At 46.9% G+C, this 288,358-nt stretch overlaps 2 protein-coding genes across 2 annotated transcripts; one reads left to right on the plus strand and one right to left on the minus strand.

Moving 5' to 3' along the window:
* Positions 1 to 3,507: 3,507 nt before the first annotated feature.
* On the minus strand, positions 3,508 to 39,318 carry LOC134983451 (zinc finger protein 572-like). Its single transcript, XM_063949130.1, has 3 exons — positions 39,226 to 39,318; positions 38,526 to 39,069; positions 3,508 to 4,200 (listed from the first exon to the last, which is right to left on the minus strand). Exons 2-3 carry the CDS (start codon positions 38,776 to 38,778, stop codon positions 3,596 to 3,598), a joined length of 858 nt encoding a protein of 285 aa, XP_063805200.1. The 5' UTR covers positions 38,779 to 39,069; positions 39,226 to 39,318; the 3' UTR covers positions 3,508 to 3,595.
* Positions 39,319 to 48,421: 9,103 nt separating this feature from the next.
* LOC134983430 (zinc finger protein Xfin-like) lies at positions 48,422 to 232,138 on the plus strand (the record flags this gene model as incomplete). Its single annotated transcript, XM_063949110.1, has 12 exons — positions 48,422 to 48,686; positions 51,906 to 52,054; positions 55,526 to 55,717; positions 56,680 to 56,758; positions 56,877 to 56,974; positions 57,073 to 57,571; positions 91,546 to 92,690; positions 186,597 to 188,007; positions 189,991 to 190,119; positions 190,227 to 190,338; positions 190,821 to 191,023; positions 230,496 to 232,138. Coding segments are annotated over exons 2-12 (5,589 nt in total), but the record flags the coding sequence as incomplete, so codon positions are not given.
* Positions 232,139 to 288,358: the final 56,220 nt, after the last annotated feature.

A 288,358-nucleotide genomic window follows, 5' to 3' on the forward strand; every position in this document is an offset into this window, starting at 1 on the left:
ACATCATCGCACAATGGCTTACCCCACTTAGACTCTCCTAGGTATTTGTGATATCGGACAATGCCACCAATATTGTGCGTGCATTACATCTGGGCAAATTCCAGCACGTCCCATGTTTTGCACATACAATTCATTTGGTGGTACAGAATTATTTTGAAAAATGACAGGGGCGTGTAGGCGATGCTGTCGGTGGGCCAAAAAATTTATGGGCCACTTTTGGCATATAGCCACAATGTGCCGAAGACTGGAGCGCCAGCAAACACTCCTGAACCTGACCTGCCATCACCTGAAGCAAGAGGTAGTAATGAGGTGGAATTCAACACTCTATATGCTTCAGAGGATGGAAGAGCAGCAAAAGGCCATTCAAGCCTATACATCTGGCTACGATATAGGCAAAGGAGGGGGAATACACCCGACTCAAGCGCAATGGAGAATGATTTCCGTCTTGTGCAAGGTTCTCCAACCCTTCAAACATGCCACACGTGAAGTCAGTTCAGACACTGCCAGCCTGAGTCAGGTCATTCCCCTCATCAGGATTTTGCAGAAGCAGTTTAAGAAATTGAATGAGGAGCTAAGACAGAGCGATTCCGCAAAGTATGTGGGACTTGTAGATGGAGGGTTTATATCTAAAGAAGCCTTAATGTGTGGCGCACTCTTTTTTGTTTATGTTCCATGAATAAATGAAAACATAACTTTTATTATTTTTATTTAAGATAGATTTTTCAATAGGCATGACATAAGGCAATTGATTGTCAGCCAGGAAAGACAAAAACTTAAGGAAATATATAAAATAATTTATATACCAGCACTACCTATGTATGGGTATACGGGTAGAGCAATAATTGATATAAGCAAGTGAAACATTTAACATATATGTTTCTTTGTGCCTTTGAGAACGATCCCACTGTTACACATTATAGGTAGTAACACTGTCTTAACGTGTGATATGCTACGGGTAGTAACAAAGTGGTCATTGTAAGACATAGTGGTTACCAGAAAAGGCCACTTAGGTTGTATGCAGTAGTAACGCTCTGCAGGGAGCACTTAGATTGTATGCAGTAGTAATGCTCTGCAGGGAGCACTTAGGCTGTATGCAGTAGTGACGCTCTGCAGGGAGCACTTAGGTTGTATGCAGTAGTTACGCTCTGCAGGGAGCACTTAGGTTGTATGTAGTAGTAAAGCTCTGCAGGGAGCACTGAGGTTGTATGCAGTAGTAATGCTCTGCAGGGCGCAGCTGTAAGTTTTTCTCTGAGATCACAATCCCGTTGTGAAAGGATCTCATAAATTTTATAAACAAAACCTGTGTTTAAATTCCTTTTATATTTCACTTGCTTATATCAATTATTGCACTACCCATATACCCATACATAGGTAGTGCTGGTATATAAATTATTTTATATCTTTCATTCATTTTTTGTCTTTCCAGGCTGACAATCAATTGCCTTATGTCATGCCTATTGAAAAATCGATCTTAAATAAAAAAATAAAAGTTATGTTTTAATTTATTCATGAAACATAAAGAAAAAGAGTGTGCCACACATTAAGGCTTCTTTAGATATAAGCCCACAAGCATTTTTTTCTAAACCCACTAGCCACTCATTGCAATTTGCTTAATGGCGCGCCTCCAACCAGATTAGCTAATCTTTGGTATTAACACTTTCGGATTATTCCCTCTATCGGTTGGTTCATATATGATGGAGCCCTTCATTCGCTTTGCCAGGATTCAAGGGTGGTCAATCTGTTGAAATCAGAGCACTACCTTTTCCCACCGTGCTCGATCCTAGGTGTAAAGCCTACGTTGTATCTCTCTTTCCGGACACAAGTCTGCAGAGGTGGAAAGACCTGCTGGTGAGAAAATTGTCAGCTCAAGCGGAACGTGACCCGTCAACAGCTCCTCCTTCATTTTCTCCAGCAACTGGGGCAGCGAGGAAAAGGATAACATTTCCGAGCCCACCCGCTGGACACAAAAGTAACAATACAAGTGACACATTAACAGGAAATTGTTTCTGTCACCATAGCGACAATTATCTGGAAATAAGATAATACACAGACACATAAAAAGACTCAACGGAAATCTTTTGTTTTTAAACAACTTTATTTCATATCTTTAATACACAGATTTTTCTCTATATTTTAAACTTAAAAAATACTTTACTCTGCACAACATGGATAAAATATCCTTAAAGCACAGAAACAATTCAAGTTACATTATAGTATTGCAGGTAAGTAAAACAGATCAGGAGAGCCAAAACCCTATGGGGGTCATTCAGATCCAGCCGCAATAGCGGCCCGCAGCAGTTTGCTGGTGGTGGCAATATACACGTGCGTAGCGGCCGCGCAGACACACATTGTGGTCGCATCCCTGAGGGGTAAATGCGGGTGGGCCGGGACCATTTTCCGGGGGGCTACGTGATGTCACATCTGTGTTCATCTCTGATTAACCCCTATGCAGATGGAAGAAAGCAGGGCAGTAAGGAGGCAGAAGCTGCTTCTGGTACCATGGACCCTGGTCATGTAGGACTGGGAGAGTCAGTAAGATTATGTAATAGTCACCATCTTACAGGCAGCCGGTGAAGGGAGCAGAGAATGGGTGTTATGTGGCAGGAAAGGGCTGGTTAGGTAACAGCCTGGCTGCTGCATTCTGCACAAGCTACAACCAGTGCAATTCTTTTGCTGGGAGACCCAGGTAGAGGACATTGCAGTAGTCTATGCATGATGATACAAGTACATGTATGACTGTAGGTAGATCTTCTGAGGGAAATAAGTGATGGAGTCTGGCTATGTTCCTCAGATGAGGATCTGATTGTGGCAGATACCTGATGTCTAAGTGTCACTCCACCTTTCAGGACACCAAGATTCCATACAGGATCAGCATTTTGTAACTCTAGCTTCTATCTTAAGGACCTATTTCGCCAGGACTGTCACAGCCAACTGGCATCACCCATACCTATAGCTCAGCTAGACAACCATTTAGGATTGGTACTTGGTTCTCAGTACCCGGAGCAAAAGACAAGTCATCTGCATAGCAGTGGTAGATGAGGACATGACATCTGATTATTTCACTCAGTGGTAACATGTACATTGCAAAAAGCATAGGAGATAGGATAAGAACCTTGAAGAACAACGCATGGCAATGATAACTATACTCCAGAAGATTAAAATGGTTCCTCACCTGAGTGATGTCTATTGTGTGTAACAAGAGCTGATTTATTTCTCAGAATATAGAAATGGCTTCTCACCTGTGTGAGTTCGCTGATGTCTAACAAGATGTGATTTATGTGCAAAACATTTCCTGCACTCAGAGCAAGAAAACAGCTTCTCACCTGTGTGACTTCTCTGATGTATAACAAGATGTGATTTACTTACACAACATTTCCCACACTCAGAGCAAGAAAACAGCTTCTCACCTGTGTGACTTCTGTGATGTATAACAAGATCTGATTTGTGTGCAAAACATTTCCCACACTCAGAACATGGAAATGCCTTTTCACCTGTGTGACTTCTGTGATGTGTAACAAGTTGTGATTTCTGTGTAAAACATTTCCCACACTCAGAACATGGAAATGGCTTCTCACCTGTGTGACTTCTGTGATGTCTAACAAGATCTGATTTCAGTGCAAAACATTTCCCACACTGAGCAAGAAAATGGCTTCTCACCTGTGTGTCTTCTGTTATGTATAACAAGATGTGATTTGTGTGCAAAATATTTTCCACACTCAGAGCAAGAAAATGGCTTCTCACCTGTGTGACTTCTGTTATGTCTAACAAGATCTGATTTGTGTGCAAAACATTTCCCACACTCAGAACATGGAAATCCCTTCTCACCTGTGTGACTTCTCTGATGTCTAACAAGTTGTGATTTCTGTGTAAAACATTTCCCACACTCAGAACATATCAGTGGCATTTCACCTGCCTTACCTGTGTGTGGGTTAATAGGCTTTGTGTTCTGTGTAAAACATTTGGCATCTATAGAACAGGGAAACACTGTATCTACTCTCAGAGCTGGAACAGATGCACCAATATCAGAGTGATCAGGAGAACATTTCCCAGGATCAGAGGGATCAGCTGATAGAGCTGGATGTATAATTGGGGTAATGGGATTATCTCCTGGAGAATCCTGTCTGCTGTCATTATCTTTTATGTCACAATCCGGGGATAACATTAGATGTCCTTCTGAGATATTTCTGCTTGTGTGTCCATCTGCTGGAAATAAAATACATTATGGAAATGTGACATTTTCTGTAACAATATTAATCTTGTAAACAATAGGAGAAGACGACTCTCTGGGACACTTAATTGTAAATGTGTGTGTATAATAAAACATAACTTTTAATGAAGGCTTTATAATATTATGTCTCAGATTATCATTGTGTCCACCCTCCTGAGAACACTCACAATAACAAATGTAATATTATAATAAGACTTAGATATATCTCTCTCTTGTACTGGTAACTAACCATGAAGTATAAATGGAGATGTAGTCACTCGCCAAGTCCTATGTCAGCACCAATGTAAAACAATGGATGGGGAACATATCGTATGAATTGGAGATTCTAGATGAACAATAACATCAGTCATATGAGCTGATGGATCAGAGAAATGTCTCCTAACGTTACTCCTGGAAGCATTGGTAAGGTAGCATTCCTTTATGTGTGCTCATACGCTGGTAAGCCTGTACATGTGTTACTTATATAAAGGTATATTCCTACAGCAGAGTAGGTGTGGAACAAGGTACTTTACATGCAATACACCACATTATACCCTGTAATCATCATCATCATCTGCTAGGTTATAATCTACTTTCTCTTACGTCCTAGAGGATGCTGGGGTCCATTTAGTACCATGGGGTATAGACGGGTCCTTTGGGAGACACTGGCACTTTAAGAGTTTAATAGTGTGGACTGGTCCCTCCCTCTATGCCCCTCCTATCAGACTCAGTTTAGAAAATGTGCCCGGAGGAGGCGGTCACAGCTAGGGGAGCTCCTAGGAGTTGTTTATTTTCTAGAGTTAGTTAGGTTACAGGAAGGCTGCTGGCAACAGCCTCCCTGCTTCATGGGACTTAGGGAGAGGGGGTGGGGGGGTAGGAACCAACTTCCTGAAGAGTTAATGGTTCTCTACTCCGCTGACAGGACACTGAGCTCCTGAGGTTGCTGATCACAAGCCTACGAGGCGACTGCTTGCTCCCGTAGCACGGGCGCCACCAGCTAATAAAGCTAGAAGAAAGAAAAGTGGTGAGTACAGCGCTGGCATCCCGGTTAGCGGGTCGCCAGCGGGTATGGCGGCACAAGGGTGGAAGCGCAGCTCTGACATGCTGTGCTCCAGGAAGGCTCAGCAACACACAGTGTAGGCGCTTTGAAGGGCGTCCTGAGCCAGTGCGGATAAACCCTACACTGGTCACACAGCTAACAGGGGCTAATCCTCCTGTTATCACTAAAATCCTCAGGCCAGTATAAACAATTACTGCGGGAAGCCGCGCCATTACAAGGGACGGGGCTTCCTCTCAGAGCGGATCCAGCACTCACCAGCGCCATTTTCTCCCTGCAGATCATAGGAACTAGGACACTGACAGGGAGCGCTGCCCTCCCTATTTAGGTCAGTCAGTCAGCGTCAGGCTTTTATCATAATAACTGCCTACAGGGGCGCTGTGTGGCTGGCTCCTTATACTCTGTGACTCTCTGAAGGTACTCTGGGGGAAACTGTGTCTGACATTTTCCTGTGTGTGTGTGTGTGTGTGTGAGTGTGAGTGTGTATATCCACATTACCAAGTCTAAGGACTCTGTGTCCTGTGCTGCAGAGTGTGTATCTTCTCCTGAGGAGTCTATTCCATGTACTCAGGACTGCAATGTGCTGTCTCGGCATTCTGAATCCAAACCCCCATGGGTGGATTCTTTAAGGGGAATGATATCCCAGATTTCAACAAGGATGTCACATACTGAGAAAGAGACGCAGGTATTGAAACAATCTGTTGTGGGTATGAAGTATTCAGCTCCCACTACTTCATCTAAAACCCCACCTACATACCCCAAAAAAGTACACTTGCCCAGATAATGCAAGCCGACACTGATACCGACTCTGATACAGGGGAAGGTGATGGGGATATTCAGGGGGGGGGGATGCATCCCTTGCTAAAGGGGTGCAGCTAATGATTGAAGTCATTAGGGATGTTTTGTATATTTCTGAGAAGGTTCCGGCACAAGTAGAGGAATCTTATTTTACAGTAAATAAGAAGTCCTCGCTTACCTTCCCTGCTTCTAAGGAGTTAAACTCCTTGTTTGAAAAATCTTGAGAAAACCCAGAGAAAAAATTCCAGATCCCTAGAAGAATTCTCATTGCTTTCCCTTTCCCTGAAGAGAATAGGAAGAAGTGGGAAAACCCACCTATAGTAGACGCTTCTGTATCTAGGCTGTCTAAAAAGATGGTTTTACCTGTTCCTGGTTCAACCGCCTTAAAGGAGATGGCTGATCGCAAGATTGAGACTACGCTCAAATCACTATACACTCTACAGGCGTGGCTTTAAGGCCCACTATTGCTTGTGCGTGGATCACTAAAGCCATAGTAAAGTGGTCAGGCACCTTCATGTAAAATTAAAAACAATTTATTAACACATTTTATGTAAAACAGTTAAAAGAAAAAAATTCCTATTACCACTAGGTGGCGATGTAAATTGAATCCCCAGTGACGTCTCCCTCCCCTTTTATGTGCATCAGCGCAAGAGCTGGCCAGTGACAATCTTCAGGTTGGCCCATTCTTTGCCAGGACTCACTGTACAACGGGTGGTGCTTATTGAATCATTAAGAAGGGTATAAATAGAGTACCCAACACCCATGGGATTTATGCTCCTGAGGAAGCTGGATTATACCAGTGAAATGCGTTGAGCTCATTCCATATCTGGATTCCACTCTCTGAATTGGCCTGCAAGATTTTTGTCATCCTCCGGCACTTATTGAACTTTTTCTCCCATCACTGGACATTTCATCAAACCGGATTGATCCACTTCTACAGCTTTAAATGGACATATCCTAATGCTGATGCCCATTGTCATGTGGATCTGGTAACTATTTACCTAATACAGTGAATGCATATTGGGAGGCTGTCCTAGCCTTAAGGAATGGACATTGATTGCCAATACATGAGAGTCACAAATGTATCTAATCAGTTGATCCAGATAAGACATTCTCAATTTACATCGCCACCTAGTGGTAATAGGAATTTGTTTCTTTTAACTGTTTTACATAAAATGTGTTAATAAATTGTTTTTAATTTTACATGAAGCAAACCATCTTTTTATTAATTTGTTCAGCCAGCGCTGGTATATATTCTCTCTTACTGTTTAGTTTTTATTTGAGGAATTGACCTTCCTCTTACCTGCTGCTATTGGCTGCGCACTTCCATATCTATTGTTTTGTACCTTACTAGAGGACTTAGATACTATGGATAGGAGTGACATTGACTTGTTTTTATGTCACATACAGGATTCTGCAGGTTAGATGGTGGAGGCAATGAAGGACATTGGCCTGCTTAATGCAAGGGCCACTTCCATGGCTCTCTCGGCACGCAGAGGACTCTGGCTACGCCAATGGACTGTGGATGAAGAATCCAAGAAAAGTATGGAGAACCAGGTCAGGCACTATTTGGGAACGCATTGGATGCGTGGATTTCCACGGCGACCGCGGGTAAGTCGACATTTCTTCCCTCCGCAGCAGCCTCAGCTAGGAAATCTTATCCTACACCTACACTGCAGTCCTTTCAAGCCACAAAATGTAAAAAATCCAAAAACCCTCCCACCTTCTTTAGAGAAGGTCGGGAAAGATCTAAAAAACCTGCACCAACAGGTTCCCAGGAACAGAAACTAGGTTCTGCTTCCTTCAAATATTGAGCATGATGGTGGACCTCTCAGCCTGGAGATCAGACAGGTGGCAGCGAGACTAAAAGATTTCAGTCACGTCTGGGCGTCATCATGCCTAGACCCCTGGGTGACGGATATTGTTACCCAGGGGGACAGACTGGAGTTTCAGGAACTCCCACCTCACAGATTCTTCAAATCAGGCTTACCAGCGACGCTGACAGAAAGTGCTATCCTACAGGAAGCCATTCAAAAATTGGTACGAACAAATGTCATTGTTTCAGTTCCACCTCACCCAAAAACCAAGGGTTATTACTCAAACCTGTTTGTGGTACTGAAACCAGATGGTTCGGTAAGGCCTATATTGAACCTGAAGTCGTTGAACTCCTACTTGAGGGTTTTCCAATTCAAGATGGAGTCTCTGAGAGCGGTGATCTCAGGTCTGGAGGAGGGGGATTTCCTAGTATCCCTAGATATCAAAACAGAAAAAAATCAGCTGCGCAAAGTATCAGGGAAAAAAACAGTACAATTTTAGGAGAGCCGATGTATGTATATAAATTGATTTATTAATGAAAAAGCATAAAATAGCAGTAAAAGATGCTATTTTACTGCTATTTTATGCTTTTTCATTAATAAATCAATTTATATACATACATCGGCTCTCCTAAAATTGTACTGTTTTTTTCCCTGATACTTTGCACAGCTGATTTTTTCTGTTTCTATATTCTCTAACCAAACACCCACATAGTGTTTTTCAGCCGCGCACGTATCAGGACAATTTGATTATTAGCCTCCTGCAATTGAGGCGCTGTAGAAGCAGTTTTCGTTTTTTTCTTCTTTAATCCCTAGATATCAAGGATGCGTACCTTCATATTCCGATCTGGCCGCCTCACCAGGCCTATCTACGGTTTGCACTACAGGACTGTCACTATCAGTTCCAGACGTTGCCATTTGGCCTCTCCACAGCTCTGAGGGTGTTCACCAAGGTTATGGCAGAGATGATGCTCTTCCTACGCAAACAGGGAGTGAACATAATTCCATATCTGGATGATCTGCTGATAAAGGCATCTTCCAAGGAGAAGCTGTTGCAGAGTATTGCGCTCTCAACTCAACTACTCTGAGATCATGGGTGGATCCTGAACCTTCCAAAGTCACATTTGGAGCCGACAAGGAGACTGACCTTCCTGGGGACGATACTCGACACGGAAGTGCAGAGGGTGTTTCTACCAGTGGAGAAAGCGTTGGTGATCCAATCAATGGTACGGGATGTCTTGAAACCTCCCCGGGTATCGGATCGTCGGTGCATTCGCCTTCTGGGGAAGATGGTAGCCTACAATATGGAAGATTCCATGCATGGTACTTCCAGCTGGATCTCTTGGACATGTGGTCGGGATCGCATCTTCACATGCACCAGCGGATACGCCTGTTGCCGAAAGCTAGAATTTCACTACTCTGGTGGCTGCAAACTTCTCACCTGCCCGAGGGCCGCAGGTTCGGGATTCAGAATTGGATTCTTCAAACCACGGATACAAGCCTCAAAGGTTGGGGAGCAGTCACCCAAAAGACTTCCAAGGAAAGTGGTCAAGCCGGGAATCTGTCCACCCAATAAACATTCTGGAACTAAGGGCCATATACAATGACCTTCTACAAGCGGCTCATCTTCTGCAAGACCGAGCCATTCAGGTTCAGTTGGACAATCTAACAGTGGTGTCCTACATAAACTGACAGGGTGGAACGAAGAGCAGGGCTGCAATGTCAGAGGTAGAAAGACACACGCTGGCGGCGATCTTCATTCCGGGAGTAGACAACCGGGAAGCGGACTTCCTCAGCAGACATGATCTCCATCCAGGAGAATATGGCTTCCACCCAGAGGTATTCGCAGAGGTAACACGCCGATGTGTACCTCAGACCTGATGGCCTCTCAGCTCAACAAGAAGCTTCGGAGGAACTGTTCCAGGTCACGAGACCCACAGGCAGTGGCGGTGGACGCCCTGGTGACTCCGTGGGTGTTCCAGTCAATGTATGTGTTCCCTCCACTTCCACTCATCCCAAGGATTCTCAAACTAATAAAAAGATCAAGAGTTCCGGCGATCCTCACTGCTCCGGACTTGCCAAGGCTGGCTTGGTACGCACATCTTCTGGCTTTACTGCTGGAGGATCCGAGGCCTCTTCCTCTTCGCGAGGACATTCTACTGCAGGGGTCATTCACCTATCAAGACTTACCACGGCTACGTTCGACGGCATGGAGGTTAAACTCCAGATCTTAGTTCGGAAGGGCATTCTGCATAGGGTTATTCCTACTCTGATCCAAGCTAGGAAGGGGTAAAGTCTAAGCATTACCATCGGATTTGGAAAAAGTATGTGTCTTGGTGTGAATCCTAGAAGTTTCCTACGGTGGAGTTTCAACTGGGACATTTTCTCCTCTTTCTGCAAGCAGGTGTGGATGTTGGCCTAAGCTTGGGCTCCATCAAGGTCCAGATTTCGGCCTATTTTCTTCCAGAAACAATTGGCTGCTATCCCTGTGGTTCAGACTTTCTTCAAAGGAGTTCTGCACATCCAACCACCCTTTGTGCCTCCTATGGCACCTTGGGATCTTAATGTGGTGCTGCAGTTCCTGCAATCGGATTGGTTCGAACCTTTACAGGAGGTGGACGTAAAGTTTGTTACTTGGGAGGCGGTCACGTTGTTGGCCTTGGCTTCTGCCAGATGTGTGTCAGAATGGGGGGCATTGTCGCACAAGAGCCCCTACTTGATTTTCCATGAGGATAGAGCTGAGCTCAGAACGCATCAGCAATTTCTCCCTAAGGTTGTGTCGGCTTTTCATATCAACCAACCTATTGTAGTGCCAGTGGCTACTGACACCTCAATTACCTCAAAGTCCTTGGATGTCGTGCGGGCTTTGAAAATCTATGTGAAGAGAACTACTCGTCACAGGAAGTCGGACGCACTATTTGTCCTTTATGATCCCTACAAGATTGGGTGTCCTGCTTCTAAGCAATTTCACACTGGATCAGGCTTTCTATCCAGCATGCTTATTCCACGGCAGGATTGCCAATTCCAAATCTGTTTATGCCCACACTACCCGTAGAGTGGGTTCTTACTGGGCAGCTGAATGGGGTGTCTCAGATATTCAGCTTTGCCAATCAGCTACTTGGTCAGGTTCGAACACATTTGCTAAGTTTTACAAGTTCGATACTTTGGCCTCTGAGGACCTCAAGTTTGGTCAATCAGTTCTGCAGGAACCTCAGCACTCTCCCTCCTGTACTGGGAGCTTTGGTTCATCCCCATGGTACTAAATGGATCCCAGCATCCTCTAGGACGTAAGAGAAAATAGGATTTTAATTACCTACCGGTAAATCCTTTTCTCGTAGTCCGTAGAGGATGCTGGGCGCCCGGCCTGTGCTTCGTATTACTGCATATAACTCTCTCTGCAAATGTTATATCTGCCTCCCTGCAGTGCACATGGTTTTGCCCAACTGCTAAAACATTTCCTGCTGCGATCAACTTGGAATTAACCCCATGGTCTCTATTCGTGATAAAGTCATTGATTTAGAAGACGGGTCTTAGTGAAATAATATCAGAATAAATAGGATTTTAATACCTACCGGTAAATCCTTTTCTCCTAGTCCACAGAGGATACTGGGGGTCCACTTCAGTACCATGGGGTATAGATGGTTCTGCAGGAGCCATGGGCACTTTAAGACTTTTCAAGGGTGTGAACTGGCTCCTCCCTCTATGTCCCTCCTCCAGACCTCAGTTATAGGAACTGTGCCCAGGGAGACAGACATTTAGAGGAAATGATTAACTTTTATACTAATGGTGAGATTAATACCAGCTCACACCTCAACCATGCAGCACAACATGGCATTCAACATGACACACGCCAACAGGCATGGACCATTTACAGCAACATGCTGAAAACAAATGAAACACAACTTGTGTAACTATAAAGAACAAACTGCAGGTAAAGTACGCACCAGGTCGGGTGCCCAGCATCCTCTAAGGACTAGAAGAAAAGGATTTACCGGTAGGTATTAAAATCCTATTTGCTCATACGTCCTAGAGGATGCTGGGGTCCACTTCAGTACCATGGGTTTATACCAAAGCTCCAGTACGGGCGGTAGAGTGACCAAACTTGAGGTCCTCATCGGCCAAGTGTTAAACTTATAAAATTTAGCAAATGTGTTTGACCCTGACGAAGTAGCTGCTCAGCAAAGTTGTAAAGCAGAGACACCTCGGGCAGCAGCCCAGGATGAGCCCACTTTCCTAGTAGAATGGGCCTTCACCGAATTCGGTATCGGCAATCCTGCCGTGGAGTGAGCGTGATGAATCATACCTCTGATCCAGCACGCAATAGTCTGCTTAGAAGCAGGACACCCAATCTTGTTGGGAGCATACGGGGCAAACAGAGCCTCTGTTTTCCATATCTGAGCTGTTCTTGCAACATAAATCTTCAAAGCTCTAACCACATCTAGAGACTGGTAGCCACTGGCAACACAATAGGTTGGTTTATGTGGAAAGATGAAACCCCCTTTAGAAGAAATTGTTGGCGAGTTCTCAACTCTGCCCTATCTTCATGGAAGATCAGGTAAGGGCTCTTGTGAGACAAAGCCCCCAACTTCGACTCCCGCCGTGCGGATGCCAAGGCCAAAAGCACCACCACTTTCCTAGTGATAAACTTCAACTCTATCTCCTGCAGAGGTTCAAACCAATCCGAGTGAAGGAACTGCAACACCACATTAAGGTCCCATGGTGCCACTGGAGGCACAAATAGATTCTGGATGTGCAGAACCCCTTTCACAAAGGTCTGAACTTGTGGAAAGGAGGCCAATTGTTTTTGAAAGAAAACTGATAAGGCCGAAATCTGGACCTTGATTGACCTCAATCTAAGGCCTGCATCCACACCAGCCTGCAGAAAATGGAGAAAACATCCCAACTCAAACTCTTCCGTAGGAGCTTTCTTGGATTCACACCAAGACACATATTTTCTCCAAATACGGTGGTAATGTTTAGACGTTACTCCTTTCCTGGCCTGAATAAGAGTGGGGATGACTTCCTTGGGAATAGCCTTTCGGGCTAGGATCCAGCGCTCAACAGCCATGCCGTCAAACGTAGATGCAGTAAGTATTGATACACACATGGCCCCTGCTGCAGCAGGTCCTCGCGAGGCGGAAGAGCCCGAGGATCTTCTATGAGCAACTCCTGAAGATCTGGATACCAAGACCTCCTTGGCCAGTCTGGGGTAATGAAGATTGCTCGAACTCTTGTTCTTATTATTTTTAGAACTTTTGGAATTGGTGGAAATGGAGGGAAAACATATACGGACTGAAACACCCACTGGGTCACCAGTGCATCCACTGCTATTTCTTGAGGGTCTCTCGACCTAGAACAATATTTATTGTTTAGACGAGATGCCATCATGTCTACTTGAGGAACTCCCCAAAGACTTGTCACCTCTGCGAAGACTTCTTGGTGGAGGTCCCACTCTCCTGGATGGAGATCGTGTCTGCTGAGGAAGTCTGCTTACCAGTTGCCCACTCCCGGAATGAAAATTGCTGACAGAGCTCTTACATGTCTTTCTGCCCAGAGGAGAATCCTTGTCACCTCTGCATTGCCGCGCTGCTTTTCATTCCGTCTTGCCTGTTTATGTACGTGACTGCTTTAACATTGTCTGACTGGATCTACATGGGATGATCTTGAAGATGTACCACTTGTAGAAGGCCGTTGTAAATGGCTCTCAATTCCAGAACGTTTATGTGAAGGCAGGCTTCCTGACTTGACCATTTTCCTTGGAAGCTTTCCCCCTGTGTGACAGCTCCACAGCCTCGGAGACTTGCATCCGTGGTTATTAGGACCCAGTCGTGAATCCCAAACCTGCATCCCTCTAGTAGGTGAGAACTATGTAGCCACCACAGGAGCGAAATCCTGGCTTTGGGGGACAGGATTATTCTGGTGCATGTGTAGGTGGGATCCGGACCACTTGTCCAACAGGTCCCACTGGAATACTCTGGCATGAAATCGGCCAAACTGTATGGCCTCGTAGGCCGCTACCATTTTCCCCAACAACCGAATGCATTGATGGATCGACACGCTTGTTGGTTTCAATATTTGTTTGACCATTTTCTGGATTTCCAAAGCCTTTTCCACTGGAAGAAATACTCTCCGTACTTCTGTGTCCAGAAGCATCCTTAAAAAGGACAATCTTGTGGTCGGTTTCAACTGCGACTTTGGAAAATTCATGATCCAACTGTGTTGTTGGAGTATTGACAGGGAGAGTGCGATGTTCTGCACCAACTGTTCCCTGGATCTCGCTTTTATCAGGAGTTCGTCCAGATAAGGAATTAAATTGACTCCTTTTTGACGAAGGAGGACTATCATCTCCGCCATCACCTTGGTGAATACCCTCGTGCCTTGGAGAGTCCGAACGGCAACGTCTGGAACTGCTAATGGCAATCCTGTACTGCGAATCTCAGATAAGCTTGGTGCGGAGGATAAATGGGAACATGCAAGTAAGCATCCTTTATGTCTACTGACACCATGAAGTCCCCCTCCTCCAGACTGGAAATCACTACCCTCAGGGATTCGATTTTGAACTTGAACCTTTTCAGGTAGAGATTCAGATTTTTCAGGTTTAAAATCGGTCTGACCGAGCCGTCCGGCTTCGGAACTACGAAGATAAAAATCTTCTCCTTGCTGTGAAAAGGGTACCAGGACAATGACCTGATCCTGATATCATTTTTGAATTGCCGTTGTTACTGCCTCTCTTTCTGGAATAGAAGCTGGCAAGGTCGATTTGAAAAATCGGCATGGGGGACGTCTTGAAACTCTAGTTTGTACCCATGGGACACTATTTGTAAGACCCATGGGTCCAGGCCAGATTGAATCCAGATTTAACTGAAAAGTTTCAGACATGCTCCCACCTGAGCGGACTCCTGCAAGGGAGCCCCTGCGTCATGCTGCAGATTTGGAAGAAGCAGGGGTGGACTTCTGCTCCTGCGATCCGGGAGACGCTACGGATTTCTTTCCTTTTCCCATTCCTCTACCTGCATAAAAAGGGGGAACCTTTGGCCTTTTTGTATTTGTTGGGCCGAAAGGACAGCATGTGAGAGAGATGTTTCTTTTTTGCCAGTGTAGGAGCATAAGGCAAGAATGTTGACTTACCTGCGGTAGCCGGCGAGTCTAACGCATCCAGCGCATCACCCAACAAGGCCTCACCTTTATACGGGAGAGCCTCCAGATTTCTTTTGGAATCTGCATCAGCATTCCACTGACGAATCCACAACGCCCTCCGAGCCAATACTGCCATTGATCCCAAGAGACCAATATATTTCATGGTTTCTAGTACGTATGCAGCAGCATCTTTGATATGACCTAACGTTAGGAGTATCTCGTCTCCATCTATTGTGTCAATGTTTAATGACAAGTTTTCTGACCACTTCTCAATAGCACTACTCACCCACGCACAGACAATGGTAGGCCTGAGTAGTGTCCCATTGGCCACATCAATAGATCACCTCACTCACTTGTGCCTGTCGGCTCCTTAAGTGAAGCCATTCCTGGCGCAGGGAGAAACACCTTTTCTCTTTTATAATAGGGCCCTGTCTAAAATGCGGGGTGACTCCCACCTTTTGGAAAAAGGTAAGCTGCCTGAATTCCTTTTGGGAACCTGAAATTTCTTTTCAGGTTAAATCAGACTCCCTCCAAGAGACTGTTCAGCTCCTGAGATGGAGGGAAAATTATATTACTTCTTTACTAAAGTAAACCCTCTCCTTGTGGTAAAAGAAGGGGCTTCGTAACTTCTAACACCTCCTTTATAGCTAAAAAATGTTTTCAATGCTTTTTTGCTAACTTAGGACCTATTCCCCTGGAATCACTAGTGTCAACACAAGAATCAGAGTCCATGTCGGTATCAGTTTGTATTACTTGTGCAAATTTGTATGTGACCCAGAGGGGTCCCTGTGGATGAAAGTCAGAACTATTAAAAATCACATCTTCAACAGATTATTTTCTGTATGAAATTCAGTCCAACCTATTACTGATATGATTCACACTATCATGTAACCTTTTACCCAGTCAGGCTCTTGGTGTCATATTACACCTCTGTGTCCCTAACATGTCTCCCACAGAGGAAGAGTTCCCTGCCACAGACATGTCACACACGTGCACAACCACACCAGACACTCCGGGACTTATAGGGGACAGACCCACAGTAAAATCTGTCAGAGGGACACAGATAGGATTTGCCAGTTCACAACTTAACGCCAGTAACACAATGTCTGTGAACACAAAATGCCCACTGACATGCAGCGCTTTTATAATGTTAATCACACAATTATATAGCACCAAATTCACTGTGGCCCCCCTCCCCCCGTTTTGCACCCTGATACTTGTTCAGCAGTGGAGGAGGACCAGCGTTCTTCTCTGCAGTCTGGAAGAGAGAAAATGGCACTGAGCAGTGTGCTGGCTGACTGAGGAGGAAGCTCCACTCTTCATTTGCGTGTTTCTCCTCAGATTTTATGAGGTACATTTTTATACTGGCGGAGGTAGGATTGTGCCTCAGCAAGTTAACATAGAAACATAGAATCTGACGGCAGATAAGAACCACTTGGCCCATCTAGTCTGCCCCTTTTTTTAATCCTTTATGCAATCTTAACCCTTTTTGAACCTTAATTCTTTGTAAGGATATTCATGTCTATCCCAAGCATGTTTAAATTGCTCTACAGTCTTAGCCTCTACCACCTCTGATGGGAGGCTATTCCACTTATCCACTACCCTTTCTATGAAGTAATTTTTCCTTAAATTCCCCTGAACCGCCCCCCCTCCAGTCTCAGTGCATGTCCTCGAGTTCTAATACTTCTCTTCCTTTGAAGAATGTTTCCCTCCTGAACTTTGTTAAGACCCTTGATATATTTGAAAGTGTCTATCATGTCCCCCCTTTCCCTTCTCTCCTCCAAACTATACATGTTAAGATTGTCAAAGTCGGAAAAATATCATGATGTGTATGCCTTGTATTAACCCCTAATGCGTGCGCACGCTGCTCGTCGCCTGGTCCCCCGTGCGAACACATCCCCGCAGCTTGCGTAAGGGACGCTCCAGCGTCTCGTGCGCATGGGATGTGTAAATACGGCAGAGTTTGCGAGCTTGTAGCGTGCGACTCGATCGTAACATATTTAACCCAAATAACGTATATTATAGTTAATATTCCCCTAGACAATGTCAGCAAGTATGTTTAGTTTAAACCTGTTCCTGATTCCTCTTTGCATGATAGGAAGGGTCAGATAAAGGTTGGAAGGTCGTGTTTAGTATCCAGCTGTAGGGTATTTTAAGGGTAATATTCCTATGATAGGAAAGATTTGCATGTTCCTGCGCATAGTTATGCACAGTAGTAGAAAATAAATTGTATTTAAAATATATTACGAATGGAGAAAGGATGAGAATGGAATTCACACATAAATTTCCCACAGACTGAGATACAATGGCCTTATTTACACTAAGCTTTGAGATTCTATGAAGAGGGCTTACACCTTTGTTCATGAATAGGGCCAGGTTTCTCTCCAGAATAATGAGTGCTGAGTTGCCATTGTCTCAACTGAAAGAGACCTAAACAAGGATAAACAAAGCCCAGAGACAGAGTTTGTTTGGAAGATCCGAAACAATAGCGAACCACAACAATCCAGATAGGAATTTAGAATAACTGGCATCTCTAGTCCAGAACCCACCCATGGAAATAGAGGTATTCATTCATGTACATTATATATATATATATATATATATATATATATATATATGTATGTATAAGTGAATATATAATTCCTAACAGATCGTAATAGCAAGAGTGTGTATATATATAATAAGATTTTACTCACCGGTAAATCTATTTCTCGCAGTCCGTAGTGGATGCTGGGAACTCTGTAAGGACCATGGGGTTTATACCAAAGCTCCCAAACGGGCGGGAGAGTGCGGATGACTCTGCAGCACCAAATGAGCACTCAAGGTCCTCTTCTGCCAGGGTATCAAACTTGTAGACTCTTGCAAAAGTGTTTGAACCCGACCAAGTAGCAGCTCGGCAAAGTTGTAAAGCCGAGACCCCTCGGGCAGCCGCCCAAGAAGAGCCCCTTTCCTTGTGGAATGGGCTTTTACAGATTTAGGATGCGGCAGTCCAGCCGCAGAATGTGCAAGTTGAATCGTGCTACAGATCCAGCGAGCAATAGTCTGTTTAGAAGCAGGAGCACCCAGCTTGTTGGGTGCATACAGGATAAATAGCGAGTCAGTTTTCCTGACTCCAGCCGTCCTGGAAACATATATTTTCAGGGCCCTGACTACGTCCAGCAACTTGGAATCCTCCAAGTCCCGAGTAGCCGCAGGCACACCAATAGGTTGGTTCACATGAAAAGTTGATAGCACCTTAGGAAGGAATTGGGAAGAGTCCTCAATTCCGCCCTATCCATATGAAAAATCAGAATAGGGCTTTTGCATGACAAAACTGCCAATTCTGATACACGTCTGGCCGACGCCAAGGTCAACAGCATGACCACTTTCTACGTGAGGTATTTTAGCTCTACGGATTTAAGTGGCTCAAACCAATGTGACTTTCAGGAAATCCAACACCACGTTGAGATCCCACGGTGCCGCTGGAGGCACAAACGGGGGCTGGATATGCAGCCTTCCCTTAACAAAAGTCTGAACTTCAGGCAGTGAAGCCAGTTCTTTTTGGAAGAAAATGTACAGAGCCGAAATCTGGACCTTTATGGAACCCAATTTTAGGCCCATAGTCACTCCTGACTGTAGGAAGTGCAGAAATCAACCCAATTGAAATTTCTCTGTTGGGGCCTTCCTGGCCTCACACCAAGCAACATATTTTCGCCATATGCGGTGATAATGTTTTGCGGTCACATCTTTCCTAGCCTTAATCAGCGTAGGAATGACTTCCCCCGGAATGTCTTTTTCCTTTAGGATCCGGTGTTCAACCGCCATGCCGTCAAATGCAGCCGCGGTAAGTCTTGTAACAGACAGGGCCCCTGCAGCAGCAGGTCCTGTCTGAGCGGCAGAGGCCATGGGTCCTCTGAAATCATTTCTTGAAGTTCTGGGTGCCAAGCTCTTCTTGGCCAATCCGGAACCACGAGTATAGTTCTTACTCCTCTCCTTCCTATTATTCTCAGTACCTTGGGTCTGAGAGGCAGAGGAGGGAACACATACACCGACTGGTACACCCACGGTGTCACCAGAGCGTCCACAGCTATCGCCTGAGGGTCCCTTGACCTGGCGCAATATCTTTTTAGCTTTTTGTTGAGGCGGGACGCCATCATGTCCACCTGTGGCCTATCCCAATGGTGTACAATCATTTCGAAGACTTCTGGATGAAGTCCCCACTCTCCCGGGTGGAGGTCGCTCCGGGAATGAACACTGCTGACAGCGCTAACACATGATATTCCGCCCATCGGAAAATCCTTGTGGCTTCTGCCATCGCCATCCTGCTTCTTGTGCCGCCCTGTTGGTTTACATGGGCGACCGCCGTGATGTTGTCTGACTGGATCAGCACCGGCTGGTGTTGAAGCAGGGGTCTTGCCTGACTTAGGGCATTGTAAATAGCCCTTAGTTCCAGAATATTTATGTGTAGGGAAGTCTCCTGACTCGACCATAGACCTTGGAAGTTTCTTCCCTGTGTGACTGCCCCCCAGCCTCAAAGGCTGGCATCCGTGGTCACCAGGACCCAGTCCTGTAAGCCGAATCTGCGGCCCTCTAGAAGATGAGCACTCTGCAGCCACCACCACAGCGACACCCTGGCCCTAGGAGACAGGGTTATCAGCTGATGCATCTGAAGATGCAATCCGGACCACTTGTCCAACAGATCCCACTGGAAGATCCTTGCATGGAACCTGCCTAACGGAATTTCTTAGTAAGAAGCTACCATCTTTCCCAGGACTCGCGTGCATTGATGCACCAACACCTGTATTTGTTTTAGGAGGTCTCTGACTAGAGATGACAACTCCTCGGCCTTCTCCTCCGGGAGAAACACTTTTTCCTGTTCTGTGTCCAGAACCATCCCCAGGAACAGTAGACGTGTCGTAGGAACCAGCTGCGACTTTGGAATATTCAGAATCCAGCCGTGCTGTTGTAGCCCTTCCCGAGATAGTGCTACTCCGACCATCAACTGTTCCCTGGACCTCGCCTTTATAAGGAGATCGTCCAAGTACGGGATAATTATTACTCCCTTTTTTCGAAGGAGTATCATCATTTCGGCCATTACCTTGGTAAATACCCTCGGTGCCGTGGACAGACCAAACGGCAACGTCTGGAATTGGTAATGACAGTCCTGTACCACAAATCTGAGGTACTCCTGGTGCGGAGGGTAAATGGGGACATGCAGGTAAGCATCCTTGATGTCCAGTGATACCATGTAACCCCTTCGTCCAGGCTTGCAATAACCGCCCTGAGCGATTCCATTTTGAACTTGAACCTTCGTATATAAGTGTTCAAGGATTTCATTTTTAGAATGGGTCTCACCGAACTGTCTGGTGTCGGTACCACAACATTGTGGAACAATAACCCCGACCTTGTTGAAGGAGTGTTACCTTGATTATCACCTGCTGGAAGTACAGCTTGTGAATTGCCATCAGTACTACCTCCCCTTTCTCCGAGGGCAGCCGGCAAGGCTGATTTGAGGTAACGGCGAGAGGGAGTCGCCTCGAACTCCAGCTTGTATTCCTGTGATACTACTTGCAGAACCCAGGAATCCACCTGTGAGCGAGCCCACTGGTCCCTGAAGTTCCCGAGACGCGCCCCCACCGCACCTGGCTCCACCTGTGGAGTCCCAGCGCCATGCGGGGGAAGATTTTTGATCCTGGGAACTGGCTGTCTGGTGCAGCTTTTTCCCTCTTCCCTTGTCTCTGTGCAGAAAGGAAGCGCCTTTGGCCCGCTTGCTTTTCTGAAGCTGAAAGGACTGTACCTGATAATACGGTGCTTTCTTAGGCTGTGAGGAAACCTGAGGTAAATTTTTTTCTTCCCAGCTGTTGCTGCGGATACGAGGTCCCAGAGACCATCCCCAAACAATTCCTCACCCTTATAAGGCAGAATCTCCATGTGCCTTTTAAAGGCAGCATCACCTGTCCACTGCCGGGTTTCTAATACCCTCCTGGCAGAATGGACCTTGCATTAATTCTGGATGCCAGCCGGCAAATATCCCTCTGTGCATCCCTCATATATAAGATGACGTCTTTAATATGCTCTATGGTTAGCAAAATAGTATCCCTGTCTGACAGGGTAACAGACCACGCTGCAGCAGCACTATCCATGCTGAGGCAATTGCAGGTCTCAGTATAGTACCTGAGTGTGTATATACAGACTTCAGGATAGCCCCTGCTTTTTATCAGCAGGCTCCTTCAAAGTGGCCGTTCCTAAGACGGCAGTGCCACCTTTTTTGACAAACGTGTGAGCGCCTTATCCACCCTAGGGGATATCTCCCAACGTGACCTATCCTCTGGCGGGAAAGGGTACGCCATCAGTAACTTATTAGAAATTACCAGTCTCTTATCGGGGGAACCCACGCTTCTTAACACTTCATTCACTCATCTGGGGGAACAAAACACTGGCTGCTTTTTCTCCCCAAACATAAAACCCCTTTTTTGTGGTACTTGGGTTAATGTCAGAAATGTGTAACACATTTTTCATTGCCGAGATCATGCAACGGATGTTCTTAGTGGATTGTGTATATGTCTCAACCTCGTCGACACTGGAGTCAGACTCCGTGTCGACATCTGTGTCTGCCATCTGAGGTAGCGGGCGTTTTTGAGCCCCTGATGGCCTTTGAGACGCATGGGCAGGCGCGGGCAGAGAAGCCGGCTGTCCCACAGCTGTTACGTCATCCAGCCTTTTATGTAAGGAGTTGACCCTGTCGGTTAATACCTTCCACCTATCCATCCACCCTGGTGTCGGCCCCACAGGGGGCGACATCACATTTATCGGCATCTGCTCCGCCTCCACGTAACCTTCCTCTGTTAGGCGCCGGGGTCCGCAATGTCCGCGCGGCCCGGCGCCTAGCAACTAGGGACGCCGTGCACGTTTAGCTGCCGGCTCCCTAGCAACGCTAGACGCCGGGCGCGCTGAGCCGCACGGACCCTAGCAACGGGGACGCCACGGGCGGACCGCGTTCCCCGTTGCAGGATCTAATTACACACGCACACACACTTGTTTCTGCCCGTGCAGCAAGGCAGCTGCACAGCATTTATACCAATCAGGCTCTGAACAACTGATTGGAGGACTCCCTGTTAAGTACCTTCCCAGGGCTTCTCACAGACGCCGGTAATAGCTTCCTGCATGCTGCTTTGCTTTGCTGAGAGTCTGTTCCAGTCCTGCTGTATCCGGTCATTCCTGTCCTCAGAAGTCCTGTATTCGGGAGTTGTCATCTCATCCCAGGAAGTCGTTTGGTCTCCTGTAGTCCTGACTGATCACCTTTGAAAATCGTGTGATGTTTCGTGAGTTGCGGCTCTGCCGTGTGTTGCGGCTCAGCCGCTTTATCTTTATATATTCTGTTTTTGGAGCATTTGCGGAGTGTTCCGCTTCCACAAATCCTCTCTGGAACTCGGCGGTGCCAGGTAGGAGAAGTGGACAAGTGGATATTTTGGTTGTCCTTTTCCCTGGCGGTTTTTCCGCACATATTCTAGTTTTAAGTTAGCTTGTAGCCCCTGGCCTGGTTGTTTAGTCAGAGGGCCCCTTGTTATCACCCTGTCTCGGATTTCCCTTTGTCTCTCATTAAGACCTGGGGGGGCATCGGAGTTGGGCAGACGTAATACGCCCTTCAAACGCGGCTGCCATGTGCTCAAACAGTCTCGCAGGGGATTTCTGACAGCACGGGTGAGACAACGGAGTTAGGGCGCCAAGGGCTATTTTCCATTCCCGCTCCCTTCCCCAGCATTACATTCCGGTGCTCCGGTCCTCGCAATAAGATCTCCTCAGACCAGAGAGCTGGAATCATAACATCCTCATCAAACATGTCGACACAGTCGTACCGACACACCGCACACACACACAGGGAATGCTCTGACTGAGGACAGGACCCGACAAAGTCCTTTGGAGAGACAGAGAGAGAGTATGCCAGCACACACCAGAGCGCTATATAATACAGGGATTCACATTACCCACAGTGATTTTACCCTTATAGCTGCTATAATACACAATTTTGCGCCTAAATTTAGTGCCCCCCTCTCTTTTTAACCCTTTGAGCCTGAAAACTACAGGGGAGAGCCTGGGGAGCTGTCTTCCAGCTGCACTGTGAAGAGAAAATGGTGCCAGTGTGCTGAGGGAGATAGCCCCGCCCCTTTTTCGGCTGACTTCTCCCGCTTTTTTCTGGAACTCTTGCAGGGGTATTTTTCACATATATAGCCTCTAGGACTATATATTGTGATTTTTATGCCAGCCAAGGTGGTAATATTGCTGCTCAGGGCGCCCCCCCCCCAACGCCCTGCACCCATCAGTGACCGGAGTGTGAGGTGTGCATGAGGAGCAATGGCGCACAGCTGCAGTGCTGTGCGTTACCTTGTTGAAGACCGAAGTCTTCTGCCGCCGATTTTCAGGACCATCTTCTTGCTTCTCGCTCTGTAAGGGGGACGGCGGTGCGGCTCCGGGACTGGACGATCGAGGTCGGGCCCTGTGTTCGATCCCTCTGGATCTAATGGTGTCCAGTAGCCTAAGAAGCCCAAGCTAGCTGCAAGCAGGTAGGTTCGCTTCTTCTCCCCTTAGTCCCTCGTAGCAGTGAGTCTGTTGCCAGCAGATCGCACTGAAAATAAAAAACCTAAAATATACTTTCTTTTTCTAGGAGCTCAGGAGAGCCTCCTAGTGTGCATCCAGCTCAGCCGGGCACAAGATTCTAACTGAGGTCTGGAGGAGGGTCATAAAGGGAGGAGCCAGAGTACACCAGGTAGTCCTAAAGCTTTCTTTAGTTGTGCCCAGTCTCCTGCGGAGCCGCTATTCCCCATGGTCCTTACGGAGTTCCCAGCATCCACTAGGACGTCAGAGAAATATACATATATATGTATATATGAATATGTGGATATATGAGTATCTTGTAGATAGATAGTAATATAATTTGTGGGATCATATTGTTCAGAGTCACGTGAACATTAATCTGGTGGGAATAAGAACATTGTTAAAACTTACCTTTTTAAGATATTAATAATACCAGATTTATATTTAATGTGATGGGTTTGAACTGATTATGGGGCGGGAACTCCACATCCCAAATCCTAGCCATCGCCCACTTCTTGAACTGGCCAATGGTCCCTGGTGCAGGACGTGTCCCACCCCCTAGCTAATGGGAGAGGAGCACACAGTGTCTATTGTATTATGTCTTGAGCTAGTGAATAAATATAGCTTGCAGAAGGCTTTGACACACAAGACTCTCTCTGAAAGGCCTTCTCATTGAATGCTGAGGGCTGGATCCAGGACGCGCTTGCAAATCATCCCCACGTATGTATATTTCTCTGTAGCTATTTTGTTATCCATTCTGTTTGCCATTTGTCTCCATCTGTTCACTCTTGTTTGCGATTGTTCGCTATTGCTCATCTTATTCTCTGTTATTGTGTTAGATTTTGATGTTAGTTTGTAGCGTATAAATTGTATTGTTTTATCTTTTAAATATACTCATTTCCACGGTTTTTAAACTAACTGGTGTTGCGTTCACATTTCTGCAAGGGGCTCTCTGAGCGTCTCAATTGCTCAAACAGCATACACATTGTTAAGGTTTCCCAGCGTTACATCACTGCAGTACTTTATTATTAGGGGTTAGAGTTTAAGCATATCCTTACAGTGTGTTTAACATAACAAGGTTTAAAGGTCATCAACCGTGTGTGCGCCCCCTGTGTGTATTCTGTACACCCAGCGCAGCGTGTGTACGCTACTTGCATACTACGTGCAAAGTCTTTGTACGCAAATAGCGTGGTCTGGCGGCCATTACGGCTCCAAGGTGATTGTATATAGCTTTATGTTTAATGGTAATATTTGACATTATCAAGATCTTTCAGCCTTTCCGGGTAAGTTTTGTGATGTAGGCCATGCACCATTTTCGTTGCCCCTCTTTGTACACTCTCTAATGTATTTATATCTTTCTGGAGATATGGTCTCCAGAACTGGACACAGTATTCCAGATGGGGACACACCAATGACCTATACAGTGGCATTATCACTTCTTTTTTCCTGATACTGATTCCTCTCCCTATGCAATGAAGCATCTGACTTGCCTTTCTCATTGCCTTGTTACATTGCTTTCCTGGCTTCAAGTCACTTAAAATAGTGACTCCTAGATCCCTTTCCTCCTCAGTAGTTTCCAGTATAGTACCCTTGATACTATATTTAGCCTTTGGGTTTTTGAGACCCAAGTGCATGATTTTGCATTTTTTAGCATTAAACTGTAGTTGCCACATTTTTGACCATTTCTCAAGCCTACCTAGGTCATCAATCATTTGTTTTACCCCTCCCGGTGTGTCTACCCTGTTGCATATCTTTGTATCATCTGCAAAAAGGCATACCTTTCCTTCAATACCATCTGTAATGTCACCAACAAAGATATTAAAGAGAACTGGACCAAGTACAGATCCCTGGGGTACTCCACTGGTAACATCCTCCATAGATTGCACTCCATTCACTACAACGGTCTGTTTCCTATCCTGCAACCAGGTTCTTATCCATTTAGCTATTTTATAATCCACCTCCACACTTTCAAGTTTATTTAGCAGTCTGCGATGTGGGACAGTGTCAAATGCCTTACTAAAGTCTAGATATGCTACATCTACAGCTCCCCCTTGATCTATTATTTTCATCACAGAGTCAAAAAAGTCAATAAGATTTGTTTGGCATGATCTCCCACCAGTAAGTCCATGCTGTTTTGGATCCTGTAAGTTGTTTGATTTAATATATTCCACAACTATTTCTTTTAATAGTTTTTCCATTACTTTCCCTACTACTTGTCAGGAATCGACTCACCTCAGTTACATCTGTCCGTCGGTGCGGACTCTGTCCGGGGTCACTGCATGTCACTGTCATCCGTCACCCTGTCGTTGGATGTCGTCTCAGGCCTGGGAGCGCTCCTGATGTCAGCAGGCGTGTGAGCACGCCGCGTTCCTGCCGGGCCGCGGCATGGGCGCCGCCATGACAGTATCCTCCAGTGTAAGTTCGGCAGCCAATCCGGAGCTTGTCCGCACCTCCTTGTCTCACTCCAACCAATGCCTGCCGGTCAGGGGGTATATCAGGAGCTGCAGGGTGAGTCAGTGATTGTCCTGAACTTTGTGTCACTCCTGCGACCCATGTGTCTGGATCTGCTCTCCTGTTCCTCCGTGTTCCTGGATATTCTCCTGTTCCTCCGTGTTCCTGGATACTCCCCTGTGTCTCCGTGTTCCTGGATATTCTCCTGTTCCTCTGTTACCTCCGTGGAACTACAAGCACCAGCATTACAGCAATACCTTTCTGGCTTCACACCTTCCACATCTACAGTGTGCTCCAGCTCTCAGCAGTAGAGACTCTCTCTCCAGGTGCATCCCGTCATCTCACCTGTGATTCAGCCTGCATGCTGCCTGTGTATTTCCAACAGTACAGTGGACATTAACATCAAGTCTCCTGCATTTGCTACCAGGTTTGCTACCATTATTTCCACCTCTGCTGGCTCCACGTTTTAAACTGTTCTGGTTTCCGTATTTGCTTTACTCAGTCATATACTTTGCCATAGACTCTCAGCTTCCAAGCTGCATCATTACCATTTGCCTTGTCATTTCCATTGCATTCTTTTTGTTTATTTTCTGCAAGTATTTCTGCTGCATTATTATCTGAACTTCCTTTGTTAATAAAACTACATTGTGCACATGTGCAGAAATCCAATCCAGCCTCCTCACTTCTTTCCTCCTACCTCCACTGACCCACTAGCGCCCCCTCCGGGGACACAAGCTAAACCGAATCTGACACTACTGATGTAAGGCTTACTGGTCTGTAGTTACTTGCTTCTTCCTTGCTTCCACTTTTGTGCAGTGGAACTACATTTGCTGTTTTCCAGTCCTCTGGAATAGCACCTGTATTTAGTGACTGGTTAAATAATTCTGTTAAAGGTGTAACCAGCACATCTTTTAGCTCTTTGAGTATCCTTGGGTGTATCCCATCTGGTCCCATTGATTTATCCACTTTTAGTTTTGAAAGTTCTGTTAGGACCTTCCCCTCTGTAAATGTATTTTCATCTACCTTATTTTTATGAATGTCCTTGCAACTTAACTGTGGCCCTATCCCTTTCTCTGTAGTAAATACGGAGCAAAAATAATTATTTAGGTGATCTGCTATTGCCTTGTCTCCCTCCACCAAATGCTCACTCTCTGTCTTAAGTCTTATTATTCCTCCATTTGATTTGCTTCTTTCGCTTATATACTTTAAAAAAGTTTTGCCCCTTTATCTACTGACTGGGCCATTTTCTCCTCAGCTTCTGCCTTTGCACGTCTGATCACTTTCTTAGCATCCTTCCATCTGTCCAGATACACCTCTTTGTCGTTATTATTTTGAGTCTGTTTGTATTTCCTAAAAGCCATCTTTTTTGCATTCACACTAGTTGCTACTACTTTTGTGAACCACACTGGCTTTCTTTTCCTGGTGCTTTTCCTAACCCTTTTGATACAAAGGTCTGTTGCACTTAGTATTGCACTTTTCAGTTTTCCCACCTCTCCTGCACCCCTTCCAAGTTCCTCCAGTCCACCAATGAATCACTTAAACATCTCCCCATTTATGCAAAGTCAGCATTTCTAAAATCCAACACCTTTATTTTTGTGTGACAGGTGTGACAGGGAATTTAAGCCCCTTATTTATGCCAGTTTCCATAGGTTTCATGCTGCCCAGGGCTCCCACCGCCCCGCACCCTGCAGTGCCTGTGTATGTGTGGGAAACATGGCGCGCTGCGCTCCTGCCAGCCACGCGGTACCTTTAGACGTCACTTTCTTGATTGAAGATCTGTCTTCTAACACTCACCTGTCTTATGGCTCTGTGAGGGGGGTGACAACGTCCTGTGGGAGTGAGCATCTCGGCACGGCTAACGTTCAGTTCCCTTCAGGAGCTAATGGTGTCCTGTCAGCCAGAAGCAGAGCCATGAAATTCTTTAGGAAGTTGGTTCCTACTTCTGCCCCCTCAGTCCCACGAAGCAGGGACTGAGGGGGCCAGCAGTTCTCCCTGAAAATAAAAAACCTAACATAAGTCTTTTCAGAGAAACTCAGTAGAGCTCCTCAGAGTATATCCAGGATGCCTGGGCACATTTCTAAAACGGAGGTCTGGAGGAGGGGTATAGAGGGAGGAGCCAGTTCACACCCTTGAAAAGTCTTGAAGTGCCCATGGCTCCTGCGGAACCGTCTATACCCCATGGCACTGAAGTGGACCCCAGCATCCTCTAGGACGTATGAGAAATTGGCGTTTCGGATTCTGCTACAAATGCTGAGCTTTATGATAATGCCACGGTTCTCTTTTCAGAAACTTTCACCGAAGGCTTCTGCCGCTGACCTTCTTATTGATAGGATCCATAGACTCCCAAAGTCCACACAGGCCCCTATCCAAGCACAGAGGGACAGTCTGCTCAGGGTCCACTTTTTTCATATTAAAGAACACATTCTACAGGCTGCTTTGCCTTCCTCATCCACAGCTGAGTGCCTGGATAATCTGCAGATATTTCTCCTGTGACGCTAGCCAAAAGGCGTCTATTCCACCCAAGGAAATGTACAATACAAATGGGTATTTCCTACTAAGGCTATTGTAATGCGAAACAGCACCTTCACAGTGATACCTTCACCTGAGGATGGCCCTGGTATTCTGAAAAAATAGGATTTTAATACCTACCGGTAAATCCTTTTCTCGTAGTCCGTATGGGATACTGGGATGGTCTTAGTACCATGGGGTATAGATGGAGTCCATTGGAGCCTGGCACTTTAAAACTTCTACAGAGTGTGCTGGCTCCTTCCCTCTATGCCCCTCCTGTAGACTCTTTCTAGGAAAACTGTGCCCGAGGAGACGGACATACTTTGAGAGGAGGAAAAGAGACAAGAAAGTGGTGAGAGAACGAACCAGCACACAACACAACAAGAGGATAGCAACACTAACAACAACTTGAAAATAGGGACAGCAAAAGCAGACCCAAACTACAACACAAAAGAACAACTCGTGCTGGAAAATATCAAAGCACAGAGGCGGGTGCCCAGTATCCCCTATGGACTACGAGAAAAGGATTTACCGGTAGGTATTAAAATTCTATTTTCTCTAATGTCCAAGGGGATACTGGGATGGTCTTAGTACCATGGGGAAGTTCCAAAACTCCAAACCAGGCGGGAGAGTGCAGAGACCCCATCAAAACTGATTGACCAAACTGAAGATTCTCAGATTCTCAGTAGCTAAGGTGTTGAACCTTTAAAAACTTTACAGCGTGTTCGAACCCAACCAAGTAGCTGCCCAGCATAACTGCAAAGCCGAGACACCCCGGGCAGCCACCTAGGAAGAACCCACTGACCGTGTGGAGTGGACCTGAACAGACCTCGGCAGCGGCAAAGCCGCCAATGAGTGAGCCTGCTGGATCGTAAGCTTGATCCAACACACAATAGACTGCTTTGAAGCATCATAGAGAACAAAAAGCGGGTCTGATTTTCTGAGATGAGCTGGCCTCTTGACATAAATCTCCAAAACCCGAACCACGTCCAAGGACATTGGTGTAACAGACATTCCAGTGACAACCAGAACCATCGGCTAATTTATATGAAATGCTGACACCACCTTAGGCAAGAATGTCTAGCGAGTTTTAAGCACCGCTCTATCCTCATGAAATACCAGAGAAGGACTCTTAATGGATAAGGCCCCTAATTCCAAAACACACCTCACTGAGGCCAAGGCCAACAACATGATAGCCTGCCATGTCAAATACTCCATGTCCACCTTGTGGAAAGGTTCAATCAAACCGATTGGAGAAGGGCCAGAACCAAATTGAGAACTCACGGCGCTGTGAGAGGCACAAAGGGTGGTCAACTATGAAGGACACCTGTCAAGAACATCTGGACCACTGGAAGAACAGCCAATTGTTCCCTGGAAGAAAAAGACAAGGCTGAGATTTGAGCTGTTATGGAGCCTAAACGTAGGCCCACATCAACAACAGCCTGCAGGAAGTGCAAGAAATGTCCCAGATGAAAATCCACAGCAGAATACTGTTGACCCTCAAACCAAGAGACACATTTCTTCCATATGCGATGGGTCACTGCTATGGTGGCCAATCCCGGGATCAGTGGGATCCCGGGATTTAGGGCCCAAAATTGCCGGTATTCAATCCCGGGGTTTGAGGGATCAGTGTTGAGCGTCCACAAGACACTCAGATGCTGCCCAGCGTCCTCCTTCCGGACCCCCAGCGCAGCGTGAGAGGTCACGCTGCGTGTTCAGCCGCCAGCAGCGTTCAAAGGATGTTCCCCTCCCGCCCGCCCCCGGTATATGGTGAGTTATATGTGCGGGGCAGGGTGGGGCGAGGGGGCGGCCACCTAGCTAAAAGCCAATCCCGGGTATCCCGGTATTGGCCATTTTTCAATCCCGATACCTGGGATTGAGAAAAATGCCCCCCAACCATGGAGGCTTGCATCCATTGTCAACAGAATCCAATCCTGAATTCAAAACTGTCGACCGTCCAGGAGGGAGATCAGCAACCACCATAAGAGGGAAATCCTGGCGTTTTGTGAATGGCATATCATCTGGCGCATGTGCAGATGTGACCCAGACCATTTGTCCAGCAGATCCAGCTGGAATGGTCATGCGCGGAATCTTCCGTACCGAATTGCGTCATAGGAGGCCATCATCTTTCCCAGTAAGCTAATGCAAAGATGTACCGAGATTTTGTTCAACTTCAAAATGGAACAGACCATCGTCTGAATTATCTTTGAGTTGTCCATAGGAAGGAACACCTTCTGAGACACCGTATCCAATATCATTACCAGGAACTGAAGCCTCTGCGTAGGTTCTAGGTGGGATTTCTGCAGATTGAGAATCCACCCATAATCCGTGAGTAGTCGTGTTTGAAGGCTGATCTTTTCCATCAACTGTGCTCTGAATATAGCCATTATGAGGAGATCGTCCAAGTATGGAACGATGTTCACTTTCTGCTTGTGGAGTTATAGCAACATCTCTGCCATCACCCCTGATAACACCCTCAGTGCCGTTGATAGACCGAAAGGCAAGGCCTGGACCTGGTAGTGACTGTCCTGCAGTGCAAACCTGAGGTAAGCCTGAAGGAGGTGGCCATATTGGGATGTGAAGATACGCATCCTTAATATCCAGAGAAACCAGGAATTCCCCTTCTTCCATGTCACGCTTGGCTTGAGTTGGGGATCTGACGACTGAAAATTGACTGAGGGAGCAGCTATCGGCAAAGGAAGGAAACAAGGTGGCTGAATGCAGTTCTTACTCATGGATTGAAGACTTAGGCCCGAAGATGTAGAGGGGTAGGCAATGAGGACAATGACCCGGAATGATACACTGAAGAAAGAGGAATTCAGTTTTAATGAGACCTCAATCATACACAACGACTAGGGGGTAAATTTACTAAGGTGGGAGATTTTTAGAACTGGTGATGTTGCCCATGGCAACCAATCAGATTCTACTTACCATTTATCTAGCTGCTTCTAGCAGATAATAGATATAATCTGATTGGTTGCTATGGGCAACATCACTAGTTCTAAAAATCTCCCACCTTAGTAAATTTACCCCACGGAGAGAAGTCTGAGTGAATTCTGAAAAACGAAAGGTTAGTGACTTGTAAACGATGCTGAAGAAGTGACTTGTGATTTTTAAACAATGCTGAAGAGAGGATCACTGTGAGCACCATCATCAAATGGAGACCCTCTACCAGATAGATGGCCCAGTGGGCAGGTGGACTGGGAGCAAAGGACTGCAATAACAGAACTGACCACCAGGCGGAACCAGGATACCAGGGGTTAACCTGGGAGCGCAGAGCGCAGGGCACCATACAGCAGCAAGTAACTTGAAGTACTGGCAACATAGCTAAGCATCAACCCCTTTTTATAAGGGAAGCCTGTATCGGATTGGCTGGTTATGAACTGGGATACCTATTGACTTTGATTGGTCTCTAACATGGTGGCTCCCTGCACAGAGGACACATGTGGAACCAGCACACAGCCACTACCTCTGGCCTCAGCCTCCCAGACGCCGCACTCCAGCAACAGGACACTTGGAAACAGACACCTCCGGCTGCCATGCTCCGCTCCCCAGGACCCAGACCCCAGCCTCCAGGTGCCCGGCAGCCGCACCGGAGGAGCTTGCTGCTGTAGGTCCTATCCATCGCAGCGACACCAGCCAGCTAAGAGGAAGGCCGCAGGGACCAGAACCGGTGGTAAGACTCCGGATGCTGACAGTACCCCTCTTTTTAGGGTGATCTCCGAACACCCACGCTGCTTAGTGGGATTCTTGGCATGAAAGGCACAAATCAGTCTTGGAGCATGAACATCCTCTGTAGCCACCCAAGATCTTTCCTTCGGACCATATCCTCTCCAGTCTATGAGATACTGGAGACGACCATGGGGGTAATTCTGAGTTGACGCAGCAGGAAATTATTTTAGCAGTTGGTCAAATCCATGTGCACTGCAGGGAAAGCAGATATAATATGTGCAGAGAGAGATAGATTTGGGTGTGGTGAGTTCAATCTGCAATCTAAATTGCAGTGTAAAAATAAAGCAGCCAGTATTTACCCGGCACAGAAACAAAATAACCCACCCAAATCTAACTCTCTCTGCAAATGTTATATCTGCCCCCCCTGCAGTGCACATGGTTTTGCCCAACTGCTAACAAATTTCCTGCTGCGATTAACTTGGAATTACCCCCCATACCTCTTGCGGAAGTCAAGAAACTTATGAACCTCGAATTCCTAATTTTGAGCAGCTTGAACCTTGGGAGGTTAAGGGAAAGCTGCCCTAAATTATTTAGTTCAAGAGGCTTTAGTAGAGAAATGTGAAAGGTATTGGAAATTTTCAAATAGGGAGACAGTTTCACCTTGTAAGAAACAGAATTCAACACTGTTTTAATAGGATACGGACCGATGAATCTTGGAGCAAACTTTTGGGTAGGACCTTTGAGTCTGAGGTTTCTGGTGGATATCCAAACACGATCTCCCACTTTGAGACTAGGAACATCCCTATGTTTCCGATCAGCGTAGGTCTTTTATTTCTGGGAAGTCTTAAGTAGCGCCTTATGAATTTGTCTCGAAAATCTTAGTGAACTTACGAAGAGCGGATTCAGCAGCAGGAACCTCAAGAGGTGGGAGAGATTAGAAGGAAGGAACTCGTGGATGAAAACTATAAGGAGTGGAATTGGTAGAAGAATGATATAGCTTATTGTATGCAAACTCAGCAAATGGGAGGTAATTTATCCAGTCTTCCTGAGCAGGAGACATGAACATCCATAAGAAAGTTTCCAGATCTTGGTTGACTCTTTCAGACTGTCCGTCAATCTGGGGATGGTAGGCTGAGAACTTGATTTCTAGGACAGAGCTGAGAGCTTTCCAGAACTTGGCGACGAATTGAGGACCCTGATCAGAAACTATTTCCTGTGGAAGGCCATGCAAATGAAAAATCTATGAGAAAAACAATTTGGATAGCTGAGGAGCAGAGGGAAGACCGGTGAGGGGTATGAAGTGAGCCATTTTCAAAAATCATTCCACAATGACCCAAATGGTGTTGTGCCCTCTGGAGACTGGCAAATCGGTTATGAAATCCATAGAGATGTGAGTCCAAGGGTTTTGATGTGTTGGAAGTGGATGAAGAAGACCCAAGGGAGATGTTCGTGGGCTTTTATGTTGAACACACTTGGAACAGGCTGCTACAAATTCAAAGACATCCGTTTTAAGATGAGGCCACCAGTAGAATCGCTGAATGAACTTGAGAGTCTTAAGACCACCGGCATGACCCATGAAAGATGAAGAATGAGCCCACGTAAGCAATTTCCTGGAAAATTCTGGTGCTACAAAAGTTCTCCCCGGAGGAGGTAGAGGAACAGTATGAGTTGAAGCAAATGAAGCCGGATTTAGAATAAATTGTTTCTCAGAGGAGTTGAGTGAATCATTTGTTTGAAAAGAACCAGAAATTGCATCTGCTCTTTGATTTAAGGTTCCTGGGTGGATAAAGAGTTTGAAGGAGAACCGAGAGAACAAGAGAGCCCACCTGGCTTGCCATGGGCTTAAAGAACGAGTTTACACAATGGGTTTTAGCCATCATGGAAGGACTTGGAGGAGAAGATGGAATGGAAGAAGATTCTGAATGATCAGGACTGGGACTCAATGTTAGTTGATTAGGAAGACGAAAAGGTCTCAAGTCAGTTTGAGAGGTTTCCTGTAGAGGACGAGGTTTAGCTTTCTTATGAGATGATTTTCCAGTTCTGCCCATTCTTCAGCATAACATTACGGAGATTAGAGAACAAGGTCCGGAGGCCAGTAGCGACATAGCAGAAGTATTGAAGTGTGGAAGTAGGGAGGCATCAGTGAGCATAGACCCCCAGTGGCCATCGGTTACAGAAACATTGTGAGGTCAGTTGTTTATGGGTAATAGAAAGAAGATGCCATCCTTGAGCGGTAAAGTGATACGTCGTAGCTATACTGATGACCCAAGAGCTCTAATTGGATCTTACGGGGATCGAGGGGAGCATTAGGGAAAAAAAACCAGCAGCAGTCAAACAGTACAGAGGATGTAGTCAGCACAGTCTGCCACCAGTGGGAGTCGACAGAGCAGGAGTGGAGGCCAGGCAATAATAATAATAATAAAAGCAGTTCAGACGACCACTCACTACCCAGGTAGGGCCGCAACGGTAGAAGTCCCTGATAGAAATCACTGAGTCTGTAGTGAAGGGCACTGATCATTATTATTATTATTATCCTTTATTTATATGGCGCCACAAGGGTTCCGCAGCGCCCAATTACAGAGTACATATGCACATAATCAAAACAGGAAAACAGTGACTTACAATTGAAGACAATTTAGGACAAGTACAGGGTAACTAAGCATAACTACACCAGTAAATGACAGAGATAAGTTCCAGGTGGCCAAAAAAACTGCGTGATTTGGGCAGTTGAGGATTATTAAAGTAAGAAAAGGATAAGCACATGAGGGAAGAGGGCCCTACTCGTGAGAGCTTACATTCTAAGGGGAGGGGTAGACAGACAGGGGTGACACAGATGGGGTACATAGAGAACGTGGAACAGAGGGTTAGGATGAGATTTGGCTGGGTTTGGTAAAGAAATTGGTCTTAAGAGCCCGTTTTAAGTTTTGTAGAGCGGTGGAGAGTCTGAGGGGGACTGGTAAAGAATTCCAGAGGAAGGGAGCAGCACGTGAATAATCTTGTCGATAGGAGTGGGAGGAAGTAATCAGAAGACAGGAGAGCCGGCGTGCATTAGCAGAGCGAAGAGGATGGGTGGGCGAGTAAAGGGAGATAAGGTCAGAGATGTAAATGGGAGAGGAGTAGGTGAGTGCTTTGTAAGTGAGTGTGAGAAGTTTGAATTGGATTCTGAAAGGGAAGGGAAGCCAGTGAAGGGCTTGTAGGAGAGGGGAGGTGGACGTAGTGCGTTTGGTGAGGAAGATAAGCCGGGCAGCAGCATTGAGGATAGATTGGAGTGGAGAGAGGTAATTGTCAGGGAGGCCAGTTAGGAGGAGATTACAGTAGTCCAGTCTGGAAATAATCAGTGAGTGAATAATGATCTTAGTGGCATCCTGGGTGAGAAAAGGTCTGATTCTGGAAATGTTTTTGAGATGAAAATGACAGGTTTGTGAGAGGTGCTGAATGTGTGGTTTGAAGGAGAGGGAGGAGTCAAGGATTACACCAAGACAGCGTACTTGGGGGCTAGAGGAGATAGTCGTGCCATCAATGGATAATGAGATAGTGGGAGGTGAGGTTGTGCGGGAGGGTGGGAAGATGATCAGCTCAGTCTTAGATATGTTGAGTTTAAGAAAGCGCTGGGACATCCAGGAAGAGATAGCAGAGGAGAGGTAGATTTGAGTGTCATCAGCATAGAGGTGATACTGGAAATTAAAAGAACTAATGAGTTCACCTATAGAGAGAGAAAAGGAGAGGACCAAGAACAGAGCCTTGGGAGACACCAACAGTTAGTGGAAGTGGGGGCGAGGTAGCATCATGAGAGGAGACATAGAAGGAACGATCAGAGAGGTAGGAGGACAGCCAGGAGAGGGCAGTATCACGCAGACCAATGGAGTGAAGGATTTGCAGAAGGAGAGGGTGGTCCACAGTGTCAAAAGCAGCAGAGAGGTCAAGAAGAATAAGCAGAGAGTAGTGGCCCTTAGATTTGGCGGCATGGAGGTCATTGCAGACTTTTGTGAGGGCAGTTTCAGTGGAGTGGAGAGAGCGGAAACCAGACTGGAATGGGTCAAGCAGTGAGTGAGAGGAAAGAAAGACAGTGGGGCGATTATAGACAATACGCTCAAGAAGTTTGGAGGCAAAGGGGAGGAGAGAGATGGGTCGACTTAGTATGAGTTTCCAATTGTTCCTTTATCCATAATATAATGTCAATACTAATGGTAGTCTAACTAATAAACATGTATGATCAATATAGTTTTAAGCGTTCTAGCATACGCAGCAATGTTAAATGTTTTTAGTGCACACATTATTATGTTTTAATCATTGCACATTTCGTATCATTCCAGCCCGGGGCGAGGGTTCCGTCATGCACCTGGTTGCCAGGACACGCTGGTCGCCTAGGCGACGCTACCAACCCTGGTCTCCAGGAAGCCGACGTCTCCGCGACTCCAGGGCGGAAGTACGTCATCACGCAGCACTGTAAAGCCAGGCCGGGGGTGTGTCCCAAGCCTGGGGCCGGGAGCTCGTCCCGTTCGCTGGTCTTCTTCTTCTGTATAAAAGGTATGTTGTGTTCACTTATTTTGTTGTATCACCTTGAAAAAGGGGCGTTGTGGCCCCGAAACGTCGGACACTGAGTGATGAAATAAATGCACTTTACTGACTGTGAGTAGACCCGTGAGTGCCGCCGCTGCTGGGCTTGTTTTATATATATATATATATATATATATATATATATATCTAAGAGGATAGAATTTGATCGGTGTTGTTACACTGTTTTGTTAGCAGGTTACTTGATACTTTTGTCCTCATTGGTTACTATAGGTCACGTGGACGAGGTTCTCTCCATGTCCCCGGACATAGCGTGTGTTAGATGACGTCACTTTGATGCACTGGAGCATGCGACGGATGGCGACATGGACGGTTCCACCAGGTATATTAACAACACGGGACGTGCACATGCGTGTAGATGGTGACACTAAAACTACTAGATGATCATTGTGAATGTCTGAGGTATTGATACAATATAAATTTGTTGAGATATTGTTTCTTTTTCAGATGGAACCATGGGTCGTGCACGTGATGCGACTGGCATAAGGGAGCGACTGGTTTTGGCTGAGACCGGCATTTGTTTGTTGGTGATCCCTTGTAGACAGTGAGTAGTATCCACCTACAGTGGAAGAAGCATGGACACCAAGAATCTCAGCGGCAGAACTGTGGGTGAAAGTAGATCATGACAAATCGGGACCACAGGCATTTAGGGCGCCTAGCAACCACCAATCGTACCAAACGCATCAGGAACTGCACCAACAGTACAATGCCGGACCCAGCCAAACAGTCCCACAGTCCCAGATCTGGTGAATTGGAGGGCCACGAGAGATGTGGTACATCAGACTGGTGCTCTGAAAACCAATCCAAGCCTTTCGGCCACTGTTCCGCCGCTGAGAGCATACCTAAAGTTTAACACTAATGTGATAGCTGTTTTTATGGTAATTATTTTGAGCCATAGAGTAGGACCTGCAGTATAGTGGGGACACAATTATGTATGTAGTAAGGCTACTGGGAGACCTTAGATTGAGAAATATTGGATCTGACCATTACATTCCCTAAAGTCATAACCTCAGAACTGCACAGAGAAGGAACTATTATTCACAAGTAATTAGGAATGTGTTCATCATGAACAAGTCCACAATTACCGTCTGAAGGTTACACAATTATTTCAGGTCTACACAATTGATATTTGAGGATAAAGCCTTTAACAGAAAACACCCCTGAAGAAGTCACTATTGATGAAACGCGTTGGTGACATGCAATTTGGATTTAGAGTGAATTGGAGTGGATAAGAACAAGCCCGCCCATGCAAGGGTGACAACAAGTGCAAAACGCTTGTCTTATGATTATACAGATATGTACTTGTGATATGCTTTTAATCTGTTTTACTTGAAGTTCAAGATTTAAAATTAATTTTATTTCTAAATATTATACGAATTGTATTTGGTGAGCTCAGGTCTACTATATAGCAGGAAATATTTCATACCTGCATCATCTAACAAAATGCTTATAAATTAGGCACTCCACAAAAAACAATACTACTTATATTATATACATACATATATACACATTTATATATAATCACTAATAATAAACTTCTGCTTGTTACTTTTAATAACATTATAGTGTTGTGTGTAATAACTCTCTACATGTGATATTTGTCATGGATAGCCTTGTGTTAGAAACACCCAACTGAGAACAGGGCTGATGGCGGAGGAGGGTGTAGAATAAGAGATTGCTGTAGTGACTGAGCAATGAGAATATGTGACTTCTGTAATAAGTGTTTATTACTCACCTGTGCTGATATCTGTAGGGATCTCCTCCTCCTTACACTGCTGATCACCCCTCACATACGTCTCGTCTTCTCCCTCTAGATCTTCTGCCTTTAAATCAGTCACATACGTCTCTTCTTCTCCCTCTATATCTTCTGCCTTTATATCAGTCACATACGTCTCTTCTTCTCCCTCTATATCTTCTGCCTTTATATCAGTCACATACGTCTCTTCTTCTCCCTCTATATCTTCTGCCTTTATATCAGACACATACATCTCTTCTTCTCCCTCTATATCTTCTGCCTTTATATCAGTCACATACGTCTCTTCTTCTTCCTCTGTATCTTCTGCCTTTATATCAGTCACATACGTCTCTTCTTCTCCCTCTATATCTTCTGCCTTTATATCAGTCACACATGTCTCTTCTTCTCCCTCAATATCTTCTGCCTTTATATCAGTCACATACGTCTCTTCTTCTGCCTCTATATCTTCTGCCTTTATATCAGTCACATACGTCTCTTCTTCTCCCTCTGTATCGTCTATTTTAATATCAGACAGACGTTCTTCCTAAATAACCAAAAAATAATACAACGGCATTTGCATAGTGTTAGATTAAACTGAGGTGAAACAGTATAATATCAGTGTATAATACACACAGCTCCTCTACAGATCATATAGTGACAGTCACTTTGCAATATTGGTGAGACCCTAAATCCCACCTACCTGATCCTCCTGTGGGATCCTGGGATTCTCCTCTGTACAATCCTGGGAATACAGAGGACAGGAACATCTCTCTGGGGTATCTCTTTTACTGGGCCCATCTGTAGGAGACACACAGTGACTGAGTACAGTTTATAAATGTGATTATCAGATGATGTGTGTGTATATAGGGGGCCCCCATACCTGCTCTCCCCTGTACAATACATGACAGTCTCCTCTTACCCAGTGATGTGAGGGGCCGGTGATTCTCCATCATCACGTCCTTGTACAGACCCCTGTGTTCCTCTATATACTCCCCCTCCTGCATGAAGACACAGACAGTGACATCCTGACACCTTATAGGAACCTGACACACACAGTGATACAGTCATCACCCAGACACATTCACTGGTGTTACTGTATAATGTCCCATTCCCAGCAGTCACCTCTCCAGTCATCACCCGGACACGTCCCCTGCTGTTACTGTATAATGCCCCATTCCCAGCAGTCACCTCTCCAGTCATCACCCAGACACGTCCCCTGGTGTTACTGTATAATGCCCCATTCCCAGCAGTCACCTCTCCAGTCATCACCCGGACACATCCCCCGGTGTTACTGTATAATGCCCCATTCCCAGCAGTCACCTCTCCAGTCATCACCCAGACACATCCCCTGGTGCTACTGTATAATGCCCCATTTCCAGAAGTCACCTCTACAGTCATCATCCAGACACATCCCCTGGTGCTACTGTATAATGCCCCATTTCCAGAAGTCACCTCTACAGTCATCATCCAGACACATCCCCTGGTGCTACTGTATAATGCCCCATTTCCAGAAGTCACCTCTACAGTCATCATCCAGACACATCCCCTGGTGCTACTGTATAATGCCCCATTTCCAGAAGTCACCTCTACAGTCATCATCCAGACACATCCCCTGGTGCTACTGTATAATGCCCCATTTCCAGAAGTCACCTCTACAGTCATCATCCAGACACATCCCCTGGTGCTACTGTATAATGCCCCATTTCCAGAAGTCACCTCTACAGTCATCATCCAGACACATTGCCTGGTGTTACTGTATAATGTCCTATTCCCAGCAGTCACCTCTCCAGTCATCACCCAGACACATCCCCCGGTGTTACTGTATAATGCCCCATTCCCAGCAGTCACCTCTCCAGTCATCTCCCAGACACGTCCCCGGTGTTACTGTATAATGTCCCATTCCCAGCAGTCACCTCTCCAGTCATCACCCAGACACATCCCCTGGTGTTACTGTATAAATGTCCCATTCCCAGCAGTCACCTCTCCAGTCATCACCCACGCACGTCCCCCGATGTTACTGTATAATGTCAAGGGGTCAACTTGCTGGGGGTAGCTTGCGTGGAATTTAATAAGTGTGGAATTAAGAAGTGTGTTATCTGAATAGTTAAAAAAACAGTTGAACAAACATTGAGCACCATCAAGGAAAGGTAATTTACTTAAACAACTTATTCCTACACAACTTAACCCAAAATTATCTCACAAATCACCACAGCATGTTCATCAAAGTATTGTTTCTTATTTCAATTCATGGAATTCTCACCAAATGTAACACATTCTACTCACCCTAAAACTCACCCCTCTGTGCACATTACAGCTTCTATTCTCCACTCCCCTCTTCTATCCACTCATGAGCTTTATACGTACTTCTCTGCAAGTACTTTGACAACCACAATTGGCCACCAGAATAAACACTCGCAAACATCCACCAATATTTATCTCACTCTTCTGCTTTTATTAGCTGGTGCCATATCATCAAATCCAGGCCCCAACCACCTGTCCCTCTCACACTCAGCTATCTCAAAACAACATAGAAATCCATCTAACCTCATAAATATCACGTGTCTCCCATCCCCCTCCAAGTCACTAAAATGTGGCTTATGGAATGCAAGCTCTGTTTGTAACAAATTAACATCCATCCATGACCTCTTCATATCTCACAACTTGAATCTGCTGGCTATAACAGAAACCTGGCTCACACAATCAGACACAGCCTACCCTGCAGCACTGTCACACGGTGGTTTCCACTTCACACACACACACACACACACACACACACACACACACTGGTAATAGTAAAGCTGGTGGGGTTGGAATATTACTGTCCCAATTTTTCACATACACTGTTCTATCTCAGGTTCCATCACTCGCATTCACATCATTTGAAGTTCACTCTATCAGGATCCCCCCCCCCCTTCTCTCTGCGTGTTGCAGCTATCTCTCGCCCTCATGGGCAACTCAAACAACAATTTCTAGAAGATTTTTCTGCCTGGCTCCCTCACTCCCTCTCCTCTGACATCTCCACCATCATTGTGGGTCGATTTCAATATAGCTCTCGACAGTCCACAATCTGTTCATGCCTCCAAACTCCTCTCTCTAACCTCCTCTCTTGGCCTCACCCAATGGTCTGACATCGCTACACACCAGAAGGGCCACTGCCTTGATCTTGTGTTCACCAGGCTCTGCTCAGTTTCTGAATTCATTAACACTCCTTTCCCTCTTTCTGATCACAACCTGATCACCTTCACAATCTCTTCTATTACTCTAAATTCTATGACACTAAAACCTAGCAAGCCTCCTCTAACCTGCAGAAATACTAACAATATAAATTTTCAACAACTTTCAACTTCTCTGCAACAACTGCTCTCACCAATCTCTACATTTACCACACCTGACACTGCTGTATCACACCTGGACAAGACCATAGAGAGTGCCCTTGATGAAGTGGCTCCAGCTACCCATCACACTCCACGTAGGCTTAGATGCCAACCATGGCACTCTAAATCAACAAGACACCTACAAAAACTGTCACGTAAAGTAGAACGTCAGTGGCGTAAATCTCAGAATCCAAGTGACTTCCTCACATATAAGACCACCTACCACTGCTATCACCAGGCCCTGGACACTGCCAAACAAACATATTTCCAATCTCTCATCTCTTCTCATGCCACCAACCCCAAGCGACTTTTTAATACATATAAATCACTTCTTTACCCTCCCTCACCTCGCCCACTAGCTACTATCAGTGTACAAGAACTTGCCTCCTACTTCAAGGATAAGATTGATAAAATCCGAGATGAAATGGTATGCTCTTCCTCAGCCAGTGACCTGCTCAATTCCCTACCTGAACCCTCTGGCACATTCTCTTCATTTGATCCCACAAGTGAAGATGAAGTATCAACACTCTTTCCATCCTCCTACTCCACTACCTCTCCTCTTGATCCTATACCCTCACAGGTCAGTAAAACCTTGTCTCCTGTGCTTATCCCAACCTTAACTAAAATCTGTAATCTGTAATCTCTCTCTACTGGTATCTTTCCTTCTCTGTTTAAGCATGCACTGATTACTCCCATTACTAAACAAACACACCTCTGACCCAAACACACTCTCTAACTACCGTCCCATTTCTCAGCTACCATATCCCAAGCTACTTGAGAGACTTGCCTACACTCGCCTTACACACATTCTTAACTCCCACAATTTATTAAACCCACTTCAGTCAGGCTTTCATGCCCAACACTCCACAGACACTGCACTGACCAAAGATCTGCTAGATCTAAAGCCCATTACACACTACTCATTCTTCTAGATCTGTCTGCTGCTTATGACACTGTTGCCCTCTCCTGGTTCTCATCCTACCTATCTAATCGCTCTTTCAGTGTTCACTTCTCTGATTCTACCTCTTCTTCTCTACCTCTTCTTCTCTACATCTATCAGTTGGAGTACCGCAAGGCTCAGTCTTGGGTCCTCTGCTGTTCTCAGTCTGTACCTCATCTCATTGCTGGGTGATCATATCATACAACCCATTAAGAAACTGGCAAGCTGGTGGACCATTATGCAACAGGTAGCATCTATCCTTGTGTATCAATGCCTATTCCCCCATATATTGTAAGCATGCAAGCAGGGCCTTCCTACATCTATGTCTGTCTGGTTTTACCCAGTTTTGTTCTATTACTGTTATTTTAATTGTAAAGCGCAACGGAATATGCTGCGCTATATAAGAAACTGCTAATAAATAAATATTAAAATAAATACAACACAGGCCGCTGCCCCTGTATACTATGACAACACAGGAAGCTACCCCTGTATAGTATGACAATACAGTCCACTCCCCCTGTATACTATGACAGCACAGGAAGCTACGCCTGTATATTATGACAACACAGGCCGCTCCCCCTGTATACTATGACAGTACAGGATGCTAACCCTGTATATTATGACAACACAGGCTGCTCCCTCTGTATATTATGACAACACAGGCCGCTCCCCTGTATACTATGACAGCACAGGATGCTACCCATGTATATTATAGCAACACAGGCCGCTCCCCTTGTATACCATGACAGCACAGGATGCTACCCATGTATATTATAGCAACACAGGCCGCTCCCCTTGTATACTATGACAGCACAGGATGCTACCCCTGTATATTATGACAACACACGCCACTCCTTCTGTATAGAAAGCCAATACTTGCCACTCACCCTATATAATAATAGTAACAAGACACCACAGGCCCCTCCGCCTGTATATTATGACAACGCAGGTCGCTCCCCTTGTATACTATGACAGTACAGGAAGCTACCCCTGTATATTATGACAACACAAGCCACTCCTTCTGTATAGAAAGACAATCCATGCCGCTCAACCTATATAATAATAGAAACAAGACACCACAGGCCCCTCCTCCTGTATATTATGACCACAGGTCACTCCCCTTGTATACTATGACAGTACAGGAAGCTACCCCTGTATATTATGACAACACAGGCCACTCCTTCTGTATAGAAAGACAATCCATGCCGCTCAACCTATATAATAATAGAAACGAGACACCACAGGCCCCTCCTCCTGTATATTATGACCACAGGTCACTCCCCTTGTATACTATGACAGTACAGGATGCTACCCCTGTATATTATGACAACACAGGCCCCTCCTTCTTTATAGAAAGACAAAACATGTCGCTCACCCTATATAATAAAAGGAACAAGACACCACAGGCCCCTCCGCCTGTATATTATGGCAACACAGGTCGCTCCTCCTGTATACTATGACAGTACATGACGCTACCCCTGTATATTATGCCACTACCCCTGTATACAATGACGGAACAGGATGCTAGCCCTGTATGTTATGACAACACAGGCCGCTCCCACTGTACACTATGACAGCACAGGATGCTACCCCTGTATATTATGACAACACAGACCACTCCCCCTGTATACTATGACAGCACATGATGCTACCGCTGTATATTATGTTAACACAGGCCACTACCCCTGTATACTATGACAACACAGGCTGCTACCTCTGTATATTATAGCAACACAGGCCGCTCCCCCTGTATACTATGACAGCACAGGATGCTACCCCTGTATACTATGACAGCACAGGCCGCTCCCCCTGTATACAATGACATCACAGGATGCTACACCTGTATATTATGAAAACACAGGCTGCTCCCCCTGTATATTATGACAGCACAGGATGCTACCCCTATATATTATGACAACACAGACCACTCCCCCTGTATACTATGACAGCACATGATGCTACCCCTGTATATTATAGAAACACAGGCCGCTCCCCCTGTATACTATGACAGCACAGGCCGCTCCCCCTGTATACAATGACGGCACAGGATGATATCCCTCTATATTATGACAATACAGGCCGCTCCCCCTGTATACTATGACAGCACAGGATGCTACCCCTGTATATTATGAAAACACAGGCCGCTCCCCCTGTATACTATGAAAGCACAGGATGCTACCCCTGTATATTACAGCAACACAGGCCGCTGCCCCTGTATACTATGACAGCACAGGATGCAACCCCTGTATACTATGACAGCACAGGCCGCTCCCCCTGTATACAATGACGGCACAGGATACTTCCCCTGTATATTATGACAATACAGGCAGCTCCTTCTGTATAGAAAGCCAATACATGCTGCTCACCCTATATAATAATAGTAACAAGACACCACAGGACCCTCCGCCTGTATATTATGACAACACAGGTCGCTCCTCCTGTATACTATGACAGTACAGGACGCTGCCCCTGTATATTATGCTACTACCCCTGTATACAATGACGGCACAGGATACTACCCCTGTATATTATGACAACCCAGGCCGCTCCACCTGTATACTATGACAGCAGATGATGCTACCTCTGTATATTATGTAAAGACAGGCCACTCCCCCTGTATACTATGACAGCACATGATGCTACCCCTGTATATTATGTTAATACAGACCACTCCCCCTGTATACTATGACAGCACAGGATGCTACCCCTGTATATTATGAAAACACAGGCCGCTCCTCCTGTATACTATGACAACACAGGCTGCTACGCCTGTATATTTTAGCAACACAAGCCGCTCCCCCTGTATACTATGACAGCACAGGCCACTCCTTCTGTATAGAAAGCCAATACATGCTGCTCACCCTATATAATAATAGTAACAAGACACCACAGGCCCCTCCCCCTGTATACTATGACAGCACAGGCCAGCCCCCTGTATTCAATGACGGCACAGAATGATAACCCTGTATATTATTACAATACAGGCCACTACTCCTGTATACTATGACAGTACAGGACGCTGCCCCTGTATATTATGCTACTACCCCTGTATACAATGATGGCACAGGATACTACCCCTGTATATTATGACAACACAGGCCGCTCCACCTGTATACTATGACAGCAGATGATGCTACCCCTGTATATTATGTAAAGACAGGCCACTCCCCCTGTATACTATGACAGCACATGATGCTACCCCTGTATATTATGTAAATACAGACCGCTCCCCCTGTATACTATGACAGCACATGATGCTACCCCTGTATATTATGAAAACACAGGCCGCTCCTCCTGTATACTATGACAACACAGGCTGCTACCCCTGTATATTTTAGCAACACAGGCCGCTTCCCCTGTATACAATGACAGCACAGGCCACTCCTTCTGTATAGAAAGCCAATACATGCTGCTCTCCCTATATAATAATAGTAACAAGACACCACAGGCCCCTCCCCCTGTATACTATGACAGCATAGGCCGCTCCCCCTGTATTCAATGACGGCACAGAATGATACCCCTGCATATTATGACAACATAGGCCGCTCCCCCTTTATACTATGACAGCACAGGATGCAACCACTGTATATTATGACAACACAGGCCGCCCCTCCTGTATACTATGACAACACAGGATGCTCCCCCTGTATATTATGACAACACAGGTCGCTCCCCCTGTATATTATGACAGCACAGGATGCTACCCCTGTATACTATGACAGCACAGGCCACTCCTTCTGTATAGAAAGCCAATACATGATGCTCACCCTATATAATAGTAACAAGTCACCACAGGCTGCTCCCCCTGTATATTATGACAGCACAGGATGCTACCCCTGTATACTATGACAGCACAGGCCGCTCCTCCTGTATACAATGACAGCACAGGATGCAACCCCTGTAAATTATGACAACACAGGATGCTACCCCTGTATATTATGACAACACAGGCCGCCCCTCCTGTATACTATGACAGCACAGGATGCTACCCCTGTATACTATGACAGCACAGGCCGCTCCTCCTGTATACAATGACAGCACAGGAAGCTACCCCTGTATATTATGACAATACAGGCCGCTCCCCCTGTATACTATGACAGCACAGGATACTACCCCTGTATATTATGACAATACAGGCCGCTCCCCCTGTATACTATGACAGCACAGGATGCTATATATTATTATTATGACAACATATGCTGCTCCCCTGAATATTAATACAACACAGGCCGCTCACTTTCAATTTATGGAAATACAATAACGGAGGGGTCAGCGCCACCTGTATTACGGTAACGGCGGGGTCTGAGTCACCCGTATTACGGTAACCGCAGGGTCTGCTGCACCCGTATTACGGTAACTCCGGGGTCTACGCCGCTTGTATTACGGTAACGCCGGGGTTTGCACCACCTGTATTACGGTAACGGCGGGGTCTGCACCTCCTGTATTACGGTAACGGTGGGGTCTGCGCCACTGTATTACAGTAACGGCGGGGTCTGCGCCACTGTATTACGGTAATGGCGGGGACGGCGCCACCTATATTACGGTTACGGCAGGGGCTGCGCCACCTTAATTACAGTAACGGCAGGGGCTGCGCCACCTGTAATACGGTAACGGCGGGGTCTGCGACGCCTGTATTACGGTAATGGCGGGGTCTGCGCCACAGTATTACGGTAACGGCGGGATCTGCACCACCTGTATTACGGTAACGGTGTGATCTGCGCCACCTGTATTACAGTAACGGCGAGGCCTGCGCCACCCTTATTATGGTAATGGCGAGGTCTGCGTCACCCTTATTACGGTAATGGCGGGGTCTGCGCCACCTGTATTACGGTAACGACGGGCTCTGCGCCACCTGTATTACGGTAATGGCGGGGTCTGCTCCACCTGTATTACGGTAACGGCGGGGTCTGCTCCACCTGTATTACGGTAACGGCGGGGTCTGCGCCACCTGTATGACGGTAACGGCGGGGTCTGCGCCACCTGTATTACAGTAATAGGACACTAGAGTGTCAGCCACCTGTACAGGGATAATGCAGCACCAGAGGCTGCTCCAGCTGCACTATAACAAGGCACCAGAGGCTGCTCCCCCTGTAGTACAGAACCTGACACCAGAGCTGCTCAGCCTATAGAATAATAATAATAATATCATTACCTGCTGCCAGACACAGCAATGGCTGCTCTCTGCTCCTGCTGCCTTGTGGGAATGATAGAAGGAAGGCGGAGCTCAGACCAGGGGAAAATGGCCGCCGCTCCAGACGTCACTACACGGCCAGGGAACCTATTGCTGCAGCCGGACTGGTCTACAAGAAAATGGCCGCCGGCCTCCTGCACTGAAGACATGTGTGGTAATAGTCATTACAGAGGGCGGGGTGTAGGAGGTTGAGGAACCAGTCACTAGGAATCAGCTTGTGCCAATCACTCTTTACTTCCGGACTTTGCGTTCCACCTTATTTCCGGACTGTGCGTTCCACATTCAGGAAGTGAGTTTTCATCGACTGCTGCAGGGTTGGTTCTATATCGGAGGGGCTGAAGGGACCTTGTGACGTTTTGAGGGGAGGAGCTACGTCACCAGGGGAGGAGCTACGGGCGAACAGGGTACCCGAAAAGTACCCTCGCGGGCTCGCTTCGCTCGCCACGCTTCGGGCACGGTGGCTCGCTCCGCTCCGCTTCGCTCACCACCTAATTACTAAAGGTAATAGTTGGTGGCGTGGACAGTAGAGGAACTATCCCGCTGGCGTAGCTCCTCCCCCTTGTGTCGTAACTCCTCCCCCAAATGGAAAAGGTCCCTTAGCCCACTTGATTCTAGCATCTACCCTGCTGCAGCCTCCCAGTGTCCGTGGAGATCAGGTAATGGCGTCTTACTATACAGGGGGAGCAGCATGTGGTGTCCTATTATTATTATTACACAGGGGGAGCAGCCTGTGGTGTCTTGTTGTTATTAATATACAGTGGGAGCAGCCTGTGGTGTCCTGTTATTGTTATTATACAGGAGGAGCAGCCTGTGGTGTCCTATTGTTATTATTATTATTATTATTATTATTATACAGGAGGAGCAGTCTGTGGTGTCCTGTTATTTTCTCTGACGTCCTAGTGGATGCTGGAACTCCGTAAGGACCATGGGGATTAGCGGCTCCGCAGGAGACTGGGCACATCTAAAGAAAGCTTTAGGACCATCTGGTGTGCACTGGCTCCTCCCCCTATGACCCTCCTCCAAGCCTCAGTTAGATTTTTGTGCCCGAACGAGAAGGGTGCACACTAGGGGCTTAGTGAAAAGTTTAGTTTTAGGTTTTTTATTTTCAGTGATGGTGGTGTCCTGTTATTGCTAATATTATACATGGGGAGCAGCCTGTGGTGTCCTGTTATTATTATACAGGTGGAGCAGCCTGTGGTGTCCTGTTATTATTATACAGGTGGAGCAGCCTGTGGTGTCCTGTTATTGCTAATATTATACATGGGGAGCAGCCTGTGGTGTCCTGTTGTTGTTGTTGTTGTTATGTCAGCTGCAGAGCATTACTACACCACTAGCAGTGTGACAGCTGCAGAGTATTACTACACCACTGGCTGTGTGACAGCTGCAGAGTATTACTACACCACTGGCAGTGTGACAGCTGCAGAGTATTACTACACCACTGGCAGTGTGACAGCTGCAGAGTATTACTACACCACTGGCAGTGTGACAGCTGCAGAGCATTACTACACCACTGGCAGTGTGACAGCTGCAGAGCATTACTACACCACTGGCAGTGTGACAGCTGCAGAGCATTACTACACCACTGGCAGTGTGACATCTGCAGAGCATTACTACACCACTGGCTGCAGAGCATTACTACACCACTGACAGTGTGACAGCTGCAGAGCATTACTACACCACTGGCAGTGTGACAGCTGCAGAGCATTACTACACCACTGGCAGTGTGACAGCTGCAGAGCATTACTACACCACTGGCAGTGTGACAGCTGCAGAGCATTACTACACCACTGGCAGTGTGACAGCTGCAGGCTGAGCCCCTCATTGCCGTCCCCCCCAGCAGTCACATCACTATAATGGTGCAAAATGTGAAATGTCCGCTAGGAGGGCGCCACACGTATAACGACGGCCATCTGCTGTAGAGACACCGGGTTGTATTATATAATGCCAGTATCAGAAGAGACTGACGTCATGTATGTAACAAGAGTTTCTGCAGCAGCTGTGCCTGGCGTTTACTATTATTCTATAGGGATCCTATTATTTTGTATACGTGCCGGCAGCCGGGCTGTTACTGTGCCCCGTGCTGTGTGCAAATGTGGGAATACCAGGTAGCGCTCTATCCAAATGACGCAGCCAAAACATAAAAACAATATAAACAGTAATATAGAGCAAAACATATACTAATGGGTGTTACCCTGAGGTATATGATATCTCTGGTATAAATGAAATACACAATGAGTATACACAAAGGTATCACTGATAAAATCAATGTAAAAGGAAAACGCTGATCCTTCTACATAGGAGACTCTCAGAGGTTTTGTCAGTCTCTTATAGTAAATGAGCAGCGCACAGTGTGAGTGAGAAGAAATCCTCCAGCTGATATGGTTCATACAGGAATGTGTCCTGAACCAGAATGACCGTTATATGGTAATTGTCCATCCGCTTAGTTCCGGTGTAACAACAAAGTGAGTTACATGTGTATAGATGTGATGGTGGTCAGTAGTCACTGCACCAGTGTTGGTAGTCCTTGCGGCACAAAGTTGATACTGCAGACCCGCTCTTGTGTGTAATAAACAGTGTTTTTAATTATGTTTTGGCTGCATCATTTGGATAGAGCGCCTCCCTGGTATTCCCCACATTTGTCTCTGTTTGAGGAGGCCGGCTACCCCTCTCCAGGTGGCTGCTAATCCTGAGGTGTATACCATCACAGACCTGCCCAGCGCCAACAAACCTATGCAGCAAGTAGGGGAGGGCAGCATCTAGAAGCAGGCACAGAGAGAGCGGCACTTACTCCTCCTGGGGCTTCCTTACTCATCCGCCTCAGGGGGCTCCCAGCAGCTCATCCTTCCTAGGCTGCAGAGGGTGTGGGTAGGAGGCAGGGGGCTGCGGGTGTAGCATGGCAGGAGCCTCTGGTATGGGAGGGCCGGGTTATAGCCTGCAGGCAGCTGGCACTGTACCCCGCTCGTGGCTGCTGCTGGTGACCCCGTCCGAGCCCCATCTCATGTTACTCGATACGGCTGCTCCCCTGTCGGTCTCCGGCTGCCTTTCCCTGTCTGTCTCCTGCTGCCTTTCCCTGTCTGTCTCCGGCTGCCTTCCCCCTGTCTGTCTCCTGCCGCCTTTCCCTGTCTGTCTCCTGCCGGCTTTCCCCTGTCTGTCTCCTGCCGCCTTTCCCCTGTCTGTCTCCTGCCGCCTTTCCCCTGCCTGTCTCCTACCGCCTTTCCCCTGTCTGTCTCCGGCTGCCTTCCCCCTGTCTGTCTCCGGCTGCCTTCCCCCTGTCTGTCTCCTGCCGCCTTTCCCCTATCTGTCTCCTGCCGCCTTTCTCCTATCTGTCTCCTGCCGCCCTGTCTGTCTCCGGCTGCCTTTCCCCTGTCTGTCTCCTTCCGCCTTTCCCCTGTCTGTCTCCTGACGCCTTTCCCCTGTCTGTCTCCTGCCGCCTTTCCCCTGTCTGTCTCCTGACGCCTTTCCCCTGTCTGTCTCCTGCCGCCTTTCCCCTGTCTGTCTCCTGCCGCCTTTCCCCTGCCTGTCTCCTGCCGCCTTTCCCCTGCCTGTCTCCTGCCGCTTTTCCCCTGCCTGTCTCCTGCCGCCTTCCCCCTGCCTGTCCCCTGCCACCCCTTGCCTGTCTCCGGCCGCCTTTCCAGGAGTCCCTGTCCCTTCACAATGTACTGCACATCAGTTCATTGTGACTCTACTCACAATAGCGCTACACTCTAGATCAGGCCCACTATGCAGTACAGCCTTATGGGGCTGGGTCACAGGAACCTCTGAGACACTGACCAGGACTCTATGGTTGTGGGGAAATAGGAGATTAAATGACCACTCTATTCCACATTTACTATGTTACATGTGCAATATCTTTTATGTATTATATTTATTCCAAGGAACTCTAGCTGTGAGGAACGGAGTCTTTATTACACATCACACGTTCTGCATTCTCTCTGATTGACCGAGGATGGACAAGGACAGTAGTCACAGGACTGAGAGGATAATAAAAATCACCCTGGAGATCATCTACCTGCTTACTGGGGAGGTGAGTGGATCTGGGAGCATCACAGCAACCTTATATCTATAGTAATAATACAGGGACATGACTGGGGAGGTGAGAGGATGTGGGAGTGTCACAGTGACAGCACTTATATCTATAGTAATAATACAGGGACATGAATGGGGAGGTGATAGGATATGGGAACATCACTGTGACCTTATATCTATAGTAATAATATAGGGACATGATTGGAGAGGGGAGAGGATGTGGGAGTGTCACAGTGACAGCACTTATATCTATAGTAATAATACAGGGACATGAATGGGGAGGTGATAGGATATGGGAACATCACTGTGACCTTATATCTATAGTAATAACTCAGGGACATGACTGGGGAGGTGAGGGATTCTGGGAGCGCTACAGTGACATCACTTATATCTATAATAATAATAGAGGGACATGACTGGGGAGGTGAGAGGATCTGGGAGCATCATTGTGACCTTATATCTATAGTAATAATACAGGGACATGACTGGGGAGGTGAGGGGATCTGGGAGCATCACTGTGACATCACTTTTATCTATAGTAATAAAACAGGGACATGACTGTAGACGTGAGGGGTACTGGGAGTGTCACAGTGACATCCCTTAAATCTATAGTAATAAAACAGGGACATGACTGGGGAGATGAGGAGATCTGGGAGCGTCACAGTGACATCACTTATATCTATAGTAATAATACAGGGACATGACTGGGGATGTTAGGGGATCTGGAAGTGTCACAGTGAGATCACATATATCTCCTGTAATAATACAGGGACATGCCTGGGGAGTTGAGGGGATCTGCAAGTGTCACAGTGGCATCATATATATCTAGTAATAATACAGGGACATGACTGGATCTGGGAGTGTCACAGTGACATCACTTAAATCTATAGTAATAAAACAGAGACATGACTGGGAAGATGTGGGGATCTGGGAGCATCACAGTGATGTCACTGTTATCTATAGTAATAATACAGGTATATGACTGGTTAGGTGAGGGGATCTGGGAATGTCACAGTGACATCACTTATATCTATAGTAATAATAAAGGGACATGACTGTGGAGGTGAGTGAATCTGGGAGCGCCACTGTGACCTTATATCTATATTAATAATACATATGTGACTGGGGAGGTGAGAGGATCTGGGAGTGTCACAGTGACATCACTAATATCTATAGCAATACAGGGACATGACTGGGGAGGTGAGGGGATCTAGGAGAGGCACAGTGACGTCACTTATCTATAGTAATAATACAGGGACATGACTGGGGGAGGGGATCTGGGACTGTCACAGTAACATCACTTATATTTATAGTAATAATACAGGTATATGACGGGGAGGTGAGGGAATCTGGGAGTGTCACAGTAACATCACTTATATCTATAGTAATAATACAGGGACATGAGTGGCGATGTTAGGGGATCTGGAAGTGTCACAGTGACATCACATATATCTCCTGTAATAATACAGGGACATGCCTGGGGAGTTGAGGGGATCTGTAAGTGTCACAGTGACATCATATATCTCTAGTAATAATACAGGGACATGACTTGATCTGGAAGTGTCACAGTGACATCACATATATCTCTAGTAATAACACAGGGACATGACTGGGGAGGTGAGGGGATCTGGGAGCATCACAGTGACATCACTTATATCTATAGTAATAATACAAGGACATGACTCGGGAGGTGAGGGGATCTGGGAGCGTCACAGTGACATCACATATATCTCCTGTAATAATACAGGGACATGCCTGGGGAGTTGAGGGGATCTGTAAGTGTCACAGTGACATCATATATCTCTAGTAATAATACAGGGACATGACTGGATCTGGAAGTGTCACAGTGACAGCACATATATCTCTAGTAATAATACAGGGACATGACTGGGGAGGTGAGGGGATCTGGGAGCGTCACAGTGACATCACTAATATCTATAGTCATAATAGAGGGACATGACTGGGGAGGTGAGAGGATCTGGGAGCATCATTGTGATCTGATATCTATTGTAATAATACAGGGACATGACTGGGGAGGTGAGGGGATCTGGGAGCATCACTGTGACATCACTTTTATCTATAGTAATAAAATAGGGACATGACTGGGGAGATGAGGAGATCTGGGAGCGTCACAGTGACATCACTTATATCTATAGTAATAATAAAGGGACATAACTGGAGGTGAGGTGATCTGGGAGCATCACAGTGACATCACATATTTATCGTACTAATACAGGGACATGACTGGGGGTGGTGAGGGGATCTGGGACTGGCACAGTAACATCACTTATATCTATAGTAATACAGGTATATGATTGGGGAGGTGAGGGGATCTGGAAGTGTCACAATAACATCACTTATATCTATAGTAATAATTCAGGGACCTGAATTGGGAAGTAAGGGGATCTGGCAGCCTCACTGTGACATTGCTTATATCTATAGTAATAATACAGGTATATTACTGGGGAGGTGAGGGGATCTGGGAGTGTCACATTGACATCACATATATCTCTAGTAATAATACAGGGACATGACTGGGGAGGTGAGGGGATCTGGGAGCGTCACAGTGACATCACTAATATCTATAGTAATAATACAGGGACATGACTGGGGAGGTGAGGGGATATGGAAGCGTCACTATGATGTAACCTATAGCTATAGTAATATTACAGGGACATGACTGGGAAGGTGTGGGGATCTGGGCGTGTTACAGTTACATCACTTATATCTAAAGTAATAATACAGGGACATGACTGGGGAGGTGAGGAGAACTTGGAGCATCACTGTGACCTCACATATCTATCGTACTAATAAAGGAACATGACTGGAGAGGCGAGGGGTTCTGGGTGCACTACAGTGACATCACTTTTATTTATATTAATAATACAGGGACATGACTGGGGAGGTGAGGGGATCTGGAAGTGTCACAGTGACATCACATATATCTATAGTAATAATACGGTGACATGACTGGGGAGGTGAGGGGATCTGGGAGCATCTCAGTGACATCACTTATATCTATAGTAATAATACAGGGACATGACGGGAGGTGAGGGGATCTGGGATTGTCACTGTGACATCACATATCTTTTGTAATAATACGAGAACATGACTGGGGAGGTGAGGGGATCTGGGAGCGTCACTGTGAAGTCACATATCTATAGTAATAATACAAGGACATGACTGGGGAGGTAAAGTGACCTGGGAGTGGTACAGTGATGTCACTTATATCTATAGTAATAATACAGGGACATAACTGGGGAGGTGAGGGGATCTGGGAGCATCAGAGTGACATCAGTTATAGCTATAGTAATAATACAGGGACATGACTGGGGAGGTGAGGGGATCTGGGAGTGTCACAGTGACTTCACTTATATCTATAGTAATAATACAGGGACAGGACTGGGGAGGTGATGGGGGGGCTCTGGCAGTGTATATATTGATATTTGATGTCTCCTCCATTACACAGGATTACACAGTAGTGAAGAAGACATCCAGTGAGTGTGAGATACTCAACAGCCATCCCCGTGTGTCAGGACGACTGAGTAGAACCCAGAGCCCAATCACGGTGCCTCCACCTGACTCACTAATACATGAGAGACACAGTGACCAAAAGATCCTGGAACTCACCAACAAGATCATTCAGCTGCTGACTGGAGAGGTGACTGCTGGGAATGGGGCATTATACAGTAACACCAGGGGGGGTGTCTGGGTGATGACTGGAGAAGTGACTGCTGGGAATGGGGCATTATACAGTAACACCAAGGTATGTGTCTGGGTGATGACTGGAGAGGTGACTGCTGGGAATGGAACATTATACAGTAACACCAGGGGATGTGTCCGGGTGATGACTGGAGAGGTTACTGCTGGGAATGGGGCATTATACAGTAACACCAGGGGATGTGTCTGGGTGATGACTGGAGAGGTGACTGCTGGGAATGGGGCATTATACAGTAACACCAGGGGATGTGTCTGTGTGATGACTGGAGAGGTGACTGCTGGGAATGGGGCATTATACAGTAACACCGGGGGACGTGTCTGGGTGATGACTGGAGAGGTGGCTGCTGGGAATGGGGCATTATACAGTAACACCAGGGGATGTGTCTGGGTGATGACTGGAGAAGTGACTGCTGGGAATGGGGCATTATACAGTAACACCAGGGGATGTGTCTGTGTGATGACTGGAGAGGTGACTGCTGGGAATGGGGCATTATACAGTAACACCGGGGGACGTGTCTGGGTGATGACTGGAGAGGTGGCTGCTGGGAATGGGGCATTATACAGTAACACCAGGGGATGTGTCTGGGTGATGACTGGAGAAGTGACTGCTGGGAATGGGACATTATACAGTAACACCAGGGGATGTGTATCGGTGATGACTGGAGAGGTGACCGCTGGGAATGGGAAATTATACAGTAACACCAGGGGACGTGTCTGGGTGATGACTGGAGAGATGACTGCCGAGAATAGGACATTATACAGTAACACCAGGGGATGTGTCTGGGTGATGACTGGAGATGTGACTGCTGGGAATGGGACATTATACAGTAACATCAGGGGACGTGTCTGGGTGATGACTGTATCACTCTGTGTCATGATGTCACTGTCTATGTCTCCATGCAGGAGGGGGAGTATATAGAGGAACACAGGGGTCTGTACAAGGACGTGATGATGGAGAATCACCGGCCCCTCACATCACTGGGTAAGAGGAGACTGTCATGTATTGTACAGGGGAGAGCAGGTATGGGGCCCCCTATATATACACATCACCTGATAATCACATATATACAATGTACTCAGTCACTGTGTGTCTCCTACAGATGGGCCCAGTAACAGAGATACCCCAGAGAGATGTCCCCGTCCTCTGTATTCCCAGGATTGTACAGAGGAGAATCACAGGATCCCACAGGAGGATCAGGTAGGTGGGCTATAGGGTCTCCCCAATAAACCAAAGTGACTGTCACTGTATGATCTGTAGAGGAGCTGTGTGTCATTATATTTGTCTTGTTTACATAGGGTGAAGCCCAATTAAATAATATTAAAATCAAAGATACAGAGGGAGAAGAAGAGACGTATGTGACTGATATAAAGGCAGAAGATATAGAGGGAGAAGAAGAGACGTATGTGACTGATATAAAGGCAGAAGATATAGAGGGAGAAGAAGAGACGTATGTGACTGATATAGAGACAGAAGATACTGAGGAAGAAGAAGAGACGTATGTGACTGATATAAAGGCAGAAGATATAGAGGGAGAAGAAGAGACGTATGTGACTGATATAGAGACAGAAGATACTGAGGAAGAAGAAGAGACGTATGTGACTGATATAAAGGTAGAAGATACAGAGGGAGAAGAAGAGACGTATGTGACTGATATAAAGGCAGAAGATATAGAGGGAGAAGAAGAGACGTATGTGACTGATATAAAGGCAGAAGATATAGAGGGAGAAGAAGATACATATGTGAGGGGTGATCAGCCGTCTAAGGAGAAGGAGATCCCTACAGATATCAGCACAGGTGAGTAATAAACACTTATTACAGGAAAGTGTCACATATTCTCCTTCCTCAGTCACTACAGCAATCTCTTATCCTACACCCTCCTCTGTCAGTACAGACTAATGAGGAATTTGTTTTTTCCCAGTGTGGAGTCAGGAGACATCAGCTCCTATTATACTCCTGCTCTCCCCTCACATCATGTCACTGTGTGTTACCAGCCCAGAGATCTGGCCAGTCTCCTCCCCACACTCTCTGGTGTATCTTATACATCAGGAGACATCAGCCCCTATTATACTCCTGCTCTCCACCCCTCACATCATGTCACTGTGTGTTAACAGCCCAGAGATCTGACCAGTCTCCTCCCCACACTCTCTGGTGTATCTCATACATCAGGAGCCATCAGCCCCTATTATTCTCCTGCTCTCCCCCTCACATCATGTCACTGTGTGTTACCAGCCCAGAGATCTGACCAGTCTCCTCCCCACACTCTCTGGTGTATCTTATACATCAGGAGACATCAGCCCCTATTATACTCCTGCTCTACCCCTCACATCATGTCACTGTGTGCTACCAGCCCAGAGATCTGACCGGTCTCCTCCCCACACTCTCTGGTGTATCTCATACATCAGGAGACATCAGCCCCTATTATTCTCCTGCTCTCCCCCTCACATCATGTCACTGTGTGTTACCAGCCCAGAGATCTGACCAGTCTCCTCCCCACACTCTCTGGTGTATCTTATACATCAGGAGACACCAGCCCCTATTATACTCCTGCTCTCCACCCCTCACATCATGTCACAGTGTGTTACCAGCCCAGAGATCTGACCAGTCTCCTCCCCACACTCTCTGGTGTATCTCATACATCAGGAGACATCAGCCCCTATTATTCTCCTGCTCTCCCCCTCACATCATGTCACTGTGTGTTACCAGCCCAGAGATCTGACCAGTCTCCTCCCCACACTCTCTGGTGTATCTTATACATCAGGAGACATCAGCCCCTATTATACTCCTGCTCTCCACCCCTCACATCATGTCACTGTGTGTTACCAGCCCAGAGATCTGACCAGTCTCCTCCCCACACTCTCTGGTGTATCTCATACATCAGGAGACATCAGCCCCTATTATTCTCCTGCTCTCCCCCTCACATCATGTCACTGTGTGTTACCAGCCCAGAGATCTGACCAGTCTCCTCCCCACACTCTCTGGTGTATCTTATACATCAGGAGACATCAGCCCCTATTATACTCCTGCTCGACCCCCTCACATCATGTCACTGTGTTTTACCAGCCCAGAGATCTGACCAGTCTCCTCCCCACACTCTCTGGTGTATCTTATACATCAGGAGACATCAGCCCCTATTATACTCCTGCTCTCCCCCTCACATCATGTCACTGTGTTTTACCAGCCCAGAGATCTGACCAGTCTCTTCCCCACACTCTCTGGGGTATATTGTACATCAGGAGCCATCAGCCCCTATTATACTCCTGCTCTCCCCCTCACATCATGTCACTGTGTTTTACCAGCCCAGAGATCTGACCAGTCTCCTCCCCACACTCTCTGGTGTATCTTACACATCAGGAGACATCAGCCCGTATTATACTCCTGCTCTCCCCCTCACATCATGTCACTGTGTTTTACCAGCCCAGAGATCTGACCAGTCTCTTCCCCACACTCTCTGGGGTATATTGAACATCAGGAGCCATCAGCCCCTATTATACTCCATCTCTCCCCCTCACATCATGTCACTGTGTTACCAGCCCAGAGATCTGACCAGTCTCCACCCCACTTTCTCTGGTGTATCTCATACATCAGCAGACATCAGCCCCTATTATACTTCTGCTCTCCCCCTCACATCATGTCACTGTGTGCTACCAGCCCAGAGATCTGACCGGTCTCCTCCCCACTCTCTCTGGTGTTTCTCATACATCAGGAGACATCAGCCCCTATTATACTCCTGCTCTCCCCCTCACATCATGTCACTGTGTTACCAGCCCAGAGATCTGACCAGTCTCCTCCCCACACTCTCTGGTGTATCTCATACATCAGGAGACATCACCCCCCATTATACTCCTGCTCTCCACCCCTCACATCATGTCACTGTGTGTTACCAGCCCAGAAATCTGACCAGTCTCCTCCCCACTCTCTCTGGTGTATCTTATACATCAGGAGACATCAGCCCCTAGTATACTCCTGCTCTCACCCTCACATCATGTCACTGTGTGTTACCAGCCCAGAGATCTGACCAGTCTCTTCCCCACACTCTCTGGGGTATATTGTACATCAGGAGCCATCAGCCCCTATTATACTCCTGCTCTCCGCCTCACATCATGTCACTGTGTGTTACCAGCCCAGAGATCTGACCAGTCTCCTCCCCACACTCTCTGGGGTGTATTGTACATCAGTAGCCATCAGCCCCTATTATACTCCAGCTCTCCGCCTCACATCATGTCTGTGTGTTACCAGCCCAGAGATCTGACCAGTCTCCTCCCCACACTCTCTGGTGTATCTCATACATCAGAAGACTTAAGCCCCTATTATACTCCTGCTCTACCCCTTACATCATGTCAATGTGTGTTACAGCCCAGAGATCTGACCAGTCTCCTCCCCACACTCTCTGGTGTATCTTATACATCAGGAGACATCAGCCCCTATTATACTCCTGCTCTCCCCTCACATCATGCCACTGACCAGCCCAGAGATCTGACCAGTCTCCTCCCCACACTCTCTGGTGTATCTCATACATCAGAAGACTTAAGCCCCTATTATACTCCTGCTCTACCCCTTACATCATGTCAATGTGTGTTACAGCCCAGAGATCTGACCAGTCTCCTCCCCACACTCTCTGGTGTATCTTATACATCAGGAGACATCAGCCCCTATTATACTCCTGCTCTCCCCCTCACATCATGTCACTGTGTGTTACCAGCCCAGAGATCTGACCAGTCTCCACCCCGCTTTCTCTGGTGTATCTCATACATCAGCAGACATCAGCCCCTATTATACTCCTGTCTCCCCTCACATCATGTCACTGTGTGCTACCAGCCCAGAGATCTGACCAGTCTCCTCCCCACACTCTCTGGTGTATCTCATACATCAGGAGACATCACCCCCTATTATACTCCTGCTCTCCACCTCTCACATCATGTCACTGTGTGTTACCAGCCCAGAAATCTGACCAGTCTCCTCCCCACTCTCTCTGGTGTATCTTATACATCAGGAGACATCAGCCCCTATTATACTCCTGCTCTCCACCCCTCACATCATGTCACTGTGTGTTACCAGCCCAGAGATCTGACCAGTCTCCTCCCAACACTCTCTGGTGTATCTTATACATCAGGAGACATCAGCCCCTATTATACTCCTGCTCTCACCCTCACATCATGTCACTGTGTGTTACCAGCCCAGAGATCTGACCAGTCTCTTCTCCACACTCTCTGGGCTATATTGTACATCAGGAGCCATCAGCCCCTATTATACTCCTGCTCTCCGCCTCACATCATGTCACTGTGTGTTACCAGCCCAGAGATCTGAACAGTCTCCTCCCCACACTCTTTGGTGTATCTCATACATCAGGAGCCTTCAACCCCTATTATACTCCTACTCTCCCCTTCACATAATGTCACTGTGTTACCAGCCCAGAGATCTGACCAGTCTCCTCCCCACACTCTCTGGCATATCTCATACATCAGGAGCCATCAGCCCCTATTATACTCCTGCTCTCTCCCTCACATCATGTCACTGTGTTACCAGCCCAGAGATCTGACCAGTCTCCTCCCCACACTCTCTGGTGTATCTCACACATCAGGAGCCATCAGCCCCTATTATACTCCTGCTCTCCCCCTTCACATCATGTCACTGTGTGTTACCAGCCCAGAGATCTGACCAGTCTCCTCCCCACACTCTCTGGTATATCTCATACATCAGGAGCCATCAGCCCATATTAATCCCATAGTCTTCTTATCATGTCACTGAGGTCAGGTAGGATTTGTTTTCTGTAACTAACATGGTGTTGAGTCTCGGCAATAAGAAGGCAAGCTGAGAACTTAACTCTCTGCCCTAGAACGCCAGTCTCCTTTTTCGAGTAGGCCGTGACATTGGTCTTCAGCACATGGATGAGTAATGCATAATAGGAGGTCACTGGATTCAGTGGACCATGCTTTAATTAAGAATTGGAACCTCTTAATAGGTCTTATTTTCTAAAGCAGAGTAATGGGAAGTGTATGTGACAGGATGGTCTTCATTCCTTAATATAGGTACTCCATTCCTAGTATGTCTGCAAGTAGAGACCTCATAGATAAAAAAGTTCATACTTCATGAGCAAACAGATTGATTATGGGGAGTGATATTCTGTACAGATGTCCTGGAGAAGGTATCTAGACAATCCCTGTTATACAGAGTGGAGATCATGTAAAGAGGGATAGACCCCTTGATAGAAGAATGGTCTGGTTACACCCCTTGGCTAGAGGATCGGTCCAGTTACGTCTCTTGGCTAGAGGATCGGTCCGGTTTTGCCCCTGGGCTAGAGGATCGGTCCGGTTTTGCCCCTGGGCTAGAGGATCGGTCCAGTTTTGCCCCTGGGCTAGAGCATCGGTCCGGTTTTGCCCCTGGCTAGAGGAACGGTCCGGTTCTGCCCCTGGCTAGAGGATCATTATGGTTTTGCCTCTGGGCTAGAGCATGGGGTCCGGTTTTGTCCCTGGCAGGAGGAACGGTCCGTTTTTGCCCCTGGCTAGAGGAACGGGCCGGTAAGGCTCCTGGGCAGCAGGTGATCACTAAAAAAGCCTAGTTAATATCCCATTTATAGCGGATCTTTCGTCTGGAGAAAAATTAAATTATACTAAAATTCTCTGGTGAAAATGTCTGTGTATCTTCATTCTCTATAACGTCTGCAATTTAAAGACCTAAGAAACTGTAGGTTAGTATGACAGTACAACAGGAGATTACGTAGAAAGCCCTTTCGAAACAAGTGTGTCGATCCATCAGTGCATTCGGTTGTTGGGGAAAATGGTGGCGGCCTACGAGGCCATACAGTTTGGCAGGTTCCATGCCAGAGTTTTCCAGTAGGACCTGTTGGACAAGTGGTCGGGTTCCCACCTACACATGCACCGAAAGATAATCCTGTCGTCAAAAGCTAGGATTTCACTCCTGTGGTGGTTACACAGCTCTCACCTACTGGAGGTACGCAGATTCGGGATTCAGGACTGGCTCCTGGTGACCACGGATGCAAGTCTCCGAGGCTGGGGAGCATTCACTCAGGGAGAAAGCTTCCAAGGGAAATGGTCTAGTCAGGAAGCCTGCCTTCACATAAACGTGCTGGAATTGAGAGCCATTTACAACGGCTTTCAACAAGCGGTACATCTTCAAGATCATCCCATGCAGATCCAGTCGGACAATGTAACAGCAGTCGCGTACATAAACAGGCAGGGTGTAACGAAAAGCAGAGCGGCAATGGCAGAGGTGACAAAGATCCTCCTCTGGGCAGAAAGACATCTAAAGGCTATGTCAGCAATTTTCATTCCGGGAGTAGACAACTGGGAAGCAGACTTCCTCAGCAGACATGATCTCCATCCAGGAGAGTGGGTTCTCCACCAAGAAGTCTTCGAAGAGGTGACAAGTCTTTGGGGAGTTCCTCAAGTAGACATGATGGCATCTCGTCTCAACAAGAAGCTTCAGAGATATTGTTCCAGGTCGAGAGAACCTCAAGCATTAGCGGTGGATGCGCTAGTGGCCCAGTGGGTTTTCCGGTCAGTGTATGTCTTCCTTCCACTTCCGCTGATCCCAAAAGGGCCAAGGAGGGCTTGGTGCCCAGATCTTCAGGAGTAGCTCATAGAAGATCCTATTCCTCTTCGCTAGGACCTGTTACGGCAGGGGCCGTGCGTGTATCAAGACTTACCGAGGCTACGTTTGACGGCATGGCTGTTGAGCGGCGAATCCTAGCCCGAAAGGGTATTCCCAAGGAAGTCATCCCCACTCTTATTCAGGCCAGGAAAGGAGTAACGTTGAAACATTACCACCGTATTTTGAGAAAATATGTATCTTGGTGTGAATCCAAGAAGGCTCCTATGGAAGAGTTCCATTTGGGACATTTTCTCCATTTTCTGCAGGCTGGTGTGGAGGCGGGCCTCCGAATGGGATCAATCAAGGCCCAGATTTCGGCCTTGTCAGTATTCTTCCAAAAACAATTGGCCTTTCTTCCAGAAGTTCAGACCTTCGTGAAAGGGGTTCTGCACATCCAGCCTCCATTTGTGCCTCCAGTGGCACCATGGGACCTTAATGTGGTGTTGCAGTTCCTTCAATCGGATTGGTTTGAGCCTCTACAAGAGATAGAGTAGAAGTTTCTCATTTGGAAAGTGGTGATGCTTTTGGCATTGGCATCCGCACGGCGGGTGTCTGAATTGGGGGCCTTATCTCACAAGAGCCCTTACCTGATCTTCCATGAAGATAGGGCAGAGTTGAGAACTCGTTAACATTTTCTTCCAAAGGTGGTTTGATCTTTCCACATAAACCAACCTATTGTGGTGCCAGTAATTCCTGACACGTTCACTGAGTCAAAGTCTCTAGATGTGGTTAGGGCTTTGAAGATTTATGTCGCTAGAACAGCTAGAATACGGAAAACAGAGTCTTTGTTTGTCCTTGTATGCTCCCAACAAAATTGGGTGTCCTACTTCCAAGCAGACTATTGCACACTGGATCAGAGGTACGATTCAGCAAGCTCATTCTACGTCTGGATTGCCGTTACCGAAGTTGGTGAAGGCCCATTCTACTAGGAAGGTGGGCTCCTCCTGGGCGGCTGCCCGGGGGGTCTCAGCATTGCAACTTTATCAAGCAGCTACTTGGTCAGGGTCAAACACATTTGCTAAATTCTACAAGTTTGACACCTTGGCCGATGAAGACCTCAAGTTCGGTCAATCGGTGCTGCAGGGTCATCCGCACTCTCCCGCCCGTACTGGAGCTTTGGTATGTATGAGAAAACAGGATTTCAGCTGCGGGGTACACTGTGCTCCACAAGGATTGGACAATGGGGTGTAGAGTAGGCTCTTGATCTGAGGCACCAACAGGCTCAAAGCTTTGACTGTTCCCAGAATGCACAGCACCGCCTCCTCTATAACCCCGCCTCCCAGCACAGGAGCTCAGTTTTGTAAGTTTGTGCTGCAGTAAGCAGGCACTTAACAGCGGGGTTGCTCCAAGCAGCCCTAAGAAAAGCTTTTTATGAAGACTTCAAGGGCAGCAGCGGTGGTAAATGTCTTGTGACATTCACTGCTGCAGCTCCAGCTCTCCCCAGCGGTGCTGTACACTCCCGAGCCTTGGTTGCCGGGTACTTACAGCAGAGGCTCCGGTCTTCTTCACGTTAGACACACACAGCTGGGGCTCTCCAGGATCACGTGGCCGCGCTTCGGGAGGTGGTAAGTGGGTCTCGCTTGCGGGACCCTGTCTTTATCGCGATCCGGCGCGGTCAGTGGGAGGCGGGCCGTGCGCGCTGGCGGTGGACACTTTGACAGTACAGGCGATCCCACTAGATCACCAGGGCATGGGCGCAGGTCAGATTTTCTCTCTAAACCAGTTTTTATATCGCCCACAGTACCCGGTGGTTTTGCCAGCAGCGGGGATAAGGCTTAGACCTGAAGCCCCTCCCCCAGCCCCAGGGCGCCATTTCCAGCAAGTGTTCCCACCCTCGAGCTGCATATCTGTCTCTCCCTCACTCCCTGTCAGTGTCTGCGGCGCCATTTCTCTCAGCTCACTGTTCCTGGGAATGCTAGGGCAAATCCTCCTATGTAAAGCCGCCTGGTTGTCAGCGCTGTGCCTTTACATGACATTTAAGTATTCTACCTGCCTTTTTAGACTATGATAGTTAAGAAAGAGTGCATTTAGTCAGTGTTTTATAGTACAATTACCCTGTGATATACATCCAGTTCTTACTGTGTACTGTTATATCTATTAACTATTTAGCAGTATAAGCTAGTCCAGTGCAGTATTATTGTCAGTAATAACCTCTGCATTGTACAAACTGTGACTTTCTCTGGCTGGGTCCACAGGATAACATTGTGATATGGTTGAGGGACAGCGGAAATGGCACCAACACGGTCACAATCTTTCTAGCCTCCCAGGATGCATCGGGGCCTTCACCATATAGTCCCACCCACTGTCTCAGTCAGATCAGTTTTTTGCTTGGTGCGGCAGGAAGCCGCATGGTCACAGAGCTGCTGTGAGAATAGCCTCAAGCTTTTATTATTTAATTTTTATAGACTTACTATGTTTTTTTAAGCGACTTTTGTTAATAGCGTCTTAAACGCATGCTAGAAAGAGTCGCTCCAACAACTCCTCACCGGGTCGCAACAGAGCTTACCTTCGGGTATTAGTGCTCTCTCGACGGGCGTCTGTGTCGGATGTTCTAGCAGGTCCAGCAGACGTAACCAGGCTGTGGCCGGAGCATGGGGAGACGGTGAGTCTATGGACTTCCGCTTACTAGAGGGGTCAGGACACAGCTACGCTGAATTTGGTGGAGACTACAAATAGTGTGTTGATGCGCCGAACATCTTGAGTGCGACAGCGCTACGCTCTAGGGATCATGGGCGCCAGGACTAGGTAGAGGTCGCGATCCTTAGGGTTTAAGTCAACAGGGGGATTCAGACGCTCTCCTGGCCACCCCTCCTCCTAGTTCATGACAAGTTTCCGTGCGTCTCTCGTTTCATGAACTGAATGACCTCACTTCCGGCTCAGACGCTACCACGAGGGTACTCGGTCGCAACTTAGACGCTGCGGTTGTGTACACTAGAGATCCCGCCTAGACCGAGTTGCAGGCCTTAGCGTCTGCATACACGTGGAAGTCGCTGAGCGTCCGTGTCCGCAGGAGCGACTGTATCAGTTATATAAGAGCGGTAGTGTACATCAGTAGCGTCTGAATCCACTCAGCGTCTTACGAGCGTATTTGCTTGGATATGGAAGTGTGGCGAGTCTCCTTGTATCCCGCTCTCTGAAGGCAGGGTATACAGTACTAAAAATTCTCTCTACTTCATGTCACAACTGAGGGTTTTGGCTGGCAGGAGAAAGCCTCAGTTGTAGGGGCTGAGAGGAACTTAAACCGGGGAGGTTTAATCAGACCCCTTGAAATGTAAGTGTTAAATGAAACCCGAAGGTGTGACCATGACAACCAGGTAAAAGTCAAAATAAAAGTTTATTAACAGACTCCGTGTAAACAAACAGCATTCAAGATAAATAATGGCAATGATAAATAATATTTAATAATAAGATTCCTGGAGCACTCTGATCATGAAATGGTTACACAGGACACTGGTAGGTAAGAACAGCTGTTAAAGTCCTTAGATGGAGTAACCTTACCAGGCCTGGCTGTAGTAGTGAAGATATCCAAGGAACATGCCAGTAGATGGAACAGATGAAGTTGGTAACTTGAATCAGCTGTTGTAATTGCTGGATGGAACCAGCCAGGTGGTAAGACACGGAGTGGATGCGGAATGGAATCAGCCAGATGGTAAAGCCACTGAATGAATGCTGGGTGGAACCAGCCAGGTGGTAAGACACGGAGTGGATGCGGAATGGAATCAGCCAGATGATAAAGTCACTGAATGAATGCTGGGTGGAACCAGCCAGGTGATGAAACACGGAGTGAATATAGTAAGATGCTAGGGAGCATAGAAACAGAGGAGTTGAAGGATGATTACTGGTGGTAGTGGATACTGCTGGAAGCAGATGAAATAGCTGGAAACTGGATCAGCCACGGGGGACTGCAGAGTCAGGCTGCACCGCAGGATGGAAAGCAGGTGCGGGTCTCTTTAGTGGATGCTGGAGACAGGAGCTGGAACGAGGAAGGCCTCCAAGTCCTGTTTCACCCTCTCGGTTTGACCATTGGTCTGAGGATGGTAAGCTGTAGAAAACTTTAACTTGACTTGGAGGGCTTGACACAAACTTCGCCAGAATTTGGCTACGAATTGTACTCCACGATCAGAGATGATCTCTTCAGGAAGACCGTGAAGTCGGAAGATCTCTTGGATAAACACTTGAGCCAACTTGGAAGCTGACGGAAGACCGGTGAGGGGTATGAAATGTGCCATCTTGGTGAACCGGTCAACTACCACCCAGATGGTATTAAACTTGTTGCATATAGGCAGAGCTGAGACAAAGTCCATCGACAAATGGGTCCACGGTCGACTGGGAACAGATAATGGAACCAGTTGCCCCGCAGGAGACTGGCAGGGAACTTTGTGTTGGGCACACTTTGGGCAATAAACTCCTTGACATCCTTCTTCAGAGTTGGCCACCAGTAGGACCTAGAGATAAACTCGAGGGTTTTCTGAATGCCTGTATGTCCGGCAAAACGGGAAGCATGGGCTCAATGCATGAGCTTCTTCCTCAACACCGGCTTCACAAAACTTTTCCCTGGTGGGGGCGTAGAGTCCATCCTCACCGTGGAGAATGCCAACGGATTAATAATAAGATGCTTATCTGAAGACTCTGACTCGTTTTCTTGCTCCCAAGAGCGGGAAAGGGCATCGGCCTTGCGATTCTGAGAGCCCGGACAGAACTGAAGTTTAAAGACGAACCTGGAAAAGAAAAGTGCCCATCTGGCCGGATGAGGGTTAAGACATTGTGCGCCTTTCAGGTATAGAAGATTCTTGTGGTCGGTAAGTATAGTGATTGAATGAGAAGCTCCCTCCAACAGATATCTCCACTCCTCTAGAGCGAGCTTGATGGCTAGCAACTCCTGGTCGCCAATGGCATAGTTGCGCTCAGCTGGGGAGAACTTCCGGGAGAAGAAACTGCAAGGATGTAGATGGCCATCTTTAGCCCACTGGGATAACACCGCTCCTACTCCAACGGAGGAGGCATCCACCTCTAGGATGAAAGGAGAGTTGATGTCGAGCTGTTTCAGAACTGGTGCAGAGATGAAACGTTGCTTTAAAAAATGAAAAGCTTGCGTAGCTTCTTCAGACCACTTGGACGGGTTAGCACCCTTCTTAGTTAATGCAGTGATTGGCGCCACAATGGTGGAAAAGTTTCGTATAAACTTTCTGTAATAATTGGCGAACCCTAAGAACCTCTGGACCCCTTTGAGGGTTAAGGGTATCGGCCAATTCTGGATTGCTTGTAGTTTCTCAGGATCCATCTCTAGTCCGGAACCGGACACAATGTAACCTAGAAACGGAATGGATTTAACTTCAAAAACACATTTCTCCAATTTGCATTAGAGATGATTGACTCGGAGACAGGACAGAACCTCCTTTACCCAGTAACGATGTTCCTCTACATTATTGGCAAAGATGAGGATATTGTCTAGATATACCACGACATGGCGGTATAAGATGTCTCTGAAGATCTCATTGACGAAGTGCTGGAAGACAGCTGGAGCGTTTCTCAATCCGAAGGGCATGACGAGGTACTCATAATGTCCATCAAGGGTGTTAAAGGCGGTTTTCCACTCGTCGCCCTCACGGATCCAGATGAGATTGTAGACACCCCTCAAATCCAACTTTGTAAAGATGGTTGCTCCGCTGACTCAATCGAAGAGTTCTGTAATCAAGGGTAAAGGATACCGGTTCTTGATGGTAATGTCATTCAGACCTCTGTAGTCGATGCATGGTCGCAGACCACCGTCTTTCTTCTTAACGAAGAAGAAGCCTGCGCCAGCTGGAGAAAAAGAAGGTCGGATGAAACCTTTCGCCAGGTTCTCTTTGATGTACTCCTCCATGGAGTGCATCTCAGGCAGAGACAACGGGTAAGTTCGGCCTCGAGGTGGAACCTTCCCTGGAATGAGATCAATTGGGCAGTCCCATTCTCTATGAGGAGGAAGGATATCAGCAAAGGCTTTACTGAACACGTCCGTGTAGTCTTGATATGGAAGAGGTGGGACATCAGACGACCTGGGGAGAGAAGAACAAACAGGAAGCACTTTGGACAAACAGGTCTCAGCACAGGAGGGACCCCATGCTAGTATCTGCGTAGTCGTCCAGTCAATTGATGGATTGTGGAGGCGGAGCCATGGAAGGCCCAAAACCACTGGATGTGTGGCTCTTGGAATCACTAGGAAGGAAATAAATTCTGCATGAAGAACTCCCACTCTCAGACAAACTGGTAAAGTCCTTAGAGAAATAACCATCAAAAATCTTGCTGCCATCCACGGCAGTTAAGGAGATGGACGAAGGAAGTCTCTCGGTGCGTAGGGACCACCGTTTAACATAAGCTTCGGTTATGAAATTCCCAGCTGCTCCGGAATCAAGGAGGGCAATGACGTTCCTGTAACGTTGAGCAATTTGAAGCGAGACTGGGAGATTACAATCACAAGGGGATGGAGAGGAGAGCATTACTCCTAGCCGGCCCTCTCCTTGGCGAGCTAGGACTTGAAGTCCCGGACGTTTGGGACAGGCATTGATTGCGTGAGACGGAGCTGCACAGTAGAGACAGAGGAACTCGGAAAGACGTCTTCGGCGCTCAGCAGGGGATAGACGGGAATGACCAATTTGCATGGGCTCATCTTCGGACGGAGATGGTTAACGAGGAGGAGGAGCAGAAGATTTTGGAGTGGATGACCTTACTCGCTCAATTGCTCTTTCGCTGAACCGTAGATCAACCTTAGTGCATAATGAAATTAGCTCATCCAACTTAGAGGGCAAGTCTCTGGTAGCTAACTCATCCTTGATGCGCTCAGATAAGCCATGCCAGAATGCAGCATACAGGGCCTCGTCGTTCCATACCAGTTCGGATGCCAGGATTGGGAACTGTATTAAATACTGTCCCACAGTACGTGTTCCCTGGCGTAAACGGAGAATCTCAGATGAAGCAGAGGTTACCCGGTCGAAGATGCGCCTGAATGTTGCCACAAAGTCAGTATAGGAGGACAGCAGGGGATCAGACTTCTCCCATAAAGGTGATACCCAGTCAAGGGCTGAGCCGCTGAGAAGGGAGATGATATAGGCAATTTTAGTACGGTCACTGGGGAAATTGCCAGGTTGAAGCTCAAAATGGATTTCGCATTGGTTGAGAAATCCCCTGCAGGACCTTGGAGATCCGTCAAATTTTGCTGACGTTGGTAGATGAAGACGTGGAATGGAAATGGGCAAAGTGGGTGGGGTTACAGCTGGTGTCACTGTGGTGGACGCACCGGACGTGTCAGGTTCACGGAGGGTCGTTTGAATCCCATCCAGCCGCGTAGAGAGATCCTGGAGACAGCAGATGATATGGCCTTGTGCAGCCTCCTGATGTTCAAGTCGGGCTGCCAGTTCTTGCATCTGCCTAGCCGCTTGATCCTGGTCTCCGGCTTGATTCATATGGTCAGTGCTTACTGTCACAACTGAGGGTTTTGGCTGGCAGGAGAAAGCCTCAGTTGTAGGGGCTGAGAGGAACTTAAACCGGGGAGGTTTAATCAGACCCCTGGACATGTAAGTGTTAAATGAAACCCGAAGGTGTGACCATGACAACCAGGTAAAAGTCAAAATAAAAGCTTATTAACAGACTCCGTGTAAACAAACAGCATATAAGATAAATAATGGCAATGATAATTAATATGATTCCTGGAGTATTCTGACCATGAAATGGTTACACAGGACACTGGTAGGTAAGAACAGCTGTTAAAGTCCTTAGATGGAATAACCTTACCAGGCCTGGCTGTAGTAGTGAAGATATCCAAGGAACATGCCAGTAGATGGAACAGATGAAGTTGGTAACTTGAATCAGCTGTTGTATTTGCTGGATAGAACCAGCCAGGTGGTAAGACACGGAGTGGATGCGGAATGGAATCAGCCAGATGGTAAAGCCACTGAATGAATGCTGGGTGGAACCAGCCAGGTGATGAAACACGGAGTGAATGTGGAATGGAATCAGCCAGATGATAAAGTCACTGAATGAATGCTGGGTGGAACCAGCCAGGTGATGAAACACGGAGTGAATATAGTAAGATGCTAGGGAGCGTGGAAATAGAGGAGTTGAAGGATGATTACCGGTGATAGTGGATATTGCTGGAAGCAGATGCAATAGCTGGAAACTGGATCAGCCACGGAGGACTGCAGAGTCAGGCTGCACCGCAGGATGGTAGGCAGGTGCGGTCTCTTTAGTGGATGTTGGAGACAGGAGCTGGAACCTGGAAACACAACCACAGGAGAGAGACTGGAACAAGGTATGACAAACAAAGCACTGACATCTTTCTGTCCCAGACACAGGATACTTATACCTGCAGCTATGCAGGCATTGGCTGGGCAATTATGCAGATTTCCAGAGGCAGTGGATTGGTGAAACTGGAGCATGTGATTAGATCCAACATGGCTGCGCCCATGTTAGAACTTGGAGGGAAAATTGGTTTGGAAAACCATGTGCAAACATAGTAGTAATGGCGGCCGCAGAGGACGGGAGACGCCATGCTGGATTCAAACATGGCGCTGCTGTGACAGCGTCTCAGAGTGACAGGAGGGATATGCAGAGTGTAAACCCAGATGAGATCCGGACTTGGAACGCTGAGCCAGCCTCAGGAGACATCTAAACGGCAGGCAATGGCGTCCAGATACCCGGATTGTGACACTTCTTAGTTTGAAGTGTTCATTTTTAGTACCTATTGCATATAAGACCTGTATATTACTGTTGTTTCTGCATGTTATGTTGGAAAAGAACCAGTTAAAACAGAAGTACAATTTTCCTACTTATGTTTAAGTTGTTATGATGGTGATTGTATTCTCATATGGAGTACCCAGCATCCACTACGGACTACGAGAAATAGAAATTACCGGTGAATAAATTCTTATTTTTTCTCTGATTTAGTCACCATATCTCTCCTTTATCTCTGCTAGTGCTGACTACACTGCGTAGGGATTTGGGTAAGAGGTATTGTGCTGCTGATAATTGTACTGTGTTACCTGATACTGCAAGTTATATCATGTCTGCTTCTGAGGGTAACGGTTCTGGGGCAGAACACACTGCCGGTGTTGCTGAAGCCACAACCACATATAAGGAGAATATAGCAGCTGTGGGCTCTGGTTTCGGGGGCTCCTTGCCCCCCAGTGGGACTGTGGCAGCGGAGGCACATACTGACCCACCGTGGGCTGCTTTTTCCACGCTTCTGCATATGCCAGTTCATAAACTAACACCCCCTGTGGAACCCCCAATGCCGGTACAACTGTAAGTGGTGCCTGCAGCTAACCCGCCGTGGGCAGACGATTTATCTGCTCAATTGAAGAAGTTGAACCAGTCCTTGACTACTAAAAAGGCTGACCAATGCTCGCCTAAGTCCAAGAGGTCCTCTAAGCGAGCCCTTGTCTCCTCACAATCCACTGCTGTCACTGACGCCTCGTCGGATGAAGACGGCACATATACTGACCCCACAGGTTCTGACTCAGATACGGCTGATGGGGAGGGTAGTTCACATGTGGATGTTCCTGATCTTTTGGAGGCTATTAAGTTAATTCTGCAGATTACTGATGATCCCGAGCCATCCGTCCCTCCTAAGAAACCAGATAGGTTCAAGCGTCAGAAGGTGGTTAAACAGGTTTTACCTCACTCTGATCACCTAGTGGATATATGTCAGGAATCCTGGGAAAACCCGGGTACGAAGTTTGTGCCTCAAAAGAAGATGCTGGCTCGCTATACCCTCGCGCCAGAGCTGTCTAAGAATTGGGAAACACCTCCTCCAGTGGACTCACATGTGGCTAGGATGGGGGTTTCCTCCGCTCTACCTGTCACTACCGTCATGTCTCTAAAAGAGCCTACAGATAAACGTGTGGAGGGTTGTCTGAAAGCAATTTACCCCCTCACGGGTGCTGCACAAAGGCCCACTATTGCAGCTACATGGGCTGCAGCGGCTATTGAAGCATGGGCCTTGGAGTTAGAAGCTGAAATCTCCTCTCACCATGCTAGACAATGCTGGTCATATATTGTCACAGCTTCTCAATATATTAAAGAGGCGGCTTCTGATGCCGGTATCCTAGCAGCCAAGGCCTCTGCTACGTCAGTCCTGGCTCGCCGGATATTGTGGCTGAGATCCTGGTCTGTGGATCTGGACTCTAGAAAAACCCTGGAGGTACTCCCTTTCAAGGGAGATATTCTGTTTGGGGAGGACTTAAATAAAATTGTGGCTGACTTGGCTACTGCCAAAACTGAAGACAAACTATAGTGACCACACCCGGCGCTACTTATTTCACCCAAATTAAAAGGATTCTCATTGGTAGCTTACTTTTTCAGTAATATTCATGTTTACATTGGTGTCATAACGGACTTATTTCAAAGATGACAAATATCTGAAAATGAAGATACACAAAACATAGTGCAACCAATTTTGGTGATGAATTAAAGGAGTATTTATTTGTTCAACTCACATAAATATGAGTCAATATGGCATATCATCCACCAGATGGCGTTGGTTCTTAGTTTTCACAGGGATTTCAAAACAATGTGGCAGAGAAACTCCAATGGATGGCACAAAACATCAGTCCCCGCAGAGTGTACTGGGAACTCAAATAAATATATATATATATGGTGCAATAGAGCTTAGCCATAAAAACGTTTTATTCTGACAAAGACACACTTACATCAAACAAATATTTAAAAGCATATATCACCCATCTGGGATCAACACCGGAGACCGAATTCCAAACAGAGCCAGCTGTAACTGTGTAATGGACGGGTTTCCGGGTAGTAGGAACCTTGTGCTTAAGCTCGCTTTCGGTCCAAACGATCTTCCTCAGAAGCATAAGGTTCTACTCACCAGGCGCCGTTTAAATACCCTCTTCATTGCCCCCCTCCTGCAGACAATCTTGATCCTGATGTGCATTGCCGTCTAATGCGGAAGTGCGTCACCGGAAATGACCTTTTTATGGCTAAGCTCTATTGCACCATATATATGTATTTCTTTGAGTTCCCAGTACACTCTGCGGGGATTGATGTTTTGTACCATCCATTGGAGTTTCTCTGCCACATTGTTTTGAAATCCCTGTGAAAACTAAGGACCAACGCCATCTGGTGGATGATATGCCATATTGACTCATATTTATGTGAGTTGAACAAATAAATTCATCACCAAAATTGGTTGCACTATGTTTTGTGTATCTTCATTTTTCAGATATTTGTCATCTTTGAAATAAGTCCGTTATGACACCAATGTAAACATGAATATTACTGAAAAAGTAAGCTACCAATGAGAATCCTTTTTATTTGGGTGAAATAAGTAGCGCCGGGTGTGGTCACTATATTTTGTCTTTGGTTCTTGTTGGGGGTCTTGGTGAAGTCTCATTTGTACCACATTAGCTGCCACTTTATACATTTTAGCGCAGATCAAACCATATTAGTTGTACTGCCAAAACTGCCTGTCTGCCTAATACAGCTCCTTCTGTGTCGAAGGCTAAAGGTACCATCTTTCGCTCTTTTCATCCTTCAGGTAAAGCAAAAGGTCAGGCGTACTAAAAGCAGGCCCGCACTTCCAAACCTGGTAAGCTGAAGCCCAAAAGAGCCTGGGCTGCCCGTCAGCCAGCTGCCAAGATCGATAAGCTTGCCGCATGACGGGGCGGGACTTACCCTGGGGGATCACAGGGTGGGGGGCCGGCTTCTAGGGTATACCCAGGAATGGTTGAAGACCACTTCAAATGCCTGGGTACGGGAAGTCGTCACTCGAGGTTATGCCATAACCTATAAAAACTGACCCCCTCATCGATTTTGCCAGACAGACGTCCCTTTGGACCAGACAAAGGCAAAAACTCTACACTCGGTGATACAGACCCTCCTGGATACAGGAGTCGTAGTACAGTTGCCTCTTGCTCAGAGGGGACGGGGATACTATTCTCCGCTGTTTCTAGTCCTGAAACCGAATGGGTCCTCCCGGCCCATTCTTAACCTCAAGGCATTGAACAGGTTTGTGAAGGTTTCCAAGTTCCGTATGGAAACCCTTCGCTCTATAGTTCTGGCCTTGGAACTTGGGGACTACATGGTCTCCCTGGACATACATGATGCTTACCTGCATATTCCTATAGCAGTGTCACATCAACAATACCTGAGGTTTGCTATTGGCAACCTCCATTACCAGTTTCGGACGTTACGTTTTGGTTTAACAACGGCTCTGCGAGTCTTCACCAAAGTCATGGCGGTGATGATGGTGGTACTCCGCCGTCAAGGGGTCAGGATACTGCCGTATCTGGATGACTTGTTAATCCTGGCAAATTCCCCAGATCTTCTCCTACGTCATCTGGATATGACGGTCCGGTTTCTACAAGCCCACAGGTGGCTCATCAACTGGAAGAAATCCTCTCTGGTCCCTGCTCAGAGCATGGTGCACCTGGGAGCGCTGTTGGACACTCACAACCAAAGGTTGTTCTTGTCTCAGGAGAAAGTCCTGAAGCTTCAGGACAGGATTTGTTGCTTCCTTTCTCGTCCGCAAGTGTCGATACATTCGGCAATGCAGGTGCTGGGCCTCATGGTATCAGCATTTGACATGGTGGAGTATGCTCAATTCCATTCCCGCCCCCTCCAGAGGCTGATTCTAGCCAAGTGGGACGGCCTGCCTCACCGGATCAGATCTGAATTGATCTTATTGACTCCAGAGGTCTGTCTGTCGTTGTTTTAGTGGCTCCAGGACCAACAATTGTGCAGGGGTCGTCCATCCTGGATATCCAACTGGGTCCTGTTGACGACAGATGCCAGTCTAAGAGGTTGGGGGGCGGTGCTGGAGCAGCACTCCCTTCAGGGTCGGTGGACCAAGGAGGAATCTCTCCTCTCGATCAACATTCTGGAATTGCGGGCGGTCTTCAATGCGTTGAACCTGGCCCAGCATTTAATTCAGAACCATCCTGTTCAAGTACAGTCGGACAACGCCACCACAGTGGCTTACATAAAATCATCAAGGAGGCACTAGAAAGCCGTTTGGCAATGAAGGAAGTCTCACGGATTCTTCGTTGGGCGGAATGCCATCTACTGGCCAAATCGGCAATATTCATTCCGGGAGTCCTGAATTGGGAAGCGGACTTTCTCAGTCGTCAGGACGTGCATTCCGGCGAGTGGGGGCCTCCATCCAGAAGTGTTTCAACTACTCGTGGAAAAGTGGGGTCTTCCAGATGTGGATCTGATGGCGTCTCGACACAATCACAAGGTTCCGGTCTTCGGAGCAAGGACAAGGGATTCTCAAGCAGCATTCGTGGATGGCTAGAGGTGCTGTGGAGGTTTCGGCTGCCGTACGTGTTCCCTCCGTTGTCACTCCTGCCCAGGGTAATTCGGAAGTTCAAGCAAGAAAAAGGAAATCTGCTTCTCATAGCTCTGGCGTGGCCCAGACGGCACTGGTTCTCAGACCTGCAGGGCCTGTCATCAGAGCGTCCAGTTCTACTTCCACAACGCCCAGACCTCCTCGTTCAGGGCCCCTGTGTCTACCAGGACCTAGCCCGGCTGTCTTTGACGGCGTGGCTCTTGAAGCTTCCGTCTTGAGGGATAAGAGTTTTTCTGAAGAAGTCATTAAAACTATGTTGCGGGCCCGGAAACCGGCTTCTGCTCGGATTTACCATAGGGTCTGGCATGCCTACTTTGTTTAATGCGCATCTAACAATTATGACGCTTCCAAGTTTAGTACAGCCAAGCTTTTGGCTTTTCTGCAGTAAGGCCTAGAGTTAGGCCTGCATCTGGCCTCCCTAAAGGTTCATATTTCTGCCTTGTCGGTGTGGTTTCAGAGAAAAATTGCGACTTTACCTGATGTTCATACTTTCACTCAGGGTGTATCCAACCTCACTATGTCCTGCCTGTGGCTCCTTGGGAATTGTCGTGGTTTTGGAGGCGTTGCAGGAACCTCCATTTGAACCCCTTGGTTCAGCTGACCTTAAGTGGCTTTCCTTTAAGGTGGTGTTCTTGCTGGCTAATGCCTCTGCTAGTAGAGTGTCGGATCTGGGTGCCTTGTCTTGTTGTTCCCCATATCTGATTTTTCACTGTGACCGGGCGGTTCTTAGTACTCGTCCCAGATATTTACCTAAGGTGGTTTCTTCGTTCCACCTTAATCAGGAGATTGTGGTTCCGGCCTTTGTCTCTCCTGATTTGTCTCCCAAAGAGCAGTCTTTGGATGTGGTATGGGCTCTCCGTATCTATGTGAAGAGAACTGCTTCAATTCGAAAATCTGATTCTCTCTTTGTTTTGTTTTGATTTCACAAATGTGGCTGGCCTGCTCACAAGCGGACCCTGGCCAGATGGATTAGAATGCTTATGTGAGGGCTGGTCTGTCAGCTCCTGATCACATTACTGCCCATTCTACTCGGTCTGTTGGATCTTCTTGGGCGTCCCAACGTGGTATGACCCTTGATCAATTGTGCAAGGCAGCTACGTGGGCCTCCGGGATCACGTTCCTAAGGTTCTATGCCTTCGATACTGCCGCTTCCCAGGATGCTTCCTTTGGACGCTGGGTTCTTGTGCCCGCTACAGTGCATCCCCTCCCATAGTGTACCTCGCAGAAAGAGTTTTAACAAAGGTAAGTTCTTACCATATAACTCGTTTTTGATACCTACCGGTAAATCCTTTTCTCCTAGTCCGTAGAGGATGCTAGGTGCCCGTCCCAGTGCGTACTTTTACCTGCAGTTTTGTTATTAGTTACACAAGTTGTGTTTTGTTAGTTTCAGCTTGTTGCTGTAATTGGTTCATGCCTATTGGTATGTGTTATGTTAAATGCCATGTGTGCGGCATGGTTGAGGGTGTGAGTTGGTAGATATCTCACAATTAGTAATTCCTTTCCTCGAAATGTCAGTCTCCCTGGGCACAGTTCCTACAACTGAGGTCTGGAGTAGGGGCAGAGACGGAGAAGCCAGTTCACACCCATTGAAAAGTCTTAAGAGTGCCCATGGCTCCTGCAGAACAGTCTATACACCATGGTCATGAAGTGGACCCCAGCATCCTCTACGGCAGTGATTTTCAACCTTTTTTTACTTGCGGCACACCAAACAATATTTTAAAATTGCCAAAGCACACCATCAGTTCCCCACAGAAAAAAACAAAAAACACACATTGGCCCTCGTAGTAAAAAAATTGGTCTACACAGAAAAAACATTGCTCCCCACATAAATCATATTGCTCCCTACATAAATCCTGTTGCTCCCCACATAAATTATTCACATTGTTCCCCCCATAAATCCTTATTCTCCCCACATAAATCCTATTGTTCCCCACTAGAGGAAAAAAAAACAAATATTAGCCCTCCTCCAGGTCCCTCCGTGGTGGGGATTGTTCATAGTGGTGTGCTGCGAATACTGAGCAGTGGGTGGTCGGGCAGGTGTGGATGTGGGAGCACAAGGAAAGCTGTGTATGCAGGCAGGAACTGGACAGATGTGTATGCAGGCGGGTGGGCTGGCAGGGTGGTGAGAAGCGTCGGCCGTGACCTATGATATCACACCACCGCATCTTCAAGGCATACGTCACGAGCGGAGCATGACTGATCCTCTAAGAAGAGCCCGGGCCAACAGTTCACTCTGAAGGTGCAGGAAACTGCCCTGGCTCCGCGGAACACCTTGCAACTGGTCGCGGCACACTTCCTCTGCTTACAGCTGCAGCAGCAAGTACACACAGCTCCTGCAGACACTCGGGATACACAGGAAACTGGTACAGGGGTGTCAATATGGGGGAGAGACGCTATTATACACGCTTTAGTGTCCTGAAAAGGACAAGAACTCCAGTGTTACACCGTGATACAGACAGCCTGCAGTCTCACTGAGTCTGCTGGGCCTGGGTGTGCTGTTCCTCTTTCTGTGTCTCCTTCTCACATACAGTAAGGGCAGGCTTTGCTATATATACACGTTTGTGTGTTTGTATACTGTAAATGGTAAAACCAATTATACAGTGTATGTCACACCAGATTCTCTCCCTCTGAGGCTGGTTCCCTCTCATGTGAACAATGCAGTCAGTCCACTCAAGTTAGTGAGGAGACTGGGGGGAGGGTCAGGAGCCATCCTGGCTCAGTGCCATAAAAACCATGATGGCGGACATGTCATCCCAGCTCACTGCTAATAATCAAAAGACACAACAACGGCAGCAGGCTGTAGCAGACCTAGCTGCAAGGGCAGATGATAAACAGCCCCCCCTCCCTAGTTCAGGGCCACATAAGTGTGGGCTGCCTGATTTACTCTCAGAATCTGAGGACGAGGTACAGGAGGAGGGGGAGGAATGGGATCCTATTACAGAGGACTCACCTTCTGCACAGGGTATTAATTCCCTTATACTTACTATCAGGGATGTGATAAAAGTCCCTTTGGAAGACGCTGCAGTACAGCAGTCATTTTTCTTAGCACAGAAAAAGAAACTAGTGTCACTTTCCCTGATTCTAAAGAACTAGATGACATGTTTAAGTTAACCTGGAAAAATCCTGATGAAAAAATACCAAGTGACAAATCGGTTTCTGCACACTTTCCCATTTGCTCCAGAAGGCAGGAAACACTGGGGAGAGCCCCCGGCAGTAGACGTATCAGTCTCTCGCCTATCAAAGAAAGTGCTATTACCAGTCCCTGGCTCCTCTGCATTAAAGGACCCTGGGGATAGGAAAATAGAGACTACATTAAAGTCTATTTACACAGCGGCTGGTGTATCACAAAGACCTGTGATAGCGGGTTGCCGGATGACACATGCCATTCATACATGGGCGGCCCAAATTCAAGAAAGCCTTGTGGGAGATACGTCGCTGGTGACTCTTATAAAGCACATTCAGGACACTGCACGCCTCCTGAGTGACTCTCTCAAGGGGAAAGGCGCTATTAACGCTAGGACTACTGCCATGGCAGTGTCGGCACGCAGAACTTTGTGGCTGCGTCAGTGGATAGCGGACGCAGATTCTAAGCGCAGAGTGTGGAGTATCTTCCTTTCTCAGGGGAGTGGCTATTCGGGGTTGAGTTGGATACATGGATTTCAAAGGTTACTGCAGGTAAATCCAGTTTTCTGCCTTCTGGGGCCCCACTGGCTAGGTGTTCCTACCCCTTTCGGACTGCCAGGTTCAGATCAAGAGCCGGAGGCACCTCAAACACGGCGAGAGGCACCAGAGACCAGACCAGCTGCCACAGGTTCTTGGTAACAAAGCACCAGTTCAGCTTCCACTAGGGCCTCAGCATGATGGTGCCCCCCCACCCTGAGGGGATCTCGAGGTGGGATTTCGACTGTGTTGTCATGCTCGGCGGAGATTGGGGTTCCGACAATCAAACTTGGGCTGGGAGGACAGCTTACTGTGTAGGAAGTAGACAAGGAGGTTGAATGTAGTTTTTCCTCATGAAGTGGAGGACTAGTGGGTGTTAGAGTTGGCTGGAGAATGAGAACTCTGTAGAAGGATAACTGTGTTTTTAATGAACAAACAACTGTACACCGATACTTGAGTAATTGAAATACATGGAATAATGAACTGAAGTCTATGATTAAACAAGTTGAGGAATGGAGCTCAAGATCACCGGTATTGCGAAACTGAAAGACTGTGGTTTGCGGTTGGTAGACAAGGCTGAAGGAGACTGGGTTTTTGAAGAAGTAGAAGACTGTGGCTTGTGACTGGTAGATGAGGCTGAGAAACTCTGACTTTGAAGAAATGAAGACTGGCTTGGGCTTGGAAAGAACAGCGGCTGAAGAACTCAGATCTGGAAGAAGCGAAGACTGTGGCTTGAGCTTGCGAGACGCTCGCAGGAACCAATATTTAGCACCCAAAGCTCCTTTACGACCGGGAGCCCCGTGATCGCCTCAACGAGTGGCGATGGGTTAAACGCCAGGGCTGCAGCAGTGATAGGTCATGACAGATGATGGCAACCAGAACCAGGAGCAGCCTGGGAGCACAGAGCTGGAGCACCTTTCACAGGAAAGTAACTTGAAGCACTGGCACTCTCTCCCTGAGCCAGTCCCCTTTTATAAGGGAAGACTATACCAGATTGGCTGGACACAGAGTGTGGATTCAATTGGCAGATCTCAAGTCTCCAACATGGCCACCCCCAGCACTGGGGACATTCTCAGGTGCAGCACTTAAGCTAACCCAGCTCCGGCCTTGATTTCCTGAGACAGATTCACCACCAGAGGGCTCTGCTGCAGCAACTACCCGCCGCAGCATCTGGGTCACCGGACCCTGACCTCCGGAAGCCGCACATGTGCCCAAGGACCCACTGCAAGCAGCTCCGCGCCACCGCAACTGGGCCAACCACCGGGATCGCATCACCAAGGATACCGCACCGGAGTTAAGGCTCCGGACACCGACATGCGTCACTTCAGCCGCATCTGGGAAAGCTCCTGCCAGGATGCCTGGGTAAAGGACCTAATTTCTTGGCTACAAGCTGGAGTTCAGCAGTGCTGCTCCCCAACGATTTTTCTAATCAAGTTTACTAGTTTTGGAGGATACACGAGTTACGCTGCAACAGGCCATCCTAAAGCTGGCCCAGTCCCAAGTCATTGTTCCAGTGCCACTACAACAACAGGGAAAGGGTTACTACTCCAACCTGTTTGTGGTACCAAAACCGGACGGTTCGCTAAGGGCCATTTTGAATCTAAAATCCTTGAATCCTTCACTAAAGGTTTTTCAAGTTCAAGATGGAATCCTTGCGAGCAGTGATTCCGGGTTTGGAAGAACAGGAGTTCATGGTTTTGTTTGATATAAATGATGCTCATCTCCATTTACTGATATGGCCGTCTCACCAGGCTTACCTACGGTTTGCCCTGTTGAACGGTCGCTACCAGTTCCAGGTGCCACCCTTTGGCCTGACCACAGCTCCAAGGGTCTTCACAAAGGTGATGGTGGAGATGATGTTCCAGCTCCGAGTCCAAGGGATCAATATTGTCCCTTACCTAGATGATCTCTTGATAAAAAGCGAGATCCAGTGAGCTTCTATTGCTCAATATAGGCCGCACTATTCAGCTTCTGTCACATCATGGGTGGATCCTCAATTTACAAAGTCCCTACTTCTGAGAAACATTCCCAGTAACAGGAGCCTACTCAGTAGCTCCAGTTCCTGGGAATGTTTCTGGATACAGTGGCTCAGAAAGTGTTCCTCCCAGAGGACAAGGCAAGGACGCTCCAGGATGTGGTCCGAGCAGTTATACGACCGAATCGGGTCTCCATCCATCTTTGCATAAGATTGTTGGGAAAGATGTTAGCCTCATACGAGGCGATCCAGTACTGAAGGTTCCATGCCAGAACATTTCAATTGGATCTCCTGAGCTAGTGGTCCGGTTCACATCTTCAGATGCACCAGATCATACACTACTGTTCAAAAGCTTGGGGTCACTTAGACATTTATTTTATAAGGAAAAGCACTTTTCTTTTCAATAAAGATAACATTAAAACAATCAGAAATACACTCTTTACATTGTTGATGTGGTAAATGACTGTACTAGCTGCAAACGTCTGGTTTTTAATGGAATATCTACATTGGTGTATAGAGGCCCATTTCCAGCAACCATCACTCCAGTGTTCTAATGGTACATTGTGTTTGCTAATCGCGGTAGAAGACTAATGGATGATTAGAAAGCCCTTGTGCAGTTATGTTAGCACAGCTGAAAATGGGTTTGCTCGTTAGAGAAGCTATAACACTGGGCTATCTTTGAGTTAGTTGAGTGTCTGGAGCATCACATTTGTGGGTTCGATTATACTCTGAAAGTGGCAAGAAAAAGAGACCTTTCATGTGAAACTCGACAGTCTTTGCTTGTTCTTAGAAATGAAGGCTATTCCATGCGAGAACTTGCTGAGAAACTGAACATTTCCTACAACTGTGTGTACTACTCCCTTCAGGGAACAGCACAAACAGGCTCTAACCAGAGTAGAAAGAGAAGTGGGAGGCCCTGGTGCACAACTGAGCAAGAAGACAAGTACATTAGAGTCTCTAGTTTGAGAAATAGACGCCTCACAGGTCCTCAACTGGCAGCAGATGCCTCACAGGTCCTAACTGCTTCATTAAATGGTACCCACAAAACGCCATTGTCAATGTTTACAGTGAAGAGGCGGCTCTGGGATGCTGGCCTTCTAGGCAGAGTGGCAAAGAAAATGCCAATAAAAGGAAAATATTAATATGGGCAGTAAAAGGACTGGCCAATAAAAGGAAAAGATTAATATGGGCAAAAGAACACAGACATTGGAGAGAGGAAGATAGGAAAAAAGTCTTATGGATAGACGAATCAAATTGTTTGGATCACACAGAAGAACATTTGTGAGACGCAGAACAAGTGAAAAGATGCTGGAAGAGTGCCTGACGCCATCTGTCAAGCATGGTGGAGGTAATGTGATGGTCTGGAGCTGCTTTGGTGCTGGTAAAGTGGGAGATTTGTACAAGGTAAAAGGGATTTTGAGTAAGGAAGGCTATCACTCCATTTTGCAATGCCATGCCATACCCTGTGGACAGCGCTTGACTGGAGCCAGTTTCCTCCTACAACAGGACAATGACCCAAAGCACACCTCCAAATAATGCAAGACCTATTTATGGAAGAAGCCGACAGCTGGTATTCTGTCTGTAATGGAGTGGTCAGTGCAGTCACCAGATCTCAACCCCACTGAGCTGTTGTGGGAGCAGCTTGACCATATGGTACGCAAGAAGTGCCCATCAAGCCAATCCAACTGGTGGGAGGAGCTTCAGGAAGCGTGGGGTGAAATTTCTTCAGATACCTCAACAAATTAACAGCTACAATGCCAAAGGTCTGCAATGCTGTAATTGCTGCAAAGGAACAAAGTTTGAAGGAGAAAATTATTATTTCAAATAAAAATAATTATTTTTAACCTTTGCAATGTCTTGACTATATGTTCTATTCATTGTGCAACTCATTTGCTAAATAAGTGAGTTTTCATGGAAAACACAAAATTGGATGACCCCAAACTTTTGAACGGTGGTGTATACTGGCGCTAGGTGCCATCTTTAAAATGTATAGACCTTTCCGGCGACCGCGGCAGTGAGGGAAACCCCCCCTCCCTATGCGGCAGGTAGTAGTAGGGCGCTGGGGTCCAGGAGCTATACTCCTGGCACCTCAGCACTCCAGGGAGTGATCGCAATGATCCCAAAAAAAGTGGGTCCCAGGGACCCCTCACTTTTCAAAATTGGAGTCCTACCTGTCCCCTTCTGGGTTCCATTGGAATTAAGGTTATTATTAATGATTTAAATATAAAAACTCAGACTTGATTTGGACACTACAAAAGTGCTGCAAGGGGGAGGGAGGGGGTGACAGTGCTGCAAGGGGGAGGGAGGTGGTGACAGTACTGCAAGGGGGAGGGAGGGGGTGACAGTGCTGCAAGGGAGAGGGAGGGGGTGACAGTGCTGCAAGGGGGAGGGAGGGGGTGACAGTGCTGCAAGGGGGAGGGAGGGTGACAGTGCTGCAAGGGGGAGGGAGGGGGTGACAGTACTGCAAGGGGGAGGGAGGGGGTGACAGTGCAGCAAGGGAGAGGGAGGGGGTGACAGTGCTGTTGGGCTGTGTAGCTATACTGGACACTTTGCACCAGAAATGTAACTAGACATTTTGTCAGAAAGTGAATTGGTGCTCCCCCTCCCATAGTGTAATGCAAAAATTTAGGAGCATGAGTTTGTGGAGAAGGGGCGTGGCCACATCATAGTACCAATTCACATTGCACCACTCAGTAGTGCTGCTTATACACATTGCACCAGGTAGAGTGCGTTATACACATTGCACCAGGTAGAGCACGTTATACACATTGCACCACTCAGTAGTGCTGCTTATACACATTGCACCAGGTAGAGCGCATTATACACATTGCACCAGGTAGAGCACGTTATACACATTGCAGCAGGTAGAGCACGTTATACACATTGCACCAGGTAGAGCACGTTATACACATTGCACCAGGTAGAGCACGTTATACACATTGCCCCAGGTAGAGCACGTTATACACATTGCGCCAGGTAGAACACCTTATACACATTGCACCAGGTAGAGCACGTTATACACATTGCAGCAGGTAGAGTACATTATACACATTGCAGCAGGTAGAGCATGTTATACACATTGCGCCATGTAGAGCACGTTATACACATTGCAGCAGGTAGAGCACGTTATACACATTGCACCAGGTAGAGTAAATTATACACATTGCAGCAGGTAGAGCATGTTATACACATTGCAGCAGGTAGAGCACGTTATACACATTGCAGCAGGTAGAGCTCGTTATACACATTGCACCAGGTAGAGCTCATTATACACATTGCACCAGGCAGAGCGCGTTATACACATTGCACCAGGTGGAGTGCATTACACACATTGCACCAGGTAGAGTGCATTACACACATTGCAGCAGGTAGTGCACGTTATACACATTGCGCCAGGTAGAGCACGTTATACACATTGCGCCAGGTAGAGCACGTTATACACATTGCACCAGGTAGAGTGCATTATACACATTGCAGCAGATAGTGCACGTTATACACATTGTGCCAGGTAGAGCAAGTTATACACATTGCGCCAGGTAGAGCACGTTATACACATTGCACCAGGTAGAGCACATTATACACATTGTACCAGGTAGAGCGTATTATACACATTGCAGCAGGTAGTGCACGTTATACACATTGCGCCAGGTAGAGCACGTTATACACATTGCGCCAGGTAGAGCACGTTATACACATTGCGCCAGGTAGAGCACGTTATACACATTGCAGCAGGTAGAGCACATTATACACATTGTACCAGGTAGAGCGTATTATACACATTGCAGCAGGTAGTGCACGTTATACACATTGCGCCAGGTAGAGCACGTTATACACATTGCGCCAGGTAGAGCACGTTATACACATTGCGCCAGGTAGAGCACGTTATACACATTGCAGCAGGTAGAGCACGTTATACACATTGCAGCAGGTAGAGCACGTTATACACATTGCAGCAGGTAGAGCACGTTATACACATTGCAGCAGGTAGAGCACGTTATACACATTGCGCCAGGTAGAGCACGTTATACACATTGCGCCAGGTAAAGCACGTTATACACATTGCAGCAGGTAGAGCACGTTATACACATTGCAGCAGGTAGAGCTCGTTATACACTTTGCGCCAGGTAGAGCACGTTATACACATTGCACCAGGTAGAGCACGTTATACACATTGCGCCAGGTAGAGCACGTTATACACATTGCGCCAGGTAGAGCACGTTATCACATTGCAGCAGGTAGAGCACATTATACACATTGTACCAGGTAGAGCGTATTATACACATTGCAGCAGGTAGTGCACGTTATACACATTGCGCCAGGTAGAGCACGTTATACACATTGCGCCAGGTAGAGCACGTTATACACATTGCGCCAGGTAGAGCACGTTATACACATTGCAGCAGGTAGAGCACGTTATACACATTGCAGCAGGTAGAGCACGTTATACACATTGCAGCAGGTAGAGCACGTTATACACATTGCAGCAGGTAGAGCACGTTATACACATTGCGCCAGGTAGAGCACGTTATACACATTGCGCCAGGTAAAGCACGTTATACACATTGCAGCAGGTAGAGCACGTTATACACATTGCAGCAGGTAGAGCTCGTTATACACTTTGCGCCAGGTAGAGCACGTTATACACATTGCAGCAGGTAGAGCTCGTTATACACTTTGCGCCAGGTAGAGAATGTTATACACATTGCAGCAGGTAGAGCTCGTTATACACTTTGCGCCAGGTAGAGCACGTTATACACATTGCAGCAGGTAGAGCACGTTATACACACTGCAGCAGGTAGAGCGCGTTATACACATTGCAGCAGGTAGAGCGCGTTATACACATTGCAGCAGGTAGAGCGCGTTATACACATTGCAGCAGGTAGAGCTCGTTATACACATTGCAGCAGGTAGAGCACGTTATACACATTGCAGCAGGTAGAGCACGTTATACACATTGCAGCAGGTAGAGCACGTTATACACATTGCAGCAGGTAGAGCTCGTTATACACTTTGCGCCAGGTAGAGCACGTTATACACATTGCAGCAGATAGAGCACGTTATACACATTGCAGCAGGTAGAGAATGTTATACACATTGCAGCAGGTAGAGCACGTTATACACATTGCAGCAGGTAGAGCACGTTATACACATTGCACCAGGTAGAGCACGTTATACACATTGCGCCAGGTAGAGCACGTTATACACATTGCACCAGGTAGAGCACGTTATACACATTGCACCAGGTAGAGTGCGTTATACACATTGCACCAGGTAGAGCAGGTTATACACATTGCAGCAGGTAGAGCGCGTTATACACATTGCACCAGGTAGAGCACGTTATACACATTGCAGCAGGTAGAGCACGTTATACACATTGCACCAGGTAGAGTGCGTTATACACATTGCACCAGGTAGAGCAGGTTATACACATTGCAGCAGGTAGAGCACGTTATACACATTGCAGCAGGTAGAGCACGTTATACACATTGCAGCAGGTAGAGCACGTTATACACATTGCAGCAGGTAGAGTACGTTATACACATTGCACCAGGTAGAGCACGTTATACACATTGCAGCAGGTAGAGCACGTTATACACATTGCAGCAGGTAGAGCACGTTATACACATTGCAGCAGGTAGAGCACGTTATACACATTGCAGCAGGTAGAGCACGTTATACACATTGCAGCAGGTAGAGCACGTTATACACATTGCAGCAGGTAGAGCACGTTATACACATTGCAGCAGGTAGAGCACGTTATACACATTGCACCAGGTAGAGCGCGTTATACACATTGCAGCAGGTAGAGCGCGTTATACACATTGCAGCAGGTAGAGCACGTTATACACATTGCACCAGGTAGAGCACGTTATACACATTGCACCAGGTAGAGCACGTTATACACATTGTAGTAGGCAGAGCACGTTATACACATTGCAGCAGGTAGAGCACGTTATACACATTGCAGCAGGTAGAGCACGTTATACACATTGCACCAGGTAGAGCACGTTACACACATTGCAGCAGGTAGAGCACGTTATACACATTGCAGCAGGTAGAGCACGTTATACACATTGCAGCAGGTAGAGTACGTTATACACATTGCAGCAGGTAGAACACGTTATACACATTGCAGCAGGTAGAGCACGTTATACACATTGCAGCAGGTAGAGCACATTATACACATTGCAGCAGGTAGAGCACGTTATACACATTGCAGCAGGTAGAGCACGTTATACACATTGCAGCAGATAGAGCACGTTATACACATTGCAGCAGGTAGAGCACGTCATACACATTGCACCAGGTAGAGCACGTTATACACATTGCAGCAGGTAGAGCACGTTATACACATTGCGCCAGGTAGAGCACGTTATACACATTTTATATATGTAATGGGTTTATGGTGCTGCTATAATAGAAGCCCCAGACTGGATTTAGGGGTTCATTCCGAGTTGATCGCTCGCTGCAGTTTTTTGCAGCGAATGCGAACACATTACTACTGCGCATGCGTATGCACCGCAATACGCAAGCGTGTCGCATGGGTACATAGCGAATCATTGCTGAGCGATGGATTTAACGAAGAATCCATTTGCAACGGCGATCACAAGGTGAGTGACAGGAAGAGGACGTTTGTGGGTGGCAACTGACCGTTTTCTGGTTGTGTTTGGAAAAACGCAGGCATTTGCGGGGTTGTGTCTGACGTCAATTTCGGCTCCAAAAAGACATTCCTGGTGTAGGCTGTTGGATTCCCCCAGTACTTTTCCCCCAAAATGGAATTCCTTCCTCTCTTGCCTCCCACATGGAAGTATCATGGGGAGAGAGAGGAGCAGCCCAGCTTTAAAACAAGCTGGTTTTCTGGAGCTCCATAGGGATAACTCTCGGTGGGCAGGAAACCTTGATCGGGGATCTAGGCTGCCCATCTCTTGAGCCCAAGTTTAGGCTGGAGATGATGAGCTGGGTACCTGGGCAGATTCCTGGAAGTAGTTTAGATGGGAAAACTTCCCCCAGTCTAGACTGAACATCACCAGGGCGGATACCAACCCTCCAGGATGGGACGGTCAAAGGAGAGTGACTATCCCCACCATCCATAGAGGAAAATGATAGCTGTGCATGTGGCCAAGGCATGCACATCACATGGGTAAACAATGATTGGTTGAGAACAGCACGGTGGACTTACCCTCTGTGGTATGTGTATTGGAGTAAGATAAAAAGAGGAGGCCTGTGAGCCTCCAGAGCTATTATACCATTTTCACGCTGCTGTAAACATCTTGCTGTATTGCTGTTGCCCCTAGCAATAGGGAAGAGTCTTTTTTAAGACTGGGTGAATAATCATCTGCCTCAAGACGACTGCTTCATCTTGTGACCTGCAGTGCTATGCCATAGTTCTGTTTTCCGGCTGTCCAGGGTGCACTCAGCATCTCCAAGCTCCGCCTCCCACCAGCTACCGTGCAGAGGCCCAGTCCAGTGACTAGTGGTGATTCGTCATTGAGTCAGTAGTAGGCGGTTACTGATGGTAAGTGGGAATCCTCTATTTGGCCAGATCCTGTGTGACCTAAACATCCATTCTGTGACTGGGCGGGATCCAAAGCAGGGTAATGGCTTTCATACAGAACCATCCGGTCACAGAAATTGCTGGCATAGCGGTGGGATAATCCCAGGTGGCTTTTCGGTCACCTGACTGGAGAAGCAGAGTTAGGAGAGGAGTAACTGCAGCGCAGGAGTCCCGCCGGGTGGAGGTAGAGAGTGCTAAGGGCGTTGGCATCGAAGAGGTCGGTCTACCAGTGGACCTTCGTACAGAACCGGTGAGACCCACAATCTTCACCATCTCTACTAGCAGCAGCCATGTTTCATACCTAGCAGGGCCGGAGGTCCAACGTCCCGGGAGGCGACATGGATACCTTAGCAGATCGGCTAGTGGAATTAGGAGAAAGGGCAACGGAGCAAGAGTGCTTGATCATCACCTCACTTTCCAATATCACTGCTGGGCTCCGGTGACTATGCGCAGCCCGTTCTGTCCACAGCAGTAGCGGAAGAGCCAGTGCACCCACCTGAGGCAGAAGCGCCTCCAAGTCAGGTATCTGGAGTGTGCAGGAAAGACTGGGCACACTTAGCCCCAGAATACGGCCTATGGCTTCAGCTGCAGCGCTAGGCTGCAGCAGTGAACGGTGAGCGGAGCGAGCGGCTTTAGGGCAGTAAGAGTAGTGGATTTAATAGATTGGGTCTTGGTCCCAGCGGCGACTGAGAGCTATCAGGTAGGGTAGATAAGAAGCCACTTAGTGAGGAGAGGTCCAGAAAGCACGTCTGGATGGACCACGCTCCTCTTATTTATTATTTTATATACTAACAGGGGTGACAGGTGTGGTACATCCCTGCAATCTCTTTCTCATTAGACTCCGCTGTCTTCCCTGCACTCTCACTCAGATGTTCACTGCTGCCAGTAGCACACGTATGAGAAGCAGAAGTATGGTGGCAGCTGTATAGATTCTGATATGTAATTCTCTATCATACTTACCGTACAGACATCATCCTTATTACTATTGTGAGAATAGAGGTAAGACACTGATGATGGGGGTGTAACAGTGGATTATAACCTAGCAGATGATGATGATGATTACAGTGTATTATATGGTGTATTGCATGTAAAGTACTTTGTTCCACACCTACTCTGCTGTAGCAATACACCTTATATATGGGTGAGTAACACATGTACAGGCCTACCAGCGTATGAGCACACACACATAAAGGAATGCTACCTTACCAATGCTTCCAGGAGTAACGTTAGGAGACTTTTCTCTGATCCATCAGCTCATATGACTGATGTTATTGTTCATCTAGAATCTCCAATTCATAAGATATGTTCCCCATCCATTGTTTTACATTGGTGCTGACATAGGACTTGGCGAGTGACTACATCTCCATTTATACTTCATGGTTAGTTACCAGTACAAGAGAGATATATCTAAGTCTTATTATAATATTACATTTGTTATTGTGAGTGTTCTCAGGAGGGTGGACACAATGATAGTCTGAGACGCAATACTATAAAGCCTTCTTTAAAAGTTATGTTTTATTATATACACACATTTACAATTAAGTGTCCCAGAGAGTCGTCTTCTCCTATTGTTTACAAGATTAATATTGTTACAGAAAATTTCACATTTCCATAATGTATTTTATTTCCAGCAGATGGACACACAAGCAGGAATATCTCAGAAGGACATCTAATGTTATCCCCGGATTGTGACATAAAAGATAATGACAGTAGACAGGATTCTCCAGGAGATAACTCCATTACCCCAATTATACATCCAGCTCTATCAGCTGATCCCTCTGATCCTGGGAAATGTTCTCCTGATCACTCTGATATTGGTGCATCTGTTACAGCTCTGACAGTAGATACAGTGTTTCCATGTTCTATAGATGCCAAATGTTTTACACAGAACACAAAGCTTATTACCCATCAGGCAGCTAAGGCAGGTGAGAGGCCATTTCCATGTTCTGAGTGTGGAAAATGTTTTACATACAAATCACTTCTTGTAATACATAAGAGAATACATACAGGTGAGAAACCATATTCCTGTTCTGAATGTGGGAAATGTTTTACCCATAAATCACAACTTATTACACATCAGCGAAGTCACACAGGTGAGAGGCCATTTCAATGTCCTGAGTGTGGGAAATGTTTTCCACAGAAATCAGATCTTGTTAGTCATAACAGAAGTCACACAGGTGAGAATCCAATTTCTTGCTCTGAGTGTGGGAAATGTTTTACACGGAAATCACAACTTGTTATACATCACAGAAGTCACACAGGTGAGAAGCCATTTTCTTGCCCTGAGTGTGGGAAATGTGTTGCCCGGAAATCACAACTTGTTAGACATCAGCGAAGTCACACAGGTGAGAAGCCATTTCCATGTTCGGAGTGTGAGAAATGTTTTGCACTCAAATCGACTCTTGTTATACATCGCAGAGGTCACACAGGTGAGAAGCCATTTTCTTGCTCTGAGTGTGGGAAATTTTTTACACTGAAATCACATCTTGTTAGACATCAGCGAAGTCACACAGGTGAGAAGCCATTTCCATGTTCTGAGTGTGGGAAAGGTTTTGCACACAAATCAGTTCTTATTATACATCAGAGAAGTCACACAGGTGAGAAGCCATTTCCATGTTCTGAGTGTGGGAAAGGTTTTGCACACAAATCAGTTCTTATTATACATCAGAGAAGTCACACAGGTGAGAAGCCATATTGTTGCTCTGAGTGTGGGAAATGTTTTACACAGAAATCACATCTTGTTAAACACCAGAGAAGTCACACAGGTGAGAAGCCATTTTAATCTTCTGGAGTATACTTATCATTGCTATATGTTGTTCTTCAAGGTTCTTATCCTATCTCCTATGCTTTTTGCAAATACATGCTCCCACAGGGTGAAATAATCAGGTGTCATGCCCTCATCTAGCACTGCTATGCTGATGACCTGTCTTTTGCTCCAAGTACTGAGAACCCAATACCAATCCTTAATGTCTAGCTGAGCTCCAGGTGTGGGTGATGCACGTTCGCTGTGACTCAGACCTGGTGAATCGTCCTTATGATAGAAGCTCACCAACAAAGGGCAGGGCTACAGCTCAGCTTTGCAAACTAACCAGACTTGTACTTGGATGTTCAGAGTTACAAAATGCTGATCCTGTGTGGAATCTTGGTGTCCTGGATTGTGGAGTGACACTTAGACATCAGGTATCAGCCACAATCAGATCCTCAGCTGAGGAACATAACTAGACTCCAGCACTTATTTCCCTCAGAAGATCTACCTACAGTCATACATGCATTGCATCATCACACATAGACTACTGTAATGTCCTCTACCTGGGTCTCCCAGCAAAAGAATTGCACCGGTTGTAGCTTGTACAGAATGCTGCAGCCAGGCTGTTACCTAACCAACCTGTTCCTGCCACATAACACCCATTCTCTGCTCCCTTCACTGGCTACCTGTAAGATGGTGACTCTATTACATAATCTTTCTTACTCTCCCAGCCCTACATGACCATGGTCCATGGTACCAGAAGCAGCTTCTGCCTCCTTACTTCCATATGAAGATGAAGGACTGTTACCATCAGTACCAAGAATCCCCAAGCAGTGCTGAGATGTCAGAGGGGAGACAGAGTGGTGGCACTATTGCTGTAGTGGGGCCTGCCGAAGGCACTATCAGTGGGTAATATTGTCCTCAAGCAGTGCTGAGGTGTCAGGGGGAGACAGAGTGGCTGGCAGTAGTGGGGGGAAAACAGTGTGGGTGGCAGAAGTGGGGGGAGGCGGGGGCTTTGGAACTACTGGGAGGAGATGGGGCGGGTGGCAGTAGTGGGGGGGATACGGGGCGGGTTGCAGTAGTAGAAGGAGACAGGGCGGTTGTCAGTAGTAGAGGGAGACAGGGTGGGTGGCAGTAGTGGGGGGGAGACAGGGCGGATGGCAGTAGATGGGGGAGACAGGGTGGTGGCAGTAGTGGGGGGAGACTGGTGGCAGTAGTGGGGGAAGACAGGGCGTATGGCCGCAGTGCAGTACCAGGGGCTGCTAGAGGCGGTAAAGAGGTGTATGGGTCCCACACAGAACCAGTTGATAATTAGAATTAATGATGATTATGCTTCCTTATTTCTAATTAATCCCTTGTATGTGTTACTGTTATTTGCTGTGTCAGCCTTTATGTGTGTTCTGTGTAATAATCCTGAAAGTAGTGCTGCTACCGATCTCATATCATTTGTAGTAACTTGGAAAAGATGAGATATGAGAAGCACTCTGGAAGCTTATAGGGGGTTAAACAGAGATGAACGCAGATGTGACATCATGCAGCCCCTGGAGAATTGTTCCGGCCCTCCCGCGTTCACCCCTCAGGGATGCAACCGCAATGTGTGTGTCTGTGTGGCTGCTGTGCATGTGCATTTTGCCACCACCAGTAAACGGCTGTGGGCCGCTATTGTAGCTGGGTCTGAATGACCCCCATAGGCTGTTGTGCAGAGTAAAGTATTTTTTTTGTTTAAAATATAGACAAAAATCTGTGTATTAAAGATATGAAATAAAGTCATTTAAAATCAAAAGATTTCCGGTGCAATTTTGGCTATGTCCCATGCTGACAGCGCATTTGAATAGTGGGATGATATTACGGGGGATCTCTGTGTAATTAAATAGTTTTATCATTTGTTGGTTTTAAATAAATGTGTACTCAAATGTTCTGGGCTTTTTTTTTTTACTTGTAGGTGAATTAGGGTTGTATTTAAAAAAATAAAAATAAACTTACCTGCCCCTTGCCTGGAAATGTCCATGTATGAAGGTATGGGAGATACCTGCTGCAGTCCCTTCTACTTACATTTGGGGGGGTCCGGTTTTTGGGGGGAATTAGCAAATAGTAAATGATACATTGGCTCCATAACGTCTCGCTGACCCTCTGATTTTTACAAAAATATGTTACACAAAATGACATTTGCATTAACAACCATTTGTCACAACTGAGGGCTGAGGCTGATCTGGGGAAGCCTCAGATGTAGGGGCTGACGTGTAAGAAGGGTAGAAATTATTGGGAAGAACCCCCAGCTGTTGATGTTTCTGTCCCCTGCCTCTCTAAGAAGGCGGTATATCCGGCCCCTGGGTCTTTTCAGCTCAAGGACCCTGGGGATAGGAAAATAGAAACTACGCTACAATCTATTTACACAGTGGCTGGTGTATCACAAAGACACATCCATTTTCCCTTCCACAAGGATATTTCCAATATCATATATGTGACTAGTATGTGGAATTACAACATATGCAGTGCAATGTGTGCACGAAAATATAGTCACTGGCTCCATCACTTAGTAAGTATCCAATATCCTGGAATCCCCGACCTGTATATTTACAAAGTACATAGTAATATTATCAATTATAATCTGTTATTCTATCACAATAAGCTTTGATATATCAATTATCTATTCTTCTGATTTTGCAATATTCTGGATTTTCATACTAGTACTTTGTCCATACAGAACCAACTTTTGTGACTTTCCTGTGGGACTTACAGCATAAACGGGCTGTAGCTGTGGTTCTGTATGATTACTTTGCCTGTTGGTTCCTTTCTTTTTGCTATTACAATCTAGACGACGTATTGTCATGCGTTACTTAGTCTGAGAACATTGACATTTCCAGGAACCTTGCTTATAGGGAGTAACCCTTAACCTTTCCTTATCACAGCTTCTAGTACTACGTGCTGTGGACGGTTCCCCAGACTTATTAGTTCTGCATTTTTCAGACCAAGGAACATTACAATTTTGACAATCTCTCTTGGTTCATTTCCATCCTGTAACTTGTGCCTCATACACTGTGGAAATAAATCGTAATGTTAATATCATGCTTGAAATTCATAATAACAGGAAACGGCTTTTGATCACGTTTAAAAAATCAAAGAAAACTTCATTCACATATGTACATCTACATAAATACACATACATACCCATACAAATGCTTGTAGGAAAAATCTTTAAAAAAAAGTAAAAATAATCTAAAAAAGAGTAAGTAATTTAATACTGTACTTTAAAATGCTGCGCAAACAAAATAAAACATATAACTTGTATATAAAGTTATGACATATATGTTTCTGAAATAAAACATTTTTAAGTATATGTTCAAAGAGTCAAATAACTCCCAGTCACTGTCTGAAGGGAAGATGTCTGTAAGTAATATGATCTTTCCTTCTTTTTATCCTCTACATACAGCACCTCAGGAGCTTCACTAGGTCATCCGTGACTTACAGCGTGAGAGAGAGAAAATACTAGTGTTAGAGATACCGCTCCATTGCTGCGTAACGGTGTTACAGAAACTTCTAGTATCTCAGATAATCACACAGTACAGTAGTAATGAGTAAAATCTGAGGAATGTCTAGAAGCATAATATAAGCATAGTACTACAGCAGAGGCGGAACTACCGGCAGTGCAAGCAGTGCGTTGCACTGGGGCCCGCCTCTGTCCAGGGGCCAAGCATGTAATGAGTCAAACTGACTCATTACATGCCGCTGTGCACTGCGGGCAACCGCTGCCCGCAGTGCACAGCCACCCGTAGAGGAGAGGAGCGGCGCGCACTGCAGCAGTACGGGGTAAGGAGGAGGAGGGAGGCGGAGGGGGGAGCCGCAGCAGCGCTTTATTACTGGTGGAGGCACTGCTGCTGCTGCCCCTCTGCTTCACTATAGGCTGTCTCTGAGAACAGCCTATAGTGAAGCAGAGGCGCAGCAGCGCCTCCACCAATAACACAGCACTGCTGCGGCTCCCTCCACCTCCCTCCTCCTTCTCTACTGCCCGGGAAGCTGCACAAGGAGCCTGAGCCAACAGAGAGGGTAAGTATAATTCTTCTCTTTCTTTCTTCCTTTCTTTCTTTCTGTCTCTTTCTTTTTTTATTTGTTGGGACTGCCTGCAGCAATGTGTAAAAAGGGGGGACTGCCTGCCGCTATGTATAAAAATGGGAAATCTGCCTGCTGCTATGTATAAAAATGGGGAATCTGCCTGCCGCATTGTGTAAAATGGGGGAATCTGCCTGCCGCAATGTAAAAATGGGGAATCTGCCTGCCGCAATGTGTAAAAAGGGGGAATCAGCCTGCCGCAATCTGTAAAAATGGGGAATCTGCCTGCCGCTATGTATAAAAATGGGGAATCTGCCTGCCGCTATGTGTAAAAAGGGAGAATCTGCCTGCCGCTATGTGTAAAAAGGGCACGCTGTCTGCCTTAATGTGTAAAAAGGGCACGCTGTCTGCTGTTATGTGTAAAAAGTGTATGCTGTCTGCCGTAATGTGTTAAATGGGGACGCTGTCTGCCGTAATGTGTAAAAAGTGCACGCTGTCTGCCGCTATGTGTAACAAGGGCACGCTGTCTGCCATTATGTGTAAAAAGTGTATGCTGTCTGCCATAATGTGTAAAAAGGGGATGCTGTCTGCCGCTATGTGTAAACCGTGCACGCTGTCTGCCGCAATCTGTAAAAATGGGGAATCTGCCTGCCGCTATGTATAAAAATGGGGAATCTGCCTGCCGCTATGTGTAAAAAGGGAGAATCTGCCTGCCGCTATGTGTAAAAAGTGCACGCTGTCTGCCGCTATGTGTAACAAGGGCACGCTGTCTGCCATTATGTGTAAAAAGTGTATGCTGTCTGCCATAATGTGTAAAAAGGGGATGCTGTCTGCCGCTATGTGTAAACCGTGCACGCTGTCTGCCGTAATGTGTAAAAAGGGGAATCTGTTCGCTGTAAGGTGTAAAAGGGTCTCTAACTGGTGTAGTGGTGCTACTGTGCGGCGTAATTTGAAGAATGTAGACTACTGTGCACCGTTTTATGAATTGGTATTATTCTGTGGACACACCCCTTCCCCACAAAGCCACGCCACTATGTATTTTTGCGCGCGCCTACGACGCGCACTGCCCCTGGGCTAGACTTGCATGGGATGGGGGGGGCCCAAAGCATTTTGTCGCACCTGGGCCCACCGCTTGCTTGTTCCGCCACTGTACTACAGTATACTACTGTTAAATTAATGTATGTACCACGTCTGTTTTCCTTCTAGGGGCATTATGTTGCCAACATACTGTATATGGCATTATTATCAACTATGTGTCTGTGGGGCTGCTCCTGCTGTTTCATGGGAGAAAGGACTATGTGTCGGTGGGGCTGCTCCTGCTGTATCATGGGAGAAAGGACTATATGTCGGTGGGGCTGCTCCTGCTGTTTCATGGGAGAAAGGACTATGTGTCGGTGGGGCTGCTCCTGCTGCTTCATGGGAGAAAGGACTATATGTCGGTGGGGCTGCTCCTGCTGTTTCATGGGAGAAAGGACTATGTGTTGGTGGGGCTGCTCCTGCTGCTTCATGGGAGAAAGGACTATGTGTCGGTGGGGCTGCTCCTGCTGTTTCATGGGAGAAAGGACTATGTGTCGGTGGGGCTGCTGTTTCATGGGAGAAAGGACTATGTGTCGGTGGGGCTGCTCCTGCTGTTTCATGGGAGAAAGGACTATGTGTCTGTGGGGATGCTCCTGCTGTTTCATGGGAGAAAGGACTGTGTCAGCGGGGCTGCTCCTGCTGCTTCATGGGAGAAAGGACTATGTGTCGGCGGGGCTGCTCCTGCTGTTTCATGGGAGAAAGGACTATGTGTCGGTGGGGCTGCTCCTGCTGCTTCATGGGAGAAAGGACTATGTGTCGGTGGGGCTGCTCCTGCTGTTTCATGGGAGAAAGGACTATGTGTCGGTGGGGCTGCTCCGTCTGTTTCATGGGAGAAAGGACTATGTGTCGGTTGGGCTGCTCCTGCTGCTTCATGGGAGAAAGGACCATGTGTCGGTGGGGCTGCTCCTGCTGCTTCATGGGAGAAAGGACTATGTGTCGGTGGGGCTGCTCCGTCTGTTTCATGGGAGAAAGGACTATGTGTCGGTTGGGCTGCTCCTGCTGCTTCATGGGAGAAAGGACTATGTGTCGGTGGGGCTGCTCCTGCTGTATCATGGGAGAAAGGACTATGTGTCGGTGGGGCTGCTCCTGCTGTTTCATGGGAGAAAGGACTATGTGTCGGTGGGGCTGCTCCGTCTGTTTCATGGGAGAAAGGACTATGTGTCGGTTGGGCTGCTCCTGCTGCTTCATGGGAGAAAGGACTATGTGTCTGTGGGGCTGCTCCTGCTGTTTCATGGGAGAAAGAACTATGTGTCGGTGGGGCTGCTCCTGCTGTGTCATGGGAGAAAGGACTATGTGTCTGTGGGGCTGCTTCTGCTACTTCATGGGAGAAAGGACTATGTGTCGGTGGGGCTGCTCCTGCTGTTACATGGGAGAAAGGACTGTGTGTCTGTGGGGCTGCTCCTGCTGCTTCATGGGAGAAAGGACTATGTGTCGGTGGGGCTGCTCCTGCTGCTTCATGGGAGAAAGGACTATGTGTCGGTGGGGCTGCTCCTGCTGCTTCATGGGAGAAAGGACTATGTGTCTGTGGGGCTGCTCCTGCTGTATCATGGGAGAAAGGACTATGTGTCTGTGGGGCTGCTCCTGCTGCTTCATGGGAGAAAGGACTATGTGTCGGTGGGGCTGCTCCTGCTGCTTCATGGGAGAAAGGACTATGTGTCTGTGGGGCTGCTCCTGCTGTATCATGGGAGAAAGGACTATGTGTCGGTGGGGCTGCTCCTGCTGTTTCATAGCAGAAAGGACTATGTGTCTGTGGGGCTGCTCCTGCTGTTTCATGGGAGAAAGGACTATGTGTCTGTGGGGCTGCTCCTGCTGTATCATGGGAGAAAGGACTATGTGTCGGTGGGGCTGCTCCTGCTGCTTCATGGGAGAAAGGACTATGTGTCGGTGGGGCTGCTCCTGCTGTTACATGGGAGAAAGGACTGTGTGTCTGTGGGGCTGCTCCTGCTGCTTCATGGGAGAAAGGACTATGTGTCTGTGGGGCTGCTCCTGCTGTTTCATGGGAGAAAGGACTATGTGTCGGTGGGGCTGCTCCGGCTGTTTCATGGGAGAAAGGACTATGTGTCGGTGGGGCTGCTCCTGCTGCTTCATGGGAGAAAGGACTATGTGTCGGCGGGGCTGCTCCTGCTGTTTCATGGGAGAAAGGACTATGTGTCGGTGGGGCTGCTCCTGCTGCTTCATGGGAGAAAGGACTATGTGTCGGTGGGGCTGCTCCTGCTGCTTCATGGGAGAAAGGACTATGTGTCGGTGGGGCTGCTCCTGCTGCTTCATGGGAGAAAGGACTATGTGTCGGTAGGGCTGCTCCTGCTGTTTCATGGGAGAAAGGACTGTGTGTCGGTGGGGCTGCTCCTGCTGTTTCATGGGAGAAAGGACTATGTGTCTGTGGGGCTGCTCCTGCTGTTTCATGGGAGAAAGGACTATGTGTCGGTGGAGCTGCTCCTGCTGTTACATGGGAGAAAGGACTATGTGTCTGTGGGGCTGCTCCTGCTGTATCATGGGAGAAAGGACTATGTGTCGGTGGGGCTGCTCCTGCTGTTTCATGGGAGAAAGGACTATGTGTCGGTGGGGCTGCTCCTGCTGCTTCATGGGAGAAAGGACTATGTGTCGGTGGGGCTGCTCCTGCTGCTTCATGGGAGAAAGGACTATGTGTCTGCGGGGCTGCTCCTGCTGCTTCATGGGAGAAAGGACTATGTGTCGGTGGGGCTGCTCCTGCTGTTTCATGGGAGAAAGGACCATGTGTCGGCGGGGTTGCTCCTGCTGTTTCATGGGAGAAAGGACTATGTGTCGGTGGGGCTGCTCCTGCTGTTTCATGGGAGAAAGGACTATGTGTCGGTGGGGCTGCTCCTGCTGCTTCATGGGAGAAAGGACTATGTGTCGGTGGGGCTGCTCCTGCTGCTTCATGGGAGAAAGGACTATGTGTCGGCGGGGTTGCTCCTGCTGTTTCATAGCAGAAAGGACTATGTGTCGGTGGGGCTGCTCCTGCTGTTTCATGGGAGAAAGGACCATGTGTCGGCGGGGTTGCTCCTGCTGTTTCATGGGAGAAAGGACTATGTGTCGGTGGGGCTGCTCCTGCTGTTTCATGGGAGAAAGGACTATGTGTCGGTGGGGCTGCTCCTGCTGCTTCATGGGAGAAAGGACTATGTGTCGGTGGGGCTGCTCCTGCTGCTTCATGGGAGAAAGGACTATGTGTCGGCGGGGTTGCTCCTGCTGTTTCATAGCAGAAAGGACTATGTGTCGCTGGGGCTGCTCCTGCTGCTTCATGGGAGAAAGGACTATGTGTCGGTGGGGCTGCTCCTGCTGCTTCATGGGAGAAAGGACTATGTGTCGGTGGGGCTGCTCCTGCTGTTTCATGGGAGAAAGGACTATGTGTCTGTGGGGCTGCTCCTGCTGTTTCATGGGAGAAAGGACTATGTGTCTGTGGGGCTGCTCCTGCTGTATCATGGGAGAAAGGACTATGTGTCGGTGGGGCTGCTCCTGCTGTTTCATGGGAGAAAGGACTATGTGTCGGTGGGGCTGCTCCTGCTGCTTCATGGGAGAAAGGACTATGTGTCGGTGGGGCTGCTCCTGCTGCTTCATGGGAGAAAGGACTATGTGTCTGCGGGGCTGCTCCTGCTGCTTCATGGGAGAAAGGACTATGTGTCGGTGGGGCTGCTCCTGCTGTTTCATGGGAGAAAGGACCATGTGTCGGCGGGGTTGCTCCTGCTGTTTCATGGGAGAAAGGACTATGTGTCGGTGGGGCTGCTCCTGCTGTTTCATGGGAGAAAGGACTATGTGTCGGTGGGGCTGCTCCTGCTGCTTCATGGGAGAAAGGACTATGTGTCGGTGGGGCTGCTCCTGCTGCTTCATGGGAGAAAGGACTATGTGTCGGCGGGGTTGCTCCTGCTGTTTCATAGCAGAAAGGACTATGTGTCGGTGGGGCTGCTCCTGCTGTTTCATGGGAGAAAGGACTATGTGTCGGTGGGGCTGCTCCTGCTGCTTCATGGGAGAAAGGACTATGTGTCTGTGGGGCTGCTCCTGCTGTTTCATGGGAGAAAGGACTATGTGTCTGTGGGGCTGTTCCTGCTGTTTCATGGGAGAAAGGACTATGTCGGTGGGGCTGCTCTTGCTGCTTCATGGGAGAAAGGACTATGTGTCGGTTGGGCTGTTCCTGCTGTTTCATGGGAGAAAGGACTATGTGTCGGTGGGGCTGCTCTTGCTGCTTCATGGGAGAAAGGACTATGTGTCGGTGGGGCTGCTCCTGCTGCTTCATGGGAGAAAGGACTATGTGTCGCTGGGGCTGCTCCTGCTGCTTCATGGGAGAAAGGACTATGTGTCGGTGGGGCTGCTCCTGCTGCTTCATGGGAGAAAGGACTATGTGTCGGTGGGGCTGATCCTGCTGTATCATGGGAGAAAGGACTATGTGTCGGTGGGGTTGCTCCTGCTGCTTCATGGGAGAAAGGACTATGTGTCAGTGGGGCTGCTCCTGCTGTTTCATGGGAGAAAGGACTATGTGTCTGTGGGGCTGCTCCTGCTGTTTCATGGGAGAAAGGACTATGTGTCGGTGGGGCTGCTCCTGCTGCTTCATGGGAGAAAGGACTATGTGTCGGTGGGGCTGCTCCTGCTGCTTCATGGGAGAAAGGACTATGTGTCGGTGAGGCTGCTCCTGCTGCTTCATGGGAGAAAGGACTATGTGTCTGCGGGGTTGCTCCTGCTGTATCATGGGAGAAAGGACTATGTGTCGGTGGGGCTGCTCCTGCTGCTTCATGGGAGAAAGGATTATGTGTTGGTGGGGCTGCTCCTGCTGTTTCATGGGTGAAAGGACTATGTGTCGGTGGGGCTGCTCCTGCTGCTTCATGGGAGAAAGGACTATGTGTCGGTGGGGCTGCTCCTGCTGCTTCATGGGAGAAAGGACTATGTGTCTGCGGGGTTGCTCCTGCTGTTACATGGGAGAAAGGACTATGTGTCTGTGGGGCTGCTCCTGCTGTTTCATGGGAGAAAGGACTATGTGTCGGTGGGGCTGCTCCTGCTGCTTCATGGGAGAAAGGACTATGTGTCGGTGGGGCTGCTCCTGCTGCTTCATGGGAGAAAGGATTATGTGTTGGTGGGGTTGCCCGCTCTATAGCATATGGGACCATATTATGGGTGATTATGTGCTGGCAGAATAGCACATTCTCCTCAGTATGGAAGATGTCATTAGGTGTCTCTAACATTGAATTTGCACAATTGGTATTATATAGTGGCGGATTTTCTATTACATTATTACCACAATTATTTACATTATTTGCTTTCCCGTGTAATTTAAAATCCTGTAATCAAACCTGGGACGTTCTCGTAGGGATCTTATTGACCTAGCAATATTTTCTGGAGTATTGGTAACATTAACACATGTATTATTATTATTTCCATTACAGTGTTACTATAATCATTGACAGTCTTTATTTTCCAGTTATATATTTCTTTTAAACTACCCGTCTCAGGAAACTTTATTTCCTCATCCTTGGTGATGTCATTCAACTTCGTCACATACTTCACACACACTTGTCCATAAAAATCACTCATACAACTAACCGTGGTTCCCATAATAATCTTAGATGAGTCACTGCCCATTTTCAACAATAATAAAACAATATATTCTCTTTACACAACAATGGGGGTCATTCCGAGTTGTTCGCTCGCTAGCTGCTTTTAGCAGCATTGCACACGCTAGGCCGCCGTCCTCTGGGAGTGAATCTTATCTTAGCAGAATAGCGAATGAAAGATTAGCAGAATTGCTACTAAATAATTCTTAGCAGTTTCTGAGTAGCTACAGACCTACTCACAGATTGTGATCAGCTGAGTCCGTTTAGTTTCTGGTTTGACGTCACAAACACGCCCTGCGTTCGGCCAGCCACTCCCCCGTTTCTCCAGACACTCCTGTGTTTTTCCCTGACACGCCTGCATTTTTTAGCACACTCCCGGAAAACGCTCAGTTACCACCCAGAAATGCCCCTTTCCTGTCAATCATTTACCGATCATCAGAGCGACTGAAAAGCGCCGCAGAATCCACAGCAAATCTGCTAAGTTTTTAGTTAAATAACTAAGCGCATGCACCCTGCGTGCCTTGCGCTTTCGCAATTAGCAACAAATCGCAGCATAGCGAAAATCGGCAACGAGCGAACAACTCGGAATGACCCCCAATGTCTGTTGCCGAGGGTTACAATTTATAGCCTGGACTGTTCTCTGTGGCCACAAAGAATCTCAATGAGACTTCTTACAGCGTCTTCTGTATAATTTAGAATGCCAAGACCATAAGTTATATATTTGGCAAGTGACTCCTTTATTCGCCCCCCCCCCCCACCTTTTGGTGGATAGTATACTCAAATATTACTTGAAACCATCCTTCAAGCATTCACAAAGTTTACACAACTTCTTATCAATGTACTTCTACTTTCAGATAACACACTTGCATCAGTTTGGATAGAGGTACTTTTTAGTTTCTCTTTCTCTCAATTATTTGTTTATAATATAAATACGTACAGTGCCATGCTAGACAGAGAATAGAAAGTAACTGCGGTACTTAAAAGTATAATCATTTGTTATTTAATATTTAATTATGCATGAATATAGATCACAAGAACCCAGCAACCAGCCGAGTTCACTATAGCTAGCTTCCCAGCAACCACAGAAGACTTTTGCAGGTACAGAGCAGATTAAGAGTACACAGAATATTTAAATAAAAGGTATATTTACCTGTGTGCAGCCGGCTGATGTCCCCACTTTCTGTTAAATCTGGAAAATCAGCGTTTTCTGTACCATGGGTGGTCGTAGCTAACCGGACGAAGCCTCCATATGTTAAAGTCGAGTAATAATAATAATTGAGAGTTCTCCATTGTGATGATATTCAGCATATAGAATTTATTATAAAAGAGGGAACCACTCCCAATATTCTGCACAGAGGAGCGTGGACCAAGACAAAATTCATCAATGAGCCTGTGTCTTTAGAACACTGACTTTACATTATTTATACCATAACACTATACAATTATTCAGAGCTTATTTACAAACAAGGCGCACATATAGATTAAATCATGGAGATACATTGGTTGATGGACACAAAGAGGAAATGCCAAATATAGTCAGGTTAGCTAATTAAAGAGAGTGGTTTTATCCATAAGATGGCAGACTTGTCCATGAATCTTGAATCTCCTGTACATAACAATTAGGTTCTCTAATAGGCTTCGTTGTCATAAAAGTAATTCTTGTTCATAATAGCGTGTTGTTGTCCGAAGTGAAGGTCATCAGATATTCCATGATATGTCCTTGTTCTGCCACAAAGTCTCATACAATATCATTGAGCTCTCGTTATCTACACAAAGGCCTTGCTACTAGCCATGTAAAACACCTAATCAAATGATGTTAAAGTGTTGAAATAGGACACTGTTTAAAGGAAACTTAGCACAGTATTAAGAATCATAGCATAATTAATGAGACAAAACAGATATATTTGATTTAACTTCAACATAACATCAGTATAGAGGGAGGAGCCAGCCCACACAATTAAACTCTTAAACTGCCGATGGCTCCTAGTGGACCCGTCTATACCCCATGGTATTAAATGGAGCCCCAGCATCCTCTAGGACATAAGAGAAACAGATACATATTAGGAGAGTCAAAAGCCTATGGGGCTCATTCAGACCCAGCCGCAACTGCAGCACAGTTTGCTGGTGTTGGCAAAATGCATGTGCGCAGCTGCCGCACAGACAAAACACATTGCGGTTGCATCCCCGAGCGGCAAACGCGGGCGGGCTGAGACCATTTTCCGGGGGCTGCATGATGTCATATCTGCATTCATCTTGATTTGCAAGTTAATGCAAATTATATGAGATCAGTAGCACCACTACTTTCAGGATTATTACACAGAACACACATAACGGCTGACACAGCAAATAACAGTAACACATACAAGGGATTATTAGAAATAAGGAAGCATGGGGCGTGGCTTGGATCGGAATGGAGTAGCAGTGTGCAGCTCTGGCTCTCCATATAAATCCTGCTCAAACATCCGTTTTCCCCTAACCCGTGGCTCCTGTGATCTGCCTGCAGGCATAGGAAGGTGTGCTACCCCTGCTGTCATCCGCGCTGGCCCGGAGCGTGAAGCGCTCCCTGTATCTGACCCCTCCAGTGTGCTGGCCCGGCTCCCTGCCTCTCTGCCGGAGCTCGAGGGAAGACGCGCAACGACACGTGACAGCGCTCCTGACGGCGGCCCTGCAGTGATCCCCCGGCTGGGGATCCGAGACGGAGGAGGCCCTGACTGACGGCCGGGAGCAGTGGTGCCTGCCTGAAGACTCAGCGGGCGGGTGAGTGCGGGGAGGAAAGCCCGCGAAGCCGCCATCTTTTTTTTTTTTTTCTCCCTCGTGAAGCTTGTCTCCCAGCGCCTGACGTCCTCCCCATCCTGTGGTGCCGCACAGTGAGGTGAGCTGTGGCTGGGGCTGCCTCTCTGTCCCCCTCCTGGGCTTAATAACTGCTCAAAAGTGTGTTCCTGAATATACAGAAGGAGGAAGGGAATAGATGTCAATAATAAGGAAGGAAACAGCACAGTCCCTAAATGCTCCCTGCAAATCTGCAATAACCACATAGTTTTGCTCTTGTGCTGAATCAGCTAGTCTCCTATTCTCTGCATACAACCTATGCTGCGGTGTGCTCATAAGCCTGCTCTACTTTGCTACATTATTGTTTATCATATCTGCCTGATCCGAGCGGCTCCAGCACCTGTGCTGACCTGAGACTGCTTGGGGACTTTTTTGCTGTAATATCTTTGGGGTCCTGACTTCGCGTCCAGTGCTGCAATGGTGAAAGGAGGTCAGAGCGCGGCGAGCGCCGCTGCAAAACTGGAGAAATTTGCTAGGTCGCAACAGGCATCTCATTCGGCAAAGCAGGGTGACACTGACCCATCCCCGCCTGCGGCTGAGGTCGCTGCCCCTGACCCCACTGAGCAGGTTCATTCTACCCAGCAAATACTACAGGCCATTTTTGCGTCTGAGCAGAGGGTCACGGACAAGATTGGGCAAGTCCAGGCGGACTTCTCTCTTCTAAGACAGGATTTACAGAAAATCCGGGAAAGAGTGGGTGAAACTGAGCATCGGATATCGGCTCTGGAAGACACTACATCACCCTTACAATTGAAAGTGGCCGATTTGTCTACCCAGGTGATATCTATGCAGGCTAAAATGTCCGATATCGAGGGGAGACTACGGCGCAACAACGTTCGGTTTGTTGGGCTCCCTGAGAGGGCAGAGGGCACCTCCCCGGAATCCTTTCTGGAAAATTGGCTTATTAAATTATTTGGCAAAGAAGCATTTACCTCTCAATTCGCGGTGGAACGAGCGCACAGGCTCCCGCCTAGACTGCCACCGACCGGGGCTCCGGCTAGAACATTTATTGCTCATTTCCTACACTTTAAGGACCGTGACGCTATACTCCGCATGGCCCGGACACAGGGCCCTATCCAACTAGATGGACATAATATATCCGTTTTCCCTGACTTTGCCCTGGAGGTGCAAAAGAGTAGATCACAGTTTCTGCATGTTAAGCGTCAACTCCGTGACCGTAATATACAGTACTCTATGCTGTTTCCGGCCAGACTGAGGGTGGTGTCCGATAACACCACTCATTTCTTCTCCACTCCTCAAGATGCTGTCGCATGGTTGGAACGACAGCCTCGTCCTCCTCGTTGATGTATTATCATACACTTGTTGATTTATTACTTTCTTATTGCTGGCTAAGCCTAACTGTTTCAAATCATATTACGCTAGTCATGCTGTGGGTGTATATGCAATGTACTAATGGGGTAATGCTGGGCAGCCTAATGTTGATATTAATCTTTGTTTTGTTTTGTTTTTATACGTTGGGGTACGCTGCTAGATATGTTTTTTTCTTTTTTCAGGGTTAGGGTACTACTTTTATTGGTACTCTGTGGAGAGTTTATGCCGAAGATAGTGTAGGGGCATTTCTTTGGGTTCTTGGTTAGGCCCCTATCCCTTAGCTTAGTTACTTTGGTGGGAGTTATGGGATCCAGGTATACCTTATGTTCGCAAGGTGATACAGGGTGGGTGTGGGGGGGGTTAGTTTTTTTTTTTTTCATGCCATCAATTTTTGCCTATGTGTGTGTTCTGCTACACTGCGTTATTTGTGAATGATATTGCTTTGATTTCCTCTGGTTCCAGAGATATGGGGAGACTGGCTGTCCTTATATGCGGCCTAGACTGCTTTGCGGCTCGGCACCGCCGGGCCCTGATGTCTGTCTCTCTTTTATATCCTAACACCCTTTTCTTACATACTGTTTATGTCTGTTGTTTCTGAGGGGCTCCGTCTGCTCAGCTGGAACGTCAGGGGTTTGAACGAAAGTGTCAGGAATCGACTTACCAGACTGGCATCCGTCCGCCGCTGCGGACTCCGTCCTGGCTCCCTGCGGTCACCTGTCGCCTATGCCCCTGCCATGGGACATCATCAAGGTCCTGGGAACACTCCTGAGCCAGCGGGCGTGTGCGCGCCGCGTCCCCGCTGGGCCGCGGCGTGGGCGCCGCCATGACAGTTTCCAATCAGCTAGTATGCTGCGGCCAATCCGGTGCGTGGCCGCACCCACTGTCCTTTCCTCCATCCAATCCCTGCACACCATGGGGTATATAGGAGGCTACAGTTTCACCTCACAGGCATCCTGGACTTTGTGTCATTCTGACAACCTGCATGAAAGGATCGGCTCCTGTTTCTCCTGAGTTCCTGGTTCTCTGCTAAGAACTTATACTCCTGGTGATTCTGCTTTGCTCCCGTGGAACTTCAAGGCTCAGCAATACCAGCAACCTGCATTGGGCTTCACACTCATCACCACCTTGTGTGCTTCAGCCTGCAGTTGAAGACTAAACTCCAGGTGTGTTCATTCCTCCACCTGTGACACAGCTTGCTGCTGCCAGTGCCTCATCACCTGCACTGTGAGTTGGTCTCCTGCTTATGCTCAGGTTTGCAATATCCATCTACTGCCTTAGTTCTCTGTTTTAAAACCCTGCTCTGGTTTCCAAACCAGTATCATTTCATTAACATTCATTCTGTTGTTTTACATTACCGGATATGATTTCTCAAGTCACCTATCATCCATTACCATAGACTATTTGTTATCATTCCAAGTGTTTGACTTTCTCATCTGATTTATTATTTCGGCTGCATTTCTGTTTAAACTTATCTGCTAAATAAAATACCATTGCGCTCATGCGCAAGAACGTGATACAACCTCCTCGTCTCTTTCCTCCTACCTCCACTGACCCACTAGCGCCCCCTCCGGGGACACAGACCAAACACAATCTGACAGTAAGTCCAGGATCGATGGACTCGGATGGTGGACGGAGTGTGGGGTCAGAGGCCTTGCAAAATCTGGTCTCCCGTCTGGATGGTCAAGAGGTTGCGCAGCAGCAGATGCTTCACTTTCTACAAGGGATGTCCTCCCGATTGGATACACTGCAGCAATCCCTGCCAAGTGTACTCTCACCTACTGTTACCCCAGCACCTGCCAGTGCTGTAAGTTCTTCTATGTCGGCTGCATCAGCTCCAGTGTCTCGTCTGCACCTGCCCGTGCCGAGCAAATATGATGGCAGTCCTAAATTATGTCGCGGGTTTCTTAATCAGTGCGAAATACAGTTTGAGTTATTGCCACATAACTTTCCTACACCAAGGTCCAAGGTTGCCTACATCATTTCCTTACTCTCTGGATCTGCTCTGAATTGGGTGTCTCCTCTGTGGGAACGTGCTGACCCTCTGATCAATAACTACTCAGACTTCGTGTCAACCTTTAGACGGATCTTTGACGAGCCTGGTCGTGCAACATCAGCTTCTGCAGCCCTGATCCAACTTCGTCAAGGTAACCGAAGCATGGGACAATATGTCATCCAGTTCCAGACGTTGGCTGCAGAAGTCCAATGGAACAACCAAGCTCTGGTAGCAACCTTCTGGCACGGACTTTCGGATCGGATCAAGGACGAACTGGCAACCCGTGACATCCCTGTTCAACTGTCTGACTTGATCTCCCTGTGTATAAAGCTGGACTCTCGCATCCGCGAACGCAATAATGAACGCGCTCGGAGTGAACCTCGCAGAGTAAGGTTCATACCTTCTGTACAGTTTCAGCCTCCTTCTTCTGACGAGCCTATGCAGGTAAATAGGTCCCGCCTAACCCCTGAGGAGCGGGCAAGAAGATTACGAGAGAGGCTTTGCCTATACTGTGCTGCTGCGGGTCATCAAATTAACTCCTGCACGATGCGTTCGGGAAACGCCAGATCCTGACTTGTAAGGGAGGAGTCAAGTTAGGATCATTCAGTCAAGCTCCTTCTCAACAAGATCTCATTCTTCCAGTGACGCTAGAAACTTCCGTTGGGCTCCAGTCTGCGTCAGCATTAGTGGACTGCGGTGCTGCAGGAAATTTTATCACCCAAGCTGCGGTAAACAAATTTTGCTTGTCTACCTGTGAACTCTCTTATCCTGTATACATTACTGCTGTGGATGGTAGTAGAATCTCTAAAGGGAACATTTCACATCAAACTACCCCAGTGGTTCTGGGAGTTGGATTTCTCCATTCAGAAGTGATCAAGTTCCTGGTCATCCCTCAAGCCACCCAGGAGATTGTCTTGGGCATGCCTTGGCTTCAACTACATAACCCACAGTTCGACTGGACAACGTTGCAGCTTACCTCATGGAGTTCACACTGTCATCATTCCTGCTTAGCCCAAGTGTGTCCCATCAAGTCTACCGAAGTAAAGTCACAGCTAACACTCCCAGCAGCTTATCAAGACTTCGCAGACGTCTTCTGTGAAAAGGCTGCTGATATCCTGCCGCCCCATAGGGAATGGGATTGTCCCATCGATCTCCTTCCTGGCAAGAAGCCACCCAGGGGGCGCACCTACCCTTTGTCTGTTCCTGAAACAGAGGCGATGAGTAATTACATCAGAGAGAATCTTCAGAAAGGATTCATCCGTCCGTCATCATCACCCGCTGGTGCAGGTTTCTTCTTCGTCAAAAAGAAGGATGGTGGACTACGTCCATGCATTGACTATCGGGGTCTCAATGACATTACCATCAAGAATAGTTATCCTCTACCACTTATTACCGAACTTTTTGATAGAGTTAAGGGGGCTCGCATCTTTACCAAGCTAGATCTCCGCGGTGCCTATAATCTCATCAGAATCCGGAGTGGTGACGAGTGGAAGACAGCCTTCAACACTCGAGATGGCCATTATGAATACCTGGTAATGCCATTTGGGTTAAGTAATGCTCCAGCGGTATTCCAACACTTCGTGAACGAGATCTTTCGTGATGTCCTGTATAAGTACCTTGTTGTTTACTTAGATGATATTCTTATCTTTTCTCAAGACCTTCCATCTCATCGCCTACAAGTCTGTGAAGTTCTCCGACGTCTTCGTGAGAACCGTCTCTACGGGAAATTATCTAAATGTACCTTCGAAGTTCCCTCTATACCCTTCCTGGGGTATATAATTTCCGGATCGGATCTTCAGATGGACCCGGCAAAATTGGAAGCCATTGCCAATTGGTCCATTCCAAACTCCCTCAAATCTATCCAGCGGTTCCTGGGTTTTGCCAACTATTATAGAAAATTTATTCGAGGATTCTCCACTCTCATCGCTCCTATTACCAACCTGACTCGGAAAGGGGCAGATCATTCCAACTGGTCAGAAGAAGCCTTGGCAGCCTTCCGGAAGATCAAGCTAGCCTTTATGTCTGCTCCAGTGCTGTCACAGCCAGATGTCAACAGGCCGTTCGAGTTGGAGGTAGATGCCTCTACAGTTGGGGTTGGAGCTGTTCTCTCCCAGAAGGGATCTGATGGGAAAGTTCACCCTTGTGGATTCTTTTCTCGCAAGTTTCTTCCCGCAGAAGCTAACTACTCCGTGGGAGATCAAGAGTTACTGGCAATCAAACTGGCTCTCGAGGAATGGAGATATCTCCTAGAAGGGGCTAAACATCCGTTTAACATCTTCACGGATCATAAAAACCTGCTATACCTAAAAGCAGCTCAGTGCCTTAACCCTCGCCAGTCCAGGTGGGCTATGTTTTTCTCACGTTTTAATTTTAGGCTTCATTTCCGCCCAGGTTCACAGAATGTGAAAGCCGACGCATTATCCCGGTCCATGGAATCAGAAGAGGGAACATCTGACTCTGTGCCACATTCCATCCTGAGTCCCGTGGTTTTCGCTGCCTCTCAAGTCTCTCCAGCTCCACCTCCGGGTAAGACTTTTGTTTCCCCAGAACTCCGTCCCAAGTTGCTAGCTTGGGCCCACCAATCCAAGTTCACTGGTCATCCTGGTGTCCTGAAGACATTCAAGTTCCTTTCTGCGTCATATTGGTGGCCGAAGATGAAAGTGGACATCCAGGATTTCGTGGCATCCTGTCCTAAATGTGTGCAGCACAAGACTCCTCGTCAGTCTCCAGCAGGTCAGTTACAACCCTTATCTGTCCCTAATCGTCCTTGGTCTCACCTATCAATGGATTTTATCACTGATCTTCCACCTTCTCAGGGACATAACACTATTTGGGTTGTAGTGGACAGATTTTCCAAGATGGCTCATTTCGTTCCTCTCCAGGGTCTCCCTTCAGCCCCGAAACTTGCCCAGATCTTCCTACAGGAGATCTTCCGTTTACACGGTTTACCCTCCGAAATAATATCTGATCGGGGGGTACAGTTTGTAGCAAGGTTTTGGAGGGCCCTCTGTTCTGCCATGCAGATAAAATTGAAATTCTCGTCATCATACCATCCTCAGACGAACGGGCAGACAGAGAGAGTCAATCAAGAACTTGAGACTTTCCTAAGGCTATATGTAACATCCTCCCAGGATGATTGGTTCAATCTGCTCCCATGGGCCGAGTTTGCCCATAACTTTCGTTACCACACTGCTACAGACACGACACCTTTCTTTGCAGTCTATGGGCAACATCCCCGGGTACCTGAATTCCAAGAACTCCCTCACATGGATGTTCCTGCTGCCACTACTGCTCTGACTCAGTTTTCCTCCATTTGGAAAAGAATTCATGTTTCCCTCAAAAAAGCCTCCAGTCGATACAAGATCTACGCCGACCGCAAGAGACGTGCGGTTCCCCATTTGAAACCGGGGGACAGGGTTTGGTTATCAACCCGCAACCTTCGTCTCAGGGTCCCATCCATGAAGTTTGCACCACGCTTCATTGGTCCATACCCTATTGAGAGTGTCATCAACCCAGTGGCTTACAAGTTGAAATTACCACCTTCACTTCGTATTCCTAATGCCTTTCACATTTCTCTCCTCAGACCTCTAGTCCTAAACCGCTTTCAGAATACTCTTCCAGCAGGTCCCAAGGTTCGAACTCAGCGGGGCGTGGAATTTGAGATCAACAAGATTCTGGACTCTCGTTGCCGGTATGGACGTCTCCAGTACCTGGTCGATTGGTTCGGTTATGGCCCAGAGGAGAGAAGCTGGGTGAATTCATCTGATGTCCATGCTCCTAGGTTGGTCCGTGTCTTCCACAGCACTCATCCCTCCAAACCACGTGGGTGTTCGGTGTCCACCCCTAAAGGAGGGGGTACTGTCAGGAATCGACTTACCAGACTGGCATCCGTCCGCCGCTGCGGACTCCGTCCTGGCTCCCTGCGGTCACCTGTCGCCTATGCCCCTGCCATGGGACATCATCAAGGTCCTGGGAACACTCCTGAGCCAGCGGGCGTGTGCGCGCCGCGTCCCCGCTGGGCCGCGGCGTGGGCGCCGCCATGACAGTTTCCAATCAGCTAGTATGCTGCGGCCAATCCGGTGCGTGGCCGCACCCACTGTCCTTTCCTCCATCCAATCCCTGCACACCATGGGGTATATAGGAGGCTACAGTTTCACCTCACAGGCATCCTGGACTTTGTGTCATTCTGACAACCTGCATGAAAGGATCAGCTCCTGTTTCTCCTGAGTTCCTGGTTCTCTGCTAAGAACTTATACTCCTGGTGATTCTGCTTTGCTCCCGTGGAACTTCAAGGCTCAGCAATACCAGCAACCTGCATTGGGCTTCACACTCATCACCACCTTGTGTGCTTCAGCCTGCAGTTGAAGACTAAACTCCAGGTGTGTTCATTCCTCCACCTGTGACACAGCTTGCTGCTGCCAGTGCCTCATCACCTGCACTGTGAGTTGGTCTCCTGCTTATGCTCAGGTTTGCAATATCCATCTACTGCCTTAGTTCTCTGTTTTAAAACCCTGCTCTGGTTTCCAAACCAGTATCATTTCATTAACATTCATTCTGTTGTTTTACATTACCGGATATGATTTCTCAAGTCACCTATCATCCATTACCATAGACTATTTGTTATCATTCCAAGTGTTTGACTTTCTCATCTGATTTATTATTTCGGCTGCATTTCTGTTTAAACTTATCTGCTAAATAAAATACCATTGCGCTCATGCGCAAGAACGTGATACAACCTCCTCGTCTCTTTCCTCCTACCTCCACTGACCCACTAGCGCCCCCTCCGGGGACACAGACCAAACACAATCTGACAGAAAGGATTAAAAGATCGTTGGTCTTGACTCAGGTTAAAAAATACCAGGCAGACATAATCTGTCTCTCTGAAACCCATTTGTTTGGAGGTAGGGTGATGGCGCTCAAGAAACCCTGGATTAGTCATGTGTACCACTCCACTTTTTCCGGTAATGCTAGGGGTGTCTCGGTACTAATTAGAAAATCTATACAATTTCACTTAGACCTTTGTGAAGCGGATCAATATGGCAGATACGTTTTTCTGCGTGCCCATATTAATCGTAGACTGTTCCATGTCTTAGCTGTCTATGTCCCCCCGCCATATAACAATGAGGTTCTCCGTCATGCTGCCCGATTCCTTGCCCAGTCCCCTGCTACCCCTGTAATATGCCTGGGAGATTTTAACAATGTTATGGATCATTTCCTGGATAGATGGAGAGAGTCGGTTACTTCTCCCTCTCCTTCGGTATCCCCTACTCCGTTTGCACGATTGGTGGGGGAGCGGGGGCTGGTGGATATATGGAGGAGTCGCAACCCCACGGCTAGTCTGTTCTCATGCCACTCCACTACCTATCATGCCTTCTCTCGTATTGATCTGATTCTGATTTCTCCTGACCTGTCACCTGATGTGTTGGCAGTGGACTATCTCCCTAGAGGTATATCGGACCACTCTCCTGTATCACTTACGATTAGTGTTGGTTGGGAGCGCGGTGCAAAAATGTGGAAACTTAATCCCTTTTGGTTAACCTTATTAGGGGAGGGTGCGGATCTGATTTCTGCCTGGGAGGGGTTCCAGGTTGACAATCTACCTTATGATGATCTGGTGCTCAAACATGACGCTTTCAAAGCGTTCATGCGGGGCTCCTTTATAAAACGGATATCCGAGGTTAAATTCTTTAGTAAAAGGGAGGAAATGCGATTGGAGGCCCAATGTCAGCAATTGGAATCCCAATATATAGCTACCTGTTTACGTTCTGATGAATTGTTGTGGCGAGACGCGCAGGGAGAGTGGTCCGATTGCTTATTCGAGAAGTCCAGGCGTAGACTCCTTTTTGCAGGACATGAACACTATTTTCGGGCGGAGATGAACGGTAGCTACTTGGCTTTTCTGGCTCGGTCTGAATCTACTAGAACTATGATTCCATGTGTGCGGAATTCTGACGGCCAAATGTGTTACTCTGGCTCGGCGGTGACTGAGACCTTTCGTACTTATTACTCCTCGTTGTATACGTCCCGGGCCACTTACTCCAGTGAACAACTGAGGGAATATCTGGCTCGGCTGGATTTGCCCTGTTTGTCTCAGGAAGATTCTGGGGCCTTGGATGCACCAATTACTTTGGAGGAGGTGGAGGCTGCGATCCTGTCTCTTCCGGCGTCTAAGGCACCGGGGTGTGATGGCCTTCCGGGTGAAGTCTATAAGAAATTTAGCACATTTTTTGCCCCCTATCTGTTACAATTATTTGACTTATTATTAGAGGGCGGGACTCTTCCACGCTCTATGGCTGAGGCTAATATCATTGTCTTATTAAAGCCAGGGAAAGACCCCCTCCTCCCCGAGTCTTACAGACCCATTTCCCTTCTCAGCACGGATGTCAAGATACTGGCAAAGATCTTGGCATCTAGATTGAATTTAGTTATTACAACAATCATTCACCCGGATCAGACAGGATTTATGCCGGGTAAGTCCACTGCCCAAAATTTGCGTAGACTGTTTTGTCACTTGCAGAGGCGAGATCTGGTGGAGTTGGATGCGGTGGTGGTGTCTCTCGATGCGGCCAAAGCATTCGACTCAGTGGAATGGACATATCTGTGGGGGGTCCTGGAGAAGTTTGCTTTTGGCCCTCGTTTTATTAGGTTTCTCCAGTTGTTGTTGTCATGACTAAGGTTTTGTGAACCCGGCGTAGTGAAGTCTGTGCGGGCGACTGGAGGATTATGTGAATTATACCACTGACCTGGTTTGGAAATGTTGTGGACTCGAGGATTCTTCCGATGACTGGGAAGAGGAAACGCGGCAGAGATGGCCGAATCTAGGCTCTCCTCATACAGGATTAGGTCGGCAGACAGGAAGCACGTGGGGGCGCTGAAGGTCTCCTGAAAGACAGAACTGGAAAGGCGCTGATGAATCAGTGAAAAATACCAGGTTCAACTGTGCTAAAGGGCACGGAGTTCTTGGAGACACTGAGGTGCTTGGAGACACTGAGGTGCTTGGAGACACTGGGGTGCTTGGAGACACTGGGGTGCTTGGAGACACTGGGGTGCGTAGAGACACTGGGGTGCGTAGAGACACTGGGGTGCGTAGAGACACGGAGGTGCTGGAAGCACGGAGATGCTGAGGCACGGAGGTACTGAGGCACGGAAGTGCTGTGGCACGGAGGTACTGAGGCACGGAGGTGCTGGAAGCACGGAGGTACTGAGGCACGGAGGTGCTGAGGCACGGAGGTACTGGAAGCACGGAGGTACTGGAAGCACGGAGGTACTGGAAGCACGGAGGTACTGAGGCACGGAGGTACTGAGGCACGGAGGTGCTGGAAGCACAGAGGTACTGAGGCACGGAGGTACTAGAAGCACGGAGGTACTAGAAGCACGGAGGTACTGAGGCACGGAGGTACTAGAAGCACGGAGGTACTAGAAGCACGGAGGTACTGAGGCACGGAGGTGCTGAGGCACTGAGGTACTGAGTCACGGAGGTGCTGGAAGCACAGAGGTACTGAGGCACGGAGGTACTGGAAGCACGGAGATGCTGAGGCACTGAGGTACTGAGTCACGGAGGTGCTGGAAGCACGGAGGTACTGAGTCACGGAGGTGCTGGAAGCACGGAGGTACTGAGGCACGGAGGTGCTGAGGCACAGGGGTACTGGAGCTCTGGAGATCACAACTACAACAGTAGTAAAACTGAAACACGACAGCTGTGGTTTTCAATGGAGAACACGGAATTCAGTACTGTGCCTTTAAGACGAAACACTGTAGCTGTGCCTATACATTGAGACTCAGGGAAATGGTGAAATCAATGGCAACACAAAAGTAAACCAAACGGTAACAAGGGAACAGAGTTTCCACAGGAACTTAGGTACAAAGGTTACCTTAAGGGAGCTCAGCTTTAAGATTCACACAAGGCTGTATGTGACACGAGGAACTGGCCCAGATTCCAACTCAGCCTCCTGATTTATACTTCCTGGTCCTTGATGATTGGTGGGCAGGATTAGGTGATGTAGAGAGTCTCAGGCTGGCAGAGGATTGGACAACTCTGGGTCAGGTGAACAGTCAGTCACTGTCATGTGACTACTCTAGCCAAGGCTGTGATGTAGAATGAGGCCTAGCAGGCCGAGAGAACACTGAAGCCTGGACTTCTGCAAAACACAGGATGCTGGCTTTTAGACCTAAAGTTCAGATTACTGAATTCAGCCTCACACAGGAGATCACCACAGGTGGAGCTAATTAACTATTACCTCTCAGGCAGAGAACTCAGGAAAACTCAGTGCTGACAGGCTGTTTAACTCCGTGAGTGAAAAGACACAGGATCCAGGACAGATGGCAGGGGTAAGTCACCAAATATAAAACCTACAGTCAGGATTGTGACAGTATCCCCCTCTTCAAGGGTGGACTCCGGACACCCATCTTGAATCTTAGAGGAACTTGAGAAATTCATACAGAAGAATTTAGGACCTTCGTTGATGCAGATTCCAAAGGTTTAGGACTAAATTCTTTAACTACAGCGTTACTGAAAGTCTGTAAATCATGGAACACAGGATCATTACTCTCAAAGAGCATGTTGGCCCACTCCAAAGCTCTTCCTCTGAATGCCAGGAACAGATATCGAGTAACGTTGGAAGGAGTTACTGCACCTGAAGGATCAGACTCCATCCGAGAGAGAAATTGTTCAACCAGAGCGGCATATTGCAATAAATCTCCATCAAAGTAAATAGGTGGAAAACCATCAGACGAAAGCTTAGAGGATGAAACTGAAGAAAGCTTTGGCTGGACGAGTAGGACTGGATTGGATCCGAAGATACTTGAATTGGCTGGAGCCAAAGGAGACAGACCAGGCTGGTCCTGGAGTATTGCTGGACCGGCTGGAACCGGGACGGACTGACCAGGCGGAGCCTGGAGTATAGATGGACCGGCTGGAACCAGGACGGACTGACCAGGCTGGGCCTGGAGTATAGCTGGACCGGCTGGAACCGGGACGGACTGACCAGGCTGGGCCTGGAGTATTGCTGGACCGGCTGAAACCGGGACGGACTGACCAGGCTGGGCCTGGAGTATTGCTGGACCGGCTGGAACCGGGATGGACTGAGCCCTTTCTTCACGGGGCTGAACTAAGGCAGGAGCCCCCTCTTCACGGGGCTGGGCTGAGGCAGGAGCCCCCACTTCACGGGGCTGGGCTGAGGCAAGAGCCCCCACTTCACGGGGCTGGGCTGAGGCAAGAGCCCCCACTTCACAGGGCTGGGCTGAGGCAAGAGCCCCCACTTCACGGGGCTGGGCTGAGGGAAGAGCCCCCACTTCACGGGGCTGGGCTGAGGCAAGAGCCCCCACTTCACGGGGCTGGGCTGAGGCAAGAGCCCCCACTTCACGGGGCTGGGCTGAGGCAAGAGCCCCCTCTTCACGGGGCTGGGCTGAGGCAAGAGCCCCCTCTTCACGGGGCTGGGCTGAGGCAAGAGCCCCCTCTTCACGGGGCTGGGCAGCACTCTGTAGAATCTCTGGCTGGGCAGCACTCTGTAGAATCTCTGGCTGGGCAGCACTCTGAAGACTCTCTGGCTGGGCAGCACTCTGAAGACTCTCTGGCTGGGCAGCACTCTGAAGACTCTCTGGCTGGGCAGCACTCTGAAGACTCTCTGGCTGGGCAGCACTCTGAAGACTCTCTGGGGCTGGACGCTCTGAACCCCTCACTGGGGCTGGACGCTCTGAAGACGCCCCTCCTGGGGCTGGACGCTCTGAAGACGCCCCTCCTGGGGCTGGACGCTCTGAAGACGCCCCTCCTGGGGCTGTGGACACGGACTCCTCTGTGACTGTAAATGGCTTGAACATTCTTCTCTGGACACCCAACTTGGGATAAGGTTTTTTAACCACCGGACCCCAGTCATAAATTTGAGTCTCTCTCAGAAGAGTAGCCTTCTTGATACCCCCGTCAGCAGCAGAAGGATCAGATACTGTGGATGACTTGTAGACATGAGCACTATGATACTGAGATTTGTCACTATTACCTGGCTTGCGAAGAATGCAGTCTTTAACAAAATGACCAGAATTTCCACAGTAAAGACAGAGATGTAGCTCCTTACGCCGCTGACGTTCAGCTTCAGAGAGCTTGGGCCGTGGATAGCTCTGATGAAAAACTTTCCCTTGCGCAGAGGAAGAGACTCTATTAACTGGATGGGACAAAACAGGATCAACAACGTTGGTAGTATTCCTGAAGAGATCAGGCATCACAGAGAGAATACTAGGCAAAAGTTCTTGTAACTGTAGTAACATCTGGTAGAAAATCTGCAGTTGGTCAGGAGTCTTAGAGCAGAAGGTCAGAGAATCTCTGGAGGACAAATTCCGCTGCAGACACTGTGCCAATTGATGCTGAGTCGACTCCAGACCTTCCAAGCGTCCTGCAATATTGCTTAGGAGGTCCTGCGTCAGACAAACACTTTCGGCCGGGTCCATGGGGCCAGTTCCTACTGTCATGACTAAGGTTTTGTGAACCCGGCGTAGTGAAGTCTGTGCGGGCGACTGGAGGATTATGTGAATTATACCACTGACCTGGTTTGGAAATGTTGTGGACTCGAGGATTCTTCCGATGACTGGGAAGAGGAACCGCGGCAGAGATGGCCGAATCTAGGCTCTCCTCATACAGGATTAGGTCGGCAGACAGGAAGCACGTGTGGGCGCTGAAGGTCTCCTGAAAGACAGAACTGGAAAGGCGCTGATGAATCAGTGAAAAATACCAGGTTCAACTGTGCTAAAGGGCACGGAGTTCTTGGAGACACTGAGGTGCTTGGAGACACTGAGGTGTTTGGAGACACTGGGGTGCGTAGAGACACTGGGGTGCTTGGAGACACGGAGGTGCTGGAAGCACGGAGATGCTGAGGCACGGAGGTACTGAGGCACGGAAGTGCTGTGGCACGGAGGTACTGAGGCACGGAGGTGCTGGAAGCACGGAGGTACTGAGGCACGGAGGTGCTGAGGCACGGAGGTACTGAGGCACGGAGGTACTGGAAGCACGGAGGTACTGAGGCACGGAGGTACTGAGGCACGGAGGTGCTGGAAGCACAGAGGTACTGAGGCACGGAGGTACTAGAAGCACGGAGGTACTGAGGCACGGAGGTGCTGGAAGCACGGAGGTGCTGGAAGCACGGAGGTGCTGAGGCACTGAGGTACTGAGTCACGGAGGTGCTGGAAGCACAGAGGTACTGAGGCACGGAGGTACTGGAAGCACGGAGATGCTGAGGCACTGAGGTACTGAGTCACGGAGGTGCTGAAAGCACGGAGGTACTGAGTCACGGAGGTGCTGGAAGCACGGAGGTACTGAGGCACGGAGGTGCTGAGGCACAGGGGTACTGGAGCTCTGGAGATCACAACTACAACAGTAGTAAAACTGAAACACGACAGCTGTGGTTTTCAATGGAGAACACGGAATTCAGTACTGTGCCTTTAAGACGAAACACTGTAGCTGTGCCTATACATTGAGACTCAGGGAAATGGTGAAATCAATGGCAACACAAAAGTAAACCAAACGGTAACAAGAGAACAGAGTTTCCACAGGAACTTAGGTACAAAGGTTACCTTAAGGGAGCTCAGCTTTAAGATTCACACAAGGCTGTATGTGACACGAGGAACTGGCCCAGATTCCAACTCAGCCTCCTGATTTATACTTCCTGGTCCTTGATGATTGGTGGGCAGGATTAGGTGATGAAGAGAGTCTCAGGCTGGCAGAGGATTGGACAACTCTGGGTCAGGTGAACAGTCAGTCACTGTCATGTGACTACTCTAGCCAAGGCTGTGATGTAGAATGAGGCCTAGCAGGCCGAGAGAACACTGAAGCCTGGACTTCTGCAAAACACAGGATGCTGGCTTTTAGACCTAAAGTTCAGATTACTGAATTCAGCCTCACACAGGAGATCACCACAGGTGGAGCTAATTAACTATTACCTCTCAGGCAGAGAACTCAGGAAAACTCACTGCTGACAAGCTGTTTAACTCCGTGAGTGAAAAGACACAGGATCCAGGACAGATGGCAGGGGTAAGTCACCAAATATAAAACCTACAGTCAGGATTGTGACAGTTGTATTCCTTGCCCGTGGCCCGTGTGACGGCCAATGGTTTCACGTCTGAGATCTTTGCGCTGGAGAGGGGCACTCGGCAGGGTTGCCCCCTATCCCCTGCGCTGTTCGCAATAGCCGTGGAGCCGTTGGCTGGCTTGTTGCGATCTGATGGCAGGATTAGGGGTATTAGGGTTGGGGGCCATGAGGATATTGTGGCCCTGTACGCAGACGATATGCTCCTTTTCTTACAGGACTCTGAGGACTCCTTACAGGCTGTATTACAGGTGGTGGAGGATTTCAGAGTTTTTTCTGGTCTACTAATCAACTGGGATAAGTCACATATTTTTCCCTTATCTGGTCTTCTCCCTGAGAATACTCAGGGAGTGCACCCCTTACAATGGACGCTGCGGTTCAAATACTTGGGTATCTGGATCACGCCTATGGCACGCAGTTATGTGGCCCAAAACATTGACCCCATTGATAACATTTAAAGAGAAAGCTCATAGCTGGAGAAAACTACCACTGTCTGTCCTAGGTCGGGTTAATTTATTTAAAATGGTGATGCAACCAAAGTTCCTATATGCCCTGTACAACTCTCCGGTCTACCTCCCAAAAAAAGTTTTCACTGTTATTGAGGGCATTCTGTCCTCATTTATATGGGGTAATAAACCAGCAAGAGTCTCCATTAAGACGCTGTGCAGGTCACAACTTTCGGGGGGTGCGAGTCTCCCTAATCTAAGACTATATTACGTAGCGGCACAATTGTCCCATTTGAGTGAGTGGACTGGGGATTCCTTGGATCCAACAATGGGGGGTTTTCTGGCTGAGCGGGCGGGGTGCTCTCCTGTTTTTTCCTTTTCTCCTCTTCAACTGCTTCTCTCTGGCCGTTCGGCTTCTGGTTTGTCTCCCTTGTTACGTCAAGCCTTGCTAATCTGGCGATATGCGCACACTCTCTATGATTGGGGGGGTCAGGATGCTTGTACTCCGCTATGGTTTAATAGTACGTACTCTGAGTTGTACAAGATATCTTCAGATAATATTTGGATATCTAAGGGGGTAATATTCTTGAATCAACTGTACTGCGATGGAGTGCTCAAGTCTTTTCAGCAATTGAAAATCGAATTTGATATACCCAACACTGCCTTATTTCGGTATTTTCAGCTCAGACATGCAGTGCAGGCCCAGTTTCCTCCCACCTCCAATTGTAGATTCACCTGTTAAATCGTTGCTCACTTCTCTTAGTCGAAGGGGAAAAATATCTGTCATATATAATGTTTTAAATACTAGATATGGCCCTGATCATTTGAATACTCTTCATATTAAATGGGAGACAGATTTGGGACCTTTGTCCCAGGAGCAGTGTATCCAGATTCTAGGCTCCATTAAATATACTACGCCATCTATAAGATACAAGCAAGTCTTTTTCTATATTCTGCACAGGGTGTACCGAACTCCTGTCACTATGCAAAGGGCTGGTCTTAGGGATAACTCTTGCTGCCCCAGATGCCAGGAGGCCGAAGCCGGATTCTGGCACATGCTATGGGATTGCCCTGTGGTTTCCCTTTTCTGGCGTAGGGTGTGGTGTGACATAACCTTGACTACTCCACCCCTCCCTGCATTAGACCCTGGCCTATGCCTGCTTGGATTGGACCTTGAGGAAACACACTCTGTCGTGCTGTACAAATATGTCCTGTGTCTCACTACGCTGGCGAGGGTTGTCATTGCTAGGGTTTGGTTCTCGGCTGGCATGCCTAGGGTGGAGCAGTGGAGGGCACTAGTAAATTCTGTAATCCAACATGAGAGACATATGTATAAGATAAGGGGTTCCACCTCTCAATTTACAGTGAAGTGGGATCGCTGGTGCAACACAAGGCTGGGGGGACCGGTAGTGGACACCTAGGCCTTCCCCTTTTTCCTTCCTTTTTTCTTTTTCTTCTACAGATATCATTTACCTTGGAACTCTTAGTAAATTTATCTGACACACACATTACACATTGAATTTAATATATATATCTTTATTGATGGCAATTGTTACAGTTAGTTTTACTGTTGTTGTATATTTTATGTACTGTATAAATATCACAAAACTAAATAAAAATACTACTTGATTAAAAAAAAGAAATAAGGAAGCATAATCATCAAGTCTAATTATCAACTGGTTCTGTGCAGGACCCATACAACTCATTACAGCCACCCGCCCTGCCTCCCCACACTACTGCCACCCACTGTCTCCTTCCACTACTGCCACCCACCCTGCCTCCCCACACTACTGCCATCCACTCTGTCTCCTTCCACTACTGCCACCCACCCTGCCTCCCCATACTACTGCCACCCACTCTGTCTCCTTTCACTACTGCCACCCACCCTGTCTCCGCCCACTACTGCCACTGCCCTGTCTCCGCCCACTACTGCCACTGCCCTGTCTCCCTCTCTGACACCTTAGCGCTGCTTTAGGACAAGATTGTCACCCAGATACTGCCTCCTGCAGTCCCCACTACTGCCAGCCACCCTGTGTACCCCGTCACTTCAGTGCTGCTTGGGGACAATATTACCCACAGACCATGCCTCCAGCAGCCTCCACTACAGCAATAGTGCCACCCGCCTTGTCTCCCCCGATATCTCAGCACTGCTTGGGGATTCTTGGTATTAGAAACATAGAAACATAGAATTTGTCGGCAGATAAGAACCACTTGGCCCATCTAGTCTGCCCCTTTTTTTTTTTTATATATTATTTTTTTTTTATCACTAACCTTATTTGTTCCTTATTTCTTTGTAAGGATATCCTTATGTCTATCCCATGCATGTTTAAATTGCTCTACTGTCTTAGCCTCTACCACCTCTGATGGGAGGCTATTCCACTTGTCCACTACCCTTTCTGTGAAATAATTTTTCCGCAAATTTCCCCTGAACCTCCCCCCCTCCAGTCTCAGTGCATGTCCTCGTGTCCTATTGCTTCTCTTCATTTGGAGAATGTTTCCCTCCTGGACTTTGTTAAAACCCTTCATATATTTGAAAGTTTCTATCATGTCCCCCCTTTCTCTTCTCTGCTCCAAACTATACATATTGAGATTTCTTAGTCTTTCTGGGTATGTTTTGTGATGTAGGCCATGCACCATTTTAGTTGCCCTCCTTTGTACAGTTTCTAATGTATTAATATCCTTTTGAAGATATGGCCTCCAGAACTGAATACAGTATTCTAGATGAGGCCGTACCAATGACCTATACAGTGGCATTATTACTTCTTTCTTTCTGCTGCTGATTCCTCTCCCAATGCAGCCAAGCATCTGACTAGCCTTCCTCATTGCCTTGTTACATTGCTTACCTGCCTTTAAGTCATCTGAAATAGTGACTCCTAGATCCCTTTCCTCCTCAGTAGTTTCCAGTATAGTGCCATTAATACTGTATTTAGCTTTAGGATTTTTGAGACCCAAGTGCATGATTTTGCATTTTTTGGCATTAAACTGTAATTGCCAGACTCTTGACCATTCCTCTAGTCTACCTAGATCCTCAATCATTTGTTTTACCCCACCTGGTGTGTCTACCCTGTTGCATACCTTTGTGTCATCTGCAAAAAGGCATACTTAGCAGTCCTTCATCTGCAGATGGAAGTAGGCAGTAAGGTGACAGAAGCTGCTTCTGGTACCATGGACCCTGGTCATGTAGGGCTGGGAGAGTCAGTAAGATTATGTAATAGAGTCACCATCTTACAGGCAGCCGGTGAAGGGAGTAGAGAATGGGTGTTATGTGGCAGGAACGGGCTGGTTAGGTAACAGCATGTCTGCTGCCTTCTGTACCATGTGCAAATGGTGCAATAATTTTACTGGGAGACCCAGGTAGAGGACATTGCAGTAGTCAATGTGAGATGATACAAGTGCATGTATGACTGTAAGTAGACATTCTGAGGGAAATAAGTGCTGGAATCTGGCTATTTTCCCTCACATGAGGATCTGATTGTGGAAGATACCTGATGTCTAAGTGTCACTCCACCATCCAGGACACCAAGATTCCGCACAGGATCAGCATTTTGTAACTCTGAACCCCCAAGCGTATGTCTGGTTGGTAACAAAGCTGAGCTGTAGCCCTGCCCTTTGTTGGTGAGCTTCTATCATAAGGACCTGTTTCACTAGGACTGAGTCGCAGCCAACTGGCATCACCCCCACCTGGAGCTCGGCTAGACAACCATTTAGGATTGGTACTGGGTTCTCAGTACCCGGAGCAACAGACAGGTTATCTGTATAGCAGTGGTAGATGAGGACATGACATCTGATTATTTCACCCTGCGGTAGCATGTATATTGCAAAAAGCATAGGAGATATAATAAGAACCTTGAAGAACAATGCATGGCAATGATAAGTAAACTCCAGAAGATAAAATTGGCTCCTCACCTGAGTGATGTCTATTTTGTACAAAAAGAGCTGATTTATTTCTCAGAGTATGGAAATGGCCTCTCACCTGTGTGACTTCTCTGATGTCTAACAAGATGTGATTTGTGTGCAAAACATTTCCCACACTTAGAGCAAGAAAATGGCTTCTCCCCTGTGTGACTTCTGTGATGTATAACAAGATGTGATTTACTTAAACAACATTTCCCACACTCAGAGCAAGAAAATGGCTTCTGACCTGTGTGACTTCTCTGATGTATAACAAGATCTGATTTGTGTGCAAAACATTGCTCACACTCAGAACATGGAAATGGCTTCTCACCTGTGTGACTTTTTTGATGTCTAACAAGATGTGATTTGTGTGCAAAACATTTCCCACACTCAGAGCAAGAAAATGGCTTCTCACCTGTGTGACTTCTGTTATGTCTAACAATATCTGCTTTCTGTGCAAAACATTTCCCACACTCAGAACATGGAAATGGCTTCTTACCTGTGTGACTTCTATGATGTCTAACAAGATGTGATTTAGTTAAACAACATTTCCCACACTCAGAGCAAGAAAATGGCTTCTCACCTGTGTGACTTCTGTTATGTCTAACAAGATCTGATTTCTGTGCAAAACATTTCCCACACTCAGAACATGGAAATGGCTTCTCACCTGTGTGACTTCTCTGATGTATAACAAGATCTGATTTGTGTGCAAAACATTTTCCACACTCAGAACATGGAAATGGCTTCTCACCTGTGTGACTTCTCTGATGTATAACAAGATCTGATTTGTGTGCAAAACATTTCCCACACTCAGAACATGGAAATGGATTCTCACCTGTATGACTTCTCTGATGTATAACCAGATCTGATTTGTGTGCAAAACATTTCCCACATTCAGAACATGGAAATGGCTTCTCACCTGTGTGACTCCTGTTATGTCTAACAAGATTTGATTTCCGTGAAAAACATTTCCCACACTCAGAACATGGAAATGGATTCTCACCTGTGTGACTTCTCTGATGTGTAATAAGATCTAATTTCCGTGTAAAACATTTCCCACATTCAGAACATGGAAATGGCTTCTCACCTGTGTGACTTCTGTTATGTCTAAGAAGATATGATTTGTATGTAAAAGATTTCTCACACTCAGAACATGGAAATGCCTTCTCACCTGTCTTACCTGTGTGTGGGTTAATACGCTTGGTGTTCTGTGTAAAACATTTGGCATCTATAGCACATGGAAACTCTGTATCTACTTTCAGAGCTGTAACAGATGCACCAATATCAGAGTGATCAGGAGAACATTTCCCAGGATCAGAGGGACCAGCTGATAGAGCTGGATGTATAATTGGGGTAATGGGGTTAGCTCCTGGAGAATCCTGTCTACTGTCATTATCTTTTATGTCACAATCCGGGGATAACATTAGATGTCCTTCTGAGATATTCCTGCTTGTGTGTCCATCTGCTGGAAATAAAATACATTATAGAAATGTGACTTTTCTGTAACAATATTAATCTTGCAAACAATAGGAGATGACTCTCTGGGACACTTAATTGTAAATGTGTGTGTATAATAAAACATAACTTATAATGAAGGCTTTATAATATTGTGTCTCAGACTATCATTGTGTCCACCCTCCTGAGAACACTCACAATAACAAATGTAATATTATAATAAGACTTAGATATATCTCTCTCTTGTACTGGTAACTAACCATGAAGTATAAATGGAGATGTAGTCACTCGCCAAGTCCTATGTCAGCACCAATGTAAAACAATGGATGGGGAACATATCGTATGAATTGGAGATTCTATCTGAACAATAACATCAGTCATATGAGCTGATGGATCAGAGAAATGTCTCCTAACGTTACTCCTGGAAGCATTGGTAAGGTAGCATTCCTTTATGTGTGTGCTCATACGCTGGTAAGCCTGTACATGTGTTACTCACCCTTATATAAGGTATATTGCTACAGCAGAGTAGGTGTGGAACAAGGTACTTTACATGCAATACACCATATGATACCCTGCAATCATCATCATCTGCTAGGTTATAATGCACTCTTACACCCCCATCATCATGAGTTTTACCTCTATATTCTCTTAATAGTAATAAGAACGATGTGTGTACGGTAAGTATGATACAGAGAATTACATATCAGAATCTATACAGCTGCCGCCATACTTCTGCTTCTCATACGTGTGCTACTGGCAGCAGTGAACATCTGAGTGAGAGTGCAGGGAAGACAGCAGAGTCTGATGAGAAAGAGATTGGATCTGCCTTTGCAGGGATGTACCACACCTGCCACCCCTGGGAGTACATAAATTAATAAATAAGAGGGGCGTGGTCCATTCAGACGTGCTTCCTGGAGCTCTCCTCACTATGGGGGACATGTACTAAGCAGTGATAAAAGTAAAGAAGTTGCCCATAGTAACCAATCAGCTGCTCTGTATACTTTTATAGTATGTAAATTATAAATGTTACATCAATGCCGATTGGTTGCCATGGGCAACTTGTCTACTGGCTCACTTCACTTTCATCACTGCTTAGTACATCTCCCCCTATATGGCTTCTTATCTACCCTACCTGATAGCTCTCAGGCGCCGCTGGGACCCAGACCCAATCTATTAAGTCCCCCACTCCTACTGCCCTAAAGTCGCTCACTCCGGGTACTGTTCACTGCCGCAGCCTAGTGACGCAGCTGAAGCCACGGGCTGTAGTCTGGGAATAAGTGTGCCCAGTCTTTCCTGCACGCTCTGGATACCTGACTTGGAGGCGATTTTGCCTCAGGTGGGAGCACTTGCTCTCCTGCTTCTGCTGGGGACAGAATGGGCTGCACACAGTCACCGGAGCCCGGCGGTGATATTGGGAAGTGACGTGGCTGCCATTTTGGATCCTGGTGCCCGGCCATCGCATGCTTTGCTTCAATAAGGTTTCAAATTGATATAAGCTGCTAAATAAATGTCCTGACGGCTGGACCGGGGTCACTACACTAAATTGCAGCATTTGCCTGGAGGTAAAACTACCTTCTATTTATATGGTACCACTATAATCTACTTCCTCTCAGTCTACATGCAGTGCCCAGTATCAAGTATCGTCTGAGTACAGCTCATTACACTCTGATTACAACCTCACAGTATATTATTTTGTGGATTTATCCACTGAATATATTTTGCCATTTGTGTCTCTCTGTGCTGAGTACTTCCAGTCTGTGATCACGCTGACCTCTAGTGGAATTTCTCGGTCATTACTGTGTTATTTGAGTTGCATTACATCAGGTTTACTTTAAATTTCGGCTCGGATACCCCCGTCACCCCAACTAAGAATGTCATTTTGAACTGAGTCATCTTGATGTAACCTCCTGACAGCGTACTACTGCTCCTTTTATTTATAGATCATTTGTATTTTCCTATCTCTGAGAGGTCAGTCTCTTTGGAGCTGGCTTATGGGGGTAATTTTGAGATTATCGCTCGCTAGCAACTGTTTGCTGTCCTGCGATCAGATAGTCGCCGCCTAAGTTGGAGTGTATTTTCGCTTTGCAAGTGTGCAAACACTTTTGCAGCAGTCGGCACAAAAAATAAGATTACTCACCGGTAAATCTATTTCTCGTAGTCCGTAGTGGATGCTGGGAACTCCGAAAGGACCATGGGAATAGCGGCTCCGCAGGAGACTGGGCACAACTAAAGAAAGCTTTAGGTCACCTGGTGTGCACTGGCTCCTCCCACCATGACCCTCCTCCAAGCCTCAGTTAGGATACTGTGCCCGGACGACCTGACATAATAAGGAAGGATTTTGAATCCCGGGTAAGACTCATACCAGCCACACCAATCACACCGTATAACTCGTGATACTATACCCAGTTTAACAGTATGAAATACAACTGAGCCTCTCAACAGATGGCTCAACAATAACCCTTTAGTTAACAATAACTATGTACAAGTATTGCAGACAATCCGCACTTGGGATGGGCGCCCAGCATCCACTACGGACTACGAGAAATAGATTTACCGGTGAGTAAAATCTTATTTTCTCTGACGTCCTAGTGGATGCTGGGAACTCCGAAAGGACCATGGGGATTATACCAAAGCTCCCAAACGGGCAGGAGAGTGCGGATGACTCTGCAGCACCAAATGAGAGAACTCCAGGTCCTCCTCAGCCAAGGTATCAAATTTGTAGAATTTTGCAAACGTGTTCTCCCCTGACCAAGTAGCAGCTCGGCAAAGTTGTAAAGCCGAGACCCCTCGGGCAGACCGCCCAAGATGAGCCCACTTTCCTCGTGGAGTGGGCTTTTACTGATTTAGGATGCGGCAGTCCAGCCACAGAATGCGCAAGCTGAATTGTGCTACAAATCCAGCGAGCAATAGTCTGCTTAGAAGCAGGAGCACCCAGCTTGTTGGGTGCATATAGGATAAACAGCGAGTCAGTTTTCCTGACTCCAGCCGTCCTGGAAACATACATTTTCAAGGCCCTGACTACGTCCAGTAACTTGGAATCCTCCAGGTCGCTAGTAGCCGCAGGCACTACAATAGGTTGGTTGAAGTGAAAAGCTGATACCTCCTTAGGGAGAAACTGGGGACGAGTACTCAATTCTTCCCTATCCATATGGAAAATCAGATAAGGGCTTTTATATGACAAAGCCGCCAATTCTGATACACGCCTGGCCGAAGCCAAGGCCAATAACATGACCACTTTTCACGTGAGATATTTTAGATCCACGGTTTTTAGTGGCTCAAACCAATGTGATTTTAAGAAACTCAACACCACGTTGAGATCCCAAGGTGCCACTGGAGGCACAAACGGGGCTGAATATGCAGCACTCCTTTTACAAATGTCTGAACTTCAGTAGAGAAGCTAGTTCTTTCTGGAAGAAAATCGACAGAGCCGAGATCTGTATCTTAATGGAGCCTAATTTTAGGCCCATAGTCACTCCTGCTTGTAGGAAATGCAGAAATCGACCTAGTTGAAATTCCTCTGTTGGGGCCTTTCTGGCCTCACACCAAGCAACATATTTCCGCCATATGCGGTGATAATGTTTTGCAGTTACATCTTTCCTGGCTTTAATCAGCGTTGGAATGACTTCCTCCGCAATGCCCTTTTCCTTTAGGATCCGGCGTTCAACCGCCATGCCGTCAAACGCAGCCGCGGTAAGTCTTGGAACAGACAGGGCCCCTGCTGCAGCAGGTCCTGTCTGAGCGGCAGAGGCCATGGGTCCTCTGATATAATTTCTTGAAGTTCTGGGTACCAAGCTCTTCTTGGCCAATCCGGAACCACGAGTATCGTTCTTACTCCTCGCCTTCTTATTATTCTCAGTACCTTTGGTATGAGAGGCAGAGGGGGGAACACATAAACCGACTGGTACACCCACGGTGTCACTAGAGCGTCCACAGCTATTGCCTGAGGGTCTCTTGACCTGGCGCAATATTTCTTTAGTTTTTTTTTTTGTTTAAGCGGGACGCCATCATGTCCACCTGTGGTCTTTCCCAACGGTTTACCATCAGTTGGAAGACTTCTGGATGAAGTCCCCACTCTCCCGGGTGAAGGTCGTGCCTGCTGAGGAAGTCTGCTTCCCAGCTATCCACTCCCGGAATGAACACTGCTGACAGTGCTAACACGTGATTTTTCGCCCATAGGAGAATCCTTGTGGCTTATGCCATCGCCATCCTGCTTCTTGTGCCGCCCTGTCGGTTTACATGGGCGACTGCCGTAATGTTGTCTGATTGGATCAGTGCCGGCTGGTTTTGAAGCAGAGGCCTTGCCTGACTCAGGGCATTGTAAATGGCCCTCAGTTCCAGAATATTTATGTGTAGGGAAGTCTCCTGACTTGACCAAAGTCCCTGGAAGTTTCTTCCCTGTGTGACTGCCCCCCAGCCTTAAAGGCTGGCATCCATGGTCACCAGGACCCAGTTCTGTATGCCGAACCTGCGGCCCTCTTGAAGATGGGCACTCTGCAGCCACCACAGTAGAGATACCCTGGTCCTTGGAGACAGGGTTAGCAGCCGATGCATCTGAAGATGTGCTCCGGACCACTTGTCCAACAGGTCCCACTGAAAAGTTCTTGCATGGAACCTGCCGAATGGGATTGCTTCGTAGGAAGCTACCATTTTTCCCAGGACTCGCGTGCAATGATGCACCGATACCTGTTTTGGCTTCAGGAGGTCTCTGACTAGAGATGACAGCTCCGTGGCTTTCTCCTCCAGGAGAAACACTTTTTTCTGGTCTGTGTCCAGAACCATCCCCAGGAACAGTAGACGTGTCGTAGGAACCAGCTGTGACTTTGGACTGTTTAGAATCCAACCGTGCTGTTGTAGCACCTTCAAAAATAGTGCTACCCCGACTAACAACTGCTCCTTGGACCTCGCCTTTATAAGGAGATTGTCCAAGTACGGGATAATTAAAACTACCTTTTTTCGAAGGAGTGTCATCATTTCGGCCATTACCTTGGTAAACACCCTCGGTGCCATGTACAGTCCAAACGGCAGTGTCTGGACTTGGTAATGGCAATTCTGTACCACCAATCTGAGGTACTCCTGGTGAGGATGGTAAATGGGGATATGCAGGTAAGCATCCTTGATGTCCAGGGATACCATGTAATCCCCCTCGTCCAGGCTTGCAATAACCGCCCTGAGCGATTCCATCTTGAACTTGAATTTTTTTATGTATGTGTTCAAGGATTTTAAATATAAAATGGGTCACACCGAACCATGCGGTTTCGGTACCCCAAGGTGTGTGGAATAGTAACCCCGTCCTTGTTAAAGTAGGGGCACCTTGAGTATTACCTGCTGGGAATACATCTTGTTAATTGCCTCTAGCACAGCCTCCCTGCCTGAGGGAGTTGTCGGCAAGGCAGATTTGAGGAAACGGCAGGGGGGAGACATCTCGAATTCCAGCTTGTACCCCTGCAATACTTGAATGAAACAGGGATCCACCTGTGAGCGAGCCCACTGATCGCTAAAATTTTTGAGGCAGCCCCCCACTGTACCTGGCTACACCTGTGGAGCCCCCGCGTCATGCTGTGGACTCACAGGAAGAGGGAGAAGAATTTTGATTCTGGGAACTGGCTGACTGGTGCAGCTTTTTCCCTCTTCCCTTGTCTCTTTGCAGAAAGGAAGCGCCTTTGACCCGCTTGCTTTTCTGAAGCCGAAAGGACTGTACCTGATAATACAGTGCTTTCTTAGTCTGTGAGGAAACCTGAGGTAAAAATATTTCTTCCCAGCTGTTGCTGTGGATACGAGGTCCCAGAGACCATCCCCAAATAATTCCTCACCCTTATAAGGCAGAATCTCTATGCGCCTTTTAAAGTCAGCATCACCTGTCCAGTGACAGGTCTCTAATACCCTCCTGACAGAATGGACATTACATTCATTTTGGATGCCAGCCGGCAAAATATCCCTCTGTGCATCCCTCATATATAAGACGACGTCTTTAATATGTTCTCATGTTAGCAAACTAGTATGTTTGACAGGGTCACCGACCACGCTGCAGCAGCACGATCTGCAGGTCTCAGTCTAGTACCTGAGTGTGTAAATACAGACTTCAGGATACCTCCTGCTTTTTATCAACAGGTACCTTCAAAGTGGCCGTTCCTAAGACGGCAGTGCCACCTTTTTTGACAACCGTGTGAGCGCCTTATCCACCCTAGGTGATATCTCCCAGCGTAACTTATCCTCTGGCGGGAAAGGGTACGCCATCAGTAACTTTTTAGAAATTACCAGTTTCTTATCGGGGGAACCCACGCTTTTCACACAGTTCATTCATTCATCTGATGGGGGAACAAAACACTGCCTGCTTTTTCTCCCCAAACATAAAACCCATTTTTAGGGGTACTTGGGTTAATGTCAGAAATGTGTAACAAATTTTTTATTGCCGAGATCAAGTCACGGATGTTCCTAGTGGATTGTGTATATGTCTCAACCTTGTCGACACTGGAGTCAGACTCCGTGTCGACATCTGTGTTTGCCATCTGAGGGAGCAGGCGTTTTTGAGCCCCTGATGGCCTTTGATACGCCTGGGCAGGTGCGGGCTGAGAAGCCGGCTGTCCCACAGCTGATACGTCATCCACCCTTTTATGTAAGGAGTTGACACTGTCGGTTAATACCTTCCACCTATCCATCCACTCTGGTGTCGGCCCCACAGGGGGCGACATCACATTTATCGGCATCTGCTCCGTCACCATATAAGCCTCCTCATCAAACATGTCGACACAGCCGTACCGACACACCGCACACACACAAGGAATGCTCTGACTGAGGACAGGACCCCACAAAGCCCTTTGGGGAGACAGAGAGAGAGTATGCCAGCACACACCAGAGCGCTATATAATGTGGGGATTAACACTATAACTGGGTGAATTTTCCCCAATAGCTGCTTGTATATACAATATTGCGCCTAAATTTAGTGCCCCCCCCCCTCTCTTTTTAACCCTTTGAGCATGAAAACTACTGAGGAGAGCCTGGGGAGCTTTCTTCTAGAAGCACTATGAAGAGAAAATGTCGCCAGTGTGCTGATGGAGATAGCTCCGCCCCTTTTTCGCTGACTTTTCTCGCGCTTTTTTATGGATTCTGGCAGGGGTATTTATCACATATATAGCCTTTGGGGCTATATATTGTGATTGTTTTGCCAGCCAAGGTGTTTTTATTGCTTCTCAGGGCGCCCCCCCCCCAGCGCCCTGCACCCTCAGTGACCGGAGTGTGAAGTGTGTATGAGGAGCAATGGCGCACAGCTGCAGTGCTGTGCGCTACCTTGGTGAAGACAGATGTCTTCTGCCGCCGATTTTCCGGACCTCTTCTGGCTCTGTAAGGGGGAGGCGGCGCGGCTCCGGGACCGAACACCAAGGCCAGTTCCATGCGGTCGATCCCTCTGGAGCTAATGGTGTCCAGTAGCCTAAGAAGCCCAAGCTAGCTGCAAGCAGGTAGGTTCGCTTCTTCTCCCCTTAGTCCCTCGGTGCAGTAAGCCTGTTGCCAGCAGGTCTCACTGTAAAATAAAAAACCTAATATATATACTTTCTTTTTAGAAGCTCAGGAGAGCCCCTAGTGTGCATCCAGCCTCGGCCGGGCACAAAAATCTAACTGAGGCTTGGAGGAGGGTCATGGTGGGAGGAGCCAGTGCACACCAGGTGACCTAAAGCTTTCTTTAGTTGTGCCCAGTCTCCTGCGGAGCCGCTATTCCCATGGTCCTTTCGGAGTTCCCAGCATCCACTAGGACGTCAGAGAAAAGGTTGTTGCAATTTCTGAGTAGCTCTGGACTTACTCAGCCGCTGCGATCTCTTCAGACTTTTTGGTCCTGGAATTGACATCAGACACCCGCCATGCAAACGCTCAAAGAAAACAGTCAGTTGACACCCATAAACACCCTCTTCCTGTCAATCACCTTGCGATCGGCTGTACGAATGGATTCTACGTTAATTACCATTGCCCAGCACCAATCCTCTTTGTACCCGTATGACTCGCCTGCGCCCTGCGGTGCATACACGTGTGCAATTTTGATGAGTTTTAACCTGATCGCAGCGCTGAAAAAAGTTGCTAGCGAGCGATCAACCTGGAATGACCCCCCATGACTCCAATTTTTTTTAAAAGGTACCAAATTGACCCCACCCGTCCATCTCTTTGGTACCTCAAATTCAGGTGGTCCTTCTGTGACCGCTACAACTTCATCTGCTTCTACTTGTCAGTTTGATAGTCTGAAGCCCAGCTGTAATGGCTGAAGACGTCTTAAGACACTCTAGATGATTCTGTTACTCTACGCTCTATACATTCTATGTTATCTAGATTTAAGGACTGAAATAACCTCAGAACGTAGCTCTAACATTCAAGCTTTGAGGTCTGGTATCAGTGAGATTGGCACTCGTACAGACTAAGATGAAAGAGATTGTTGTGTCTCACAATGATCTGATTTTAGCACATGACACCCTTCAGGAAGACCCGGTCTCTATTCGTGATAAAGTCATTGATTTAGAAGACAGGTCTCGGAGAAATAATATAAGAATAATGGGCGTTCCGGATTCTGCTACAAATGCTGAGCTTTATGATTATGCCACGGTTCTCTTTTCAGAAACTTTCACCGAAGGCTTCTGCCGCGGACCTTCTTATTGATAGGATCCATAGACTCCCAAAGTCCAACCAGGCCCCTATCCATGCAATGAGGGACACTGCTCAGGGTCCACCTATTCCTCATTCACAACTGAGTGCCTGGATAATCTGCAGATATTTCTGGATATTTCTCCTGTGACACTGGCCAAAAGGCGTCTATTCCAACCCAAGGAAATGTGCAATACAAATGGGGCTTTCCTACTCAGCTTATTGTAATGCGAAACGGTGCCTTCACAGTGATACCTTCACCCGAGGATGGCCCTGCTATTCTGAATAAGTGGGACATTCCTGTTGACAGTCCTTCATGACACTTTACCTAAACCAATCCCGGAGGAGTTGTCTTCCGTCTCGAAGTAATATGCTAAAAGAGTAAGACTGTTAGAGACACTCAGAGTTTGTTTCCTACTGTAACATGTGCCAACAGGGACTAAGTTACTGGGCATGGATCTATTTTTGGACCATATTTACTTGTTCTTGTTATAGGTTTAAAATGTGTTTGTTTCTCTTTATTTCCTGTGCTATATAATTGCTATATGGTCTGATATTCTTTCCATTGTTACGTTTCATAATATCTTTCTAGAATGTTTGGGTGTTCAGGTAAAGCATGACTAATTCGTCTAACATCCTGTTGCCCTTATAACTGTGTTGGTAGAACCTACATTGGATAACAGACCATGTTCTTGGCCTTTACCTCCTTTGGATACATTGGTTACACTGAGATTTGATATTTCTTTGTACAATTGTTACTATGATGACTAGATTTTGCCCTCTCGTATGGCTACTTGGGGTAGTTGGTGGGTTTCCCTTTTAAGTCCAATGGCCACCTTTTTCTACCTTTCTGTCACAGTACCCTAGTGACGGAATCGCTAGCTCCTTTATGGACACTATTTCTGATTGTCTCCCATTTTTGTTCCCTATTTTATTCATTTTTTTTCTGTTATTTGATAGTCTGAAGTATGCACATGTCCTACAGACTCTATTGGACTCTACACAGATGATCCTAGATGTTTCATATGGTAGACTTAACATTGTTAACTCTCTTTCCCCGAGGTTCTCATATGGTAGACTTACCATTGTTAACTCTCTTTCTGCGAGGTTCATTGGTTCCACAGGAAAACATTGTGGTATCCACAGGAAAATATTGGGGTGTAGAGTGGATCTTGATCCAGAGGCATCAACAGGCTAAAGCTTTAGGCTGTCCCAGGATGCATTGGGGCCTCCTCTATGACCCCGGCTCCAGGCACTGGAGCTCAGTTTTGTTAACCAGTCAAATGCAGGAGCAGGTAAAAGAGAAGGCAGATGTTAGTCACATAGAACCACATTCTCACAACAGGAGAAGGTACCAGCTGCTAATGCCATACAAACCCACAGAAGCTATGTGCGTCAGGGTGCGCATCCTGTGGAACCAATGTACCTCGCAGAAAGAGCGGTAACAATGGTAAGTCTACCATAACTCTCATTTTCTGCAGCAGGATACATTAGTTTCCACAGGAAAACATTGGCGACGTTCCTCAAGGGAGGGGACACGCCTTAACGGGCATGAGAACGTGGCATCCAAGGGAAGCATTCTGGGAGACAGAAGTATAAAAGGCATAGAACCTAATAAACATGTTCACTGAGGACCATGTAGCCGCCTTCACAATTGTTCTGCAGATGCGCCACGGCGAGCCGCCCAAGAGGTCAACAGAGTAGAATGGGCTTTAATAGCAGCAGGAGCTGGAAGTCTAGCCTGCGTATAAGCTTGTGCAATCACCATTCTAATCCATCTGGCCAAAGTTTACTTATTCGCAGGCGAGCCACATTTGTGAAAACCAAACAGTACAAAAAGGGTATCTGACCTCCTGATAGAGGCAGTCCTTTCCACATAAATACAGAGAGCCCTTACCACATCCAAAGAATGGTCTTTGGAAGACAAATCTTAAAAGATAAAGGCCGGAATCACAATCTCTTGGTTAAGGTGAAAAGATGACAGCACCTTAGGCAAATAACCTGGTCTATTTCGGAGAACTGCCTAGTCACTGTGAAAAATCAATTCAGGTGGACGACAGGACAAAGCGCCTAAGACCGATACCCTTTTTGCAGAGGCAATTGCCAGGAAGAACAGGACCTTGGCCATGAGCCATTTAAGGTCCACTAGCTCAAAAGGTTAAAATGGAGACTCTTGCAGGACCCTTAGTACAACAGTCAAATCCCATGGAGCCACAGGAGGGACATGGGGAGGCTGACTTCTAAGTACACCCTGAGCGAAAGTATGAATGTCAGGTATAGATGCAATTTTCCTCTGAAACCATACCAACTACGCAGAGATGTGACCATTGAGGGTGGCCAGACGAAGACCTAGGTCAAGGCCTCGTTGTAGAAAAGCCAGGATTCTGGACATTCTAAATTGATATGTATCATAATTCTTGTCAGCACACTAGATGAATTAAGAATTCCAGACTCTAATAAATACGGGCAGATGCCGGTTAGCGGGCTTTCAGCATAGTCTGAATAACTGCCACGGAAAATAGAATATTAATATACCTACTGGTAAATCCTTTTCTCGTAGTCCGTAGAGGATGCTGGGGTCCATTTTAGTACCATGAGGTATAGACGGTTCCGCAGGAGCCTTTGACACTTTAAGGCTTTTCAACAGTGTGAACTGGCTCCTCCCTCTATTCCCCTCCTCCAGACCTCGGTATAGGAACTGTGCCCGAGGTGACAGACAACTTCGAGAGAAGGATTTAACATTAAGCTAGTGGCGAGATTCACACCAGCTCACACCGTTCAGCCATGCCACACAACATGGCATACAACTCAAAACATGCCAACGAGCATGAATAACGAAAACAGCAACTGCTATATAACAGCTAAACACATGAGAACTTGTGTAAGAAGAAAAAAGATAATGCAGGAAAAATGAGCACTGTGCGGGCGCCCAGCATCCTCTACGGACTATGAGAAAAGGATTTACCGGTAGGTATATTAAAATCCTATTATCATCCTTATTACTAGGATTATAGAGGAAAGACACTGATGATGAGGATGTAAAATTAGGATTTTAATTACCTACCGGTAAATCCTTTTCTCGTAGTCTGTAGAGGATGCTGGGGTCCATTTTAGTACCGTGGGGATGTACCAAAGCTCCCAGTACGGGCGGGAAGGTGCTAATGTTCCTGCAGAATTGACTGACCAAATAGAAGGTCGTCACAGCCAAGGTGTCAAACCTGTAAAACTTAGCAAACGTGTTTGCCCCTGACCAAGTAGCTGCTCGGCAAATCTGTAAGGCCGAGACACCCGGGGCAGCCGCCCAGGAAGAACCCACTTTTCTCGTAGAGTGGGCCTTTACCGAAGTTGGTTTCGGCAATCCTGCCGTGGAATGAGCATGCTGAATGGTACCTCTAATCCAGCGTGAAATAGTCTGCTTAGAAGCAGGACACCCAATATTGTTGGGGTCATAGAGGACAAACAAAGCTTCTGTTTTCCTTAACCAAGCCGTTCTCGCAACTTAAGTCCTCAAAGCTCTGATGACATTCAAGGACTTCGAAAGGGCTGAGGTGACAGAAGCCACTAGCACTACAACAGGTTGGTTACTATGGAAAGAAGACACGACCTTTATAAGAAATTGCTGACGTGTTCTTAGCTCAGCCCTATCTTCATGAAAGATCAAGTAAGGACTCTTGTGAGACAAAGCCCCTAACTCAGACACGCATCTGCCTGACGCCAAGGCCAACAGCATGACCACTTTCCAAGTGAGAAACTTCAACTCCACCTCTTAAAGAGGCTCAAACTAGTCAGACTTTAGGAACTGCAACACCACGTTAAGATCCCATGGTGCTGCAGGGGGCACAAATGGTGGTTGGATGCGCAGAACCCCTTTTACAAACGTCTGAACCTCAGGAAGGGAAGCCAACTGTTTCTGAAAGAAAATGGAGAAAGACGAAATTTGGACCTTGATAGACCCTAATCTTAAACCTGCCTCCACACCAGCCTGTAGAAATAGGAGAAGACGTCCTAATTGAAACTCCATTGCAGGAGACTTCTTGGATTCACACCAAGAAACATACTTTCCCCAAATATGATGGTAATGTCTAGACGTTACTCCTTTCCTGGCCTGTATAAGTGTGGGAATGACTTCATTGGGAATACCCTTTTGGGCTAGGATCTGGCGTTCAACAGCCATGCCGTCAAACGTAGCAGCGGTAAGTCTTGATAAACCAACGGCCCTTGCTGAAGGAGGTCCTCTCAAAGAGGAAGAGGCCGAGGATCTTCTATCAGTAACTCCTGAAGATCTGGATATCAAGCCTTCCTTGGCCAATCTGGGGCAATGAGAATCGCCTGAACCCTTGTTCTTCTTATAATCTTGAGAGTTTTGGGTATTAGTGGAAGTGTATAAACTGACTGGAACAACCACTGGGTCACCAGTGCATCCACTGCTATTGCTTGTGGGTCTCTCGACCTGGAACAATATTTCTGAAGCTTCTGGGTGGAGGCCCCATTTTCCTGGATGGAGATTGTGTCTGCTGAGGAAGTCTGCTTCCCAGTTGTCCACTCCCGGAATGAAGATTGCTGACAGAGCTTTTGCATGTCTTTCTGCCCAGAGGAGTATTTTTGTCACCTCTGCCATTGCCGCTCTGCTTTTCGTTCCTCCCTGACCGTTTATGTAAGCCACTGCTGTTACATTGTCTGACTGGATCTGTATGGGACGATCTTGAAGAAGATGCGCCACTTGTTGAAGGCTGTTGTAAACGGCTTTCAACTCCAGAATGTTTATGTGAAGAAGCATTTCTTGACTTGACCATCTTCCTTGGAAGCTTTCCCTTTGTGTCACTGCTCCCCAACCTCGGAGACTTGCATCCGTGGTCACTTGGATCCAGGCATGAATCCCGAACCTGCGTCCCTCCAGGAGGTGAGTACTGTGTACCAACCACAGGAGCTAAATTCTGACTTTCTCCGGCTGGGTCCACAGGTTATCCACAGGATAACATTGAGATATGCTTGAGTGTCAGCGGATTTGTACCAAATCGATCACAAGCTTTGTGGCCTCCCAGGATGCACAGGGCTCGTCCATATAATCCCGCCCACCGACTCAGTCAAATCTTTTTTTTGTTTGGTGCGGCAGGAGTCGGACCATGGTCACAGGGCTGCTGTTTGGCCGCCCTAAGAGCTTTTTTTAAATTTATTTTTATAGTCTTACCTTTTTTTGAGTGAACTTTCCTAACAGCGTCTTACACGCATATTGGAAAGAGTAGCTCCAACAACTCTCCGCCGGGTTGCAACAACGCTTACCCATGGTACAAGTGCTGTCTTGATGGGCGTCTGTGTCGGATGTTGCTAGCAGGTCCAGCAGACATGACCAGGCTGTGGCTGGAGCACGGGGAGAAGGTAAGGCATCGGTTCCGCTTAGAGGGGGAATACGGACACAGCCGCACTGATTTGGGAGACTACCATACAGTAGCTGGCGCACCACCACCACAGGTTCTCTAGCACTACGCTTTAGGGATCAGAAGGCGCCAGGAATAGTTTGAGGCTGCGATCCCTAGGGTTGATGCCAGCTCTCCTGGTCGCCCCTCCCCCCAGTTCATGACCAGTTTCCGAGCGTCTCCCGCCATGAACTGATTGCCTCACTTCCGTCTCAGACGCTACCACGAGGGAACTTGGTCACAGCATGGCGCTGCATCTGTATACACTAAGGTTTACCGCTAAGAGACTGAGTCGCAGACAAAGCGTCTGCATGCACTAACGTTCACTGAGCGTCTGTGTCCAATAAAGATACTGGAGCGGCTGTGTACACTAGTAGCATCTGGATCCACTCAGCGGTTTGCGAACGTATTGATCGATCCTGGAAGTGGGGTGAGTCTCCCTGTATCCCACTCTACGGAGTACGGGTTATACAGCACTAAAATTCTAACTACTGTGTTAGTATGACTAGTTAAGTTTAGTGCCTACTGCATATGAGTTTGTGTACAATGCTGTAGTTTTCTCAGCAATTGCGTCTGAATACACTAAAATAACTGTATAATACAGAGAACAGTAAATGTACGCCTATATACTTGAAATGTGTTTGTAGTTGATAATATGCTCATATGACTAATAATATCATGTGGCTGACTGCTAGTGTGATTGCTGACTTTATATATGTTTGTCAGTGTTTTTTTTCCTGAACCTCAATGCTGGTGTTTGGGTTGGGGTCAGATTGATATCACTTTTTATGCAATATAAAGTGTTTTATTCACAGATTGTGTAGCACAGTGGATGATTTGATTATTTATCATGTCTAAGGGCGGCAAAGGTGATGAGGTTACTATGTAGATTGCAGCTACATTGAATTAAGTATATACAATTATTGCTATTGCAGGTAATAAATTCCTTAATCTGATATTTATTACCATTTCCTGTGGATATGAATTCATCTTTGTGGCACCCAGCAGAATTGGTGAGAACATTTGGGCCCTATTGTGTTCCCCACCTTCTACTGGGATTATTACATCTGCCTAAATAAGGTGACCCTCGCTCTCATTTTTAGTGTTTTTGTTTTTTATTTTATGTTTTAATTTGTATTTTGCATACAATAAAAATCCGTTTTTTTATCACAAAACGGCCTTTTTTTGGTGGAGATACCATACGGAGGTGATTGAAAGAAACCGCTATAGGAATATACCCTGCACACTTCAAGTAAGCATACGTATAAGCATGTTATGTCAGAAAAATCAAGAATTTGTGGGTTCTATACAAGTCTGAAAGATACCTTTATATATATTTACCTGCCTATGTTGATGTAAGCAAAAGTAAGCATCTTGTACTGGTGACCCATCACACATTTCGGGTGGTCCTTGAATATTTCATTAAGACACAAAGGAAAAAGGGTTATATCATAATTCATATACCTCATTTACCTATAATATATGGATTTAAGAGAACCACTACACATTGGAACTTTTTCTCTTCTCCTTTATATACCATTATCTGGAGAAACGTTTATAAAACAAGTTATCCAGTGAAGGAGGTGTCCTTTAGAGAAATTAAAAGAAACCTTTATAGGAGTCATTTTACGCATTCTAAGTAAGCAAGAAAGTGAGCACTCTTGTGTTTTTTGACCAAGACACTCTCCGGGTGGTCCCATAATACCACATAAAGACACAAAGGAGTGGATACTCGATACCCCATAGTCACGCCACATCATTTCTCACATATTTGAAAGGAACTACTACACATTGGAGATCTTTGTTTTGTTTTTTCTCCACATGTACCGATTTATGGAGAAAATCTATTGAGACTGCAACCGCGATCTTTGGGACATTTGGAAACAAACCGGTCTGAAATTTTGTTTTTATATCCATCAAGTGTTTTAGCGCATATGATATAATTTTTACATTGTGACATTGATGACTTCCGGTTGATAACTCCGGAGTATATTCATATTCGCAGCTGTAACACGTCCAGCGCAGGGAAGTGCTATTTTGGTTTTTTAGCCTCCAGAGTATTCACCAAGATTATGGTGGTTATGGCAGCTTATATCCGCAAACAGGGGATAAGAATTTTTCCATACCTCGACGATCTTTTAATCCTTGCGCAGTCCCAGGAATTGCTTTTGATCCATCTCCAACAGACAATAACTTGTCTACAAAAACATGGACGGCTCATAATTTGGGCAAAGTCGTCTCCAATTCCGTCACAATGGATGATTCACTTAGGGGCTGTATTGGATTCAGGTCTGCAGAGGATAATTCTACCTGTGGTAAAAATATCCAAGATGCAGTTGATGATTCAGGAATTGTTGCAGTTTAACAATATCAGTTCACACGGCTATGCGAGTGATGGGGTTGATGGTGTCGATATTCGACATGGTGGAATATGCACAATTCCACTCAAGACCTTTGCAACATCTGATTCTAACCAGATGGAATGGAGTACTTCAGACAATAATGAAGAAACAAATTATGGTACTTCCGGTAAGGGTAAAAAGGTTGTTAGCCTGGTGGCTACAGACATCCAATCTAGACAAGGGGAGACTCTTTTGGATATCAGATTGGGAGATCCTCCCAACGGATGCCAGTCTTCAGGGCTGGGGAGCAGTGTCCAGAAAATTATGGTTCCAGGGACAATGGACCAAAAAAGAAAGTTGCCTGCCAATAAATTTGTTGGAACTACGAGCCATATACGTGGCACCGATTCAGGCAAAGGACATTCTGCAAGGAAAACCAGTCCAGATCCGCTCGGACAATGCAAAGGCAGTAGCGTACCTCAACCATTAGGGAGGAACTCGCAGCCAAAGAGCAATGGAGGAGGTAAGTCACATACTAAAGTGGGCAGAACTCCATCTTCCAGCATTATCTGCAGTGTTTGTTCCAGGAGTCCTAAACTGGGAAGCGGACTTTCTCAGGTCGACACACCATTCAGGAAACCGAATGGGCTCTACACCCGTAGGTCTTTCAGACTCTAGTAGACAAGTGGGGGTTGCCAGAGATTGATCTCATGGCGTCCCATCTGAACAAAGTTACTATATACGGGTCAAGAACAAAAGACCCCGGAGCGACCCTGGTGGACACACTGTCAGTGAAATGGGAATTTCATCTGGCATATCTGTTTCCTCCAATCTCCCTGCTACCCAGGGTGGTGAAGAAAATAAAGCAAGCAAAGGGTGCCGTGATTCTAATAGCTCTGGCTTGGCCAAGGAGGCATTGGTACATAGATCTGCAGAGGATGTTGTTGGATGCACCAATTCTGCTCCCTCAACCTCCATATCTACTAATGCAATGTCCTTGTTGTCACAAGCATTTGGATCGGCGGTCTTTGACGGCATGGCTGTTGAAACCTCTATCCTAAGATCAAGAGGTTTTTCACAACAGGTAATTCAAACAATGCTTAGAGCAAGGAAACCTTTCTCTGCTCACATTTATCACCAAATATGGCAAGCCTTTATTCAATGGTGCAGTGAAAGAAATATGGATCCAAAATCTTTCAGAGTATCCAGAATCTTAGATTTCCTTCAGGCAGGGATGGATAAGGGTTTGAAGGTGGCTTCCTTGAGAGTTCAAGTTTCAGCATTAACTGTATGGTTTAAAAAAAAAATTGCTACTTTACAGGATGTGAGTACTTTTTTCCAGGGAATGCTGCGCATTCAACCACCTTTTGTTCCTCCTGCAGTACCTTAGGATTTAAGTCTGGTTCTCAAAGCCCTTCAGGGGCTCCATCTGAACCACTTAAGAAAGTGGATCTTAAATGGTTGACAGCTAAAGTACTCTTTCTTCTGACCATGGCATCAGCTAGAAGAGTATCAGATTTAGGAGCACTATCATGTAAATCTCCTTTTCTGAGTTTTTATCCAGATAAAGCAGTTCTAAGAACTAAGTCTGGTTATCTTCCAAAGGTGGTCTCTAAGTTTCACCTTAATAAAGAAATTGTGGTCCCGGCTTTTTAGGTGTCTGCGGGAGAAGCGTCGATGGACGTAGTCCGTGCATTAAGAATCTACGTAGATCGTACCAGTGGCGTCAGAAAGACAGATTCTCTCTTCAATCTCTACGGATTTCATAAGAGGGGATGGCCTGCTACTAAACAGATGATAGCAAGATGGCTTCGAATTACGATTTCAGAAGCATACTCTGGTGCTGATCTCCCTGTTCCGGCTAATGTCTCTGCTCACTCTACATGTAAGGTAGGTCCTTCATGGGCAGCACAACATGGTGCTTCAGCAGAACAGATATGAAAGGCAGCCACATGGTCTTCCATTAACACATTCATTAGACATTATGCCTTAGATACCTTTGCCTCTCATGACGCTGAATTTTGGCGAGAGGTTCTCCTGTCCAATAAGGAGCGTCCCCACCACTAAAAATCCTGTGGATAACCTGTGGACTCAGCCGAAGAAATATACATTATGGTAAGAACTTACCAGTGATAACGGTATTTCTCCTATGTCCACAGGTTTCCACAGGGATCCCACCCCGACGCACCTGATTTGAGAATCTTTAGACTCACAAACCTCTTCCCTCTTGCGTGGAAGGGTGTGCATGTGTGTTCTTCTCACCAGAATGGGGTTCAACATAATGCTCCTACCTAATTGCTTTGGAAACAACTGATTTGACTGAGTCGGTGGGCGGGATTATATGGACAAGCCCGGTGCATCCTGGGAGGCCACAAAGCTCGTGATCGATTTGGTGCCAATCCGCTGACGCTCAAGCATATCCCAATGTTATACTGTGGAAACCTGTGGACATAGGAGAAATACCGTTATCAACGGTAAGTTCTTACCATAACGTATATTTTGCCGATAGGATTATTCTCTGATGCATGTGTAGATGCGATCCGGACCACTTGTCCAGCAGGTCCCGCTGGAACACCCTGGCATGGAATCGGCCATATTGTAGAGCCTCGTAAGCCGCTACCATCTTTCCCAGCAGGCGGATGCACTGATGGATCGACACGCGTGCTGGTTTCAAAAGTAGCTTGACCATCTTCTGGATCTCCAGAGCCTTTTCCACCGGTAGAAATATTTTCTGTACCTCGGAGTCCAGTATCATTCCCAGAAATGATAATCTCATTGTCGGTTCCAATTGTGATTTTGGAAGATTTATGATCCAACCATGCTGTTGAAGCACCGTCAGGGATAGTGCAATGTTCTGCACTAACGTCTCCCTGGATCTCGCTTTTATCAGGAGATCGTCCAGGTAAGGAATTATGTTGACTCCTTTCTTGCGAAGGAGAACCATCATCTCCGCTATCACCTTGGTGAATATTCTCGGAGCCGTGGAGAGCCAATGTCTGGAACTGGTAGTGGCAATCCTGAACCGCAAACCTCAGGTATGCTTGATGTGGAGGTTAAATGGGAACATGCAAATAAGCATCCTTGATGTCCACCGACACCATACATTTCTTCTTCTCCAAACTGGAGATTACTGCTCTCAAGGACTCCATCTTGAATTTGAACCATTTCAGGTAAAGATTCAAAGATTTTAGGTTTAAAATCGGCCTGACCGAGCCATCCGGCTTCGGCACCACAAACAGACTTGAATAAAATCCTGTTTCCTGTTGAGAACAGGAACTAAGGAAATGACTTACATTTTTGTATTGCGTCCAGCCCTTTTGTTCTGTCCTGAACAGAAACTGGTAAGGCTGATTTTAAAAATCGGCATGGGGGAGATCTTGAAATTCCAACTTGTAACCTTGAGATACTATCTGTAATATCCAAGGATCCAGATCCGATTGAACCCAGACCTGGCTGAAGAACAGAAAACGCGCCCCCACCCGATCGTACTCCCTCAGGGGAGCCCCAGTGTCATGCTGTGATTTTAGCAGAAACAACGGTTTACTTCTGCTCTTGCGAGCCTGATGGTGTTGTAGGTTTTCTACCTCTTCCTCGCCCTCGTCCTGCGAAGAAGGGGTACCTTTTGCTTTTTTGTACTTGTTGGGCTGAAAGGACTTCATTGTATGAGAGTGATACCCTTTCCTAGCTGGAGCAGCTGCAGAAGGCAGAAATGCTGACTTGCCTGATGTAGTTGTTGAAATCATGGCATCCAGCTTGTCTCCAAACAGGGCCTCACCATTGTAAGGGAGAGCCTCAATATTTCTCTTCGATTCCGCATCAGCATTCCATTGGCGGATCCATAGTGCCCTGCGGGATGAAATTGCCATAGCAGAGGATCTTGAACCTAGCAACCCAACATCCTTCATAGCCTCAACTAAGTAACCTGCAGCATCTTTGATATGACTGAGAATTAGGACCAAGTCATCCTTATCAACTGTGTCTATATTAACTAGCAAGTTGTCTGCCCATTTTTATACAGCATTACCCACCCACGCACAAGCAATGGTGGGCCTGAGCAACGTTCCGTTAGACATATAAATGGACTTTAAGGTTGTCTCTAATTTACGGTCAGCTGGATCCTTTAATGAAGCTGACCCTGGGGCAGACAAAATTATTTTCTTAGACAGCCTAGAAACTGAGGTGTCTACCATAGGGGGTGACTCCCATTTGTGCCTGTCTTCCTCAGGGAAAGTGTACGATACACGTATACTTCAAGGAACAATTAATTTCTTTTCTGGGTTGGACCAGGATTCTTCAAAGAATGTATTCAATTCCTTTGAAGGAGGAAAAATCACCACCTGCTTTTTATTTAATTTAAAATAATCTTTTTCCACAGGTACCGGTGTTGTATCGGTAAACTCCAACACCTCTTTAATAGCGACTATCATACATTGAATGCTTTTGGCTAATTTGGGGTCTACCCCTCTCAAATCCCCAGTGTCGACGTCAGTGTCGGAATCTGTGTCTGTGTCCCCTTGCATAATCTGCGCCAGAGACCTTTTCTGGGAACTGGAGGGGTCCTGAGTGGATGACGTGGAGGGATCGGCAAATAGTGCATCCTCCACAGGCTGCCTCCAATACTTTGTCTGTTGTTCAGACTCAGGAAATTTCTTTGCCAGTTTAGACATATTACTGTGTGATTTTCTCACCCACTCCAGCTCCTTCTGTGAGGGAAGGGCCACCACATTACCCTCCTGTGCATCTAAAATGGGTTCCTCTGGGGAAGAACTCTCCCCGTTGTCTGACACGTTACACACATGTACACACACACACCACTATCACTCAGGAGAGCTATCGGGTACAGACTCACACTAATGTCTGTTAGAGAAACACAGAGGGATTTTCCAGTCCAAACACTGCGCCTTATTTGTAAATTGTATAAGAATTACACAACTACAGTGCTTAATCCAATATTAGGCCTGCAGACCTAATGTAATGAACACTTCCCTCCCCCTCTATAACACACTGGTACTTGTATCAGCATTGTCTTGAGGAGAAACAGCGTTCCGGAGCATCTCTCTGGCGTTTCTGCAGTAGAAAATGGCGCCCAGTGAGTGGTCTGGCAAGTCTGAGGAGAAGCCCCGCCCCCTTGTAATGGCGCGATTCAGCCTCAGCTAGGATTAATATTTATACTGGCCGGGGTTGTACATCAGCGGCTTCCATGTATGTACAGTTTTGCCAGTGAGAGTACGGATTTTTAACATGGCGCTCAGAGCACGCCCTTCCGGCGCACTCTGCACCATTGTGCTGAGAGACATGCTGCGCAGCGTCCCGCCACTGCGCTTGTACCTGTGAGCCGCCAACGATGACCAGAGGACCCCTATCTGCAGGACACCGGTAATATACTCACCAGCCTTCTGACTTCTGGCTCTGTTAGGGGGTGGCGGCAGTGCTGTGGGAGTGAGCAGCAGCCAGGCTTGGGCTGTGTTCAGTACCCTTCAGGAGCTAATGGTGTCCTGTCAGCGGAAGCAGAACCATTGAACTAATTGAGAAGTTGGTTCCTACTTCCTCCCCTAAGTCCCACGAAGCAGGGAAGCCGTTGCCAGCAGCTTCCCTGTAAAATAAATAAACCTAACAAAGTCTTTTTCTAGCAGAACTCTGTAGAGCTCCACTAGTGTGCATCCAGTCTCCCGGGCACATTTTCTAAACTGAAGTCTGGAGGAGGGGCATAGAGGGAGGAGCCAGTTCACACTGTTGAAAAGTCTTAAAGTGCCGAAGGCTCCTGCGGAACCGTCTATACCCCATGGTACTAGTGCACCCCAGCATCCTCTAGACCGGCGGTATATATTAGAATACTCGTACAATATATTCGGTAATAGGTACACTTTTTCTTAACTAACGCTGTCTGTATAAAGACATGCAGAATACTGAAGTGTTCGTACAGTCACAGCACTGTATACAGGCAGCTCTACAAGGGAGACCTTGCCCTGCAGTCCCGGAGACCAGCCGCAGCTATGCTCAGAAGATCGCGCCCAGCGTCTCAGTCAGAGAGTGAGGGGGAGTGTGAGACAGCACCAGGGTGGGAAAATCTGCTCAGAGATGGCGCCCTGAGCCGGTGGAGGGGCTACAGGTCAAGCACTGACTCCCCTATGCTAGACTTCCACCCCAAGTACTGTGAGTCTTATTAAATGGGGTGTTAGTACACCCAACCTGTACTCAGGCACCCCAGTGGTCTAGTGGGATTCCTGCCGGGAGACCGTTTCCACGCCAACGCCGCGACCGGTCTCCCATCTAGGGAACACTCTTACCTCCTTCCTGTATCATTCACGTGAATCAGGAGAGCGTCTGCAACCGTGTGCCTAGAGCCGGAGCGTCTCTGCCGCAAGTACCCGGGAACTGAGTTGCGGGAGTATGTGACGCCACTTGGGAGGTGATGGAGCTGCAGCAATGAATGTTACACTGACATATCAGCGATGCGGCCCTTAAGGTCTTCTTAGAAAGCTTTCCTGGGCTGCCAGTGCAGCCCCCGTTAGGTGACCTGCTGAAGACACCAACTCGAAACTAAGCTCCAGTGCCTGGAGGTGGGGTTTATAGAGGAGGCACCAATGCATCCTGGGACAGCCTTAAACTTTAGCCTGTTGGTGCCTCTGGATCAAGATCCACTCTACACTCCAATGTTTTCCTGTGGAAACCAATGCATCCTGCTGCAGAAAGGTATTCATTTTCTTTGTAAGAGACGTCTTGCACTAAAATATTTAGCTGACCAGAAGGCGGCGGTGGTAGCCATTCAGGAATCACATGTTCCATTGCACTCTCCCCCTCAGTTTACCAATAACTACCCAGCATACTATATCTCCTGTGGTGTAGCCATCCTTTCTAATAGATCCTGCCACTTTCACCTGGAAAGCAAGTGGGTGGATTGCAATGGTAGATATTGGATTCTAGTTGGGAAGATTCATTACAAATATGTCACCCTCACTTCTCTCTATGCCCCTAATGCCACACAGCCCCGATTTCATAAATCTTTATTATTCAATAGCTACAAGAAATTGCACTTCTCCTTATGGGAGATGTTACTCTTTCTCCAGACCCTCATCTTGATAGATCCTCCACTACTGATGAACAGACCAGTAATGCCGCCCGTTCCTCAGCTTCCTCATGCTCCCTTTATTACCTGAATTTGACCTCTATAATAGTTGGAGAATTAGACATCCAGGTGTGCATGATTATACTTATTATTCTGCTGTACACAGGTCACATTAGAGAATAGACCTTCTTCTAGGTCGTTACAATTGATCCCTTACATTGATATATTTCTGTATGGGGTGATATTTGTAACTACTTTTTAGATGCCATTTTGTTCATGTATAACTCCATTTTGTATATGTATGACCTCATTGCTCTATATATGTACATTTTATTAGGATTAGTGCTTTAGACGCCAGTTAGAAATATATATCTCTCAACTTTGACCTAGTGTGAAGGACATAGTGAGTGAGAAGAATATACACAGCTTTTAGGCTGGCTGATTATAATAGCTATATGTTCCTATTATCAGCATCTCAGATGGAAACTGTCTAGTAAGATGTTTGGGGTAATGTGTTCATAAGTAGGTGAAAGGGGACAGTTGTTCAGGATAAGATAAATGATGTTATACTGAAGGACTACTGCACCCAGCATCACAGACCCTGAATGTAATATCTGGTAAGACAATGTTAGCTTATCCTTGCAGGGTATAAAGCCTAGAGACTTACACATAGCAGGTTAGTTCTGATTGAAGCTAGGTCTGTCTGCAGCGGATATAGACTTCTATAAACCCACCTCAGTTTAATAAATTCAGACAGAGTTATTAAAGAGGGACCCTGAGGGCGACTGAACTATATTGTTTAAACTACGTAATCGATGACCATCATCTGGGACAGATCATGAAACATCTGAGATAAGAGCTGAGTATTCTAATTTGTTCTTGCTATTACTGTAACTGAGTATAACTTGTTATTTGCAGGTTCTCATTGTTGTAACTTAGAGAAATAAATGCTTATCCTTTATAATATGTCCTGTGTCAGTCTCCGTATTTATCACATTGTGTCCCAGAACCTGGTCACTTGAATTTTTCTACAGACAGTAATTTCATGGTCTGATCACACCCCTCTGATAGGGTCCTGGTCGCCTTTTCCCGCTACTCCTCCTTTACCACCTTGGAGATTGCAGGATTATATATTAATGGATGCTGAAGGCACCAGAATTTTGCAAGAGGCACTGTCCTCCTACATAGATGTGAACGCTCCTGAAGATACTTCCATTAGGAACCAATGGTGTGCCCTTAAGGCCATGGATCAGAAGCCAGAGAAGGCCGTCATCCAAGTGCCAGGGGACAGGTAATCAGCAGGGAATGTGCAGGATTCTGAATGCTGGTTCCCATACACAAGCTCAATAAATGTATTATATACCTAAGGCGACGGTAGCAAGACTCAGATGCTGCCAACTCAGTAACAGGAGCCGATCATTAGCCAATTCCCTGAGGCCGGCTGTTACAGGAGCATGTGGATACATGACAGGGGCTGCGCCAGATATATCCTAAGCATTGCGTCACGTGGCATGAGGAACCCTGAGCCTGTGCCCCAGCAAGCAGCCGCACCATGCAATAATACACATCCATAGTGTATATAATATAGCATGTAATATACGTAGTTATAGTAGACTTACCATCAATAACTCTATTTCTCTTAAGTCCACAGTAACCACAGGATATACATTGGGATATGAGGTAGCATCAGAGGATTGGCACCAACGATCAAAAGCTTTCGACTGCCGAGAATGCAATGAGCCAGTCTTCTATATCCCCACCTCCTGGTTCAGGCAATTCAGTTATTTTCCAAAGCTCAAGGCAAGAGCATCATAGACAGCCGTAACGAGGCGAGAAGAAGAACACACATGCACACACTTCCGTACAAGAAGAGGTTAGTAGGTATAAGAATCAGAAAATCAGGTGCGTCAGGTTGGAATCCATGTGGATAATGTGGACTTAGGAGAAATAGTTATCGATGGTAACTCTACCATAGTTACATATTTCTCCAGCAGGGTCCACAGTAGTATCCACAGGATATACATTGGAATGTCCCAAAGCAAATTTAGTGGAGGGGACGCTCCTGATTGGACAGGAAAATCCTTTGCCCCAAATGTAGCATCCTGAGAGGCAAAGGTATCAAAGGCATAATGCCTAATGAATATGTCGATGGAAGACCATGTGGCTGCCTTACATATCAGTTCAGCTGAGGCACCATGGCATGCTGCCGAAGATGGACCTACTATACAAGTAGAATGAGACATTAGCCGGAATAGGGAGATCAGCACGAGAGTAACCTTCCGAGATAGTATTTTGAAGCCACCTCGCCAGCGTTTGCTTGTCCGCAGACAATCCCCTCTTGTGGAATCCATAGAGCACAAAGAGAGTTGGATATATTCTTGCCACACACAGTAATAAATAGAAGCAGAAGATGGTTTCCTTGTTCTAAGCATTGTTTAAATTACCTATTGAGAAAATCCTCTAGCTTTAAGGATGGACGTCTCAAGAACCACGCCGTCAAATACAGCAAATCCCAATGCCTGTGACAACAAGGACCCTGCAACAGTAGATCTGGACATTGATGCAGTAGCCACGGAGTGTCCACTGATAGCCTCTGTATATCTGTGTTCCAATGTCTTCTGGGCCATGGCGAAGCTATTAAAATCCTGGTGCCCTTTCCTTGTTTGACAATCCGAATCACCCCGGGTAACAGGGCGATTGGTGGAAACACATAGCTAGCTGAAAGTCCCATCTTACAGAGCATCCATGAAGATCACTTTGGGATCCTTTGTTCTTGACCCATATGCGGATACTTTGAAATTCTGCCGAGAGGCCTTGAGGCAGCCCCCACTTGTCTACCAGACCCGGGAAGACCTCGGGGTGTAAAGCCTATTCACTTGCATGAATGGCGTGTCGACTAAGAAAATCTGCTTCCCAGTTTAGGACGCCTGGAACAAATACTGCGTACAACGCTGGATGATGAAGTTCTGCCCTTCTTAATCTGTGGCTTAACTCCTTCATTGCCTTTTGACTGCACGTTCCTCCTGGATGATTGAGGTACGCTACTGCTGACGCATTATCCGAACAAATTTGAACCGGTTTCCCCTGAAGGAAGTCCTTTGCCTGAGTGAGTGCCTTATATACGGCCCAAAGTTCCAATATATTTATCGGCAGGCAACTTTCTTCCTTGATCCACAGCCCCTGGAAGCTATCTTTTTCTGACACTGCTCCCCAGCCCTGAAAACTTGCAATCCGTAATCAGCACCTCCCAATCTGAGATCCAATAGGGTCTCCCTTTGGTCAGATGGGACACCAGGCTAATGACCTCCGTACTTCCAGAGGAAGGATCATAGTTTGAGTTTTTATTGTCTGATGTAACCCATTTCATTTGGAAAGGATCAGACATTTAGGAGGACTTGAATGGAATTGAGCATACTCCACCATGTTGAATGTCGACACCATTGATCCCTTCACACACATAGCTGCATAAATTAATACCCTTTGACTTTGTAGCAGATCCTGAATCCTCAAATGTATTGTAGATATTTTGTTCAGAGGTAAAAACACTCTCTGAAGACTGGAATCCAATACAGCCCCCTAAGTGCATCATCTGTTGTGACGGACCCAGGGACGACTTTGCCCAATTTTTGAGCCAACCGTGTCTCTGTAAACAAGCTATTGTCTGTTGCAGATGACACTGAAGCAATTCCTGAGATTGTGCAAGAATTAATAAGTCATCGAGGTATGGAAAAATCCTTATCCCCTGTCAACGGAGATAAGCCGCTATTACCACCATATTTTTGGTGAACACTTTTGGAGCTGTGGCCATTCCACATGGTAGGGCCTGAAACTGAAAGTGTTGCTGGAGGATGGTAAACCTGAGATAGCACTGATGGGACAGTGCTATAGGAACATGCAGGTAAGCATCCTGGATATCCAAGGATACCATAAAAGCCTCCAGCTCCTTGGCCAAAATAATGGAAGGTAAAGTCTCCATATGAAATTGAGGCACCCAAATGTACTTGTTCAGCACCTTGAGACTGAGTATAGGCCGAAACGACCCATTTGGTTTCTGACCTAGAAACAGGTTGGAATAGAAACCTTGTCCTTGTTGCGCAGGATGAACTGGAATTATCACTCTTGATTGAAGCAACCTCTGAACTGCCTCTTGTAAGGCCCTGGCCTTTGTTTCTATTGAAGATTGGCTGGTACAAAAAAAACTTTGTGGAGGTTGCTTCTTGAAGGCAAACGCATAACTGTGAGATAATGCTTCTTGCTCCCAGGCATCTGTGGTGGACTGCTGCCAGATCTGTGCAAAATGAAGAAGTCGGCCTCCCACCCTGGGGTCCTCCAGGTGGAGGCCCGATCCATCAGCCTGATGGCTTATCTTCTGGTTTGGAAGCAGGCCTTCTGGTAAGCCCAGAGCTTTTTAGTCTTTCCAGACTTGTCTGATTGGGACTGTTTGCCGTAAACTTTTCCTTTCGCTTTTCCTTGGGTACGAAAGAACCGAAAAGCTGAAAAATTAGGCTTAGACTTGTAAGTAGAAGGAAACTTCGCTTTCTTAGAGTCTGCTTCTGACTCCAATATACTGTAATTCTTTACCAAAAAGAATATCTCCAGTAAAGGGCAAAGTCTCTAGAAACTCCTTGGACTCTGAGTCAGACTTCTATGTACGTAGCCAAACCGACATGTGAGCGGCTACTGCTGAGGCTGATGCTTGAGAGGCAATAGTACCCATGTCCAAGGCTGCTTCTTCCATAAACATAGCCGCATGTTTAATATGTGCAATATGGGATTTTTGCTCTCTAGATGCCAATGAGAAATCATCCTCCAATGCATCAGCCCAGCGGCCATTGCTTTTGCCATCCAGGCTGAAGCCATGGCTGGTCTCACAATTGCCCCAGACAAGGAGAAATGGTTTTTAAAAAAACATCTATTTTTCTATCCGTAACATCATTTAATGATGTTGAAGGCAGAAGTAATGTAGATTTTCACACTAATCGAATGACATGCGTATCTATTTTGGGAGCCACCTCCCTTTTTAAACAGTCCCCAGCTGGAAGAGGATAATGGGAATTCCATTTCTTTGGAATTCTAAACTTCTTACTGGGTGTTACCCAAGCCTCTTGCATAATCTCCGTCAGCTGTTCTGACCCCAGAAATCCAGTTCTGACTGTTTTGGGATGTTTAAACACAGGAGCATTGGATTTTAACAAAGGCTCTGCTGCCTCCTATAAGGATAGAATGGCTTTCATAGAACTAATTAGCTCAGGTATAACTACTGAGCTGGGACCTTCATCCTCGTCTCTGTATGCAGACCCAGAATGTGAGGAATCCTCATCCTCCCAAGTGTCTCCTTCTAAAACATGTGTAGACTGTGAGGATGTTGTTTCATGTCTGTGTGATTTATTTTCCACAGACCTTTCTGCCTGTTTTTCTTGTAAGGGTTAACAGGGTAACCTATCCCTAGTATAGGAGCTGGCATTATCCACTCAGCTATATTGTATAATGTCTGTGCAAAAGAAGCCCACGAGGGTTCAACTTGAACCTGTGCCTGCCTTGGATTATTCAGGAGGCTTTGGTGAAAGCTAAAACAATTGGTTAAAAAGACTCAGGGTGGGACTACCCCCTGTTGAACTGTATGTTGGTTTGAGATAAAAAAAAGGAGGCCTATGAGCTTCAGAGGTGGATTAGACCATTTTCACTCTGCTGTAAACAACTTACTGTATTGCAGTTGCCGGTAGCAATAGGGAACAGTCTTTTTTAAGACTGGGTAAATAAAACATCTTCTGCCTCAAGACGACTGCTTCATCTTGTGACTTGCAGGGCTAAGCGAAACTTAGCTCCGTTTTTCGGCTCTCCAGGGTACACCCAGCATCTCCAAGCTCCGCCTTCCACCTGCTACCGTGCCGTGCTTGGTCAAGCAACTATTGGAGATTCGTCAATACCACACAGGGGTGGTAAGACAGCGTGTTGACGCATACAGAGCAGAGCAGTGGTTCCAGACCCCACTAAATAGGAGTCTGGTGGTGGCTGCATAGAATCCGCCCACTGCATAGTGGGTGGAATCAGTAACAGGCGGTTACTGATGGTAAGCGGGAATCCCCTATTTGGCCAGGTCCCGTGTGACCTAAACTCCATTCTGTTACTGGGGCCGGGACGCAAGGCGGTGAGGGCTTTCGTAAGCACCGTTCGATCACAATGGTAAACAAATCACACACCTGTACGGTGTTAACTACACAATTTGTGACTGAAATCACTTTAACAAGCTATAAAGTGACATACAATCTGATACTTCCCTGCTTTGCACCAGCATTCAGGATTGAAATATACCCAAAAACTGACAGAAATAGTAAAGTCAGCAATCACACTAGCAATCAGTCACAGGTTATTAATTAGTATTATAAGCAATATGATCACATAATCAACTACAGACACATTTCAAGTATGTAGGAGAAACATATTACTGCATTTCCTTGTATAGGATATTTAACGTATTCAGTCACACAGTGAATGAAACAGCAGTAATAGTTTACAGACTCATATGCATCAGGCACTTATCTAACTCCTCGTACCCAATGGTAGGTAGAGACTTAGTGCTCTATCACCTGGCTCAGGAGAGTGGGATACAGGGAGATTTCACCCCCGCTTCCAGGATGGATCAGTACTTTAGTGAACGCTGAGGGGATCCAGACGCAAATAGTGTACACCAATGCCCAGTGAACACAACACTGAACACAGATGCACCAGTCACACAGCCGCCTATACTGCGACCGGGTCCTTTTAGATACACAGCGTCTCAGACGGAAGCGGGAAATCAGTTCATGAGGGGAAACTCAGAGGAAACTGGTCATGAAGGGGGGGGGGAGGGGTGACATGGGGAGCATCTTACTCCCCACTGCTGACATCAACCCCAGGGAACCCGGCCTCACACTAATCCCTGGAGCCTATGATCCCTGGGGCCTAGTGCTGGTGCACCCGAGGTGGCAGCCGCATCAGCGACTGTTCAGTAGTCCCCACCCCGAGAACAGTGCGGCTGTGTCTCGCATCTCCCCCACTAAGCAGAACTGACGCCTGACCTTCCCATTCTCCGGCCGCAGCCTGGTAACGTCAGCTGGACTTGCTAGTACATCCTACACAGATGCCCGCTGAAACAGCACTGAACACGTGCGTAAGCGTTGTCGTGACCGGGCGGGAAGTTGTTGGAGCGACTCATTCTAAGGTGGCGTGTAAGACGCTTTTTAGAAAACTCGCTCAAAAAAGTTAAGACTACAAAAATAAATTTAATAACGAGCTTAGGGATTCCAAAATCAGCAGTCCAAAGATCGTGGTCTAGCTCCTGCCGCACCAACAAAAAAACTGAATTCCCTGAGCCAGGAGGCGGGATATAGGAGACTGGCCTGTTGCATTCTGGGAGGCCGAAACCTTTTGATCATTGCTGCCAATACGCTGACGATAACTCATATCCCAATGTATATCCTGTGGATACTACTGTGAACCCTGCAGGTGAAAACATAGGTACCACACAGTGACATGATGTGAGGGGGAGAGAAGGAGAATAATAGAGGCTGATGGCTCCTGATGTACGAGATACACCAGAGAGTGTGGGGAAGAGACTGGTCAGATCTCTGGGCTGGTAACACACAGTGACATGATGTGAGGGGGAGAGCAGGAGAATAATAGGGACTGATGGGTCCTGATGTATGAGATACACCAGAGAGTGTGGGGAGGAGACTGGTCAGATCTCTGGGCTGGTACCACACAGTGACATGATGTGAGGGGGAGAGAAGGAGAATAATAGAGGCTGATGGCTCCTTATGTATGAGATACACCAGAGAGTGTGGGGAGGAAACTGGTCAGATCTCTGGGCTGGTAACACACAGTGACATGATGTGAGGAGAGCAGAAGTATAATAGGTGCTGATGGCTCCTGATGTATGAGATACACCAGAGAGTGTGGGGAGGAGACTGGTCAGATCTCTGGGCTGGTAACACACAGTGACATGATGTGAGGGGACGAGCAGGAGTATAATAGGGGCTGATGGCTCCTGACTCCCCCACTGGGAAAATACATATTCCTCATTAGTTTGTACTGACAGAGGAGGGTGTAGTATAAGAGATTGCTGTAGTGACTGAGCAAGGAGAATATGTGACTCTTTTCTGTAATAAGTGTTTATTACTCACCTGTGCTGATATCTGTAGGGATCTCCTCTTCCTTACACTGCTGATCACCCCTCACATACGTCTCTTCTTCTCCCTCTATACTTTCTGCCTTTATATCAGTCACATACGTCTCTTCTTCTCCCTCTATATCTTCTGCCTTTATATCAGTCACATACATCTCTTCTTCTCCCTCTATATCTTCTGCCTTTATATCAGTCACATACGTCTCTTCTTCTCCCTCTATATCTTCTGCCTTTATATCAGTCACACACGTCTCTTCTTCTCCCTCTATATCTTCTGTCTTCATATAAGTCACATACGTCTCTTCTTCTCCCTCTGTATCTTCTACCTTAATATCAGTCACATACGTTTCTTCTTCTTCTTCCTCTATATCTTCTGCCTTTATACGAGAAAGACGTTCTACCTAAATAACCCAAAAAATACAATGACATTTGCATACTGTTTGATTAAACTGAGGTGAAACAGTATAATATCAGTGTATAAGACACACAGCTCCTCTACAGATCATATAGTGACAGTCACTTAGGTTTATTGGGGAGAATCTATAGCCCACCTACCTGATCCTCCTGTGGGGTCCTGTGATTCTCCTCTGTACAGTCCTGGGAATACAGAGGACGGGGACATCTCTCTGGGGTATCTCTGTTACTGGGTCCATCTGTAGGAGACACACAGTGACTGAGTACAGTGTATATATGTGATTATCAGATGATGTGTGTATATAGGGTTCCCCATACCTGCTCTTCCCTGTACAATACATGACAGTCTTCTCTTACCCAGTGATGTGAGGGGCCGGTGATTCTGCATCATCACGTCCTTGTACAGACCCCTGTGTTCCTCTATATACTCCTCCTCCTGCATAGAGACATAGACAGTGACATCCTGACAACTTATAGGAACCTGACACACACAGTGATACAGTCATCACCCAGACACATCCCCCGGTGTTACTGTATAATGTCCCATTCCCAGCAGTCACCTCTCCAGTCATCACCCAGACACGTCCCCCGGTGTTACTGTATAATGTCACATTCCCAGCAGTCACCTCTCCAGTCATCACCCAGACACGTCACCTGGTGTTACTGTATAATGCCCCATTCCCAGCAGTCACCTCTCCAGTCATCACCCAGACACATCTCCTGGTGTTACTGTATAATGCCCCATTCCCAGCAGTCACCTCTCCAGTCATCACCCAGACACGTCCCCTGGTGTAACTGTATAATGCACCATTCCCAGCAGTAACCTCTCCAGTCATCACACAGACACATCCCCTGGTGTTACTGTATAATGTCCCATTCCCAGCAGTCACCTCTCCAGTCATCACCCAGACACGTCCCCCGGTGTTACTGTATAATGTCCCATTCCCAGCATTCACCTCTCCAGTCATCACCCAGACACGTCCCCTGGTGTTACTGTATAATGTCCCATTCCCAGCAGTCACCTCTCCAGTCATCACCCAGACACATCCCCTGGTATTACTGTATAATGTCCTATTCCCAGCAGTCACCTCTCCAGTCATCACCCAGACACGTCCCCCGGTGTTACTGTATAATGTCCCATTCCCAGCATTCACCTCTCCAGTCATCACCCAGACACGTCCCCTGGTGTTACTGTATAATGCCCCATTCCCAGCAGTCACCTCTCCAGTCATCACCCAGACACATCCCCTGGTGTTACAGTATTATGTCCCATTCCCAGCAGTCACCTCTCCAGTCATCACCCAGACACATCCCCTGGTGTTACTGTATAATGCCCCATTCCCAGCAGTCACCTCTCCAGTCATCACCTAGACACGTCCCCCGGTGTTACTGTATAATGTCCCATTCCCAGCAGTCACCTCTCCAGTCATCACCCAGACACATCCCCTGGTGTTATTGTATAATGTCCCATTCCCAGCAGTCACCTCTCCAGTCATCACCCAGACACGTCCCCTGGTGTTACTGTATAAATCTCCATTCCCAGCAGTCACCTCTCCAGTCATCACCCAGACACGTCCCCTGGTGTTACTGTATAATGTCCCATTCCCAGCAGTCACCTCTCCAGTCATCACCCAGACACATCCCCTGGTGTTACTGTATAATGTCCCATTCCCAGCAGTCACCTCTCCAGTCATCACCCAGACACATCCCCTGGTGTTACTGTATAATGTCCCATTCCCAGCAGTCACCTCTCCAGTCATCACCCAGACACATCCCCTGGTGTTACTATATAATGCCCCATTCCCAGCAGTCACCTCTCCAGTCATCACCCATACACATCCTCTGGTGTTACTGTGTAATGCCCCATTCCCAGCAGTCATCTCTCCAGTCATCACCCAGACACGTCCCCTGGTGTTACTGTATAATGTCCCATTCCCAGCAGTCACCTCTCCAGTCATCACCCAGACACATCCCCCGGTGTTACTGTATAATGTCCCATTCCCAGCAGTCACCTCTCCAGTCATCACCCAGACACATTCCCTGGTGTTACTGTATAATGCCCCATTCCCAGCAGTCACCTCTCCAGTCATCACCCAGACACATCCCCCGGTGTTACTGTATAATGCCCCATTCCCAGCAGTCACCTCTCCAGTCATCACCCATACACATCCTCTGGTGTTACTGTGTAATGCCCCATTCCCAGCAGTCACCTCTCCAGTCATCACCCAGACATGTCCCCCTGGTGTTACTGTATAATGCCCCATTCCCAGCAGTCACCTCTCCAGTCATCACCCAGACACGTCCCCTGGTGTTACTGTATAATGTCCCATTCCCAGCAGTCACCTCTCCAGTCATCACCCAGACACATCCCCTGGTGTTACTGTATAATGTCCCATTCCCAGCAGTCACCTCCCCAGTCATCATCCAGACACATCCCCTGGTGTTACTGTATAATGCTCCATTCCCAGCAGTCACTTCTCCAGTCATCACCCAGACACATATCCTGGTGTTACTGTACTCCCAAGTCTCCTCAGACCCCAGTCATGTCCCTGTATTATTACTATAGATAGAAGTGACGTTATTGTGACGCTCCCAGATCCCCTCACCTCCCCAGTCATGTCCCTGTATTATTACTATAGATATAAGTGATGTTATTGTGACGCTCCCAGATCCCCTCACCTCCCCAGTTACGTCCCTGCATTATTACTGTAGTACTTTAGTGATCTGAAGGCCTTGGGACACTATGAGGGGGCAAATCAATGAATGAATGTGTAGCTCTATAAGGTAATAGAGATGCTGCCAACTGATGTATACCATATATGTGATAATAACTTGGATCTTTCTAGTGATCCAATAATGTATAGTGTGTTTATGCATGTTATTATTCTGTGCCTGCTGAAGGTGAGGGGACTCTGGTTAGCGCGCAGTGCGCGGGGGGAGATCACGGAGAAGCTTCCAGAGGTCCCGTGTGCTGAGAGAGGTGGCTGGGCGCGTGTAGTGGCGGTTTTGTTGGTGGGCTGACTAAGGGGAGAGAAAAAGGCTGGCGGCTGAGACAAGGGAGATTACAGGAAGGCGGTTCCCTGCGAGTGAGAGAGCCCCTGTGGGGGAAAGGAATTGGATGTCTCCTGCTGTGGGTGAGAAGCGCTGTGTTAATTTCCCCTGGTGGACGCCGAGCAGGGACGTCCCGTTGCCTGGTTGTCACGGAGAGTGCTGGGAGGTAGAGCACTGGCGGGGCAGGCTAGTACATGGAAGGAGACCCCAGTGCAGGCAGCAGCTACCAGGACTCCAGCAGTAGCAGACAGTTCCCCCCCCCTCCCCCCGAGGCAGAGCTGTGCCCCTCACCCCATCCAACCCGCAGGAAGACAGGAAGAGCCCGGTTGTTGGTGGAGGCGGAGTCGGGGGGAGGTCCAGACCGGGCACACTATCATTGTAAGTGCAGGATGCCCCCATATAAATCCTGCTAATCTGCATACTCCCTTACCATCCTTTAACTATTAAAGTACCAGCCCCCAGCACAGTAGCACAGGGACCAGCAGCATCGGTGGATCTGAGGAGTATAAATATCACCTCTAGAGACTCCATATCCATTAGATAATGACCAGCCGGGTACCAGTCATAGAGTGCGGTGGTGTATAATGATGAAAGCAGCTCGGAGAGGGCGCAGGGTCGCCTAAACTTGGAAATGGTACACTAGAGAGACTAAGCACCCCTCACCTATCAGAGACAGGTGCCAATAACCGGGACTTCTGTATGTTCTGGAGCCACCCCCACGGATCTACAGTGGGGCTATACTTATACTGGGACAGGTAACACAGATCATCACCCCACTATATGCAACGAGTAGACCACGGGTGTCAGGGATTCCAGGGTGGAGAGCTCCACGTACTACCTTCCTGTGTCAGGTTGTCTAGGAGCGCTACAATTAGATCTTCCATGGAAACCATGCTATTCATTGCCGTGAAGTAGGGATTGCTCAACAATCGTGAGGACAATTGCTCCAAGTGTATACCCATATAACCCAGAGGACTTCTTATACACAGACACGAAAGGGCCCCAACCGTGCACGATTATAGTAAGAGAACCCGGGTGGTTTTTCAAACACAGCCCCACAACTTTCTTGTGGAATCATATTTTATGTATTGTATGCATTACCTTATGTATAGGTGGGGTATATTATTATGTATAGGTGGGGTATATTATTATGTATAGGTGGGGTATATTATTATGTATAGGTGGGGTATATTATTATGTATAGGTGGAGTATATTATTATGTATAAGTGTGGTATACTATTATGTATAGGTGGGGTATATTATTATGTATAGGTGGGGTATATTATTATGTATAAGTGGGGTATATTATTATGTATAGGTGGGGTATATTAGAAGAACGGTTCATGGTTTGAGTATTATATGATATAACTGTATAAGGTGGCCTATAACTTCTTACATATTAAAACTAATATACTTACGGGTGGAACTGTCTCCGTATCTGTGGAAGAGCCTGAAATCACAAAGGAAAGGTACGATAGGTAAATGTGCATAGTCCTATCTGCTTACATCACATACTAATGTTATAGGCGACCACTACAGGGGTAGGTTATTTCCTAAGCGATTAGAGTATTGGGCTCTAAATAGCTTGGGTGGAGGCACATTGCACATATACACTGTACCCCCAGGTAAAGAGGAGTTACATCACTAAAGATATGTGATGTCACTGTGACGCTCCCAGATCCCCTCACCTCGTCAGTAATGTCCCTATATTATTACTATAGATATAAGTGATCTCACTATGACAACCCCAGATCCTCTCACCTCCCCAGTCTTGTCTCTGTATTATTACTACAGATATAAGTAATGCCACTGTGACGCTCCCAGATCCCCTCACCTCCCCAGTCATGTCTCTGTATTATTACTATAGATATAAGTGATGCCACTGTGACGCTCCCAGATCCCCTCATCTCCCCAGTCATGTACCTGTATTATAACTATAGATATAAGTGATGTCACTGTGACACTCCCAGGTGTGTGATATACATTTGCTTCATACTGAGCAATATTTTCAATCCCCACAATTACATATAATACATTTTATAATAATGACACTAAAGGCTGCACCCCAGTATAAAAATAATAACAGATGTCTTTAAAAGCAGGACACCTCAGGCCATTCATCCAGTATTGTAGGACATCACCACCACTCACAATGTATAATAATAACACCAGGACACCACAAGCTGCTGTTCCTGTATAATAATAACCGTACACAAAAATCTGCTCCCCCTGTATAACAGTAATAGCAACAGGGCACCACAGGCCACTCCCCATGTATAAAAATAATAACAACAGGACACCACAGGCTGCTCCCCTGTATAATAACAATAACAGGACACCACAGACTGCTCCCTCTGTATAATAATAATAATAATAATAACAACAACAGGACACCTTAGGCTGCTACACCTGTATAATAATAATAATAATAATAATAATAACAGGACACCACAGGCTGCTCCCTCTGTATAATAATAACAGGACACCACAGGCCGCTCCCTCTGTATAATAATAACATGGCACTACATGCTGCTCCCCCTGTATAATAACAACAACAACAACAGGACACCTAAGGCCGCTCCCCCTGTATAATAATAATAATAACAGGACACCACAGGCTGCTCCCCCTGTATAATAATAATAACAGCAGGACACCACAGGCTGCTCCCCCTGTATAGTAATAATAACAGGACACCACAGGCTGCTCCCCCTGTATAGTAATAATAACAGGACACCACAGGCTGCTCCCCCTGTATAATAATAATAATAATAACAGGACACCACAGGCTGCTCCCCCTGTATAATAATAATATTAGGACACCACAGGCTGCTTCCCTGAATAATAATAACAGGACACCACAGGCTGCTCCCCCTGTATAGTAAGACGCCATTACCTGATCTCCACGGACACTGGGAGGCTGCAACAGTCGATGAAAACTCACTTCCTGTATGTGGACCGCACAATACGGAAGTAAGCTGGAACGCACAGTCCGGAAGTAGGGCATGATTGGCACAAGCTGCTTACTGGTTACTGGCCCCTCCCCTCCTTCAACCCGCCCACAGTCCCGCTCTCTGATAAAGAAGATTAACATACATGTCCTCAGTGCAGGAGGCCGGCGGCCATTTTCTTGTAGACCAGTCCGGCAGCAGCAATAGGTTCCCTGGCCGTGTAGTGACGTCAGGAGCGGCGGCCATTTTCCCCTGGTCTGAGCTCCGCTTTCCTTTTATCATTCCCACAAGGCAGCAGGAGCAGAGAGCAGCCATTGCTGTGTCTGGCAGCAGGTAATGATATTATTATTATTATTCTATAGGCTGAGCAGCTCTGGTGTCAGGTTCTGTACTACAGGGGGAGCAGACTCTGGTGCCTTGTTATAGTGCAGCTGGAGCAGCCTCTGGTGCTGCATTATCCCTGTACAGGTGGCTGACACTCTAGTGTCCTATTACTGTAATACAGGTGGCGTAGACCCCGTCGTTACCGTTTTACAGGTGGCGCAGACCCCGCCGTTACCGTAATAGAGTTGGCGCAGACACAGCCGTTACCGTAATACAGGAGGCGCAGACTCCGCCGTTAACGTAATACAGGTTGCGCAGACCCCGCCGTTACCATAATACAGGTGGCGCAGACCCCGCCATTACCGTAATACAGGTGGCGCAGACCCCGCCGTTACCGTAATACAGGTGGTGCAGACCCCGCCGTTACCATAATACAGGTGGCGCAGACCCCGCCATTACCGTAATACAGGTGGCGCAGACCCCGCCATTACCGTAATACAGGTGGCGCAGACCCCGCTGTTACCGTAATACAGGTGGCGCAGAACCCACCCTTACCGTAATTGTATACCCGGGACATTACAGGTGTTGTGTCCTGTGGCATTGTGCTGTACAGGGGGAGCGACCTGTGTTGTCATATTATACAGGAGGAGCAACCTGTGTTGTCATAATATACAGGGGTAGCATCCTGTGCTGTCATAGTATACAGGGGGAGCTGCCTGTGTTGTCATAATATACAGGGGTAGCATCCTGTGTTGTCATAGTATACAGGAGGAGTGGCCTGTGTTGTCATAGTATACAGAGGTAGCATCCTCTGCTGTCATAGTATACAGGGGGGTGGCCTGTGTTGTCATAGTATACAGGGGGAGTGGCCTGTGTTGTCATAGTATACAGAGGTAGCATCCTCTGCTGTCATAGTATACAGGGGAGTGGTCTGTGTTGTCATAGTATACAGGGGGAGTGGCCTGTGTTGTCATAATATACAGGGGGAGCAGCCTGTGTTGCAATAATATACAGGGGTAGCATCATGTGTTGTCATAATAGACAGGAGGAGCAGCCTGTGGCATCCTACTCTACAGGTGGAGCAGCCTGTGGTGTCCTGATGTTATTATTATACAGGAGTAGCAGCCTGTCGTGTCCTGTTGTTATACAGAGGGAGCAGCCTGTGGTGTCCTGATGTTATTATTATACAGGAGGAGCAGCCTGTCGTGTCCTGTTATTGTTATACAGAGGGAGCAGCCTGTGGTGTCCTGTTATTATTATTATTATTATACAGGAGGAGCAGCCTGTCGTGTCCTGTTATTGTTATACAGAGGGAGCAGCCTGTGGTGTTCAGTTATTATTATACAGTAGGAGCAGCCTGTGGTGTCCTGTTAATATTATACAGAGGAAGCATTATTATTTCAATAGGGGGAGTAGCCTGTGGTGTCCTGTTGTTGTTGTTGTTGTTATTATTATTATTATTATTATTATTATACAGGAGGAGCAGCCTTTGTTGTCCTATTATTAATATTATAAAGGAGTAGCTATTGGTGTCCACTTATTATTATTATACAGGGGCAGCAGGCTGTGGTGTCCTGTTATTATTAGTATACAGAAGGGAGCGGCCTGTGGTGTCCTGTTGTTGTTGTTGTTGTTATTATTATTATTATTATTATTATTATACAGGAGAAGCAGCCTGTGGTTTCCTTTTATTTTTATTATTATTATTATTATTATACATTGGGAACAGCCTGTTGTGTCCTATTATTATTATTATTATTATTATTTTGCAGAGGGAGCAGCCTGTGGTGTCATTTTATTATTGCTATAAAGGGAGAGCAGAATGGGGTGTCCTGTTGTAATTAGTATAATACGGGGGGAGCAGGTTTTTGTGTATGGTTATTATTATACAGGGACAGCAGCTTGTGGTGTCCTGGTATTATTATTATTATTATTATTATTATTATTATACATTGGGAGTGGTAATGATGTCACAGTGACATCACTTATATCTATAAGTAATTTTTCCTTAAAGTTCAGGGGAAATTTAAGGAAAAATTACTTCACAGAAAGGGTAGTGGATAAGTGGAATAGTCTCCCATCAGAGGTGGTAGAGACTAAGACTGTAGAGCAATTTAAACATGCATGAGATAGACATAAGGATATCCTTACAAAGAATTAAGGTTCAAAAAGGGTTGAGATTACCTAAAGGATTAAAAAAAAAAGGGGCAGACTAGATGGGCCAAGTGGTTCTTATCTGCCGTCAAATTCTATGTTTCTATGTTTCTATAGTAATAATACAGGGGCATGACTGGGGAGGTGAGGTGGTCTGGGAGTGTAACAATTACATCACTTATCTATAGCAATAATAAAGTGACATGACTGGGGAAGTGAGGGGGATGGGGAAGCGTCACATTTACATTACTTATATCTATACTAATAATACAGGGACATGACTGGGGAGGTGAGGGGATCTGGGAGCATCATAGTGACATTACTTATATTTATAATTGTAATAATAATTCAGGGACATGACTGGGGGGGTGAAGGGGTCTGGGAACATCACAGTGACATCACTTATAGCTATAGTAATTATATAAGGTCATGAATGGGGAGGTGAGGAGGTCTGGGAAAGTCACAGTGACATCACTTATATCTATAGTAATAATACAGGGACATGATTGGGGGGGGTGAGGGGATATGAGAACATCACAGTGACGTCATTTATATGTATAATAATAATAATAATACAGGGACATGACTGGGGGGTGATGGGGTCTTGGAGTGTTACAGTTACATTACATATCTATAGTAATATTACAGGGACATGACTGGGGAAGTGAGGGGATCTGGTAGTGTCACAGTGACATCACTAATATCTATAGTAATAATACAGGGACATGACTGGGCAGGTGAGGGGGATCTGGGAGCTTCACAGTGATATCACTTATATCTATAGTAATAATACTGGGACATGACTGGGAAGGTGAGGACATCAGTGACATCACTTACATCTATAGTAATAATAAAGGGACATGACTGGGAAATGAGGGGATCTCGGAATGTCACAGTGATTTCACATATCTATAATAATAATACAGGGACATGACTGGAGAGGTGAGGGGATATGAGAGCATAACAATGACGTCACTTATATCTATAGTAATAATAATGGGACATGACTGGGGAGGTATGGGGATCTGGAAATGTGACAGTGACATCACTTATATCTATAGTATTAATATAGGGACATGACTGGGGAGGTGAGGGGATCTGGGAGCATCAGAGTGACATCACTTATATCTCTACTAATAATACAGGGACGTGACTGGAGAGGTAAGGGGATCTGGGAGCGTCACAGTGACACCACGTATGTCTCTAGTAAGAATATAGGGACATGACTGGGAAGGTGTGGGGATCTGAGAGCATCACAGTGACATCACTTATATCTCCACTAATAAAACAGGGACATGACTGTAGAGGTAAGGGGATCTGGGAGCATCATAGTGACATCACTTATTTCTTAAATAATAATTATAATAATAATAATACAGGGACATGACTGGGGGGTGAGGGGGTCCGGGAGTGTTACAGTGACATCAAATATCTATAGTAATAATACAGGGACATGACTGGGGAAGTGAGGGGATCTGGGAGTTTCACAGCGACATCACTAATAGCTATAGTAATAATACAGGGACATGACTGGGGAGGTGAGGGGATCTGGGGGTGTCACAGTGACGTCACTTATATCTGTAGTAATAATACAGGGACATGACTGGGGAGGTGAGGGTGATCTGGGAGCATCACAGTAACATCACATATCTATAGTAATAATACAGGGACGTGAGGGCGAGGTGAGGAGATCTGGGAGCTTCACAGTGAAATCACTTGTATCTATAGTAATAATACAGGGACATGACTGGGGAGGTTAGGGGATCTGGGAGTGTCACAGTGACATCACTTATTTATTTTTCATCCACTAGGGGGCACTGTAGTACTCTTGGGATATGGACGGTGCGATAGCAGGGATAGGCACATTTAAATATTTAAATGTGTAACCCTCTTCCCCCCTCCATACTCCCAAGATGCCTCAGTGTTTTTTGTGCCTTCACCACGGAAGGTCGCATCCTGGAGTCATTCCAGGGTTTACTTTTAATTTTTCTAAATATTTTTTCTTGTATCAATCACACTCCCTTCCCAGCTTATTAAGAAGTGTGGGTCCGTGAGTGTGTGCTGCTGTTGTGCAGCGAAGGCTTGTTGGTGCTTAGACAGAGAAGCCCCCCATAGACCTTCATCAGTGTTAGCTGATTCAGACATGGCTGCAGGAGCTGGACGGAGCTTAGAGAGAAGCCCCGTCAGAACCTCCCCATTACACTGAGGTAAGGAGCGGGCAGTCAGCTTATGCCGCCACCCCATTGGGCCTGTTTGTTGCTGTGATAGTGGGGCAGTTAGCTCCTGCTGCCGCCCCTCCATGTGCGGGGAACGTGTTTTCCACAAGCTGCTTACTAAGGTATAGCTTTACTGGATCAAACTCCCCCGCTTCCCGGCTCCCACCAGCGGTCAAACACATACTGCCACTGGGCGCCTGTGTCGCTCCACACTTGCCCGGCTCCCGGCAGCGCAGCTCCAAACAGCGCTGCTTCTGGCCTCTACAATCTGCCCCTCTAGACAACTGGGAAGCGGCTTCCAGCAGCGGTCAAATAATGCTGCCGCTGGGCACCTGTCAGGCTACACCTCACTGCTCCAGAGAAGCGGCTCCCGGCAGCGCGGCTCCCATCAGCGGACAGATCACACTGCCGCCGCTGGACACCCGTCACATTACACATCTACCCCGCTCTCCGGCTTCCACCAGCGCACAGACCACGGTGGGTAGCTGAGGCTGCTGCAGGGCGCCGTCGCTCATAGCTGGCGCACGGTATACAATGCGGGGGGGGGGATGGGGTGGAAGAAGCTAGGCGCGGCTCACTGCTTTAAGCATTGGGAGAGGTCATGGCGGTCCCTAGTTCAGCGGTTCCCCCTAAATATAAGGGATGGTGGCCAGGGATATAAGGGACATAACAGGCTATTAGGCCTAGGTTATAAGTGCTTTTGGGGGTCATAGGTTATAGTCAGATGCACATGCTGGGATGCCGTTTTCACACAAAGGTGACGCACCTGCTTCCTGCTTCTTCCTACAGCAATATGTCAGTCCTACAACACACGGCCACTGGAGGGGGCAGGGGTGTTTAGTAGGTGGCACAGTGACCATCATAGATTTCCTCTATAACACAGTGCGGTGCACGCGGTATTATAGACACTACAGTTATTTTCACTGAGTTGTGCGGACGTTGTCTCACTGTATTATTGTCTGTCTGCATGACAATATGAGAAACAGCAGCTTGTCTGTGATAACTGTGAGAATGTCTGATTTGCAGTCAGAGTTGTCCACTGCACGAAAAGACCATGAGGCGGAATAGTCTGATTCACGGTTAATACCGTGTGAGCAGCCAATGTGGGCTCAGGATGTTTCTAGAACTTTGCTGGGTTACAAAGTCCATGTATAGTTCAATTTCTAAGAATGGTCATCGTTTGTCTCATAATTACTTTCTGACGATTCAATGCCACGTCTGATATCTCAGCATTGGGTCAGGGGTCAGATAGTGAGGTCACTAATAGCCCGAGCTATGATGATCTCATTAGAGCGGTACGCCAGCTGCTAGGTTTCACTGAAACATATGAGGTTTTATTGCTAGCAGACTATGGGCGACTGTGTGTTTTTCTTATTCATATCTCTTAATAAGCATTTCATAGAAGCATGGCTAAATCCAGTTAAACACTTTTCTGGGACAACACGATTTCTGTCTAAATATCTTTTCCCACAGGCTATGACAACTAAATCGCCATCGGTGGAGACTTCAGTTTCTAAACTTTCACTAAAATTGACTATTCCAGTCCCAGGTGCAGCTATGCTTAAAGACCCCTCGGAGAGTAAGCTGGAGGCCATGCTAAAGTCCATGTATACAGCAACAGGGGTGATGCTTACACCTGTTTGAGTTGGAGTTTGGGTTAACAAGGCTGTAGTTGCATGGGTGAAACAGCTCAGGTTAGGCCTACAACAGGGTTTTTCCTCAGACCAGTTTATATTTCTTACCGATCACATTTGTGAATTGGTTGAGTATTTAGGTACGGCTTCATTGGATGTCGGACAAGTTTGTTCTCGGCTTGCGTCCCGTCAGACGCTGTGGTTTCATTCTTGACAGGCTGAGGCAGAGTCAAAATGAGGAATAGAGGCGTTGCCTTCTACTGATGTTATTTGGTCCTGAATTGGACAAATGGAATTCTCAGTCAACGGGGGAGGGGAAGAATCTGTTTTCCTGCCATTGCCTGCACCAGTTCCTAAAAGGAAATGCGCTGGACCAGCGTTCAAATCTTTTAGACATCAGTCCTTTCGATGCTGGGCTGGAGGAACAACCATGCAGAGGGACGTGGTTTTCAACAAACCACTAACCGTCGTCAGGACACAAAGGCCGCTGACAAACCAGTGGCATGATGGGTTTCCAGACCATCTTGGCTCTTCAGTTGTGGGAGCACGCCTTCAGAAGTTTCACTTTGCGTGGTTTCAGACATCACAGACAGATGGATCCGCAATTTTGTTTTCAAAGGTTTCAAAATAGAGATTGATTGTCTACCACCGATGCGGTTTTTTGAGCAGGTCTGCAGGCCGCTAATCAGTCTGTCATACATTCAGCAGTTTTGGTTCAGGTTCCAGTACACCAGCAAGGTCAAGGGTTTTATTCCAATTTTTTTTGTAGTACCAAAGCCGGATGGCTCAGTCACACAGATATGGAACCTAAAGGGGTTCAATCGGTACGTCACTTACTACACATTCAAGAACCACAGCAATTCATGATTTTGCGGGATCTCAAGGATGCGTACTTACACATTCCAATTTGGCCACCGCATCAGGCGTACTTAAGTTTGCAATAATACAAGTGCCTCGGGTATTCACAAAGGTGATGTCTGTGATGATAGTTCATCTCAGATCCCTGGGAGTGATAATCGTTCCGTACTTAGATGACCTTCTCATCAAGGCTTCATCTCAACAAATACTTCGTCAACATGCCTTACTGTTGTACAGTGTACTAGTTCAATACGGTTGGATTGTCAAAGAACTCAATTTTAGGAATGATTCTGATTACGGTGGATCAATGCATTTACCTGTCACAACAGAAAGTACATGCTATTCATCATCTAGTACTGCTAGTGCTCAAACCACGGACAGTCTCGGTGCATTTGTACATTCAACTGTTGAGACAGATGGGGGCATCTTTCAAAACACTCCAGTTCTGAAGATTTCACTCATGTCCCGTTCAACTGGATCTTCTCGCATAGTGATCCGGCTCTCGTCTACAAATACATCAGATGGTGCGCTTGTCTCCAGGGCCAGAGTATCACTACTCTTGTAGCTCCACATACACAATCTCACTGCGGGAAAAAGATTTGTAGCCTGGAATTGGATAATTCTGATGCTGGACGCAAGTCTCAAAGGTTGGGGAGCAGTGGTCCAACATTGTCAGTTTCAGGGTCTATGTTTAGACCGAGAAAGATTACTGTCAATCAGTGTCCTGGAACTCAGGGCAATTTACAACGCTCTGCGTCAGGCAGTTCACGTGCTCTTGTTTCAGACTGTTCAGGTTCAGTCGGACAACGCGACAGAAGTCGCATACATCAACAAACAAGGAGGGACTCGAAGTCGCATGGCCATGCGAGAAGTTGCTCGAATCCTCAATTGGGCCGAACATCTCCACGTGATATTGTTGGTGGTCTTCATACCAGGACTGCACAACTGGAAAGAAGATTATCTCAGTAGTCAGGATTTTCCTCCAGGAGAATGGGCCTTACATCCAGAAGTGTACCAGATGTTAGTCCAGCGGTAGAGTTACCCAAAGGTGGATCTAATGGCTTCTCGCCATAATCATCAGACAGTTATGTGTCCAGAACAAGAGAACCAAAGACAGTGGCAGTGGATGCTCTCACCATAGCGTGGCCGTACAGCCTCTTGTATCTATTTCCATTTCCGCTGCTTCCTCAGTTGCTAAAGTGGAACAAACGAGAGTCCACGACCGTCATACTAGTGGTGCCTCGTTGGCCTCGGAGAGTGTGGTTCTCGGATCTTAATGGTCTACTCGCAGATGATCCCTGGCTGATTCTGCTACGTCTAGACCTACTACAGTAGGGGTCGTTCCTTTACCCCGATTTAGCGTGGCTGCGTTTTACAGGGTGGCTGTTGAGACCTCTCAAGACGAGAGGGCATTCCACAGTTGGTTATACCAACCATGTTACGTGCTAGGAAGCCAGTTTCAGCAGCTCATTATCACAGGATTTGGCGAGCTTATATAGGTTGGTGTGAAGCTAGGATATTTCCGACATCTTCTTTCACGTTATCCCGTCTTTTGCTCTTTTTACAGACGTGGTTAGATGGAGGATTACGTTTAGCGACACTAACGGTGCAGGTCTCTGCCTTGTCAGTTTTCTTTCAAAGGCATTTGGCTCTTTTGCCAACAGTTCACAATTTCCTGCAAGGTGTCCTTAGAGTTCAGCCTCCATTCATTCCACCTACAGCTCCATGGGTCTTGAATCTGGTTTTGCATGTTTATTCAGTCAAGTTTTGAACCCTTGCAATACGTGGATGTTAAGTTTATAACTTGGAAAACTGTGTTTCTCCTAGCCTTAGCTTCAGCAAGGTGTGTTGCACAATTGGGTGCCTTGTCATGCAAGCCACCGTATCTGCTATTTCATACTGACAGAGCGGACCTTTGGACAAATCCCGCTTTTCTACCACAGGTAGTATCTTCTTTCACATCAATCAACCAATCGTAGTTCCTGTTTTTCAGAAGATTCAGGTACTCCAGCTACTTGTATGTGGTACGCACACGCCGCGTTTATGTAGCCCGAACATTAACTGTATGTATAACGGATACTTTGTTTGTTCTCTATGGTGCAGTCAAGATAGGTTGGCCAGCTTCCAAACAGACCTTGGCCAGATAGATTAACCTGACCATTCATCAGGTGCACTTTCATGCTAGTCTAAAACCGACTGCATGTGTCAGCACATTCCGTGCATTCTATGGGAACATCATGGGCAGCAGGTTATGGAGCTTCTACGACGCAACCTTGCCGTGCAGTTACATAGCCATCAGTGCACAAGTTTATGCGCTTTTACAAGTTTGATAATTCTGCGGCACCAGCTTCTAGCTTTGGCCGTCTACTGTTACAGGTGCCAAACAGCTCTCCTGCCCAAGAGGGAAGCTTTGGTACGTCCCAAAAGTACTCCAGTGACCCCTAGTGGATGAAAAAGAAAATATGATTTTGGTACTTACCAGATAGATCCTTTTCGTTGCACCCACAGGGGGCACTGGACACCCACCCAGAGCAGGTTCTCCTGGCTGGTGGTAAGTTCAGTAGTTCTTATGGTAACACATTTTCACCGACTTGTTCAAATGTTAATGTGATTGTTATCTATTGTCATGCCAATTTTCTAGTTGTCCGTTATGTTATAATGTTATATGTAATTCTCCGTTGTTTATCCTCTCTGTCGCTCCTATTTAGCTCAACAAAAAAACACTAAGGCGTCTTGGGAGTATGGAGAGGGAAGGAGAGTTACACATTCACATTTTTAAATGTGCCTATCCCTGCTATCGCACCGTCCATATCCCAAGAGTACTCTAGTGCCCCCTGTGGATTTAAAGAAAAGGATTTATCTGGTAAGTACCAAAAGCCTATTATCTGTAGTAATAATACAGGGACATGACTGTGGAGGTGAGGGGATCTGGGCGTATTTACAGTGATATTTATGTCTCCCCCATTTCACAGAGGTGTGAAGAAGACATCTGGTGAGCGTGAGACACCCAGCAGCCATCCTCGTGTGACAGGAGGACTGAGCAGGTCCCAGAGCCCCATCACGGTGCCTCCACCTCACTCACTGGTACATGAGAGACATAGTGACCAGAAGATCCAGGAATTCACCAACAAGATCATTCAGCTGCTGACTGGAGAGGTGACTGCTGGGAATGGGGCATTATACAGTAACACCAGGGGACGTGTCTGGGTGGTGACTGGAAAGGTGACTGCTGGGAATGGGGCATTATACAGTAACACCAGGGGATGTGACTGGGTGATGACTGGAGAGGTGACTGCTGGGAATGAGACACTATACAGTAACACCAGGGGATGTGTCTGGGTGATGACTGGAGAGGTGACTGCTGGGAATGGGACATTATACAGTAACACCAGGGGATGTGTCTGGGTGATGACTGGAGAGGTGACCGCTGGGAATGGGACATTATACAGTAACACCAGGGGACGTGTCTGGGTGATGACTGGAGAGGTGACTGCTGGGAATGGGGCATTATACAGTAACACCAGGGGATGTGTCTGGGTGATGACTGTATCACTGTGTGTGTGTCAGGTTCCTATAAGGTGTCAGGATGTCACTGTCTATGTCTCCATGCAGGAGGGTGAGTGTATAGAGGAACACAGGGGTCTGTACAAGGACGTGATGATGGAGAATCACCGACCCCTCTTATCACTGGGTAAGAGGAGACTCATGTATTGTACAGGGGAGAGCAGGTATGGGGGACCCCTATATACACACATCATTTGATAATCACATATATACACTGTACTCAGACACTGTGCATCTCCTACAGATGGGCCCAGTAACAGAGATACCCCAGAGAGATGTTCCCATCCACTGTATACCCAGGATTGTACAGAGGAGAATCACAGGACCCCACATGAGGATCAGGTAGGTGGGATTTAGGGTCTCACCAATATAACAAAGTGACTGTCACTATATAATGTGCAGAGGAGCTGTGTGTGTCTTATACACTGTTATACTTTTTAATATACTATTATTAATGTATATTGTTTTATGGGCTATTTAGGATGAATGTCTCACTGACATAAGATAGAAGATACAGAGGGAGAAGAAGAGACGTATGTGACTGATATGAAGGCAGAAGATATAGAGGGAGAAGAAGAGATGTATGTGACTGATATAAAGGCAGAAGATACAGAGGGAGAAGAAGAGACGTATGTGACTGATATAAAGGCAGAAGATATAGAGGGAGAAGAAGAGACGTATGTAACTGATATAAAGGCAGAAGATACAGAGGGAGAAGAAGAGACGTATGTGACTGATATAAAGGCAGAAGATACAGAGGGAGAAGAAGAGACATATGTGACTGATATGAAGGCAGAAGATATAGAGGGAGAAGAAGAGATGTATGTGACTGATATAAAGGCAGAAGATATAGAGGGAGAAGAAGAGACGTATGTGACTGATATAAAGGCAGAAGATATAGAGGGAGAAGAAGAGACGTATGTGACTGATATAAAGGCAGAAGATATAGAGGGAGAAGAAGAGACGTATGTGACTGATATAAAGGCAGAAGATATAGAGGGAGAAGAAGAGACGTATGTGACTGATATAAAGGCAGAAGATATAGAGGGAGAAGAAGAGACGTATGTGAGGGGTGATCAGCAGTGTAAGGAGGAGGAGATCCCTACAGATATCAGCACAGGTGAGTAATAAACACTAATTACAGAAAAGAGTCACATATTCTCCTTGCTCAGACACTGCAGCAATCCCTTCTCCTACACCCTCCTCTGTCGGTACAAACTAATGAGGAATATATATTTTCCCAGTGAGGGAGTCAGGAGCCATCAGCCCCTATTATACTCCTGCTCTCCCCCTCACATCATGTCACTGTGTGTTACCAGCCCAGAGATCTGACCAGTCTCCTCACCACACTCCCTGGTGTATCTCATACATCAGGAGCCATTAGCCCCTATTATACTCCTGCTCTCCCCCTCACAACATGTCACTGTGTGTTACCAGCCCAGAGATCTGACAAGTCTCCTTCCCACACTCTCTGGTGTATCTCATACATCAGGAGCCATCAGCCCCTATTATACTCCTGCTCTCACCCTCACATCATGTCACTGTGTGTTACCAGCCCAGAGATCTGACCAGTCTCCTCCCCACACTCTCTGGTGTATCTCTTACATCAGGAGCCATAAGCCCTTATTATACTCCTGCTCTCCCCCTCACATTATGTCATGTGTGTTACCAGCGCCACAAGAGATATAGCATGTTGGGTAGTTATTGGTAAACTGAGGGGGAGAGTGCAATGAAACATGTGATTCCTGAGTGGCTACCACCGCCACCTTCTGGTAAGCGAAATATTTTAATGCAAGGCGTCTCTTACGGGGAGAATTGAGACCTTTTACATTAAGACTTAGAAACGTCACCGTGATAGAGAGAGATCAGATCATGGTATGAAACATCTAGGATCATCTGTGTAAAGTCCAATAGAGTCTGTAGGGCGTGTGCATACTTCAAACTATCAAATAACAGAAAAAATAAAATAGTGAACTAAAATGGGAGACAAACAGAAATAGCGTCCATAAAGGAGCTATAGATTCCGTCACTAGGGTACCGTGACAGAAAGGCAGAAAAAGGTGGCAGTCTGGCCTAAAAGGGAAACCCACCAACTACCCCAAGTAGCCATATGACAGTGCAAAATCTAGTCATCATAGTAACAACTGTACAAAAAAATATCATATCTCAATGTAACCAATGTATCCAAAGGAGGTAAAGGCCAGGAACATGGCCTGATATCCAATTTAGGTTCTACCAACACAGATATAAGGGCAACAGGATGTTAGATGAATCAGTCATGCTTTACCTGAACACCCAAACATTCTAGAAAGGTATTATGTAACAGTGGATAGAATATCAGACCATATAGCAATTAAATAGCACAGGAAATAAAGATAAAAATATATGTTTAATACCCATAACAAGAGCAAATAAATCTGGCCCAAAAATAGATCCATGCCGAGTAACTTAGTCCCGGTTGGCACATGTTACAGTAGTAAACAAACTCTGAGTGTCTCTAACAGTCTTACCCCTTTAGCATATTACATCAAGACGGAAGACAACTCCTCCGGGATTGGTTTAGGTAAAGTGTCATGAGGGACTGTCAATAGGAATGTCCCACTTTTTCAGAATAGCAGGGTCATCCTCGGGTGAAGGTATCACTGTGAAGGCGCCGTTTCGCATCACAATATTCTTAGTAGGAAAGCCCCATTTGTATTGTACATTTCCTTGGGTGGAATAGACGCCTTTTGTCCAGCGTCACAGTAGAAATATCCAGAAATAGCTGCAGATTATCCAGGCACTAAGTTATGGACGAGGAATACCCAGCAACAGGGAACGCGGTCTGATCGTGGCGTCCCTGTTGCTAGGGTCTGAGCGGCTCCGTGCGCCCGGCGTCTAGGCGTTGCCAGGGAGCCGGCGGCTGAACGCGCCCGGCGTCCCTGGTTGCTAGGCGCCGGGCCGCACGGCCGAGCGGACCCCGGCGCCTAACAGTACCCCCCCCTTGAGGAGGGGTCAAGGAACCCCTAAATCCGGGTTTCTGAGGAAATTCTTGAAAAAATGTCCTTTTGAGCCTTGGGGCATGAAGGTCCTCATCTAGGACCCACGACCTTTCCTCAGGACCATAACCTCTCCAATGCACCAAAAAATAAAGCCGACCCCGGGACAACTTGGAATCGAGAACCTTCTCAACCAAGAACTCCTGCTGACCCTGTACATTAACTGGTGATCTCCCCTGAGATTTTTTACGAGGAAATCTGCTAGAAGAAACATATGGTTTGAGCAAAGAGCAATGGAAGGTATTTCCGATCCGCAAAGTTCTTGGTAACTGTAACCGGAAAGCAACTGGATTGACTTTTTTGATAATGAGAAATGGTCCAATAAATCTAGGACCCAATCTGGCTGAGGTTTGTCGAAGTTTGATATTGCGAGTCGACAACCACACCCTGTCTCCTACTTTAAAAGTGCACGGCCGCCGGAGCCTGTCAGAAAATCTTTTTTCCCTGAAAGCTGCTTTTTTGAGAGCCAGGTGCACTTTTTTCCAAATAAGTTTAAGATGAGAGGTCAGGGCCAGAGAGGAGACAGAGGAATGTTGAAAAAATGAATTAGCTCTGGGGTGGAAACCAAAAACTGCAAAAAATGGGGACACATTGGTGGAGGAATGACAGGCATTATTGTAAGCAAACTCCGCCAATGGAAGAAACTCAGACCAGTCATTTTGGAGTTTGGCCGAGTACAAACGCAAATATTGTTTTAGGGATTGGTTCACTCGCTCAGTCTGTCCATTGGATTGTGGATGATAACCGGAGGTTAATGATAATTTCATCTTAAACGAAGCACAAAAAGACTTCCAAAATTGTGCAATGAATTGTGGACCCCTGTCAGAAACAATATCAGTGGGTAACCCATGGAGTCTGAAAACATGACGGAGGAACAAGACTGCCAATCCCTGGGCAGATGGCAATCGGGGAAGAGCAATAAAATGGGCCATCTTACTAAAACGGTCCACTACCACCCATATGACTCTGCATCCAGCTGACAGAGGGAGATCCACCACAAAATCCATGGAGATATGCGACCATGGCCTAAGAGGAACATTCAAGGGCATAAGTTGACCAATAGGCAAAGAACGGGGAACTTTATGCTGTGCACAGACCTGACACGAAAAAACAAACTCTTTAATGTCTTTAGAAAGACCAGGCCACCACACTGAGCGGGATACCAGTTCCAAAGTTTTAGCGACTCCCAGATGCCCTGCAACTTTGCTATCATGAAATTCCTCTAAAACAGTTGCCCTCAAAGACTCAGGAACAAAAAGACGACCAGCAGGAGTATTTCCCGGAGCTTGATGTTGAAGCAGCTTCAATTGGGAAAAAACATCCTGTGTGAGACCTGCCTGAATGAATGAAGGCGGAAGTATGGGAGTAACAGGACTGTTGTCTTGAACGGGAAGAAAACTGCGTGAGAGGGCATCTGCCTTGGTATTCTTGGAACCAGGTCTGAAGGTGATAATGAATTTGAAACGAGTGAAAAATAAAGCCCAACGAGCCTGTCGGGCATTCAGTCGCTTAGCTGATTCAATGTATTGAAGATTTTTGTGATCAGTCAAAACTGAAATGGTATGGGTCGCTCCTTCAAGCCAATGTCTCCACTCCTCAAAAGCCCATTTAATAGCCAGCAACTCCCGGTTACCAACATCGTAGTTGGATTCTGCAGATGAGAATTTCCTGGACATAAAGGCACAAGGATGTAACTCAAGGGAATCTGGATCCTTCTGAGAAAGGATAGCCCCTACTCCAACCTCCGAGGCATCAACCTCAACAATGAAAGGCAATTCTGGGTTGGGATGTCTAAGGACAGGGGCTGAGACAAAGGCTTGTTTCAAGGCCTGAAAAGATACTTTAGCCTCACATGACCAATTGGTAGGATCTGCTCCCTTCTTAGTAAGTGCCACAATGGGAGCAACTAGGTCAGAGAAAGAGTGAATAAACCTTCTATAATAGTTTGCAAACCCTAAAAAGCGCTGAATTGCTTTTAAGTTGGTGGGTTGCGCCCAACTAAGGATGGCTTGGAGCTTCTTTGGTTCCATTCGGAATCCCCGAGGGGAAATAATGTACCCTAAAAAGGATACCTCCGTGACATGAAATTCACACTTCTCCAGCTTGGCATATAAGTGATTTTCACGTAATTTCTTTAGCACCTGACGCACCTGGGTAACATGTTGTTCTACAGAGTCAGAATATATCAAAATGTCGTCTAAATAGACCACGACGAATCTTCCCAGAAACTCACGGAGCACATCATTAATGAGATCCTGAAAAACTGCCGGAGCGTTAGATAGGCCGAATGGCATGACCAGATACTCATAGTGGCCTGACTGAGTACTGAATGCCGTTTTCCACTCATCCCCTGACCTGATTCTAATGAGGTTATATGCTCCTCTAAGATCAATCTTAGAAAAAATAACAGCCGAACGTAGCTGATCAAAGAGGACAGAGATCAGCGGCAGGGGGTAAGTATTCTTTACTGAGATCTTATTCAACGCTCTAAAGTCAATGCAGGGTCTGAGGGAACCATCTTTCTTCTCTACGAAGAAGAAACCTGCACTTAAAGGGGATTTAGATGGCCTGATAAACCCTTTCTCAAGACTTTCTTTCACATACTCATTCATGGCAACAGTTTCAGGACCAGACAATGCATATAACCTTCCTTTAGGCAACGTGGCACCAGGAATTAACTCTATGGTACAATCATAAGGCCTATGGGGAGGCAAAATATCCGCATTGCCCTTGGAAAACACATCCAAAAAATCCTGGTATTCTCCAGGAATATGTGCGGACCCGGCAGCGGCTACTCGGATAGGAAGCGTAATACATTCTTTATCACAGATGGTACCCCATTGTAGGATCTCCCCAGACTGCCAATCTATGATGGGATTATGAAAGGCCAGCCAAGGGTGACCCAGAACCACAGGAACTGCTGGACAATGGGTAAGAAAAAACTCAATCTTTTCAGAATGTAGAGCTCCCACCGAGAGCAAAACAGGAGGAGTACATAGGGAAATAACCCCATTGGATAAGGGACTCCCATCTAAACCATGCATGGTGATACACCTACCTAAGGTTAGCTGAGGAATACCTAAGGCCTTGGCCCATGTTAGGTCCATAAAGTTTCCTGCAGCTCCACTGTCCACAAAAGCAGAGACCGAGGAACAGAGGCTGTCATAAGAAACTTTAGCTGGAACCAACAGTGAATTATTTGAGGAGATGAGCTGTAGACCAAAGTGAACCCCCTCACTATTCACTTGGTCAGGAAGTTTCCCGACTTGTTTGGACAACTACGGGCAAAATGTCCCTTACCTCCGCAGTATAAACACAGACCAGAATTTTGCCTCCTGGTTCTTTCTTCCGGAGACAATTTGGAGAGACCAATCTGCATAGGTTCCTCCATGTCTACAGGAACGGAAGGAACACAGGGAAAAGAAACTACAGATGCCTCTTTTTCAGCCCTCCGCTCTCTGAGCCGACGATCTATTTTAATAGAGAGCTCCATGAGTTTATCAAGGGTCTCAGGAGCGGGATACTGAAGGAGACTGTCTTTTATAGATTCAGATAAGCCGAGGTGAAACTGACTGCGCAGGGCAGGGTCATTCCAGCCACAGTCGTTCGACCAACGGCGAAACTCCGTACAATAATTCTCTGCAGGATTCCTACCCTGTCTAAGAGCACGCAACTGACTTTCTGCGGACGCCTCTCTATCAGGGTCATCATACAATAGCCCCAAAGATTTTAAAAAGGCGTTTACAGACGATAAGGCCGGATCGTCTGTCTTTAAACCAAAAGCCCAGGTCTGAGGATCCCCCTGAAGCAGAGAAATAATAATTCCAACCCGCTGAGCCTCCGTACCTGAGGAGACTGGTCTTAACCGAAAATAAAGTTTACAAGACTCTTTAAAATTAAAAAACTGTTTTCTATCCCCAGAAAAACGGTCAGGCAGATGCATCTTTGGTTCAGGGATGACCCTCGGGGAAGTCCGTAACAGATCTTCCTGTGAGCTCACCCGGAGGGACAGATCCTGAACCATCTGAGTAAGTTCTTGAATCTGACTAACTAAAAACTGGCCAGGATTTGGCCCAACACCGGTGGGATTCATGAGACCGACAAAATTCTCCCAACTGAATAAGTGAAAAAATTAACTCTAGTTAAAAATTTTTCTTTTGTCTGGCCGGTGATAATGTTATGATTCCTGTACTCCCGACTGGAGAAGATCTTATGACAGGGATCTGAGTACAGGAACAATATACTGGTTGTGGGAGCTGGAGAGCCTAGTAACCCCTGGCGCCCTAACTCCGTTGTCTCGCCCGTGTTATCAGAAATCCCCTGCGAGACTATGGTTGCTTGAGCCCATGGCAGCCGCGTTCGAAGGGCGGATTATGTCTGCCCAACCCCGATGCCCCCGCAGGTCTTAATGGGAGACAAGGGGAAGTCCGAGACAGGGTGATAACAAGGGGCCCTCTGACTAAACAACCAGGCCAGGGGTTACAAGCTAACTAACAAATTCAAAAGGTATGTGCGGACAAGCCGCCAGGGAAAAAGGACAACCAAGGATCCACTGATCCGACACTCCTATCCAGCACCGCCAGACACCAGAGTGGATCTTGTGGAAGCGGAATCCTCCGCAAAAGCTCCAGAACACAATAAAGCAAATAATAAACAGTAGCGGACAAGCCGCAACACACGGCAGCGCCGCGACTCACGAACGCCACCAGATGTTAAGGTGCTGGGTCAGACTCCAGGAACAGATGGTAACTTCCGAGTACAGGATCACTGACAACAGGAACAATCGAATGGACCGGGACTAGGAACTCTCTCTGCAGCAGACACAGGCAAACAGGAAGCTATCACCGGCGTCTGTGAGAAGTCCTGGGAGTGCTTATATTTGAGAGCCCTCCAATCCTGATCCAGACAGGGTAATTACATAATGATGCCGTGCAGCTGCATGCTGCACGGCCAAAACACACAAGCACTGATTTAATTAAGACCCAGCAACAGGGAACGCGGTCTGATCGTAGCGTCCCTGTTGCTAGGGTCTGAGCGGCTCCGTGCGCCCGGCGTCTAGGCGTTGCCAGGGAGCCGGCGGCTGAACGCGCCCGGCGTCCCTGGTTGCTAGGCGCCGGCCCGCACGGCCGAGCGGACCCCGGCGCCTAACAGCATTCTTTAATGTGAAAAAGTGGACCCTTAGCAGAGTGTCCCTCAGTGCTTGGATAGGGGCCTGTTTGGACTTTGGGAGTCTATGGATCCTATCAATAAGAAGGTCTGCGGCAGAAGCCTTCAGTGAAAGTTTCTGAAAAGAGAACCGTGGCATAATCATAAAGCTCAGCATTTGTAACATAATCCATAACGCCCATTATTCTGATATTATTTCTCCGAGACCTGTCTTCTAAATCAATGACTTTATCACATATAGAGAACATGTCTTCCTGAAGGGAGCGTAGAGTAGCAGGACCATCTATAGTGTCTTAAGAAGTCTTCAGCCATTACAGCTGGGCTGTGCATCTGGCAAGAAGTAGCAGATGATGATGTAGCAGTCTCAGAAGGACCACCTGAATTCGAGGTACCAAAGAGATGGACAGGTGGGGCCTTTTTAACCTTTTTTGGAGGTATTGTAAGCCGGCTACAAAGAGACGGACCTCTCAGAGATAGGAAAATACAAACAATCTATAAATAAATGGAGCAGTAGTACACTGTCAGGAGGTTACATCAAGATTACTTAGTTCAAAATTAAAGTCTTAGTCGGGCTGATGGGGGTATCCGAGCCCAAATTTCAAGTAAACATGATGTAATGCAACTCAAATAACACAGTAATGACCAAAAAATTCCACTAGAGGTCAGCGTGATCACAGACGTGAAGTACTCCGCACAGAGAGACACAAATGGCTAAATATATTCAGTGAATAAATCCACAAAATAATATACTGTGAGGTTGTAATCAGAGTTTAATGAGCTGTACTCAGACGATACTTGATACTGGGCTCTGCATGTAGACTGAGAGGAAGTAGATTATAGTGGTACCATATAAATAGAAGGTAGTTTCACCTCCAGGCAAATGCTTCAATTTAGTGTAGTGACCCCGGTCCAGCCGTCAGGACATTTATTTAGCGGCTTATATCAATTTTACACCTTATTGAAGGCAGAAGGCAAAGCATGCGATGGCCAGGCACCAGGATCCAAACTGGCAGCCATCTCACTTCCCAATACCACCGCCGGGCTCCAGTGACTGTGGGCAGCCCGTTCTGTCCCCAGCAGTAGTGGGAGCTGTGCACCCGTCTGAGACAAAAGCGCCTCCAAGTCAGGAGTCCGGAGCGTGCAGGAAAGACTGAGTGCACTTAGCCCCAGAATACAGCCTGTGGCTTCAGCGGTGTCACTAGGCTGCGGCAGTGAACGGTGCCCGGAGTGAGCGGCGCAAACGGATTTTGGACAGAAGGAGTGGGGGACTTAATAGATTGGGTCTTGGTCCCAGTGGCGGCTGAGAGCTATCAGGTAGGGTAGATAAGAAGCCACTTAGTGAGGAGTGCTCCAGAAAGCACGTCTGGATAGATCACGCCCCTTTTATTTATTATTTTATATACTAACAGGGGTGACAGGTGTGGTACATCCCTGCAAAGGCAGATCCAATCTTTCTCATTAGACTCTGCTGTTTTCCCCTGACTCTCACTCAGATGTTCACTGCTGCCAGTAGCACACGTGTGAGAAGCAGAAGTATGGTGGCAGCTGTATTGATCCTGATATGTAATTCTCTGTATCATACTTAACGTACACACATCATCCTTATTACTATTGAGAGTATAGAGGTAAGACACTGATGATGGGAGGGGGGGGGTTTGTAAAAATGGATTATAACCTAGCAGATGATGAGGATTACAGGGTATTATATGGTGTATTGCATGTAAAGTACCTTGTTCCACACCTACTCTGCTGTAGCAATATACGTTATATAAGGGTGAGTAACACATATACAGGCTTACCAGCGTATGAGCACACACATAAAGGAATGCTACCTTACCAATGCTTCCAGGAGTAACGTTAGGAGACATTTCTCTGATCCATCAGCTCATATGACTGATGTTATTGTTCATCTAGAATCTCCAATTCATACGATATGTTCCACATCCATTATTTTACATTGGTGCTGACATAGGACTTGGCGAGTGACTACATCTCCATTTATACTTCATGGTTAGTTACCAGTACAATAGAGAGATATATCTAAGTCTTATTATAATACATTTGTTATTGTGAGTGTTCTCAGGAGGGTGGACACAATGATAGTCTGAGACACAATGTTATAAAGCCTTCATTAAAAGTTATGTTTTATTATACACACACATTTACAATTAAGTGTCCCAGAGAGTCGTCTTCTCCTATTGTTTACAAGATTAATATTGTTACAGAAAATGTCACATTTCCATAATGTATTTTATTTCCAGCAGATGGACACACAAGCAGGAATATCTCAGAAGGACATCTAATGTTATCCCCGGATTGTGACATAAAAGATAATGACAGTAGACAGGATTCTCCAGGAGATAACCCCATTACCCCAATTATACATCCAGCTCTATCAGCTGAGCCCTCTGATCCTGGGAAATGTTCTCCTGATCACTCTGATATTGGTGCATCTGTTACAGCTCTGACAGTAGATACAGTGTTTCCCTGTTCTATAGATGCCAACTATTTTACACAGAACACAAAGCTTATAACCCATCAGCCAGTTAAAGCAAGCGAGAGGCCATTTCCATGTTCTGAGTGTGGGAAATATTTTACATACAAATCAGCTTTTGTTACACATCAGAGATATCACACAGGTGAGAAACCATTTCCATGTTCTGAGTGTGGGAAATGTTTTGCACGGAAATCAAATCTTGTTAAACATCAGAGTAGTCACACAGGTGAGAGGCCATTTTCTTGCTCTGAGTGCGAGAAATGTTTTACACGGAAATCAAATCTTGTTAAACATAAGAGTAGTCATACAGGTGAGAGACCATTTCCATGTTCTGAGTGTGGGCAATGTTTTGCACAGAAATCACATCTTGTTACACATCAGAGAAGCCACACAGGTGAGAAGCCTTTTCCATGTTCTGAGTGTGGAAAATGTTTTGCACAGAAATCCAATCTTGTTACACATCAGAGAAGTCACACAGGTGAGAAGCCATTTTCTTGCTCTGAGTGTGGGAAATGTTTTGGACGCAAATCAGATCTTGTTACACATCAGAGAAGTCACACAGATAAGAATCCATTTCCATGTTCTGAGTGTGGGGAATGTTTTGCACACAAATCAGATCTTGTTATACATCAGAGAAGTCACAGAGGTGAGAATCCATATCTATGTTCTGAGTGTGGGAAATGTTTTGCACACAAATCACATCTTGTTACACATCAGAGAAGTCACACAGGTGAGAAGCCATTTTATTGCTCTGAGTGTGGGAAATGTTTTACCCAGAAATCATGTCTTGTTATACATCAGAGAAGTCACACAGGTGAGAAGCCATTTCCATGTTCTGAGTGTGGGAAATGTTTTGCACACAAATCAGATCTTGTTATTCATCACAGAAGTCACACAGGTGAGAAGCCATTTTCTTGCTCTGAGTGCGGGAAATGTTTTGCACAGAAATCACATCTTGTTACACATCAGAGAAGTCACACAGGTGAGAAGCCATTTTATTGCTCTGAGTGTGGGAAATGTTTTACCCAGAAATCAAGTCTTGTTACACATCAGAGAAGTCACACAGGTGAGAAGCCATTTTATTGCTCTGTGTGTGGGAAATGTTTTACCCAGAAATCAAGTCTTATTATACATCAGAGAAGTCACACGGGTGAGAAGCCATTTCCATACTCTGAGAAATAAATCAGCTCTTGTTGCACACAACAGACATCACTTAGGTGAGGAACCATTTTAATCTTCTGGAGTATACTCATCATTGCCATGCGTTTTTCTTCAAGGTTCTTATCCTATCTTCTATGCTTTTTGCAGTATACATGCTACCACTGGGTGAAATATTCAGATGTCATGCCCTCATCTACCACTGCTATGCAGATGACCTGTCTTTTGCTCCAGGTACCCAGTACCAATCCTAAATGGTTGTCTAGCTGAGCTCCAGGTGTTGGTGATGCCAGTTGGCTGTGACTCAGTCCTGGGGAAACAGGTCTTTATGATAGAAGCTCACCACCAAAGGGCAGGGCTACAGCTCAGCTTTGCAAAGCAACCAGACTTACGCTTGGGGATTCAGAGTTACAAAATGCTGATCATGTGCGGAATCTTGGTATCCTGGATGTTGGAGTGACACTTAGATATCAGGTATCTGCCACAATCAGATTGTCATCTGAGGAACATAGCCAGACTCCACCACTTATTTCCCTCAGAAGATCTACCTACAGTCATACATACACTTGTATAATCACGCATAGACTACTTCAATGTCCTCTAACTGGGTCTCCCAGCAAAAGAATTGCACCGCTTGTAGCTTGTACAGAATGCAGCAGCCAGGCTGTTACCTAACCAGCCCGTTCCTGCCACATAACACCCATTCTCTACTCCCTTCACCGGCTGCCAGTAAGATGGGGACTATTAATCTTACTGACTCTCCCAGCCCTACATGACCGGGGTCCAAGGTACCAGAAGCAGCGTCTTCCTCCTTACTGCCCAGCTTGCTTCCATCTGCAGATGGACTGTTACCAGCAGTTCCAAGAATCCTCAAGAAGTTCTGAGATGTCAGAGTGGAGACATGTTGGATGGCACTATTGCTGTGGTGGGGACTGCCGGAGGCACTATCTGTGGCTAGTATCCCCAAGCGGTGCTGAGGTGTCAGAGGGGAGAGACAGGGTGGGTGGCACTAGTGCTGTAATTGGGTTGCCAGATGCACTATGGGTAATTTATTTTTCATCCACTTGGGGTCACTGGAGTACTCGAGATATGAACGGAGAGTTAGCAGGAACAGGCACATTTAAATTAGTAACCTTCCTTCCCCTCCATACTCCCAAAGGTACCTCACGTGGGGAGTTCTCCACAGTTTTTCTATTTTTCATAGATTTTTTCTTTTTTACACTCAATCCCTTCCCAGATTATTAAGAAGCTTTGGTCCGGGATTGTTTGTGCTGCTGCTGCAGCAATTGGCTTGTCGGTGCTCAGGAGAGGAGCACGAGTACGGCAGCTGCCGCGAGTCTGTCTTTAGAAGGAGGAGAGGGGGGAGGCTGAGCACAATATATATCGGTTAATATGGTAATAAGTTTCATCTTGCATGCTTTATTATACTTGAGTATAGGCATGCACATGGCAGGATGCCATTTTAACCTTACTTCCTGGTTCTTCTTGCAGGAAGTTTGCTGCTGTCCTACAACACTCGGCCACTGAAGGAGTTGGGGTGTTAGTAGGAATTCGGTACAGCACAGGTTTCACTGATTATAGTGTGTCCCACGTACACTGCACTTCTGGGTTATACACACTTTAGTTACATTTTTACTGAGTCGTGGGACTTGTCTGTTTTTTGTCTACTTGTCTGTGTACATAATGAGTAAGGTAAATGCAAAATCAAAAAAGCAGCTTAGCTGCAAGGTCTGTGAGAGTGTGTTACCTGACGGAACTGCTGCATGCACAGTATGTCTTGCAAATACGACTGCAAATACGAACCCATACCCAGATCCTCCTTGGGTAATGTCTGGGTTACAATCAAAATTGGAAGCTGCGCGATAGGAGCGTGAGACGGATAGATCTGAGGCTAGGGTAATACCAGAAGGGGCTCAGGAGATGTCTAGGGCTTTGCAAGGCTTACAAAAGTCCAAGTCTAGCTCAGTTCCGAAAGATAGTTAGCATTTGTTTTATAACTTACCAGTTTCAGCGATGTTGCATTCTGACGATTCAATGCCAGACCTGATAGCTCAAGAGGAACATGAGGAAGGTGAATTGGGCCAGAAGTCAGATAATGAGGTTACTGATAGTCTGGCCATTGATAATCTCATCGGTCAGTACATCAGGTTCTAAATTTTACGGAGATTGAAGAACCTCTTTCAAATGATGAAGTGTTATTTGCTAAAAGACGGAGAACACCGGTGTGTTTTCCTTATTCAGATTCTCTGAATAAGCAGTTAACAGAAGCATGGAAGAATCCGGATAAACGGTTTTCTATGCCTCAACGGTTTCTGTCAAGTTACCCGTTCCCAGAGTCTATGACGTCTAAATGGTGAAATTGGCCGGCTGTGGATTCCTTGGTGTCAAAACTTTCTAAGAAGTTAACCATTCCAGTTCCAGCTGCTATGACGCTTAAAGGCCCATCAGAGTGTAAGCTAGACGCTATGCTAAAGTCAGTGTATACAGCAGTAGGGGTGTTGCTTAGACCTGCTTTGGTTGGAGTTTGGATTAACAAGGCTGTAGTTGCATGGGCAACACAGCTTAAGTTGGGCCTACAAGAAGAACATCTGTGAATCTGCTGAGTATCTAGGTATGGCTTTTATGGACGTCGGCCTGGTTAGTTCTCACCTTTCAGCTTCACAAGTTGCAGCACAACGTGCACTTTGGCTGCATTCTTGGCAGGCGGAGGCAGAGTCCAAATGAGGAATAGATGCATTGCCTTATGCTGGCGAGATGTTGTTTGGTCCTGAATTGGACAAATGGATTTCTCAGGCCACGGGGAGAAAGTCTGTTTTCCTACCATTGCCTTTACAGGTTCCTAAATGTAAATTATCTGGATCAGCATTCAAATCCTATAGACCTCAGTCCTTTCGAGGCCATGCTAGAAGAACAACCATACACAGTAGACATGGTAGATGACGTGGTTTTCAATAAACCACTAACCGTCATGACACTAAGACGACCGACAAGCCAGTGGCATGACGGGCTTCCAGCCCATCTCGTATCTTCAGTTGTGGGTGTGACAACTGAGGCTGACTTAGGGAAGCTTCAGATGTAGGGGCTGGCGTGTAGGTGAACCGTGGAGGTAAGATTAGGTTCCTAGAAATGCAGGATGTTTGAACACCATCAACCCAAAGGCGTGACCACAACAATGGAGTAAAATATAAAAGTCAATTTATTGAACACACAGTATATATCTTGGCAATGAGATATCTTCAACAGTGAGTGCAGAATGAAATGCAGTACAGTTCCTGGGAATGCAGCTGGTATTTGAGACTGTGGCTATGCAGAACAAGATGACAAAAGTCCTTGCCAAAATCCGGAGTTGAAAAGTCTGTGGCCACAGCTAACCGCTGTAATGAGGAACCAGCAAGTACCGCCCAGTAGGTGGCAGACAGGAGACTGGGATAGGCACTGTTACACTGAGGTTGAAGTGAAGTAGATAGAGTTGCCAGAGACTGCCGAACGGAACCGGTGTGAGGAAAGATGTGCTGAACTCACCACTGGAGCAACAGTTTGATGGTGAACATTGATGGATACTGTGGTCCGATGTTGTGTAGAAGGAGATGCAGAGTGATATATGAATACCGCTAGAGATGACGTGAAGCACCGCTGTAGGCAGATGGTAACACCAAGCACTGCTGGAAGCTGAGGGTGATGTAAGTGACGCGCTGGAAGCCAGTGACACTTTACCACAGAGGCTAGTGAGCGATGCTGTAGATAATGGAAGTAGTAACAATACCAAGACACCGCTGGAAGCAGAGCAGGTCCACAGCTGGAAGCCAATGTCAGGATCGAAGTAGATAGCCAGGAAGCAGAGCTGGAACACTGCAGGAGTCAGGCTGCACCGCAGGGAGGTAATTGGTGCCGGTCTCTTGGAGAAGCTGAATCACAGGAGCTGGAGTACCTGGAAAGTCAAGCTGAGAATTCACCAAACAGGAGAGACATGTATGCAAGGATTGACAACCAAAGCACTGACCCTTACCCAACCCTGGAGCAGGATATTTATACCAGCTGGTGAGCCTGGATTGGCTGGATAATATAGGCAGAGTCCAGACTGCAGCGGATAGGCTGAAAACAACGTGATAAAAAACAAACATGGCTGCGCCCATGTTTGAAACTGGAAGGAAAGTCTGTCTGTATTTTACATGTGGGAATCGGCAGTAATGGCCGCGGAGGGCAGGAGATGCCAAACTTTAAACAAATGGATGTTTTGTGTAATATTGCCATGCCAGCGCTGCGGCAATCAGAGAGGAGAACCTTGAGACACAGATATGCAGTGCGCTGCCCGCAGACAGCGCAGGTGGAATCCAGGCCTGGAACGCCGGGCCAGTCTCAGAAGGCACTTAGCAGGTAAATAATGGGGGTAATAACCCGGATCGTGACAGTGGGAGCACGCCTTCAGACGTTTCATTTGGCGTGGTTTCAGACATCCATAGATGGGTGGATCCGCAATTTAGTGTCCAAATGTTACAAATTAGAGTTTGATTGTCTTTCACCAATGCGATTTTTCAAGACATGTCTGCCTGTATCAGGAGACAAGAAGGCGGTTCTGTAGACCATGATTCAGTCTCTCGTAGAGTCAGCAGTTTTGATTCCGGTCCCAGATCACCAACAGGGTCAAGGTTACTATTCCAGTCTTTTTGTAGTACCAAAGCTGGATGTCTCTGTCAGACCGATATTGAACCTAAAGGGGCTCAATCACTACATCGCTTACTACAGATTCAAGATGGAATCCCTGCATTCAGTGATTGCAGGTTTAGAGCCACATAAATTCATGATTTCTCTGGATCTCAGGGATGCGTACTTACACATTCCAATTTGGCCACCACATCAGGTGTACTTAAGGTTTGCAGTACAACAAAACCATTATCAATTTCAGGCACTACCATTTGGCCTCTCGTCAGTACCTCGGGTGTTCACGAAGGGGATGTCTCTGATGATAGCTCATCTCAGATCCCTGGGAGTGATAATAGTTCTGTACTTCTCATCAAAGCTCCGTCTCAACAGATACTCCTTCAACATAGAAATTGGTTTTGAATCGGCGCTCCACAGCACACACAAACCCAATTAAACTCTGATAGCTGCTCACCAGTTGTGGACGGGCTGTCCCAACAGATTATCAATAAGATCAAAAAAAGCAAAAGAAGGGAGCGCTAGGAGAGTCTAATATTACATTTATTAATGAAACAGTGTTTCAAATGCCACATGAATCACAATATAGCCTAGTAAAAAGTATACACATTTATTTAATAAAATACTGTATTAAATACAGCTGCAATGTATCACCTGAATTAAAAAATAAATAGTGAAATGACACTTAATATAACCCGTATTTTGGCCGTGCGTCCACGGACTAAAAGGTTTTATGGATTAGTTAGTTAGGAAAGATGGTGACGTCTTTCAAATCACTCCAGTTCGGAAGATTTCACTCACGTCCTTTTCAACTAGATGTTCTCGCACAGTGGACAGGCTCGCATTTACAAATTCATCAGATGGTGAGGCTGTCTCCAAGGGCCAGAATACCACTACTCTGGTGGCTCCAAGTACACAATCTCACAGCAAGAAAAATATTTGGAGTCTGGAATTGGATTATTCTGATGACAGACGCAAGTCTCAGAGGTTGGGGAGCAGTGGTCCAAAATTGTCAGTTTCAGGGTCTCTGGTCAGACCAAGAAAGTTTACTTTTAAAATGAAAAAATGGAAAGCGCTATGAAAAATAAATAATTATGTATAAAGGAAAAAATGTTAACAGAGATATGCGGTACCTGTAAATGAAATAGTTTGGTTAAATCGAGAATGTTTACACTCTTTTGAGTGAATATGTAGTGGAGTAGCCAGCACAGTGAGTTTTTATTAACCTGGTTTGCAGGTGTCCTACCTTTCCCTGCGCTTAGGATGTTCACAAGCCGCTGTGGCTCTGATGTGTGTTGCCGTGCGGCGGCCGGCGAGGCTAGCGGCTTTGATGTTTCTTGCCGCACGGCGGCCGGCGGGGCTGGCAGCGTTTCAGATCCCGCTGCGTCCAGCGGGACTGTGCGCTCTGTAGTTTCTTTCCTGGCTCCAGGTGCAGCACGGTACATAACAAGCGCAGTTAATTTTAATTTTCACAAGAAAGTTTACTGTCAATAAATGTCCTGGAACTCAGGGCAATTTACAACACGCTGCGACAGGTTCAGTCAGACAACGTGACGTCACATACAGCAACAAACAAGGAGGAACTCAAAGTCGCATGGCCATGCGGGAAGTTGCTTGAATCCTTAAGTGATATTGTTGGCAGTGTTTATTCCAGGAGTGGACAACTGGGAGGCGGATTATCTCAGCCGTCAGGATTTTCATCAAGGGGAATGGGCCCTAACTCCAGAGGTGGGTTTACCCACAGGTGGATCTAATGGCATCTTGCCAAAATCATCAAACACCCCAGTATGTGTCCAGAACAAGAGATCCAAAGGCAGTGGCAGTGGATACTCTCACAATCACGTGTCCGTACAGCCTCATGTATCGGTTTCCACCTTTTCCACTGCTTCCTCAGTTGCTAAAGCGGATCAAATTACAGTCCATGATAGTCATATTAGTGGCGCCTCATTGGCCTTGGAGAGCGTGGTTCTCGGATCTCAGAGGTCTACTCGCAGACAATCCGTGGACACTCCCGCTACGTCCTGCCCTGCTACAACAGGATCCATTCCTGTACCTCGATTTAGCGCTGCTGCGTTTGATGGGGTGGCTGTTGAAACCACTCTCTTCAGATGAGAGGGCATTCCAGAATCAGTTATACCAACCATGTTACATGCTAGAAAGAGAAAGCCAGTAACGGCAGCTCATTATCAAAGGATTTGGCATGCCTGTATAGGGTGGTGTGAAGCTCGGAATTTTCCGACCTCAAGTTATCCTTTCAAGTTATCCCGTCTTTTGCTATTTTTACAGACTGGGTTAGATGGAGAACTGCGTTTATCTACACTAAAGGTGCAGGTCTCTGCCTTGTCAATTTACTTTCAAAGGCGTTTGGCCCTTTTGCCAACTGTTCACACTTTCCTGCAAGGTGTCCTCAGAGTACAACCTCCATTTATACCACCTACAGCGCCATGGGATTTGAATCTGGTTTTAGATTTTTTACAGTCTTCAAATTTTGAACCCTTGCAACAAGTGGATGTTAAGTTTCTGACTTGGAATACAGTTTTTCTCCTAGCCTTAGCTTCAGCAAAGCGTGTTTCAGAATTGGGTTCCCTTGTCCTGCAAGCCACCGTATCTGGTGTTTCATGATGATAGAGCGGAACTTCGGACGAATCCCGCTTTCCTACCAAAGGTAGTATCTTCTTTTCAAATCAATCAACCAATCGTAGTTCCGGTATTATCAGAGGGTGCAGGAACTCCAGCTACATTGGATGTGGTACGCGTACCCCGCATTTATGTAGCCCAAACATCAACAGTACGTAAAACGGATATGTTGTTTGTTCTCTATGATGCAGTAGGTTGGCCAGCTTCCAAACAGACCTTGGCCAGATAGATTAACTTGACCATTCATCAGGTGCACTTTCATGCTAGTCTAACACCGACTGCATGTGTCAGCACATTCCTTGCATTCTGTGGGAACGTCATGGGAGCAGGTCATGGAGCTTTTATGACGCAACTTTGCAGTGCGGCTACATGGTCATCAGTGCACACGTTTGTGCGCTTTTACAAGTTTAATACGTTTGCGGCATCAGCATCTAGCTTTGGCCGTCTAGTGTTACAGGTGCCAAACAGCTCTCCCGCCCAAGGGGGAAACTTTGGTATGTCCCAAGAGTACTACAGTGACCCATAGTGGATGAAAAAATAGGATATTGGTACTTACCAGATAAATCCTTTACTTTGAATCCACAGGGGGCACTGGACGCCCACCCAGAGCAGTTTCACCTGTCCTGTGGTAAGTTCAGTAGATCTTATGGTAACGGATTCTCACCAACTTGCTCAATTGTTAAGGTGATTGTTATCTATTGTCGCGTCAACTGTTCAGTTGTCCATTTCATTATGTGTCAACTTTATCGTTGTCCGTTATGTTATAATGTTATATGTAATTCTCTAATGTTCATCCTATCTATTGCTCCTGTTTGGCTCAGTAAAAACACTGAGGTACCTTGGTGTATGGAGGAGGTGGAGGGTTACTAATTTCAATATTTAAATGTGCCTGTCCCTGCTAACACACCGTCCATATCTCAAGAGTACTCCAGTGCCCCCTTTGGATTCAAAGAAAATAATTTATCTGGTAAGAACCAAAATCCTATTATTATCCCCAAGCAGCACTAAGGTGTCCGAGGGGGAGACCGGGCGGTGGCAGTAGTGGCGGGGCGATGGTGGGTGGCAGTAGTGGGGGGAACAGGGCGTGGCAGTATTGGGGAGAGAGTGTGGTGGCAGTAGTGGGGAAAGACAGGGTGGGTGGCAGTAGTGGGGGGAGACTGGGTGGGTGTCAATAGTGGTGGGAGACAGGGTGGTGGCAGTATTGGGGGGAGATGGGGCGGGTGGCAGTTGTGTGGGGAGACAGGGTGGTGGCAGTAGTGGGGGAAGACAGGGCGGTGGCAGTCTGGGGAGACAGGGCGGGTGGCAATAGTGGTGGGGAGATGGGTGGCAGTAGTGGGGGGAGACAGGGCGGATGCAGTAGTGGGGGGGAGACAGGGCATGGCAGTATTGGGGGAGAGAGTGCGGTGGCAGTAGTGGGGGAAGACAGGGTGAGTGGCAGTAGTGGGGGGAGACTGGGCGGGTGGCAATAGTGATGGGGAAACAGGGTGGTGGCATTAATGGGGGGAGATGGGGTGGGTGGCAGTTGTGTGGGGAGACATGACAGTGGCAGTAGTGGATGTAGACAGGGTGGTGGCAGTAGGGGGATGAGACAGGGCGTGTGGCAATAGTGGTGGGGAGAGGGGTGGCAGTAGTGGGGGGAGACGGTGGGTGGCAGTAGTGGGGGGAGACTGGGTGGGCGGCAGTAGTATAGGGAGATAGGGCGGGTGGCAGTAGTGCAGGGAGACAGGGTGGATGGCAGTAGTGGGTGAGATGGTGGGAGGCAGTAGTGGGGGTAGACAGGGTGGATGGCAGTAGTGGGTGAGATGGTGGGAGGCAGTAGTGGGGGGAGACAGGGCGGGTGGTCACAGTGCAGTACCAGGGGCTGCTGGAGGCAGTAAAGAGGTGTATGTGTCCTGCACAGAACCAGTTGATAATTAGACATAATGATTATGCCTCCTTATTTCTAATTAATCCCTTGTATGTGTTACTGTTATTTGCTGTGTCAGCCTTTATGTGTGTTCTGTGTAATAATCCTGAAAGTAGTGCTGCTACCGATCTCATATCATTTGTAGTAACTTGGAAAAGATGAGATATGAGGTGCACTCTGGAAGCTTATAGGGGGTTAATCAGAGATGAACGCAGATGTGACATCACGCAGCCTCCCCGGAAAATGGTACCGGCCCACCCGCGTTCACCCCTCAGGGATGTGATCGCAATGTGTGTGTCCGCACGGCCGCTGCGCATGTGCATTGTGCCACCACCTGCAAACTGCTGCGGCCCGCTGTTGCGGCTGGGTCTGAATGACCCCCATAGACTGTTTTGCAGAGTAAAGTATTTTTAATGTTTAATACACAGATTTTTCTCTATATTTTAAAGATATGAAATAAAGTCGTTTAAAAACAAAAGATTTCCATTGAGTCTTTTTATGTGTCTGTGTATTATCTTATTTCCAGATAATTGTCGCTATGGTGACAGAAACAATTTCCTGTTAATGTGTCATTGTATTGTTACTTTTGTGTCCACATAATATCAGTGTTGCTGTGTATAAATACCCGTCTGGTGTGTAAAGGTGGGTACACATGCTGCCATTGTGATTGTGCGATTTCCCTTGAACTGGCCGGAGCCCAGAACCACCAGTAGTGACTGTATGTACTTGTGATTGTGGCTATGTGTGATTGTGGCATATCATGTGAATAGTGGGTGACATTACAGGGGGGGGGGAGTCTCTGTGTAAGTAAATAGTGGCAGACATTTTATATCAGTGCATTTATGTGGAGTGGGGGCAGTGGCCTGTCAGGAAGCTGCAATTACATCATGTGACTTCCTCTGGTTTCCATATTCCCCTCTGGGGTGGGTGTGTGTGTGTGTGTGTGTGTGTGTGTGTGTGTGTGTGTGTGTGTGTGTGTATGTATATATATATATATATATATATATATATATTGTCAAAAAAATGGAGAGCGCACTCTTGATTATATAAGAAGTAACAACTTTTACTTTGTAGCATTTGAATACATACATTGAATGTTAATGCCCAACGGAAGTACCTGACGTACGAAACGCGTTGGGCGTGGCTAAGTGACGTAGACGCCGTGACGTCAACCCCCGGATTCAGAGCCGGAGACCAGACGAGCTGTGGTTCGGGAGATATACCGGCTAAGTTGAGGTGGAAACACCTTGCTGATGAATTTTAACTTTCAATGTATGTATTCAAATGCTACAAAGTAAAAGTTGTTACTTCTTATATAATCAAGAGTGCGCTCTCCATTTTTTTGACAGTCTTCACCCTTACTCCAGTGGCTTGGAGTGGATCTGAAGCTGCACTCATTGTGGTATCATAAACTCTGATTCACAACAGTTCATGTTGCGCAATACCTGAACATTTTGAAAGAATATATATATATATATATATATAGTACAGTGTATCTCCACACTTCCGTGGAGAAAGATAGCACTCTCAATCCAGTAAAGTCATCAGTTAGAAACAAATGAGGAAGGAACCAGGATCCTGGTTCCTTCCTCATTTGTTTCTAACTGATGACTTTACTGGATTGATTGACTATTTTGGCAGACACCTTGAGAAAGGTCCGCAAAACAGGACCGAAACGTTGGTGAGCCCCTTTTCTTTGGTTTATGTGCATTGGTTTGTACTTTTATTATGGAACCAAGTTTTCAATAAATGACTTTTTTTGCTGAAATATTTAAGTCTGGAGAGTGCTATCTTTCTCCACGGAAGTGTGGAGATACACTGTACTGTACCAATGAGCCTGACCCAAACACTGGGTTAGACTTTGATTTGGCACCCCAGCCGCTGTCTGTGTTGGGTGAGAGTGTGGGACCTTCCACTTGTATATATATATATATATATATATATATGTTGTAACACTGTAGGGGTGCAAGGCGCCTCTTCCTGGGGAATATGGCAGCACGCAGCAGCTGAGGAACAACACAAGTCCAGTTTCTGGTACAACTGGCCCCGGCCAGTTTTATTGAAACAGAAAATAAAACAAACACCAAAAGAAAATACCTTGCCTGTCCGGCACTAACTAACACAGGATATTCCTAACTGTCACTAAACAAAACAAAGAGTTCTCCAGTAAATACTGTGTAGCTCACTTGTATCAGAAAGCGTGTTCCTCTCACACAGACCCTGCAGCATTCCCAGGCAGTCTCCCCATACTAATCAGGCTAGCAGCCCTATAACACTGTTACACAGCTGAAACCCTGATTAGCCCTCTGTGAGGCCAAAGACCCGAACTGGGCCCAATGTCTAGAACTCTCCTTATCGCTCTCTTAGAGCCTATACCCAGCTTTTACAGCAAACTGAAAAGGTTCTGACAAAACCAAAAGCATTTTTCCTAGAAGTTAACACTTTCTAAAACATGTAAGACAAGAACCTGGGACAAACATACCTGCCCTCAAACACTATCCCAGTGTTCTTGTCACAATATATATATATATTACACTGCTCAAAAAAATAAAGGGAACACTTAAACAACACAATGTAACTCCATGTCAGTCACACTTCTGTGAACTCAAACTGTCCACTTAGGAAACAACACTAATTGACAATCAATTTCCCATGCTGTTGTGCAAATGGAATAGACAACAGGTAGAAATTATAGGCAATTAGCAAGACACCCCCAATAAAGGAGTTGTTCTGCAGGTGGTGACCACAGACCACTTCTCAGCTCCTATGCTTTCTGGCTGATGTTTTGGTCACTTTTGAAAGCTGGCGGTGCTTTCACTCTAGTGGTAGCATGAGACGGAGTCTACAACCCACACAAGTGGCTCAGGTAGTGCAGCTCATCCAGGATGGCACAGCAATGCGAGCTGTGGCAAGAAGGTTTGCTGTGTCTGTCATCGTAGTGTCCAGAGCATGGAGGCGCTACCAGGAGACAGGCCAGTACATCAGGAGCTGTGGAGGAGGCCGTAGGAGGGCAACAACCCAGCAGCAGGACCGCTACCTCCGCCTTTGTGCAAGGAGGAACAGGAGGAGCACTGCCAGAGCCCTGCAAAATGACCTCCAGCAAGCCACAAATGTGCATGTGTCTACTCAAATGATCAGAAACAGACTCCATGAGGGTGGTATGAGGGCCCAACGTCCACAGGTGGTCGTTGTGCTTACCGCCCAACACCGTGCAGGAAGTTTGGCATTTGCCAGAGAACACCAAGATTGGCAAATGCGCCACTGGCGCCCTGTGCTCTTCACAGATGAAAGCAGGTTCTTACTGAGCACATGTGACAGATGTGACAGAGTCTGGAGACGCCAAGGAGAATGTTCTGCTGCCTGCAACATCCTCCAGCATTACCGGTTTGGCAGTGGGTCAGTAATGGTGTGGGGTGGCATTTCTTTGGGGGGCTGCACAGCCCTCCATGTGCTCGCCAGAGGTAGCCTGACTTCCATTAGGTACCGAGATGAGATCCTCACACCCCATGTGAGACCATATGCTGGTGCGGTTGGCCCTGGGTTCCTCCTAATGCAAGACAATGCTAGACCACATGTGGCTGGAGTGTGTCAGCAGTTCCTGCAAGACGAAGGCATTGATGCTATGGACTGGCCCGCCCGTTCCCCAGACCTGAATCCAATTGAGCACATCTAGGACATCATGTCTCGCTTCATCCACCAATGCCACGTTGTAGCACAGACTGTCCAGGAGTTGTTGGATGCTTTAGTCCAGGTCTGGTAGGAGATCCCTCAGGAGACCATCCGCCACCTCATCAGGAGTAGGGTGGCCAATCCCGGGATCGGCGGGATCCCGGGATTTAGGCCCAAAAATGTCCGGGATTCAATCCCGGGATTGGAAGCTCCAATCCTGGGGATTGAGGGATCAGCATTGAGCGTCCACAGGACGCTCAGACGCTGCCTGGCTTCCTCCTTCCGGGTCCCCAGCGCAGCGTGAGAGGTCACGCTGCGCTGTCAGAAGCCGTCAGCAGCGATGAAAGGATGATCCCCGCCCGCCCGCCCTCGGTATATGGTAAGTTATATGTGCGGGTGGGCGGGGCGGGGTGGGGCGAGGGGGCGGCCACTTATCTAAAAGCCAATCCCGGGTATCCCGGGAATCCCGGGATTGGCCATTTTTCAATCCCAATCCCCGGGATTGAAAAAAAGGCCCAGGATTGGCTTCCCTAATCAGGAGCATGCCCAGGCATTGTAGGGAGGTCATACAGGCACATGGAGGCCACACACACTACTGAGCCTCATTTTGACTTGTTTTAAGGACATTACATCAAAGTTGGATCAGCCTGTAGTGTGTTTTTCCACTTTAATTTTGAGTGTGACTCCAAATCCAGACCTCCATGGGTTAATAAATTTGATTTCCATTGATAATTTGTGTGTGATTTTGTTGTCAGCACATTCAACTATGTAAAGGACAAAGTATTTAATAAGAATATTTCATTCAGATCTAGGATGTGTTACTTTAGTGTTCCCTAAATTATATACGGCGTATAGGCCAGCCATCACACACAGGGCAGATTATATATATATATATATATATAATCTAGCAGATGTGCGGCACTCAGGTATATGAAACTTGCAGGTATCAACGTTTCAATTTTATGAAAATTGTCATCAGGATAATCAAGAACAAACAATGTATTCACCTTATATCCCCCCCATTGTGAACAGCAGCGGCTCCCGTCTGGCAGGACCCGCCCAACGGCCGAGGCGCTGGGAGATGACGTAAATACTTCATGCGTTATACTCGTCATCCCGGAGACCCGTCACCATGGAAACCCGAGATAGTGACCCTGATACAAATAACAGTAATGTAACACAGGACAGCAGAGAGGAGTCACATTATAACACATGATACACATGCCTATGGACAAAAAGTCTCACGGCAGCTAAATGGCTAGAAAATAAATACTATATATGGGGGATGGCTCAATAATGCAGCTATATAACTATGTGAGCCTATAGTAGATGCCTTATAGTGACCAAAGGTCATGGGATAAGGTTATATAATTATATGTACTAATAATGAGTGGACTAGAGGGAAAACACACTGGCAAAACAGATTCATGACTGGATAGCTAATGGGTCAATGAATCAGGTGCTACATAATAGTGCAGGCTATTGAAAACATGCTAGTGACACGGCCTCATTCACACCCCGAGTGGTGATGACGTCCAATTTCTTGATCCATCTTGTCTCACATCTTAACAATGCTCGATGTCTGTCCCCTCTCCTAATTCTGGGGGCTACATGATCGATCATTCGATATTTGAGGCTAGCAAGCGAGTGCCGTGCTTCCACAAAGTGGCGTGCCACCGGCTGGTCGCTGGTTCCATTGGTTAAGGCTGCTCTAATAGTAGAGCGATGAGTGGTCATCCTCTCCTTGAATTTTCTTATCGTATTGCCTATGTAACACAAGCCACAGGGGCAAACTATCTGATATACCACGTAGGTGGATTCGCAAGTCAAGTGATGTTGTATCCTAATTTTGTAGCCCAAATGCGGATGACAGAATGTGTCACCTATGATGAGATGCCTACAGGTGATACATGAGCATCTGAAGCATCCTGCTTTTAATGGAGCTAACAGGCGATTATCATAGGGATGATTTTTAGTGGAGATGTCTGTCTTGACCAAGATGTCCCTCAAATTCCTGGCTCGCTTGTAGCAAGGCATGATGTCTGTAGATTGTAGATCTAACTTATTGTCCGTTTGAATCACGTGCCAGTTTTTCTTAGTCACTCTGTTTGTTATTACTGAGGTGGCATTAAATCACTCTTCCATGGAAATTGTGATTTAGTCTCTTATGTAGTAATTTGGTACGGTCCATCTGTAAAACTGTATATTTGGTTTCGATCAGCTGCTTGATATACCCTCGCATAACCAGTCATTGAATCAAATCATCGATCTGTGTTTCGGTCATCTTGATATTATTGTTGGATCCTATGAATTCTGATCATTTGTGAATATGGCAGTCCAAATTTTAACCCTCTTGGATGACAACTGGAGGCATGCAGGAACGTATTCCTATCTGTGGGTTTGGTGAATACTGTGGTACTAATCAGAGCATTGTTCATAGAGATCCTTACATCCAAAAAGTCAATGCTACTTTCATCCATTTGATATGTAAGCTTGACATGGCTGTCAGAGGCATTGTGTGCGTCCAAGATTTCTTTCAGGCTGCTAGATTGGCCCTTCCAAATGCTTAGTACATTGTCGATAAACTTCTTATGTGTAAGGTATATAAGGTGAGTACATTGTTTGTTCTTGTTTATCCTGACAACAATTTTTATAAAATGTAAACATTGATACCTGCAAGTAGTGCTGTTTGAAGTTTGATATACCTGAGTGCTGCACATATGCTAGATTTTATATATATATATATATATATATATATATATATATATATATATATATATAAAATCTGCCCTGTGTGTGCCAACCGGCCTATACGTCGTATATAATTATGTGTCCTGCCCCGTGTATATAATTATGCGTCCTGCCCCGTGTATATATTTATGTGTACTGCCCCGTGTATATAATGATGTGTCCTGCCCCGTGTATATAATTATGTGTCCTGCCCCGTGTATATAATTATGCGTCCTGCCCCGTGTATATCATTATGTGTCCTGCCCCGTGTATATAATTATGTGTCCTGCCCCGTGTATATAACTGTGTGTCCTGCCCCGTGTATATAATTATGTGTCCTGCTCCGTGTATATAATTATGTGTCCTGCCCCGTGTATATAATGATGTGTCCTGCCCCGTGTATATAATTATGTGTCCTGCCCCGTGTATATAATTATGTGTCCTGCCCCGTGTATATAATTATGTGTCCTGCCCCGTGTATATCATTATGTGTCCTGCCCCGTGTATATAACTATGCGTCCTGCCCCGTGTATATAATTATGCGTCCTGCCCCGTGTATATAATTATGTGTCCTGCCCCGTGTATATAATTATGTGTCCTGCCCCGTGTATATAATTATGTGTCCTGCCCCGTGTATATAATTATGTGTCCTGCCCCGTGTATATAATTATGTGTCCTGCCCCGAGTATATAATTATGTGTCCTGCCCCGTGTATATAATTATGTGTCCTGCCCCGTGTATATAATTATGTGTCCTGCCCCGTGTATATAATTATGTGTCCTGAACCGTGTATATAATTATGTGTCCTGCCCCGTGTATATAATTATGTGTCCTGCCCCGTGTATATAATTATGTGTCCTGCCCCGTGTATATAATTATGTGTCCTGCCCCGTGTATATAATTATGTGTCCTGCCCCGTGTATATAATTATGCGTCCTGCCCCGTGTATATAATTATGTGTCCTGCCCCGTGTATATAATTATGCGTCCTGCCCCGTGTATATAACTGTGTGTCCTGCCCCGTGTATATAATTATGTGTCCTGCCCCGTGTATATAATTATGCGCCCTGCCCCGTGTATATAATGATGTGTCCTGCCCCGTGTATATAATTATGCGTCCTGCCCCGTGTATATAATTATGTGTCCTGCCCCGTGTATATAATTATGTGTCCTGCCCCGTGTATATAATGATGTGTCCTGCCCCGTGTATATAATGATGTGTCCTGCCCCGTGTATATAATGATGTGTCCTGCCCCGTGTATATAATTATGCCGCTACATTCCCCCCATGGGCGCCTGTCACTACATTCCCCGCATAGGGCCATCACCCCCCAGTCCCACACTGGCTCTCCACCATGGCTGCCATGGGCCCTGTCATACATCCCCCCCATGGACCCCTGTCACTAAATTCCCCCCATGGACCCCTGTCACTACATTCCCCCCATGGACCCCTGTCACTACATTCCCCCCATGGACCCCTGTCACTACATTCCCCCCATGGGCCTCTGTCACTACATTCCCTGCATGGGCCCCTGTCACTACATTCCCCCCATGGGCCCCTGTCACTACATTCCCCCCATGGGCCCCTATCACTACATCCCCCCCATGGGCCCCTGTCACTACATCTCCCCCATGGGCCTCTGTCGCTACATTTCCCCCATGGGCCCATCACCCCCCAGTCCCACACTGGCTCTCCACCATGGCTGGCACTGTGTGTGCTGGGATATGAAGACTAGGTGGCTGCAGCCCGGACAGTAACACAGCAGCTGTGACCATACATCACCCATTATTATTATACACATCACAGCATCAGGACGGGGCAGGCGCCATGTTTCCGGCTCCCTATGGGCGCCGCCATGTTGGCTTAGTCTGGGCAAGCGCTGATAAAGATGTATACAGGGAGCCGGGGCTAGAGAGTAGGCGGGGCTAATGATCGCTGAGTGACGGAAGCTGCGTTCTGTGGGCGGAGCTGGAGGTAGTTGAGTGACGAGGCATTGCGGCCTATGAGAGGGAGAGAGGGCGGGGCTGTGTGTGTGTGTGACTGACTGAAAGAGTAGGCGTGGCCTCTGTGAATAGTCAGGAGAGTGATAGGATACGGAAGCCAATGGGCGGGGCAGTGTGATTCTATGACGAGACGATGCGTCCTATGGGCAGTGAGAGGGCGGGGCTGGAGGTAAATGAGTGACGGAGTGTTGCAGCCTATGAGAATGAGAGAGGGCGTGGCTGAGTGTGATAGTGACTGGAGGCGCCCAATGGGTAGTGAGTGGGCGGGGCTGCTTCTGGTTGCTGAGTTACCGTGGAAGTCACTACCCATAATCCCATGCGCTAGGATGACGAGCCCACGGAAATACCGCCCCGCCCACTTCCGGTACACATTCTTCTGTCCACGGTGTTATCTCTCCTGCCGCCTCATCCTCCAGGTAATGTCCCCTCATCCCTCCTGTCTCCTGCCCCCATCCTCTCCTAATACCCCCTCTCCTGCCCCCATCCTCTCCTAATACCCCCTCTCCTGCCCCCAACCTCTCCTGCCCCCATCCTCTCCTAATACCCCCTCTCCTGCCCCCATCCTCTCCTAATACCCCTCTCCTGCCCCATCCTCTCCTAATACCCCCTCTCTTGCCCCCATCCTCTCCTAATACCCCCTCACCTGCCCCCATCCTCTCCTAATACCCCCTCTCCTACCCCCATCCTCTCCTAATACCCCCTCTCCTGCCCCCAACCTCTCCTGCCCCCATCCTCTCCTAATACCCCCTCTCCTGCCCCCATCCTCTCCTAATACCCCCTCTCCTGCCCCAACCCCTCCTAATACCCCCTCTCCTGCCCCAACCTCTCCTAATACCCCCTCTCCTGCCCCCATCCTCTCCTAATACCCCTCTCCTGCCCCCATCCTCTCCTAATACCCCCTCTCCTGCCCCCATCCTCTCCTAATACCCCCTCTCCTGCCCCCATCCTCTCCTGGTTGGTTCTATATCGGAGGGGCTGAAGGGACCTTGTGACGTATTGAGGGGAGGAGCTACGTCACCAGGGGGAGGAGCTACGGACGGACAGGGTACCCGAAAAGTACCCTCGCCACGCTTCGGGCACGGTGGCTCGCTCCGCTCCGCTTCGCTCACCACCTAATTACTAAAGGTAATAGTTGGTGGCGTGGATAGTAGAGGAACTATCCCGCTGGCCTAGCTCCTCCCCCTTGCGTCGTAACTCCTCCCCTTTACGGAAAAGGTCCCTTAGCCCACTTGATTCTAGCATCTACCATCCTCTCCTAATACCCCCTCTCCTGCCCCAACCTCTCCTAATACCCCCTATCCTCTCCTAATACCCCTCTCCTGCCCCCACCTCTCCTAATACCCCCTCTCCTGCCCCCATCCTCTCCTAATACCCCCTCTCCTGCCCCCACCTCTCCTAATGCCCCCACCTCTCCTAATACCCCCTCTCCTGCCCCCACCTCTCCTAATACCCCCTCTCCTGCCCCAACCTCTCCTAATACCCCCTCTCCTGCCCCCAACCTCTCCTAATACCTCCTCTCCTGCCCCCATCCTCTCCTAATACCCCCTCTCCTGCCCCATCCTCTCCTAATACCCCCTCTCCTGCCCCCATCCTCTCCTAATACCCCCTCTCCTGCCCCAACCCCTCCTAATACCCCCTCTCCTGCCCCAACCCCTCCTAATACCCCCTCTCCTGCCCCCATCCTCTCCTAATACCCCCTCTCCTGCCCCCATCCTCTCCTAATACCCCCTCTCCTGCTCCCATCCTCTTCTAATACCCCCTCCTGCCCCCATCCTCTCCTAATACCCCCTCTCCTGCACCCACCTCTCCTAATACCCCCTCTCCTGCCCCCATCCTCTCCTAATACCCCCTCTCCTGCCCCATCCTCTCCTAATACCTCCTCTCCTGCCCCCATCCTCTCCTAAAATCCCCTCTCCTGCCCCATCCTCTCCTAATACCCCCTCTCCTGCCCCATCCTCTCCTAATACCCCCTCTCCTGCCCCCATCCTCTCCTAATACCCCCTCTCCTGCCCCCATCCTCTCCTAATACCCCCTCTCCTGCCCCCAACCTCTTCTAATACCCCCACTCCTGCCCCCATCCTCTCCTAATACCCCCTCTCCTGCCCCCAACCTCTCCTAATACCCCTCTCCTGCCCCAACCTCTCCTAATACCCCCTCTCCTGCCCCATCCTCTCCTAATACCCCCTCTCCTGCCCCATCCTCTCCTAATACCCCCTCTCCTGCCCCCATCCTCTCCTAATACCCCCTCTCCTGCCCCCATCCTCTCCTAATACCCCCTCTCCTGCCCCCAACCTCTTCTAATACCCCCACTCCTGCCCCCATCCTCTCCTAATACCCCCTCTCCTGCCCCACCTCTCCTAATACCCCCTCTTCTGCCCCCATCCTCTCCAAATACCCCCTCTCCTGCCCCATCCTCTCCTAATACCACCTCTTCTGCCCCATCCTCTCCTAATACCCCCTCTCCTGCCCCCAACCTCTCCCAATACCCCCTCTCCTGCCCCCATCCTCTCCCAATACCCCCTCTCCTGCCCCAACCTCTCCTAATACCCCCTCTCCTGCCCCCATCCTCTCCTAATACCCCCTCTCCTGCCCCCATCCTCTCCTAATACCCCCTCTCCTGCCCGCATCCTCTTCTAATACCCCCTCCTGCCCCATCCTCTCCTAATACCCCCTCTCCTGCCCCCACCTCTCCTAATACCCCCTCTCCTGCCCCCATCCTCTCCTAATACCCCCTCTCCTGCCCCCAACCTCAACCTAATACCCCCTCTCCTGCCCACAACCTCTCCTAATCCCCCCTTTCCTGCCCCCAACCTCACCTAATACCCCCTTTCCTGCCCCTAACCTTTCCTAATCCCCCCTCTCCTTCCCCTGACAGTCTCCTAATGCCCCTTCACCTACCCCTGACATTCTCCTAATACCCCCTCATCTGCTGCCCTTTCCTTCTCCTAATACCCCCTCTCCTGCTAGTCCGGACATTCTCCTAATGCCCCCTCACTTGCTGCCCCTGACATTCTCCTAATACCCCCACACCTGCTCCTGTATTCTCCTAATGGCCCCTCACCTGCTGCCCCTGCATTCTCCTAATGGCCCCTCACCTGCTGCCCCTGTATTCTCCTAATGGCCCCTCACCTGCTGCCCCTGACATTCTCCTAATGCCCCCTCACCTGCTGCCCCTGATGTCCTAATACCCCCTCACCTGCTGCCCCTCTATTCTAATACCCCCACTCCTACCCCTGACATTTTCTTTATACACCCTCACCTGCTGCCCCTTAAATTCTCCTAATAACCCCTCTCCTGCCACTTACATACTCCCCCTCTCCTGCCCTCAACCTTTCCTAATGCCCCCTCCCCAACCCCTATATTCTCCTAATGCCCCCTCACCTGCTGCCCCTATATTCTCCTAATGCCCCCTCACCTGCTGCCCCTATATTCTCCTAATGCCCCCTCACCTGCTGCCCCTATATTCTCCTAATGCCCCCTCACCTGCTGCCCCTATATTCTCCTAATGCCTCCTCACCTGCTGCCCCTATATTCTCCTAATGCCCCCTCACCTGCTGCCCCTATATTCTCCTAATGCCCCCTCACCTGCTGCCCCTATATTCTCCTAATGCCCCCTCACCTGCTGCCCCTATATTCTCCTAATGCCCCCTCACCTGCTGCCCCTATATTCTCCTAATGCCCCCTCACCTGCTGCCCCTATATTCTCCTAATGCCCCCTCACCTGCTGCCCCTATATTCTCCTAATGCCCTCTCACATGCCCATTAATTCTCCTAATGCCCTCTCACCTGTCCCTGACACTCTCCTAATGCCCCCTCACCTACTGTTCCTATATTCTTCTATTGCCCCCTCTCCTGCCACTGACATTCTCCTAATAACCCCTCACCTGCCCCTACAGTCTCCTAATACCCCCTCACCTGCTGCCCTTATATTCTCCTAATGCCCCCTCACTTGCTGCCCCTGACATTCTCCTAATAACCCCTCTCCTGCTAGCCCTGATATGCTCCTAATACCCCCTCACCTGCTGCCCCTGACATTCTCCTAATGCCCTCTCACCTGCTGCCCCGGACATTCTCCTAATGCCCTCTCGTCTGCTGCCCTGGACATTCTCCTAATGCCCCCTCGTCTGCTGCCCCGGACATTCTCCTAATACCCCCTCACCTGTTGCCCCTGACATTCTCCTAATGCCCTCTCACCTGCTGCCCCGGGCATTCTCCTAATGCCCCCTCACCTGCTGCCCCTGACATTCTCCTAATGCCCCCTGCTCATCACCTGCCACCCCCTGCCTGTATCCTTCCACCCGCTGTCTGTCACCCACCTCTCATGCCATCCCCTGCAAGTCATCTGCCACTCCCTGTATGTCACCCGCCTCTCCTGCCACCCGCTGCCTGTACCCTGTCACCCACCTCTCTTGCCACCAGCTGCCGCCCCCAGTCTGTATCCTACCACCCAGTCCTGTACCCAGCCGCCCCCTCCCTGTTTCCTGCCGCCCTCTCCCTGTACCCTATCAATCACCTGCAGCTCCCTGCCTCTCCTACCACCCCCGTCTATCACCTGCCACCACCTGCCTCTTCTAACACCCCCTGCTATCATCTTCCACCACCTGCATCTCCTACCACCCCCCTGCCCGTCACCTGGCTCTCCTGCTTGCACCCTGCCTCACCTGCAGCCCCCTACCCATCTCTTGCCACTCCCTGGCTGTACCCTGACACATCTCCCTCTCCGGCCACCTCCTTTTCATCACCTACCGACCCCCACCTGGCCATTACCTGCGCCCCCCCCCCAGCCGTCACCTGCTGTCCTCCCCCGCCTTTTCTACAAACCCCTGCCTGTCATCTGCCTCTCCTGCTTCTCCAACCACCGCCTGTCCATAACCTGACATCCGCTTACTCTCCTACGACCCGTTGCATGGTTCCCGACTGGGGAGGGGTGTGTGACCGGTGGCTGCATGGCGGAGGGGTGTGTGACCGGTGGCTGCATGGGGGAGGGGTGCGTGTCAGGTGGCTACATGGGTGCGGGGTAGGTGACCAGTAGGCACATCAGTGAGGGTGAGATGTGTGACCGGTGGCTGCATGGCGGAGGGGTGTGTGACCGGTGGCTGCATGGGGGAGGGGTGCGTGTCAGGTGGCTGCATGGGTGCGGGGTAGGTGTCAGTAGGCACATCAGTGAGGGTAGGATGCGCACACATCAGTTAGGTTGTGGTGGGATAAGTGTGCACAGCAGAAGTGAGGGTAGAACGCTCCGCACACATGGGGTTGTGTGTTCCTATGTATCAGTGACGTGCGGGGAGACGGAGCTGTTCCTGTCATACTAACGTATACACCACAGTTTTCACTATATACAGTATATGTAAAATACAAAGAACATATAAATATCATCTTTGAATTATTCTAATAATTTCTGTAGTCAGAAGTAAAAATGATATGGTAGGTGAGGCAGTGCCCCCCCCCTCCACCAACCTTACCCGCACTCACCAAATTTATACTACTCCTTCTGTGTATAATGCCCAGATGTGTATACCGCTGCACCTGTGTATAATGTCCACATGTATATACCGCTGAACATGTGTATAATGCCCACATGTGTATACCGCTGCCCCTGTGTGTAATGCCCACATGTGTATACCGCTGCCCCTGTGTGTAATGCCCACATGTGTATACCGCTACCACTGTGTGTAATGCCCACATGTGTATACCGCTACCCCTGTGTGTAATGCCCACATGTGTATACCGCTGCACCTATGTATAATCCTTGGGCTCATATATTGTGTGTAAATCTGGCTCTGGTACTAGCCAGTGCCTCTTTAGAAATGTACTTCACTGCACGTCCCTGGTGTGTATGTCTAGTAAGTACACGGAGTAGAAAGGAGGTAACCATAATGCAGAGGTAAGTGTGCCCATTACAGGACAGGTGCACTGTATGTTTGGGTTGGGATGAGCGTGTCTATTGGCACGATAGTAATAATACAGGGACATGACTGGGGAGGTGAGGGGATCTGGAAGCGTCACAGTGACATCACATATCTATAGTAATAATACAGGGACTTAACTGGGGAGGTGAGGAGGTCTGGGAGCGTCACAGTGACATCACTTATATCCATTGTAATCATACAGGGACATGACTGGGGAGGTTAGGGGATCTGGGAGTATTTACAGTGATGTCTCCCCCATTTCTCTAACGTCCTAGTGGATGCTGGGGACTCCGTAAGGACCATGGGGAATAGACGGGCTCCGCAGGAGACAAGGGCACTTTAAGAAAGCTTTGGATTCTGGGTGTGCACTGGCTCCTCCCTCTATGTCCCTCCTCCAGACCTCAGTTAGAATCTGTGCCCGGACAGAGCAGGGTGCATTTTAGTGAGCTCTCCTGAGCTTGCTAATAAAGTATTTTGTTAGGTTTTTTTATTTTCAGAGAGCTTCTGCTGGCAACAGACTCTCTGTTACGTGGGACTGAGTGGAGAGAAGCAGCCCTACTAACTGCGGTTAGGTTGCGCTTCTTAGGCTACTAGACACCATTAGCTCCAGAGAGATCGAACACAGGAACTCACCCTTGGTCGTCCATTCCCGGAGCCGCGCCGCCGTCCCCCTCGCAGAGCCAGAAGACTGAAGCCGGCGAGTGAAGCAAGAAGACATCAAAATCGGCGGCAGAAGACTCCTGTCTTCAGATGAGGTAGCACACAGCACTGCAGCTGTGCGCCATTGCTCCCACATAAACCCACACACTCCGGTCACTGTCGGGCGCAGGGGGGGGCGCCCTGGGTAGCAATTAAGTACCTCCTGGCAAAGTGGGCATATATACAGTTGGGCACTGTATATATGCATGAGCCCCCGCCATTATTTACACAAAATCGCGGGACAGAAGCCCGCCACTGAGGGGGCGGGGCTTCTTCCTCAGCACTCGCCAGCGCCATGTTTTTTCTCCACAGCACCGCTGAGAGGAAGCTCCCCAGTCTCTCCCCTGCAGTTACACGGTAGAAGAGGGTAAAAAGAGAGGGGGGGGGCACATAATTAGGCGCAAAAATCAGTATAAACAGCAGCTACTGGGTTAACATTAAGTTACTGTGTTATTCCTGGGTTAATAGCACTGGGGTGTGTGCTGGCATACTCTCTCTCTGTCTCTCCAAAGGGCCTTATCGGGGAATTGTCTTCAGATGAGCATTCCCTGAGTGTGTGGTGTGTCTGTACATGTGTGTCGACATGTCTGAGGTAAGAGGCTCCCATAAGGAGGAGATGGAGCAAATATGTGTGTGTGAGAGGGTGTCTCCGTCGACAACGCCGACACCTGTTTGAATATGTGTAATTAAGTGCTACAGTGAATTTATTGCACAAAAGATTAGAGAAAAGACAGGAATTCTACCCATGTCTGTCCCTATGTCACAGAGACCTTCAGAGTCTCTCAATGATCACTATCCAAAATAATAGACACTGATACCGACACGGAGTTTGACTCCAGTGTCGACTACGATAATGCAAAGTTACAGCCAGAATGGCAGAAAAGTATTCAATATATGATTATTGTAATAAAAGATGATTTGCATATCACTGATGACTCATCTGTCCCTGACACGAGGGTACACATGTCTAAGGGGAAGAAAGCTGAGGTAAATTTCCCTCCTCTCATGAGGAAAAAGAGCGGGAATCTCCAGACGTGAGACTGCAGCTTCCCACAAAGAATTCTCAGGCAGTATCCTTTCCCCACTAGGGCCAGGATATGATGGGAATCTTCCCCTAGGGTGTCACAAAAGGCAGCCCTGAGATTACAGCTATTCTCAGGGATCCTGCAGATAGCGTGCACATTCTGGTACACTACTCAGACCGGCGATTGTGTCAGCATGGGTTTATAGCGCTGTGGAAGCGTGGACAGATACCTTATCAGCAGAGATTGAGACCCTAGTATGTATATAGATATATATATATTAAAGATGCTGTCTTAAGATATATGTATATATAAAGCATGCCCATAGAGACATGAGTATAGTGGGTCCTAGAGTCAAAGCTATGTCGATTTCTGCTTGACGTGTCCTGTACAATATGCAATGGACAGATGATGCCGACTTAAGAGGCATATGGAAGGCTGAGGATTGTGTGGAGAAGGGTTCTCGGACCTGGTCTCCACAGCTATAGCTGATAATTCTGATGTTTTGCCTTATATCCCTGCACAGCCTAGAAAAGCACGACATTATCAAATGCAGCCTTTCGAATAGAGACAAGAAAGTCCGAGGTGCGTCCTTTCTTGCCAGAGGCGGGGGAAGAGAAAAGAAGCTGCACAACACAGCTAGCTCCCAGGAACAGAAGTCCTCCCCGGCCTCTACAAAAATCCACCGCATGTCGCTGGGGCTCCACAGGCGGAGCTAGGCCCGATGGGGGTACGCCTTCGGAAGTTCAGCCACAAGTGGGTTCACTCCCTGTTAGATCCCTGGGCAATAGATATTGTGTCTCAGGGATACAAGCTGGACTTTGAGAGGATGCCACCTCACCGACGGCCCTGCCGGCTTCCCCCCACGAGAGGGAAACAGTGTTAACTGCAATTCACAAATAGTATCTTCAGCAGGTGGTGGTCAAGGTTCCCCTCCTTCAACAAGGAGGGGGTTATTATTTGACCATGTTGTAGTCCCGAAACCAGACTGTTTGGTCAGACCCATATTGAATTTAAAATCCCTGAACATACCGTATATACTCGAGTATAAGTCGACCCGAATATAAGCCGAGGCACCTAATTCTACCACAAAAACCTGGGAAAACTTATTGACTCGAGTATAAGCCTAGGGTGGGAAATGCAGCTCTAGCCGTACACAGCCCTCAGTGCCAGATATGCCCTCATAGTGCCAGATATGCCCCCACAGTGCTGCCAGATATGCCCCCACAGTGCTGCCAGATATGCCCCCACAGTGCTGCCAGGTATGCCCCCACAGTGCTGCCAGATATGCCCCACAGTGCTGCCAGATATGCCCCCACAGTGCTGCCAGTTATGCCCCCACAGTGCTGCCAGATATGCCCCCACAGTGCTGCCAGATATGCCCCCACAGTGCTGCTAGTTATGCCCCCACAGTGCTGCCAGATATGCCCCCACAGTGCTGCCAGATATGCCCCCACAGTGCTGCCAGATATGCCCCCACAGTGCTGCCAGATATGCCCCCACAGTGCTGCCAGATATGCCCCCACAGTGCTGCCAGATATGCCCCCACAGTGCTGCCAGGTATGCCCCCACAGTGCTGCCAGATATGCCCCACAGTGCTGCCAGATATGCCCCCACAGTGCTGCCAGTTATGCCCCCACAGTGCTGCCAGATATGCCCCCACAGTGCTGCCAGATATGCCCCCACAGTGCTGCCAGATATGCCCCCACAGTGCTGCCAGATATGCCCCCACAGTGCTGCCAGATATGCCCCCACAGTGCTGCCAGGTATGCCCCCACAGTGCTGCCAGATATGCCCCCACAGTGCTGCCAGGTATGCCCCACAGTGCTGCCAGGTATGCCCCCACAGTGCTGCCAGATATGCCCCCACAGTGCTGCCAGGTATGCCCCACAGTGTTGTTACTTACCCCTCCATCGATCCCGCGCTGTCTTCTGGAGGGACACGGAGCGCGCACAGCATGCGCCTCTCCTGTGTTCCCTCCTGCATCTCCGGCGGCCGCGGCGAGTCTATTAAAGGAAGTACCAGTTCGTGATCAGAGGTCACGAACGGGTATTTCCTGTAATAGAACCGCCGCTGCTGCCGCCGGAGATGCAGGAGGGACACAGGAGAGCCGCGCGCTGTGCGCTCGTGTCCCTCCTTCACACTGCTGCCCCTGTCACTGTGCACTGACTCGAGTATAAGCCGAGGTGGCTTTTTCAGCACAAAAAAAAGTGCTGAAAAAGTCGGCTTATACTCGAGTATATACGGTATACCTGAAAAGGTGCAAGTTCAAGATGGAATCGCTAAGAGCGGTCGTTGTAAGCCTGAAAGGTGACTCGGGACATAAAGAATGCATACCTTCAGGTCCCTATTTATCTACCTAGTCAGGCGTACCTCCTCAGAATTGCGGTACGGGATTGTCATTACCAATTTCAGACGTTGCCGTTTGGTCGCTCCACGGCCTGGAGAATATTTACCAAGGTAATGGCGGAAATGATGGTGCTTCTGCGGAAGCAAGGTGTCACTATTATCACGTACTTGGACGATCTCCTCATAAAAGCGAGATCAAGAGAGCAGTTGCTGAACAGCGTATCACTTTCTCTGGAAGTATAACGGCAACACGGCTGGAGTCTATATATTCCAAAGTCACAGTTGGTTTCTACAGCTCATCTGCCTCTCCTAGGCATGATCCTAGACACAGACCAGAAAAGGGTTTATCTTCCGATAGAGGGAGCTCAGGAGCTCGTGACACTGGTCAGGAATCTATTAAAACTGAAACAGGTGTTAGTGCATCAATGCACTCGAGTCCTGGGAAGGATGGTGGCATCATAAGAGGCCATTCCCTTCGGCAGGTTCCATGCGAGGACCTTCCAATGGGACTTACTGGACAAGTGGTCCGGATCACATCTTCAGATGCATCGGTTAATCACCCTATCCCCCAGGGCCAGGGTCTCTCTCCTGTGGTGGCTGTAGAGTGCAGATTCGGCATTAAGGACTGGGTCCTGGTGACCACGGATGCAAACCTCCGAGGGGGGGGGGGCAGTCACACAGGTAAGATATTTCCAAGGGCTGTGGTCAAGTCAGGAGACTTGCCTTCACATCAATATCCTGGATCTAAGGGCCATATACAACGCCCTACGTCAAGCGGAGTCCCTGCTTCGCGACCAACCGGTTATGATTCAGTCAGACAATATCACCGCAGTGGCTCATGTAAACCGCCAAGGCGGCACAAGGAGCAGGGTGGCGATGGTAGAAGCCACCAGAATTCTTCGCTGGGCGGAGAATCACGTACGCGCACTGTCAGCAGTGTTTATTCCGGGAGTGGACAACTGGGAAGCAGACTTCCTCAGCAGGCACGACCTCCACGCGGGAGAGTGGGGACTTCATCAAGAAGTCTTCACGTTGATTGCAAGTCGGTGGGAACTGCCACAGGTGGACATGATGGCATCCCGCCTCAACAAAAAGCTGCAGAGATATTGCGCCAGGTCAAGAGACCCTTAGTCGATAGCTGTGGTCGCACTGGTGACACTGTGGGTGTTCCCGTCGGTCTATGTATTTTTTCCTCTTCCTCTCATACCCAAGGTGCTGAGAATTATAAGGAAAAGTGGAGTGAGAACAATACTCTTTGTTCCGGATGGGCCAAGAAGGACTTGGTATCCAGATCTGCAAGAGATGCTCACAGAGGACCCATGGCCTCTGCCTCTAAGACAGGACTTGTTGCAACGGGGGCCCTGTCTGTTCCAAGACTTACCGCGGCTGCGTTTGACGGCATGGCGGTTGAACGCCGGCTCCTAACAGAAAAAGGCATTCCGGATGAAGTCATTCCTACACTGATCAAGGCTAGGAAGGACGTGACAGCGAAACATTATCACCGTATATGGTGAAAATATGTTGCTTGGTGTGAGGCTAGGAAGGCCCCCACGGAGGAATTCCAGCTGGGCCGTTTCCTTCACTTCCTGCAGTCAGGAGTGTCTTGGGCCTGAAATTGGGTTCCATTAAGATCCGGTTTTCGGCCCTGTCTATTTTCTATAAAAAAAGAACTGGCTTCTCTGACTGAAGTTCAGACATTTGTAAACGGAGTGCTGCATATTCAGCCACCTTTTGTGGCTCCTTGGGATCTTAACGTGGTGTTGAGTTTCCTAAAGTCACATTGGTTTGAACCACTTAAAACCGTGGAGTTAAAATATCTCACGTGGAAGGTGGTCTTGCTATTAGCCTTGGCTTCGGCTAGGCGTGTGTCAGAATTAGCGGCTTTGTCACATAAAAGCCCCTATCTGGGTTTCCATATGGACAGAGCGGAATTGCGGAAACGTTCACAATTCCTGCCAAAAGTGGTGTCCTCTTTTCATATAAACCAACCTATTGTGGTGCCTGTGGCCACTCGTGACTTGGAGGATTCCGAGTTACTAGACGTAGTCCGGGCTTTGAAGGTTTATGTAGCCAGAACGGCTAGAGTCAGGAAAACAGAATCTTTGTTTATCCTGTATGCTTCCAACAAGTTTGGTGCTCCTGCTTCAAAGCAAACTATTGCTCGCTGGATCTGTAACACGATTTAGCAGGCTCATTCTGCGGCTGGATTGCCGCTGCCAAAATCAGTAAAGGCCCATTCCACAAGGAAAGTGGGCTCTTCTTGGGCGGCTGCCCGAGGGGTCTCGGCATTACAGCTTTGCCGAGCAGCTACTTGGTCAGGTTCAAACACTTTTGCAAAGTTCTACAGGTTTGATACCCTGGCTGAGGAGGACCTGGAGTTCTCTCATTCGGTGCTGCAAAGTCATCCGCACTCTCCTGCCTGTTTGGGAGCTTTGGTATAATCCCCATGGTCCTTACGGAGTCCCCAGCATCCACTAGGACGTTAGAGAAAATAAGATTTTACTTACCGGTAAATCTATTTCTTGTAGTCAGTAGTGGATGCTGGGCGCCCGTCCCAAGTGCGGACTTCTTCTGCAATGCTTGTGTATTGTTATTGCTTACATAAGGGTTATGTTATAGTTGCATCAGGGTTGATCTGATGCTCTATTGTTGTTCATACTGTTAACTGGGTAAGTTTATCACAAGTGATACGGTATCATTGGTGTGGCTGGATTAGTCTTGCCCTGGATTCCAAAATCCTTTCCTTGTACTTTCCTTTCAGCTCTTCCGGGCACAGTTTCTCTAACTGAGGTCTGGAGGAGGGACATAGAGGGAGGAGCCAGTGCACACTCAGAATCCAAAGCTTTCTTAAAGTGCCCATGTCTCCTGCGGAGCCCGTCTATTCCCCATGGTCCTCACGGAGTCCCCAGCATCCACTACGGACTACGAGAAATAGATTTACCGGTAAGTAAAATCTTATTTTCGCAAGGTTATACAGTAGTGAAGAAGATATCCGGTGAGTGTGAGACACCGAGCAGCCATCCCCGTGTGTCAGGAAGAAGAAGGACCCAGAGCCTCATCTCGGTGCCTCCACCTCACTCACTGACACATGAAAGACACATTGACCAGAAGATCCTGGAACTCACCAACAAGATCATTCAGCTGCTGACTGGAGAGGTGACTGCTGGGAATGGGGAATTATACAGTAACACCAGGGGACGTGTCTGGGTGATGACTGGAGAGGTGACTGCTGGGAATGGGACATTATACAGTAACACCAGGGGACGTGTCTGGGTGATGACTGGAGAGGTGACTGCTGGTAATGGGACATTATACAGTAACACCAGGGGATGTGTCTGGGTGATGACTGGAGAGGTGACTGCTGGTAATGGGACATTATACAGTAACACCAGGGGATGTGTCTGGGTGATGACTGTATCACTGTGTGTCAGGTACCTATAAGGTGTCAGGATGTCACTGTCTATGTCTCCATGCAGGAGGGGGAGTATATAGAGGAACACAGGGATCTGTACAAGGACGTGATGATGGAGAATCACTGGACCCTCACATCACTGGGTAAGAGTAGACTGTCATGTATTGTACAGGGGAGAGCAGGTATGGGGGCCCCCTATATACACACATCATCTGATAATCACATATATACACTGTACTCAGTCACTGTGTGTCTCCTACAGATGGGTCCAGTAACAGAGATACCCCAGAGAGATGTCCCCGTCCTCTGTATTCCCAGGACTGTACAGAGGAGAATCACAGGATCCCACAGGAGGATCAGGTAGGTGGGATTTAGGGTCTCCCCAATATACCAAAGTGACTGTCACTATATGATCTGTGGAGGAGCTGTGTGTGTCTTATATACTGATATTATACTGTTTCACCTCAGTCTAATCTGACTGTATGCAAATGTCATTAGAGTGTTTGTTTGTTTTTTAGACACAACGTCTGTCTGATATTAAAATAGAAGGTACAGAGGTAGAAGAAGAGACGTATGTGACTGATATAAAGGCAGAAGATACAGACGGAGAAGAAGAGACGTATGTGACTGATATAAAGGCAGAAGATATAGAGGGAGAAGAAGAGACGTATGTGACTGATATAAAGGCAGAAGATATAGAGGGAGAAGAAGAGACGTATGTGACTGATATAAAGGCAGAAGATATAGAGGGAGAAGAAGAGACGTATGTGACTGATATAAAGGCAGAAGATATAGAGGGAGAAGAAGAGACGTATGTGACTGATATAAAGGCAGAAGATAGAGATGGAGAAGAAGAGACGTATGTGAGGGGTGATCAGCAGTGTAAGGAGGAGAAGATCCCTACAGATATCAGCACAGGTGACTAATAAACACTTATTACAGAAGTCACATATTCTCCTTGCTCAGTCACTACAGCAATCTCTTATCCTACACCCTCCTCTGTCATCAGCCCTGTTCTCAGTTGGATGTTTCTAACACAAGGCTATCCATGACAAATACCACATGTAGAGAGTTTTCTCATACGTCCTAGAGGATGCTGGGGACGCTTTGAGAACCATGGGGTAAAGACGGGATCCGCAGGAGACATGGGCACTTTAAGACTTTAAAAGGGGTGTGAACTAGCTCCTCCCTCTATGCCCCTCCTCCAGACTCCAGTTAGATTCTGTGCCCAGCGATACTGGATACACTTAGGAGCTCTCCACAGTTTCTCAGAAAAAAGACTTTATTTAGGTTTATAATTTTCAGGGAGACCTGCTGGCTACAGGCTCTCTGCATCGTGGGAGTGAGGGGGGAGAAGCAGGACCTACTTCTGTGCGTTTAAGGGCTCTGCTTCTTAGGCTACTGGACACCATTAGCTCCAGAGGTTCAGATCACTTGGTGCGCCTAGCTGCTTGTTCCCGGAGCCGCACCGTCACCCCCCTCACAGAGCCAGAAGACAGAAGCCGGGTGAGTAAAGGAAGATCAGAAGACTTCAGTGACTGCAGAAGACGGCAGTGGGATCCGACGACACGCCTGTCGTTCTTGGGTATGATTCTGGATACAGAATTACGGAGAGTTTTTCTTCCAGTGGAAAAGGCTCTGGAAATACAGAACATGGTAAAACAGATTCTGAAACCGGCAAAAGTGTCAGTTCTTCAATGCACTCGATTGCTGGGGAAGATGGTGTCGGCCTACGAAGCCATTCTGTATGGCAGGTTCCATGCCACGGGTGCTTCAGTGGGACCTGCTGGACAAGTGGTCCGAGTCTCACCTGGACATGCACCGGAAAATACTCCTATCTTCCAGGACCAGGATCTTCTTTCTGTGGTGGCTGCTCAGTTCTCACCTTCTGGAGGGACGCAGGTTCAGGATTCAGGATTGGATCCTGGTAACCACAGATGCAAGTCTCCGAGGCTGGGGAGCAGTCACACAGGGGTGAAACTTTCAGGGAAAATGGTCAAGCCAGGAAGCTTGTCTGCACATAAACATTCTGGAATTAAGGGCCATTTACAACGGTATTCTGCAAGCGGAACATCTTCGCGGTCTGCCCGTCTTGATTCAATCAGACCACATAACAGCAGTGGCGTACGTAAACCGCCAGGGCGGAACAAATTTCGGCCTTATCAATTTTCTTTCAGAAAGAATTGCCCTCCCTTCCGGAAGTTCAGACCTTCGTCGGGTGTGCTGCACATCCAACCTCCATTTGTGCCCCCAGTGGCACCATGGGATCTTAATGTGGTGTTGCAGTTCCTGCAATCTCCTTGGTTTGAACCTTTACGTAAGGTTGAGTTAAAAGTCCTTACTTGGAAAGTAGTCATGTTGTTGGCCTTGGCGTCATAAAGGTGAGTTTCTGAATTGGCGGCTTTGTCTCACAAAAGACCCTATTTAATCTTCCATGCTGATAGAGCGGAGTTGAGAACTCATCAGCAATTTCTACCAAAAGTGGTTTCCTCATTTCACGTAAACCAGCCTATTGTGGTGCCAGTGGCTACTGATGCCTTGGCGGAATCGAAGTCTCAATGTGGTCAGAGCTTTGTAAATCTATGTCGCCAGAACCGTGCAGATTAGGAAAACAGAGGCTCTGTTTGTCCTGTGTGCTCACAACAAGATTGGGGCTCCTGCTTCCAAGCAGACTATTGCACGCTGGATCTGTAATACGATTCAGCAGGCTTATTCTACGGCAGGGTTGCCGTTACCGAAATCGGTGAAAGCTCATTCTACCAGAAAGGTGGACTCATTCTGGGCGGCTGCCCGAGGGGTTTCGGCATTACAACTTTGGCGAGCTGCTACTTGGTCGGGTTCAAACACCTTTGTGAAGTTTTACAAGTTTGATACCCTGGCCGAGGAGGACCTCTTGTTTGATCAGTCGGTGCTGCAGAGTCATCTGCACTCTCCCGCCCTTTCTAGAGCATTGGTATAAACCCCATGGTTTTGAAGCATCCCCAGATTCCTTTAGGACTTATGAGAAAATAGGATTTCTCTGACGTCCTAAGTGGATGCTGGGACTCCGTAAGGACCATGGGGAATAGCGGCTCCGCAGGAGACTGGGCACAAACTAAAGAAAGCTTTAGGACTAACTGGTGTGCACTGGCTCCTCCCACTATGACCCTCCTCCAGACCTCAGTTAGATTTTTGTGCCCGGCTGAGCTGGATGCACACTAGGTGGCTCTCCTGAGCCTGCTAGAAAGAAAGTTAGAATTAGGCTTTTTATTTTCAGTGAGATCTGCTGGCAACAGACTCACTGCTACGAGGGACTAAGGGGAGAAGAAGCGAACCTACCTGCTTGCAGCTAGCTTGGGCTTCTTAGGCTACTGGACACCATTCGCTCCAGAGGGATTGAACACAGGGCCCGACCTCGATCGTCCGGTCCCGGAGCCGCGCCGCCTTCCCCCTTACAGAGCCAGAAGCAAGAAGTGGTCCAGAAAATCGTCGGCAGAAGACTGTCTTCAACAAGGTAGCGCACAGCACTGCAGCTGTGCGCCATTGCTCCTCATGCACACCTCACACTCCGGTCACTGATGGGTGCAGGGCGCTGGGGGGGAACGCCCTGAGCAGCAATAAGACACCTTGGCTGGCAAATATACACCATATATAGTCCAAAAGGCTATATAGGTGTAAATTAACCCCTGCCAGATTTCCAGAAAAAGCGGGAGAAAGTCCTCCGAAAAAGGGGCGGGGCTATCTCCCTCAGCACACTGGCGCCATTTTTCCCTCACAGCTCCGCTGGAAGGATCGCTACCTGGCTCTCTCCCCTGCATTCCTGCATACAAAAGGGTAAAAAAGAGAGGGGGGGGCACTAAATTTAGGCGCAGTATATATTATATAAGCAGCTATAAGGGAAAAACACTCATTTATAGTGGGATCCCTGTGTTATATAGCGCTCTGGTGTGTGCTGGCATACTCTCTCTCTGTCTCCCCAAAGGGCTTTGTTGGGTCCTGTCCTCTGTCAGAGCATTCCCTGTGTGTGTGCGGTGTGTCGGTACGGCTGTGTCGACATGTATGATGAGGAGGCTTACGTGGAGGCGGAGCAGATGCCTGTAAATGTGATGTCACCCCCTCCAGGGTCGACACCTGAGTGGATGAACTTATGGAAGGAATTACGTGAAAGTGTCAACTCCTTACATAAAAGGTTTGACGACATGGGACAGCCGGCTTCTCAGCCTGTGCCTGCCCAGCCGTCTCAAAAGCCATCAGGGGCTCTAAAACGCCCGCTACCTCAAATGGCAGACACAGATGTCGATACGGATACTGACTCCAGTGTCGACGACGATGAGACAAATGTAACTTCCAATAGGGCCACACGTTACATGATTGAGGCAATGAAAAATGTGTTGCACATTACTGATATTACCCCTGGTACCACAAAAAAGGGTATTATGTTTGGGGAGAAGAAACTACCAGTAGTTTTTCCCTCATCTGAGGAATTAAATTAAGTGTGTGAAGAAGCGTGGGCTTCGCCTTATAAAAAATTGGTAATTTCTAAAAGGTTACTAATGACGTACCCTTTCCCGCCAGAGCATAGGTCACGTTGGAAAACACCCCCTAGGGTGGATAAAGCGCTCACACGCTTGTCAAAAAAGGTGGCACTACCGTCTCCGGATACGGCCGCCCTAAAGGAGCCTGCTGATAGGAAGCAGGAGGCGATCCTGAAGTCTGTATATACACACTCAGGTATTATACTGAGACCAGCTATTGCTTCAGCATGGATGTGCAGTGCTGCAGCTGCGTGGTCAGATTCCCTGTCGGAAAATATTGATACCTTAGACAGGGACACTATATTGCTAACCATAGAGCATATAAAAGACGCAGTCTTATACATGAGAGATGCACAGGGGGAAATTAGCCGGCTGGCATCTAAAATAAGTGCAATGTCCATTTCTGCCAGGATGGGTTTATGGACCCGGCAGTGGACAGGTGATGCAGATTCAAAAAGGCACATGGAAGTTTTGCCTTACAAGGGTGAGGAGTTGTTCGGGGATGGTCTCTCTGACCTAGTTTCCACAGCGACAGCTGGGAAATCAGCATTTTTACCCCAGGTTCCCTCACAGCCAAAGAAAGCACCGTATTATCAGGTACAGTCCTTTCGGCCCCATAAGGGCAAGCGGGTTAAGGGTGCGTCCTTTCTGCCCAAAGGCAGAGGTAGGGGGAAAAAGCTGCAACATACAGTTCCCAAGAGCAAAAGTCCACCCCCGCTTCCGCCATGTCCGCCGCATGACGCTAGGGCTCCACAGGCGGAGCCAGATGCGGTGGGGGCCCGTCTCAGAAACTTCAGCGATCAGTGGGCTCGCTCACAGGTGGATCCCTGGATCTTTCAAGTAGTATCTCTGGGGTACAAGCTGGAATTCGAGACGTCTCCCCCCCGACGTTTCTTAAAATCTGCCTTACCAACGACTCCCTCAGACAGGGAGGCTGTGTTAGAGGCAATACACAAGCTGTATTCCCAGCAGGTGATTGTCAAGGTGCCCCTCCTTCAACAAGGATGGGGTTACTATTCCACAATGTTTGTGGTACCGAAACCGGACGGTTCGGTGAGACCCATTTTAAATTTGAAATCCTTGAACACATATATAAAAAAATTCAAGTTCAAGATGGAATCGCTCAGGGCGGTTATTGCAAGCCTGGAAGAGGGGGATTGCATGGTATCACTGGACATCAAGGATGCTTACCTGCATGTCCCCATTTACCATCCTCACCAGGAGTACCTCAGATTTGTGGTACAGGATTGTCATTACCAATTCCAGACGTTGCCGTTCGGTCGGTCCACGGCACCGAGGGTATTTACCAAGGTAATGGCCAAAATGATGATACTCCTTCGAAAAAAGGGAGTTTTAATTATCCCGTACTTGGACGATCTCCTGATAAGGGCGAGGTCCAGGGAGCAGTTGTTGATCGGGGTGGCACTATCTCAGGAAGTGCTACAACAGCACGGTTGGATTCTCAATATTCCAAAGTCACAGCTGGTACCTACGACACGTCTACTGTTCCTGGGGATGGTTCTGGACACGGACCAGAAAAAAGTGTTTCTCCCGGAGGAGAAAGCCAAGAAGCTGTCATCTCTAGTCAGAGGCCTCCTGAAACCAAGACAGGTGTCGGTGCATCACTGCACGCGAGTCCTGGGAAAGATGGTAGCTTCCTACGAAGCAATTCCATTCGGCAGGTTCCATGCAAGAAGTTTTCAGTGGGACCTGTTGGACAAGTGGTCCGGATCGCATCTTCAGATGCATCAGTTGATAACCCTGTCTCCAAGGACCAGGGTGTCTCTGCTGTGGTGGCTGCAGAGTGCTCATCTTCTAGGGGGGCGCAGATTCGGCATACAGGACTGGAGTGACCACGGATGCCAGCCTTCGAGGCTGGGGGGCAGTCACACAGGGAAGAAACTTCCAAGGGCTGTGGTCAAGTCAGGAGACTTCCCTACACATAAATATCCTGGAACTAAGGGCCATCTACAATGCCCTAAGTCAAGCAAGACCCCTGCTTCAGGACCAGCCGGTACTGATTCAGTCAGACAACATCACGGCGGTCGCCCATGTAAACCGACAGGGCGGCACGAGAAGCAGGATGGCGATGGCAGAAGCCACAAGGATTCTCCGTTGGGCGGAAAGTCACGTGTTAGCACTGTCAGCAGTGTTCATTCCGGGAGTGGACAACTGGGAAGCAGACTTCCTCAGCAGGCACGACCTTCACCCGGGAGAGTGGGGACTTCATCCAGAAGTCTTCCAAATGATTGTAAATCGTTGGTAAAGGCCACAAGTGGACATGATGGCGTCCCACCTCAACAAAAAGCTAAAAAGATATTGCGCCAGGTCAAGGGACCCTCAGGCGATAGCTGTGGACGCTCTAGTGACACCGTGGGTGTACCAGTCGGTTTATGTGTTCCCTCCTCTTCCTCTCATACCAAAGGTACTGAGAATAATATGAAGGAGAGGAGTAAGAACTATACTCGTGGTTCCGGATTGGCCAAGAAGAGCTTGGTACCCAGAACTGCAAGAGATGATATCAGAGGACCCTTGGCCTCTGCCGCTCAGACAGGACCATCTGCAGCAGGGGCCCTGTCTGTTCCGAGACTTACCGCGGCTGCGTTTGACGGCATGGCGTTTGAACACCGGATCCTAAAGGAAAAAGGGCTTTCCGGAGGAAGGCATTCCGGAGGAAGTCATTCCTACGCTGATTAAAGCTAGGAAGGATGTTACAGTAAAACATTATCACCGCATATGGCGAAAATATGTGGCTTGGTGTGAGGCCAGGAAGGCCCCAACGGAGGAATTTCACCTGGGTCGATTGCTGCACTTCTTACAGTCAGGGGTGACTATGGACCTAAAATTGGGTTCCATTAAGGTCCAAATTTCGGCTCTGTCGATTTTCTTCCAGAAAGAACTGGCTTCACTGCCTGAGGTTCAGACTTTTGTTAAGGGAGTGCTGCATATTCAGCCCCCTTTTGTGCCCCCTGTGGCACCTTGGGATCTCAACGTGGTGTTGAGTTTTCTGAAGTCACATTGGTTCGAGCCACTTAAGACCGTGGATTTGAAATATCTCACGTGGAAAGTGGTCATGCTGTTGGCCTTGCCTCGGCCAGGCGTGTGTCAGAATTGGCGGCTTTGTCGTGTAAAAGCCCTTATCTGATTTTCCATATGGATAGGGAAGAATTGAGGACTCGTCCCCAGTTTCTCCCTAAGGTGGTATCTGCGTTTCACATGAACCAACCTATTGTGGTGCCTGCGGCTACTAGGGACTTGGAGGACTCCAAGTTACTGAACGTAGTCAGGGTCTTGAAAATATATGTTTCCAGGACGGCTGGCTATTTATCCTGTATGCACCCAACAAGCTGGGTGCTCCTGCTTCGAAGCAGACTATTGCTCGCTGGATATGTAACATAATTCAGCTTGCGCATTCTGCGGCTGGACTGCCGCATCCTAAATCTGTGAAAGCCCATTCCACGAGGAAGGTGGGCTCTTCTTGGGCGGCTGCCCGAGGGGTCTCGGCTTTGCAACTTTGCCGAGCAGCTACTTGGTTGGGGTCAAATACGTTTGCAAGATTCTACAAGTTTGACACCCTGGCTGAGGAGGACCTAGAGTTCGCTCATTCGGTGCTGCAGAGTCATCCGCACTCTCCCGCCCGTTTGGGAGCTTTGGTATAATCCCCATGGTCCTTACGGAGTTCCAGCATCCACTTAGGACGTCAGAGAAAATAAGATTTTACTCACCGGTAAATCTATTTCTCGTAGTCCGTAGTGGATGCTGGGCGCCCATCCCAAGTGCGGATTGTCTGCAATACTTGTATATAGTTATTGTTAAACTAACGGGTTATTGTTGAGAAGCCATCTGTTGAGAGGCTTCGTTGTTTTCATACTGTTAACTGGGTATAGTATCACGAGTTGTACGGTGTGATTGGTGTGGCTGGTATGAGTCTTACCCGGGATTCAAAATCCTTCCTAAATTGTGTCCGCTCTTCCGGGCACAGTATCCTAACTGGGGTCTGGAGGAGGGTCATAGTGGGAGGAGCCAGTGCACACCAGTTAGTCCTAAAGCTTTCTTTAGTTTGTGCCCAGTCTCCTGCGGAGCCGCTAATCCCCATGGTCCTTACGGAGTCCCAGCATCCACTACTGACTACGAGAAATAGATTTACCGGTGAGTAAAATCTTATTTTTAATACCTACCGGTTACAGACCCAGTCTCTACAGCTACTGCTGGAAAATCGTCATTTTTACCTTATGTTCCCCCAAAACATAAGAAAACGCATCATCAAATGCAGTCCTTTCGGCCCAATAGATACCGAAGAGGAAGATGCTCTGCCTTCCGTGCTGCTAGTGGCAGGGAAAGAGGTAAAAGAAACCCAGGCTTCTCTGCCTCCCAAGAACAGAAGTCCTCCCCGGCTTCTGCCAAGTCCACCGCATGACGCTGGGGTTTCCCTGCGGGAGTCCTCGCCGGTTGGGGCACGTCTCAAGCCCTTCAGCCAGGTCTGGGTTTGCTCGGGCCTGGAACCTTGGATTTTAAAAATTGTGTCAGAAGGGTACAAACTAGAATTTTAAGACGTTCCCCCTCGCCGATTTTTAAAATCAGCCTTGCCAGCTTCTCTGACCGGCAGAGAGGTAGTGTGCGACGCAATACAAAAATTGTGTCAGAACCAGGTCATTATCACGGTTCCCCTGCGCAACAGGGACAAGGCTTTTATTCCAGCTTATTCGTGGTTCCGAAGCCGGACGGCTCGGTCAGACCGATCCTCAACCTTAAAGACCTAAATTTCTTTCTGCAGAAATTCAAATTCAAGATGGAGTCTCTTAGAGCAGTGATCTCCAGTCTGGAGGAAGGGGACTTTATGGTCTCCTTAGACATAAAGGATGCCTACCTACAAAATTTACTGCGGCTACGTTTGACGGCATGGCGGTTGAACGCCAGATTCTAGCCCAGAAGGGAATTCCCAGTGAAGTCATTCCCACTCTTATTCAGGCTAAACACTATCACCACATTTGGAGGAAATATATTTCCTGGTGCGAGTCCAAGAAGGCACCTGCGGATATTTTTTAACTTGGACGTTTTCTCCACTTTTTACAAGCTGGAGTGGATGCGGGCCTTAAATTAGGATCCATTTAAGTACAGATTTCTGCATTGTCAGTTTTCTTTCAGAAACAATTGGCCTCACTTCCTGAGGTGCAAACGTTTGCAAAAGGGGTGTTACACATCCAACCTCCTTTTGTGCCTTCTGTGGCACCTTGGGACCTTAACGTGATGTTACAGTTCCTTTAATCTCACTGGTTTGAACCTTTTTCAAAAGGTGGATTTGAAATTCCTCACTTGGAAAGTGGTCATTTTATTGGCTTTGGCATCTGCACGGCGGGTGTCCGAATTGGCGGCCTAGTCTCACAAGAGCCCTTATTTGATCTTCCATGAAGATAGAGCAGAGTTGAGAACTCGTCAACAGTTTCTGCCGAATGTGGTTTCTTCTTTTCATATAAACCAACCTAATGTCCGTCTCCCTCGGCACAGTTCCTATAACTGAGGTCTGGAGGAGGGGCATAGAGGGAGGAGCCAGTTCACGCCCTTATTAAAGTCTTAAAGTGCCCATTTCTCCTGCGGATCCTGTCTATACCCCATGGTTCTATTGATGACCCCAGCATCCTCTACGGACTCAGAGAAAAGGATTTACTGGTAGGTATTAAAATCCTATTATTTATTAGTGCGCAAGCAGGACAGCATTTTCTCTTCTTTGGTGTTTTATTATTACAACCATGTCACCTCTAGTAATCCCACATGAGCGTCCATGTCTCCTCTAGTAATCCCACACGAGCGTCCATGTCTCCTCCAGTAATCCCACACGAGCGTCCATGTCACCTCTAGTAATCCCACATGAGCGTCCATGTCACCTCTAGTAATCCCACATGAGCGTCCATGTCTCCTCCAGTAATCCCACATGAGCGTCCATGTCTCCTCCAGTAATCCCACACGAGCGTCCATGTCACCTCTAGTAATCCCACACCAGCTTCCATGTCTCCTCCAGTAATCCCACGTGAGCATCTGTCTCACCTCTACTAATCCCACATGAGCGGCCATGTCTCCTCCAGTAATCCCACACGAGCGTCCTTGTCACCTCTAGTAATCCCACATGAGCGTCCATGTCACCTCCAGTAATCCCACATGAGCGACCATGCCGCCTCTAGTAATCCCACATGAGCGTCCATGTCACCTCTAGTAATCCCACATGATCGTCCATGTCGCCTCTAGTAATTCCACATGAGCGTCCATGTCACCTCTAGTAATCCCACATGAGCGTCCATGTCACCTCTAGTAATCCCACATGAGCGTCCATGTCTCCTCCAGTAATCCCACATGAGCGTCCATGTCTCCTCCAGTAATCCCACACGAGCGTCCATGTCACCTCTAGTAATCCCACACCAGCTTCCATGTCTCCTCCAGTAATCCCACGTGAGCATCTGTCTCACCTCTACTAATCCCACATGAGCGGCCATGTCTCCTCCAGTAATCCCACACGAGCGTCCTTGTCACCTCTAGTAATCCCACATGAGCGTCCATGTCACCTCCAGTAATCCCACATGAGCGACCATGCCGCCTCTAGTAATCCCACATGAGCGTCCATGTCACCTCTAGTAATCCCACATGATCGTCCATGTCGCCTCTAGTAATTCCACATGAGCGTCCATGTCACCTCTAGTAATCCCACATGAGCGTCCATGTCACCTCTAGTAATACCACATGAGCGTCCATGTCACCTCTAGTAATCCCACATGAGCGTCCGTGTCACCTCTAGTAATCCCACATGAGCGCCAATGTCCCCTCTAGTTATCCCACATGAGCGTTCAGTGTTGATCAAGCTCCAGTCTAAGCATCCTATCTTATTTTTTTTTTTTATACACATAAAAGCAATGATTACAGGTAAAACATGTCAGTTATAGAATTATATATTGTATCCTGTAACACCCTGGGTCTTGTCTACTCATTTTATTTTTCCATAATGTATTTTATTTCCAGCAGATGGACACACAAGCAGAAATATCTCAGAAGGACATCTAATGGTATCCCAGGATTCTGAAATAACAGATAATGACAGTAGACAGGATTCTCCAGGAGATAACCCCATTACCCCAATTATACATCCAGCTCTATCAGCTGATCCCTCTGATCCTGGGGAATGTTCTCCTGATCACTCTGATATTGGAGCATCTGTTACAGCTCTGACAGTAGATACAGAGTTTCCCTGTTCTGTAGATGCCAAATGTTTTACACAGAACACAAAGCTTATTACCCATCATCCAGCTAAGGCAGGTGAGAGGCCACTGATATGTTCTGAGTGTGGGAAATGTTTCGCATTTAAATCAGTTCTTGTTACACATCAGAGAAGTCACACAGGTGAGAAGCCGTTTTCCTGTTCTGAGTGTGGGAAATGTTTTACACAGAATTCAGCTCTTGTTACACATCAGAGAAGTCACTCAGGTGAGAAGCCGTTTTCCTGTTCTGAGTGTAGGAAATGTTTTGCACGGAAATCAGATCTTGTTACACATCAGAGAAGTCACACAGGTGAGAAGCCGTTTTCCTGTTCTGAGTGTGGGAAATGTTTTACACAGAAATCAGCTCTTGTTACACATCAGAGTAGTCACACAGGTGAGAAGCCATTTTCCTGTTCTGAGTGTAGGAAATGTTTTCCACGGAAATCAGCTCTTGTTGCACATCAGAGAAGTCACTCAGGTGAGAAGCCGTTTTCCTGTTCTGAGTGTAGGAAATGTTTTGCACGGAAATCAGATCTTGTTACACATCAGAGAAGTCACACAGGTGAGAAGCCGTTTTCCTGTTCTGAGTGTGGGAAATGTTTTGCATTCAAATCACATTTTGATATTCATCAGCATACTCACACAGATGAGAAGCCGTATTCCTGTTCTGAGTGTAGGAAATGTTTTCCACGGAAATCAGATCTTGTTACACATCAGAGAAGTCACACAGGTGAGAAGCCGTTTTCCTGTTCTGAGTGTGGGAAATGTTTTGCATTCAAATCACATTTTGTTATTCATCAGCATACTCACACAGGTGAGAAGCCATTTCCATGTTCTGAGTGTGGGAAATGTTTTGCAGGGAAATCAGATCTTGTTAAACATCAGAGAAGTCACACAGGTGAGAAGCCGTATTCCTGTTCTGAGTGTGGGAAATGTTTTACACAGAAATCAGTTCTTGTTACACATCAGAGTAGTCACACAGGTGAGAAGCCATTTTCCTGTTCTGAGTGTAGGAAATGTTTTCCACGGAAATCAGATCTTGTTGCACATCAGAGAAGTCACACAGGTGAGAGGCCATTTCCATGTTATGAGTGTGGGAAATGTTTTACACAGAAATCAGCTCTTGTTAGACATCAGAGAAGTCACACAGGTGAGAAGCCATACTTCTGTTCTGAGTGTGGGAAATGTTTTGCACAGAAATCACATCTTGTTCTACATCAGAGAAGTCATACAGGTGAGAAGCCGTATTCCTGTTCTGTGTGTGGGAAATGTTTTGCATGTAAATCAAATCTTGTTACACATCAGAGGAGTCACACAGGTGAAAAGCCATTTTCATGCTGTGAGAGAAATAAATCCGCTCTTGTTGAACATATTAGACATTACCCAAATACGGAACCATTTACATCTTCTGGAGAATAATTATCACTGTCATGCTATGTTCCTCAAGGGTCAACCTTATCTCCTATGCTTTATGCAATATAAATGCTACCACTGGGTGATATAATCAGACGTCTTGGCCTGGTCTACCACTGCTATGCATATGACCTGCTTTTTGCTCCATGTACTGAGAACCTAATACCAATCCTAAATGGTTGTCTAGCTGAGCGCCATGGGTGGATGATGCCAGTTGGCTGTGACTCAATCTTTGTGAAACATAATAGAAGCTCACCAACAAAGGACAAGACTTTACCAACCATCTGGATTTATGCTTTGGTGTACAGAATTGAAAATACTGAACATGTGCTGAATCTTTGTGTTGTCCTGGTATGTGGCTGACACAGACATCAGGTATCTGCCACATACAAATCCTCATTCTTCCATCTGTGGACCATAGCCAGAATCAAGCACTTGATTCCCTCAGAAGTTTATAGACTACTGCAATGCCATCTACCTGGGTCTCCCAGCAAAAGAATTACAGAGCTTGCAGCTAGTACAGAATGCAGCAGCAAAGCTGTTACCTAACCAGCCCGTTCCTGCCTCATAACACCCATTCTCTACTCCCTTCACTGGCTGCCTGTAAGATGACAAATCTATTTCATAATTGGCTAACTGACTTTCCCAGCTCAACATTACATGGTCCAAGGTACTAGAAGCAGCTTCTGCCTCCTTACTGCCCTGCTTGCTTGCTTCTACAGATGGACTGTTACCAGCAGTACCAAGAATCTCCTGTCATTCATTTATGGGTTGAATGTTTAGCTTTGTAGCCCTGACCATGGAACTCACTGCCTTGCACAGTCCAAGAGGCCTGCACTCTAGAGACCTTCACAAGCAGACTGATGACTGTTACTCACGCTTTTCATTAATGTACCTCTATTTCTCATACGTCCTAGAGGATGCTGGGGATTCCAAAAGGACCATGGGGTATAGACGCATCCGCAGGAGCTTGGGCACACTGTAAAGACTTAAACTGGGTGTGAACTGGTGTCAGGCCCAGGTGTTTTTGTGAATCCGTTAACCCGGAACCAACCACAGGTGTAGGTGCTGGGGTATGAAGAAAGCAGGGAGGACAAAGAAAGTTCCGCTTCATATATTTATTAAATAACAATTCAGTAAGGAGTTAAATGACTAGTTGTTAATCATCATTATACTGAAGTATTGCAAGAATGGCAGAAATAATATGCAAGAGAAAACTCAAAAATAAATAAAAGAAATGTTCATGGAAACATATGCAAAAGCAAGCTGAAGAATAAATGTTGGATTGTCCAAATATAAACAAGCTTTGATGCAGAACTGCAGATTGTGTTTAACTGGTTAATGCAGACATGGTGAATTAACTGTAAGAATTTGCAATGGAGTTTTGAGGGTTAACTGAGAGACTGTGATGAATTATCCTTGTAATGACAACATAGCAAATAAAAAGTACTGAATTGGGTTACTTGCGGGTTCCGGAGATCACTGTGAAACTGTAGTAGAAGACAAGGTGATGAATGGGTTAAATGCAGAGTTGAACAAACGAACAGCTGAGAGAAACAGAATCCTCCAGACTTTGAATGATAGGCAGACTGACAAGGTAACCTCATGCAGGACACTGGGAATCCAACTATTTCCAATAGGAGTGCAATTAACTGACAGCACAGCAGAGAGCCGGTGGATCTTTCAGCAGTGAAGGCTGCAGACGGACCTCTGGGAACGGAGGCGATATCTGGACCACGGGAATCACACAGGAATGCACGGAGAGAGCTCAGAGCTAGAGCACAGCTTTGATACAACAAAGCACTGGCCCAGAGTGACATAATCCCAGCCTACTTAAAGGCAGCACAAGCACGGGATTGGCTTACACCTGCCCACAGGTGTTTTCACAAGTGCTCAGTATTAGCTATTTGGTCTCCAACATGGCCACCTCCTATACAGCAGACACACCGCAGTGCCTTAGGCCATTTGGTCCCCACACTCACAGATCCCAGACTCTGCATTACCTGTGCCATTGATCACGCCGTGTCCCCACACGGGCGCACAGCACCGCGAGCAACCGCACTGGCAACGGATGAACCCCAGAACCCGCAAAGGTGAGAGACCGGTTCGTGACAGTACCCCCTCTTCTACGGGTGGTCTCCGAACACCTTTGAACCTTGTCAGGATTTTTGGAGAAGTATTTCTGTACCAGTCTTGGAGCATGAACATCTTCAGAGAAAACCCAGGATCTCTCCTCCGGACCGTAACCCTTCCAGTCGACCAGAAACTGTAAACGTCCATATCGGGAACATGAGTCCACAATCTCTTTAACTTCAAATTCCTCATACTGCAAAGAGTGAACTTTAGGAGATTTGGACTGGGTAGTACGGAACTTATTGAGAATCAAAGGCTTCAGTAAAGATGTATGAAAGGCGTTAGGAATTCTCAAAGACGGTCCCTATGATTAAGCTGTAATGCGAAACGATCGTTAGGCAGGGCGGGTCACGTTCAGAACGTGTCCGTCTTTCTGTTAGCTTTACCACTGCAAATATGGATATTTAAGCCTATTACTAAGTTTATATATATATGTTGATGTGTGTGTCCTTCCATATTATATTGCTGTACCGATTACGTTAGCCAATTTGAGTGTGACGTGCATGCTAGCAGCACGGGCACACTACCAACGGCTGAACAGCAGACGTATTTATACCGCTGATAGATATATGAGAACATGATCCATCGAGCGTTTGTCTGCAATCACTAAGTACACTCAGTCTAGCATTAACCCTTTGACCGCATTAGTCGGGAAATCCCGATCACTGTCAGCTGCAATTAATTGGTCTGACCACGGGTATTGTAAAACGCCATTAGCGGTATCGTATAACCCTCTGTCACTGGTATACATCATAGATATAGCAGGGAGATGATTGTTACAACTTGATTTGGTATTGAACGTTGTGACACACTGAAACTACCTATGCCCTGAGATGCCGGCGATTACCAATTAACATCCGATATTCAAACACACTGTCTATTGGATGGTTAATGCTGCGGCTTTAATATTTGATCATTGGTCTGGGCATATTAATACAGATTCACTTATAAACGTGGGTGTAAGATTAATATTCATTATGCTTATGAGACCACTGCCACCCGCTATATGTACACAAGACGATTCAGCCCATGAGACAAGTGCATAACATAGGGTTAGTGTATACACCTCTCGTTTAAAACACTGATAGGAAATCAGAGATCCTGATTATTGTCAGCCATAACTTATTGGTCTGACCGTGCATATTGGAAAACGTAGATAACGGTATCACATAACCCTCTGTCACGTGTATACATCATAGATATAGCAGGGAAATGATTGCCACAATTTAATCTGGTATTGGGCACTGTGACATATTGAAACTATTAATGCCCTGAGATGCCGGATATTATTTATTAACATCTGATATTTAAACACACTAATTATTGGATGCTTAACATTGCGGCTTCACCATTAGACCATTGGTCCGGGCATATTAATACAGTTTCAAAGCGTGGGTGTAATATCTATATTCATTATGCTCAATGAGACTCTTATTACCCGCTATGAGCACACAGGATAATTTTACTCACGGGATAAGTGCACATATAGGGTTAATGCTTATATACCTCCTACATAGATATGAATCATGAATACTGAGGGGAGTATATAAAATGAGAGAGAGATATATATAAAGGACTATTGTGTATAGTAATTATATCACTTCCTAGGAAGAGATTTATTCAGCAACATATTAGTGATATTGCTATATGTGTGTGTGTCTCCATGCATTTATCAATATAATATTGGAATGTGGTACATTGTCAGATAGATTAAACATTTATGTGGAAGGTATGAAGAAAAAATAATATAAAAAAACAAAAAAACAAGACCTTCACGTTGAAATTGATACAAAAATCATTTCTGTCATAAACAGCTACAATATTGTAATAACTGTAGCAACGCTTAATGTAACCACAGGATAAAAAGACACACACCTTTCTTATTGGAAGAAGTAACAATACACACATCAATACAGTGGTTCAGCTTTTTAATATCACATTAATTTGCACAATTGTTTTTTATTTTTCATTATTTTTCATTATTTATATTAAGAAATTGTTTTTGTTTTCATTTATTATTTTTTCACTTGCACATATTTCGTAAGCTTTTACATATACCAATAAAAGTTAGATTTTAATAAACTTGTGGTCCTCCCCCCTAATGGGGCGTGGGCTTTTAGGATATACTAGTGCATTTGCCTAGAGTGTGCCCTTATATGGAATACTTTCTTTCTTGTTAGTTTATATATGCCAAACCTTATTCCAGGAGCACCTCCCCCGATTTATAATATTGCAATATTTAAAGCTGATTGATAAGCGGGGTATTATCAAATACACACAACTGATGTATAAATAAATTTATTTAGTCTGTGCGACCTTTTCCCTTTCGTTCTTAGTGAGAATCAAAGGCTTCAGTAAAGATGTATGAAAGGCGTTAGGAATTCTCAAAGACGGTGGCAGCTTGACTTTGTATGACACATGGTTGAGTACCTTTACAATGGGAAATGGACCAATAAACCTGGGAGCAAATTTCTTAGAAGGAACTTTGAACTTGAGATTGCGCGTAGAAATCCAAACTTGGTCTCCCACTTTGTAATTCGGTACAGCTTTACGTTTTCTATCTGCAAAAGATTTATAACGAGCGGAAGTTTTGACCAAGGACTTACGTACACAACTCCAGATGCTAGATAGACGTTGAAGCTCTTGATCTGCCGCTGGGACCTCTAGGGCTGGCAATGGATGAAACTCTGGCACACGAGGATGAAAGCCGAAGTTAATATAAAAGGGCGTAGATTCTGAAGATGAATGGAAGAGATTATTATGAGCAAATTCTGCCAATGGAAGGTAGTCAACCCAGTCATCCTGTGAGGACGATATATATAGCCGGAGAAATGTTTCAAGGTGTTGGTTGATTCTCTCAGTTTGTCCATCTGTCTGAGGATGATATGCAGAAGAAAAGTTCAACTTGACATTTAAAGATGAACAAAGCGACCTCCAAAACTTGGCCACAAACTGTGTTCCCCGATCAGAGATAATTTCTCGAGGAAGGCCATGCAACTTGAAGATTTCAGAGATGAACAATCTGGCTAGTAAAGGGGCTGATGGTAACCCAGTTAATGAAATGAAATGTGCCATTTTCGAAAATCGATCCACTATCACCCAAATGGTATTTCGCCCTTTTGATGGAGGTAGATCGGTCACGAAATCCATTGAGATATGAGTCCATGGTTGTTTGGGTATGGATAGTGGATGTAGTAGACCTGGTGGAGAACTTCTTGGACTCTTATGTTGGGCACATTTAGGACATGCTGCTATAAACTCTTGGACATCGGCTTTGAGACGTGGCCACCAATAAGACTGTTGAATAAATTTGAGAGTCTTTAGAACCCCAGGATGACCCATGAAGGAAGAGGAGTGAGCCCAGGTAAGCAGCCGTTTTCGAAGACTTGTGGCGACAAAGGTCTTGCCAAGCGGAGGAACTGGAGAGGTTCGAGTCATTAAAAAGGACGTAGGATTCACAATGGCTTGATTCGTGGTAGCATAATTTAATTCAGAAGAAGCAAAGGACCGGGAAAGGGCATCTGCCTTTTTGTTCTGAGACCCTGGACGATAGGTGAGTTTGAAATCAAATCGTGAGAAGAAAAGCGCCCATCGAGCTTGTCGTGGATTCAAACACTGAGCTGACTGCAGATACAGAAGATTCTTATGATCAGTATAAACTGTAATGCGATGTTGAGCTCCTTCTAGAAGGTATCTCCACTCCTCAAATGCCAACTTGATGGCAAGTAACTCTTGCTCACCGATTGCATAATTACGTTCTGCCGGGAGGAACTTACGGGAGAAATATCCACAGGGATGAACCTTTTTATCTTCAAAGACTTGTGACAACACAGCTCCTACTGCTTCTGTAGATGCATCCACCTCTAGTAGAAAGGGACGATTCAAATCAGGCTGTCGAAGAATGGGGGCTGACACAAAGGCTTGCTTTAAATCAGAGAAGGCTTTGATTGCTTCAGAAGACCAGTTCGTAGGATTTGCTCCCTTGCGAGTTAGGGCTGTGATGGGAGCAGCTAACGTAGAATAATTCTTGATGAATCTCCTATAGAAATTCGCAAAGCCAAGAAATCGCTGAATCCCCTTGAGAGTTGAAGGAGTGGACCAATCTCGGATAGCTTGTACCTTACCTGGATCCATACATAGCTCTGATCCAGAAATGATGTAACCAAGGAACGGTATGGAAGATACTTCAAAAGTGCACTTCTCTAACTTACAATAAAGTTGATTTTTCCTCAGACGTGTCAGTACCTCTTTAACTTGGTGACGGTGAGACTTTAGATCCTTAGAGAATATTAGGATATCATCCAGGTACACTACTAGACACTTGTAGAGAAGATCACGAAAAAGTTCATTCACATAGCTTTGAAAAACTGCAGGTGCATTACAAAGACCAAAGGGCATTACGAGGTATTCGTAATGCCCATCCCGGGTATTAAAAGCAGTCTTCCACTCGTCCCCTGCACGGATGCGGATTAAATTGTAGGCCCCTCGGAGATCCAGTTTTGTAAACACAGTAGCTCCCTTTACCCGGTCAAATAATTCTGGAATTAAGGGTAATGGATACTTGTTTTTCACAGTGATCTCATTGAGTCCACGGTAATCTATGCATGGTCGTAACCCACCGTCCTTCTTCTTAACGAAAAAGAATCCGGCTCCTGCAGGTGAAGAAGATGGTCTGATAAATCCTTTGATTAGATTTTCCTGTATATAGTCAGACATAGCTTGCGTCTCTGGGATGGATAGCGGATAAATTCGTCCCCTAGGAGGGGTTTTGCCTGGAACCAGGACGATTGGGCAGTCCCATTCGCGGTGAGGAGGTAGAGAGTCTGCTGCTTGTTTACTGAAAACATCTGCAAAAGATTGATACACCGGAGGTAGGTCGTGATAAAGCTGAATTCTTTTATCGTATAAACAACCCTTTATGAAGTCTAAGAACACTGTACGCTGTTTACTTAAGAAGTACCGTAAGGGTACGCTAGTTGCGTAACGATCGCTTAGCCGTAGGCGAGACGCTCAAGCGTCACGTTCGCTCACGGCCCAGAGATCACAGGCAAGCACGCTATTGGCTATGACTAGAGTAATGATTCGCTGTAGCGTAGCGGACGCTCGAGACCACGAGGAGGTCACCAGCGGTGCAGACGCTCACAGCGCTATACCTTTATATCTATACCTTTTAACAATGAAATACACAGTATACCTTAATGTGAAGACAGGGTGTAAGTGCAACCTTGTGTAACCTGACTAACTACAAAGCTGCTTGAGCGTCACCGACGCTCAAGTGAACACTTAACACTATAGGAAATACACAGATACTGGTTTAGGGTCCAAAGCCTATTATATGTATTATAACTAATATACTTGCAAAAGGAATCACAGTACAATTGATACACTACAGTATAACAGAGACTTCCTAACCAGATAACTAACTACGAAATACAATACAATTTACTTACGAGAATTATATGAGAGAAAGGGAAGGGAGAGAGTAAGAGAGAGACGGAGAGAGATGAGAGAAATTGGCTCACAGTAAGACAATATGATTACGGAGAGAAACTTACGCACAAAGGGTATGATCGCATGCGCCTCGATATCCAGCTCCCGATTATCAGCAATGAGAACCGTTGATGAGAGAGAAGTTGGATATGGTCGGCCTGCCTATTTATGCCCCACACACAATGCAATCTCATGGTCCCTATAATCCCATTGTCCATTGGACGAAGGAATTCGGCCCTGCATCATAACAAAAGGTCATAGGTTGATTCATACAGGTGGGCTGTGACGATTTCCAACAGCTCAGGTGGGTGGGACACTGGGTTTCCCGCCGCATACCTGAGTATGAGTAAATAATAGAAATGGACATAAACTTCTTATGTCCATAACTATTCGCACGAGCGATTAATACGCTCCAAACCAACACCGGAATATTGCTAATTAAATACTCTTCCGATGGGTACCAAACACTGCTGTATGACTCCTGTTAGACCCTTCGTACAATACAAAGAGGGATTCCTCCGTTCAGGGACATTCTATATTAACCAAACTTTCAGAATCTATCAAAGGGACCATGATCTATAAACTACATTAATTGTGAAAATGTGTAACGAATAAGTCGCACGCTACGACTACATACTCTTTACCGTAAATACGCATACCGAGTGCGAGCGGGTGCACGCTATTGCGGGTATGCGCTATCACGGGAAAGCGCACGCATGCGCAGCGCGTACCAGGGTGAGGTGCAAATATGGCAGTGTGCATAGAGACATTTTTCTGACTTTGACAGTCGGGAAGGCTAATTGACCGGAGAGGTACAATTGAGGCTAAACAGTCCTTGGTACAAGATTTACCCCACGAAAGGACTTCCATGGTTTGCCAATTGAGTTGAGGATTATGTTTCTGCAGCCAAGGTAAACCAAGTATCACATCTTGAGAGGCTTTGGGAATCACGTAGAAGGAGAGGTATTCGGAATGGAGCACACCAACTTTCATCTTGAGACATACGGTTCGATGAGTAATTATACCATCTGGAATTCGACTTCCATCCACTGCTGTAACGGCAACTGCTGCTTCCAGAGGCATGGTTTGAACTTTAGACCGCATGACAAAGGCTGAGGAGATGAAGTTCTCGGCTGCCCCGGAATCTAGGAGAGCTGAAACTTTCACTGTAGAACTTGGAACTTCTAATTGAATAGACAAGGTCGGCTCTTTCCCAGAACGTGATTCTAGAGTAACTCCTAGCTTAACCTCTCTTGAATAAACAAACAAAGAGGAAGGGGGGTGCAAATCCCCACCCCCAAATTCCCTTCCGCACACTGAAAATTACCTGTAACCATCCCTGAATCTATCTGGTAATGAAATTCAGAGAATTTGTCACAAATGTTTGCAAACACATGTTTAAGCTGCTGGCCACTTCACGGCTTCTCTGATACAGCAGTCCTAACTACTTAATAGCAGTGCCCACATTGGGCCATGTAATTTGTCACAGTACGCCTCATGATAAAGGCCATTACTAAAACATTTCCAGACAGAGAGCTAACTTACCAGGGAGCCACCCCCAGGATCTCCCATTGGCACTACAAGGAACAGCATGCCTTCCAAATGCTGCTCCCATTCAATGCCTCATGCACACAAGCAGACAATTTGGAAGCTGCTCAATCATACCTGGAGATAACTACACATCAGGTGCTGGAAGGGGGAGGGGTCATAGACAGACAAACAAAGAGGAAGGGGGGTGCAAATCCCCACCCCCAAATTCCCTTCCGCACACTGAAAATTACCTGTAACCATCCCTGAATCTATCTGGTAATAAAATTCAGAGAATTTGTCACAAATGTTTGCAAACACATGTTTAAGCTGCTGGCCACTTCACGGCTTCTCTGATACAGCAGTCCTAACTACTTAATAGCAGTGCCCACATTGGGCCATGTAATTTGTCACAGTACGCCTCATGATAAAGGCCATTACTAAAACATTTCCAGACAGAGAGCTAACTTACCAGGGAGCCACCCCCAGGATCTCCCATTGGCACTACAAGGAACAGCATGCCTTCCAAATGCTGCTCCCATTCAATGCCTCATGCACACAAGCAGACAATTTGGAAGCTGCTCAATCATACCTGGAGATAACTACACATCAGGTGCTGGAAGGGGGAGGGGTCATAGACAGACAAACAAAGAGGAAGGGGGGTGCAAATCCCCACCCCCAAATTCCCTTCCGCACACTGAAAATTACCTGTAACCATCCCTGAATCTATCTGGTAATAAAATTCAGAGAATTTGTCACAAATGTTTGCAAACACATGTTTAAGCTGCTGGCCACTTCACGGCTTCTCTGATACAGCAGTCCTAACTACTTAATAGCAGTGCCCACATTGGGCCATGTAATTTGTCACAGTACGCCTCATGATAAAGGCCATTACTAAAACATTTCCAGACAGAGAGCTAACTTACAAGGGAGCCACCCCCAGGATCTCCCATTGGCACTACAAGGAACAGCATGCCTTCCAAATGCTGCTCCCATTCAATGCCTCATGCACACAAGCAGACAATTTGGAAGCTGCTCAATCATACCTGGAGATAACTACACATCAGGTGCTGGAAGGGGGAGGGGTCATAGACAGACAAACAAAGAGGAAGGGGGGTGCAAATCCCCACCCCCAAATTCCCTTCCGCACACTGAAAATTACCTGTAACCATCCCTGAATCTATCTGGTAATAAAATTCAGAGAATTTGTCACAAATGTTTGCAAACACATGTTTAAGCTGCTGGCCACTTCACGGCTTCTCTGATACAGCAGTCCTAACTACTTAATAGCAGTGCCCACATTGGGCCATGTAATTTGTCACAGTACGCCTCATGATAAAGGCCATTACTAAAACATTTCCAGACAGAGAGCTAACTTACCAGGGAGCCACCCCCAGGATCTCCCATTGGCACTACAAGGAACAGCATGCCTTCCAAATGCTGCTCCCATTCAATGCCTCATGCACACAAGCAGACAATTTGGAAGCTGCTCAATCATACCTGGAGATAACTACACATCAGGTGCTGGAAGGGGGAGGGGTCATAGACAGACAAACAAAGAGGAAGGGGGGTGCAAATCCCCACCCCCAAATTCCCTTCCGCACACTGAAAATTACCTGTAACCATCCCTGAATCTATCTGGTAATAAAATTCAGAGAATTTGTCCATACTGTGACAAATTACATGGCCCAATGTGGGCACTGCTATTAAGTAGTTAGGACTGCTGTATCAGAGAAGCCGTGAAGTGGCCAGCAGCTTAAACATGTGTTTGCAAACATTTGTGACAAATTCTCTGAATTTTATTACCAGATAGATTCAGGGATGGTTACAGGTAATTTTCAGTGTGCGGAAGGGAATTTGGGGGTGGGGATTTGCACCCCCCTTCCTCTTTGTTTGTCTGTCTATGACCCCTCCCCCTTCCAGCACCTGATGTGTAGTTATCTCCAGGTATGATTGAGCAGCTTCCAAATTGTCTGCTTGTGTGCATGAGGCATTGAATGGGAGCAGCATTTGGAAGGCATGCTGTTCCTTGTAGTGCCAATGGGAGATCCTGGGGGTGGCTCCTTGGTAAGTTAGCTCTCTGTCTGGAAATGTTTTAGTAATGGCCTTTATCATGAGGCGTACTGTGACAAATTACATGGCCCAATGTGGGCACTGCTATTAAGTAGTTAGGACTGCTGTATCAGAGAAGCCGTGAAGTGGCCAGCAGCTTAAACATGTGTTTGCAAACATTTGTGACAAATTCTCTGAATTTTATTACCAGATAGATTCAGGGATGGTTACAGGTAATTTTCAGTGTGCGGAAGGGAATTTGGGGGTGGGGATTTGCACCCCCCTTCCTCTTTGTTTGTCTGTCTATGACCCCTCCCCCTTCCAGCACCTGATGTGTAGTTATCTCCAGGTATGATTGAGCAGCTTCCAAATTGTCTGCTTGTGTGCATGAGGCATTGAATGGGAGCAGCATTTGGAAGGCATGCTGTTCCTTGTAGTGCCAATGGGAGATCCTGGGGGTGGCTCCCTGGTAAGTTAGCTCTCTGTCTGGAAATGTTTTAGTAATGGCCTTTATCATGAGGCGTACTGTGACAAATTACATGGCCCAATGTGGGCACTGCTATTAAGTAGTTAGGACTGCTGTATCAGAGAAGCCGTGAAGTGGCCAGCAGCTTAAACATGTGTTTGCAAACATTTGTGACAAATTCTCTGAATTTTATTACCAGATAGATTCAGGGATGGTTACAGGTAATTTTCAGTGTGCGGAAGGGAATTTGGGGGTGGGGATTTGCACCCCCCTTCCTCTTTGTTTGTCTGTCTATGACCCCTCCCCCTTCCAGCACCTGATGTGTAGTTATCTCCAGGTATGATTGAGCAGCTTCCAAATTGTCTGCTTGTGTGCATGAGGCATTGAATGGGAGCAGCATTTGGAAGGCATGCTGTTCCTTGTAGTGCCAATGGGAGATCCTGGGGGTGGCTCCCTGGTAAGTTAGCTCTCTGTCTGGAAATGTTTTAGTAATGGCCTTTATCATGAGGCGTACTGTGACAAATTACATGGCCCAATGTGGGCACTGCTATTAAGTAGTTAGGACTGCTGTATCAGAGAAGCCGTGAAGTGGCCAGCAGCTTAAACATGTGTTTGCAAACATTTGTGACAAATTCTCTGAATTTCATTACCAGATAGATTCAGGGATGGTTACAGGTAATTTTCAGTGTGCGGAAGGGAATTTGGGGGTGGGGATTTGCACCCCCCTTCCTCTTTGCTTGTCTGTCTATGACCCCTCCCCCTTCCAGCACCTGATGTGTAGTTATCTCCAGGTATGATTGAGCAGCTTCCAAATTGTCTGCTTGTGTGCATGAGGCATTGAATGGGAGCAGCATTTGGAAGGCATGCTGTTCCTTGTAGTGCCAATGGGAGATCCTGGGGGTGGCTCCCTGGTAAGTTAGCTCTCTGTCTGGAAATGTTTTAGTAATGGCCTTTATCATGAGGCGTACTGTGACAAATTACATGGCCCAATGTGGGCACTGCTATTAAGTAGTTAGGACTGCTGTATCAGAGAAGCCGTGAAGTGGCCAGCAGCTTAAACATGTGTTTGCAAACATTTGTGACAAATTCTCTGAATTTTATTACCAGATAGATTCAGGGATGGTTACAGGTAATTTTCAGTGTGCGGAAGGGAATTTGGGGGTGGGGATTTGCACCCCCCTTCCTCTTTGTTTGTCTGTCTATGACCCCTCCCCTTTCCAGCACCTGATGTGTAGTTATCTCCAGGTATGATTGAGCAGCTTCCAAATTGTCTCCTCTCTTGAATAAGCTAGGAGCGAGAGTTTCCCGGTCGGAGTTTGCAGAATTTAACTAAGTGTTCGGAGGACCCATAGTACATGCAGAGGTTACCCTGTCGACGACGAAGTCGTTCCTCTTCTGTGAGGCGAGAGCGCCCAATCTGCATAGGTTCTTCTGTCGTTACCGGAGACTGTGAAGAAGAGTCTTGTCGAGGCCTAGGATGATAACGTGGACTGGATCGCTCTGCCCTGGATTTCTCTAAACATCGCTCCCTGTAGCGTAGGTCAAGTTTGTTACAGAGAGAAATCAATCCATCCAGTTTAGTTGGCACGTCCCGGATAGTTAAATCATCCTTGATTCTCTCTGAAAGTCCATTCCAAAACGCGGCAATCAGGGCCTTCTCATTCCAGTTTAACTCTGAAGACAACGTGCGAAACTGAATAATATATTGACTGACAGGACGTAAACCTTGACGTAGACGGAGAATCTCCAAGGATGCTGAGGTGGTCCTGCCTGGTTCATCAAAGATTCTCCGGAAGGAAGATACGAACTCTTTGTAATTAGAGAGGATAGGATCACCTCTCTCCCATAATGGTGATGCCCACTCCAGAGCCTGACCAGAGAGGAGGGCAATAATATATGCGACCTTAGAACGAGCTGATGGGAAACTGGCGGACATCAGTTCGAACTGGATCTCGCATTGATTCAGGAATCCTCTGCAAAGTTTTGGAGTCCCGTCAAACTTACTTGGAGAGGGTAACTGCAAGCGGGACGTAGGCAGCATCACAGGAGAAGCTGTAGTGGTAACTGGGACAACCGGAGTTGGAATCTGAACTTGAGACGTTTTAATAGCTGTATGAAGAGTCTCTAAACGGTCTGCCATAGTTTGCATAAACTGCACTATTTGTGTCTGTATAGACTCCTGGTTTTCCAGACGGGAAAGGATATCTGACGTAGCACCGCCTCCTGCGAATTGGTCACTTGACGGATCCATGTGGCCAGTGCTTACTGTCAGGCCCGGGTGTTTTTGTGAATCCGTTAACCCGGAACCAACCACAGGTGTAGGTGCTGGGGTATGAAGAAAGCAGGGAGGACAAAGAAAGTTCCATTTCATATATTTATTAAATAACAATTCAGTAAGGAGTTAAATGACTAGTTGTTAATCATCATTATACTGAAGTATTGCAAGAATGGCAGAAATAATATGCAAGAGAAAACTCAAAAATAAATAAAAGAAATGTTCATGGAAACATATGCAAAAGCAAGCTGAAGAATAAATGTTGGATTGTCCAAATATAAACAAGCTTTGATGCAGAACTGCAGATTGTGTTTAACTGGTTAATGCAGACATGGTGAATTAACTGTAAGAATTTGCAATGGAGTTTTGAGGGTTAACTGAGAGACTGTGATGAATTATCCTTGTAATGACAACATAGCAAATAAAAAGTACTGAATTGGGTTACTTGCGGGTTCCGGAGATCACTGTGAAACTGTAGTAGAAGACAAGGTGATGAATGGGTTAAATGCAGAGTTGAACAAACGAACAGCTGAGAGAAACGAATCCTCCAGACTTTGAATGATAGGCAGACTGACAAGGTAACCTCATGCAGGACACTGGGAATCCAACTATTTCCAATAGGAGTGCAATTAACTGACAGCACAGCAGAGAGCCGGTGGATCTTTCAGCAGTGAAGGCTGCAGACGGACCTCTGGGAACGGAGGCGATATCTGGACCACGGGAATCACACAGGAATGCACGGAGAGAGCTCAGAGCTAGAGCACAGCTTTGATACAACAAAGCACTGGCCCAGAGTGACATAATCCCAGCCTACTTAAAGGCAGCACAAGCACGGGATTGGCTTACACCTGCCCACAGGTGTTTTCACAAGTGCTCAGTATTAGCTATTTGGTCTCCAACATGGCCACCTCCTATACAGCAGACACACCGCAGTGCCTTAGGCCATTTGGTCCCCGCACTCACAGTTCCCAGACTCTGCATTACCTGTGTCATTGATCACGCCGTGTCCCCACACGGGCGCACAGCACCGCGAGCAACCGCACTGGCAACGGATGAACCCCAGAACCCGCAAAGGTGAGAGACCGGTTCGTGACAACTGGCTCCTCCCTCTATGCCCCTCCTCCAGACCTCAGTTAGACTTTGTGCCCAGGAGTGATGGGTCACACACTAGGGGAGCTCTACTGAGTTTCTCTGAAAGACTTTATGTTAGGTTTTTTATTTTCAGGGAGACCTGCTGGCTACAGGCTCCCTGCAGCGTGGGAGTGAGGGGGGAGAAGCAGACCTACTTCTGTGAGTTTCAAGGCTCTGCTTCTCGGCTACTGGACACCATTAGCTCCAGAGGGTTCGATCACTTGGTGCGCCTAGCTGCTTGTTCCCGGAGCCGCGCCGTCACCCCCTCACAGAAGCCAGAAGAAAGAAGTCGGGTGAGTATTGGAAGAAAAGAAGACTTCAGACGGCAGAAGACTTCAGTAACGGGGGTACAGTGGTAGTGCTGCTCTTCATGCTCCCACACACCAACGGAACTCACAGGGTGCAGGGCGCTGGGGGGGGAGCGCCCTGGGCGCATGTTACTGGTCTGCTTAATGTGAACAACTGGCAAAAAAAAAAAGCATTTAGGTGCCGAGGCACCGTGGTTCATCCCCCGCCAGTATACTTTGATTATTTCCCCGCCACCGCTTATACGGGTGCAGGGCGTGCGGGGGGGAGCGCCCTGGGCAGCGAGTCAGTTTTAACAGTTCTTACTCTCGCTGCCGGGGGCTCCATATACAGACCCCCACAGGCGCGTTATGCCGTGGTCCCCGTCGGGCGCCATGGGTACAGGGCGCCGGGATGTGGTGGCGCCCGGGGCAGCATAGATAGTTAGAGCTCCCGGGCGCCGCATACGGGGACCCACCTGAGAGCGGCAGGTGCGCGATGCGCCGGAACTCCCGCTTCCCGAACGTTGTCTGGGGTGCACGGCGCGCAGGGGGGCGCCCTGAGCAGCATGGTGCTGAGTATATATATATATATATATATATATACCCTATATTTAGTACTCGGCCTATTTGGCTTTCAGATCCAGGGGGGCTATAGCGCACCGAGAGGGGCGGAGCTTAGCCTCACACACTAAGTCAGCGCCATTTTTCCCTGCTGTCCCCGCCAAGAACCAACAGTGGGGAACGCAATGTTTGGACTGTGTTGCCCTCCCAGAGGTGTAATCTCCCTGTGTATAAGGTCCCCCGGCTCAATATAGGGTTATTATTATTTTTTTGTCGAGCGGGCTTAAGTGCGCCGGGAAGGGGCGGAGCTTAGACCTCACAGAGGGGTCAGCGCCATTTTCCAAAGTTCCCCACCGGGACTTGCTGTATACTAAGAAGGAAGGGGGACACAGAGTGTTTTAATGCTGTATGGGTGTCATACAGCATTAGAATTGATAATGGACGCAGAATCCTTGGGGGAAATTTACTAAGCTCCCGATTTTGACCGAGATGCCGTTTTTTCATCAAAGTGTCATCTCGGTAATTTACTAAACACTAATCACGGCAGAGATGAGGGCATTCGTAATTTTTTGCAAGTCCAAGTAAAAAATTACGAATGAATACACCATCGGTCAAAACGCGGCTGTTTAAGTATGAATCTCGGTCATTTACTAAGAAGTGCAAAGCAAAAAAAATACAAACACTGCCGTGAAAAATTACAACTCGTAAAAAAGTGCTAAAAAAAAACAGACCTTTTTTTTTCTTCCCGTGATTAGATAGGCATGCACGGATCCATGAGATCCGTGCATGTATATCAGTGGGAAGGGGTGGGAAAGTGCTTATTTTTTCATAAAAAAATGCGTGGGGTCCCCCCTCCTAAGCATAACCAGCCTCGGGCTCTTTGAGCCGATCCTGGTTGCAAAAATATTGGGGGAAAAATGACAGGGGTTCCCCCATATTTAAGCAACCAGCATCGGGCTCTGGTCCTGGTCCCAAAAATACGGGGGACAAAAAGAGTAGGGGTCCCCCGTATTTTTAAAACCAGCACCGGGCTCCACTAGCTGGACAGATAATGCCACAGCCGGGGGTCACTTTTATATAGTGCCCTGCGGCCGTGGCATCAAAAATCCAACTAGTCACCCCTGGCCGGGGTACCCTGGGGGAGTGGGGACCCCTTCAATCAAGGGGTCCCCCCCCCCCAGCCACCCAAGGGCCAGGGGTGAAGCCCAAGGCTGTCCCCCCCCATCCAATGGGCTGCGGATGGGGGGGCTGATAGCCTTTGTTGTAAAAGAAAAGATATTGTTTTTAGTAGCAGTACTACAAGTCCCAGCAAGCCTCCCCCGCATGCTGGTACTTGGAGAACCACAAGTACCAGCATGCGGCGGAAAAACTGGCCCGCTGGTACCTGTAGTACTATTACTAAAAAAATACCCAAAAAAAGACAAGACACACACACCGTGAAAGTATAATTTTATTACATACATACACACATACATACATACTTACCTTAAGTTCCCACGCAGGTCGGTCCTCTTCTCCAGTAGAATCCAAGGGGTACCTGTTGAAGAAATTATACTCACCAGATCCAGGGGTCCAGGCTCCTCGGCAAATCCAGGGTTAATCCACGTACTTGCAAAAAATAAAAAAACGGTGTCCCGACCACGAACTGAAAGGGGACCCATGTTTGCACATGGGTCACCTTTCCACGAATGCCAGAAACCCACTTTGACTTCTGTCTAAGTGGGTTTCTTCAGCCAATCAGGGAGCGCCACGTTGTAGCACTCTCCTGATCAGCTGTGTGCTCCTGTCCTCACTGACAGGCAGCACGCGGCAGTGTTACAATGTAGCGCCTATGCGCTACATTGTAACCAATGATGGGAACTTTCTGCTCAGCGGTGACGTCACTTTACTTGCCTTCTTTGCTGCAGTTTTGCATTGTGTACTGATAAGCCTATTATCCATGAGCACCCCCAAATCTTTTTCCACTACAGTTACCCCTGTAATATCCCCATTTAGAGTGTACGATGTTTGTGTGTTTTTTGTCCCAAAATGCATAATTTAGCATTTTTTTATATTGAACCGCATTCCCCATTTAGACGCCCAGGCTTCAAGTTTACATAAGTCATTTTGTAGAGACTCCACATCGCTGTCTGAATTACCTTACACAGCTTAGTATCATCCACAAAGATTAACACTGTGCTTTCCAGGACTATTCCTAGATCGTTGATAAATATATTGAACAGTAGCATGCCAAGTACGGACCCTTGTGGTATTCCACTAACTACTAGTGCCCAGCTGGAGAACATCCCATTGACCACAACTCATTGTGCCATGTTATCAAGCCAATTACCTATCCATGTACAAATAGTATATCCTAGACCAAGTTCCCTTAATTTGATGATCAGTCTCCTGTGAGGCACTGTATCGAAGGCTTTTGCAAAATCTAAATACACCACATCCACTGCTTTTCCCTGATGAAGATTCTCACTCACTTCCTCGTAGAAGCTAATTAAGTTAGTTTGACATGATCTGTTCCTTACGCTCCCCCCTTCTCCACCCCCAAATAGTTCACTACCCCCATCCTTACTGCTCTCCCTAATTAACCCATAGCTTCTAGCTAAATATTCCCCCCAGGCTCCTAGTTTAAAAGTTCCTCCAATCTTCTAACCATCCTGCCCCCCCAGCACCGCAGCCCCCTCTGAATTCAGGTGCAATCCATCGCAAGAAGAATAAAGTATGAGTGCGCTGTCAGCGGCAGCCAGTATGGGGGAGGTCAGCCCCCAAATGAATAGACAATAGATGACGCCTGACTGAGAAGTCCACCCAGTGTTCCAGGAACATAAACCCCTCCTTCCTACACCAGTCTCTAAGCCACACATTTACCTCCGTGATCTCCCTCTGCCTCCCTGGGCTAGCACATGGCAATGGTAATTTCTCTGACGTCCTAGTGGATGCTGGGAACTCCGTAAGGACCATGGGGAATAGCAGGCTCCGAAGGAGGCTGGGCACTCTAGAAATATCTTAGACTACCTGGTGTGCACTGGCTCCTCCCACTATGACCCTCCTCCAAGCCTCAGTTAGATTTCGTGCCCGGCCGAGGTTGGATGCACACTAGGGGCTCTCCTGAGCTCTTAGAAAGTAATAGTCTTAGATTTTTTTATTTTCAGTGAGACCTGCTGGCAACAGGCTCACTGCAACGAGGGACTAAGGGGAGAAGAAGCAAACTCGCCTGCTTGCAGCCGGATTGGGCTTCTTAGGCTACTGGACACCATTAGCTCCAGAGGGATCGACCGCAGGCCCAGCCTTGATGTTCGGTCCCGGAGCCACGCCGCCGTCCCCCTTACAGAGCCAGAAGCAAGAAGATGGTCCGGAAAATCGGCGGCATGAAGACTCTGTCTTCACCAAGGTAGCGCACAGCACTGCAGCTGTGCGCCATTGCTCCTCTCTCACACTTCACACTCCGGTCACTGAGGGTGCAGGGCGCTGGGGGGGGGGCGCCCTGAGGCAGCAATAAAAACACCTTGGCTGGCTAAAATACCTCAATATATAGCCCCAGGGGCTATATATGAGGTAAATACCCCTGCCAAAATTCCATAAAAAGCGGGAGAATAGGCCGCGATAAAGGGGCGGAGCCTATCTCCTCAGCACACTGGCGCCATTTTTCCCTCACAGCTCCGCTGGAAGGAAGCTCCCTGGCTCTTCCCTGCAATCTACAGTACCAGTAAGAGGGAAAAGAGAGGGGGGCATTAAATTTGGCAGTATATACATTATATTTTATTGAAAAGCAGCTATTAGGGACATAACTCAGTTAGTCCCTGTATATATATAGCGCTCTGGTGTGTGCTGGCATACTCTTACTCTGTCCCCCCAAAGGGCTTTTTGTGGGTCCTGTCCTCTGTTTGAGCATTCCCTGTGTGTGTGGAGTGTGTCGGTACAGCTGTGTCGACATGTTTGAGGAGGATAATGATGTGGAGGGGGAGCAGATGCCTTTAGCAGGGATGTCATCCCCTGGGGGGCAGACACCTGAGTGGATGAGTTTATGGCAGGAAATGAGTGCACGTATAGACTCCTTACATAAAGAATTTGACGACATGCCGACTGTGGGACAGCCGAGTCTTCAGCTCGTGCCTGTCCAGGTGTCTCAAAAGTAATCAGGGGCTCTGAAACGCCCGCTATCTCAGATGGCACAAGTAGATGTCGACACGGATACTGACACCAGTGTCGACGACGATGAGTCAAATTTAATGCCCGTTAAGGCCATTCACTGCATGATTGAGGCAATGAAAGAGGTGTTAAATATTTCTGATTTACATCCAGGTACCACAAAAAAGGGTATTATGTTTGGGGAGAAAAAACTACCTGTAGTTTTTCCCCCGTCAGATGAATTAAATGAAGTGTGTGAAGAAGCGTGGGCTTCCCCTGATAAGAAATTGGTAATTCCTAAGAAGATACTAATGGCGTTCCCTTTCCCGCCAGAGGATAGGTTACGTTGGGAAACACCCCCTAGGGTGGATAAAGCGCTCACACGTTTGTCTAAAAAGGTGGCACTACCGTCCCAGGATACGGCCGCCCTTAAGGAACCTGCTGATAGAAAGCAGGAGGCGATCCTGAAGTCTGTATATACACACTCAGGCATTATACTCAGACCAGCTATTGCGTCAGCATGGATGTGCAGTGCTGCCGCTGCGTGGTCAGATAAATTGTCAGAAAATATTGACACAGTAGACAGAGACACGATTCTGCTAACAATTGACCATATCAAAGACTCAGTCTTATACATGAGAGATGCACAGAGGGAAATCTGCTGGCTGGCATCTAAAGTAAGTGCATTATCCATCTCTGCTAGGAGATGCTTATGGACTCGCCAGTGGACAGGAGATGCAGATTCCAAGAGGCACATGGAAGTTTTGCCTTATAAAGGGGAGGAATTATTTGGGGATGGTCTCTCCGACCTAGTTTCCACAGCAACGTCTGGGAAGTCAGCATTTCTACCCCATGTCCCCTCACAGCCTAAGAAGGCGCCATTTTATCAGGTTCAGTCCTTTCGGACCCAGAAAAACAAGCGTGGAAAAGGAGGGTCTTTTCTGTCAAGAAGCAGAGGCAGGGGAAAAAGGCTGCAGCAAACAGCAGGTTCCCAGGAACAAAAGTCCTCCCCCCGCTTCCTCTTCCAAGTCCGCCGCATGACGGTGGGGCTCCACAGGCGGAGCCAGGTACGGTGGGGGCCCGCCTCATGAATTTCAGCGATCAGTGGGCTCGCTCACAGGTGGATCCCTGGATCCTTCAAATAGTATCTCAGGGATACAAGCTGGAATTCGAGGCGGCTCCACCCCACCGGTTCCTAAAATCCGCCTTGCCGATTGCTCCCTCAGACAGGGATGCGGTGCTAGCAGCGATTCACAAGCTGTATTCCCAGCAGGTGATAATCAGGGTACCCTTACTTCAACAAGGCCGGGGTTACTATTCCACACTATTTGTGGTGCCGAAACCGGACGGTTCGGTGAGACCCATTTTAAATTTGAAATCCTTGAACACATACATAAAAAAATTCAAGTTCAAGATGGAATCGCTCAGGGCAGTTATTGCAAGCCTGGACGAGGGGGATTACATGGTATCCCTGGACATCAAGGATGCTTACCTGCATGTCCCCATTTACCATCCTCACCAGGAGTACCTCAGATTTGTGGTACAGGATTGCCATTACCAATTCCAGACGCTGCCGTTTGGACTCTCCACGGCACCGAGGGTATTTACCAAGGTTATGGCGGAAATGATGATACTCCTTCGAAAAAAGGGAGTTTTAATTATCCCATACTTGGACGATCTCCTAATAAAGGCACGATCCAAGGAATAGTTGTTAGTGGGAGTAGCACTATCTCAGGAAGTGCTGCGCCAGCACGGCTGGATTCTGAATATCCCAAAGTCACAGCTGGTCCCCACGACACGTCTAATGTTCCTGGGAATGATTCTGGACACAGTCCAGAAAAAAGTGTTTCTCCCGGAGGAGAAAGCCAGGGAGTTGTCTTCTCTAGTCAGAGACCTCCTAAAACCAAAACAGGTATCGGTGCATCACCGCACGTGCGTCCTGGGAAAGATGGTAGCTTCTTACGAAGCAATTCCATTCGGCAGGTTCCATGCCAGAATTTTTCAGTGGGACCTGTTGGACAAGTGGTCCGGATCGCATCTTCAGATGCATCGCTTGATAACCCTGTCCCCAAGAACCAGGGTGTCTCTTCTGTGGTGGCTGCAGAGTGCTCATCTTCTGGAGGGCCACAGATTCGGCATACAGGACTGGGTCCTGGTGACCACGGATGCCAGCCTACGAGGCTGGGGGGCAGTCACAAAGGGAAGAAACTTCCAAGGACTATGGTCAAGTCAGGAGACTGCCCTTCACATAAATATTCTGGAACTAAGGGCCATTTACAATGCCCTAAGTCAAGCAAAATCCCTGCTCCTACACCAGCCGGTGCTGATCCAGTCAGACAACATCACGGCAGTCGCCATGTGAATCGACAGGGCGGCACAAGAAGCAGGATGGCAATGGCAGAAGCCACAAGAATTCTCCGATGGGCGGAGAATCATGTACTAGCACTGTCAGCAGTGTTCATCCCGGGAGTGGACAACTGGGAAGCAGACTTTCTCAGCAGGCACGACCTCCACCCGGGAGAGTGGGGACTTCATCCAGAAGTCTTCCAAATGATTGTAAATCAATGGGGTTGTCCACAGGTGGACATGATGGCGTCCCGCCTAAACAAAAAACTAGAGAGGTATTGCGCCAGGTCAAGAGACCCTCAGGCAGTAGCTGTGGACGCTCTAGTGACACCGTGGGTGTACCGGTCAGTTTATGTGTTCCCTCCTCTACCTCTCATACCAAAAGTATTGAGAATAATAAGAAAGCGAGGAGTAAACACAATTCTCGTGGTTCCGGATTGGCCAAGAAGAGCGTGGTACCCGGAACTTCAAGAGATGATCTCAGAGGACCCGTGGTCTCTGCCGCTCAGACAAGACCTGCTACAGCAGGGGCCCTGTCTGTTCCAAGACTTACCGCGGCTGCGTTTGACGGCATGGCGGTTGAACGCCGGATCCTGAAGGAAAAGGGCATTCCGGAGGAAGTCATTCCTACGCTTATTAAAGCCAGGAAAGAGGTCACAGCAACTCATTATCACCGCATATGGTGGAAGTATGTTGCATGGTGTGAGGCCGAAAAGGCCCCAACGGAGGAATTTCAACTAGGTCGATTTCTGCATTTCCTGCAAGCAGGAGTAAATATGGGCCTAAAACTGGGCTCCATTAAGGTACAGATCTCGGCTCTGTCGATTTTCTTTAAAAAAGAACTAGCTTCAGTACCTGAAGTTCAGACGTTTGTTAAAGGAGTGCTGCATATTCAGCCCCCGTTTGTGCCCCCTGTGGCACCTTGGGATCTCAACGTGGTGTTGAGTTTCTTAAAATCACATTGGTTTGAACCACTAAAAACCGTGGATCTGAAATATCTCACGTGGAAGGTGGTTATGTTATTGGCCTTGGCTTCTGCCAGGCGAGTATCAGAATTGGCGGCTTTGTCTTGTAAAAGCCCTTATCTGATTTTCCATATGGATAGGGCAGAATTGAGGACTCGTCCCCAGTTTCTCCCAAAGGTGGTGTCAGCGTTTCACCTGAACCAGCCTATTGTGGTGCCTGCGGCTACTAGGGACTTGGAGGACTCCAAGTTGCTAGACGTTGTCAGGGCACTGAAAATATATGTTTCCAGAACGGCTAGAGTCAGAAAATCTGACTCGCTGTTTATCCTATATGCACCCAACAAGCTGGGTGCTCCTGCTTCTAAGCAGACTATTGCTCGTTGGATTTGTAATACAATTCAGCTTGCACATTCTGTGGCAGGCCTGCCACAGCCAAAATCTGTCAATGCCCATTCCACAAGGAAGGTGGGCTCATCTTGGGCGGCTGCCCGAGGGGTCTCGGCTTTACAACTTTGCCGAGCTGCTACTTGGTCAGGGGCAAACACATTTGCAAAATTCTATAAATTTGATACCCTGGCTGAGGAGGACCTGGAGTTCTCTCATTCGGTGTTGCAGAGTCATCCGCACTCTCCCGCCCGTTTGGGAGCTTTGGTATAATCCCCATGGTCCTTACGGAGTTCCCAGCATCCACTAGGACGTCAGAGAAAATAAGAATTTACTCACCGGTAATTCTATTTCTCGTAGTCCGTAGTGGATGCTGGGCGCCCATCCCAGGTGCGGTTTATCTGCAATACTTGTACATAGTTATTGTTAACTAAATCAGGTTATTGTTGAGCCATCTGTTGAGAGGCTCTGTTGTTTCATACTGTTACCTGGGTTTCATATCACGAGTTGTACGGTGTGATTGGTGTGGCTGGTATGAGTCTTACCCGGGATTCAAAATCCTTCCTTATTATGTCAGCTCGTCCGGGCACAGTATCCTAACTGAGGCTTGGAGGAGGGTCATAGTGGGAGGAGCCAGTGCACACCAGGTAGTCTAAGATCTTTCTAGAGTGCCCAGCCTCCTTCGGAGCCCGCTATTCCCCATGGTCCTTATGGAGTTCCCAGCATCCACTACGGACTACTAGAAATAGAATTACCGGTGAGTAAATTCTTATTATTTCAGAGAATATTACCCTAGATGTCCTTGCCTTAAGTTTCTTGCCTAAGTCCCTATAGTCTTTCGTAAGGACATCCTACCTGCCACTAACTTTGTCATTGGTGCCAACATGCACCAAGACCGCCGAGTCTTTACCAGACCTTCCCAACAATCTATCTACCCTGTCCGCGATGTGCCGTACCCGAGCACCCAGAAGACAGCAGACTGTACGGCGATCACGGTCCCAGTAGCAGATTGCCCTGTCTTCCTGATAATAGAATCCCCTACCACCACAATCTGACTAGCTACCTTACTATCTTTTTTCCCATCTGTTCCGGGGGGACAGCTCTTCTGGTTGCCAGAGGAAACTGTCTCCTCTGGTTCCGTCATTTCCTCACTGCCATCCTCAGAATCTTCATCCAATCGGGTGAATTTATTGGGGTTTGGCAGATCGGAGATGTCCTGTCTTCCCCTCCCCCTCTTCTTCTTCCTTCTAACCATGACCCAGCTGTCTACCTGATCTTCCTCGTCTACCAGTGATCCCCCTGCAACTCCTCCACCATTCTGTGTAAACTTTGCTCGAGATTGTGAATGCTCCTCGGTCGCATAACGATCCGCTCTAGATCAGTTACCTGGGCTTCCAGGACGGCCGTACGGTCACATCTCGCACAGATGTACCCGCACTTGGACTGTTGTGTCAGGTGCTCATACATCCTGCACGACACGCACTGAGTGAGATTCCCAATCTCGGCCACACCCATTTTTTTATTAGTGCTAACTCCCTGTTACCTTCAGAAAATCAAAAAGAGGGGGAAAATTAATATATAAGGAATATATAAGGAACAATAAATAAATAAAATAAAGGAATAAGGGACACTAAATAAATAAATATATATATAAATAAAGGGATAGGATAAGTATACATTTAGTACAAATACAGGGACTCAACAATAAAATACAGTAATGGACAAAGGAAGACAATCAGTTATACAGCACAGTGGGAAAAGCTAATAGGGAAAGTTACTACTCATCTGCTCCACTGATCTGTGCACAGAAGTTGTTCTCCCCGGCTGCAGGCTCCCTTCCCCACCGGCTGTTGGCTCCCTCCGGCCGCTGCTTCCTCCTGGCTGCTGGCTCTCCCTGGCTGCTGGCTTCCCCCTTGCTGCCGGCTTCTGGCTCCCCTGGCTTGCGGCTCTAGCACCTCGCCGCTCCGTCCTTGTGTGCACCCTTGTGTGTGCGTGCCCAATGTCACTTCCGGTTCCAGTCGCTCGATGCTCTATCTCAGTAATAGATTTCTCATACATACTTGAAATGTATTTGTAGTTGATTACGTGCTCATATTGATTATTATACTAATGTATAACCTGTGACTGCTGAATTTACTATAATTCTATCCGTTTTTTTCTGTCTATTCCGATCTTCAATACTTGTACAAAGCAGGTTAGAGTCGGATTTTATGTCACTTTAACAAAATTTAAAGTTATTACAGTCGCAAATTGTGTAGTACACTGTGCAAGTGTTTGATTATTTATCATGTCTAAGAGCGGCAAGGATGAGGAAAATACACTCACAGCAGCACCAATACTCATATCATGTTTGTCAAAGCTGGTTAACCTCTCAGGATCTGGTTCAGAATTTTTTTTTAGCTTTCACCAAAGTCTCTCTCTGCAAGTTGAACCCCCATGGGCTACCTTTGTGCAGACCTTTATCCAGTGTAGCTGAGTGGATAATTCCAACTTCTGTACCAGGGATAGGTTACACTATTAACCCTTACATGCAGCATTCCACCTGGGGTTTATCACATCCAGCAGGGAGGCAGCAGCCTCTCAACAAAACAGGCTGAAAGGCCAGTGGTAAGTAAAAGACATAGACATGAAACAACATCTTCACAGTCTACACATGCTTCAGATGAGGATTCTTTGGAGAAAGAAGACTCATTACACTCTGGTTCTGCATACGAAGATGAGGAGGAAGGTCTCAGCTCAGTGGACATATCTGAGTTAATTAATGTGATGAAAGCCATGTTATCATTATAAGAATCAGCAGAGCCTGTGTTAAAATCCAAGTCAACTGTGTCTAAATGTCCCAAAACAGTCAGGACTGAGTTTCCTGGGTCAGAACAGCTGAAGGAAATTATGGAAGAGGCTTGGGCTACTCTCAGTAAGAAATGTAGAATTCCAAGGAAATGGAATTCCAATTATCCTCTTCTGGCTGAGGACTTTTTAAACAGGGAGGTGGCCCCCAAAGTAGATCTGCATGTCATTCGGTTACTGGGAATATCTACATTACCTCTGCCTTCAACATCATTAAATGTCATGGATAGGAGAGTTGATGGTTTTCTAAAAAAAACATTTTTTTCCCTGTCTGGGGCAATCAGAAGACCAGTCATGGCTTCAGCCTGGCTGGCAAAAAGCAGTGGCTGCCTGGGCTGATGCATTGGAAATGGATCTTTCAATTGCATATAGAGAGCAAAAATCTCATGTAGCACATATCAAACAGGCTGCAATGTTTTTGGAAGAAGCAGCCTTGAATATGGGTACTATTGCCTCTCGGGTATCAGCTTTAGCAGTAGCCACTCGCAGAGCAGTTTCGCTACGTATATGGGTGGTCATTCCGAGTTGTTCACTCGGAAGCTGCTTTTAGCAGTTTTGCACACGCTAAGCCGTGCCTACTGGGAGTGAATCTTAGCTTATCAAATTTGCGAACAAAAGATTTGCAATATTGCGAAAAGACTTCTCTGTGCAGTTTCTGAGTAGCTCGAGACTTACTCTGCCAGTGCGATCAGTTCAGTGCTTGTCGTTCCTGGTTTGACGTCACAAACACACCCAGTGTTCGCCCACACACTCCTCCGTTTCTCCAGCCACTCCCGCGTTTTCCCAGAAATTGTAGCGTTTTTTCAAACACTCCCATAAAACGTCCAGTTTCCGCCCAGAAACACCCACTTCCTGTCAATCACACTCCGATCTCCAGAACGATGAAAAAATCTTGTAATGCCGTGAGTAAAATACCAATCTTCATAGCAAATTTACTTGGCGCAGTCGCAGTGCGAACATTGCGCATGCGCAATTAGCGGAAAATCGCTGCGATGCGAAGAAAATTACTGAGCGAACAACTCGGAATGAGGGCCATAGAAAGCTTATTCAGAATCCAAAAAGGTTTTGGAGTCTTTACCTTTTACTGGAGATATTCTTTTTGGTAAAGACTTATCCAGTATCTTGGAGTCAGAAGCAGACTCCAAAAAAGTGAAGTTTCCTTCCACATACAAATTCAAGCCTAAAGTTCTGGCTTTTCAGCCCTTTCCGTCTCAAGTGAAAACAAAAGAAAACAGTCCCAATACAACAAGTCTGGTGTTAAAGCCGAATTATAATAATAATAGAGAGTTCTCCATTGTGATGATATCAGTGGCGTAACTAGAAATTTATCTCCCCCAAGCCAAAAAATTATTCGGCGCCCCCCCCCCCCCCCCCCCATCATTTGGAGCAATAAAGGGGTCAATATGCGCGCAGCAAAAAAGGGGTGTGGCTTCGTTGGAGTGGGCGTGGTTTCATTGGAATGGGCGTGGCATTGCAGGAAAAAACTACCTTATACCCCAGTTTTGCAACCTGCATGCCCAGACGTTTGCCACCACAGGAAAGAAAAATAATCCTGATTCATGCCCCTTACATTGTAATTTTTCCTCCTTATAGTAATGCCCAGTATACATTATGTCACATACTGCAATGGCCCTTAGACATTATGCCACACACAATAATGCACATGACACAGTATGCACACACCATAATGCCCCTGACACATTATGCCACACACCGTAATGCCTGTGACACATTATGACAGGAATCGCAATGCCCATTATACATTATGCTACACACTGCACTGCCCCTGATACATTATAGCACATACAATGTCTGTGACACATTATGACACACACTGCAATGTCCGTGATACATTATACCACACACTGCAATGCCCGATACATTATAGCACATACAATGCCTGTGACACATTATGCCACACACTGCAATGACCTTGAGACATTATACCACAATGCCCGTGATATAGTATACCATACACCGTAATGCCTGTGACACATCGCAATGCCCATTATACCCTATGCCACACACCGCAATGCCCGTTATATATTATGCCACACTGCAATGACCCTGAGACATTATACCACATACCACAATGCCCGTGATATAGTATACCACACACCGTAATGCCTGACACATTATGACACACACCGCAATGTCCGTGATACATTATGCCACACACTGCAATGACCCTGAGACATTATACCACATATCACAATGCCCGCGATATAGTATACCATACACCGTAATGCCTGTGACACATTATGACACACACCGCAATGTCCGTGGTACATTATGCCACACACCGTAATGCCCATTACACATTAAGTCCTACAGTAAGGCTTCTAATTACTTTTCAATTACCTGCTCGTTGTCAGGGGTTTCATGCACTGGGTGTCATGCTCGTTGCCATGGGTTTCATGCTCTTGGTTCCATGCACGGTGCCAGGGGTTTTCATGCTCAGGGTGTCATGCTCGTTGCCAGGGGTTTCATGCACTGGGTGTCATGCTCGTTGCCAGGGGCTTCATGCACTGGGTGTCATGCTCGTTGCTAGGAGGTAGTCCTTGTTGCTAGGGCTGTGCTCCCAGTGTCACATATGTCCCCAGTGCCAGATATTCCCCCACGGTGCCAGGTACTCACATGCCCCCAGTGCCAAATATAGACCCCCCCCCCATGTGCCAGGTACACATATGCCTCCCCAGTGCCAGATATTCCCCCACAGTGCCACATATGCCCCCAGTGCCAGATATTCCCCCCCAGTGCTATATATGCCCCCAGTGCCAGATATTGCCCCCCCTGTGCCATATATGCCCCCAGTGCCAGATATTCCCCCCAGTGCCACATTTGCCCCAGTGCCAGATATCCCCCCCGTGCCACATATGTCCCCAGTGCCAGATATTCCCCCCAGTGCCGTAAATGTCCCCAGTGCCAGATATTCCCCCCCCCTCCCTGCCAAATATGCCCCCAGTGCCAGATATTCCCCCCAGTGCCATAAATGTCCCCAGTGCCAGATATTCCCCCCAGTGCCATAAATGTCCCCAGTGCCAGATATTCCCCCAGTGCCAGATATGCCCCCAGTGCTATATATCCCCCCAGTGCCAGATATGCCCCATCAGTGCGTCGTCGTCCCCCTTCCTCCGCCGCCGCTCCCCCGCTGTTAGGAGGGACACGGAGGGCACAGTGCGCGCCTCTCCTGTGTCCCTCCTGTGTCTCCGGTGGCTGCGGGTCACTGTAATAAAGGAAGTGCTCACGAACGGCACTTCCTTTATGAGACCTGCGGCCGCCGGAGACCCAGGAGGGACACAGGGAGGCGCGCACTGTGCCCTCCGTGTCCCTCCTAACAGCAGGGGAGGAAACGAGACCGCAGACTGACATGCGGACGCTCGTCCGCATGTCAGTCTGCACTAAATCAGTGGCGCCCCCGCAGCCCTCGCCCCCAAGCCACCGCGAGGGCAGTGGGGGCAGTAGTTACGCCACTGGATGATATTCAGCATATAGAATTTATTATCAAAGAGGGAACCACTCCCAATATTCTGCACAGAGGAGCCTGGACCAAGACAGAATTCATCAATGAGCCTGTGTCTTTAGAACACTGACTTTACATTATTTATACCATGACATTATACAATTATTCATAGCTTATTTACAAACAAGGCGTACATATAGATTAAATCATGGAGATACATTGGTTGATGAAATGCCAAATATGGTCAGATTAGCTAATTAAAGAGAGTGGTTTTATCCATAAGATGGCAGACTTGTCCATGAAGCTTGAATCTCCTATACATAACAATTAGGTTCTCTAATAGGCTTCGTTGTCATAAAGGTCATTCTTGTTCATAATAACGTGTTGTCTAAAGTGAAGGTCCATCAGATATTCCATGATATGTCCTTGTTCTGCCACAAAGTCTCATACAATATCATTGAGCACTCGTTATCTACACACAGGCCTTGCTACTAGCCACATAAACACCTAATCAAATGATGCTCAAGGGTTGTGGGAGAATATTACTCTGTGCATAGTAACTCTATACTAAAAGAAGACACTGTTTAAGGGAACATTAGAATATCAAGACTCATAGCACAATTAATGAGACAATACAGGATATTTGACTTAACTTCAACATTCCACTGTTTTGTTTAATCTCTAAACAACTATCATATAATAAATCAAATATTCACCATGTTTAAATTATTTGTCTGGTGATGAGTGGAGTAGTGTGAGATGTGAGATAGAATAAGGAAAACCCGTTCTCTGGATGCAATCGCTGGCACTAGTCCACTGAGTATCGATGCGAAAAGCCTCAACCCTCCCGAAAACTTGTGTAGATAAGAGAAATGGAAGAGGTAGCGACAGAACATGTTGTTTCTTTACCCTGGCTATAGGTTGAGGTTCTTCTTGCTGTGTGTGTGTATGAAGCAAAAGCATGTACGCACCTGTTAAGTGTATATTTCTGTCAGTGTGATCATGTGTGGGCTACCGCAGTGTAGGTAACCGGGGTCATCACCATAAGATTAGTTTTTGGCTTTCTTTGGGTGGTTAGTATTTTGCCACACTGTCGACCAAGGGCCAGCAGACATTTGATGCTCACATAGATTATGAGAATTATAAGAATTATGATCATGACATAATGTAACACTTGATATAGCCACTTAGAAATACTAGCTCCCATCCATCCAAAAAGATCCCAATCAGCCGATTGGTTCATGTGTTCCTGTAAATCTTGTAGTAATTTTTTAATATCTCAGATAATTACAATCCCATTGAACAGAAGGTTATTCTGTTCAATGGGATTGTAATTATCTGAGATATTAAAACACATTCCTTTAAATTGTTCCCCTCCGCTACCTTCTCTGAGCAGTAACTAATCGATGGCTACTGGATATTGAATCATACCTTCTCTAATGTCTCTCAGTTCTTCATTAATGAGTCCTATAGAGGTGCTTGTAGCCTTTATATTTTTAGCTAGTCCATAAAAGTAAAACTTCCTAGGTCTATCACAAGTCTATATAGTAAGCCAAAAGGCATATCAGTAAGGGTATTTTTTTTATAGTAAATTAATTGTAAATCATAGTATTTTAGCTCTATAACCACGAGATATAAATAAATACTTTTGGTAAGCATGTCTCAATTGATAAGTGATATATTTCTTCTTCTGCTCAAGTACATATTCATCAGTATCTTATCAAAACATAATTTTGTACATATTCCTAGTGTCATTATATCTTCATATGCCATGGTCAGTGTGGGGAACATACTATATGTTTATGTTATTTTCCTTAAGCCTTTATGGATCATGGGTGTAGGGAGAAATGTCATCAGTCACATAGAACCCACAGGTGAATTGTTACCTTACTTGCCACAGTACCAGGAACCTAATTCAGCTCCCCGTCCTGTCCCCCCCCCCTTGTTCGACCAAGTATGAAGTGTATACAGTATATAATATCTGCCATCCAATCTACTATGAGCAGGTCTATTCTTAAACATACACCTTATAGGGATTTGCAATTCTTCCACTTTACCATCCATACCAAACAAGGCATGGAACTATTTACTGTCCCTTAAACAGTGCCTCCAAATTTATGGTGAGATCATCCCCCCTCGTTGGCGCTATTAGCCTCTCCAGGTGGGCTTCTCTCAGCAACAAGTTCTGCAGATGGAGGTAGTCTTTGGCATGGTCCTTCCCCAATTATCTATAAGGAGACCTGAAAAGAGAATTGAGGACCATTCATAAACTCACCAGGCTTCATATCATGCCAGCTGCTCCCAACACTGCTGTTTGCCTGTGAGGAGACTGTGCCCTGGTGGATCTTCCTGAACAACTTTTTTTTTCCCCTTTCAGGCATGGATACTTTTGTTCTATACAATGTGGCTAACCAGTGCTTTTGGCTGACTGCTAAACACTTTACAACATACTAAGACATTTTTCCTACAGGGTGGATTGATTCATTCTGTATTGCCTGGGAAAGGTCCTTGTGTAGAGCAGGGTGTGAGGATACGGATTCTCTGATCACTCAGGTAAACAGTTTAGTAAAGTGGCAAATGCCCTTTATTGTAAAAATACACACACAGTACACAAAACAGTAACTATTACATGCCAGGATGGTATCTTACTTACTAAGTCCCCACAGTAGTTTAGAATTACAGTCTCCTGATGTCACTGCCAGCAGTAGTTCTGTGTCCCCTGGTCTGGGATACCAGCTCACACAGTGCCCTTTGCCATTGACGGCACCGCAATGCCTAGTCAGTGTTTCCACTCCAGAGGTACATCCACTCTCTCTAACCTTCTGTGTAGATCTCACCCTCCCCAGAAGAGCTCACTCTTGTTATATCCACCCCTGTCTATTCGTCACACAAGCTGGTCCATCAGGAGGTCACAGAGGAGATGAGGTGTCTGGGCTCCTGCACACAATGGGGTGTATGTGATCAGATTGCCTGCAGCTCCATACATAAATTGTTTACTACTGAACCTACTCCTCCTAATCACATCTGATTGTACAGCTAGGGGACTTACATTACACAATGGGGTGTATAGGATCATATTACCTGCAGCCCCATACATAACCTGGTTACTACTTGCCTGCTCCTCCTAATCACATCTGACTGTACAGCTAGGGGACTTACATTACACAATGGGGTGTATAGGATCATATTACCTGCAGCTCCATACATAACCTGGTTACTACTTACCTGCTCCTCCTAATCACATCTGATTGTACAGCTAGGGGACTTACATTACACAATGGGGTGTATAGGATCATATTACCTGCAGCTCCATACATAAATTGTTTACTACTGAACCTACTCCTCCTAATCACATCTGATTGTACAGCTAGGGGACTTACATTACACAATGGGGTGTATAGAATCATATTACCTGCAGCTCCATACATAACCTGGTTACTACTTACCTGCTCCTCCTAATCACATCTGACTGTACAGCTAGGGGACTTACATTACACAATGGGGTATATAGGATCATATTACCTGCAGCTCCATACATAACCTGGTTACTACTTACCTGCTCCTCCTAATCACATCTGACTGTACAGCTAGGGGAGTTACATTACACAATGGGGTGTATAGGATCATATTACCTGCAGCCCCATACATAACCTGGTTACTACTTACCTGCTCCTCCTAATCACATCTGATTGTACAGCTAGGGGACTTACATTACACAATGGGGTGTATAGGATCATATTACCTGCAGCTCCATACATAACCTGGTTACTACTTACCTGCTCCTCCTAATCACATCTGACTGTACAGCTAGGGGAGTTACATTACACAATGGGGTGTATAGGATCATATTACCTGCAGCCCCATACATAACCTTGTTACTACTTACCTGCTCCTCCTAATCACATCTGAGTGTACAGCTAGGGGACTTACATTACACAATGGGGTGTATAGGATCATATTACCTGCAGCTCCATACATAACCTGGTTACTACTTACCTGCTCCTCCTAATCACATCTGATTGTACAGCTAGGGGACTTACATTACACAATGGGGTGTATAGGGTCAGATTACCTGCAGCTCCATACATAACCTGGTTACTACTTACCTGCTCCTCCTAATCACATCTGATTGTACAGCTAGGGGACTTACATTACACAATGGGGTGTATAGGATCATATTACCTGCAGCTCCATACATAACCTGGTTACTACTTACCTGCTCCTCCTAATCACATCTGATTGTACAGCTAGGGGACTTACATTACACAATGGGGTGTATAGGATCATATTACCTGCAGCTCCATACATAACCTGGTTACTACTTACCTGCTCCTCCTAATCACATCTGAGTGTACAGCTAGGGGACTTACATTACACAATGGGGTGTATAGGATCATATTACCTGCAGCCCCATACATAACCTGGTTACTACTTACCTGCTCCTCCTAATCACATCTGAGTGTACAGCTAGGGGACTTACATTACACAATGGGGTGTATAGGATCATATTACCTGCAGCCCCATACATAACCTGGTTACTACTTACCTGCTCCTCCTAATCACATCTGAGTGTACAGCTAGGGGACTTACATTACACAATGGGGTGTATAGGATCATATTACCTGCAGCCCCATACATAACCTGGTTACTACTTACCTGCTCCTCCTAATCACATCTGATTGTACAGCTAGGGGACTAACATTACACAATGGGGTGTATAGGATCATATTACCTGCAGCCCCATACATAACCTGGTTACTACTTACCTGCTCCTCCTAATCACATCTGACTGTACAGCTAGGGGACTTACATTACACAATGGGGTGTATAGGATCATATTACCTGCAGCTCCATACATAACCTGGTTACTACTTACCTGCTCCTCCTAATCACATCTGAGTGTACAGCTAGGGGACTTACATTACACAATGGGGTGTATAGGATCATATTACCTGCAGCTCCATACATAACCTGGTTACTACTTACCTGCTCCTCCTAATCACATCTGATTGTACAGCTAGGGGACTTACATTACACAATGGGGTGTATAGGATCATATTACCTGCAGCTCCATACATAACCTGGTTACTACTTACCTGCTCCTCCTAATCACATCTGAGTGTACAGCTAGGGGACTTACATTACACAATGGGGTGTATAGGATCATATTACCTGCAGCTCCATACATAACCTGGTTACTACTTACCTGCTCCTCCTAATCACATCTGAGTGTACAGCTAGGGGACTTACATTACACAATGGGGTGTATAGGATCATATTACCTGCAGCCCCATACATAACCTGGTTACTACTTACCTGCTCCTCCTAATCACATCTGAGTGTACAGCTAGGGGACTTACATTACACAATGGGGTGTATAGGATCATATTACCTGCAGCTCCATACATAACCTGGTTACTACTTACCTGCTCCTCCTAATCACATCTGATTGTACAGCTAGGGGACTTACATTACACAATGGGGTGTATAGGATCATATTACCTGCAGCTCCATACATAACCTGGTTACTACTTACCTGCTCCTCCTAATCACATCTGAGTGTACAGCTAGGGGACTTACATTACACAATGGGGTGTATAGGATCATATTACCTGCAGCTCCATACATAACCTGGTTACTACTTACCTGCTCCTCCTAATCACATCTGAGTGTACAGCTAGGGGACTTACATTACACAATGGGGTGTATAGGATCATATTACCTGCAGCCCCATACATAACCTGGTTACTACTTACCTGCTCCTCCTAATCACATCTGATTGTACAGCTAGGGGACTTACATTACACAATGGGGTGTATAGGGTCAGATTACCTGCAGCTCCATACATAACCTGGTTACTACTTACCTGCTCCTCCTAATCACATCTGATTGTACAGCTAGGGGACTTACATTACACAATGGGGTGTATAGGATCAGATTACCTGCAGCTCCATACATAACCTGGTTACTACTTACCTGCTCCTCCTAATCACATCTGAGTGTACAGCTAGGGGACTTACATTACACAATGGGGTGTATAGGATCATATTACCTGCAGCCCCATACATAACCTGGTTACTACTTACCTGCTCCTCCTAATCACATCTGAGTGTACAGCTAGGGGACTTACATTACACAATGGGGTGTATAGGATCAGATAACCTGCAGCTCCATACATAACCTGGTTACTACTTACCTGCTCCTCCTAATCACATCTGACTGTACAGCTAGGGGACTTACATTACACAATGGGGTGTATAGGATCATATTACCTGCAGCCCCATACATAACCTGATTACTACTTACCTGCTCCTCCTAATCACATCTGAGTGTACAGCTAGGGGACTTACATTACACAATGGGGTGTATAGGATCATATTACCTGCAGCTCCATACATAACCTGGTTACTACTTACCTGCTCCTCCTAATCACATCTGATTGTACAGCTAGGGGACTTACATTACACAATGGGGTGTATAGGATCATATTACCTGCAGCTCCATACATAACCTGGTTACTACTTACCTGCTCCTCCTAATCACATCTGAGTGTACAGCTAGGGGACTTACATTACACAATGGGGTGTATAGGATCAGATTACCTGCAGCCCCATACATAACCTGGTTACTACTTACCTGCTCCTCCTAATCACATCTGATTGTACAGCTAGGGGAGTTACATTACACAATGGGGTGTATAGGATCATATTACCTGCAGCCCCATACATAACCTGGTTACTACTTACCTGCTCCTCCTAATCACATCTGACTGTACAGCTAGGGGACTTACATTACACAATGGGGTGTATAGGATCATATTACCTGCAGCCCCATACATACCCTGGTTACTACTTACCTGCTCCTCCTAATCACATCTGATTGTACAGCTAGGGGACTTACATTACACAATGGGGTGTATAGGATCATATTACCTGCAGCTCCATACATAACCTGGTTACTACTTACCTGCTCCTCCTAATCACATCTGAGTGTACAGCTAGGGGACTTACATTACACAATGGGGTGTATAGGATCATATTACCTGCAGCTCCATACATAACCTGGTTACTACTTACCTGCTCCTCCTAATCACATCTGAGTGTACAGCTAGGGGACTTACATTACACAATGGGGTGTATAGGATCATATTACCTGCAGCCCCATACATAACCTGGTTACTACTTACCTGCTCCTCCTAATCACATCTGAGTGTACAGCTAGGGGACTTACATTACACAATGGGGTGTATAGGATCATATTACCTGCAGCTCCATACATAACCTGGTTACTACTTACCTGCTCCTCCTAATCACATCTGATTGTACAGCTAGGGGACTTACATTACACAATGGGGTGTATAGGATCATATTACCTGCAGCTCCATACATAACCTGGTTACTACTTACCTGCTCCTCCTAATCACATCTGAGTGTACAGCTAGGGGACTTACATTACACAATGGGGTGTATAGGATCATATTACCTGCAGCTCCATACATAACCTGGTTACTACTTACCTGCTCCTCCTAATCACATCTGAGTGTACAGCTAGGGGACTTACATTACACAATGGGGTGTATAGGATCATATTACCTGCAGCCCCATACATAACCTGGTTACTACTTACCTGCTCCTCCTAATCACATCTGATTGTACAGCTAGGGGACTTACATTACACAATGGGGTGTATAGGGTCAGATTACCTGCAGCTCCATACATAACCTGGTTACTACTTACCTGCTCCTCCTAATCACATCTGATTGTACAGCTAGGGGACTTACATTACACAATGGGGTGTATAGGATCAGATTACCTGCAGCTCCATACATAACCTGGTTACTACTTACCTGCTCCTCCTAATCACATCTGAGTGTACAGCTAGGGGACTTACATTACACAATGGGGTGTATAGGATCATATTACCTGCAGCCCCATACATAACCTGGTTACTACTTACCTGCTCCTCCTAATCACATCTGAGTGTACAGCTAGGGGACTTACATTACACAATGGGGTGTATAGGATCAGATAACCTGCAGCTCCATACATAACCTGGTTACTACTTACCTGCTCCTCCTAATCACATCTGACTGTACAGCTAGGGGACTTACATTACACAATGGGGTGTATAGGATCATATTACCTGCAGCCCCATACATAACCTGATTACTACTTACCTGCTCCTCCTAATCACATCTGAGTGTACAGCTAGGGGACTTACATTACACAATGGGGTGTATAGGATCATATTACCTGCAGCTCCATACATAACCTGGTTACTACTTACCTGCTCCTCCTAATCACATCTGATTGTACAGCTAGGGGACTTACATTACACAATGGGGTGTATAGGATCATATTACCTGCAGCTCCATACATAACCTGGTTACTACTTACCTGCTCCTCCTAATCACATCTGAGTGTACAGCTAGGGGACTTACATTACACAATGGGGTGTATAGGATCAGATTACCTGCAGCCCCATACATAACCTGGTTACTACTTACCTGCTCCTCCTAATCACATCTGATTGTACAGCTAGGGGAGTTACATTACACAATGGGGTGTATAGGATCATATTACCTGCAGCCCCATACATAACCTGGTTACTACTTACCTGCTCCTCCTAATCACATCTGACTGTACAGCTAGGGGACTTACATTACACAATGGGGTGTATAGGATCATATTACCTGCAGCCCCATACATACCCTGGTTACTACTTACCTGCTCCTCCTAATCACATCTGATTGTACAGCTAGGGGACTTACATTACACAATGGGGTGTATAGGATCATATTACCTGCAGCCCCATACATAACCTGGTTACTACTTACCTGCTCCTCCTAATCACATCTGAGTGTACAGCTAGGGGACTTACATTACACAATGGGGTGTATAGGATCAGATTACCTGCAGCTCCATACATAACCTGGTTACTACTTACCTGCTCCTCCTAATCACATCTGATTGTACAGCTAGGGGACTTTCATTACACAATGGGGTGTATAGGATCATATTACCTGCAGCTCCATACATAACCTGGTTACTACTTACCTGCTCCTCCTAATCACATCTGAGTGTACAGCTAGGGGACTTACATTACACAATGGGGTGTATAGGATCATATTACCTGCAGCCCAATACATAACCTGATTACTACTTACCTGCTCCTCCTAATCACATCTGAGTGTACAGCTAGGGGACTTACATTACACAATGGGGTGTATAGTGTCAGATTACCTGCAGCTCCATACATAACCTGGTTACTACTTACCTGCTCCTCCTAATCACATCTGACTGTACAGCTAGGGGAGTTACATTACACAATGGGGTGTATAGGATCATATTACCTGCAGCCCCATACATAACCTGGTTACTACTTACCTGCTCCTCCTAATCACATCTGATTGTACAGCTAGGGGACTAACATTACACAATGGGGTGTATAGGATCATATTACCTGCAGCCCCATACATAACCTGGTTACTACTTACCTGCTCCTCCTAATCACATCTGACTGTACAGCTAGGGGACTTACATTACACAATGGGGTGTATAGGGTCATATTACCTGCAGCCCCATACATAACCTGGTTACTACTTACCTGCTCCTCCTAATCACATCTGACTGTACAGCTAGGGGACTTACATTACACAATGGGGTGTATAGGATCATATTACCTGCAGCTCCATACATAACCTGATTACTACTTACCTGCTCCTCCTAATCACATCTGAGTGTACAGCTAGGGGACTTACATTACACAATGGGGTGTATAGGATCATATTACCTGCAGCTCCATACATAACCTGGTTACTACTTACCTGCTCCTCCTAATCACATGTGAGTGTACAGCTAGGGGACTTACATTACACAATGGGGTGTATAGGATCATATTACCTGCAGCCCCATACATAACCTGATTACTACTTACCTGCTCCTCCTAATCACATCTGAGTGTACAGCTAGGGGACTTACATTACACAATGGGGTGTATAGGATCATATTACCTGCAGCTCCATACATAACCTGGTTACTACTTACCTGCTCCTCCTAATCACATCTGATTGTACAGCTAGGGGACTTACATTACACAATGGGGTGTATAGGATCATATTACCTGCAGCTCCATACATAACCTGGTTACTACTTACCTGCTCCTCCTAATCACATCTGACTGTACAGCTAGGGGACTTACATTACACAATGGGGTGTATAGGATCATATTACCTGCAGCCCCATACATAACCTGGTTACTACTTACCTGCTCCTCCTAATCACATCTGACTGTACAGCTAGGGGACTTACATTACACAATGGGGTGTATAGGGTCATATTACCTGCAGCTCCATACATAACCTGGTTACTACTTACCTGCTCCTCCTAATCACATCTGAGTGTACAGCTAGGGGACTTACATTACACAATGGGGTGTATAGGATCATATTACCTGCAGCCCCATACATAACCTGGTTACTACTTACCTGCTCCTCCTAATCACATCTGATTGTACAGCTAGGGGACTTACATTACACAATGGGGTGTATAGGATCATATTACCTGCAGCCCCATACATAACCTGGTTACTACTAACCTGCTCCTCCTAATCACATCTGATTGTACAGCTAGGGGAGTTACATTACACAATGGGGTGTATAGGATCATATTACCTGCAGCCCCATACATAACCTGGTTACTACTTACCTGCTCCTCCTAATCACATCTGAGTGTACAGCTAGGGGACTTACATTACACAATGGGGTGTATAGGATCAGATTACCTGCAGCTCCATACATACCCTGGTTACAACTTACCTGCTCCTCCTAATCACATCTGACTGTACAGCTAGGGGACTTACATTACACAATGGGGTGTATAGGATCATATTACCTGCAGCCCCATACATAACCTGGTTACTACTTACCTGCTCCTCCTAATCACATCTGATTGTACAGCTAGGGGACTTACATTACACAATGGGGTGTATAGTGTCAGATTACCTGCAGCTCCATACATAACCTGGTTACTACTTACCTGCTCCTCCTAATCACATCTGAGTGTACAGCTAGGGGACTTACATTACACAATGGGGTGTATAGGATCATATTACCTGCAGCCCCATACATAACCTGGTTACTACTTACCTGCTCCTCCTAATCACATCTGAGTGTACAGCTAGGGGACTTACATTACACAATGGGGTGTATAGGATCATATTACCTGCAGCCCCATACATAACCTGGTTACTACTTACCTGCTCCTCCTAATCACATCTGAGTGTACAGCTAGGGGACTTACATTACACAATGGGGTGTATAGGATCATATTACCTGCAGCCCCATACATAACCTGGTTACTACTTACCTGCTCCTCCTAATCACATCTGACTGTACAGCTAGGGGACTTACATTACACAATGGGGTGTATAGGATCATATTACCTGCAGCCCCATACATAACCTGGTTACTACTTACCTGCTCCTCCTAATCACATCTGAGTGTACAGCTAGGGGACTTACATTACACAATGGGGTGTATAGGATCATATTACCTGCAGCCCCATACATAACCTGGTTACTACTTACCTGCTCCTCCTAATCACATCTGAGTGTACAGCTAGTGGACTTACATTACACAATGGGGTGTATAGGATCATATTACCTGCAGCTCCATACATAACCTGGTTACTACTTACCTGCTCCTCCTAATCACATCTGACTGTACAGCTAGGGGACTTACATTACACAATGGGGTGTATAGAATCATATTACCTGCAGCTCCATACATAACCTGGTTACTACTTACCTGCTCCTCCTAATCACATCTGATTGTACAGCTAGGGGAGTTACATTACACAATGGGGTGTATAGGATCATATTACCTGCAGCTCCATACATACCCTGGTTACAACTTACCTGCTCCTCCTAATCACATCTGACTGTACAGCTAGGGGACTTACATTACACAATGGGGTGTATAGGATCATATTACCTGCAGCTCCATACATAACCTGGTTACTACTTACCTGCTCCTCCTAATCACATCTGAGTGTACAGCTAGGGGACTTACATTACACAATGGGGTGTATAGGATCATATTACCTGCAGCTCCATACATAACCTGGTTACTACTTACCTGCTCCTCCTAATCACATCTGATTGTACAGCTAGGGGACTTACATTACACAATGGGGTGTATAGGATCATATTACCTGCAGCTCCATACATAACCTGGTTACTACTTACCTGCTCCTCCTAATCACATCTGAGTGTACAGCTAGGGGACTTACATTACACAATGGGGTGTATAGGATCATATTACCTGCAGCTCCATACATAACCTGGTTACTACTTACCTGCTCCTCCTAATCACATCTGAGTGTACAGCTAGGGGACTTACATTACACAATGGGGTGTATAGGATCATATTACCTGCAGCCCCATACATAACCTGGTTACTACTTACCTGCTCCTCCTAATCACATCTGAGTGTACAGCTAGGGGACTTACATTACACAATGGGGTGTATAGGATCATATTACCTGCAGCTCCATACATAACCTGGTTACTACTTACCTGCTCCTCCTAATCACATCTGATTGTACAGCTAGGGGACTTACATTACACAATGGGGTGTATAGGATCATATTACCTGCAGCTCCATACATAACCTGGTTACTACTTACCTGCTCCTCCTAATCACATCTGACTGTACAGCTAGGGGACTTACATTACACAATGGGGTGTATAGGATCATATTACCTGCAGCCCCATACATAACCTGGTTACTACTTACCTGCTCCTCCTAATCACATCTGAGTGTACAGCTAGGGGACTTACATTACACAATGGGGTGTATAGGATCATATTACCTGCAGCCCCATACATAACCTGGTTACTACTTACCTGCTCCTCCTAATCACATCTGATTGTACAGCTAGGGGACTTACATTACACAATGGGGTGTATAGGGTCAGATTACCTGCAGCTCCATACATAACCTGGTTACTACTTACCTGCTCCTCCTAATCACATCTGATTGTACAGCTAGGGGACTTACATTACACAATGGGGTGTATAGGATCATATTACCTGCAGCTCCATACATAACCTGGTTACTACTTACCTGCTCCTCCTAATCACATCTGATTGTACAGCTAGGGGACTTACATTACACAATGGGGTGTATAGGATCATATTACCTGCAGCCCCATACATAACCTGGTTACTACTTACCTGCTCCTCCTAATCACATCTGACTGTACAGCTAGGGGACTTACATTACACAATGGGGTGTATAGGATCATATTACCTGCAGCTCCATACATAACCTGGTTACTACTTACCTGCTCCTCCTAATCACATCTGATTGTACAGCTAGGGGACTTACATTACACAATGGGGTGTATAGGATCATATTACCTCCAGCTCCATACATAACCTGGTTACTACTTACCTGCTCCTCCTAATCACATCTGATTGTACAGCTAGGGGACTTACATTACACAATGGGGTGTATAGGATCAGATTACCTGCAGCTCCATACATAACCTGGTTACTACTTACCTGCTCCTCCTAATCACATCTGAGTGTACAGCTAGGGGACTTACATTACACAATGGGGTGTATAGGATCATATTACCTGCAGCCCCATACATAACCTGGTTACTACTTACCTGCTCCTCCTAATCACATCTGAGTGTACAGCTAGGGGACTTACATTACACAATGGGGTGTATAGGATCATATTACCTGCAGCTCCATACATAACCTGGTTACTACTTACCTGCTCCTCCTAATCACATCTGATTGTACAGCTAGGGGACTTACATTACACAATGGGGTGTATAGGATCATATTACCTGCAGCCCCATACATAACCTGGTTACTACTTACCTGCTCCTCCTAATCACATCTGATTGTACAGCTAGGGGACTTACATTACACAATGGGGTGTATAGGATCAGATAACCTGCAGCTCCATACATAACCTGGTTACTACTTACCTGCTCCTCCTAATCACATCTGACTGTACAGCTAGGGGACTTACATTACACAATGGGGTGTATAGGATCATATTACCTGCAGCCCCATACATAACCTGGTTACTACTTACCTGCTCCTCCTAATCACATCTGACTGTACAGCTAGGAGACTTACATTACACAATGGGGTGTATAGGATCATATTACCTGAAGCTCCTACATAACCTGGTTACTACTTACCTGCTCCTCCTAATCACATGTGACTGTACAGCTAGGGGACCTTACATTACACAATGGGGTGTATAGGATCAGATTATCTGCAGCCCCATACATAACCTGATTACTACTTACCTGCTCCTCCTAATCACATCTGAGTGTACAGCTAGGGGACTTACATTACACAATGGGGTGTATAGGATCATATTACCTGCAGCTCCATACATAACCTGGTTACTACTTACCTGCTCCTCCTAATCACATCTGATTGTACAGCTAGGGGACTTACATTACACAATGGGGTGTATAGGATCATATTACCTGCAGCCCCATACATAACCTGGTTACTACTTACCTGCTCATCCTAATCACATCTGAGTGTACAGCTAGGGGAACTTACATTACACAATGGGGTGTATAGGATCATATTACCTGCAGCCCCATACATAACCTGATTACTACTTACCTGCTCCTCCTAATCACATCTGAGTGTACAGCTAGGGGACTTACATTACACAATGGGGGTGTATAGGATCATATTACCTGCAGCTCCATACATAACCTGGTTACTACTTACCTGCTCCTCCTAATCACATCTGATTGTACAGCTAGGGGACTTACATTACACAATGGGGTGTATAGGATCATATTACCTGCAGCCCCATACATAACCTGGTTACTACTTACCTGCTCCTCCTAATCACATCTGAGTGTACAGCTAGGGGACTTACATTACTCAATGGGGTGTATAGGATCATATTACCTGCAGCCCCATACATAACCTGGTTACTACTTACCTGCTCCTCCTAATCACATCTGATTGTACAGCTAGGGGACTTACATTACACAATGGGGTGTATAGGATCATATTACCTGCAGCTCCATACATAACCTGGTCACTACTTACCTGCTCCTCCTAATCACATCTGAGTGTACAGCTAGGGGACTTACATTACACAATGGGGTGTATAGGATCATATTACCTGCAGCTCCATACATAACCTGGTTACTACTTACCTGCTCCTCCTAATCACATCTGATTGTACAGCTAGGGGACTTACATTACACAATGGGGTGTATAGGATCATATTACCTGCAGCCCCATACATAACCTGGTTACTACTTACCTGCTCCTCCTAATCACATCTGACTGTACAGCTAGGGGACTTACATTACACAATGGGGTGTATAGGATCATATTACCTGCAGCTCCATACATAACCTGGTTACTACTTACCTGCTCCTCCTAATCACATCTGATTGTACAGCTAGGGGACTTACATTACACAATGGGGTGTATAGGATCATATTACCTGCAGCTCCATACATAACCTGGTTACTACTTACCTGCTCCTCCTAATCACATCTGACTGTACAGCTAGGGGAGTTACATTACACAATGGGGTGTATAGGATCATATTACCTGCAGCTCCATACATAACCTGGTTACTACTTACCTGCTCCTCCTAATCACATCTGAGTGTACAGCTAGGGGACTTACATTACACAATGGGATGTATAGGATCATATTACCTGCAGCCCCATACATAACCTGGTTACTACTTACCTGCTCCTCCTAATCACATCTGATTGTACAGCTAGGGGACTTACATTACACAATGGGGTGTATAGGATCATATTACCTGCAGCTCCATACATAACCTGGTTACTACTTACCTGCTCCTCCTAATCACATCTGATTGTACAGCTAGGGGACTTACATTACACAATGGGTTGTATAGGATCATATTACCTGCAGCTCCATACATAACCTGGTTACTACTTACCTGCTCCTCCTAATCACATCTGATTGTACAGCTAGGGGACTTACATTACACAATGGGGTGTATAGGATCATATTACCTGCAGCTCCATACATAACCTGGTTACTACTTACCTGCTCCTCCTAATCACATCTGAGTGTACAGCTAGGGGACTTACATTACACAATGGGGTGTATAGGATCATATTACCTGCAGCTCCATACATAACCTGGTTACTACATAACCTACTCATCCTAATCACATCTGAGTGTACAGCTAGGGGACTTACATTACACAATGGGGTGTATAGGATCATATTACCTGCAGCCCCATACATAACCTGGTTACTACTTACCTGCTCCTCCTAATCACATCTGACTGTACAGCTAGGGGACTTACATTACACAATGGGGTGTATAGGATCATATTACCTGCAGCTCCATACATAACCTGGTTACTACTTACCTGCTCCTCCTAATCACATCTGAGTGTACAGCTAGGGGACTTACATTACACAATGGGGTGTATAGGATCATATTACCTGCAGCTCCATACATAACCTGGTTACTACTTACCTGCTCCTCCTAATCACATCTGATTGTACAGCTAGGGGACTTACATTACACAATGGGGTGTATAGGATCATATTACCTGCAGCTCCATACATAACCTGGTTACTACTTACCTGCTCCTCCTAATCACATCTGAGTGTACAGCTAGGGGACTTACATTACACAATGGGGTGTATAGGATCATATTACCTGCAGCCCCATACATAACCTGATTACTACTTACCTGCTCCTCCTAATCACATCTGAGTGTACAGCTAGGGGACTTACATTACACAATGGGGTGTATAGGATCATATTACCTGCAGCTCCATACATAACCTGGTTACTACTTACCTGCTCCTCCTAATCACATCTGATTGTACAGCTAGGGGACTTACATTACACAATGGGGTGTATAGGATCAGATTACCTGCAGCTCCATACATAACCTGGTTACTACTTACCTGCTCCTCCTAATCACATCTGAGTGTACAGCTAGGGGACTTACATTACACAATGGGGTGTATAGGATCATATTACCTGCAGCCCCATACATAACCTGATTACTACTTACCTGCTCCTCCTAATCACATCTGACTGTACAGCTAGGGGACTTACATTACACAATGGGGTGTATAGGATCATATTACCTGCAGCCCCATACATAACCTGGTTACTACTTACCTGCTCCTCCTAATCACATCTGACTGTACAGCTAGGGGACTTACATTACACAATGGGGTGTATAGGATCATATTACCTGCAGCTCCATACATAACCTGGTTACTACTTACCTGCTCCTCCTAATCACATCTGATTGTACAGCTAGGGGACTTACATTACACAATGGGGTGTATAGGATCATATTACCTGCAGCCCCATACATAACCTGGTTACTACTTACCTGCTCCTCCTAATCACATCTGACTGTACAGCTAGGGGAGTTACATTACACAATGGGGTGTATAGGATCATATTACCTGCAGCCCCATACATAACCTGGTTACTACTTACCTGCTCCTCCTAATCACATCTGATTGTACAGCTAGGGGACTTACATTACACAATGGGGTGTATAGGATCAGATTACCTGCAGCCCCATACATAACCTGGTTACTACTTACCTGCTCCTCCTAATCACATCTGAGTGTACAGCTAGGGGACTTACATTACACAATGGGGTGTATAGGATCATATTACCTGCAGCTCCATAAATAACCTGGTTACTACTTACCTGCTCCTCCTAATCACATCTGACTGTACAGCTAGGGGACTTACATTACACAATGGGGTGTATAGGATCATATTACCTGCAGCCCCATACATAACCTGGTTACTACTTACCTGCTCCTCCTAATCACATCTGAGTGTACAGCTAGGGGACTTACATTACACAATGGGGTGTATAGGATCATATTACCTGCAGCCCCATACATAACCTGGTTACTACTTACCTGCTCCTCCTAATCACATCTGATTGTACAGCTAGGGGAGTTACATTACACAATGGGGTGTATAGGATCATATTACCTGCAGCTCCATACATAACCTGGTTACTACTTACCTGCTCCTCCTAATCACATCTGAGTGTACAGCTAGGGGACTTACATTACACAATGGGGTGTATAGGATCATATTACCTGCAGCTCCATACATAACCTGGTTACTACTTACCTGCTCCTCCTAATCACATCTGATTGTACAGCTAGGGGACTTACATTACACAATGGGGTGTATAGGATCATATTACCTGCAGCCCCATACATAACCTGGTTACTACTTACCTGCTCCTCCTAATCACATCTGACTGTACAGCTAGGGGACTTACATTACACAATGGGGTGTATAGGATCATATTACCTGCAGCTCCATACATAACCTGGTTACTACTTACCTGCTCCTCCTAATCACATCTGATTGTACAGCTAGGGGACTTACATTACACAATGGGGTGTATAGGATCATATTACCTGCAGCTCCATACATAACCTGGTTACTACTTACCTGCTCCTCCTAATCACATCTGATTGTACAGCTAGGGGACTTACATTACACAATGGGGTGTATAGGATCAGATTACCTGCAGCTCCATACATAACCTGGTTACTACTTACCTGCTCCTCCTAATCACATCTGAGTGTACAGCTAGGGGACTTACATTACACAATGGGGTGTATAGGATCATATTACCTGCAGCCCCATACATAACCTGGTTACTACTTACCTGCTCCTCCTAATCACATCTGAGTGTACAGCTAGGGGACTTACATTACACAATGGGGTGTATAGGATCATATTACCTGCAGCTCCATACATAACCTGGTTACTACTTACCTGCTCCTCCTAATCACATCTGATTGTACAGCTAGGGGACTTACATTACACAATGGGGTGTATAGGATCATATTACCTGCAGCCCCATACATAACCTGGTTACTACTTACCTGCTCCTCCTAATCACATCTGATTGTACAGCTAGGGGACTTACATTACACAATGGGGTGTATAGGATCAGATAACCTGCAGCTCCATACATAACCTGGTTACTACTTACCTGCTCCTCCTAATCACATCTGACTGTACAGCTAGGGGACTTACATTACACAATGGGGTGTATAGGATCATATTACCTGCAGCCCCATACATAACCTGGTTACTACTTACCTGCTCCTCCTAATCACATCTGACTGTACAGCTAGGAGACTTACATTACACAATGGGGTGTATAGGATCATATTACCTGAAGCTCCTACATAACCTGGTTACTACTTACCTGCTCCTCCTAATCACATGTGACTGTACAGCTAGGGGACTTACATTACACAATGGGGTGTATAGGATCAGATTATCTGCAGCCCCATACATAACCTGATTACTACTTACCTGCTCCTCCTAATCACATCTGAGTGTACAGCTAGGGGACTTACATTACACAATGGGGTGTATAGGATCATATTACCTGCAGCTCCATACATAACCTGGTTACTACTTACCTGCTCCTCCTAATCACATCTGATTGTACAGCTAGGGGACTTACATTACACAATGGGGTGTATAGGATCATATTACCTGCAGCCCCATACATAACCTGGTTACTACTTACCTGCTCATCCTAATCACATCTGAGTGTACAGCTAGGGGACTTACATTACACAATGGGGTGTATAGGATCATATTACCTGCAGCCCCATACATAACCTGATTACTACTTACCTGCTCCTCCTAATCACATCTGAGTGTACAGCTAGGGGACTTACATTACACAATGGGGTGTATAGGATCATATTACCTGCAGCTCCATACATAACCTGGTTACTACTTACCTGCTCCTCCTAATCACATCTGATTGTACAGCTAGGGGACTTACATTACACAATGGGGTGTATAGGATCATATTACCTGCAGCCCCATACATAACCTGGTTACTACTTACCTGCTCCTCCTAATCACATCTGAGTGTACAGCTAGGGGACTTACATTACTCAATGGGGTGTATAGGATCATATTACCTGCAGCCCCATACATAACCTGGTTACTACTTACCTGCTCCTCCTAATCACATCTGATTGTACAGCTAGGGGACTTACATTACACAATGGGGTGTATAGGATCATATTACCTGCAGCTCCATACATAACCTGGTCACTACTTACCTGCTCCTCCTAATCACATCTGAGTGTACAGCTAGGGGACTTACATTACACAATGGGGTGTATAGGATCATATTACCTGCAGCTCCATACATAACCTGGTTACTACTTACCTGCTCCTCCTAATCACATCTGATTGTACAGCTAGGGGACTTACATTACACAATGGGGTGTATAGGATCATATTACCTGCAGCCCCATACATAACCTGGTTACTACTTACCTGCTCCTCCTAATCACATCTGACTGTACAGCTAGGGGACTTACATTACACAATGGGGTGTATAGGATCATATTACCTGCAGCTCCATACATAACCTGGTTACTACTTACCTGCTCCTCCTAATCACATCTGATTGTACAGCTAGGGGACTTACATTACACAATGGGGTGTATAGGATCATATTACCTGCAGCTCCATACATAACCTGGTTACTACTTACCTGCTCCTCCTAATCACATCTGACTGTACAGCTAGGGGAGTTACATTACACAATGGGGTGTATAGGATCATATTACCTGCAGCTCCATACATAACCTGGTTACTACTTACCTGCTCCTCCTAATCACATCTGAGTGTACAGCTAGGGGACTTACATTACACAATGGGATGTATAGGATCATATTACCTGCAGCCCCATACATAACCTGGTTACTACTTACCTGCTCCTCCTAATCACATCTGATTGTACAGCTAGGGGACTTACATTACACAATGGGGTGTATAGGATCATATTACCTGCAGCTCCATACATAACCTGGTTACTACTTACCTGCTCCTCCTAATCACATCTGATTGTACAGCTAGGGGACTTACATTACACAATGGGTTGTATAGGATCATATTACCTGCAGCTCCATACATAACCTGGTTACTACTTACCTGCTCCTCCTAATCACATCTGATTGTACAGCTAGGGGACTTACATTACACAATGGGGGGTATAGGATCATATTACCTGCAGCTCCATACATAACCTGGTTACTACTTACCTGCTCCTCCTAATCACATCTGAGTGTACAGCTAGGGGACTTACATTACACAATGGGGTGTATAGGATCATATTACCTGCAGCTCCATACATAACCTGGTTACTACATAACCTACTCATCCTAATCACATCTGAGTGTACAGCTAGGGGACTTACATTACACAATGGGGTGTATAGGATCATATTACCTGCAGCCCCATACATAACCTGGTTACTACTTACCTGCTCCTCCTAATCACATCTGACTGTACAGCTAGGGGACTTACATTACACAATGGGGTGTATAGGATCATATTACCTGCAGCTCCATACATAACCTGGTTACTACTTACCTGCTCCTCCTAATCACATCTGAGTGTACAGCTAGGGGACTTACATTACACAATGGGGTGTATAGGATCATATTACCTGCAGCTCCATACATAACCTGGTTACTACTTACCTGCTCCTCCTAATCACATCTGATTGTACAGCTAGGGGACTTACATTACACAATGGGGTGTATAGGATCATATTACCTGCAGCTCCATACATAACCTGGTTACTACTTACCTGCTCCTCCTAATCACATCTGAGTGTACAGCTAGGGGACTTACATTACACAATGGGGTGTATAGGATCATATTACCTGCAGCCCCATACATAACCTGATTACTACTTACCTGCTCCTCCTAATCACATCTGAGTGTACAGCTAGGGGACTTACATTACACAATGGGGTGTATAGGATCATATTACCTGCAGCTCCATACATAACCTGGTTACTACTTACCTGCTCCTCCTAATCACATCTGATTGTACAGCTAGGGGACTTACATTACACAATGGGGTGTATAGGATCAGATTACCTGCAGCTCCATACATAACCTGGTTACTACTTACCTGCTCCTCCTAATCACATCTGAGTGTACAGCTAGGGGACTTACATTACACAATGGGGTGTATAGGATCATATTACCTGCAGCCCCATACATAACCTGATTACTACTTACCTGCTCCTCCTAATCACATCTGACTGTACAGCTAGGGGACTTACATTACACAATGGGGTGTATAGGATCATATTACCTGCAGCCCCATACATAACCTGGTTACTACTTACCTGCTCCTCCTAATCACATCTGACTGTACAGCTAGGGGACTTACATTACACAATGGGGTGTATAGGATCATATTACCTGCAGCTCCATACATAACCTGGTTACTACTTACCTGCTCCTCCTAATCACATCTGATTGTACAGCTAGGGGACTTACATTACACAATGGGGTGTATAGGATCATATTACCTGCAGCCCCATACATAACCTGGTTACTACTTACCTGCTCCTCCTAATCACATCTGACTGTACAGCTAGGGGAGTTACATTACACAATGGGGTGTATAGGATCATATTACCTGCAGCCCCATACATAACCTGGTTACTACTTACCTGCTCCTCCTAATCACATCTGATTGTACAGCTAGGGGACTTACATTACACAATGGGGTGTATAGGATCAGATTACCTGCAGCCCCATACATAACCTGGTTACTACTTACCTGCTCCTCCTAATCACATCTGAGTGTACAGCTAGGGGACTTACATTACACAATGGGGTGTATAGGATCATATTACCTGCAGCTCCATAAATAACCTGGTTACTACTTACCTGCTCCTCCTAATCACATCTGACTGTACAGCTAGGGGACTTACATTACACAATGGGGTGTATAGGATCATATTACCTGCAGCCCCATACATAACCTGGTTACTACTTACCTGCTCCTCCTAATCACATCTGAGTGTACAGCTAGGGGACTTACATTACACAATGGGGTGTATAGGATCATATTACCTGCAGCCCCATACATAACCTGGTTACTACTTACCTGCTCCTCCTAATCACATCTGATTGTACAGCTAGGGGAGTTACATTACACAATGGGGTGTATAGGATCATATTACCTGCAGCTCCATACATAACCTGGTTACTACTTACCTGCTCCTCCTAATCACATCTGAGTGTACAGCTAGGGGACTTACATTACACAATGGGGTGTATAGGATCATATTACCTGCAGCCCCATACATAACCTGATTACTACTTACCTGCTCCTCCTAATCACATCTGATTGTACAGCTAGGGGACTTACATTACACAATGGGGTGTATAGGATCATATTACCTGCAGCTCCATACATAACCTGGTTACTACTTACCTGCTCCTCCTAATCACATCTGATTGTACAGCTAGGGGACTTACATTACACAATGGGGTGTATAGGATCATATTACCTGCAGCCCCATACATAACCTGGTTACTACTTACCTGCTCCTCCTAATCACATCTGATTGTACAGCTAGGGGACTTACATTACACAATGGGGTGTATAGGATCATATTACCTGCAGCCCCATACATAACCTGGTTACTACTTACCTGCTCCTCCTAATCACATCTGACTGTACAGCTAGGGGAGTTACATTACACAATGGGGTGTATAGGATCATATTACCTGCAGCTCCATACATAACCTGGTTACTACTTACCTGCTCCTCCTAATCACATCTGATTGTACAGCTAGGGGACTTACATTACACAATGGGGTGTATAGGATCATATTACCTGCAGCCCCATACATAACCTGGTTACTACTTACCTGCTCCTCCTAATCACATCTGACTGTACAGCTAGGGGACTTACATTACACAATGGGGTGTATAGGATCATATTACCTGCAGCCCCATACATAACCTGATTACTACTTACCTGCTCCTCCTAATCACATCTGAGTGTACAGCTAGGGGACTTACATTACACAATGGGGTGTATAGGATCATATTACCTGCAGCTCCATACATAACCTGGTTACTACTTACCTGCTCCTCCTAATCACATCTGATTGTACAGCTAGGGGACTTACATTACACAATGGGGTGTATAGGATCAGATTACCTGCAGCTCCATACATAACCTGGTTACTACTTACCTGCTCCTCCTAATCACATCTGAGTGTACAGCTAGGGGACTTACATTACACAATGGGGTGTATAGGATCATATTACCTGCAGCCCCATACATAACCTGATTACTACTTACCTGCTCCTCCTAATCACATCTGAGTGTACAGCTAGGGGACTTACATTACACAATGGGGTGTATAGGATCATATTACCTGCAGCCCCATACATAACCTGGTTACTACTTACCTGCTCCTCCTAATCACATCTGATTGTACAGCTAGGGGACTTACATTACACAATGGGGTGTATAGGATCATATTACCTGCAGCTCCATACATAACCTGGTTACTACTTACCTGCTCCTCCTAATCACATCTGATTGTACAGCTAGGGGACTTACATTACACAATGGGGTGTATAGGATCATATTACCTGCAGCCCCATACATAACCTGGTTACTACTTACCTGCTCCTCCTAATCACATCTGAGTGTACAGCTAGGGGAATTACATTACACAATGGGGTGTATAGGATCATATTACCTGCAGCTCCATACATAACCTGGTTACTACTTACCTGCTCCTCCTAATCACATCTGAGTGTACAGCTAGGGGACTTACATTACACAATGGTGTGTATAGGATCAGATTACCTGCAGCTCCTACATAACCTGGTTACTACTTACCTGCTCCTCCTAATCACATCTGAGTGTACAGCTAGGGGACTTACATTACACAATGGGGTGTATAGGATCATATTACCTGCAGCTCCATACATAACCTGGTCACTACTTACCTGCTCCTCCTAATCACATCTGAGTGTACAGCTAGGGGACTTACATTACACAATGGGGTGTATAGGATCATATTACCTGCAGCTCCATACATAACCTGGTTACTACTTACCTGCTCCTCCTAATCACATCTGATTGTACAGCTAGGGGACTTACATTACACAATGGGGTGTATAGGATCATATTACCTGCAGCTCCATACATAACCTGGTTACTACTTACCTGCTCCTCCTAATCACATCTGATTGTACAGCTAGGGGACTTACATTACACAATGGGGTGTATAGGATCATATTACCTGCAGCCCCATACATAACCTGGTTACTACTTACCTGCTCCTCCTAATCACATCTGATTGTACAGCTAGGGGACTAACATTACACAATGGGGTGTATAGGATCATATTACCTGCAGCCCCATACATAACCTGGTTACTACTTACCTGCTCCTCCTAATCACATCTGACTGTACAGCTAGGGGACTTACATTACACAATGGGGTGTATAGGATCAGATTACCTGCAGCTCCATACATACCCTGGTTACAACTTACCTGCTCCTCCTAATCACATCTGACTGTACAGCTAGGGGACTTACATTACACAATGGGGTGTATAGGATCATATTACCTGCAGCCCCATACATAACCTGGTTACTACTTACCTGCTCCTCCTAATCACATCTGATTGTACAGCTAGGGGACTTACATTACACAATGGGGTGTATAGGATCATATTACCTGCAGCTCCATACATAACCTGGTTACTACTTACCTGCTCCTCCTAATCACATCTGAGTGTACAGCTAGGGGACTAACATTACACAATGGGGTGTATAGGATCATATTACCTGCAGCCCCATACATAACCTGGTTACTACTTACCTGCTCCTCCTAATCACATCTGAGTGTACAGCTAGGGGAGTTACATTACACAATGGGGTGTATAGGGTCATATTACCTGCAGCTCCATACATAACCTGGTTACTACTTACCTGCTCCTCCTAATCACATCTGAGTGTACAGCTAGGGGACTTACATTACACAATGGGGTGTATAGGATCATATTACCTGCAGCTCCATACATAACCTGGTTACTACTTACCTGCTCCTCCTAATCACATCTGACTGTACAGCTAGGGGACTTACATTACACAATGGGGTATATAGGATCATATTACCTGCAGCTCCATACATAACCTGGTTACTACTTACCTGCTCCTCCTAATCACATCTGACTGTACAGCTAGGGGAGTTACATTACACAATGGG

Source organism: Pseudophryne corroboree (assembly GCF_028390025.1).
Source record: "Pseudophryne corroboree isolate aPseCor3 chromosome 3 unlocalized genomic scaffold, aPseCor3.hap2 SUPER_3_unloc_15, whole genome shotgun sequence".
NCBI lineage: Eukaryota > Metazoa > Chordata > Amphibia > Anura > Myobatrachidae > Pseudophryne > Pseudophryne corroboree.

Excerpts from the sequence above, each read along its gene's own strand:
- LOC134983451 (XM_063949130.1), bottom strand. The coding sequence starts at position 38,778 with ATGTATGTGTCTGATATAAAGGCAGAAGATATAGAGGGAGAAGAAGAG. Across the intron at positions 4,201-38,525 it reads CCCTACAGATATCAGCACAG|ATGGACACACAAGCAGAAAT; the intron begins GTGAGTAATAAA and ends TATTTCCAGCAG.